Below are 288358 nucleotides of genomic sequence, written 5' to 3'. Positions count from 1 at the left end.
ACACACACACACGCACACACGCACACACGCACACACGCACACACGCACACACACACCACACACACACACACACACACACACACACACACACACACACACACACACCACACACACACACACACACACACACACACACACACACACACATTTTCATGTTAAGTTTGACCAGAGGAGTGTGAAGGATCAGCAGGCCTAATGCACCCCTCATTCTCCCCCCACACGCCTGCACATTCAAATCCTGACAGCTCACAGATTTGACTGACAGGATCGCATGTGCATGTGCAACCATGCAGGATAGGAAGAAAGAGAGGGAGGAGAGGCCTGTTGGTTTTGTATCACCCTCTGTTTGAGATGCATATGCTTTATCAAAGCTGTCCAGTGGTTGACAGAAGTCAAACCCACTTGTATCACTCACAGATGTGACATATTCATGCCCTGTGACTCGGCGATGATTTGAGGCCATTCCTGACCTCGTTCACCCCAGAGGCTGCAAATGAGATGAACGGTTAGCTGAGTTAAAGAGACATAAGCGATTCTGGTGGCGTTTGGCAGTTTGTCACAATAAAAGCCACGATACCATGATGCGTCCTTACTCAGTCTGGTTGTGTGTCATATCAGCAGATGGTGATGCTGTTGAGCTGCTGCTGGTGTGTGTCTGTGTGTACCTCTGCTTGACGGGCAGGGGAGTAAAACCGCAGGGCTGTTTATCAAAGTTGTAGGAAGTGGGTGTTGTTGAGCGAGGACGTGTCACGCTGCCACATCCTGCTGCTGGGAAGCAGCTTCTGATGGGACACCAGAGTGTTCTCACAATATATAGTAAACAACTAATGCAGGCCAGGTGTGTGTGTGTGTGTGTGCATGCACTTCCTCAGGCACTTTTGAAGGTGTAGAAGAGGAGGAGGGCATTTGGGTGATCTGAACACCCGAAAATGGTTTCATCCCACCTTTGTAAGGTGAAGAACTGCACTCTCAAGTGTATTCCTATATATTTTTAAAATTTTACTGGACCATGTCCACTGCCCAAACACATTTTGGTCCTCTTTGTCCATGCATGCTCTGTTTCAGGCATTCATGATTTCTGGTAAGACAGCTGCCAAAATAGATATGATAAATTCAAATGGCCACTTTTGAAACCCACTGAAAAGAATGGATGTTACTAAGTTATGTAATCAGGATGTAATACTTGTTGCTGTTTTCCATTAGTGTAGAGTTACAGAGAGCATATGTAATCTGAAGGTACAGATCTAATAGAAATGGGGATTACACAATTGTCTGCACGTGAAGATAACTCCCTCATCATGCTGTGGAGTAAGCCTGAAGAAACATTAATGCTGCAGGAGATGGCCCACCTGCAGACTGCTGTCCACACACAGTGCATATGTTTGCAGACTGGAGAACAGAAACTCTCCTGTCTTCAAAGCCACTTCACATATTCATGGCTGGATAAGTAACTTTACGCCAACTCAAAAGCAGGTATGCCTATTACACCCATTAGACACTGAAAAAAAACACCAAACCATTATTAGATCTTTGCTAAAATTACATTATTTGGTCAAACAGACCAGTATCAACCTTGTAAGTTGTTCCAAACAAACAAACAAACAAACAGAAATCAATAGCACTGACGCACTGATTAATTCTTTTTCTTATACCGTCATCTGAAAAAAATAAACATGAATACAGAATGACACCAAACATACTGTAAAACCAGAAAAACTGATATGCAACATTCCTTCTTAAACAGGCACTTTTTAATGGGAATATAATAGTAGTGCAACAGAAAGATTTTTCAACTAAAAAACTACAATAATTTATGTGTAGCTAACCTTTCAAGTGATATTACTCCATTTTGAGAATTCTGTGTAAATCCTTTGTTCTCTACCAGTATGAGGAAACCTAACAGGAATGTAGCATAATTTGAACCATACTATGACCCTAAAACTGATTCACACTGAAGCGTGAGGGAGGTGTACGTTACACCTCTAGAATAGAAACACAACTCCCATTCACCTCAGTGGAGCTTACATGGAAGCTACTGAGAGAAAAATGCATTCAGTGAAATGGCAAATCACCATTAGTTTGCATTTAATTTATTATTTCCTCCTTGAAGATCTGGAGATGCATCAGGAAGGCCATCCAGTGGAAAATCTGTGCCAAATCAAATGTGGATCCATGCCAGATCTGCTGTGGCAACTGAGTGACCAGGGGAGCAGTGGAAAGAAGAATTTTTAAAGTATCTTTTAGTCTTTAAAGTCACAGTGTGTGGGATTCAGCGGTGTTTACTAGCAGAAATGTAATATAGCATTCATAACCATCTGTTCATTGACTTATAATGACCTGCAACATCATATCGTTGTGTTTTCACAAGTTTGGAATGAGTCCTTAATATCTACATGGGAGCAGCAGCTCAAAGGGGACATACTTACTTCACCGTTTGCATTTTGAAGTGCAGCTGGAAGACTGCAGAAAATCAAGAGGAACTCATGGTTTCTCCCCTCTACCAAGTCTGCTGATTGCTGGTGCAAGCTAACAAGTTTGAGAGCACTTAGTTTTATCAAAAGAAGGATTATCCATATTGCTTATCACAAGAGAAAGAAGCAAAAATGTGAGAGGACACAGCGTCGTCATTCGCGACAATCAGTAGCTGACAGTGTACTGAGTCAATACTAAAAGTTAGCGGTTAGTGGTAACTTCCACTAATTTTTTAGGCAATTTATCGTGTTAGCGTTATAAAAGTTAACAGATTAATGGTTATCAAAACTAACTTTTTGGATAGCTGTGCTTACCACTGGTGACAGAGTAACACAATTTGCAACCTCACCTTGTGCGTTAAAGCAGAAAAGAGTAATGTTACAATGCAGTTTCTGTATTCATTCAGCAGAGGGTCACCCCTTTGAGTCTGGTCTGCTTGAGGTTTCTTCCTCAGAGGGAGTTTTTCCTTACCACTGCTGCTCTGGGGGTTAGTAAGGTTAGACCTTACTTGTGTGAAGCGCCTTGAGGAACTCTGTTGTGATTTGGTGCTATATAATTGAAAATAAATAAATAAATTCCATCCATCCATCCATCCATTTTCTTCCGCTTTATCTGGAGTCGGGTCGCGGGGGCAGCAGCTCAAGCAAAGCCGCCCAGACCTCCCGATCCACACACACCGCCTTTAGCTCCTCCGGGGGAACCCCAAGGCATTCCCAAGCCAGCCGAGAGATGTAGTCCCTCCAGTGTGTCCTGGGTCTTCCCCGGGGCCTCTTCCCCGGGGCCTCCTCCCAGTGGGACGTGCCCGGAACACCTCTCCAGCGAGGCGTCCAGGGGGCATCCGGAAAAGATGCCCGAGCCACCTCAACTGACTCCTTTGCCCCCCTACTCAGCTCTCTCTTCACCACGAATAATAAATAAAATAAAAATAAATAAATTAAAAATTAATTTTTGTTCCTAAGATATTCTATATTATTCTTACAGAACATATCCAATACAAGATCACCTTATTAACACTGCTTTTCTCTGGTCTTTATCTGCATTTGGTATTATGACCATCCAAAAGTAACAAAAATTTAACAGAACAATACCGCTATTCCACAGAGCGCCATTCCTTCCTGTTTCATCCCGAATAGCAAATCGGAGCGTGTTTTGAAGCATCACAGTAACTTCATGACCTATCTTTTATTCGCAGTTACAGCCATCATCGGCACCAGTTTTGACATTTTCGAGTTGTTGAAAAATTTTATCCCGATTCGCCAAATCAGCATCATAACATGGTCACTTATGAGTGTTTGTAATCTTAACAGCTTCAGTCATATTCAAAGATCTTTAAACGGGGTAGTCTGAGTAAGTACAGCTTGAAAATTGTTCGACTGTGCTCCATCGAGGTAAAAATTTGAAGCAAAAGCAACCGTTGTTACAGTTCTGGCTGAGGACACCCTGCTCAGCGTGCTGCTCTCGTTGGAGTGTCATCTCTGTTATTTTGGCATTATGGGATAGCTCGCCCACAGATTGAGCTCGCTGGACCACTTTCGCCTGACCCAGTTTCCGGTTGTTTGCAAAATGGTACTGAACTTGCCGACATGAGAAGATGCTGCTGGATGAGTGTGAGTATTGACATACGATCATTTAGGCGTAAAAACACACGAGATGCACAAGTTCTTGTCCCAAATATCACAATTATCTGGGAACTACTTTTTGTGCAAGAATTCGGCTGCGAGTGCGTACTAACACAGAATACCCAGAAACTGGCTAGAAGTTCAGCCAAAATGAGAGTTCCACTTTTAGCTTGCCATAAGCTAAGCTAGTGACGCTCGTGAGAGTGTAGGCTGAGGACCCAGCCGGCCGCTGCTTTACTTACGTTTTTCAGCCAGTTGCCGGGTCTGCACATTATAAGCCAGGCTGATAGGAGGCATTTTGGAGTAAGCCATTTCATCCCGATTTTGCACTTTTTCTGGATCGGGGGGGAGCATAACAGAACAGTGCCCTGTGGAATAGGGAAATTCAGGGAAATTCAATAACTCTCAAAACACGACATTACCTTGTGTCAAAATGATGGTTACTCTTGTCGGGCGTAAGGTATCTTTTCTTTATATGCTGGTGTGTGCTTCGACCGCTGCCTTTGACCTTTGACTTGTCAAATGCTCAATACTTTTGAAAGATGAATGTGTAAGCGATGAATGACTCAGAGTTATTATCTGCTGCTGTCTCATACACCTGCTGTACATCTCATCTTCCTCACTGAGTGTCAGGGGAAGTGGTGATGTTATGTCACGTAGGGAGTTTTCTCCTCCTGACCACATTCACACTTTGAACACAACAGGATGCAGTAGGGTGGATGTTTGAGGTGTGAAGGTTTACACAAGTCAACATTATCTGTTTTAATATTTAACATTTCTGCCGAACATGGTAACAAGCTACATGAGTGTGAGCGCATGTACAGACCCTACACCGACTGTAGTCATTTATTCATTTGTGTTTTATGATGTTTCATCATCAGAGGGGGCAAATTATCTGGAATGTTTTGAAATATTTGTTTGGAAGCTGTTGCTGATGATGTTCTCAGGTCCTGTTTAGCATGCAAGTGTTAGAAAGGTTTCGGAACATCCCAAAACAGTGTTTCAAGTTTGCAGTGACAAATTTGCATTGTTGACAGAAAGTATGTATTCTTTATCCCCAGCCGTACATTCTATTCTATCCATTCTTTAATTCCAGTTTTACTCCACAGCTAGCAAAGAACGTAACTACAACATTGCTGGGAGGTTGCAATCTGAATCTGAATCAGAAGTAAAGTTGTGTCCACGTTGTTGCTACCATGTTGTGTCCATGTGGTAGCAACAAATATATTAAATTATATCCAAATTTCAGATGCGACAACATCAACTCCATGCACCTTCTTGCTGAGAGAGAGAGAGAGAGAGAGAGAGAGAGAGAGAGAGAGAGAGAGAGAGAGAGATAGAGAGAGAGAGAAAGAGAGCACTCTTTTCATGAGTGAATCATGACTTTCTTTGCTAATAAAATTTTAACTATTAGAGAAAAAATTACTCATAACCATCCCAAAGACATATCGTTATCTTTGGCTGCTTTCAGTAATGCTGGTATTTGGTTAGACTCTTTCTCTCCGATTGTTCTGAGTTGTTTTCATTAGTTACTTCCTCCAAACCATCAACATGTCTATTAGACCCCATTCCTACCAGGCTGCTCAAGGAAGCCCTACCATTATTTAATGCTTCGATCTTAAATATGATCAATCTATCTTTATTAGTTGGCTATGTACCACAGGCTTTTAAGGTGGCAGTAATTAAACCATTACTTAAAAAGCCATCACTTGACCCAGCTATCTTAGCTAATTATAGGCCAATCTCCACCTTCCTTTTCTCTCAAAAATTCTTGAAAGGGTAGTTGTAAAACAGCTAACTGATCACCTGCAGAGGAATGGTCTATTTGAAGAGTTTCAGTCAGGTTTTAGAATTCATCATAGTACAGAAACAGCATTAGTGAAGGTTACAAATGATCTTCTTATGGCCTCAGACAGTGGACTCATCTCTGTGCTTGTTCTGTTAGACCTCAGTGCTGCTTTGATACTGTTGACCATAAAATTTTATTACAGAGATTAGAGCATGCCATAGGTATTAAAGGCACTGCGCTGCAGTGGTTTGAATCATATTTATCTAATAGATTACAATTTGTTCATGCAAATGGGGAATCTTCTTCACAGACTAAGGTTAATTATGGAGTTCCACAAGGTTCTGTGCTAGGACCAATGTTATTCACTTTATACATGCTTCCCTTAGGCAGCATTATTAGACAGCATTGCTTAAATTTTCATTGTTACGCAGATGATACCCAGCTTTATCTATCCATGAAGCCAGAGGACACACACCAATTAGCTAAACTGCAGGATTGTCTTACAGACATAAAGACATGGATCAATCAATCAATCAACTTTTTTTTTATATAGCGCCAAATCACAACAAACAGTTGCCCCAAGGCGCTCCATATTTGTAAGGCAAGGCCATACAATAATTATGAAAACCCCAACGGTCAAAACGACCCCCTATGAGCAAGCACTTGGCCACAGTGGGAAGGAAAAACTCCCCTTTTAACAGGAAGAAAACCTCCAGCAGAACCAGGCTCAGGGAGGGGCAGTCTTCTGCTGAGACTGGTTGGGGCTGAGGGAAAAAAACAGGAAAAAAGACATGCCCGTGAAGGGGGGCAGAGATCGATCACTAATGATTAAATGCAGAGTGATGCATACGGAGCAAAAAGAGAAAGAAACAGTGCATCATGGGAACCCCCCCACAATCTACGTCTAAAGCAGCATAACCAAGGGATGGTCCAGGGTCACCCGATCCAGCCCTAACTATAAGCCTTAGCGAAAAGGAAAGTTTTAAGCCTAATCTTAAAAGTAGAGAGGGTATCTGTCTCCCTGATCTGAATTGGGAGCTGGTTCCACAGGAGAGGAGCCTGAAAGCTGAAGGCTCTGCCTCCCATTCTACTCTTACAAACCCTAGGAACCACAAGTAAGCCCGCAGTCTGAGAGCGAAGCACTCTAATGGGGTAATATGGTACTACGAGGTCCCTAAGATAAGATGGGGACCTGATTATTCAAAACCTTATAAGTAGAAGAAGAATTTTAAATTCTATTCTAGAATTAACAGGAAGCCAATGAAGAGAGGCCACACGGGTGAGATATGCTCTCTCCTGCTAGTCCCCGTCAGTACTCTAGCTGCAGCATTCTGAACCAACTGAAGGCTTTTTAGGAATTTTAGGACAACCTGATAATAATGAATTACAATATCCAGCCTAGAGGAAATAAATGCATGAATTAGTTTTTCAGCATCACTCTGAGACAAGACCTTCTGATTTTAGAGATATTGCGTAAATGCAAAAAGGCAGTCCTACATATTTGTTTAATATGTGCTTTGAATGACATATCCTGATCAAAATGACTCCAAGATTTCTCACAGTATACTAGAGATCAGGGAAATGCAATCCAGAGTAACGATCTGGTTAGACACCATGCTTCTAAGATTTGTGGGCCAAGTACAATAACTTCAGTTTATCTGAGTTTAAAAGCAGGAAATTAGAGGTCATCCATGTCTTTATGTCTGTAAGACAATCCTGCAGTTTAGCTAATTGGTGTGTATCCTCCGGCTTCATGGATAGATAAAGCTGGGTATCATCTGCGTAACAATGAAAATTAAGCAATACCGTCTAATAATACTGCCTAAGGAAGCATGTATAAAGTGAATAAAATTGGTCCTAGCACAGAACCTTGTGGAACTCCATAATTAACTTTAGTCTGTGAAGAAGATTCCCCATTTACATGAACAAACTGTAATCTATTAGACAAATATGATTCAAACCACCGCAGCGCAGTGCCTTTAATACCTATGACATGCTCTAATCTCTGTAATAAATTTTATGGTCAACAGTATCAAAAGCAGCACTGAGGTCCAACAGAACAAGCACAGAGATAAGTCCACTGTCCGAAGCCATAAGAAGATCATTTGTAACCTTCACTAATGCTGTTTCTGTACTATGATGATCAGGACCCTGAACCATCCCTTAGTTATGCTGCTATAGACTTTGACTGCTGGGGGGTTCCCATGATGCACTGAGTGTTTCTTTCTCTTTTTGCTCTGTATGCACCACTCTGCATTTAATCATTAGTGATTGATCTCTGCTCCCCTCCACAGCATGTCTTTTTCCCTGGTTCTCTCCCTCAGCCCCAACCAGTCCCAGCAGAAGACTGCCCCTCCCTGAGCCTGGTTCTGCTGAGGTTTATTCCTGTTAAAGGGAGTTTTTCCTTCCCACTGTCGCCAAGTTGCTTGCTCACAGGGGGGGTCGTTTGACCGTTGGGGTTTTTACGTATTATTGTATGGCCTTGCCTTACAATATAAAGCGCCTTGGGGCACTGTTTGTGTGATTTGGCGCTATAAATAAAATTGATTTGATTTGATTTTTCATTAGGAGACTGCCCTTCTTCTTTCTCCACTTCAAAGAAATAATGAACTGAAACCATGTAAACCAGGGGTGGCCAAGTTTGGTCCTCGAGAGCCACCTTCCTGACACTCTTAGTTGTCTCCCTGCTCCACCACACCTGAATCCAATGAAAGACTCATAAAAGTCTGCTAAAGAGTCTTCATTGAATCAGGTGTGTTGGAGCAGGGAGACAACTAAGAGTGTCAGGAAGGTGGCTCTCGAGGACCGAACTGGCCACCCCTGATGTAACCCAGTTTTACTAATTATCAGATTACTGAAGTGCATGTAAATGTGAAGGATCAAATTATTACCAGTTATTTGATTATTATCTGGGTATTATGGTCATGTAATCGTGACCACTCATGTAATGAGATCATACTATGCATAGTTGGGTGTATTCAGCAAAGGTCGGTCACACTTGTATGCAAGCAGATATAAAATCATAGGTAATACATATTTTGTCTATGACATACTATTTTTTTAAAAAAATCAGGCCAGATTTCCTCAGTTTTGAAATCAAGACAGAAAATGGGGACAAAAATGAGCAATGGGAGCCCATCCTAACACACTCAGTCAGTCCACTCATCTACATTTTTACTGTCCAAGCTCTTTGTAGTCACTAGTGCGGGGAATATTTTTTCTGATTTAAGAACATATTTTATTAAAAGTTGGTCTCATTTAAGAAAACAAGAAAAGCTATAAGTTTAAATAATCTGAACCCAAATGTAACTTTTCTGCTAGGCAGCAGCCGCATATCAGTTACAACATCATACAGCGCACCTATTCTCTGCACAGTAAATTTTGTTGAGGAAAAATTCACTCTGCCAAGATAACATTGGGTCCAAGTCTCAATAGAGTAAAATACACTCTATTATGGAGTGAAATCAGCTTCACCATCTTGTCAAATTAAGTGTTTGTACTCCAATAAGAGTTGATTTTACACTGTGATAGAGTTGATTTAGCACTGTGATAGAGTATATTTAACTGTCTTTAGACTGGGACCAAATGATATCCTGTCAGAGTAAGTTTACTCTGCAAAATTTACTGTGTGCCTGTAGTGAGAAGACAACAAGAAAGCAGAAGGACAAACAGAAGGACAATCATTATCTTCCTTGCTGCCGTTTGTCTACAACCTACGCAGAGATTCATTAAATTGCTGCTGTCAGTTCTGGGGTGCACTGTTAGATGTCAGAACTGTCAGTTTGAATAAATATTAGAGCAGAATTTTTTTGTGCACTGCTGTCTATCTCCTGCATCTGAGCATCTGCACGCAGCATGGCCTGTGGAGCACTCATACAGGGCTAACATTATGATAATGTCCCTATAAGTAGCAGGGGGATGGGCTCCGTGTCATCTCCTCACAGTGACTGAGTCAGCGGGGAGTCCACAATCAGCTGCGTTCTTAGCTGTCTTTGTTGTTGTCTTCACTCACATCTGCATCGTTGTTTTCCTCCAGCCTGCATCTTGTCTCAGATGCTGCTGTTGCTCTCATTAGAAAAATATCTACTTCACCCCAAACAGAGAACAAAGTCTTACATTTAATGTATTCTTTCCCTTTGTGTTTAGCATAGTGTGCATGTATTTTGGTGGACGTCCTTCAGCGAGACTCCTGACATATACTAATGTAACCAACTGTAGGGTGATATATATATATATATATACGAGGTCGATTAAAAAATATCCGCCTTATTATTTTTTCAAAAACCATATGGATTTGAATCACGTGTGATTACATCAGACATGCTTGAACCCTTGTGGGCATGCGAGAGTTTTTTCACGCCTGTCGGTTACGTCATTCGCCTGTGGGCAGTCTTTGAGTGAGGAGTCGGTCCACCTGCTCGTCGATTTTTTTCATTGATTAGGAATGGCTCAGAGACTGTTGCTTTGTTTGATAAAAATTTTTCAAAACTGTAAGGCACAAACTGAGTGGACACCATTCAATAAATTCAGCTGGTTTTCGGTTAAAATTTTAACGGCTGATGAGAGATTTTGGTCTGGTAGTGTCGCTTTAAGGACGGTCCACGGCGCCTGACGGCGATCTGCGCTTCGAGGCGGCAGCGTCTCGCCGTTTCAAGTTGAAAACTTCCACATTTCAGGCTCTGTTGACGCAGTAAGTCGTCAGAGAACAGAGAACTTTCAGAAGAAGTCGGCATGAGGAGTTTATTCGGACATTCCATTGTTAACGGTCATTTTGTAATGAAAGAACGTGCGGGGCAGAGTCGCATGTCGGGCTGGACCCGACCGCGGGGGGGTCGCGGCAGGAAAAACACCTCCGTTGGAAACCTTAACGGGCAAGGTGGAAACATGCCCAAGCTGTTAAAACAATTTCTCAGTTACTCACTTGTTGAAAGCCATTAAAAGCCGCCTGAATTCTACAAATGGTTTTCAACACGGAGGTGTTTTTCCTGTCGCGGCGCACACAGATTTGCCGAGTCGTCACGGAGAACGACTCGGCGAATTTGCGCGTACATCTTTCATTAAAAAAATGTCTTAAACAGTGGAATGTCCGCATAAATTCCTCATGCCGGCCTCTTCTGAATCTTCTCTGTTCTCTCACGATGTCCTGGGTGAATTAAGCCTTAAATTAGGATGTTTTAAGCTCGAAACAGGCCGACGACAGCGCCTGGAAGCGCTGCAGGACATCCCGCTCCGTGGGAAGTCCTTACACCGACAGAAACACCCCATAATCTCTCATCAGCCGTTAAACTTTTAACAGAAAACCATTTAATTTCTCGAATAGTGTCACTCGGATATTCCTCACAGGTCCAGAAAAAATTTTGATAAAGCAACGCGCACCGTCTTGAGCAGCGTGTGAAACAAAGGAATTCAGCTGAGAGGGCGGGACCACATACTCACTCAAGGCCTGCCCACAGGGAACTGACGTCACCGACACGCGTGAAAAAACTCACGCATATGCGCACGAGGGTTCAAGCATGATTGGTGTAATCGCATGTCAATCAAATCCATATAGTTAAAAAAAAAAAATAAAAGGGTCGGTTTATTATCTAAGAGACCTCGTATATATATATATATATATATATATATATACGAGGTCTGTTAGAAAAGTATCCGACCTTATTTTTTTTGCGAAAACCTGATGTATTGAATCATGTGTGCTTGCATGAGCCAACCTTGAAAGTTCGTGCATATGTGTGAATTTTTTCACGCCTGTCGATTGCGTCATTTGCTGGCAAGCAGCCTTTGTGTGAGGACAGGTGTTGTGCTCTCGGCAGATTTTCATTGCAAGGAAAATGACGGAACGACTGGAGCAGCGTGACTGCATCAAATTTTGCCAGAAACTCGGCGACAGCCAGGTGGAAACCATTCAGAAGATTCAGACGGCTTTTGGTGACGATCCTATGGGCATCACGCAGATTAAGGAGCAGTACAACCGGTTTAAAGACGTCCGCACAACGGTGGAGAGCAAGTCACACTCCGGTCGGCCATCAACATGCTGAAATGACCAGGTCATTGCCACAGTGAACGCTGTGGTGATGTGGGACCATCGTGTGACTATCCGAGAAATTGTGGAAGAGGTGGACATCGGCACTTTTTCGGCACATTCCACTGTGACAGAAGATTTGGCCATGAAAAGAGTGGCGGTGAAATTTGTGCCGAAGCTGCTGACGGCGAAGCAAAAGCACCTTGGTGTTGAAGTCTCACAGGACATACTGGACTCCGAAAAATGATGCCCACCTCTTCCACAATTTCTCAGATAGTCACACGACTGAAAAGCCACCGAAAGCCGTCTGAATCTTCCGAATGGTTTCCACCTGGCCTGTCGCCCAGTTCTGGCAAAAATTTGATGCAGTAGCGCTACTCCAGTCGTTCCGTCACTGTTCCTTGCAATGAATATTATATATATATATATATATATATATATATATATATATATTATATATATATATATATATAGGTGGTAGACTCGGAGCCTGGATGTATGCGGAGGGACTGCTGAAGGCACCAGGCAAACCACCACTGTGTTGATGAGATGGCCCAACACAAATGGTCACAGAACTATGGAGCCAGCTTGTGAGACTCCGCCTACAGCAGAATGTTGGTCGAGGACAACCACACCTCCTCCCCGGTGTAATAGTATTCCCCTGCTGGAAGCTCTTGTTTACTACATGGCTTCCAGCACAGACACAAGCTGAGAGCAGCCACAAAGCCCAGCTCTCTACCCAATCACAACGCTCCGGTCAGGCGGAGGTCTTGGAAAATAAAGCAGTGCTGACTTATGGGTTTTTATTTATAAATAACATTAATACCAATAGAATAACTCCATTAATGTCAATTCTGTCCATTTGTCCAAAGTTAAATATAAACATATATTTTTTAGTGTTGGAAGAATGCACCTAATTCTGATGTTTGTAACAAACACAGACAGATCGCAAAGGATTCCTGGTAAAATGTGCCTCTGCTAAACACTGATTGGTTCAGTCATTCATTATGTAAACCAACACGTTAATGTGACATGTGTCGTGTGTTGGTGTTACAGATAAATGTGCTTTTGTAAATATTCCATTTTTTATTTGTAAAAACAGGCATTTTTACGGAGTCCTGGAAGTGTCATCGCAAATTGTTTTGCATGTGGAGATGATGTTATGATGTTGTGCGCACGTTTATGATGTTGTGCGCACGTTTTATGATGTGCGCACGCTGTAGTATATTGTAAAACGTGCACTCAAAATTGTCTTGACACATAAATGTTGGATTTACACTGTGCGAGTTTTGGCTCTTTTTCAGATGATTTTTCATTCGTGCGAGAATTTTTTGGACCGAGTTTCAGGTTAATCGTGCGTCCTGCATCGTGTAGTGTACATGGATTAACAAGCTGCGTTTAACACTCTCACGACTACCTCCTGATCGCCGATTGTATGGTCGAATGAAAATCAAACCTGTTTGATATTATTCTGGTCGGCCGTCGTGAGGGTATCCTGCTGCTGAAAGCTACAAGCATCCAACTGCTCACACTGTGCATGTGCAAACACCACAGAGCTGTCTTGTAATGTTTTTTTGTTTTGTTTTGTTTTGTGTTTAAACTTTGATGTCTCCCATCGAGAGTTTTGGAAATTACGTTTGGAAAAAAAAAGCTTACATTTTTGCTTCTGGAAACACGAGGTCCGATGTGTGGTTTTGAACATACAATGTGTGTGAGAACATAAATCGGGCACTCTGAATTTTTACACCGTGCGGTTCTGTGGTACAGTTTGAGCTGGAACCGAGTACAGTGATTAAAAAATATCAATACACTGTCTGCCCAGCTTCAGGGCGAATACTGCCTATGAACTCCCATGAACACTACTGGCCAGTAGATGGCAGTAGATAGCCGGTGAAAACTTGCCAAAACAAAATTCCAGATAATCCGTGTCTGCTACATTTAAGATGCGTGGAATTTAACAAACGCAAACACAATAACAATGTCTATAAACCCAGAGAATATATTCACAAGAGGTTTTAGGCACGAGAGTTTAATGCTGTTGTTTGTGGAGCCTGAACAGAGTGTCTGAAATGGATTTGTCCTGTCGTGAACGTACTGAGATTACCATATCCTACCCATAATGCACTGCTGGGCACAGCATGTGCTCACTAAGACCTTAAAAATTAGCGCATTACTTTAAACTAAAACTATATCTGATATTTTCACTTTATAAAACTTCAGAAATTAGTTTGGTTAAAAGTTGAAACCATAAGTTACAAATGTATGCCTCTGGATGACGAGTGATATTGCCAGCATATTAGTATGGTGCTAAAGGAAATGATAAAAAAAAACAAAAAAAAAAAAGTTCTCCTTTGCCTGCAGAAGATAGAGCAGTTTTTTATAGAAGAAGCTCTCTTCTGTTTGCAGAGGATAGAACTATACATCTGTTATGAAACTTTTAACAGGTAGGTGCTCAACTGATTTTAAATTTTAAAAATGTTTGTTGCTGTTCAGCAAACAAACAAACAAACAAAAATTTATCGGAAGATAATTAGTCCGATAATGGTTTTTAAAGTTATCTAAAAAGATAATCCGATAATGAAAACATTATCTTCGATAATTATCTGTTATCGGATTATCAGAACTGTGCCCACCACTGATGGCAAGTGACCCCACAAAAAGTGAAGATGAAATGTATTCAAAAGAACGACATTCCTGGAACAGACCCTTCTCTACCCTGCAAAAATCAGTTTACGTATTATTATACTGACAGGCAGTATGATAATAAGCAACAATACATTTATGTTAGTTTTTCAACACCCAGTATGATAGCAATAGTCTGCAATAATGAACATTTTACTTATAATTAAAGTTTTATCTATTTGTAATCATATAACTATATTCTGCTAGTAGTAATGTAATCAAAAAAATATTATAAATACTTTGAAACATTTTACTGTAATCTGACATTTGACATAATTTAGGTGACATTTGACCTCAAGCAAAACCCTGAAGGTCAAGGTCAATCGCTTATTCCCAGGTAATGGCTTATAAGTAAGGCCTATCACTGTGTGCATGCCAAATGTGGAGGCAAAATTTTAAAAACTGTGACCAGGGAAGTTGTTTGTTGAATTTAAAGTTTGACCTTCTGTGACCTTGACCTTTGACCTTAGCTTGATCCTTTAGTGTACTGAAAGGTACCTTCCTAGGGCTGCTATATGTGAAGTTGCAAGAGTCTGTGATGTAAACTGTGTGCTGCACTGCGAGTAAAGTTGAAAAATGCATGATTACAAACAAACAAAAAACAACAAAAAACCAAACATACATACTGCAAACATATCTTGTCAAAGCAAAGTTTGGCAAGATATTGGGGGGGGATATCCAGGGTGGAGGGAGGGAGATATCCTAGGACAATTCCACCCGGGGGGAAGAAATCCAGGGGGGAAGATAAACTATTACACTGGGAAGATAGAGAAGGGCTGGGGGTCTGATGGCAGTCTGCATGGCGACAAGCCCGGTCCCCTGGAGCCAAACACGGCAAAAAGAGTGGCAGTCCAGACCCTGCAGCAACATTAGAGGTGCTCCTGGATGGATGACACGCCCACAACTCCTCCTCTTGGTCCGGGAGCAATGGAGGTTGGTAGCCTAGGGAGCACTCAAAAGGGGTTAGGTCGGTGGACATGCTCAGTTGTGAGTATACTCGATTCAGAGCTGATGGTTGCTCCAGGCCGCAGAGTCCTTGGTGGTGACACAATGGCGTGCAGACTCCAGCTACTGGTTAACCCATTCCACCTGGACGTTTGACTGGGAATGGAAACCAGAGGAGAGGCTGATCATGGCCCCCCAAGGCAGAACAAAATGCCCTCCATACCTGAGATGTGAATGAGAGACCACGATCTGAGACCATGTCCAGGGGGATGCCATGCAGATCGAAGACATGGTGGGTGAGAAGGTCAGCAGTCTCTTGGGCTGTGGGGAACTTGGAGAGGGGGACAAAATGTGCAACCTCAGAGAATCGGTTGATGATGTGAGGATCACTGTGTGTCCATTGCAGGGTGGAAGACCAGTAACAAAATCCAAACAGATGTGTGACCAGGGACAATGCAGCATTGAAAGTGGATAAAGGAAACCATTGGTGGGTTGGTGAGATGATTTACTTCTTGCACAAACAGAACAGGACAAAACAAAAGCTCTGCAGTCCACAGCCATAGAGGGACACCAAAAATGTCTTCTGACAATGTCCAGCATCTGATTTATACCAGGATGACATGTGAGCTTAGACGAGTAGCAGAACTGCAATACCTAGGAGATGACAGTTGGTGGAAACAAAGAGGCAACCTGGGGATCCCCCACCTAGGTCCTGGTGTGTCTCTGAGCGTCTTGAATAAGTTGCATGATGTCACAGGTGAGGTTCCCCATGATGACTCAGGGAGGCAGGATGTGGTCCGGGGTACTGGAGTCCCTAATCTGAGAGAACTGTAGTGATAATGCATCTGGTTTTGTATTCTTGGATCTGGGTCTGTAAGTGATTAGAAAAGTTTAAAATGTCCAAAAAAAACAGAGCCCACCTGGGTTGATGAGCACTGAGCCTTTAGCGTTCTGGATGTAGGTTCTTTTGGTCACCTCCAGACAATTGAAAGGTAGTGTGGATCCTGCCAACCGGTGCCTCCAGTCTTCTAGGGTTTCTTTCATGGCTAGCAGTTCCCGGGTCACCTACATTGTAGGTTACCTCAGCTGTTGACAGGCAGTGAGAAAAAAAACACACAGAGATGTTATCTATTATCTAACCCACTCTGCAAAAGTACAGCCCCGATCCCGCTATCAGAGGCATCAACCTCCACCGTGACCTGGCAGCTACGGTCTGGCTGAACAAGAATGGGTGCGGAGGTGAACAGGATGATGAAATGTGTAAAGGTCTGGGCAGCTGCGGGTGTCTAGCTGAATGGTGTCTTAGGTGAGGTAAGGGCAGTGAGTGGTAAAGAGACCTGACTAGTTACGGATGAATATGCGATAGAAATTGGTGAACCGAAGGAACCGTTGAAGCTGCTTTAGTGTGGTGAGAGTTGGCCATTTGGCTACTGCATGGATCTTTTCGGGATCTGGTTTTGTTTGACACTGTGTGATGATGAACCCTAGAAAGAAACGGAGGGTAAATGGAATGCACATTTGTCAGCTTTGATAAACAGCCGGTTCCCCTGCAGCCACTGGAGGACCTGATGAGCATGCACATGGTGTTTCTTCTGGTCCTTGGAAAAAATGAGAATGTTGTCTAAATAGACAACCACAAACCGATCCAAGAAATGGTGCAGCATGTCATTGACTAGTGCCTGGTAGGTTGCAGGAGTGGTGGTAAGCCTGAAGGGCATCTCCCGAAATTTAAATGGCCCAGAAGGGTCTTGAATGTGGTCTTCATTGATCGCCCTCTCCCTCATGCAGACAAATGATAGGCATTGTGAAGATCTAATTTGGTGAAATGGTAAGCGCAGTGGAGCGGTTTTTAATGTGGAACGGAGAAGTGGAATGAGATACTGTACTTGTTTTTAATTGTGATGTTATTAATCCAATGTAATCATTACAGGGGAGGAGGGTACCTGTCCTTCTTTCCTACAAAGAAGAAAGCCGGCACTCACTGAGGGAGAAGATGGTTGGATGATGCTGGAAGACAGGGACTCCTGAATGCACTGCTATAGTGATTCAGGTTCCCGATGATTCAGGATGATCAACCTGCTAGAAGGGTAGGGTGGCTCTGGGAAATAATTTGTTGGAACAGTTATAGTGACAGTGAGGTGGTAGGGACAGGGCCCTGTCCCTGTCCTCTATATGTGGTTCACATACAGTGGGAGAGACGCCTCTCACACCATTGGGTGATTGTCCCAGTTGGATGATCAATATCTGAATTGTGTTGAGGAGCCAAGGTTGTCTGAGAACTATGGGAGTGAATGAAGAGAATACATACAACTGTATCTGCTCATGATGATTTCTGGAAGTTATGGGGCTAAGTAGACGGTACGGTGCGTGATGGTGATTACTGTGGTGTCATCTGGAGCTCTACCCGTAAGGGGGTAGGCAATTCTTCTCAGGGAATCCCAAGTTTGTTTATGACATATACATCAATGAAACTACATCATCTACATCAATGAATACGAGGTCTGTTAGAAAAGTATCCGACCTTTTTTGTTTTTTTCAAAAACCATATGGATTTGAATCACGTGTGATTGCATCAGCCAGCTTGAAACTTCGTGCACATGTGTGAGTTTTTTCACGCCTGTCGGTTGCGTCATTGCCTGTGAGCAGGCTTTGTGTGAGCAGTGGTCCACCCCTCTCGTCGGATTTTTATTGTGAATAAATGTCTGAATGATTTGGAGCTTTGCTGCATCAATTTTTTTCCAGAAACTGTGAGAGACCTCCAGGTGGACACCATTCGGAAAATTCAGATGGCTTTCAGGGCCGATTTATGGGGATTACACAGATTAAGGAGTGCTCCAGTCGGTTTAAAGACCGCCCACAGCTGCTGAGAGCGCGCCGTGCTCCGAGCGCCGATTGACAGGCTGAATCAAACAAGATCATTTCAACGTGAAGGCTTTGTTGATCCGGGACGTCATCTGACTTACACAAAAATGGCAGGAGACGTGGACATCAGTACTTTTTCGGCACATTCCACTGTTACAGGAGATTTTTTTTCATGGAAAGAGAAGTGGAGGGATGCGTCACGAAACCGTTCATGGCGCGCACAAAACCACCTCCGTGTTGGTCTCACAGGACGGCTTTGAGATGGCTTTCAGACGGCTTTCGGTAGTTTTTCAGTCGTGTGACTATCCGAGAAATTGTGATGAGCCTGGACATGCCAGAACATGTCCTGTGAGGCTTCATCACGGCGTTGCTTTGCACCATGCGGCACCGCCGCGACACGCGGAATTCCTTTGCACGTCTGTCTCAATGTGCCAAAAAAGTGCTGATGTCCACGTCTTCCGCAATTCCTGTGCTAGTCAGACGACGTCCGGATAAAACACAGTGTCCAGTGTGGAAATGAACGGCACATTCCACTGTTACAGGAGTTGTTGTCATGGAAAGAGGAGTGGAGGAATTCCGCACATTGCGGCGGTGCCGCATGGCACAAAGCAACGCTGTGATGAGGCCTCACAGGACATGTTCTGGCATGTCCAGGCTCATCCACAATTTCTCAGATAGTCACACGACTGAAAAAACACACCGAAGCCGTCTGAAAAGCCATCTCAAAGCCGTCCTGTGGAGACCAACACGGAGGTGGTTTTGTGCTGCGCCATGAACGGGTCCGTGGCGCATCCCTCCGCTTCTCTTTCCATGAAAAAAAACTCCTGTAACAGTGGAAATGTCCCGAAAAATTACTGATGTCCACGTCTCCCTGCCATTTTTGTGTAAGTCAGACGACGTTCCGGATCAACAAAGCCTTCACATTGGAAATTATCTGGTTGATTCAGCCTGTCGATCGGCGCTCGGAGCGCTGCGTGCTCTCAGCAGCTGTGGGCCGTCTTTAAACCGGCTGGAGCACTCCTTAATCTGTGTAATCCCCATAAAATCGTCCCTGAAAGCCATCTGTAATTCTCCGAATGGTGTCCACCTGGAGGTCTCTCACAGTTTCTGGAAAAAATTGATGCAGCAAAGCTCCAAATCGTTCAGACATTTATTCGCAATAAAAATCTGATGAGAGGGGTGGACCACTGCTCACACAAAGCCTGCTCACAGGCGAATGACGCAACCGACAGGCGTGAAAAAACTCACGCATGCGCACAAAGGTTCAAGCTTGGCTGATGCAATCACATGTGATTCAAATCCATATGGTTTTTGAAAAAAATAAAAAGGCCGGATACTTTTCTAACAGACCTCGTATACTCTACCAGGAGGATGGGACCCATTGATGGGTTAAAGTTAGCTAGTATAGCTGATTTAGCTATAAAAACAATAACAATTTGTGAAATACACTTGCCTATCCAGCATAAACTACTGAAAAATGTATTACTAAAACTTAAATAGGGCAGCGCAGTCTTGTTTGAACCCCTGCGTGGATTTGACCACTTCTGGGGACAGCCTCCCATTCTACAATACTATTAATAACAGCATAAATTAACACGGATAAATGGTGTACTGTTTTATTTTTGGCTGCAATCACTGATGCAGTCATGAAAAACTTAGTTTTTTTTTTTTGGTTCCCAGTGGAGAAAGGAAGACGAGGCAAATGGGAGAGGTTTGTGTCGGTAAGTGTTAGCCTACACAGCTAACCAAAGTAACTGCCTCAACATTGTTTGAGCTCCGGGTCATAAACAAACCGCACACATGTCCACTTTCCACCGCATCGTCACTTTTTCTTGCATTTTCACTTAGTTTGCTGTGTCATTGCCAAAAACTCCGAGAAGGCTGTACCCGGATAAAGGATTATTGCGCCATATGCGTCATATTTTAGCCCTTTAGCGCTGACTCTCAAACGAGACTGCGCTGCCCAATTGTAAGATCTTCTTACAGCGATGACAAACCTCTGTGTTTTCAGTAGTAGAGCTGCGTGCTACAATGAATATTCAAGCTAACACATATGCAACATATGCAACTATATGTTGTCACTGGAGCAGACCCTTAAAACCAGTGCTGCAGAAATTCCCAAATAAAGATGGCCACAGGCTACATGGGTAGTCAGCAGTCAGAACCCATAGCATTTCAATGAGTGCTGGATGTGGCAATGCACAGTTTCCAGCAGTTGCTTCCAAACCTATGATATTCTTTTAAGGACCCATTTCATGCAGAAGCATGAATCTTTGTAGGGGCTCAGATTACCTCTTTGAAAACGCTGAAGAAGTTTGTATTGTCTGATCAGGAGGTGGAGTTAGCTCCAGCAGAGTGTTATCCAAGAAGTCCTTTACTTATTAACTCAGTCAGATCACCTCACCCTCAGTAATCAACCTTGTCACACGTCCCATTAGTTTTCTCACTCTATCAGCATGGCGTGAATGCACTTTTATCGCACACATCTGCATGCACACACCCACCCGGCTACTCACTCAGCACATAATTCTATTTCACATGACTGCTTGTTCATGCATGCACGACATTCTCGCATAGGCACAGCGGTGCACAAGCACACGCCATCATCCCCACTCTTTCATCTAACCCCATTACGTCCATCGGTCCCAGGGGTCTCTCAGCTCTGATGAACCCTCAGCTGTCCTGGGAGATTAGTGGACTCCTTGAGAAAACCCCTTCATTGATTGAACGTGAGCCTCTTCTGCTCACAATGTCAGCTCAAGGTTAGCTTGTTGTACCTCTCTGCTCTCATTCCCAGAGCAGTCTGCTGCTGCAGCTTTGTTATGAATACCAGCGTGCTATTATTATTTGAGTGGTGCTGACTCCACCGCTTTTATTATTCATAAAGAGGCCAAAGCGTTTATTGACAGTCACCTTGAGAATCACTCTTCACTTCTTTCTCCAGTGGTGCCGCTTAAAACATTTATTAATTGTTAAGTATTTTCCCCTCTTTTCTGCTCTTTTTTAATCCTCTCTTTGCTTCAGCATTTGATAAAGTGTGTTTAAAAAAGAAAAATACAGCCCCAAATCACAAAAAGTTGAGATGGAATGGAAAATGCAAAACAAACAAACGCTCTAATTTTTACCCGAGGCCATCAAATATGACCATCGGGTATTGCGAAGGCTTTGCATCCATCCATCTGTGCTCAACATAAGTCCAGTTCTATTACTGCCACAGTCTTATAATTCACAGGGAACATTCTTAGGACCAGGCCCAAGTTCAAATTCAAAGATGGCTAACCTTGACATATTTTAAGAAGTTAAAAAGTCACATTCTGTTTCAATCTGATCCATTTTGTTTTGAGTGGCGGGGGGTAACAGCCAATCAGAGTAGAGCTACACCGTGATATCAGTGGCTGGTCTCTCCACAACTGCTTTGTTTTGTGTGTTTATATACATGTTTCTCATGTATTTTGTAAAATCTAGTGAGAAATGAACACTTCTAAAACTGAAAACACTGTTTTTGGAACCCAGTAACACCTCTGAACTTATTTGCAAGACATTTCGCAGATGTTAGCATGATGATATCACAGGCTATGTAAATGCTAGTGAGAAATAAACACTTCTAAAACTGAAAATGCTGTTTTTGTAACCTGATAACACCTCTGGAGTCAATTACAAGACATTTTGTGGACGTTAACGTGCACGCTAACTTCTGTTAACTCAAAGCTAACTTCCTATCCACCCTTTTAAGGTTTTAAATCCCGCAAAACCTCAGAGAGGTCGCTGCACTGCGAGATCTCAGTGACACTGAGAACTGCATTGAGATGCTGTGATCACGCTGCACTTTAATCGCTGCACACGGACAACAGCATTAACATCGCAACATAAAACTGTTTTATATTGTGACTAAAACTCTCATGAATATATTCTCTGGGTTTATAGACGTTGTTATTGCATTTGTTTTATGTAAACATGCGAGAATCACAGGCTGTCTCTCTGTTATTTTCAGTGTTAGCTGCTGTGAGCTCCGCTCACTTCCTGATCATGTTGTTCTGGGGAAAGTGAAGTTTGCTCTTAACGTCTTGATTATTGTTCTTTACAACACTGTTTGTCCTCTTTGTTCCAGACTAATATATATAATATGTCTGAAATTTGGTTTGCGTTTATTAAATTCCACACAGATTAAACGTAGCAGACACGGATTATTTGTTATAATTGTTTTAGCAAGTTTTCAGGGTATCATGCATGCAGTCTCTTATGAAAGTGACAAAAAGCATAAAAAATACATTTTGTAGTATAATATTAATTACAATTGTCATCATGTGGATTCTCTATGTTGTTTTGACTGCAGTGATTCTCTGGCACAAAAGGGATTATGGGATACACAAAAACCCTGGATGGAGTTAAATTTGTTTCATTAATACCTGCAAATGCACAGAGGGTGATCTACAAATATTCCTTGATTTGCACAACTTCCGCTCTTGTCAACACTCATGTACACACTCACGCCAGTCTTCATGCAGACGCCGTTATAATGTAAATATTGTTTTTGATTGATTCATTGATTGATTGATAGAGGGGCTTTATTGAACGTGTACAAACTGTATGAAAGACAATAGGATCTTTATAATTAATTAAACAACTGAGAATGATAAAGAACGCAATGCTCATAGGGCCGAGGGTATTTTAGCACTGGATTATATTTACATTTACTTTGACTTCTACACTCAACAAAAATATAAACGCAACACTTTTGGTTTTGCTCCCATTTTGTATGAGATGAACTCAAAGATGTAAAACCTTTTCCACATACACAATATCACCATTTCCCTCAATATTGTTCACAAACCAGTCTAAATCTGTGATAGTGAGCACTTCTCCTTTGCTGAGATAATCCATCCCACCTCACAGGTGTGCCATACCAAGATGCTGATTAGACACCATGATTAGTGCACAGGTGTGCCTTAGACTGTCCACAATAAAAGGCCACTCTGAAAGGTGCAGTTTTGTTTTATTGGGGGGGGGATACCAGTCAGTATCTGGTGTGACCACCATTTGCCTCATGCAGTGCAACACATCTCCTTCGCACAGAGTTGATCAGGTTGTCAATTGTGGCCTGTGGAATGTTGGTCCACTCCTCTTCAATGGCTGTGCGAAGTTGCTGGATATTGGCAGGAACTGGTACACGCTGTCGTATACGCCGGTCCAGAGCATCCCAAACATGCTCAATGGGTGACATGTCCGGTCATTATGCCGGCCATGCAGAACTGGGACATTTTCAGCTTCCAAGAATTGTGTACAGATCCTTGCAACATGGGGCCGTGCATTATCCTGCTGCAACATGAGGTGATGTTCTTGGATGTATGGCACAACAATGGGCCTCAGGATCTCGTCACGGTATCTCTGTGCATTCAAAATGCCATCAATAAAATGCACCTGTGTTCTTCGTCCATAACAGACGCCTGCCCATACCATAACCCCACCGCCACCATGGGCCACTCGATCCACAACGCTGACATCAAAAACCGCTCACCACACGACGCCACACACGCTGTCTGCCATCTGCCCTGGACAGTGTGAACCGGGATTCATCCGTAAAGAGATCACCTCTCCAACGTGCCAAACGCCAGCGAATGTGAGCATTTGCCCACTCAAGTCAGTTTACGATGACGAACTGGAGTCAGGTTGAGACCCCGATGAGGACGACGAGCATGCAGATGAGCTTCGCTGAGACTGTTTCTGACAGTTTTGTGCAGAAATTCTTTGGTTATGCAAACGATTGTTTCAGCAGCTGTCCGAGTGGCTGGTCTCAGATGATCTTGGAGGTGAACATGGCTGGATGTGGAGGTCCTGGGCTGGTGCGGTTACATCGTCGTCTGGCGGTTGTGAGGCTGGTTGGATGTACTGCCAAATTCTCTGAAACGCCTTTGGAGATGGCTTATGGTAGAGAAATGAACATTCAATACACGAGCAACAGCTCTGGTTGACATTCCTGCTGTCAGCATGCAATTACACGCTCCCTCAACCTTGCAACATCTGTGGCATTGTGCTGTGTGATAAAACTGTACCTTTCAGAGTGCCCTTTTATTGTGGGCAGTCTAAGGCACACCTGTGCACTAATCATGGTGTCTAATCAGCATCTTGATATGGCACACCTGTGAGGTGGGATGGATTATCTCAGCAAAGGAGAAGTGCTCACTTTCACAGATTTAGACTGGTTTGTGAACAATATTTGAGGGAAATGGTGATACTGTGTATGTGGAAAAAGTTTTAGATCTTTGAGTCCATCTCATACAAAATGGGAGCAAAACCAAAAGTGTTGCGTTTATATTTTTGTTGAGTGTATTTCATTGCGGACAGGATGAAACCAGAATATTTCATGTTGAGTCTGGTCAACTTTATTTCATTTTTTAATATACATCCATTCATGGATAGCAGGCCTGGAACACATTCCAAAATGAAAAAAGTAAAAAGTTGTGACAAGGGCAATTTAGGGTTAGAAATGAGGTAAACAAAAATGTATTGTCATTTCAGACAAGCGATATTGTGATTTTGTACAAAAGCAGTATCAATGAAATATTGAATCTTTAAGGAGCAAAGATGGACAGAGGAGCTCCAATTTGTCAACAAATGCATGAGAAAATTACTGAAATGTTTGAAAAACAATGTTTCACAAAGTAATATTGGAAGAGATTTGCAATTTTCTTCTTCGACAGTGTATAATATCATTAAATGATTCAAAGAACCTGGAAGAATTTCAGTGGCAAGGCAAGGCCCAAGGCGTGGCAAGGGCAAAGGCACAAGCCTAAATTGATCACTCATGAAATTCAGTAAGGTATATCTTATATTCCAATTCTAAGGTTGATCTATGCCAGTATACAAAGGTATATTCTAATATCTAAAAAGGAAGAGTAAAATAGGAGAGTAGAGAAAAGATAGAGCCACTAGGTGCCTGGTCTTGAGAAAATGATCATCGATCTTTCAGATAGCATTGCATCAAGAACCTCATCATAAATAACTGATAGAAGCACATGGGCAAGGGATTACTTTGGGAACCTTTGTGAAGTATTATAGTAGAGTTAAATCCACAAATGCCATGTAAAACTTTACTCTGTGTTGGGAAAGTGTAGTGACACGGACCCACAACAGGGGGCGTAAATGAACGGACAATGAAAGAGTCGAATATGAACACTTTACTGTTGTGAATGAGCACAACCACATTACAGAGGAATGTGAAAGTTTGCAAACAGTCAATCACAAAGGTGACGTGTGGGCAGGCTCGAGGATAGAAGACTTCTGTCCTGAGAAGAACCGGAACCACACGATTTCCTCCGCCACCGAACCCGGAGAATACTGGAGCCGCCAAGTCCCGAGTCCCCAGGTGGCCACCGTCTCCGAATGTCGGATCTGGTACTGCTGGCAAGGAGCAGAAACAATAAGATGTGGGTGTGTGCACACCCAGTAACAACAATGGTGGAGATTCCACCTCCACCTCTCATCCACACTCGTGCAGCTCCTGTCACACAGCACTTATCTGGTGGGGTGTAAAGCGAAGCTGTTGCCGGTCACGCCAATCTCCAGATAATGCACTCCACAGGAAAAACAGCTGCAAAAATGAGTTTACTAAACACAGTTAGTTATATGGCTGAGATTATTACCTTCACAGGTCGATGATATCTCAGCAATAAGGTCGAGATGACATCCGGGTTTTATGGAGTGAGATGATGTAGTGTAGATGGGTGACAGCTGTCAAGAGATATAGAGTGACAGCTGTCACCCCCGGCTGGGTCCGTGGCGGCAGCGCCCTCTCGTGCCTGAAGCCCGCACTTCAGGCCGGGTGCCCTCTGTGGTGGGCCAGCAGTACCTCCTCTTCTGGCGGCCACACAACAGGACCCCCCCATCAATGGGCGCCTCCCGGCGCTCCGACCAGGTTTATCGGGGTGTCAGCGGTTAGAAATCGGCAGGAGGGCCGGCTCCAGATGAAGCTCCTCTTCACCAGAGCGTTCTTCGGGTCCATCAGCTTAGGGGAGTTCCACTTGGAGGGGATGTCCTTCGTCGACAACCACACCTCCTGCCCGGCCTGGTATGCAGGGCCGGGGACCGCCGGCGGTCCTGCATGGGCCTTAGCCCTCGTCCGGCCTTCAACAAGGCAGAAACGGGCAGTGCGCCCACCCGACGCACCTCCGAAGGTGGGCCCGGACCGAGGACACACCGACCTCTTCCTCCACCACGGGAAACAATGGGGGCTGTGTACCCCAGACAAACACCTCAAATGGGGAGAGGCCGGTGGCAGAAGACACCTGGCTGTTATGTGCATACTCGATCCAGGCAGGGTGGTTACTCCAGGCCGTCGGGTGCGCGGATGTCACACAGAGGAGGGTCTGTTCCAACTCTTGGTTGGCCCGTTTCTGCCTGTCCGTTCGTCTGTGGGTAGTACCCGGTACGGAGAGGCTCACGGTGGCCCCACAGTTCTCTGCAAAAAGTTCTCCAGACCTGAGAGGAAAACTGGGGACCACGATCTGAGACTACGTCAGTTGGTATCCCATGCAGACGGCACGACGTGGTGGACCAGGAGGTCCGCTGTCTCCTGGGCCGTAGAGGAGCTCGGGAGGGCCACGAAGTGGGCCACCTTGGAGAATCGGTCCACTATCGTGAGGATGGTGGTGTTGCCCTTGGATGGTGGGAGACCCGTGACGAAATCCAGGCCGATGTGGGACCAGGGGCGATGTGGCACAGGAAGCAGTTGGAGCAGTCCTTGGGACCTCCTGTGGTCTGCCTTGCCCCTGGCACAGGGGCTGCAGGCCTGGATGTACTCCCGGACGTTGGCCTCCATAGACGCCCCACCAGAAGCTGCTGCCGGACAACTGCCACGGTCCTTCGCACCCCTGGATGACAGGAGAGCTTGGAAACCATGACAGAAGTCTAGGACCGCAGCCCTGGCCTCTGGTGTGGACGTACAATCTGTCCTTCGGACCTGTCCCCGGGTCCGGGCTCCATGTCAGGGCCTCCCGGACAGGTCTTCTCCACGTCCCAGGTGAGGGTGGCCACGATAGTGGACTCCGGAATGATGGGCTCCAGTGGATCCGACAGCACAGTTTTGACTTGTCTTCGTGTACCCGGGACAAGGCATCCAATCTCTGGTTCTTGGTCCCGGGGCGATAGGTGATACGGGAAGTCAAAACGTCCGAAGAACAGTGACCAGCGGGCTTGCCTGGGGTTCAGGCCGCTTGGCGGTCCTGATATACTCCAGGTTCCGATGGTCAGTGAAAACCGTGAACAGCACAGACGCTCCCTCCAACAGGTGTCCTCCACTCCTCAAGAGCCTCTTTCACTGCAAGGAGTTTCTCGGTTGCCGACGTCATAGTTCCTTTCAGCCGGGGTCAACCTGCAAGAAAAGTAGGCACACGGGTGAAGACCTATCGGTCTCTTCCGCTCTGGGATAGCACGGCTCCTATCCCTGAGTCAGAGGCGTCCACTTCAACCACAAAGTGGCGGCTAGGGTCGGGCTGCACCAGAAACTGGTGCAGTAGAGAACCGTCGTTTCAAACTCCTTGAACGTGGCTTCGCACCGATCCGACCAGGTGAAGGGGACTTTTGGAGAGGTCAGGGCTGTCAGGGGGCTTAACTACCTGACTGTAGCCCTTAATGAACCTCCTGTAGAAATTTGCAAAGCCGAGGAACTGTTGCAGCTTCCTACGGCTTGTGGTTGGGGCCAATCTCTCACCGCCGCAACCTTGGCCGGATCAGGGGCGACCGGAGTTGGAGGAGATGATAAACCCCAGGAAGGACAAAGAAGCGCGGGGAACTCGCACTTCTCGCCCATCACAAACAGCCGGTTCTCCAACAACCGCTGCAGGACCTGACGTACATGCTGGACATGAGTCTCAGGGTCCGGAGAAAAGATGAGTATATCGTCCAGATATACAAAGACGAATCATGCAGGAAGTCCCGCAAGACGTCATTAACCAAAGCTTGGAACGTCGTGGGGGCGTTAGTGAGGCCGAACGGCATGACCAGGTACTCAAAAGGACCTAATGGGTGTTAAATGCCGTCCTTCCACTCGTCTCCCTCCGGACCCGAACCAGGTGATACGCATTCCTAAGATCCAACTTTGGTAAAGATTTGGCTCCATGCAGGGGGGTGAACACGGAATCTAACAACGGCCAGGGGTATTGGTTGTGACCGTAATCTCATTCAGCCCCCTGTAATCAATGCATGGACGGAGTCCGCCATCTTCTTGCCCACAAAAAAGAAACCTGCCACCCATCGGGGACGTGAAATTCCGGATCAGCCCAGCAGCTAATGAGTCCCGGATGTAGGTCTCCATTGATTCGTGCTCAGGTCGTGAGAGGTGTACAGCCTGCTGGACGGAAACTCCACGCCTGGAATCAAATCAATGGCACAATCGTACGGACGGTGCGGGGGAATGGTGAGTGCCAGATCCTTGCTGAAGACGTCAGCAAGATCGTGGTACTCAACCGGCACCGCTGTCAGATTGGGAGGGACTTTGACCTCATCCTTAGCCTGTAAACCGGGAGGAACCGAGGATCCTAAACACACCCGATGGCAGGTTTCGCTCCACTGAACCCACCACCCCAGACGGCCAATTCAATCCGGGGATTGTGCTTCAGCATCACGGGAAGCCCAAAATCACGCGGGAGGTAGAAGGAGTCGCAAAAAAACTCGATCTCCTCACGATGATTTTCAGACACCACCAGAGTTACTGGTTGTGTCTGTGCGTGATTAAAGGGAGAAGGGTGCCATCTAGTGCCCGCCCTGCAATGGCAAAGGGAGCGCCAACCAGAGGGAGCCCTACCTCCCTATCCTATCTGCTGTCTAGAAGATTCTCTTCCGACCCCGTGTCCACCAGTGCTGGGGCTTGAAGGGTTAAATCCCCGCTCAGGATTGTAACGGGAGTCGTGTGGCAATATGTGGTGGTTTCTTCACGTGAATGTTATGACCCCCCCTTAGCCCAGTCTCTAAGGGCGAGTGTTGTCGTTTGCCGTTTGGGCAGTTTTTCTGTATGTGCTCTTTTGAGCTGCAGAGAAAACACTCCCCGCGGACCAGCCTCCTCATTCTGTCATCTGTTCTCATTTTGGCCCAGTGCGTTTCCCTAGCAACGTCAGCAGGGGAGCTGTTAGCCACACGGAGCGCGCGTTTCCACCTGTGCGGTGAGAGCCTCCATCCTGCGATTAAGGATGACGTTTTGCTTCGGTCATCAGATCCAGCCGAGCGGTAAAGGCGGTGAGGATTTGCTGCAACTCACCGATCACGCCTCCTGCAGACGCCCGTGCACCCTGCTCTTTCCATTGGCTGTTCAACAGATGGGTGACGCCCCTCGGGATCCATGACGTTGGCCGAGATATCCTATTGGGAAGTGTAGTGACACGGACCCACAACAGGGGGTGTAAATGAACGGACAATGAAGAGTCGAATATGAACACTTTACTGTTGTGAATGAGCACAACCACAATACAGAGGAATGTGAAAGTTTGCAAACAGTCAATCACAAGGGTGACGTGTGGGCAGGCTCAAGGATAGAAGCTGTCTGTCCTGAAAAGAACGGAACCACACGATTTCCTCCGCCACTGAACCCGGAGAATACTGGAGCCGCCAAATCCCGAGTCCCCAGGTGGCCACCGTCTCCGAATGTCGGATCTGGTACTGCTGGCAAGGAGCAGAAACAATAAGATGTGGGTGTGTGCACACCCAGTAACAACAATGGTGGAGATTCCACCTCCACCTCTCATCCACACTCGTGCAGCTCCTGTCACACAGCACTTATCTGGTGGGGTGTAAAGCGAAGCTGTCGCCGGGCACGCCAATCTCCAGATAATGCACTCCACAGGAAAAACAGCTGCAAAAATGAGTTTACTAAACACAGTTAGTTATACGGCTGAGATTATTACCTTCACAGGTCGATGATATCTCGGCAATGAGGTGGAGATGACGTCCGGGTTTTATGGAGTGAGATGATGTAGTGTAGATGGGTGACAGCTGTCAAGAGATAATGAGTGACAGCTGTCACCCCCGGCTGTGTTCGTGGCGGCAGCGCCATCTCGTGCCTGAAGCCCGCACTTCAGGCAGGGCGCCCTCTGGTGGTGGGCCAGCAGTACCTCCTCTTCTGGCGGCCACACAACACACTGCAGTAAATAATGCTTTTGCTAGTCTGTCCAGAAGCAATGTCAACTTCTCTGGGCTCGGAGGCATCTGGATTGGATCATCATGCAGTGAAAATGTGTATTGTGGTCAGATGAATTAGTATTTCAGATGATTTTTTTTTGGAAGAAATGGATGTCATATGCCCAATTCCTGACCAATTATAAAAAGGACCATTTCAGTTTTTTCCAATTTATTTAGTTTTAAATCGTGCCAAATCACAACAAAGCTATAAGGCACTTCACATAAGTAAGGTCTAACCTTACCACTACTCCCCTGCCTGCTCCCAAGCAAGCACGCAGGTGACAGTGGTAAGGAAAAACTCCTCCAGACAGAAAAAGAGCAGGATCAGTCGGCTGGAAAAACTACACTTAAGGTATAATTCATCAGCATCAAATCAACAGGAAAGCAAAAAAACAAAACAAAACAAAAAATAGTAAGGTGATCGCTAGCCACTAGCCCTAAGCTTCACTAACAGACCCAGAATTTAGATAAAGTTGAGGCAGAGACCTGTTCCATTGCAAATAAAAATTTTTTAGAAGGATCGGAAGCATAGTACCATACTATGCCAGTGTGCTAGCCATAGGAGAGGGAGAATAAATGCGTCTTAAGTTTGGACTTGTAAGTCTCCACAGAAACTGATATTTCATTGCTGTAGGGAGATCATTACACAAAACAGGTGCCTGATAAGAGAAAGCTCTGTGATGCACAGACCTTTTGTTCATCCTAGGGACACAAAGTAGTCCTGTGCCCTGAGAACGCAGAGCCCGGCCTGCTATGTAGGGTTTGATTAGGTCAGCTAAGTAGGGAGGTGCCAGTCCGTCAATAATTTTAGAGGTAATAGCAAAACCTTAAAATCTGACCTCATAGGAAGCCAGTGAACAGATACCAAAATGGGTATAATGTGATCAAACTTTCTGCTCCCTGCCAAAAGTCTGACAGCAGCATTTTGAACCAAATGGAGACCCCTAATGCTGGACTGCGGTAAACCAGAAAGTAGAACATTTCAGTAGTCCAGTCTAGAAGAAACAAACGTATGAATCAGGGTCTCAGCATCAACCATAGACAGGATGGGACAAATCTTCGCTATATTTCACAGGTGGAAGAAAGCAGTCCTCTAATGTGTAGGTAAAGGACAACGTAGGATCAAAAATCACCCAAGGTTCCTCACTTTGTCAGTGTGATGTATAACACACAAGCCTAGGGTGAGCATTAGCTGGTCAAACTGATGCAGATGTCCAAGAACCATCATTTCGGTCTTGTCCGAGTTTAAAAGTTTGAAATTGCTGGCCATCCAGCTTTTCAATGACGCAAGGCAATCTTCTAAGGATTTTATGTGGATGAACATCCACACTGTTATCAGCAACAAGTCCAAAAACCAGGGTCTGTCATGGTATGGGGTTGTGTCAGCACTCTTGGCAATGCTAATTTATACTGCTGTGATGGCAACATTATAGGCGATGTGAAAATTGAGATATTAGAGCAAAATATGCTGCCTTCAAGGCAACATCTTTTCCAGGGACATCCATGCATTTATTAACAAGACAATGCAAAATCACTTTCTGCACACATTTCAAAGCGATTGCTGCAGAAGAAGAGGATAGAGGTGTTGGACTGTACTGCCTGTGTTCCTGACCTGTTCTCAGTACAGAATATGTGAAGAATTTTGGAATGAAAAACACAATGACCGTGTACTGTTACACACTTTAAGATTGTTTGCATTAAGAACAGGACAAATAATGCCTTAAGAGCTTCACTGCTTGGTATCCTCAATGCAAAAATGTCTTTTTTGTGTTGTGAGAAGGAATGGCATCATTACAAAATGGTAAATGCTTTAGCATCCCGTTTTGTTTTTGTTGGGGGGGAAGATGTGTTAAATGCAGGAATGTTCATTAACAAATGAAATTTAGTTGATCAGGAAAAAAACATGAAATTTCTTGGGCCCATACTGTCTGCAATTATACAGAAGTCAAGATAAATGTAACAATCAGTGTGTTTGGTTGAGTTGTATTTTCCATGCAGTTCCAACTTTTTTTCTGATTTGGGCTACTTTTGTGCATTACCCAAATCAGGAATGGAAGCATTCAGTCTGAGTCCCACGTGAGGGAATAAAGATGTTCCAGACAAAAAGTCAGCAAGAAAGAAGGAACTAGGGCCTCAGAGAGTTAAATAAATGACTGGATTGGGAAGACAGATCGATGTTTTTATCTTCAAGTTGATGAGCACGAGTGATGTACCAGATTTCCTGTTGCTGTGAGATTTTTAGAATATTCCAGCAGGAATACTGCTCTGCATTGCTGTCTCTTTCCTCCCCATCATAATTCAATATTTACAGTTTAGGCTGGAAAACTGCTCCCTCTTGGCTGCCTGTATCTGGTATCTATAGCAACGGATTTGAGAACAGCGCGCAGTCTGTACATGTCAGTGTGTGTGCCTGCTTCTGTGTCTGTTTACTGATATGCTGCAATTGATTGGTTGTTGGGGAGCAGCTGTTGACCCCTCACTCTCAGGGGTCTCTTTGTATTGTTGCACACCAGCCAGAACCACTGCGATACAATGCTGGCTCCGTGCCCGTAATGACAGAAATGAACCCAGGAGCGATAAAGAGGTGCAGTGGCACTGTTGTGAAAACCTGATGAAATGCTGTAAACATAACATACATGTAAAAAAAAAATACTCGTGACACATTAGTGAATCAGTAGGCCACAGCAGTGGAAGCTTGAAGCAATGACGCCAGAACCACCGATGGAGATGCAGATTTTTAACAAGTCTGGAAGTCCACTGACACGCTACTGAGCGCACAGTTACAAATACGGTGCACCTGGAAAGTATTCACAGTGCTGCACTTTTTCCACATCGTGTTCTGTTACAGCCTTATTCCAAAATGAACGAAATTAATTCCCCCCCCCCTCAAATTCTATTCACAGAACCTCATAATGACAACACGAAAAAAGTTTTGTTTTTTTACATTTTTTCAAATTTATTAAAGATAAAAACTAAGAAATCAGATACATAAGTATTCACACCCTTTGCTCAATACTTTGTTGATGCACCTTTGGCAGCAATTACAGCCTAAAGTCTTCTTGAATATGATGCCACAACCTTGGTGCACCTATCTTTGGGTAGTTTTGCCCATTCCTCTTTGCAGCACCTCTCAAGCTCCATCAGGTTGGACGGGGAGCGTCGGTGCACAGCCATTTTCACATCTCTCCAGCGATGTTCAGTCTGATTCAGGTCTGGACTGTGGCTGGGCCACTCAAGGACATTCACAGAGTTGACCTGAAGCTACTCCTTTGATATCTTGGGTGTGTGCTTAGGGTCACTGACCTGCTGAAAGATGAACCTTCACCCCAGTCTGAAGTCAAGAGCGCTCTGGAGCAGGTTTTCATCCAGGATGTCTCTGTACATTGCTGCATTCATCTTTCCCTCAATCCTGAATAATCTCCCAGTTCCTGCTGCTGAAAACATCCCCACAGCATGATGCTGTGACCACCATGCTTCACTGTAGTGATGGTGTCTGGTTTCTTCCAAACATGACACCTGGCATTGACACCAAAGAGTTCAATCTTTGTCTCATCAGACCAGACAATTTTGTTTCTCATGGTCTGAGAGTCCTTCAGGTGCCTTTTGGCAAACTCCAGGCGGGCTGCCATGCGACTTTTCACTAAGGAGTGGATTCTGTCTGGCCACTTTGCAATACAGGCCTGATTGGTGGATTGCTGCAGAGATGGTTGTCCTTCTGGAAGGTTCTCCTCTCTCCACAAAGGAATGCTGGAGCTCTGACAGAGTGACTATCAGGTTCTTGGTCACCTCCCTGACTATGGCCCTTCTCCCCCAATCGCTCAGTTTAGAAGGGCGGCCAGAAGTCTCTGTGAATCCGAACCTCTTCCATTTCTGGATCATGGAGGCTGTGCTCTTTGGGGCCTTCAAAGTAGCAGAAATGTTTCTGTATCCTTCTCCAGATTTGTGCCTCAAGACAATCCTGTCTTGGAGGCCGACAGACAATTCCTTTGACTTCATGCTTGGTTTGTGCTCTGACATGCACTGTCAACTGTGGGACCTATATGTAGACAGGTGTGTGCCTTTCCAAATCATGTCCAATCAACTGAATTTACCCCAGGTGGACTTAAGCTGTAGAAACATCTCAAGGCTGATGAGTGGAAACAGGATGCACCTGAGCTCAATTTTGAACTTCATGGCAAAGGCTGTGAATACTTATGTACATGTGATTTCTTAGTGTTTTATTTTTAATAAATTTGCAAAAAACAAAACAAAAAAACAAACAAAAAACCAACAACAAACAAACAAAACAAAAAAAACAAAACATTTTTTCATATTGCCATTATGGGGCATTGTGTGTAGAATTTGGGGGAAACAATGAATTTTATCCATTTTGGACTCAGGCTGTAACATAAAATGTGGAAAACATGAAGCCCTCTGAGTGCTTTCTGAAGGCCCTGTACAACCAGCAACAATTAGAAACTGTGAGGGCCCAAGAGAAAAGGTGTCGCCGACTGAAAGGTCCCCCCTAAAAATCGGTCCCCTCTGCGTTCAGTGCGCACGACTCACTGATTATCGCCTCGTTTCTGCTTAAAACTGACTTTCGAATGATTTAAGATGTTTTACTTTGTCATCTGATGGTTAATAATCACATTATTCCCTTTGATCACTTTGGGTGTAGAGAGTCAGTCTCAGAGGTGCTACTGTGGTCTGAAATGACGCTTGCACAGTGAAGGCAGGGTGGACCAATTTTCTTTTTTGGGGGGGGGGGGGGCGTTTGGTCGGTAACATAGGGTCATTAGTCATGACATCACTTGCATTGCTTTTCGAAATATCAACACTACAGCATCTATTTAGGGCTGTTTATCTTTGCCATAAATTACCTTATGGGCAGAGATGTAAAACTCTGGCTTCAGAAAGTAAAAGTCCAACTACACAGTTGTTCCATCTTCCTAACAAACCAACTGACTGTAATTAGTTCAACCCTTCAGGCAGGTGGATGAGCTAATTATAGAGATCACCTGTTTTATTAGGTGCACAGGTTGAAGCAATACATGGTAGGACTTTTATTTTCTGAAGCTGGAGTTTTCTGCCTCTGCTTATGGGGCTATTCAACAGTGCACCGTTCCTTCCGATTTAATCCCGTACAGCAAATTGGGGCATGTTTTGAAGCATAACTTCTTGATCCAGCTTTGTCACATAGTTGTTATGGCTATCATCTGTACCAGATTTGAAATTGAGATCCAATATTTGAATTGTTCAAAAATTTCAACCCAATTTTCGAAACTGCTGATAGTACGTGGTAACGTCAAGGTATTCGCAGTCTTAACGGCTTCAGTCAAACTTCTTTAATCGGGGTATTCGTAGTGACTACAGTTTGAAACAAGTTTGATCGTGCATCAATGGGGTACAAATTTGAAGCCGAAGCAGCTTTGTTGCGGTTTTTGTTCAAAAACCCCTTTCTTTCATTGTCAGGCAGGTTGCCAGGTCTGCACTTTATAAGGCAGTCACTTGTGAGGTCTACACTTTATAAACCAGCCTGTTAGGAGGCAAACTGGATTAAGCCGTTTCATTCTGTTTTTGTACTGTTTTGGATTATGGGCGATTACAATACAAATGTGCCCTGTGGAATAGCCCTGTTATGTGTGTAGCTTTGTTTGTGTGTGTGTGTGTGTGTGTGTGTGTGTGTGTGTGTGTGTGTGTGTGTGTGTGTCTGATGTCCATAGTAGCTTGCCACTGCAACCTCACTCAGTGGAACAACTGCCGCACACAATTCTCAGATAGTCTGGGTTTCTGTGGTCATAATCCACCACCTCATTTGACGGAAAACCATATTTTTACAGAAATTTGTATTAAAATGCTCACAAAGGAGCCATTCTGTCATGCTAACATTAGCTGCTGGCATCTTGCTGTGTCATGCTAGCCACTTCTAAAAGATAACATTTTTAAAAAAATTATCATGAAGCACTGCTTTCTGGCGCTAATCTTGGGCATCAGCCATATTATGAAAACAAACTTCAAAATGATAAATAAAAACAAAACTTCTTCGTGTTTACTGGTGGGTCACAAACCAGCTTTGCATACTGTCACCTACTCCAACCATCTGCAATGAACCAAAGTGTTTTCATACTGAGGCTTTCATATCTACGTGGGAGCGGGTCCCCTAAGAAAACAGATGCATTGGATGAGCTCAATTCAGTTATGAGCAGGATTTCCATCTAATAAATATACAAGGTCTGTCAATAAAGTATAGGTCCTTTTTATTTTTTCAAAAACTATATGGATTTCATTCATATGTTTTTACGTCAGACATGCTTGAACCCTCGTGCGCATGCGTGAGTTTTTCCACGCCTGTCGGTGACGCCTGTGAGCACTCCTTGTGGGAGGAGTCGTCCAGCCCCTCGTCAGAATTCCTTTGTCTGAGAAGTTGCTGAGAGACTGGCGCTTTGTTTGATCAAAATTTTTTCTAAACCTGTGAGACACATAGAAGTGGACACGGTTCGAAAAATTATGCTGGTTTTCGGTGAAAATTTTAACGGCTGATGAGAGATTTTGAGGTGATACTGTCCCTTTAAGGACTTCCCAGAGTGCAAGACATCGCAAAGCGCTCTCGGTCGCCGTCGTCAGCCTGTTTCAAGCTGAAAACCTCCACATTTTAGGCTCTATTGATCCAGGACGTCGTGAGAGAACAGAGAAGTTTCAGAAGAAGTCGGTTTCAGCATTTTATCCGGATAATCCACTGTTAAAGGAGATTTTTTTAATGAAAGACTGCGAAAGAACAAGACAAGTGAGGGAAGCCACAAAGACACCCAAACAACACTGAAGGAGTTATATGTTTCTGTGGCTTTAGCTGTAGAAATTGTGCAAGTAAGAAAACAGATCAGATCTAGGCTTATGTCTGTCATGTGCCTCATGGAAAGCTGTAAATGAAATTTCATGTCTTCTTTTTAAGAAATTTGTTCTCTGTGTCACTCCACCATGAAGCTGTATAGGTTGGACCTACACGTATGAGAGTGGGTTATAAGTTTAAAATTTGTAAATAATGTATTTAAAAATGAGGTTCAGGCCCGCAATGCACATTTTATATAGTGATGGCAATGTGAGAAGGAAGCATTTCTCAGTGTTTCAGGCGTAAACGTGGCATTCACTCATGCATTTCAATCAATCAATCAGCATGTATTTCTATAGCCCTTTACAGCAGCCAGATTGTGTCCAAAATACTTTACAATAAAATCAAAGATCAAGAATTCACAAAAATAAAACAAACATACAATAGAGTTAAAAAGGCACATAAAAAACAAAACATGACACAGCACCACTCGGTATTAAAAGCCAGTTTAAATCAGTAAGTCTTGAGCTTTGATTTAAAAAGTGCTGGGTCAGAAATAGTGGATAAATCAGGAGGTAACTTGTTCCACAGTCTGGGGCCAGTTACTGAAAAGCATGATCACCCCAGAGTTTGTATTTTGACTTCGGAACATCTAAGTAAAGCTGACCAGATGCCCGTAATGTAAGTGCAGAGAGTTAAAATTTCAGACAATTTCAGATAAGTATTTGCTTTATGTGAAAACAACAGGGAACTGGGATTAATAGTTCATACCATAGGTCAGCATTTCAATGACAATGACAGATAATCTACGTAAACCTGACTTATTTTCTGCAGTGTTCCTTATCAAAACAGGTAGAATATGAAGTACAGTATTATGAATTGCTAATCAGTTGTGATGACAGTGCCGCTCCACCTCCTTGGTGTCATAATGTTGTATTTGCATCCAGTTATTGGTTGACACTCAACAAAAATATAAACGCAACACTTTTGGTTTTGCTCACATTTTGTATGAGATGAACTCAAAGATCTAAAACTTTTTCCACATACACAATATCACCATTTCCCTCAAATATTGTTCACAAACCAGTCTAAATCTGTGATAGTGAGCACTTCTCCTTTGCTGGGATAATCCATCCCACCTCACAGGTGTGCCATATCAAGATGCTGATTAGACACCATGATTAGTGCACAGGTGTGCCTTAGACTGCCCACAATAAAAGGCCACTCTGAAAGGTGCAGTTTTATCACACAGCACAATGCCATAGATGTCGCAAGATTTGAGGGAGCGTGCAATTGGCATGCTGACAGCAGGAATGTCAACCAGAGCTGTTGCTCATGTATTGAATGTTCATTTCTCTACCATAAGCCGTCTCCAAAGGCGTTTCAGAGAATTTGGTAGTACATCCAACCAGCCTCACAACCGCAGATGACGTATAAACACACCAGCCCAGGACCTCCATATCCAGCATGTTCACCTCCAAGATCATCTGAGACCAGCCACTCGGACAGCTGCTGAAACAATCGGTTTGCATAACCAAAGAATTTCTGCACAAACTGTCAGAAACCGTCTCAGGGAAGCTCATCTGCATGCTCGTCGTCCTCATCGGGGTCTCGACCTGACTCCAGTTCGTCGTTGTAACCGACTTGAGTGGGCATATGCTCACATTCGCTGGCGTTTGGCACATTGGAGAGGTGTTCTCTTCACAGATGAATCCCGGTTCACACTGTTCAGGGCAGATGGCAGACAGCGTGTGTGGCGTTGTGTGGGTGAGCGGTTTTCTGATGTCAATGTTGTGGATCGAGTGGCCCATGGTGGCGGTGGGGTTATGGTATGGGCAGGCGTCTGTTATGGATGAAGAACACAGGTGCATTTTATTGATGGCATTTTGAATGCACAGAGATACCGTGACGAGATCCTGAGGCCCATTGTTGTGCCATACATCCAAGAACATCACCTCATGTTGCAGCAGGATAATGCACGGCCCCATGTTGCAAGGATCTCTACACAATTCTTGGAAGCTGAAAATGTCCCAGTTCTTGCATGGCTGGCATACTCACCGGACATGTCACCCATTGAGCATGTTTTGGATGCTCTGGACCGGCGTATACGACAGCGTGTACCAGTTCCTGCCAATATCCAGCAACTTCGCACAGCCATTGAAGAGGAGTGGCCCAACATTCCACAGGCCACAATTGACAACCTGATCAACTCTATGCGAAGGAGATGTGTTGCACTGCATGAGGCAAATGGTGGTCACACCAGATACTGACTGGTATCCCCCCCAATAAAACAAAACTGCACCTTTCAGAGTGGCCTTTTATTGTGGACAGTCTAAGGCACACCTGTGCACTAATCATGGTGTCTAATCAGCATCTTGATATGGCACACCTGTGAGGTGGGATAGATTATCCCAGCAAAGGAGAAGTGCTCACTATCACAGATTTACACTGGTTTGTGAACAATATTTGAGGGAAATGGTGATATTCTGTATGTGGAAAAAGTTTTAGATCTTTGAGTTCATCACATACAAAATGGGAGCAAAACCAGAAGTGTTGCGTTTATATTTTTGTTGAGTGTACATGTATGCTATGAAAGTGCTGAATTTGTGAAGAAATCCAGATATCTCAACATGACAAAGTGAAATCAAGACCTATGAGATTGAGAGAGATTCGGGAAGAGTTTATGGAGCTGTGCGATCCCTGGACAATAAATAGGTGTTTGACAATCCTGAAAGTTTCTGCAAGAGGATGAAGGTCAAAGTCTTTAATCACGTGAGAACAAGAACTGAATTACAATTTAGATAACCAACTGACATTAAATAAATTGAACACAAGGATGAAAAGAAAAATGTCATGTTCACTGAGCACATCATATCAGTCATCCCAATTTCAATAGAGTAGGGACGTTGTGTGAAATGTAAATAAAAACAGAATACAATGATTTGCAAATCCTCTTCAACCTATATTCAATTGAATACACCACAAAGACAAGATATTTAATATTCAAACTGATAAACTTTATTATTTTTGTGCAAATATTTGCTTATTTTGAAATGGATGCCTGCAACACGTTTCAAAAAAATCTGGAACAGTGGTATGTTTACCACTGTTTATCACCTTTCCTTCTAACAACACTCAATAAGCGTTTGAGAACTGAGGACACTAATTGTTGAAGCTTTGTAGGTGGTGTGAGTGTCATGATTGGGTATAAAAGGAGCATCCCCAAAAGGCTCAGCCCTTCACAAGCAAAGATGGGGTGAGGATCACCACTTTGTGAACAACTGCGTGAAAAAATAGTCCAACAGTTTAAAAACAATGTTTCACAATGTTAAACTGCAAGGAATTTAGGGATTCCATCATCTACAGTCCATAAGATTCAGAGAATCTGGAGAACTTTCTACATGTAAGTCGCAAGGCCGAAAACCAACATTGAATGCTTGTGGCCTTCAATCCCTAAGGTGGCACTGCATTAAAAAACCAACATCATTGTGCAAAGGATCTTACCGCGTGGGCTCAGGAACACTTCAGAAAACAATTGTCAGTTAACACAGTTTGTCACTACATCTACAAGTGCAAGTTAAAACTCTACCATGCAAAGTGAACACCATACATCAACAACATTCAGAAACACGGTTGCCTTCTCTGGGCTCGAGCTCATTTGAAATGGACAGATGCAAAGTCCAATAGTGTGCTGTGGTCTGATGAGTCCATATTTCAATTTGTTTTTGGAAATCATGGATGTCGTGTCCTCCAGACAAAAGAGGAAAAAGACCATCCAGATTGTTACCAGCGCAAAGTTCAAAAGCCAGCATCTGTGATGGTATGGGGGTGTGTTAGTGCCCATGGCATGGGCAACTTACACATCTGTGATGGCACCATCAATGCTCGAAAGGTACATCCAGGTTTTGGAGCAACACATGCTGCCATCCAAGCAACGTCTTTTTCAGGGACGTCCCTGCTTATTTCAGCAAGACAACGCCAAGCCACATTCTGCACGTGTTACAACAGCATGGCTTCATAGTAAAAGAGTGCAGGTAGTAGACTGGCCTGCCTGCAGTCCAGACCTGTCACCCACTGCAAATGTGTGGTGCATTATTAAGCGCAAAATACGACAACGGAGACCCGGACTGTTGAACAACTGAAGTCGTACATCAAGCAAGAATGGGAAAGAATTCCACCTACAAAGCTTCAACAATTAGTGTCCTCAGTTCCCAAATGCTTATTGAGTGTTGTTAGAAGGAAAGGTGATGTAACACAGTGGTAAACATACCACTGTCCCAGCTTTTTTGAAACGTGTTGCAGGCATCCATTTCAAAATGAGCACATATTTGCACAAAAACAATAAAGTTTATCAGTGTGAACATTAAATATCTTGTCTTTGTGGTGTATTCAGTTGAATATAGGTTGAAGAGGATTTGCAAATCATTGTATTCTGTTTTTATTTACATTTTACACAACGTCCCAACTTCATTGGAATTGGGGTTGTAACAAAGAAAATCAAATGTAGTGTTTTGTTTTTTTCTTTTGATGCTTTAGTACAAACCCTTGCATTCCAAAGCCTCTGACAATTTGGGCAACATCAGTAACTCACTGGCTTACCTCTATTTCCAAATTATTATTAAAACATTGACAATAATAATAATAATAATAATAATAATAATAATAATAATAATAATAATAATAATAATAATAATAATAACAACAACAACAACAACAACAACAACAATAATAATAATTATTATTATTATAACAATTTTCAAATACTTTTTAAACAGACAGGGAAGCTTCACTGTTTCAGTATCAAAAGGGAGCATGATAGAAGGCATATCTATACCGCACGTCTTTTCATGACAAAAAACTCCTGTAACAGTGGAATGTGCCGTGTATTTCCAAAGTAAACGCTTTGTTGATCCGGGATGTCATCTGACTACCACAGAAATGGCAGACGAGTTTGACATCAGCACTTTTTCGGCATGAAAAGACGTGGGGAGGACTTCACGCGTCGGGACAGAGCCGCATGGCACACAACAAAAAGCAACGCCGTGATGAAGCCTCACAGGACATGTTGTGGCATATCCAGGTCGTCCACAATTTCTCGGATAGTCACACGACTGAAAAGCCACCAAAAGCTGTCTGAATCTTCCGAATGGTGCAAGAGCTGGCCATGTTAGGGCTTGTCCTGTGAGACCAACACGGAGGTGCTTTTGTCCCGCGTCATGAGCGGCTCCATGGCGAATTTCTCCGCTCCTCTTTCCATTACAAAAACTCCTGTAACAGTGGAATGTGCCGAAAAAGTGCTATGTCCAGCTGTCTTGCCATTTCTCTGGTAGCTGTTACTTTTCTAACAGACCTCGTACTCACGTATATTCTATTTTTCCACATAATCTGTTCACATTAGTAGTTATGCACCCACCAGCAAACATTGCAATATACTTTAGTCACCTTTCTTTATTGTAAATATTTTTATTTTTCTTTATTACAGTACGACTCTTGCTGCTGCAACAAGTGATTTTCTCTCAATAAAATTTATCTTATTTTGTCATATTGAAAACTATAGCACATTATTTGTCTGATCAGGCCAACCACCAGGCCTCTACTGGTGGTTGGCTCTCACTGCGGTATTGTATCACTTCCTGTTCCGGAGCACAGCAGTGTTTTTCTGTATCTGTTAGCTGTTTAATCTGCGCAGTTAGATTGATCTAGTTATCTAGATTACGATTTGTTTCCCAGTGTAATCTTTACGTGCCTTAACTAAAGCACTCCTTCTGCTGAATCACCTCTAAATTATTTACACATTATTCACTTTGCGTGTTTTTAGGAATCCGCTAGCTTAGCGTAGCTACTAGCTCTTAGCCGATTTAGCATGGCGGCTTCTCCTGTCTCTCCCGCACTTTTCTGCTCTGGGTGTGAAATGTTTAGTTATTCCTCGGCCTCCTTTAGCAGTAACGGTACTTGTAATAAGTGTAGCTTATTCGTAGCTTTGGAGGCCAGGCTGGGCGAATTGGAGACTCGGCTCCGCACCGTGGAAAATTCTACAGCTAGCCAGGCCCCTGTAGTGGGTGCGGACCAAGGTAGCTTAGCCGCCGTTAGTTACCCCCTGGCAGATCCCGAGCAGCCGGGAAAGCAGGCTAACTGGGTGACTGTGAGGAGGAAGCGTAGCCCTAAACAGAAGCCCCGTGTACACCGCCAACCCGTTCACATCTCTAACCGTTTTTCCCCACTCGACGACACACCTGCCGAGGATCAAACTCTGGTTATTGGCGACTCTGTTTTGCGAAATGTGAAGTTAGCGACACCAGCAACCATAGTCAATTGTCTTCCGGGGGCCAGAGCAGGCGACATTGAAGGAAATTTGAAACTGCTGGCTAAGGCTATTCGTAAATTTGGTAAGATTGTAATTCACGTCGGCAGTAATGACACCCGGTTACGCCAATCGGAGGTCACTAAAATTAACATTAAATCGGTGTGTAACTTTGCAAAAACAATGTCGGACTCTGTAGTTTTCTCTGGGCCCCTCCCCAATCAGACCTTGAGTGACATGTTTAGCCGCATGTTCTCCTTGAATTGCTGGCTGTCTGAGTGGTGTCCAAAAAATGAGGTGGGCTTCATAGATAATTGGCAAAGCTTCTGGGGAAAACCTGGTCTTGTTAGGAGAGATGGCATCCATCCCACTTTGGATGGAGCAGCTCTCATTTCTAGAAATCTGGCCAATTTTCTTAAATCCTCCAAACCGTGACTATCCAGGGTTGGGACCAGGAAGCAGAGTTGTAGTCTTACACACCTCTCTGCAGCTTCTCTCCCCCTGCCATCCCCTCATTACCCAATCCCCGTAGAGACGGTGCCTGCTCCCAGACTACCAATAACCAGCAAAAATCTATTTAAGCATAAAAATTCAAAAAGAAAAAATAATATAGCACCTTCAACTCCACCACAGACTAAAACAGTTAAATGTGGTCTATTAAACATTAGGTCTCTCTCTTCTAAGTCCCTGTTGGTAAATGATATAATAATTGATCAACATATTGATTTATTCTGCCTTACAGAAACCTGGTTACAGCAGGATGAATATGTTAGTTTAAATGAGTCAACACCCCCGAGTCACACTAACTGTCAGAATGCTCGTAGCACGGGCCGGGGCGGAGGATTAGCAGCAATCTTCCATTGCAGCTTATTAATTAATCAAAAACCCAGACAGAGCTTTAATTCATTTGAAAGCTTGACTCTTAGTCTTGTCCATCCAAATTGGAAGTCCCAAAAAACAGTTTTATTTGTTATTATCTATCGTCCACCTGGTCGTTACTGTGAGTTTCTCTGTGAATTTTCAGACCTTTTGTCTGACTTAGTGCTTAGCTCAGATAAGATAATTATAGTGGGCGATTTTAACATCCACACAGATGCTGAGAATGACTGCCTCAACACTGCATTTAATCTATTATTAGACTCTATTGGCTTTGCTCAAAAAGTAAATGAGTCCACCCACCACTTTAATCATATCTTAGATCTTGTTCTGACTTATGGTATGGAAATAGAAGACTTAACAGTATTCCCTGAAAACTCCCTTCTGTCTGATCATTTCTTAATAACATTTACATTTACTCTGATGGACTACCCAGCAGTGGGGAATAAGTTTCATTACACTAGAAGTCTTTCAGAAAGCGCTGTAACTAGGTTTAAGGATATGATTCCTTCTTTATGTTCTCTAATGCCATATACCAACACAGTGCAGAGTAGCTACCTAAACTCTGTAAGTGAGATAGAGTATCTCGTCAATAGTTTTACATCCTCATTGAAGACAACTTTGGATGCTGCAGCTCCTCTAAAAAAGAGAGCTTTAAATCAGAAGTGCCTGACTCCGTGGTATAACTCACAAACTCGTAGCTTAAAGCAGATAACCCGTAAGTTGGAGAGGAAATGGCGTCTCACTAATTTAGAAGATCTTCACTTAGCCTGGAAAAAGAGTCTGTTGCTCTATAAAAAAGCCCTCCGTAAAGCTAGGACATCTTTCTACTCATCACTAATTGAAGAAAATAAGAACAACCCCAGGTTTCTTTTCAGCACTGTAGCCAGGCTGACAAAGAATCAGAGCTCTATTGAGCTGAGTATTCCATTAACTTTAACTAGTAATGACTTCATGACTTTCTTTGCTAACAAAATTTTAACTATTAGAGAAAAAATTACTCATAACCATCCCAAAGACGTATCGTTATCTTTGGCTGCTTTCAGTGATGCCGGTATTTGGTTAGACTCTTTCTCTCCGATTGTTCTGTCTGAGTTATTTTCATTAGTTACTTCATCCAAACCATCAACATGTTTATTAGACCCCATTCCTACCAGGCTGCTCAAGGAAGCCCTACCATTATTTAATGCTTCGATCTTAAATATGATCAATCTATCTTTGTTAGTTGGCTATGTACCACAGGCTTTTAAGGTGGCAGTAATTAAACCATTACTTAAAAAGCCATCACTTGACCCAGCTATCTTAGCTAATTATAGGCCAATCTCCAACCTTCCTTTTCTCTCAAAAATTCTTGAAACGGTAGTTGTAAAACAGCTAACTGATCATCTGCAGAGGAATGGTCTATTTGAACAGTTTCAGTCAGGTTTTAGAATTCATCATAGTACAGAAACAGCATTAGTGAAGGTTACAAATGATCTTTTTATGGCCTCGGACAGTGGACTCATCTCTATGCTTGTTCTGTTAGACCTCAGTGCTGCTTTTGATACTGTTGACCATAAAATTTTATTACAGAGATTAGAGCATGCCATAGGTATTAAAGGCACTGCGCTGCGGTGGTTTGAATCATATTTGTCTAATAGATTACAATTTGTTCATGTAAATGGGGAATCTTCTTCACAGACTAAAGTTAATTATGGAGTTCCACAAGGTTCTGTGCTAGGACCAATTTTATTCACTTTATACATGCTTCCCTTAGGCAGTATTATTAGACGGTATTGCTTAAATTTTCATTGTTACGCAGATGATACCCAGCTTTATCTATCCATGAAGCCAGAGGACACACACCAATTAGCTAAACTGCAGGATTGTCTTACAGACATAAAGACATGGATGACCTCTAATTTCCTGCTTTTAAACTCAGATAAAACTGAAGTTATTGTACTTGGCCCCACAAATCTTAGAAACATGGTGTCTAACCAGATCCTTACTCTGGATGGCATTACCCTGACCTCTAGTAATACTGTGAGAAATCTTGGAGTCATTTTTGATCAGGATATGTCATTCAAAGCGCATATTAAACAAATATGTAGGACTGCTTTTTTGCATTTACACAATATCTCTAAAATCAGAAAGGTCTTGTCTCAGAGTGATGCTGAAAAACTAATTCATGCATTTATTTCCTCTAGGCTGGACTATTGTTATTCATTATTATCAGGTTGTCCTAAAAGTTCCCTAAAAAGCCTTCAGTTAATTCAAAATGCTGCAGCTAGAGTACTGACGGGGACTAGAAGGAGAGAGCATATATCACCCATATTGACCTCTCTTCATTGGCTTCCTGTTAATTCTAGAATAGAATTTAAAATTCTTCTTCTTACTTCTAAGGTTTTGAATAATCAGGTCCCATCTTATCTTAGGGACCTCGTAGTACCATATCACCCCAATAGAGCGCTTCGCTCTCAGACTGCAGGCTTATTTGCAGTTCCTAGGGTTTGTAAGAGTAGAATGGGAGGCAGAGCCTTCAGCTTTCAGGCTCCTCTCCTGTGGAACCAGCTCCCAATTCAGATCAGGGAGACAGACACCCTCTCTACTTTTAAGATTAGGCTTAAAACTTTCCTTTTTGCTAAAGCTTATAGTTAGGGCTGCATCAGGTGACCCTGAACCATCCCTTAGTTATGCTGCTATAGACGTAGACTGCTGGGGGGTTCCCATGATGCACTGTTTCTTTCTCTTTTTGCTCTGTATGCACCACTCTGCATTTAATCATTAGTGATCGATCTCTGCTCCCCTCCACAGCATGTCTTTTTCCTGGTTCTCTCCGTCAGCCCCAACCAGTCCCAGCAGAAGACTGCCCCTCCCTGAGCCTGGTTCTGCTGGAGGTTTCTTCCTGTTTAAAGGGAGTTTTTCCTTCCCACTGTAGCCAAGTGCTTGCTCACAGGGGGTCGTTTTGACCGTTGGGGTTTTACATAATTATTGTATGGCCTTGCCTTACAATATAAAGCGCCTTGGGGCAACTGTTTGTTGTGATTTGGCGCTATATAAAAAAAATTGATTGATTGATTGATTGATTGATCATTAAGATTCCAAAAAGGTATAGTTTGGAATATCTATGACTGAATGTTGTGGAGTTATGGGGTAAAAACAGCAAGAATGGTGGCAAAGGTCAAATTAAGTTAGTACAGGGGTCAAAAGTTAAAATTGCTCTAATATTGGTAAAAAATGATGCAAATTATTGGTTTAGTTAATAAGGGTTTTTACACTCAACAAAAATATAAACGCACAGGTGTGCCTTAGACTGCCCACAATAAAAGGCCACTCTGAAAGGTGCAGTTTTGTTTCATTGGGGGGGGATACCAGTCAGTATCTGGTGTGACCACCATTTGCCTCATGTAGTGCAACACATCTCCTTTGCATCATCCGTGAAGCGAACACCTCTCCAACGTGCCAAACGCCAGCGAATGTGAGCATTTGCCTACTCAAGTCGGATACAACGACGAACTGGAGTCAGGTCGAGACCCCGATGAGGACGATGAGCATGCAGATGAGCTTCCCTGAGACGGTTTCTGACAGTTTGTGCAGAAATTCTTTGGTTATGCAAACGAATTGTTTCAGCAGCTGTCCGAGTGGCTGGTCTCAGATGATCTTGGAGGTGAACATGCTGGATGTGGAGGTCCTGGGCTGGTGTGGTTACACGTGGGCTGCGGTTGTGAGGCTGGTTGGATGTACTGCCAAATTCTCTGAAACACCTTTGGAGACAGCTTATGGTAGAGACATGAACATTCAATACACGAGCAACAGCTCTGGTTGACATTCCTGCTGTCAGCATGCCAATTGCACGCTCCCTCAAATCTTGCGACATCTGTGACATTGTGCTGTGTGATAAAACTGCACCTTTCAGAGTGGCCTTTTATTGTGAGCAGTCTAAGGCACACCTGTGCACTAATCATGGTGTCTAATCAGCATCTTGATATGGCACACCTGTGAGGTGGGATGGATTATCTCAGCAAAGGCGAAGTGCTCACTATCACAGATTTAGACTAGTTTGTGAACAATATTTGAGGGAAATGGTGATATTGTGTATGTGGAAAAAGTTTTAGATCTTTGAGTTCATCTCATACAAAATGGGAGCAAAACCAAAAGTGTTGCGTTTATATTTTTGTTGAGTATAAAAAGGAATAGTTTGCAGTTTGCCAGATTCATCCCATCCTGTCTATGGCTGATGCTGAGACCCTGATTCATGCATTTATCTCTTCTAGGTTGGACTACTGCAATGTTCTATTTTCTGGTTTACCACAGTCCAGCATTAGGGGTCTCCAATTGGTTCAAAATGCTGCAGCCAGACTTTTGACACGAAGCAGAAAGTTCAACCACATTACACCCATTTTGGCATCTCTTCACTGACTTCCTGTCTCAGTGAGATCAGATTTTAAGGTTCTGCTACTAGTCTGTAAAATTGTTCACAGTCTGGCACCTCCCTACCTAGCTGACCTAATTAAACCTTACGTACCGGCCCGAGCTTTACGTTCTCAGGTTGCAGGACTACTTTGTGTCCCTAAGGTGAATAAGAAGTCTGCGGGTCACAGAGCTTTCTCTTATCGTGCTCCTGTTCTGTGGAATGATTTCCCTGCTTCAATAAAACAGTCAGATTCAGTCAGATTGTGGAGACTTTCAAGTCCAGACTAATGACGCACTTCTTTTCCCTTTCATATGGCTAGCATAGTGGTACAGTTTTGTTTTACACTTTTTACTCTTTTAATTCATTTTATTAGTAATTGGAACGGGCTGCGGCCTCAACTAAAATCTGGGCCTTTCAGTGAAGCTTAGGGCTAGTGGCTGGCGATCACCTTAGTATTTCTGTTTTTCTTGTTGTTTAATGCTGGCAAATTATACAGTATTTTTTTTTGTCTTTCTGATGCCTGATTCTGTTTTTTCTCTCTGTTTAAGGTGCAGCTCCATCCAGAGATGGAAGTTGTATTCATGTTGGCGACCCTCCTGTCCTGCGCAGCAACAGCATTTCTTGTATATTCGTCCATGAATTGTTCTGTGAATTGTTCTGTAATTTATGTCTGTAGCATGGCCCAAGCAGAGGTTCACCCCTTTGAGTCTGGTCTGCTTGTGGTTTCTTCCTCAGAGGGAGTTTTTCCTTACCACTGTTGCTCTGGGGGTTGGTAAGGTTAGACCTTACCTGTGTGAAGCACCTTGAGGCAACTCTGTTGTGATTTGGCACTATATAAATGAAAATAAATTGAAATTGCATCATGTGCCATGGTTAGTTAGCACTTTACGAGGTTGTCACGTTATAGAATCCAATGGACGTTGACATTATTTGACCTTTACTTTGCAGACCAAACACTCAACACAGTCAAAACCATTCCATTTAATAAATGAAATGGTTTTCCAAGAAAAAGATGTGCATGCAAGTTTTTGTGTACATGCATTAACATGGCGCAGGGCAGCATCTTTAAAAATGACCTTTAACAGGCTGTGACTGAGAGCAAGAGGAGGAGGAGACGCGCTGAGCGCCTTTTCCACCAGGTGGAGGCGGTGTGGCTCCTCCTCTCCTCTCCTCTCCTCTCCTCTCCTCCTCTCTGCTCCTCTGTCTACCGGGTGAGATCATTACCAGACACCGGACCTGACATTCACCGATCGGTAGAGCGGAGAGGAAACATCCTCGATCCGAAAAACCTCCGTCTCCTGAACGTCTCGTCTCTGTTGTGGATTTTTTATTTTTTATTTTTTTTTGTATTTCTTCGGATGCAGACTTGTTTAGATTGCAGTCCGGCTCTTCTCCTTCCACCTCCTCCTACAGCAGCGACCGTGCAGCGGATTTGCGAGGGATCTCAGCTGCCCGGTTGAGGGGCATCGAACACGGACCGCTGCGGCTCTGCACGACCTGCACGAGTCCGAGCTGCACGTTTACTTTGCCAGTGGATTTTCCGACCCTTCCTCCCGTGTGCCCACATCACTTTGATCGGCTTCAGATCCTGTTTTCACTCCCTCCACCCCCAGTTTTTTTTTTGATATATATATATATATATATATATATATATATATATATATATATATATATATATATATATATATATATATATATATATATATATATATATATATATATATATATATATATATATATATATATATATATATATATATATATATAAAACAAAACAAAAAACAAAAACGCACCGTTGACGCCATTTTTCCTCGGGGGTTTCTGTCACATATCCTTGGCTCCGTGTGACAGCTGACCGGGAGGCTGTCATCACATCCGTCACCTGCGCAAAAAGTCTCTAAATGGATTGTAAATGATCTTGATAAAATATTTACACCTGACATCCGAGTGTGTGTGTCAACATTAGACATGGGTAAGTAGCTGCACAAACATTCCACAGCCTGAAAATGTACCGTTAAAAAAAAAAAACCAAAAAAAAAGAATGCTATGAATCGTTATTATGCGCTTACAATGTTTTTTTCTATTCTGTGTGCGCAAATTTCAAAACGCTTTGCCTGCCACATGCCCAGAAAAATGGGGGGGGGGGGGGGGGGACGCGTGTGCGCACGTGCACGAACTTTCATGTGTTATTACTGTGTAATAGGTCGTTAATTAGATGGTCATAAGATAAAACACCTAATTGAGTCCTGTGTTTTTTTGTTTTGTTTTTTTTTTTCTGCTGGGATGGCCCCTCCTGCATCTCCCAGTATATTGCATCACATGTTGCAAGCTGCTTTTAGTATCTCATTTAGTTCTCACATATATCACATTTTAATGGGCCATGTCATATTTTTACATGTTTATTCTGTGCAGGTTTTTTTTTTTTGCACATGGGTGATCTTGGTCAGGCCATAGACAAGCTGGACGTGCACAGATGTTTGGAAGTTGGTCATGGTTACTGCATAGATAATCATAATGTGAGGTGTAGGTTTCATTTTACACTATGCATTCATGTTGTTTTAAACTGCAGAACACAGTCTACATTAGAACTGCACCTGATTATAATGTTCATTATCAACAGATATGAATTTGCAGTACATCATTTAGTCTGTGTAAGAAAACCAACAAAAGGTTTATTTCCTACTGACCGAACCAGGTAAATGACTTCCAGTTACTTCTTTTGTCCATTTAAGGTGTTTTTCTAAGAAGTACACAGAGAAAAACTGCAACGCCACATTATTTTAGAAGCTGGAACCAATCAGAGCTTGGCATGTTTTTCTTAATAAAGGGATGCTTAGATCATTCCATCCATCTATGTGTTTAGAAACTATTAACAGTTGCTTTGGCCTGCATATTGGACCAGAGAGAAGGTACAACCTGTGCACCACTGGGCTAACACATACACCCAAACACGCTGGGCTAACACATATATCCAAACACGCTGGGCTAACACATACACCCAAACACGATTGGCTAACACATACACCCAAACACGCTGGGCTAACACATACACCCAAACACGATTGGCTAACACATACACCCAAACACGATTGGCTAACACATACACCCAAACACGCTGGGCTAACACATATATCCAAACACGCTGGGCTAACACATACACCCAAACACGCTGGGCTAACACATACACCCAAACACGATTGGCTAACACATACACCCAAATACGATTGGCTAACACATACACCCAAACACGTTGGGCTAACACATATATCCAAACACGCTGGGCTAACACATACACCCAAACACGCTGGGCTAACACATACACCCAAACATGATTGGCTAACACATACACCCAAACACGATTGGCTAACACATACACCCAAACACGATTGGCTAACACGTACACCCAAACACGATTGGCTAACACATACACCCAAACACGCTGGACTAACACATACACCCACCCACGCTGGGCTAACACATACACCCAAACATGCTGGGCTAACACATACACCCACCCATGCTGGGCTAACACATACACCCAAACATGCTGGGCTAACACATACACCCACCCACGCTGGGCTAACACATACACCCAAACATGCTGGGCTAACACATACACCCACCCACGCTGGGCTAACACATACACCCACCCATGCTGGGCTAACACATACACCCACCCATGCTGGGCTAACACATACACCCACCCATGCTGGGCTAACACAAACACCCACCCATGCTGGGCTAACACATACACCCAAACACGCTGGGCTAACACATACACCCAAACACGTTGGGCCAACACATACACCCACACACGCTGGGCTAACACATACACCCACACACGCTGGGCTAACACATACAGTGTATGATACACCAAATACATCAAACCATTTTGTCTTGCATTCACACACACAGTCTATACATTTGTCAAAACATATAATTCAGGTATTGAACTATGTGCCATGAAGAGCCAAGTGTCTGCAGGATCATAGTTATGTCATTGCAAGTAGGTGCCCCTCCCTAGTGTAATCTGCATGTTTTTAGGCTGTGGGTGGTAGCTGGAAGACCCGGAGAGAACCCTGGTGGACGTGTGAAAAAAAAATGCAGACTATGTACTGAATGTCCAGGGGTTAGGTCTGAATCCATTGCCTAATTACTGCTGCTTCACCAGGCCCACCCAGTTACTGAAACAGTTAACTAATTTTCTGTTAACTGACTAATCTGTTAACCAGTTGACCTGTCGATGAAGCTGCTCAGACATCCAGGTAGGAGAAATCTGGGCAACTGGACTTCAGCTTAGTCTTTAAGGTGGTTCCTCACTCATTAACACAAATTCTGAAGAAGACTTTGAGTGAACGTCGACTGTAGATATTAACTGTTCTGTTCCACCTATATCACTGGGGTACAGTGGGTATGGTGGCATGGTGGGTATGATGGTGCTAAGATCCCACATTCTGGATGTTAGATTTGGGGAAATCAGAACTACTTGTCTCTGGCTGTCGTTATCAGTAGTTGTTCAGATTGGTTGTGCAAGTGTCACAATGGATGGCCATGCCTGTGCAGTGCTGAGGGTGCTGAGGAGGATAAATGAGTGGCAGTACACCATTGTTATCAGTGGTCTCCAGAACCCGACACAAGACTATAAATGGGATGAATGTGCCAAGGGAAGAGTGAAGGAATGATCTGGTGTCTGGGATATGTGAGATCGAAGGACTGGAAATGAACACACGCTATAAAAAAGAACAAGGACGCTAGAAGAAAGGCAGTTCTCAGAGAAGTGCGTAACGATGTGGTAAGAGATGGAGTTGAAGACGGATAATGGAGCTGATTCAGTCACAGATGGAACCATCGATCTTGTCTCGTTAACAGGTTTGGGGGAGTTGAACCTCTGGCAGTGTTTTTGTGGAGTAAGAGTATAAGCCTGCTATTAAATCCCCTATTAGGTAATGAGAAGCCCATGCCACTTTTAAATTAAAGCATGAGAAATCGAATAGCTGTATGCCCTTCTGAGTTGGATACCCCAGGTCACAATAGGATCGCAGAGAGGAGGGGAGGAGGGAATGTGAATGCGATCCAAGGACAAATCTAACTGTTGGCAGCCACTCTTAACTGTATATCAGCACCGGAGCACCTTTTGGCAGTGCGTACAGGAGGAGGGAGAGAGCCAAGGAGAGGTGGGCGGTGGAGGGTAAAGGAAAGGTAGCACAGAGAAGAGGGAGAGAACAGAGGTTAGGGGAGTGAGGGAAGACAGTTGGGGAGTAGGGGAGGTGTTTTTGCTGACAGCCATTTTGTGGCTTCTGCTGCAGTTAAATGGTTTAACATTCATCTGCTTCTGCAGAGTAGTAAGGTGAAGATAGTTTTAGTGCTGCCTGGCATGTGGCGCGTGTGCTGCATGGCATTATCAGGACTGTCATTTTAGATTTCGCTGATTGTCTTCCCAGCTGTGCTTTTGCCACATGCTTTTGCCATCCCTGCATCCACACTGCTAAAGTGGGGAAAATTATTATTTTGTTAAATTAAAATTCATTCATAATGTTCCGTCCTCTCTTGTGTTCCTAACTTCACGTGCTGTACAGCGCAATGTCATCTGCAAAAATGCACACTAAAAGTCAACATATCGAAGTGGAATAGAAATTTGTAGTCTTGTTTCTCAACATCTTTATCCCATATTTGCGTGGAGTCAAATATGCCCCAATGCTGAGCGGTTTTAGGTGTTCAGTGACCTGTTCAAGGACACCTACACTCATCTACACTCAGTTGAACCTGACAGTTCTTCATTTCACTGAGAATCTGCACTTTCAAATAAGCTAATGCCACCCCTAATTATATGTTATTTATAATCTTGTCAGAATATTAATGAATGAATGAATGAAAAGAATCTGACAGTGAAAAATTCCACCAAGTTCTGGAGAAACCCCACTCCCTCCTTGTTTTGCACTGGGTCATCATTAAGGTTGCAACGGATCGCAAAACGTCTGTTTGGATAAGATCCCATTTTTTTTTATAATACACATTTTTATTGAACTTTACAAAATTATAACACATAAAATACTATAATAAATTATATACACACCAACCACCACACCGCCCACTCCTCAATGCGTACAAACATTACACTTGTAAGATTATGTGAAAGAAAGCCATCTGGTAAAGGGAGACCAAATACATTCGTACTGATGGAGTTTATGTAGTAGTCCATAAGTCACTTTCTCATAGGATGCCAATTTGACCATTGTCGTCAGCCACTCCACATAAGTAGGGGGTTATTTTTGCTGTTAGTGCCTCAGAAGAATCCGTTTATCTGTGGTAAGAGCCAAAACAATCCATCTCTTTTCATGAGAAGAAAAGTGAGAGTCCGGAAGACCTGTGGTAGAGCCAAGCATAGCCAGTTTAGATGAAATTTGGAATCTTCTGTCCAGAATACTGAAAATAACTTCTGAAATGTTTTTCCACCAGTCCTGAAGTGCTGGACAGCTCCACAGGTTCATGGTTTTTAGTCAAAGTATAGTTAATTTTTTATTGCAAAAGTTTTAGAAATGTTTTCTTTTTTGCCAGAGTTCAGTGGATGGGTAGAGGTGGCCAGGAACCTCTGCCCATGCTTTGCTCAGTTAACTCAATCTCACAGTAGTGACATTATGAAAAGTACATTAATCTATGGGTTCTTGATCGGGGCACGAAATGGGGGCTGTTCGTGATGGGGGCACAATTGAATTTCATGACGGGGGCACGAAATGTGGGGTGACAGGGAGGAGGGGTTATGGTTAGGGTTAGGGGAGGAGACACAGTTATGCTATGGTTATGTTAGAGTTAATAGAAGGGAAAAGATTACAAATAGCAACATGAAGGATGCTCAGGATGGCACAGAGAAAATGCAGCACGGACTCCGGCGTGATTCTTTCTGTGCTTGGAACCCAATGTGTGCTGAGCCTCCTCCAGGTTGCCGAGGCAAAGCCGAGCTGAGCCGAGCGCGAGACAGCAGAGACTGTCTGCTTTTAACATGAACACAAACGCAATGATTTTGCTGCAACTCAGCAGTGAGATTTTAACAATTATCACTTAAAAGCACAATTCACGTGACAGTAAATCTGTATTTCAACCTATTGTGTAAACTTCATAATTAATCCCAAGGATATATTAGGTGGGGTGATTACAGATAATCTACAGTCAGTTATACCACTAGACTAGTTGCAACAGCAGATGTAGTATCGATCTGCATGCTGATTTGGAACAAGTTTTAAGCAGTATACCCTTTCTGATGTGTAAGGGGAATGGGGCATGGGCTGACTTTAACCAGAGACCTTCTTTTTGGGAGACAAGGAGACAAGCACGCTATCCAGTACCCCATTATTATATGCTAATAAAAGTCTACAAAATTACCTCACAATCACATCCAGATCCCAGCCAACACCAGAATTTAATGAGTCCTTCTTTGACTGATTGATTGATTGATTTGGCAAAATACATGATATAACAATGACAATATACAGTACATTCATATACTATATACTATATATACGGAGGATGGCAAGAAAATAACACGTACTTATTTCCATCGTGGTCCCCATGACGACACAGAAAAACAAACAACAAAGATTAAAAAACTCCAGAAATATTTAAAAATGGCTACAAGGCCATTTATATACACAAATTAATCAATTTTATAATAAATATATTATTATGATCTTCTAACAAAACCTGTGACATAGGAAATTTTTTTTTACCTGTTTTTAACAGGGGGAACCTCGTATGGCAATAAACTATTTCTAGTTTGGTGATTATTATGCATCAGTAGGGTTGAGTATCGAGAACCGGTTCTTATCGGGTATCGTTAAGAAATGATTCAATCCACTGACATCAATAGCCTTTTAGCTTAACGATTCCCTTATCGGTCCTTCAGAGCGGCCATGTTTTGGGAGTGTTTGTCAGGAAAATGACCATGTCTCTACATTGATTACAGAACCCCTGCAGGGTCTGTAATCAACCGTTTCTGCAGCGCGGCTCTTCTTTGAACCTTGAAGCAATGAAGCATTGATCCGACCTGCTGCTTCGTAGTTCTTTGTTTTATTTCACTTTATCTTAATTTTTCCTCGCTAAAACCCCAAAGAGCATATGTCTGTGAGTAATATTTACTTTTTTACTTGAAACCGACCTGTTATGGTCTTCTGACACAGTTGATAGATGTATTTTATAGCTTAAAAACGTGACCGATGTTAACGCGTTAGCATGTTTATGACATTTTCAATGTTAAAGTTAGCATTAAGCTGTTCGCATCTCATCTCACGTTTGTGTGCATTTGGTTTCTATATAATAATTAATGGCTCAGCGTTTGTTGTCGTAAAAGAGCCAAATGTATTACAAATTGTAATATTTTTTAATTTATTTTTGTTTATATATTAATAATAATTATAATAGCAACAACAATAATAACAGTAATATAATAACTAATAATGCTACAGTACAATTTTAGAGAAAGAGACAAAAAGAACCTGATTAAAAACACAACAGAAAATATAAAACCAACTAACAATGAACATAAATAAATAAATAAAAAGCGAAATAAATAACTGTTTCCTGTGAACACCTAGTGACTCTTACACCTCCACTTCATCCCTGTTTTATTTAAGTTTAATGACAATTTGTTTTGGTCAAACCATATTTTCAATTTGTTAATTTCTTCAGTGATTTTCGTGCAGGTGGTGTTGGGGGGTAATTTTGGGTTACAGCTTTCTTTGTTTTTCACCACTTTCATCCCTGAATATGTCAATCGTGAGTCACTTTTGTGCGGATTAAAGTCACTAACTGGGACTCCTGTCTTGTTGCGAGAAAGAAAGGAGAATCGTCCTCCGTTCTGTTCACACAGCTCCAAACGCTGCGCGGCTCTCTGACGAGTCAATTTAGAACGATACAGTCCAGTCAGAATTAATAACTTCGAAGCGAAATGCCATTTAAATCAATTGACACCTCTTTCCAGACGTTGTAATACAAACAAACTGCAATCGATCAAAACGTTTTTTCCTCCCAAAACAAGACGTCCTGCGCTGATGTGCAGCAGCCGGCTTGCCAAAATGCCTGAAAGGAAATGCTAGAGATTTTGTTTATTTTTATTTATGTTCAGACATCAAGGATCCAGTGACCAATTTCATATTTATTTACTTTAAGACTCAATAAAATGTTGTTGACATAGAAAACCTGTAAAGCGTACTTTTAATACACAGAAAATTCATAAGAGGTATCGATAAGGGAATCGATAAGGAATTGGATCGATAAGCAGAATCGATAATGGCACTGATATCGATAAAATCTTATCAATACCCATCCCTATGTATCAGTCGAAACTGACTAACCACGTACTCAGGAGCAGTGCTCCTGCTGATGTTATATATATAATATAGCTTTATTTGCTTATTTGTTGTACTTCTTAGCGATCACATTGATCACTCCACTAAGATTTATTGTGATTGCCTAAGAAGATTTTGCGTAATCGTGCTAGAAGATTGCCAACACGCAAACAACATGCTAACACACAATTGCAGCTCAAGCGTGACCTCCGTGGTGGTGATATCTTTGATGGGAATGGTGTAAAATGCTGGCATCCTTGATGTTTTTCAGCTCTTAGGCAGAGGGCTTGAAATGTGAAAACTGTTGCTTGTGCCCGCTAGATTTGGAAGTACTACAGGCCTGGGTCCACTCTTTGTGATTTGTCTCCAAACAAAGATTGGATTCTTCTTAACACATTAGTTTATACGATTACCCTGTCAACAGAGAGATGGAATAAAAGAGAAAATAGATAAATGAAAAATGAAAATGGCAGAGAACATTCATCACCTCAGGTACTGCCAAACCTCTGCTGGAGTCCTACATCAAAAAAAGAAACGGGAAAAGAGACTCCTCACCTTGTGTAATCACATGGGTGTGTGTGCTTCCATGTGTGTTTGAGCTATTTGTGAATCTACCTCGGGCCCCGGGGCTGCTGGGTATGTAGCCTTAAAAGGTTGTGCTTCGACTAACGGCGCGCTCCCTCACGCACCGACTCCTTTTGTCAGTATCACTCACCATCTCCTTTCATTCCATCTGTATTCCATTATCGCTGCTCTATCATAACGCTATTCAAAGGCAAAGTGTTGGAGGAGTGTCCCGTCTGCAGCCTTTCACGTCCAGCACAGGACTGACCTCACGCTCTTTGAGAGAAGAGGTGGTTAGCGCTGGCAGCTTTGAGAACATAATAAAGCTATTTATGCAGCGGCTCCGACCTCGTACAATCACTCTGCTGTCTGAGGCCGGGCGAGGTGTGCACGTACATGTGTGTTTGTGTGTGGACGAGAGCGGGAAACAGGAGACAGTGACGCTGAAGCTTGGTGAGGGAGGCCTGAGGAGGGCTCAGGCTGACAGAAACGTTCAGCCCGTCTGCCCGTAACAGAGTGAACACAGTTTAGGGCAGGAACAGAGGAGGAACAGTCACGACCCAGATAAGTACTTTACACAGCAAGAAGATCACATCACTGTAAAATATGATGCTGTTAAGTTGTCAGATCATGAGAGACTACTGGTCTGAAGTGGATACTGTTCATGAGCAGAGTTTCATTTGGGTGTGTGTGTGTTGTGGTTGGCAGATGCCTTTTTCCTGTCATTGTTTGCAGTCACATAACAGGGTGGCTTTCACACATGCCATGGAGGCGAGTCATGAAGCCGACACAGGGACAGGGAGCTCCTAGAGGACCAAACAGGGTCATGTGGGCCCTGGACATCCTGGCTGGACTGTCTCAGATTTTTCACATAAAAGCACTTGTGATGCTTTTTATGTTTTCCTCTATTGAGTACCGATTGGCTCCACATGACTGATCACGTCTCCACAGTATAGTACCTCAGTTTTTCAGTTTAATTCAAATTTTCAATTTATTTTCATTTATATAGCACCAAATCACAACAGAGTTGCCTCAAAGCGCTTCACACAAGTAAGGTCTAACCTTACCAACCCCCAGAGCAACAGTGGTAAGGAAAAACTCCCTCTGAGGAAGAAACCTCAAGCAGACCAGACTCAAAGGGGTGACCCTCTGCTTGGGCCATGTTACAAACATAAATTACAGAACAATTCACAGAACAATTCATGGACGAATATACAAGAAATGCTATTGGCGCACAGGACAGGAGGATCGCCAACACAAATACAACTCCTATCTCTGGATGGAGCTGCACCTTAAACAGAGAGAAAAAACAGAATCAGGCGTCAGAAAGACAAAAAAAAAAAAATACTGTATAATTTGCCAGCATTAAACAACAAGAAAAACAGAGAAATACTAAGGTGATCACGGCCACTAGCCCTAAACTTCACTAAAAGACCCAGAATTTAGGTAAAGTTGAGGCCACAGCCCGCTCCAATTACTAATAAATGAATTAAAAGCGTAAAAAGCGTAAAACAAAACTGTACCAGTATGCTAGCCATATGAAAGGGAAAATAAGTGCGTTTTAAGTCTGGACTTGAAAATCTCCACAGAATCTGACTGTTTTATTGACGCAGGGAGATCATTCCACAGAACAGGGGCATGATAAAAGAAAGCTCTGTGACCCGCAGACTTCTTATTCACCTTAGGGACACAAAGTAGTCCTGCACCTTGAGAACGTAAAGCACGGGCCGGTACGTAAGGTTTAATTAGGTCAGCTAGGTAGGGAGGTGCCAGTCCATGAATAATTTTATGGGTTAGTAGCAGAACCTTAAAATCTGTTCTCACTGGGTCAGGAAGCCAGTGAAGGGATGCCAAAATGGGTGTAATGTGGTTGTACTTTCTGCTTCATGTCAGAAGTCTGGCTGCAGCATTTTGAACCAATTGGTTCAAAATGCTAACTTAATGTTAGACTGCGGTAAACCAGAAAACAGAATATTGTAGTAGTCCAATCTAGAAGAGATAAATGCATGGATCAGGGTCTCAGCATCAGCCATTGACAGGATGGGACAAATCTTCGCTATATTTCACAGGTGGAAGAAAGCAGTCCTAGTAATATTTCTAATGTGGAGGCCAAAGGACGACGAAGGATCAAAAATGACCCCAGGGTTCCTCACTTTGTCAGTGTGATGTATGACACACGAGCTGAGGCTGAGCGTTAACTGGTCAAATTGATGCTGATGTCTCACTGGACCAAGAACCATCATTTCAGTCTTATCAGAGTTTAAAAGTAGGAAGTTTCTAGACATCAAACTTCTCATTGCTGCAAGGCAATCTTCTAAGGATTTTATGTGAACAAGATTACCAGCAGTTATCAGCATGTATAACTGAGTATCATCTGCATAGCAGTGAAAGGTAATCCCAAAACGCCGCAATATGTGCCCAGAGGGTGCTGTATAAAGGGAGAAAAGCAGGGGGCCTAAGACAGACCCCTGTGGAGCCCCAAATTTCATGTCACTAAGGTTAGAGGTAGTGTTACTGTACAAAACACAGTGAGAACGACTGGTCAAGTATGACGTCAGCCATGCAAGGGCACTCCCAGTAATCCCAAAATGATTTTCCAGCCTATCAAGTAGAATATGATGGTCCACTGTATCAAATGTAGCACTGAGATCTAACAGCAACAGAACCGTAGTGGTACCCAAATCCATTGTAAGCAGAAGATCATTCACCACTTTAGTGAGAGCCACCTCTGTGGAATGATATTTTCTAAAAGCACACTGCAGTGGCTCATAGAGATTATTCTCAGTAAGATAGTCCACGAGCTGCCGTGACACCACTTTTTCCAGAATTTTAGAGAAAATGATAGATTTGATATCGGCCGATAGTTTTTCAATACACTAGGGTCAAGATTAGGTTTCTTAAGTAATGGTTTAATCACTGCAGATTTGAAACATTTAGGAACAGATCCAGAAGTTAAAGAAGATTAATGATTTCCAGCACAGTTGGCCCAAGAGTGGGCCACAGGTCCTTAAACAGTTTTGTTGGTATAGGATCAAATAAACAGGTTGTGCTTTTTGTTGACATTATGAGTTTTGTCAGCATGCCTAGTGAGATACTATCAAATTCTGTAAATCTAGGTAATACCTCAGTAGTGGCGCCCACCTCAATAGCAGGGTGTAGTGGCTGGGTTAAGGCATGCCGGGATATGTTTAACCTGACTCTTCTAGTTTCTTCCCAAAGTAATCCAGGAAATCTTGTGCTGTAAAAGGAGAGCGAATTACAGGTGGTTGTCCATGCATAAGTGTTGCCACCGTGTCGAACAAGAACTTTGAGTTAAGCTTGTTTTTGTTGATCAAATCAGAGTAGTAAGTCCGCTTTGTTGCCAATAATGTATGCTTATAGTCTAAGATAGCATCATGCCACGCAAGGTGAAATACTTCTAATTTTGAACGACGCCATTTCCGTTCTAGCCCTCTTGCTTTATGCTTGAGGTCACGCAGATAATTGAACCAAGGTGACTGTGATTTGGGTGAGCGCGGTTTTAACACAGGTGGTGCAATCATGTCGAGTGTAGTTTTGAGCACTGAGTTTCAACTATCCACAAGTCTGTCTACTGACTGGGTATTTGTCAGTCAGCTAAGACATCAAACAGTCTAGCTTCGAGTTCAGTCTTAGTTGAGGAGTTGATGCATCGCCGTAATGATATATAAGGTTGTTGTTCCACTAAACACGGCAGCGAAACTGTAAACTTAATAAGTGAGTGATCAGACACCACTGATGTAAGAGGCATGATGTTAATATTCGTGACAGCAATACCACGTGGGAGAACCAGATCCAGGGTATTTCCACTAATGTGCGTCGAATCCCGAATGCATTGCCGAAATCCTAATGCATCCACAATTTCCATAAATGATTTGCAGAGGGGATCAGAAGGCTTATTTATATGAATGTTAAAGTCACCAATGATCAGAATGTTATCTGCATTAGTTGACAAGTTAACGATGAACGCACCAAATTCATCTAAGAATTCAGAATATGGGCCAGGAGACCTATATACAGTGACAAAGTAATACGACTGATTTTTATTCTTCTGACCTTAGCAATGTGTAATATCCTGAGCAGAGCGGAGAATCAGATGCTCAAACGAATGATATTTGTAACCCTCAACAGCTAATAAGCTAAACCTAGCTTTATAAATAAGAGCAACACCCTGAAAATCATATTGAACTGACAAAAGTTTCTTCAATGAACGAAGGAATCCCAGTGACACTTGAAACTATGACTAGCAGATTATTTGATTTGATAATGTTATAAAAGACAATTTAAAAAGATGTATGTTATGTTCGCCAAGGACATAATAACATCATCTACGTTTATTTATTTGTCTGTTTGTCTGTCTGTTAGCAAGATTACATCAAAACTACTCCACAGATTTCGATGAAATTTTCACCACAGATAGATATTAGGCTTTGGAAGACTCCATTAAATTTTTGGATGTGATCTGGATCCAGATTCTGGGTCAAGTTTCACTTTATATAGGATTTCAAGGATTACTGTTAACAGGATTACATCAAAACTACTTCATAGATTCTCACCAAATTTGCACCACAGATAGATATTAGGCCATGGAAGACTCTATTAAATTTTGGAGGTGATCCAGATCCAGATTCTGGATCAAGTTTAACTTTATATAGGCATTGAAGGATTATGTCAAAACTAGTTCACAGATTCTCACCAAATTTGCACCACAGACAGATATTAGGCCATGGAAGGCGCCACTGAATTTTGGAGGTGATCTGGATCTGGATTGGCAGAAAACAAAAATTTGTGATTGCTCTTGTTTTAGTTTATTTCTACCTTCCTTTCTGGCTCTGCTGCCTTGCTGAAAGATTTAATCATTGGTGCTTATTCGCAGATACTGGAGCCTACAAGTAACCCTTGAAGGGGTTTCAGTCCATTGCAGGTTACTTCCCCAGCTTGGGGCCAGTACCTAGTTACAGCTGGATGGACTGGAACAATGCAGAGAAAGTGTCTTGGCCAAGGACACAAGCTCTTAGCGTGACCAGGAATCAAATCCAGGTCTGCATATTAGTTGTCCAGCTCCTATTCCACTGGGCTACCTTCTCCTCACTTACAATGACGTGACAGTTAGGCTGATATGTCTTATTACATGTACATCCAGCTGCACAGAAATGTAGCCATGTGCAGCCACTGAAGTGAAGTCAAGTCTGGGAGCACATGCTGGCGCTGCATGTTGCCTTATCACAGAACCACCCTGGGTCCTGGATGACACCCATCAGATCAGACTGATCCATCCCCACCTCTTGAAAGTATCCATCTATCTGCTGTAGCCGGGTGTAACATGGATGTCCCCCTGCCCAAAATGTTATAGCTGACACTCCCTCAGAATGCAAGTGATATTCCTCATCTGAGTTTCCCTGAGTAACTGCTCCTCTGACACAAAGTACTTCCAGAGGTGCCCAGTGATCCTCCATAGAGACATATTACCAAGTCATCACCTTAGGTCACTGGTTAGTGTCCAAGTATTATAACAATACCAGTGGTGGGCACAGCTAACCAAAAAGTTAGCTTCGATAACCATTAATCAGATAACTGAAAAGTTATCTTTTATGACGATAAACCGATAAACTGCAAAAAAAAAATCTTTATTACAGATAACCGATAATCGATAACTATTAGTTTTGGATGCGGCCACATCAGATTACACTGTTGGCTTCTGACAAACCAGTTTCACTTTAAGCGCCGCAGGGGCTGCTGGGGAAATTCAAGGATCACAAAGAATGCACGAAAAATGAATAAACAAACAAAAAAAAAAACCCCAATCACTGTCATCATTGTTCAAAAGCAGTAAAACACAGTATTAGAAGTCACATTTATCTCGGTATTAGATACACCGTCATTTACGAACTAAAAGCTGCTGCTTTTTTCACACGTTTTGAACCCTGAAGCTTAAACAACCAAAATACACCCATTAATGTATTGATTAACAGAGTAAAATACATGTAGTAAATATAAATGGGATTCATCTGAATAAATAATCCACATAAAGCGTCCTTTTTTAAAATCCAAAACAGTGTCGAAATGTGAAGAAATGTCCCGCTGTACACACAGCTGCACCATGAGAGCTCCTCTCCCCCACCGAGTCTTGGCAAGTAAATTACAGCCACAAAGAAATTAAATAAAATAATGTTAAAATTAGTCTGTTTTGTTTTTGGGTTGAGTGGACAAGTCACTGTAACATCTAAAGTGAACTACACTACCCACAATGCTCCCTGCGATGACCGGCCAATCACATTTTGCGCTTAATGATGACGTCATTAGCAAGCGACAGGCAGCCAGTCTGCTCAGTGGTTATAAACTCACCATAAACGGACTAAAATGTTTGATTTTAGGGTTTACAAACGTTTTTGACCATTAAACTTTACCAGCAAAGAAAATGTTATCGGACTGAAAGTTATCGGAACTAAATTTATCGGAAGATAATTGGTCCGATGATGGTTTTAAAACTTATCTGAAAAGCTAATCCGATAGCAAAAACATTAGCTTCAATAATTATCTGCTATTGGATTAGCTGAACTGTGCCCACCACTGAACAGTACATTTAGACATAAAGCACCAGGAGCCTAAAGACTTGGACCTTTGTTCTCCTGTAAAAATGTCGGCTTCGCCAAACACCTCTATTGAGCAACCTCATGTACTGCATGAGGTCTTCTTAAGTGTCTCCTGATCTTAGAGGCTGAGGGTCCAGAGACATGAATGTCACTGTTGAGATAAGTGACTGTCTCTATAAGTTCAACACTTAACATACAGATACACTTCTGATGTCCAAGACCAGGAAATCCTTGAACCTACATACAAACTTTTAATCATGTTTACATGCTCAGAAACGTCAAAAATTCATAGTCACGTGTGACTAGAAGACCCTTAGTTACATCCCTGTCTGGCCGTAAACCATCTTTTACTGAGTATGTAGAATATGGGCACACATTCACGTGTAGGCTCGTGTTATAATCAATTACAGATTACTAAACTGTATGTTAGACCCTGATTAAAATGAAGCCATTAACAATTTTCAAATGGCAGTTTTTCAAATTGCCATTTCTATTAAAATAAGGTCCCTTGTTCCATTCTACAGCAAGCAAATAATCAGTTAACTTAAACAATAGTTAACAGGCTACATATTGTCAATTAAAATAATGGCTGTTTGTGATGGGATGTGTTTTGAAACTCTTCCTTCATAGTGCTTTTAAGGAGGCGCTGATGGGATATTTCAGAGCAGATTGCAGAAAAGTATTTTTGTAGCAGGCAGTGCCATTCAGAAATCATTCACGTAAATAAATAATTGGTTAGCACTGTTGCCTCTCATCAAGAAGGTCATGGAATTGATTCGCACCTGTGGCCTTTCTGTGTGGAGTTTGCATGTCCTCCCCGTGTTTGCGTGGGTTTCCTCTGGGTGCTCCGGCTTCCTCCCACATTCAAAAACATGCAGGTTAAGTGGATTGAAAACCTAAAATTGTCCGTAGGTGTGCATGCGGGTGTGACTGTGTCTGTCTATATGTGGCCCTGTGACAGACTAGTGTCCTGTGCAGGGTGCACCCCACCTCATGCCCTATTGGGCTAGGTTCCAGCCCCTCCCATAACCCTTAATTGGCGTAGTTGTAGATGAGGGAGTGAGTGATAAGAATGGCACCGTCACTTGATGATATTGTTGATGGTTGGACATTCGTTCTTTTCCATTCCTTTCCAACAGTCCTTTGTTGGCTGCTGGGTCACCGTCTTGTATCTTGATCCCACTTTATCATGTGACAGTGGCATCCTGACTGTGGCTTCCTCTCGATTTGGGACTTATAAAGGCGTATCTTATCTTATCTTATCTTATCTTATATTATCTTATCTTATGGGGAGGTGATGGTCTAGTGCTTAAGCATTGGGTTTCAGACCAGAGGATCCTCGGTTCAAATCTCAGCCTCACCGGAAAATCACTAAGAGCCCTTGGGCAAGGTCCTTAATCCCCTAGTTGCCCCCGGTGTGTAGTGAGCGCCTTGTATGGCAACAGCCTGACATTGGGGTGAATGTGAAGCATTGATGTGTAAAGCCTTTTCAGTGATGCAGATGGAAAAGTGCTATATAAATGCACTCCATTTATCTTATCTCATCTTATCTTATCTTATCTTACCTGCTAATTCTAGATACACCAGTGTGGCATATAGAGTACTATAATTAATAATCATGTGATCAGTGGCAAGTTGATGTTGAGAATAAAACATAATTTCAGAACAGTAAATCAGACTGGTCGACTGCTTGACTACAACCTCTGGCAATAATTATGGAATCACCGGCCTCGGAGGATGTTCATTCAGTTGTTTAATTTTGTAGAAAAAAAGCAGATCACAGACATGACACAAAACGAATGTCATTTCAAATGGCAACTTTCTGGCTTTAAGAAACACTATAAGAAATCAGGAAAAATAATTGTGGCAGTCAGTAACGGTTACTTTTTTAGACCAAGCAGAGGGAAAAAAATATGGACTCACTCAATTCTGCGGAATAAATTATGGAATCACCCTGTAAATTTTCATTCCCAAAACTAACACCTGCATCAGATCAGATCTGATCACACCTTGGAGAGCTGTTGCACCAAGTGGACTGACATGAATCATGGCTCCAACATGAGAGATGTCAATTGAAACAAAGGAGGGGATTATAAAACTCTTAAAAGAAGGTAAATCATCACGCAATGTTGCAAAAGATGTTGGTTGTTCACAGTCAGCTGTGTCTAAACTCTGGACCAAATACAAACAACAGGAAAGGTTGTTAAAGGCAAACATACTGGTAGACCAAGGCAGATATCAAAGCGGCAAGACAGAAAACTTAAAGCAATATGTCTCAAAAATCGAAAATGCACAACAAAACAAATGAGGAATGAATGGGAGGAAACTGGAGTCAACGTCTGTGACCGAACTGTAAGAAACTGCCTAAAGGAAAAGGGATTTACATACAGAAAAGCTAAACGAAAGCCATCATTAACACCTAAACAGAAAAAAACAAGGTTACAATGGGCTAAGGAAAAGCAATCGTGGACTGTGGATGACTGGATGAAAGTCATATTCAGTGATGAATCTCAAATCTGCATTGGGCAAGGTGATGATGCTGGAACTTTTGTTTGGTGCCGTTCCAATGAGATTTATAAAGATGACTGCCTGAAGAGAACATGTAAATTTCCACAGTCACTGATGATATGGGGCTGCATGTCAGGTAAAGGCACTGGGGAGATGGCTGTCATTACATCATCAATAAATGCACAAGTTTACGTTGATATTTTGGACACTTTTCTTATCCCATCAAAGGGATAAGGATGTTTGGGGATGATGAAATCATTTTTCAAGATGATAATGCATCTTGCCATACAGCAAAAACTGTGAAAACATTCCTTGCAAAAAGACACATAGGGTCAATGTCATGGCCTGCAAATAGTCCGGATCTTAATCCAATTGAAAATCTTTGGTGGAAGTTGAAGAAAATGGTCCATGACAAGGCTCCAACCTGCAAAGCTGATCTGGCAACAGCAATCAGAGAAAGATGGAGCCAGATTGATGAAGAGTACTGTTTGTCACTCATTAAGTCCATGCCTCAGAGACTGCAAGCTGTTATAAAAGCCAGAGGTGGTGCAACAAAATACTAGTGATGTGTTGGAGCGTTTTTGTTTTTCATGATTCCATAATTTTTTCCTCAGAATTGAGTGATTCCATATTTTTTTCCCTCTGCTTGGTCTAAAAAAGTAACCGTTACTGACTGCCACAATTTTTTTTCCTGATTTCTTATAGTGTTTCTTAAAGCCAGAAAGTTGCCATTTGAAATTACTTTAGTTTTGTGTCATGTCTGTGATCTGCTTTTTTTCTACAAAATTAAACAACTGAATGAACATCCTCCGAGGCCGGTGATTCCATAATTTTTGCCAGGGGTTGTAGTCATTGCAGCCTCCAGCAGACAGAGCTACAGAATCCACTGTGGAAACTACGTAATAATTTTGTACCAAACATTCCAAAAATTCCAAAAAAAAATTATTGTCCTTGAAGACATTTTGGCAGCACGCTGGCTTAGTGGTTAGCACTGTTGCCTCACAGCGAAAAGGTCATGGGTTTAATTCCCACCTGTGTGAAGTTTGCATGTTCTCCCCGTGTTTGCGTGCGTTTCCTCCAGGTGCTCCGGTTTCCACCCACATCCAAAAACATGCGGGTTAGGTGGACTGGAATCTTTAAATTGTCCGTAGGTGTGCGAGTGGGTGTGAATGTGTTTGTTTGTCTATATGTGGCCCTGTGACAAACTGGCGTCCTGTCCTGGGTGTACCCTGCCTCACGCTCTATGACTGCTGGGATAGGCTCCAGCCCGCCGGGACCCTTAATTGGACTAAGTGGTTGAAGATGAGTGTGTGTGTTTTGTGAAGACATTTTTATGCTTGCCTATTACATTAATGCGCCAACTACGGCAAAGTGGTGTTTGAAATTGTTAAGTTTTATTGCTTAATTTTAAGTTACATCATTTTATACTTTCTATTTAGGTTACTCAGAATCACTCGGAAAAATGACCAGGCAGTAACTTTGCCATGTGACATCGTGTGTAAGGTTGTATGCTGAGGGTTTTGTTAAAATACCACTGTGGATTATGATTATTCATCACATTGTAAGAATGTGCTGTAAGGCCTACTGAGTATTATGATCTGGATCAGCTGTTAGTACAGTCAAGCCCCTGACACACCACATTCACTGCATTAGCTAACAGAAAACGTTTGAGCCATATTAGGAAGGAGTCCTCTGGTTGTAAACACATATTCTAGAAAATGCATAATTTTTCATTATGTATTTCAAATTTCTCTCCTGATTTTCATTAAATATGGCATATGTGTACTCTCGCTGATTAAATTACATTGAAATTTGGATCACATGAAGACTTTTTCTTTTGGAAAATTGGGACATTGAAGCATAGTTTTAGCAAGACATGAATTTTTGGTCAGCAACTGCATGGATTCATACAAATTCACAAAAATGAAACATTTTTTGCATCCCATTTGGTGCTTTATTATTTTATTACAGCAACTGCGCTGTTTATTTTTCAGCTAGAAAAATATTCCAACTTCTACAATGCAAAATGTATCATTTATAGTTTAACATGATGCATGGTTGACAATTCATGCTTGCATTGTGTTATTATTTAATGCTGCCTTTAAATAGTTAGACTCTGAGAGGACTGCATCACTCACGGAGCACAGTTTTCCTACCAGTTGTGATGTCAGTTTAAGGTTTTTCAGGAAAAATTTTCAAACTTCTTAACATCTCCTGTCATTCATGTCAGCTCTTTTGTGGCACATTTAGAAATGTACAAAGTAGCGCACACATACAGTGCATCTGGAAAGTATTCACAGTGTTTCAGTTTTTCCACAATTTGTTATGTTACAGCCTTGAAAAATTGAGTAAATTCATTTTCACCTCAAAATTCTGCTCACAACACCCCATAATGACAACATGAAAAAAGATTTTTGAAATTTTTGCAAATTTATGAAAAATAAAAACCAAGAAATCACGTGTACATAAGTATTCACACCCTTTATTCAGTACTTTGTTGATGCACCTTTGGCAGCAATTACAGCCCCATGTCTTCTTGAATATTATGCCACAAGCTTGGTGCACCTATCTTTGGGAAGTTTTGCCCATTCCTCTTTGCAGCACCTCTCAAGCTCCATCAGGTTGGATGGGGAGCGTTGGTGCACAGCCATTTTCAGATCTCTCCAGAGATGTTCAATCTGATTCAGGTCTGGGCTCTGACTGGGCCACTCAAGCACATTCACAGAGTTGTTTAATATCTTGGCTGTGTGCTTAGGGTCATTGTCCTGCAGAAAGATGAATTGTTGGTCCAGTCTGGGGTCAAGAGTGCATTGGAGCATGTTTTCATCCAGGATGTGTCTGTACATTGCTACATTAATCTTTCCCTCAATCCTGACTAGTCTCCCGGCTCCTGCTGCTGAAAAACATCCCCACAGCATGCCACCACCATGCTTCATTGTAAGGATGGTGTCTGGTTTGCTCCAAACATGATGCCCGGCATTCACGCCAGTGTTCAATCTTTGTTTGATCAGACCAGAGATTTGTGTTTCTCATGGTCTGAGAGTCCTTCAAGTTCCTTTTGGAAAACTCCAGGTGGGCTGCCAGGTGTCTTTCACTAAGGAGTGGGTTCCTTCTGACCACTCTACCATACAGGCCTGATTGGTGGATTGCTGCAGAGATGGTTGCCATTCTGGAAGGTTCTCCTGTCTCCACAGAGGAATGCTGGCTCTCTGACAGAGTGACCATCAGGTTCTTGGTCACCTAGCTGACTAAGGTCCTTCTCCCTTGATCTCTCAGTTTATTTGGTGGCCAGCTCTAGGAAGAGCCATGGTGGATCCGAACTTCTTCCATTTATGGATGATGCAGGCCACTGTGCTCATTTGGTCCTTCAAAGCAGAAGAAATGTTTCTGTAACCTTCCCTAGATTTGTGCCTCAAGACAATCCTGTCTCAGAGGTCTACAGACAATTCCGTTAACTTCATACTTGGTTTGTGCTCTGACATGCACTGTCAACTGTGGGAGCTTATATGTAAACAGGTGTGTGATTTTCCCAGTCATGTCCAATCAACTAACTTTACCCCAGGTGGACTCCAGTTAAGTTGTAGAAACAGGAAAAAGGATGCACCTGAGCTCAAATGTGAGCTTCATGGCAAAGGCTGTGAATACTGATATGCGTGTGATTTCTTAGTCTTTTTTAAAGTCTTAATAAATTTGCAAAAATATAAAAAAACAACACCTTTTTCACATTGTCATTATGGGGTATTGTGTGTAGAATTTTGAGTAAAACAATGAATTTCATCATTTTTGCAACAAAGCTGTAACATAACAAAATGTGGAAAAAGTGAAGTCCTGTGAATACTTTCTGGATGCACTGTATGACATTAAATATAATTCAGTAAAATTTGTGAGCATTTTACTATAAAGTAATACCTGCTCACTGAGGGAATGTCATGGCTTAAAGGATCTGATAGATTTTACCACTTTATTCGTGGGTTTGTACAACTCAGGTCAGTTCAGGTCTGCAAGCATAATTTGGTGCATGCAGTCCACCACACTACAGGCCCTGGGTATGCCAGCCTTGGTCTTGGCCTATCCAGATCCAGATAGGCAACTGGTTTATCCCCTCCTGAAAGAAGCTGCATTTGCATCTGCATCTGCTGCAGCCAGGCAGTACATGGGTGTTCACTAGGCTTTTTCCAGTTACTCGAGTCCTCAACACTTCAGCACCTGTGAAGTGCCAGTGTGCATCATGTGTCCAAAATGTCATTGCTGACATTCCCACATGATGCCAGTAGAACATGTGATCTCAGTGTTACTAAGTAGCTTTTCAGTTGACACAAAGTCATTTCAAGGGTATCCAAAGACATCCAGTCATCATCTTAGGTCACTGGTCAGGGTCCAAGTGTTACAACCGTATTGAAAGAAACAGAAAGAGAGGAAGCACCAGGATCCTAAAGACTTGAACCTTCAGTCTCCTGCAAATATCATCACCAAATACCTCTGTCCAGTGATGCCATGACTCCATAAGCTCTTCCTGGGCATCTGTTGATCTCAAATCCCAAGATCCTAGAGACGTGAATGTCGCTGCTGAGATAATTGACTCTTTCAACAAATGTGACACTTTCACCACGCACAGACACACTTTTTAAAGCTGAGTCCATGAAGTCATCGAAAGCCTGAACAGCTCAGTTTACGTATCATTTTGCTTCATGACACCTCTGATTTATATATAACTCTGAGCACTCGTGAGCTGGAGTAAGAGTCCACAGAATAAACATGTACATATACACATATAGGTTCAGTTCTTACAGTAGAGTAATCATTTTAGTTAAAGTGTATTGGTGGGTGATGGAGCGGGTCATACTCAGTAAACGCTGTGAGGCATTTGAGGACTATCGGGGTTTATTTGAGCCTTGCTCAGGGTCGTGGTCTAGACTGGGTTCACATGAGTGTAAATGGTGTTGGTCTGAGCTCAGTGTGTGAGACAGCATTCCCTACTTCCAGCTCAGTCATGCCTCATGTCATATTGACTTATGGGATTCCCTGGAGCTGTAGTGAGAAGTGTAGTCCAGTGTTTGTTTTGGTTGCTTTCTGTTTATATGCATGTGGGTAAGTAAGCACATCTAAGTCCATATGTGTTTATGCAACCCTGGAAGTATGTACTACACATCTATGCACATCCAGCCATCCAAGGCCAAAACCCTGAATCCTCTGGGAGATGTCTACCACAAGCTTTTCTCAAGAGAGCAGAAATAGCAGCTTGGGTGTAGAAGTGTATCCTAGTACACCAACACTGTCATTCTAAGTGTATTTAATGTATGTGTATTGGTTATTTGTGTGTGTATATGTGTGTGTGCACTCACCGCATGCGTGTGCAAAACAGTTCAGACGCTGTTTTTTTTCCAGACCAGCTCGTAAACCACATCTGGGGAAAGAATTTAGATTCCTTTCCTCCGTCTTTCTTTGCAGCATTCCCTTTTCCCCTGTGTGATTCTCTCTCTCACTCCTTCTGAGCTCTCATGAAAAGGGTGAAAAAAATAGAGTCAGCTTCTTTCATTTTTTTTCCGTGTTGTGTCCTTAGGCTAACTTCAGCCTGGTTTTAGAGCAGAGGAGAGGAATGTCTTATTTTGCACCCCTGTTTCTGATCTGGGATTGGAGGGAAGAAGGGATGGATCGAAGATTAGTGAAGAGTGAGTAAAGCTCCGTTCTCGCATTCTTGGATATGCATCACGGAAGCTCACGGTCTATAACCGTAATAACCGTAAGAGAGTGAAGATCCCAGTTGAACACAAATGTGGTCTAGTGTGCAATTTATTGCAGTAACGTGCTGGCATAGCACATGGTGTGATGACGTGTTACTGCGCCATGCAATGTGCATAAATGCAGCATGACCATAGTAAAACTTTACCACAACCTTGGTGCTTCCGCAAAAGCTCCTGGTCTCCATGTAAATACAAAGGATTCCCAAAGTAGGCCAACGTCCATCACAGAAAAAATAATTTTCCAAAATCTTGCCCCGGTTAAAACCGGACCATGTCCCAGTGAGGGAATATCCATCATCACGGACACTCTAAGGTTTTCCAAGGTAAGCACAAGGTTTCAAAGCGTGAACCTCCGGGATACTCCTGAAAGTGAGAACTGGGCTTGAAGCACAGATAAGTAGAGATTGGGAAATGAAGAAGGCAAGTCACAATGGGGTTCAAAGAAGGAGTTTATTTACTGCTCCATGATGCCAAATGCAAGCTTCAAACCTTCAGCCTCCAAAACTACAAACTACCCATAGACACCTGTTGTGACATAATCCACAAGTCACATGAAACTGAAGGTTCCCAGACATTAAAATATTATTTCAAGAGAAATTCTTGGAAATTGAGGCATGCCGCACCTCTCCATGAAATTTCATGAAAATTATTACATAGGTTTTTGAATAATCCTTGTGAAAACCAACCAACAAACCAACTGATACAAGTGAAAGCATACTTTCTTTGGTGGAGGTAATTAGAGCATGGTGGTATATCTGTACAATTATGAGCAGCTTGTAGATGTCTTCATGTGCAGTATAACAGCCAGCTAATGATGTTGATGAAAGCCTGTGCTGAGAGGTAGCTCTGGAATGGAAGCCATGCACAGAGAGGACAAGTCTTCTTTTTCTAATTATATCATTCACCTGTTGTCTGCAGATTCTCCCTGGCTTTGCTGTGTTCCTGTGGGACAACCAACCCAACCCCAGTAGCTAACTGAAAACAACCAGGCAGCCCCACAGACTGCCGTTCTCTTTATCTCTATTGGCTGGCTGCCACAGCTTCACCAATCCTGACTGGCTCTGGCGGAAGCGTGGATGGAGCCAAGGGATCTGGTTGGCTCAGCCCGACCCAAAGAGGCGGAGTTACAGGGTGGCAGGGTGGGGCCAAATGAAGAGTGCCAGGCTGGAGCAAGTGGCATTGGTTTGTCGTGTGGTGATGATGTGATTACTGGTGCCATCAGCGAAGGGGAGGGGTTAGAGGAGCAGGGGGAGGGGCTTCTGGAGGAACAAGAATTCTCCATCAAGGAAGCCAGTTTCCAGGAAGGAAGTCTAAAACTGAAGATCCAGACCACCAAGCGTACTAAGAAACCCCCCAAAAGCCTTGAGAACTACATTTGTCCACCGGAGATCAGGATGACAATCAGACCTCCTAGTGGAGAGGGCAAAACGGGGAGGCAGAGTCGAACAGGAAGTACAGCAGGAGCTGGACGCGGTCTGAAGGATGAAGAACGAGGTCCACCAAGAAAAAGGGTAAGTCACCACTTGCTAAAATGTTGGCACAAATTAGCAGTTTACAAGCCAGTTGCAAGTCAGTCAAACATATGGAACCAGTTAGTAGTGCAAGTAAGAATGAAATCTGTTCTTAGAAATGGATTCAAGGACATTTAGACAGAGACTGATTGTGTTTTTTAAATAAAATATGTTGTCAAGAAGTGGGCAACAAAGACATTGGCATTCTTTAGAGTCCTATATGTGAAACATCCACTTGCAAGGGAGTAATGTGTTGGTGTTGATGGAATATGTCAAAGAGGTATTTATTGCTCATAGGTATTGCTGGGTAAGTTTAATATATCCATTTATTATGGTGTTATATACTAAATTAATTGAACAGTTTTCATCCATTAAGTGTTGCTTAAATCTCTGTTACACTCACATGATTTGGGCTCCAATGATTGCTGATGGCCATCAGTTCCTAAAACCCGAAAATCCCGACACCATCATTGTAATTCAACCACATCAGTTTCCTCCCGATGTTGTAGTGCCATCAATTATGTGTTAGACAACTCTTAAACTTTGTGACAACTCCTTCATCTTGTTGAGTGCAAAGATGATGATCACTTTTCTATTCTTTGCTTACCCATAGCTGTTCTTGTGGGAAATATTCTGCCATGGTGCAGTGAAGCCTGCTATGTCTTCTTGGGAGCTCACTCCGAGTTGATACGCATTGTTTTGATTCATCACAACAGTAACACGATGGTGACAATTGTTTTTGAACATTTCAAACTTGTCACTTGGAGCCACCCAGGATGAGTGATAACAGCATCACACGAATGGCTCCAAATGATCACAAATTAAATATGTGTAAATTGTGACATTACTTGTTGTCCAAAAGTGTGACAGCCCTTTTAATGGTTTTGACACTGCGTGCATGTCTTCCACACAGCTTTATCCACTGCAGGTTTCATTTTATCTCTGGTTTTGAGTAAATACATTTAGAACAGCCCCTGTTTCTGTGTTTGCTCAACAGCAACGATGGTTCCAGATACTGACTACGCTGCCTTGTTAGCAATAGTTAAGCTACCCTTTGTTGGGGTAAGGCATAGAAATTAAAAATGTGTAGAGTGGACATCATTATTTGCTCAGTAGCTTGAGCCAACATCTTTTTTAAGGTATTCAATTAAATTATACAATGTAAACAAAGCCAACTTGACTAAAATGTTTGGGGAGGGGTACAGTTTGTCATCCAGCCTACTGTCTAAGTACTGAATGCTTCATATTCAAAATCAGAGCAATGCCTCAGCCATTGCCTGGGTGATCATGGACGCAACTGAAAGTCTGAAGTGATCATAGTGATAAATACTCAGTTTCTGTGCACAAGAACACAGTTATTGGAACCACTTACCTAATGCAGAGTTATTTCAAGAAAAGGCTTAGTAGAGTCCATTTTACAATAATTAATTTTCACCCAAAAGTATCTTGGCAATTCCTCATACAAGGTGAACAAAATTATTGTGGAGACAAGCTGATAATTGCTATAGACCTTTGTCATGTTTATGGGGCAAGGCTTGTTAGAGGAAGTACTACATACATACACTAATTGGTTGATTGCCAAGCCAGGTAGAGGTGTACTGGTTCACAAAAGTCATAGTTCAGCAGGTACCTTGGTTTTGAGGTCACTTTCAATAGATTTTTAGTATATTGGCAACAGGAACCACAGCATTAAACTGCCTTTTTAAAAATGATTATTAACCGACACAGGGTGGGAAATTTGTAATGATGCTTAATTACTTTCAGCATGTGTTGCAAATAAGAGACTGCGGTCACATACTATGTGCTGGTGTAAAAACACCTAAAACATTTGTTATTGCTTTCACCTGGTCTGAATTGCTAGATGGAGGCTGCTTAAATGTCACGGGGATCTGGTTTTGCACTGTACTCTCCTTTTCTTGTTCACCTTGGGAGATGTTCAATGTACAACCAGCTCCATACTATGCCAGCAAATAGCTATCGTCTGAGCGACGCGTCTTTGTCCATCATCATATGTAATTATTAAATAAGGAACCATGATGTTCCCAATTCATGGGCTGAAATAACAATGTCCAGTCCATTGCTAAAGAAGTTGCTTGAGGGAAACATGGTCTTACAAAGTGAGTTCCACAGACAGAAAAAACTTTTGCCCATGCACTCACTGTATCTATTAGGTAACCATGTGTGCCGAACCAAAACACCTGTAAAAAACGTTTTCTGTTGAATTACACAACTCCCTGCCAGTCATGACCCTTACCATGGTCAGTCATGGTTGACTGGTTTTGTTGTGTGTATTTATTTTTACACAGTATCTCTGCGTTTTTATTGTGCAGCAAAACCAGCCAGAACTTTGGTCACTGGGTGTAAACCTTCTCTCAGTCGCTCCACCTCTCCTGTACCGCTCTCAGTAGCTCCTTTCCCTGCTTGGTTGCACAGGGTCAAAGTTTGCTGCGTAATTGAAACCAGTCGTGGCTAGCTGAGATCACACAGTGACACACAAACACACACACACACACACACACACACACACACACACACAGGATCCGAGAATAGGACTGACATAAGCAAGTGACAGCTGGTGTCTGCTCCCTCCATTTGTGGTCATATACACAGAGACCTTTTTCCTCTCCCCTCCTCTCATGAAATCAGCTGGTGGGTCACACCCCTTAACCCCTCCCATCACACTCTTTACATATACACTGGTGTTTGGTACATGCGACGCCGTGTGCGTACAGGTCCTTGGGGGAATCGAGTGTTTGCGGTGAATGTTGACCTACACAGTGGTGTGTGTGTCCAAACCTGGCAGCCGGCTCTGTGTCAGAGCTGAGCAGGCGCAGCAGGCGCAAAAGCCTCATTTAGTCAGCTTAAAGTGAGACCCTGTCTGGATTTGTTGTGCTACATTTTTTGTTTGTAATTAAGATTCGGTCTGCTCTGTAGGACTGTGAGATCGTTGTTGCTTCTAGTGGCCTAATCTTGTGTGTCTGCTGTAGCTCTTCTTCATATCTGTATCACCAGGGTTTTTGTGAAATCCACAAAGATACTTCAGTATCTTAATTGAACACTGGTGATTTTGCTGTATGGGTATCGTGCAAGCAAACACTGGGGACCTACTCAAAATGTATACTAAACAGCTGCCATTGGGTAAAGACACAACCTGACACCAAATTATGATAAAGAGTATGATAAAAGCCAGGCCAAACTGGGCAGAAACACACGTTTCTCTAGGCTCTGCAAAGAAAATGGTCACATTACTCACAGAGACTTGGAATGTTAAACGGGATAATGGAATGACTGCAGTAGTTCACCAAGGCTTCTTGTTGCTCATCTATTCAGTTTAGAAGAACACTAACAAGTAGAGCTGAAACAACTAATCGAGTTAATCCATTAAAATCGATTATTAAAATAGTTGTCAACTAATTTAGTCATCGATTAGTTGCTAAATAACTTTGTTTTACCGCAAATGTTTTGTTTCTTCCATATAATCAACCGAGCTTTGCTTTGAATCTTGAACCAGAGAGTGCTTCGAGCTGCTGCTTCGTTGATTTCATTTGTTTTATTTCGCTTTATCTTAATTTTTCCCCACTAAAACCCTAAAGAACATGTGTCTGTGAGGAATATTTACCTTTTTTATGTTAAACAGACCTGTTATGGTCTTCTGAAACAGTTGATAGATGTATTTTATGCTAACACCGATGCTAACGCATTAGCATGTCTATGGCGTTTTCAGTGTTAAAGTTAGCATTAAGCTGCTGGCATTTCAGCATGTTTGTGCATTTGTTTTCTGTATAATAATTAATGGCTCAGCGTTTGTTGTCGTAAAAGAGTCAAATGTATTACAAATTATATTTTTTAATTCATTTTTATTTCTATATTAATAATAATAGCAATAATAATAATAGTAATAATAACTAATAATGCTACAATACAATTTTAGAGAAAGAGACATGAGTCACATGTGTCAAGTTTACAAGTTATACAGAGAATGGTGCACATATAATGAGTCAGGCTACAGTTTTTGATTTAGGTTTTATGATTAACTGGTTATGCTAATTTCTTATTTGCAGCAACAAAAATACCTCTTTTTTCACCATATATTTTATAACATTTATATGTTTCAATGTTGTTTTATGGCAACTCAGCACTTTGATAAAGCAATGCCATTTGAAACAATTATTTTTGTTCTTTATTATAAACTGTTTATTCTTTATTATTTTATATTTCAACAGCCAAGGGACATTTGACAATTTGTTGATTTTCAAGTATTTTAAGTTTTCAAATAATGTTCTGTTGTTAAATAAAGTGATGGAAGGAGAGACAAATTGTTTCCCTGGTACATTTTTAAAAAATTCCCCGCTAATCCGATTAATCGATTAATCGTTTCGAAACCCCATCAGATTCATCGATGATCCAAATAATCATTTGTTGCACTAATAGTCAAAACTAGTCAAAACACACTAATAGTCAAAATTTGGACATATTGTCCCAGTGTGTCCAAACATCTGACTGGTAGTGTACTTCTTAGGTACTGTGCTGCTGTTGTTGTTGTAGTTTTTTTTAACTGAATTGAATAATTAAGCCTTTAAAATCTCAGAGTATCACAGGAGATGTCCAATTTGAAGACCAACAATCCTATCATCCATCTGACACAAAGCAGTACACAGCACAGTATATGTGTCATTCCAAGTGTACAACCAACGGATTTGTAATCTTTATGACTAGGGCTGAAACGATTAGTCAAGTAACTCAAATAATTCAATTACAAAAAATGTTCGAGGCAAATTGTGTGCCTCGAAGCTACGTTTAACGTTGTAGTACATATGCCAGGCCTGAGTGTGGCGCTGTAACGTCCCCATTAAAAACAGAAGAAGACTAGAGCATGCGCATGTTAGAACTAATCAATGTAGCACCAAAAGCTACAGCTTTCCAGCGTGACGCACAGAGTAAAATAAAGCCTTTTAAGAGAAAGACGGTCCACGCTGATCATCTGAAACAGACTTACTCCACATTTAAAGCTCAGTGAGTCTGGTGTGAGGGGCTCAGCACTCCCCTCACACTGGGGGAGTCACAGCTCCTTCCCTGGTCACACTGACCAGTCTCTGGAAGAAGTCCACTCTTTCGTCTGTGTTTTGCTCAGACTCGCACTGAGTGTTTCACTTTTTAATTTTCGCTTTTTTGGGCAACACATAACGCTTCACAAACACAGTAACTTAAATAAAATAAAATAAAAACAGTGACCGTGAGGCTTGCATGTTCAACCTCCAGCTGAAAGGCATCTGCTGAACTGCAGAGAAAGAGGGATAAAAAACCCTTAAAAAAACAACAACAAAAAAAAATCAAAAAAGGAAAACCACATCCCATCTCCATTTCAGCAAAATGTCAAGACTTTGGCTCAACCATGGTCGGGCGAATAGACTATTTGTGCCTTATTCAGCCAACGATTGGGCGAATACACATTGGGCGAATATAGATTCGGCCGCCGGGCGAATCTATAGACTCGGCCCTCTACGTGAGCTTTAAGTCAAGTTTTCATTGACAGGATGCAGAGCGGATTTATCGGTGTGGTTTTTGTGGAAAAACTGCACTCCAGAGCCCGTTTTTTCACAGGCTGTGCTCACGTTCACATGCAGCCTGACTGAGGATTACACTGACCGCCTGCGCTTACGGTCCAGTGTCAGGGGAGTGTTGAGCTCCTAACACCGGGAAAGATTCAAAACTTGTAAAGATGTGAAAAAATAAATAATTACCCAGGAAAACAGAAAGGGATACACTAAATTTGACAATCTGCATGATGGTGCAGCAACATTGTGCCATTGCTTAGGCAGAACCCTGGACTGTTGATGTTGTTTAAAAACGCGAAAGTACTTTTTATCCGATTACTCGATTAATCACCAGAATAATTGATAGAATACTCGATTACTAAAATAATTGATAGCTGCAGCCCTGTTTATGTCTAGCGCCCACATCATGTAAATAGCAAATAGAATTGGAACTTATTTGTGTGTCTGTGGACATGTTGGTCTGAAAGTGTAGTGTAGTCAGGTGTAGTGCTGATAGAATGTGTTGTTGTGTGAAAGCAGGAAGCGACTGCACCATAGACCAGCAATGAAGCCAAGGGCAGAGTTGTATGTATGTGTGTTGTGTAGGCACCTTGACACTTGCACAAATTTGATTCCTGCACTGGCATGCAATCTGGCGTGCCAGTGAGTAAACACGCCATAATCTGTTGTAAACTGGGTGGGAACCGTGAGCGGCTGTGTGCCAGTGCGCAAAGAAAATTTCAAAATGTCCAAAACTTCTGGCACGCATTGATTTTGTGAACTAGTCGTGAACATTGCGCAACCTATTCAAAAACACTGCATGTCACTGTGTGTCATTGCAGGGCATCGGAAAGATTATGATGAAATGTTACATCTATAATAAACATAATTTTACAGATACATGATCTTACTCCTGAGAAGGAATGAAAATGCAACGGTTTTAACAACCCGTTACAATCTAAATAAATTTGAGACAAGATTCCAGATGTGTTCTCCACCGCACGACGCACACGAGACAACCTGCAGCTGTAGATAATTTCTCTGTGATTCTGGGAGCGATGAGAGAATGGTTTCGTCAGCCAAGTTCTGAGAGCAAATGCGTTATCGGCTATGAAATGATTATTTTGTATAGCGTGGTGTCAAACAGGAGAAAGCGTGGCGTCAAGCAGGAGAAAGCGTGGTGTCAAGTGAGACAAAGCGGGAACGCACTGGCACAACGAATTGCGGGGCAGTGTGGGAAACAAATTTGTGCAATTTTCAAGGTGCCTTATGATATTTATACTGCATACTCAGATGAAACTGATATAGGCGGACTAACGATGCACGTACACTCTGCTTGTACACACAATGAAACTGCAGTGGGGTGAAGACAACCTGTAAACTCACTGAGAACCACATTGTTCCTGGTGAAGATCATTCCAGGTAAATACAGTAGACGGGAATTTTAGTATTGAGGGGTGTACTAGGAAGCGAGATTAGCAACTTACTGAGCTATGCTAAGTCTGATTTTCTAACCTAGTTAGATCACAGTACTAACATGCTTAGTGCTTAGAACAGATCTGAAGCAGATTATTAGATTAAATTGGCGTTACAAATCCTCCTTGCTTTCACGAAATTCTGAATTGTATGGTGATCCAAAACCAGCCCAGTCTTACGTTTTTTTTTTCATGCTCCCGTCACGAAATGAGTCAAATTTTCTTGACTTTTTTTTTTAACTCACTATTACTAACCCTACTCCTTCTCCCAACCCTAACCATAACCACCCGACCTCCGCTTCTCGTTTAATTTTGTGCAGCCATCACGGAATGAATTAGAATGAATTCGTGCTGCCGTGATGTAAATGAGGCGCTTTTCGTCACAATATCACGAACCAATAGATTAATGTATATTTCTTGCTGCTGAGTCACGACTTGCAGTGAGACCAGGTTGTCCAAATCTAGAAATTCAACAGTGTCATCAACAATGAAAAATGGATCACAGTGACAAGGACAAAGCACTGCTTATGTAATGTGAAGATATTCTTCAGGACGTACTGCTTCATCCCTCCACTGGGTACAGGGGACCTGAAACAGCACACACCTGGAAGATGTTCCAGATTAGTCCAAGAGACAGACATTCTATGATGAATTCACCTTATCACATATAGACAAAATTGAATGCATTAGATCACCAACATCCAGTGTTTTGTTTTTGTTTTTTTTTCCCAGTCCATTGAAGTTTCAATCACTGTCACATAGTGAATAGTTTTACTTTGCAGCTCCTGGCAATTATGTTTTATTTGTACATGTGTCAATGAGGCGTGACTACAGCAATGTAATCTCAATGGGACAGTTAACAGTTAGCACTGCTAAGTGCTATGCTATACTTAGCTGCTTATTGACTGTAGTTGGACAAATGGAAGAATCAAGAAACACAAATGTGATGATGGTTATCGTTGTTGAATGTTGATCATGTCAAACATGTGGACCTTTGAAATATGGAAGCATACGAAGCCCTGTGAAGTATGGGTGGGGGGAAATTTGATTCATAGATGCATTGCAATGCAGACGTTGGTGATTCTGAACCAATTCACGTGTCAATAAATTTAACGTTAATGTCGGGGGTTGGAACACAGCTGCTAGCCACCATTAATGAGCACTTTCCATGTTCCTTGTGTAAACATGTTTGTCTACTGTTACTCAAATCATTTTTTGTACTCTTAATGTACTTTTGTACATTTGTGACGCAACATCATTACAGCCACTGTCTTTTTAAAAACTGGAGGAGTCAGTGCGCGTCTGCATCTGCAGGTACTGAGTGTATGCGTGAAGAAAACAGAGAAACACTACAGGACAACAAACATCTAACGACAAGTTCTGGCTACATCTGAATACAGTTTTTAACTTCAGAATCTAAGAAACACAAAACAGTTACATTGTGGCAAGCTCTGCTTTTATTTCACCCTCCATCAGTTAGTTGACAGCTCTACTGAAAGCAGACTTATTCTTCTGTTTCATAAAGGGCTAAGAAAGAATCTAAATAGATCTTTTTTTACCATGGCTGATTACCTAAAATCATCTCCACTGCTATTTTTATTGTATTTTTACATGCCTTGTGGTACAGTGTTGTTCTATGCGCAAACTTCTCACTGAAACCAAAGTGCAATTAAAAGGAAAATATGTGCACAAGATGAGAACGGATGCCACATGTCATGTTTTCTGTGGTTTTAAGAGTGTCAGCAAATCAGCAGTGCAAGGAAGGTTCACCATTAACACAATGTATGTTCCCGTTTTAGCTGTGAGTGGTAATAATCCAAACATGGGCTCAGTCTGAACCCACATGATTCAATAAATGAGAGTCACACAGGAGTCACACAGGTGCAAATATGGCTGAGGTGGTAAAGAATGTTTTGGAAATAAATTCAATATGGATTATTACAAATACTTTGATTCAAAAAGTACTGAGTAGTACCACATTGAGAAAAAAGAAATCATGTGTTAAAAAAAAAATATGCACCAAGATGCATTGATAATCATTTTATGATAAACTCGCAGCCCTCTGAGTGGTAACTGAATGGAATCGTGAGGTGTCTAAAAGTTCCCACCCCTAGTGTGATGCCCGACACAGTGTTGGACAGAAGGATGATATTCTACATTGCTGTGGGCCACTTCAGGAGAATTAAAATTAGTAGGATATGGTTGTGTTACTTCGAGTTTTCCAGTGTAGTTTACACTGACTGGATATATTTTTAACACTTGTGTTATGAACATTGCATCAACTACAACGCAACTGGAAGTACAGCTGACTGTAAATCTTCACCAAATAAGGCAACGATAACAACGTGGCCGATACGGTGGTTCATATGAGACTATGTGTGATTTCTCTCACTCTGCTTTTTTGAGGACACCATCCTAATCTAGTGATCAAACGCTAATTCAAAAACCATTGTCATATATGATTGACATGTGTTGTCATAGTGACAGGGGCAGCAAGCTAGTCTCTATTGAGGAGTGGGGAGGGCAGGGGAGGAGAGGATGTGTTGATGTTGATTTATATCACTTTCACTCCTTCATCCCCTGCACCGTCCTCCCACTCTACCTCCTCCTCCATCAGCTGCATCCTTTCCCTCCATCCGCCCATCACCTGCCACTCTAAGGGTGTAATGCGGGCAGGCTTGCCAGGGAGGAACGGGTTAAAGAAAGGCTGGGCTGGCGCTCTCGGACTCGCTCTCTTTCCGTAAATGTGTGTGCGTTGAGGTTAAATACTCTCTTTGTGGTGTGTGTGAGACTGTGTGTCGGTGGGGGGGCTGGGGGGGGGGGAGCAGATGGACAGCCTCCATGCGCTGCTGTATTGTGTCCACATCCACTCTATCTCCATCTCTCTGCGTATCTTTCATCTCGCTTTCTCTGTGTTTTCTCTTTGGCCTTTTCTTCTCCCATGTCTTCCTCTTTTTCCACCACTGGTTTTCCCTCTCGCGGCCGCTTTTACGCTCTGTTGTCTCGGAGCAGATGGCAGCGTGGGGCAGCGGCAACAGAGTAGAAGCCAGAGTGTGAGCAGGAGATGGGGAGAGGAGAAGGGGGAGGTGTGGAGGAGAAAGGAGGTGGGGGTCAGGCATATGGAGAGCCTGGTTAAGGGGCCCCCTCAGAGGGAGTGTGTGCGTGTGTGTGGCGGTGTAGTGACGAGTGGGGATTGGGGGGGTGGGGGGAGCACAGGATACAATAGATTTTCATTAAGACACAGATTTGACTCTAATAGACAGAGGAGGGGAGAGACAGACAGAGAGATAAGAATGAATGTCGAATGATGGAAAGAACAACATGGAGTTTTGTTTTTTTAGGCATTCTAGGGCAGAAATAGCTGAAATGATTCAAATAAGAACAGGTATCAGGCAAATTCTCTGCCTCTGTGAACCAGAATGACTCAATCCCCTCCACATTAACGCAAAACAACAATAAATGTTCTTGTAACTCACCAGATTATGAGAATGTATAATGAGGATAAACCAAGTTACAAGCTCTGGCGCTGAAAAACAAAGCCAACACAGAAATGCCAAAACCTGTAGTTCCGTGAATGGCCACTTGAGGCACATCATACACCCCCATGTTAACATTCCCAACTTTACAAAAATGGTATTAGTATATATTACTACTTTACATATTCATGGAAATTGTACAGGAGTGAGTTTTTATATATAACCTTTTGTATTTTTATATAATTCTTAAACAACTGATCAGTTTATCACTCGCTCACTCACTCACTCACTCACTCACTCACTCACTCACTCACTCACTCACTCACTCACTCACTCACTCACTCACTCACTCACTCACTCACTCACCTTCAACCACTTACACCAATTAAGGGTCACGGGACCCTGAAGCCTATTCCAGCAGTCATAGGGCCTGAGGCGGGGTACACCCTGGACAGTACGCCAGTCTGTCGCAAGGCCACATACAGACAAACCAACACACCTATGGACAATTTTGAATGTGTGCGTTTCAGACATGCTTTCACATGGTTGAGGATTTAGCAAATTTCAACAGAAATGGCGAGTTTTCATTTGTAAAATGAAGTTCCAGTACCAAGATAATTTTGTTGATGAGGAGTTCACAAACGGCATGTCGTCATGATCACGTTACTGTTGTTTTCTCGTAGTAAGAGAGTTTGTATTTGTTAGTGGTTTTCTACCACAACTGGGCTTGATACATGCTTCAGCAGACAACCCGAAACACGTGGACATTCGGAACCTTTCCGGAAGAGCAGCCGACTCAAGCGGACAGAGGGTGTCTCATTAGTTGCACCTGCGGCCCAGAGGAGAGACGCACAGTTGCCAACAGACGTTAACAGACGTGATAGTGGCAGAAAATGACAGCATTTGGAGGAAAAGTGCTTAATCAGTGAAGTCTCACAAAAACAACAAATTAAGGATATTCTTATTGTTTTTCCTTTACACGAGGGACCGTAACTTCAGCTTGCCAGTGAGCTGCAGCCTGGAGGAGAGGCGCGCAGTGGTAACAGACGATAACAGCGGCAGCATTTGGATGAAAGATGTTTAATCAGTCAAAGTCCCAGAACAACACAGAGGATATTATGATTTTTTTCCTCACATGAGGAACCGTATCTTCAGTTTACAAACCGGCAAAGTGGGAGATATTAATGGTTCAGTCCATGCCTGAGAGCTGTTGCGCACTGCCCCGCGATAAAGGCACGTTAATGAGGAACAAATAAAAACTGTCCGGTGTGAAACAGTGGATGATTCTCGTTTCTTGCCGCAACAACAGATAAGAGTCCCAGTTAGTGACTTTAATCAGCAGAATGATGAGTCACGATTGATATCTTTAAATGGCTTTGACGAAGGTTGATGAATAGATCGTCAAATTCCCCCCCAAAAAAAGTAAGATTCTGAGATGACTGCACAGTATAACGACACTGTGGCGGCAGTACAGCGACATAGCTCAGTTATTCCATTGTCTGGGGAGAACCATGAGTGTCTTACCTTAAATGAAAGAGAAAGGACAAGTGTCATTTTGTTTGTGCACACAGCAGCAGGTAGCATGAGCACTCTGTGTCAATTTGTCAACTATTTTGGTGTTGTGTGGAATCAGTACAATGACACAAACAGCATGAATGACCGACCACATACCCTCAGACCACGAATAACTACATGTCAACAAAACCACCATTTCCACGTTCAGCATCTATGACACCACTTCAGTCCTTCAACTGCAGCTGCTTTGCAAACCAGAGACCCACACAACATCCGAATCAGTGTATGAGAAGCTGACTGATTTTTGTTTAGATGACTAAATTAGAAAGTGTGTTTTCAATGACCTCCACATTATTATAGGAAATACAGTAAACTTACTATTCCTAGGCTTGGGAAAAGCCAATGCATATGCCCTCCACAATGCAGTGAGTGAATCGATGACTCAGTCCAACCCCTTACATATGTTAATAACATGATAACTCGAAAACAGTAAATGCTGTCAGCTTTTAACCAGTATGTAAAATTTAGATGGAGCTGGGTGCAGACAGTGAAGAACATGGAGCTCCAGTCTTGAATTCGCCCTATTGAGGTATCAAATCCCGCAAAATCTCACAAAACTTCGAAGAGTTTGCCGCTCTGCGAGATGTCATTTATATTCAGAACTGCATTGAGACACTCTGATCAGGCTGCACTTTAATCGCTGCACACGGACATCAGCATCAACATCGCAACATAAAACTCTATATATTGTGCCTAAAACTTTCGTGAATATACTACCTGGGTTTATAGATGTTGTTATTGTGTTTGTTTTATATAAACATGTGAGAAGTTCAGAATGTCTCTCCGTCATTTTCAATGAGAATTGCTGTGAGCCGTGATCTCTTCTTGTTCTTGTCATTCTGGGGGAAAGTGAAGTTTGCTCTTTAACGTCCTGCTTATTGTCCTTTACAGCACTGTTTGTCCAGTTTGTTCCAGAGTAATATATATAAGATGTCTGAAATTCGGTTTGCGTTTATTAAATTCTACGCAAGTTAAACATAGCAGACATGGATTATTTGGAATATTTGTTTTAGCAAGTTTTCAGGGGCTCATGCAGCAGTCTCTTATTAACGTGATGAAAAGCATAAAAATTTACATTTTGGTCATATAATGTTCATTTACAATTGTTGTCATGTTGATTCTCTGTGCTGTTTTGACTGCAGTGACAGGGATTATGGGATATCTCAGTAGGGGGAATGGAAACACATGACCTCCACTCTAGAACAGAAATACAAAGTCTTCACTTTAGAGTGAAAACACATGATGTCCATGCTAGAGCAGAAACACGACATCTATGCCAGAGCAGAACTACGTGGCATCCGTCCTAGAGCTGAAACACATTATGTCCACTCCAGAGTAGAAATGCATGACCTCCACATTAGTGCGGAAACATGTGACATCTACTGTAGAGCAGAACCATGTGGCATCCATTCTAGAGCAGGAATGGATGCCCTCCACTTTTGCGTGTAAATATGCGACATTCACTTGAGAGCACAACCACGTCATACACTCAAGGGTAGAAACCATCAGTCTCAGCCCAGTCTCACCATATTAGATTGTGATACCATCATGAAATGTAGTAGATTTTCATGATGGGGCAGTCTAACCCTAACCATATGCCACTTTACATCAGTGAACTCCATATGCCACTTTACATCAGTGACAAGCAAGTCTCTGAGGTCCTCAGACCAGAACCTGTTGGTTGAACCTAGTGGTCAAGTCTGAAGACCAAAGGAGACTGTGCATTTGAGGCTGTGGCACCTAAACTGTGGAATGCACTGCCACTACGCCTACATTCCGTGGACTCTGTTGGAACTTTTAAGGAGCAGCTCAAGACCTGTTTGTACAGACTTGCTTTTAACTAGTTTTATGTTATTGCTGCTTTTAGTTTCTGTATTTTTATTTCTGTGTTTCTTAAATTCCTGTAAAGCACTTTGTGTTTTTGTCTTGAAAGGTGCTATACAAATAAACTTTACTAACTTACTTTCTTCGTGATATGCTACATTGGAATACCATTCTGAAATTAGACCATGATGCCATCACAAAAATTTATTACATTTTGTGAGGGTATCAGAATCTAATAGATGTGCTCACTTTATGTGATGCCATTGCAAACTGCCGTGAGCCTATGTTTCCAGTCTACAATAGAGCTAGAACCACGACATCCACTCTGGAATATAATGACATGACCTCCAGTCTAGAGTGAAAAAAGACGTGACCAAACACTAAACTTAACTATATGTGATCTGATGTGTGATCTGAATGTTTAACAGGTTACATCCCAAAACTTTCCTTCTAAGATGATAAGCCCACACAACTCTGTGGAAGGGATTTTGTGTGACTGTAGCTGTGTCTGTCTGTATTGCTGAATTTCTCTGTCTCGCGCAATATATGTGCAGTTTAGAAGTTACATGAAGCTTGAAGTGTAGCTTGAAATGTCAGTTTCATTAATTTCTGAAGTTTAGGCTTATACTAGGTGATCAGCAACACACACACACAGCTTATACTTTGTAACTTGACTAACTTCTAACGTTAGCTAGCTAAAACCAACAGCATTTTGTAGAGATGTTTCTGCAGGTATATACACACACTCATTAAACTTTAAAACTTACTATCTAGCATGTAGTTGATCTGAGTTCATGCTAACATCTTGCATTCTGTTGTCACACAATAACCATAATGATAATCAATGAAAACTATTAATTGTTACAGCTCCTTGTAATGCTATGCAGTAAAACTCTTCTCATTAAAAATATATTCAAAAGGAGCAATATGTAACCTTTTCAACAATACAAAACATGCAATTAAGAACAACAGTGAAACGTATTATCGCGTGTATAATAACTGCAGGGCAACAGTGGATGATGAGCGGGGAAAAAAAACAAAAGAAATGTGTGATTGCTTATTGATAAATGGAAAGTCCTGCTTTTATCATCTTGGTAACAGGCATCAATAACCGGGGGGGTCAGCGAGCAGGCATACTGTGTCAGGGGACAGACCCACACTCACAGATAAATGCGATATGATGGGCTCCCTTTCTCTGTCTCCAGCTGACATCACACACATGCTGAACATCCTCTCACACACAGCTCTTTGTCTGGGCATGCTGTGTGTGTTTGGAAGATGAATGTGTGGAAGATGTGTGTGTTCTAACGTATTGGTTCCTGGGTCAACCCCCGTATCACTCCTCCAGACGTGCCCACACACACACACACACACGCACACACACTTTTGCAGGCATTCTGTTATTAGTTTGACGTTGACACAACACGGCACATACATATGCTAGCTAAAACGCATGCACTGAAATGAATAATTTGTTATGCATTTGAAATTGCACTATGAAAAAGCAGTTTTTAAATTGGAACTTTGTGTGGTAGGGTGCATTTTCCTTTAGCTGTGGGCAAAGCTAATATCAGTCAGGAGAAATTGGATGTGTTTGCTTTTAGCAAGTTTAAAGCATCAACACGATGGATCTTTCTTTACCTGAGCAGTCTATGTTATCCAAAAGCTGCAGAATAGTCAACAGTATTCTCATTTACTCTTTCAAACATTTAATTCTAATTTAAAGATGAATCCTTACCAGCATCTCATCCTCCATGCTAAAGCTAATACTGCTCATTATGGCCCATTTTACACTTTGGCTGACTAGGGCAGCGCAGTCTTGTTTGAACCCTTGAGTGATATCGTGGAATTTGACCATATTCAGAGACAGCCGGCACGAACATGGCAGAGAAGCCCTGGTCGGAGTGTGGGAGTTTCAGCACAAACTATTCGGCCTGCCTCAGTAAACTTAAAAGCATATTTGCCATCACCTAGTGAATCTGCCGGGTTTATGGCCCAGTCACACGGCATACGTCGATTCCTGAACGAAGGGAAAAAGTAAAAAAAGTCACAATTCATTGAGAAAAGGTGGACAAAGAGCTTTATTGCTGAATAGCCTGCAAAGCAAGAGCGCAAAAGGGACGAAAGCAGAACTTAACAAAACCGAAGCTAACGATCTCAACGCTTGAAATGAAACATGCCTGGAGCCACAGCTGGAGCAGTGTGTGTCTGCATCTCTGAGTTCCAGGACTCGGTGCTGGGACGGAGCTCATAGCGCCTGAGTCCTGGAGAAACTGCAAACAGAAGCTGTGGAGATCTGTCCGCACGTCGGTGGACCCACCTGCTGTGGTTCCTCGTCCAGAACAAAAGAGGGATCATCTGCTTCATCATTAGAATCCACACTGTCTGACAACATGCTGGGTGCAGCGTCTTCCTCCAGTTGAAAAAACAAAACAACAAAAAAAACAATGCTGGTGCGATGTGGTCACTGCTATATCACTGTATTATGTTACTAAGCCATATATATTGATTTATAACAGAAAACCGTCAAAATGGGGAATAAATGTAAGTGTAAAGATGACTGAATATATCAGAGCAGTAAATTGATCAGTCCGTGTGAATGCGTATTGACTCCCCATGTGCGGTTATTCCGCGAGCTGCAGTTGATCCACAATGTGAAATTCTGCCTTCCAGAACAGTTCTTTATATAATCATTTGAATTATCTACCTGTTGCCACATGTAAAGAAGGGCTGGATTGTCATTCCTACACTCATATTGTTATATTTAATAAAAAATAATACGTGCACGCAGGAGCTACTGCTGCCACTGATGCTGCATTCAAGTACCGTCGGAAATTATACAACTTTTTGTTTCAATTTCAGTAGTTACTTGTGGCAAAACAAATTTTTATTTTTGTTTTGTTCCTGGGTACACAGTGTGTTTTCCTAACCTGTTATGCCTTAAATAAATAGAAAATAGCTGTTATTCCACAGAAACTTTGCTTCTGTGATCAGGACAATGATATTTTGAAATTTGTCTGTTTTCAAGAATATTCTCGATTCGCCTTTACTACTACTGAGTAGTCTTCTAGAATATTCTTTAACTGCTAGAACTGTCCAGAATTTTCTAGAAGTTTCCAGAATTATCTAGAAATTTCAAGAAACTTTTAGAACCTTCTAGAATGTTAAAAAAAATAAAATCAAAGTTTGTGCTGAATGTAGTCATATTTCCATAGACTTTAGACATAAGCAGTTGAAATATAACACTTAGAAGCCAGGAACAAAAATTGTGTTACATAGTGTAATTAATTGCATCCACACAAAAGATTAATTGTGGCCTATACAAGGTGCCTGAGCCCATTGAAGCTGACCCCCCACCCAGATATAAAAAAAAAAATCCAAGCAAACAGGCTGAGTTTGCCCTGTAATTTCCAACGGCACATGAACGCAGCGGCAGCAGCAGCGCTCAGAAGCAGCGCTCAGAAGCAGCTCTCAGAAGCAACGCTCAGAAGCAGCTTCTGTACCATGTGAAAACATTCAGCTGGTTTAACGAAGTCAAACTAAACGCTAACGTTACAAAAACTAAGCAAACGATAAAAAACCATCAAGAACGACAGCAAAACGATATACGAATTGAGGTTTTTATTGCCCTTTATTCAAATTTTTCAACAGTTTAAAAATCCTGACAAATCGGCCACTGCAGGAACGAAGCTGAGTGAAGGTTTAACAATGCCAACGAAAGTCCAGAAAAGATGAGTGACTGATTTCTGGAGTGGGTGAGTGAGTTTATGTTGTGTCAGGAATAACTCAAAAGCAGCATATGCTATTGCCCTGTAACTAGCTAAACTAAAAGAACAGATAGTGAGGATGAAATGATGTGATGGTGGTTAATTTTCATGGCCCAGATCAATAAAAAAAGGTGACCGTGTTTCACCTGTGTAATAGTCCTCTCAGCATCTCTGCCACCTGCTGGATGGTTTGTGGATGCTCAACCCAGTCTCACGGCATGTTGTGATTCAGCAGCACGAAATATACATTCATCTATTGGTATGTGATATTGTCACGAAAGTGCCCCATTTTCGTCACGGCAGCAGCAATTCAATGTAATTCATTCCGTGATGGCTGCACAAAATTAAAAGTGGGGGTGGGGGGTGGTGGTGGTGTGGTTATGGTTAGGGTTGGGGGAAGGAGTAGGGTTAGGTTATGGTTAAGGTTAGGGTTGGGGGTAGGAGTAGGATTAGTAATAATGAGTTTAAAAAAACCCCATCACAAAAATGTGAATCATTTCGTGATGGGAGGATGAAAAAAAAAACGTGAGACTGGGCTGGGATTCTAGATGGATTATGACAAGTTATGAACAGCTTTGTTTGAACTTGTAGTTGGTTTGACACTTGACCACAGAGCACGTCATTTGATTGTTGGTGAGCTCCGCCTACATGTCAGTGTCAGCTAACAAGTTAAGCTAATAAACAAGGAACAACAAGAAAAGCAATTCTAGAATTAAAGAATAGATAGAACGTGTGACTGGGGATGAGACCAAAATTTTCTTCTGTAAACTCTTCTGGAAGTTAATGACAGCAGACTTAGAGCACTGTTCTGGAACTTTTCAACACCTTTCCGACATCCATGTTTCGGATCATTGTTCTAGAGCCCATATCAAAAGGAATGCTTTAAGTGCTGTGCTAAATAGGGCTTCATTAGGTCACAAGTGTTGTCCGCTTTGGTGATGAAACATAAATAAACAAGAGAATGAACTACAATCTCAGTGTTTTGATTTGTGAGCAATACTTTAATAACAATGGTTGCAATGATTTTCATGTTTAAAGGCTGCAGTCAGTGCTGTGTAAGTGTGCTAGCATGTAAGTTGCTTGAAACACAGTTTGGTGTTAGATACTGACACTGTTTTGAATAACTCACTCCTGTACACTGTTTCTCTTGTTTTCAGAGAGCTTCATGCAGTTTTTGACCTGACCTACCTGCACAAACCGTTCTCTTTCTCTCTCTCTTTTCCATCCCTCTCAGTCTTACTCTTCTTGTGCTTTAAGACAACAACACAGCGTGTACTTCCGCTGACTTCTTAATTAATCTGCTTCATAAATGAGCCCTAATGTTTATTTTATTTTATTTTATTTATTGCTGTTTGTGCTCTGTGCACAAAATGTCCTGGCTCTGTGCCATCTCTCTCTCTCTCTCTCTCTCTCTCTCTCTCTCTCTCTCTCTCTCTCTCTCTCTCTCTCTCTCTCTCTCTCTCTCTCTCTTTCTCTCTGTCTGTCTGTCTCTCTCACTTGTTTAATATGCCATTTTATTCATTAATCTGCATTGTGCCACAAAGACATAGTGACAAATTCTACATGACAAAAACTCAGGTGTGAATGTCAAATCTCTGCCATTGTCAGGTGGTTTGTCTTATATAAATGTAGTCAGTTCCATGTGTGACAGAAGGTCAGTCTGTAAAACTGACGTTAGCGTGTCCTGTTAGTATGTAAAGCTCACATTAGGTTGCCGCATCAGGTGTTACTACTAATGTTTGGTCTTCTTGTCTCAGAAGCTGATTTTAATACATCCTGTCAGTTGCTGAAGCTAAAGTTAGCTTGCCCTGTCAGTACGTGAAATAGTGTCATTTAGAGAAGCTAATAAATTTAGCTCAATTTATCTATGCGACAGTAAAGTTAGCTTGCTCTGTCAGTATGTGTAGCTAACATTAGCTTATCCTGTCAGTCACAGATTTGTGCAAATGTTAAACAGTATTTTAAGGATTTCGACACAACACAGTGGAATGACAACAGTTTCATTGTTGATGGAATGTTGAGTGCTGAGTTTTGTCCTCTGGCCATAACTGTCATTCCAGTGGGGCTAAGGTGAGAACTGTAATTATAGTAGTCATAGCGATGGAGGGCAAGTCCAGCTAAATTTGCCATTTTGTAGAATTTATGTTTTTTGTCATTTGACGTATAATAGCAAAAGTGTTTCCCTTACAGTTTTTCAAAATATGGCTTTTTCCAGTCCCCTGAAAAGCCACCTCATGTTAGCGTAATTTATTTTTGTTTGTTTGTGAGTTCCCTCCCCAAAATACGAGGTCTGTCCAAAAAGTATCGGACCTTTTTATTTTTTCAAAAACCATATGGATTTAAATCACGTGTGATTGCATCAGCCAAGCTTGAACCTTCGACATGCCCCAACATGTCCTGTGAGGCTTCATCACGGCGGTGCTTTGCGCCATGCGGCTCCGCCGTGACACGTGGAGTTCCTCTGCACATCTGTCTCAATGTGCTGGAAAAGTGCTGATGTCCACGTCTTCCGCAATTCCTGTGCTAGTCAGATGACATACCGGATCAAGACAGCGTCCAGTTTAGAAATGAACGGCACATTCCACTGTTACAGGAGTTTTTGTCATGGAAAGAGGAGCAGAGGAACGGCACACGTCGCGGCAGAGCCGCATGGCGCAAAGCAACGCCGTGATGAAGCCTCACAGGACATGTTCTGACATCCACAATTTCTCGGATACTCACACGACTGAAAAGCAACCGGAAGCCGTCTGAAAGCCACCTGAAAGCCGTCCTGTGAGACCAACACGGAGGTGGTTTTGTCCCGCGCCATGAGCGGCATGGTGGCGCAATCCTCCGCTTCTCTTTCCATGAAAAAAACTCCTGTAACAGTAGAATGTGCCGAAAAAGTGCTGATGTCCATGCCTTCTGCCTTTTTGTGAAAGTTAGACGACGTCCCGGATCAACAAAGCCTTCACGTTGGAAATGATCTGGTTGTTTGAGCGGGGTTTGAGCCTGTCGACACTGTGGGCGGTCTTTAAACCGGCTGGCGCACTCCTTAATCTGTGTAATCCCCATAAAATCGTCGCTGAAAGCCATCTAAATTTTCCGAATGGTGTCCACCTGGAGGTCTCTCACAGTTTCTGGAAAAATTTGATGCAGCAAAGCTCCAAATCGTTCAGACATTTATTCGCAATAAAAATCCGACGAGAGGGGTGGACCACTGCTCACACAAAGCCTGCTCACAGGCGAAGGACGCAACCGACAGGCGTGAAAAAACTCACGCATGCGCACAAAGGTTCAAGCTTGGCTGATGTAATCACACGTGATTCAAATCCATATGGTTTTTGCAAAAAATAAAAAGGTACGATACTTTTTGGACAGACCTCATACATGTGTTTTCATGAAGCATACTTTCAATTTGCTTTTTCAGTTTGTGCAGTTTGGAGGGTAATGGTAACCTACCTTCTGTTGCCTTACCTCAGCATTACAAATCGACTTTAGACACACAGAGTTAAAACACCAGCTGTTTGTCTTTAAGTCATTTATGCTATAGCTTTATGAATGACCTGCTACCTGACGGCTATGAATTTTCAATGCAATTAGTCTTTTGCTGTGGAGTACCTATGGGCTTTGTCATCAAAAATAATTGATTTAAATCACAATAAATGCTTTGCTTTTGCTGATCTCATTTTTGCTTGGGTTCATCGCTCTTGGTTAGAAAAAATTAAAATTTGCTTCAAATCATTCGGCCGTAACATGTGTCGCTTTCCCGCGTACCATCTCTCCCACACAAATGCAAATCATGCTGTACACTCTTGTGATTTGCCGTTAGAGAGTGTTTTACTGGTTATCTGTCCGGTTGGCTGGATGTGCCAAATGTGGCTCTTAATCCATTTCACTATCTGTGACGAGAGATAAGCCAGAGCTTTTCCAGGAGTCCAGGCCAGGCTGTGTGTTATTGTTGTTGTGAGCGTATGAGCGCATGTGAAACCCTGACATAGACACACACTTATCTTGTCTTGACAGCCTCTCTGCTTGGTGGTCCCCCTGGCTCTGTGGGTGTTGCTGCTTGGTGGTCTCCCAGTGGTGTTTGGAATTATTATGTGTTAGTCAAGTGCATTCACAAGAAAATTAATGCTGCCACAGTTGCCATGCCATGTGTGTGTGCATGCAATGTGTACGTGTGTGTGCAAGGGTTAGCTTTTTAATGGGCGTATTTTTATCTGTAGTTGAGATGGCGGTTGGCGACCTGAGGGACTTGATGAGCTCATAAATTTGCTGCATGTGTTAAAGTGTTGCGCTTACCCCTAGAGAGCAGTTCTTGACTGATTAATGAATGTACACGAACGCTAAATGATCGCCTCTAATACGGCCTGTCCAAGCTGTCATATTTGGCCATTTTTGGTGTCTGTCAATGTGGTAAAAACAGTCTGTGCTGAGTGTGTCTGTATTTTCCAAGTAGAAGCACAACTGTCAGTTATTTTGTAAAACAACAGATTATTATTGATTATTTTTTATGATTGATCAAGTAATCTGATATAGGGCTAAACTTACTCACCAGTTAATGGAAACAGTTTTAATAAAACCATCATGGCCAATTAATTCTGTGCCTCTGGGAATTGTTTTATTCACAGAACTTTTATACAACCCCAGTTCCAATGAAGTTGGGACGTTGTGTGAAATGTAAATAAAAACATAATACAATGATTTGCAAATCCTCTTCAACCTATATTCAATTAAATACACCACAAAGACAAGATATTTAATGTTCAAACTGATAGACTTTTTGTTTTTGTGCAAATATTTGCTCATTTTAAAATGGATGCCTGCAACACATTTCAAAAAAGCTGACACAGGGGCAACAAAAGACTGGGAAAGTTGATGAATGCTCAAAGAACACCTGTTTGGAACATTCCACAGATGAACAGGTTAATTGTAAACAGGTGAGTGCCATGATTGGGTATAAAAGGAGCATCCCCAAAAGGCTCAGTCATTCACAAGTAAAGATGGGGTGAGGATCACCACTTTGTGAACAGCTGTGTGAAAAAAATAGTCCAACAGTTTAAGAACAATGTTTCTCAACATTCAATTGCATGGAATTTAGGGATTCCATCATCTACAGTCCATAATATAATCAGAAGATTCAGAGAATCTGGAGAACTTTTTACACGTAAGCGGCAAGGCCGAAAACTAACATTGAATGCCCGTGACCTGCGATCCCTCAGGCGGCACTGCATTAAAACCTGACATCATTGTGTAAAGGATCTTACTGCATGGGCTTAGGAACACTTCAGAAAACCATTGACAGTTAACACACTTCGTCGCTACATCTACAAGTGCAAGTTAAAACTGTACCATGCAAAGTGAAAGCCATACATCAACAACATCCAGAAATGCTGCCGCCTTCTCTGGGGCCAAGCTCATTTGAAATGGACAGATGCAAAGTGGAAAAGTGTGCTGTGGTCTGATGAGTCCACAATTCAAATTGTTTTTGGAAATCATGGACATTGTGTCCTCTTGACAAAAGAGGAAAAAGACCATCCAGATTGTTACCAGCACAAAACTTCAAAAGCCAGCATCTGTGGTGGTATGGGGGTGTGTTAATGCCCATGGCATGGGCACCTTACACATCTGTGATGGCACCATCAATGCTGAAAGGTACATCCAGGTTTTGGAGCAACACATGCTACCATCCAAGCAATGTCTTTTTCAGGGATGTCCCTGCTTATTTCAGCAAGACAATGCCAAGCCACATTCTGCACGTGTTACAACAGCGTGGCTTTGTAGTAAAAGAGTGCAGGTACTAGACTGGCCTGCCTGCAGTCCAGACCTGTCACCCATTGAAAATGTGTGGTGTATTATGAAGCGCAAAATACGACAACGGAGACCCTGGACTGTTGAACAACTGAAGTCGTACATCAAGCAAGAATGGGAAAGAATTCCACCAACAGAGCTTCAACAATTAGTGTCCTCAGTTCTCAAACGATTATTGAGTGTTGTTAGAAGGAAAGCTGATGTAATACAGTGGTAAACATACCACTATCCCAGCTTTTTTGAAACACGTTGCAGGCATCCATTTCAAAATGAGCAAATACGAAGTCTGTGAGAAAAGTATCTGACCTTTTTATTATATGCAAAAAATATATGGATTTGATTCATATGTTTTTACGTCAGCCAAGCTTGAACCTTCGTGCGCATGCGTGAGTTTTTTCACACCTGTCGGTTGCGTCATTCGCCTGTGGGCAGGCTTTGAGTGAGCACTGGTCCACCCCTCTCGTCATTTTTCATTGCGAGGAAATGGCGGAATGATTTGGGCTTTGTTCCATCAGAATTTTTTCAGATACTGTTAGAGACAGGCAGCTGGAAACCATTCGAAAAATTTATCTGGCTTTCGGTGAAAATTTTACGGGCTTCACAGAGAATAAGGAGTGTTACTACAGCTTTAAGAATGGCCCACAATGGCGCACGGCGCGCCGCGCTCCGAGCCGCCATCGAGAGGCAGAAACCACCCCATCATTTCTAAACGGATCGCTGTGTGGAGCCGGACCGTCGTGTGCAATTTCTCTGGTTATCACAAGAGCTGGACATTTTCCGGCAGATTTCACTTTTAACAAGAGATTTTGTCATGGAAAGCCGCGCGGAGGCTTCACGCGTCACGACGGATTCGCTGATGGAGCGAGACAAAGAACACCTCCGTTTTGGAGTGTTAGAGGACAAGTTGGGACATGCCTATCTCGGCTTTCAGTGGCTTACCAGTTGAGTGAGTATAAGAGAAATTGTGGAGAGCTGGGCACTCAAAAACACAGAACTGGCATTTTCTGAGACTGAACACACTACTTTTTGAAAGATCCCCGAGTGGACAAAGTTCAAAATTGTGGTTTTCTGTTTTTGGGTGTACAACCAATACGCAACTTTTGTGAAATGATGATGTCATAGCCCCCCTCTTGCGAACTTTCTATCGGTGTATTTGGATTGATGCTATTCCCAGTCAACATTCTCTTTGGACAGCGCGAGTTTGCGTCCAGTGGGTCGTATGGTTTTTTTTTTTTTTTCCACATAGCGGTCCCACAGGTACTGGCTGGTTTTTTATATTTCCTCCATATAAGCGGTGCGATGTGCCGCAGCTGGCACTGTGTGTTCCTGCCCGAAAGACACCGGCGCGTGCACGAACTCTCACACCGGGTTCGTGCACAGCTGCCCGTCAACACGATGTTTCGTGGTGCGCTAATTTCGAACTGTTTCGGCATTTTCGTTCAAATGCCGTCCAAACTTTGCACTATGTGTGAAGGGGCCATTAAGGATGCATGATCCACATTTTTTCACTTCCAATCCAATCCCAACACCTGAATTTGGATATCTGCCGATACTGATTCTATTCTATTCTATTCTATTCCGATACCAGAGCTCTGTTTGCTTTAATATTATTATCATTATTGTTGATTTTATGAGGATATTTTGTATTCTCATTCATACAGCTTCATGATGTAGTGTTTAGAGGAGGATTTTCTTAAAAAGAAGACCTGAAAGTTCAGCTACAATTTGCAAGAAGGTATATCTAAGTTGCAAGCCTCGATTTGATGTTTGGAGAAAGAATTACTTACTTTTATTTATAGACTTTAAAAGTCTATAGACTTATTTTTATAGACTTAAAAGAGAAAAGGCAGCTCTCTCTCTCTCTCTCTCTCTCTCTCTCTCTCTCTCTCTCTCTCTCCTTCTCAATTTCAGTGGAGCTTTATTGACATGGAGAAACATAAGTTTACATTGCCAAAGCAAGAGTTACAGTAAATAATGCAAAATTAAGTCCTGTCTCTCACCTCTCTCTCTATCTCTCTCTGTATCTCTCGCCTGCTCTCTGCTTGCTCACTTACTGATTTCCTGCTGAGCAAACTTAGAACTTTTTGGAAACATGAAGCCTTTCAACTGTAAAATAAACTATACATTTCTAAATATATCATCAGTGATGCTCACACAAGGAACTCTGGATTAATACTGAAGGATTTTGATGGTGTTTTTCGTATTCAGCTGAGAGAAACTCTGTACAGCTCTGCTCCTGTGCTCTGAGCTGCTGTTTCATAGCATTTCACAGCCTTGGGATGCTGAAGAGTTTTTCAGGAACAATTCAGTTAATTTTTCAGAAAATCCGGGCTCGGCGGCACAGACAGTTTGAACCCGAGAGCCGAGCAGAAATTTCCCGCTACCCATGGCTTAGAACACTGTGGAAGAAACAGCTCAGCGTCAGTTCAGAATACCTCCCCTCACCTCCTCATGCTCAGCAGTAAACAGAGCAGAGAGGATGCAGCACTTGAGAGGCTTCACAGACATGGCTACTCTCCGGTATCGGAAAACACCACAGATTGTATCAGTATTTTCCGATACTTGAATTATGTTGGTATCAGAAGTCGATAACGATACTGGATCAGATGCTGTCATGATCTGCTGATAACATTACTCATATTTTGCCAAAATATAGTGAAATACACTTGTCCATAATGCTAACTGAACTAACATTAGTATAGAGTGTTTTCACATGATGTCACAAACCCGAAAGTTGCCATGTCAGTGGTACGCTGCTATCCATTCTGTTTATACCTGCATCTATTTTTAGCATTTAAATGCTGTCATGGTGAATTATTATCACATCAATGACTGCCATAGTTGATCAGACAGAGAGCTGACCTGCATTACTATAGATTACTGAGGGTGATCAGGAATCAGGTAAAAGTTGTGGAAAAATATTGTAGAAAACCACCTTTCACATTCTTGCACAATGACCTGTGCACCAACAGCATTTCCTGTATATTCGTTTGTGAATTGTTTCTGTGAATTGTTCTGTAATTTATGTCTGTAGCATGGCCCAAGCAGAGGGTCACCCCTTCGAGTCTGGTCTGCTTGGGGTTTCTTCCTCAGAGGGAGTTTTTCCTTACCACTGTTGCTCTGGGGGTTAGTTTTCTCTTTCTTTTCCTTTATTTAACCAGGTACAAAACTCATTGAGATTAAAACCTCTTTTTCAAGAGTGACCTGGCCAAGATGGCAACACAAAAGAAAAGTAGTTACATCAAACACAAAACACACACATTCAAGAAACAGAATTGCAATACATTGTTACAGAACGCAATTACACAGTCCAATTGTCCTTAACTCTCAGTCCTTTATGATTGTTTTAAATTCTCCCAAAGTTACAAGATGTGTCAATTTGAGGTCCTTCTGCAAAATATTCCATGTGGACGGGGCAGCAACTTTAAAAGCCTTTTGCCCAATTCAGTTCTAACTCTTGGGACCTGCATCAGTATAACGTCCTGAGAGCGCAGGCTATAAGCGCTGAGGTTTCTACACATATATGAACACAAATATGAAGGCAGAAGTCCAAGAATACATCTATAAATAAAAATCAGCCAATGAGTGCGTCTACGAACAGACAAGGATGAACAATGTGCAGCGGCATATAGTGAGCAGTGATGTACACAATAACTGCAGCCAGTAATAAAACGTAAAGCACAATGTTAAGGTTAGACCTTACTTGTGAGAAGCGCCTTGAGGCAACTCTGTTGTGATTTGGCGCTATATAAATGAAAATAAATTGAATTTAAATTGACCTATTTTATAATTATCTTATTGGATCAAAGACCATTTTATTTTTACATCTGTCCATTCAACATTAAAATCTGGAAGATCCCACATTAAGATTTAACAGTACAGTTATTAAAGCAAGTTAACTTTAGTTTGAAAAGTATTAACATGTATGTATCTTAGGGCCCGGTCCCACTGGGGAGAGGATTAATTGCGCATGAATTGAGTATACAAATTACAGGCATTTGTTGTCGTCCGCAACAAAAATGGCCAAAAATGACAAATGTCCCAGTATGAATTACGGATATATTAATAATATATAGCGAATATATGATGAACAATCAATGGTTGTATAATGCATGTAGTGAAGAAACGGATCCGACGCATTGCGATTATCATGGCAGTATTACAGGTGTATTATGAATGCATTGCACACGTGCTGCGTGTGCACGGCATCTGCATTGGGTCATAAAAGAAGCGCACTCGGGCCGTTGGCATCACTATTCACACCAACAATACAGCCTCTGGAGCAATTGCTGGACTTGGACAAGTTGATTGGAGTAAACAAGCAGTGAACAGGGCGAGTGGTGACGTCAGCAGATCGCACCAGAGCGCAGCTCGTCTCAACGATTATAACAAGAAGTTAAATCTGTTATAAACATAGGAATGAATACTGTAACAGCTGCAGGACACGAAGGAAAAAAACATGCAACTGTTTTATCAAGGCCTTAATAATGTAAACAAGTGTGAGTCAGAGGGTGATTAGAGCCATTTTCAACAGCCAATTTGCAGAATAAAATGATTAATCCCCCACAAAATAATTATTTTATATACACAGCGTCCAGCGCAGAGCGCGTGGCAGCCGGTAGAACAAAGAATGGCGTCCAGCTGTGAACACAGCGCATCTGATTTGCATCCGCCGCAAATCGCATGCAATGCAGATGTAAAAAAAACGCTTTATTTGTGGCCAATCTGTATGCAGTTGCTACTTATTTTAGTTCGTGATGTGGACATGATGGGCATGCAAAATATCCGTTTTACACACTGTCCCAGTCCGCTGCCAAGCCGCAAATCCTGTCAGTTGCGGATATCAGCAAATGACGGTGATATACAGCACATAGATTGAGTATGTATTGTGTATGTATTGAGTATGTATGGAGTATGTAAGGCGGATGTCATCCGCAGCCAAAATTTTGTGCAGCTCAAAAATCTGGAAACGGAAAAACGTGCCTCTGCGGATAATTGTAGACATGTGCGGGTGTCAGCCGACTCATCAATCAATCAATCAACTTTTTCTTATATAGCGCCAAATCACAACAAACCAGTTGCCCCAAGGCGCTCCACATACAAGCATGTTTCACGCATATTGCGGATGTTAAGCGAATATGAGCCAATTTTGTGTGCAGTCCATACGCAAATCCTCCTAAACGCCAGTGGGACCGGGCCCTTACCTGCATGTGTGGCAGAGCCGGAGGAAACATTAATGAGGAAGAGACAAGAAGTGTAATCCGTGCACTGTGGATGTGCTGAAATGTTACTTTTCCATTCGTCCTCCACCGTGCCGTGACACTTTTCCTCTGGCCCAGCTACAAACAAACTGCTACACATGCAAGCTTTAGTAGTTTTTCAAGTCCTTTGAGAGGTCCAGGTGAAAATAATAAATAATTCATGACATCCATGTACATAGCACCAGGCAGATGAGGGATTTCACACAATCTTTATTTTCAGTTCAATTTCAATTTATTTTCATTTATATAGCGCCAAATCACAACAGAGTTGCCTCAAAGCACTTCACACAGGTAAGGTCTAACCTTACCAACCCCCAGAGCAACAGTGGTAAGGAAAAACTGCCTCTGAGGAAGAAACCTCAAGCAGACCAGACTCAAAGGGGTGACCCTCTGCTTGGGCCATGCAGTTTATGTGCCACGAAATTTATGTTTGCCATGCTACAAACATAAATTTCAGAACAATTCATAGAACAATTCACGGACGAAATATACAAGAAATGCTATTGGCGCACAGGACAGGAGGATCGCCAACACGAATACAACTCCCATCTCTGTGATGGAGCTGCACCTTAAACAGAGAGAAAAACAGATCAGGCATCAGAAAGACAAAAAAAAAAAAAAATACTGTATAATTTGCCAGCATTAAACAACAAGAAAACAGAGAAATACTAAGGTGATCGCCGGCCACTAGCCCTAAACTTCACTAAAAGACCCAGAATTTAGGTAAAGTTGAGGCCGCAGCCCGCTCCAATTACTAATAAATGAATTAAAAGAGTAAAAAGTGTAAAACAAGACTGTACCAGTATGCTAGCCAAATAAGTGCATCTTAAGTCTGGACTTGAAAGTCTCCACAGATCTGACTGTTTTATTGACGCAGGGAGATCATTCCACAGAACACGGGGCACGATAAGAGAAAGCTCTGTGACCCACAGACTTCTTATTCACCTTAGGGACACAAAATAGTCCTGCACCCTGAGAACGTAAAGCCCGGCCGGTACGTAAGGTTTAATTAGGGTCAGCTAGGTAGGGAGGTGCCAGTCTATGAATAATTTATAGGTTAGTAGCAGAACCTTAAAATCTGATCTCATTGGGACAGGAAGCCAGTGAAGGGATGCCAAAATGGGTGTAATGTGGTCGAACTTCTGCTTCGTGGTCAAAGTCTGGCTGCAGCATTTTAAACCAATTGGGAGACCCCTAATGCTAGACTGCAGTAAACCAGAAAATTAGAACATTGCAGTAGTCCAATCTAGAAGAGATAAATGCATGGATCAGGGTCTCAGCAACAGCCATAGACAGGATGGGATGAATCTTCGCTATATTTTGCAGGTGGAAGAAAGCAGTCCTAGAAATATTTCTAATGTGGAGGCCAAAGGAAAACGAAGGATCACAAATTACCCCAAGGTTCCTCACTTTGTCAGTGTGATGTATGACACACTAGCCGAGGCTGAGCGTTAACTGGTCAAATTGATGCCGATGTCTCACTGGACCAAGAACCATCATTTCAGTCTTATCAGAGTTTAAAAGTAGGAAGTTTCTAGACATCCAACTTCTCACTGCTGCAAGGCAATCTTCTAAGGATTTTATGTGAACCAGATTACCATCTTATCACCAATTAACTTCCATCTCATAGCGTGATCCTACTTCACTGCCGAGTCCATCTCTATATCTCATGGCTGTCTCACAAAGTTTTGCAATGTTTTTTGCAAATGTTCGGTATGGTCAGAACATGTACGCTTCTATTGCAATCTATTGTTTACTCGCCGATGCCGCTGACATGGCCAAAATGGCTGATGCACGAAAAATTATAACATCGGTGAAAAGAGGCTGTGTTTAACCTGAAAACGTCCATCATTTCAGATTTGACCATGAAGTTTGGTCAAATCTGAAAGCCTTATGTATCACAGTATATATTGGCTGTTCATACTGTTTTTATTATTTTTCTATTCTATCTATTTTTAGCTCGTTAGCGTGGCTATACTAAAATACGAAATGGCGAAATGAGCGAAATGGGGACTGATAATCACCAAATGGGGTGAAATGTAACAAATGAAGCAGACTGATCCAGACTGACTCCAAATGTGATTAAATTAAGTACTTTTATTTCTTTTTTTTTTAGCAAAATGGAGAGAAATGGGGGCAAAATCTAACGAAATGGAGCAGACTGACCCAGTTGCTGAAGTTTCATCTCTTGAACACCAGATGCCGCACCATCTGGCGCACTGTTGTACTGAGGGCATCTCACAAAAAAACCAAAACAAAACACCAAACAATTAAATAAAAGTGCTTATTTGGAGTCAGTCTGAGTAGGTCTGCTCCATTTTGTTATTACCCCCACTTCATGTTTATCAGTCTCCATTTCCTCTATTTCGCTTTTTAGTATGGCCTATTAGGCGCGAAGATTTGCTGTGCATCACAGAAGCAGTGTACACACTGCAGGCAAATTCTGATAAAAAGTTGAGTATTGTGAACATACTAAACATGCAGTTTAACAGATCAGAATATTATGATATGAATTTTTTTTTATTGACTTTGCGATCTGTTTTACAAAATCTGTAGTGTGTAATAATCCCATTCTGAAAACACCTTAGCAAGGCACAGAATTTCCCCTGATGATTTTTTTTCTTATTCAAATTATCTGGGATAATTGATGAATGGCTTCAGCCCTAATCACCAGTCTGCAGTCGGCACTAGGAATGCTTTAAGGGGCGTTTCCCTGTGTGGATGGGGGGATGGGACATGCGTGTGTGTATCTATGCATGGGGAGGGGTGAGTGATTTAGCACTGCTGAACCACCAGCTGTCTATCTGTGTCTGACCCCCCCTACACACCGTGTACACACTTGAAACACACACCGACATCCACACACGTCTCCTAGCATGTAACCTCTGATCTGCTTTCCAGTGTCTCTCCTCTCAAACCTGAAGAACATCCAGACAAAACACAATCTGTTCGCCAGCAAATCCCCCGCCAAACACGCACACAAAGACACTAAACGAAGCACGACTGCTCACGAGTCAGCTCTGCAGGGGCGTCTGCAGGCAGCACTGAATGACTCTGCAAGGTCACTCCTGGTGAGCGCACTCACAGACACGCACTCCCACACAAAGGAGCGGTGGAGGTTAGCAGAAGAAGGGATGACCTTTGACCCTGGTGGACATTCTAACATTTGAGGTGATAGCTGGACCTGGCAGTTGTGTAAGCCTCTGGGTGTGTGTGTGTGTGTGTGTGTGTGTTGTATTGTTTGTGAGAGCAGGTCAGGGGTTGAGACAACTGAGTCTGGCCTTTGCTTTCTTTCCCCAAGCGCTGGATTTGTGTGTGTGTGTGTGGTTGTGTGTGTGTGAGATGACCATTTGGTTGGAAGTGTAGCTAATTTCTCATCAGACACACACATACCGTCTTCTCAATCCGAACCCAAAGGTCAACCCTTCTTCATTCACCATTGTAGGCAGTCCCCGTGGGTTGCTGTTCCTCTGCAGGCAGATGCACACAGACTATAGGAGCCAGTCCAAACCATGATACATTTTAATGGATATTCCAAGCAGCTACAGGCGCTTATTATGAGGAATGCCCATTATTCAGGCAGGGCACCAGCTGCTGAAGAAAGATCAGCAATCAGGATCAAAATCAGCAGCAAAATCAGGATCAGCAATTTCAGTTAAATATATAATATAGCAGACAACCAGTGATATTTGAGAGTGAAATGAATTTTATAGGATTTACAGAAAGTGCAATAATTCTTTCAACAAAATTAGGCAGGTGCATAAATTTGGGCACCCAACAGAAAAAAAAACCCATCAATATTTAGTAGATCCTCCTTGTTCAAAGTGATTTACCATATACAGTAGTGTTCAGAATAATAGTAGTGCTATGTGACTAAAAAGATTAATCCAGTTTTGAGTATATTTCTTATTGTTACATGGGAAACAAAGTACCAGTAGATTCAGTAGATTCTCACAAATCCAACAAGACCAAGCATTCATGATATGCACACTCTTAAGGCTATGAAATTGGGCTAGTAGTAAAAAAAGTAGCAAAGGGGGTGTTCACAATAATAGTAGCATCTGCTGTTGACGCTACAAACTCAAAACTATTATGTTCTGTGCTTCCAGTTTTTCTGTATCGCTGTGACACTAACCAGTAACCCAAGGCAATGACTGAATGACTGTGGTACTAGGTCTCTTTGGTCAGTCCTCGGGTACCGCTGGAATGTCTTTGTGTCACATACGAGGTCTGTGAGAAAAGAAACGGACCTTTTTATTTTTTCAAAAACTATATGGATTTGAATTACGTGCGATTACATCAGACAACCTTGAACCCTCGTGCGCATGCATGAGTTTTTTCACGCCTGTTGGTTGCGTCATTCGCCTGTGGACAGGCTTTGAGTGAGCACTGGTCCACCCCTCCTGTCGGAATTCCTTTGTCTGACAACTTGTTGAGAGACTGCCGCTTTGCTTTATCAAAATTTTTTCAGAAACTGTGAGGCAGATCCAAGTGGACACCATTGGAGAAATTCAGACGGTTTTCGGTGAAAATTTTAAGGGCTGATGAGAGATTATGGAGTGTTACTGTCGCTTTAAGGACAGCCCACGGAGCCAGATGGCGCGCCGCGCCCCGAGCCGCCGTCGTCAGCCTGTTTCAAGCTGAAAACTTCCAAATTTAAGCCTCTGTTGATGCAGGACATAGTGAGAGAGCAGAGAAGTTTCAGAAGAGGTCGGGATCAGCAGTTTATCCAGATATTCCACTGTTAAAGGAGATTTTGTAATGACAGACGTGCGGACGATTCGCACGTCGGCACCCAGCCGCTCATTGGCGCGGCGCCACAGCAAAACACCTCTGTTGGAAGCCTTACAGGACAAGTTTGAACATGGCCAGCTGTTAAACAATTTCTCGATACTCACATCGACTGAAAGCTATTGAAAGCCGCCTAAATCTTACGAATGGTTATCAACACGGAGGTGTTTTCATGTGGGTGCCGCGCGATGAGCGGCTGCGTCCCGACGGACGCGAATCCGTCCGCACGTCTTTCATTACAAAATCTCCTTTAACATGGGAATGTCCGGATAAACTGCTGATCCTGACCTCTTCTGAAACTTCTCTGTTCTCTCACGATGTCCTGGGTCAACAGAGGCTTAAAATTTGGAAGTTTTCAGCTCGAAACAGGCTGACGACAGCGGCTCGGGCGCGGCTCGCCATCCGGCTCCGTGGGCAGTCCCTTAAAGCGACAGTACACTCCATAATCTCTCATCAGCCCTTAAAATTTTCACCGAAAAAAACGTCTGAATTTCTCGAATGGTTGCCACTTGGATCTGCCTCACAGTTTCTGAAAAAATTTTGATAAAGCAAAGCGCCAGTCTCTCAACAAGTTGTCAGACAAAGGAATTCCGACGGGAGGGGTGGACCAGTGCTCACTCAAAGCCTGCCCACAGGCGAATGACGCAACTGACAGGCGTGAAAAAACTCAAGCATGCGCACGAGGGTTCAAGCTTGGCTGACGTAATCGCACGTGATTCAAATCCATATAGTTTTTGAAAAAGAATAAAAAGGTCCGTTTCTTTACTCACAGACCTCGTAGATGAGGAGTGTCTTGCATTGTGAGGGACATTAGCTCTCACTTTTGGCCATGTGGCCACTACACTGACATCATGCAGGCACCTCAGCACCGAGAACTGCTTCCTTCAGCTTCTGATAAAGGTCAAGGGGATGTCCACCTATCACCTTGCTGCAGCAGATAGATGGCAATTTTCAGGAAGTAGGGATGGACCGGTTGCCTGGTTGGAAACCACACAGTGAATGGGACTAAATTTGATCCCACTCACAACTGAGTTGTATAAACACTATCATAGAAAGAAATCCAAACTACACTCTCTGATGGGATCAAATTTAGATTCAGACTTTTTCCATACTGGACGTATCATTTCATGGACTCTTGTTTTGCTCCTGTTTAATGCATCTCATTAAAGTCAGCATACAGCTTTACCTTAGTGTTGGCAAGTGCAAATTTCATTTCAATAGTAATCCTACCACAAGCTGGAAAATTACCAGTTTGGAAAAACCCAACTTTCCCAATTGGATTGACCTCCTGCAAGTTTGGCATCTCCATTAATGAAACTAATATCTGCCTTTGGACACCCCCATAGAGAAGGGGAGCCTGTGACTAAGACTTAAAGAATAGTCAGCTGGAACACCAATACATGTACTGTATAAGATGTATAACATATGTACACAGGCAGGGAGAGTATTTTGGTCAGACTTGATTGTGAGCCACATAACTGTGGTATTATCTGGATGTTTGATGTCCCCTGCGGTCATAGATGTTGAGTCGCAGCATCATGTGCTTTTGGTGCTGCTTTGTTAGAGGAGCTCCAACAGGCCTCAGTGGTTAGTGTGTGTGTGTGTGTGTGGGGGGGGTCTGTGGTTTTAGAGGAGGTCTAGTGGGGATAGAGGGTGATGTTTGTTGCAGAGAGTGGACAGAAGGGGATGATGAGAGTCAAAGGAAATGAGAAGGAGGTGCAGAGTATTGACTTTCACTGTGTCTCACTTGAAGGCTAAGTGTGTTTGTCAGTGAAATCTGATGGCCCCATCACTGTTTGGGACGGCGCCTGTCAAAAGCTGTGTGTGTGTGGAGAGACAGAGATCACCAAATCAATACCTAAAGCTTTCTCAACTAGTACCATCTGTTACGGCTGAGTCAATTTGATGAACAGAAATTTAAACACGTCAGTGTGATAAAATGGTATTTGTTGGAAGTTGTTGCCTTTTGGAATACCAAAGTTAAAAAGGACTTTGTCAACCAGCTAATTGTTAAACACACATAACTGTGCCATGGTCAAAAACTTGCCATTTTAAGACATTTAAAAAAAAAATCCTTTAAACTAATAATAAAGTGCTTTAAACTGAATTACTAAATTTTGACACAAATGACAGTAAAACATGTATATAATGATTCAGGTGGACCAGTGAATTTTGTCCGTTATAATCGAAATCTGCTATATGTAAAAAATGGACAAAATCTGCTGCGTTTATATAAAACAGACAAAATCTGCTGTGTGTGTGTGTGTGTGTGTGTGTGTGTGTGTGTGTGTGTGTGTGTGTGTGTGTGTGTGTATGTATATATATACACACACACATATATATATATATATGTGTGTGTATGTATATATATATACACACACACATATATATATATATATAAACATGTCAGGACGGGCGGGAGCCCGTCACCAGGAGCGGTTGGACCCGCAATACAGACTCCCAGACTTGACTTAGGTGTAAGAGAAAATGTGGTCTTTATTTCAGGCAAAGGTTCAGTACACATGTGGTCAGTCAGCATGGCAGAGGTACAAACAGGATCAGGCTGAGACGTAGTCACAAACGAGCAGGGTTCAGAGGCACGAGCAATACCAGACATCCGGGATAAGGCAAAAGGCATGGTCAAGGTAACAGAGCAAGGTTCCAAAACACGGCAAGACAAAAAACAGGACTGTAATGGGCGCTGGAAAGTGTGCTAAGACAACAATCTGGCAGTGAGCTGAGTTTGTGGAGGCTTAAATAGCAGGTGGAGTAAACAAAGTGCATGTATAGACTGATTGGGTAACAAGGTGCATGTGTGGATGGAAGATTCTAGAAAGGGGGTGTGGCTTGTGGACAAAGAGTAAGCACTGTGCAAGATATTGAAGGAAGGGGAACACAGAGTGGAGTGATGTAACAGACAAAGACACATTAGCTGGCGGCAAGAGTGTGAGTGAATGGAAACACAAAGCAGACATAAACAAGATGGAAGACAAAGAAATGGGGCAGGTGTAGTGAAGAGAAGTAACATAAATAACTGGGCATGAGACGAGAAGACTTGATGGGAGGTGCGGAGTGGAAACAAATGGCAAAAGCAGAACCGAGCTACAATGGGTATCATTAGGCAGAATACAATACAATGACAAACCAGGCATGAACATTAAAACTGAAAGAAGACAAAGATAAAACTAAGCTGGACTAACTAAGAAAACAGAGTGGTAATCAAACCAAAAATAAAACAGACTAATGAAAACTGACACCAAAGCACAACAGATAATATAACAAATGAGAAGGACAAAATAAATAAATGGTAAACAATGGAAACACAAACTGGCTGAACAAAACAAGAACAAAACTGGACAATGGCTAAAGTATAAAAGTAGCAAAGAAACAAAGTGACAAAGCAAAATAGAACATAGCAGAAACACATGATGAAAATAAACCACTAATAAATCAAAGCGGGAACAGAAGAAGCTGCAAAGAAAGGGGCAAAAAAGGGATCAAGGCCTGGAACAGGGCTGGTCATGACTATATATATATATATATATATATATCCTTGATTAAACATTTGACCTTGAATAGGACTCTGCCTCATTTAATGGCTGGGTCAAAACTTTGCCTGAAAAAAAATAAACATGTGCCTCATCAAGATTACATTTGGTTGAGTCAGTCGTTTTTCTAAGTCTGCTGTGGAGTGGCACCTTAAAATCCTGAAGCCTAATTTATGCTTCAACAACTCCAGAACCCTGTGGCCATGCAATGACGTCAACATGTGCATCACGTTGGTGGACGTCTTAATGCAATTTACCAAAAAGTGTCTTTTTCTGGATCAATTTGTCCCTCAACAAGCTGTACTTCTTTATACAATCATCAACCTCCAAACCTACGGTACATGCAGTTTCCCTCCATGATTTGTGGATCATTTGACCGTCTTTTTCTGTCTCCTTATTGTAAAAGTGAAATGAATTTAATCCATGATCGAAATGTAATCGGCGGCTGCACTGCAAAAATGATTCAAATATGATGGAGAGGAAGTAGTGAAAATGTAAAAGTGACCAATCACTTTTGTCCGGTGGGTGCGAGTATCCGATTTATACAATGACAAGGAACTTTTTTGATGATCATTATTGGTTTTATGAGACATAAAAGTCATACTGATCGCATGCGTTCCATCATCGACCCATTTATTAAACACCACCTCATCGGAGCTGCGCACTAGCAGTGTTAAATGCAAATTTATGCTCTGCTCACTACAAATACGCACCATGTCTATTTTTGTTGGATGCTGCATCTGGTACACTTCTGAACAGACAATCAGGAAGCACTTTTCAAATGAATACACAAATTTTTGTTTGACTTTAATATGCTTGCAGTGTTCCCTGTGCAAGAAGCAAATACAAGTATTGGCTTGGGACTCATTATTGGCATTGGGTGCCAAAAACTTGATTTGAACATCTTCGTAGCTGTACAGTATATCACAATTTAGCTGAATATCTGTGAGTTTATGAGTGGTCAAAATCATTAATTTAGATGCCTGTGTAGAATGTGTTCAAATGTAGGGCCTTTTTATGTTTTATGTAGTGAAGAAGCAATCGATTTATGTTAAAAATAGTCAAGGAATTATCCGGTAATGACAGTAATCATTTGTTCGGCAGTACAGTGATTTAGTGGTTAGCAGTTTTGCCTCACAGCAAAAATGTCCTGGGATCCCTTTCCGCCTGGTCCTTTCTGTGTGGAGTTTGCATGTTTGTGTGGGTTCAGTCCAGGTGATCCAGCTTCCCCCCATTAACAAAGACAAGCAGGTTAGGTGAATTGGGAACTTTAAATTGACCATAGGTGTGCGAATGATTTTGTTTGTCTATATGTAACCCTGCGATAGACTAGAGTGCCTTAATTTAGAGAGTGGCGTCAACTCAGAACATGGCGCCATTTTGGTTCCAACTGCGCTGAACGACTGAATGAACCTTTTATGTTTTAAACATTTTTAAAAAATCATTTAACCACATACAACAACACATCCAGGTACAGGTGCTATCAAAATAAATATAAAAATAGTTAAGCCATCAAATTCACATAAATTTACAATTTATGATGATTTATTTAATTAATTTAAAGCCTCATTTATGCTTCTGCAGCTCTGTAATTCTGTGTCATGACATCGATGTGCATGACAGGTTTAAAGTTCTCAGTTGCTGCATTATGCTTTATTATGGATTAATTTGACCCTCAACAAGCTTTTCTTTCTATAATCATCACCTCCAAATCAAAGGTAAGCTGTACAATTTCATCTTTTTCAGACTCCATGTTGTAAAAGTGCGGACTTTTCTGATCCATTTGTAATCAGCATGTGCACTGTAAAAACTATTCCAATATGATGGCAGACGAAGTAATGAAAGCAGAAAAGTGTCAAATCGCAGCCTTTTGCTGTGTCTGATTTAACAGGTGCACGTCCAGGCTGTGGATCCGAGTCTGAGCACCGTGTGAAAAAAATAAACGGTCTGGCTTTTAATCACAAAAATGACTCCGGCCCCACATGTGAGGTGTTTCAGTGGAAATACATTGCGATCGGACGGGACATTTTATCCGATGTGAGTGAAAAATCCATTGTACAAAATCTGTTATATACGATGTTTATTACATGGAAAACAATACAAAAACTTTGGGCTTTTTTTGTCCTGTGACTGTGAATATCTGTTTGATACGATGACGGTTTAGGTGAGTTTTACTGCAGATGGGACTGAATAATAAATTTACCTCTCAAAGTTTTGACGATGATGTTGGCTTCCATCTCACACGGCTGACTTTATTTTCCCAAATTTTTCTTCTGTTCAGATCTGAAAGGAATCTGTACATCTTGAAGCCCTTTGTGCATCCAAACGCACAACAATCCGTCATTTTCAGCGAATAAATAAATAAAATAGCTGAATTTCCATGCAGACACAGCAAACACTATTTTGAACCCAAGATGGCAACATGAGTCACGTGACTGTTTTTTTTTTTCTTCTACTTGTCATGTCGCCACTCTCTCAATTAAGGCACACTATGACAGACTGCCCCCCCCCCCCCCAACACACCCCTTGACCCTTGATTGTAGTAACCAGGCGTAGAAAATACCAAAACGTTTGATTGTGTTACTTTTCTTTTTTTTTTTGCTGTCAAATCTGTAAATTAAGATGAGAGTTTTTGATGATTTAATGACAGCATTAAATGTAAACAAATAAATAAATAAATAATTGCTTTGTAAAATAATCTGTTTATTTATGCACGTCTTCTCTTTAATATGGACGCAGACATGAATAAATGATATGACTGTGTCTGTCCTTCCGTCCTGTGTGTCTGTCCCTTGGGACGTCTCAGACTAAACAAACAGCTGTGTTTATGAAGCGGCAGAAGAGCCACAAGGGTTTTCTGTTTAGTGGTCCATTTCACACACACAGACATGCTGCCGAAAGCCCTCTGCTCCTCATCTTTTACCTGCCCTGCTCTGCTGCCTTTTTGCCCCCTTGCGATTTCTGCCCTGCTTCCTCTCTCTCTCTCTCTGTCTTGCTCACTCTCTCGCTCAGACTGGGAGGAATGTCACTCCATGTGACCTCTCACCTACAACAAGGAGGGAAGTCCTTTTAGAATGGAGACCAATTTGTGGGGGGAGCTGCAGTCATGTGCCCAAGCCTGGAAAGAAACGTGCATGCTGGTGCAGGTTGTTCGTTGAAAGACACGCACACACACACTGTAGAAACGTTGTGTGTGCTATGATGCATATGTAGATGTGGTGTTGTGTCTCTCCCGCCTGTCTTTCTGAATGTCCATGAAAGTGTGGGATGTGATGGTTGTGTGTGTGTGAACGTGTGAGTGGAGTGCAGCCTCACACAAAGCCGTTATTGTTGGAGTGAGGAGGCCTGAGGAGAGGTGGGCAGTCCAGTTGGTTAAGACTATTGTGTCTTACTTTGCCCATTCTCTCTGTCACTGAGGATGTCATTACAGTCTCTGTTCCTCGTAAACTTCAGTGTCTGGGGATCGTCTGACAACTTTATACATACACACACACACACACACACATTTATATATATATATATATATATATATATATATATATATATATATATATATATATATATATATATATATATATATAAAAGACGGCTGAGTGGATCCTTGTCATTTGATTGGTGCTTTGTATGTCACATGACATTGCATGCATTGCATTTAGAGTGCAGTTTTGTTCCATTTAGAGTGCAAATTTTGTTCCATATGTTTGGTACCATTGCGCGCATGCACGCACACACACACACACACACACACACACACACACACACACACACACACACACACACACACGTGCACACGCAAACACCTACACACATGCGCGCACTATGTGGGTGTAGAGTTGTAGAAGCATAAATCAGGCTTTCGGATTTTAAGGTACCACTCTGTAGCGGATTTAGAAAAAAGAGTGACTTGACCAAATGTAATCTTTTTAATGCGCATAATGCCCGGTGCTTATTTATTTAAGTTTTGACCCGGTCATTAAATGAGGCAGGTCCTGATTCAAGGTCAAGTGTTTAATCACGGAAATATGGTGCACAAGTCTGTTTCACTTATGTAACATTTCTACCAAATGTGTGTTTAGTGTATGTTGGATAGATGATCGAAATTAGGAGCAGGTGGGGTTGTCAGTGAACGAGAGAGCTCATTTCCACACAAAGATTTACTGCAATAAGTTATGGCCACCAAACAACTGTTAATAATGAATATAGTTAACAGTTAAATAATTTTCAATTATTAATATTAATATAATATAACAATTTTTTACAAAAGAAGGCAAGGGAACATGAATCCTCATCGCAGAAGAAGTGAAAACATAAAAGGAAACAAATTGAGGACAGGGATAATGTAATCTGCAACCTCACCACTGGCTAATGCTAAATCCTACACAGTGTAACTTTAAAAGTCATTTACACCTAAATGTATTGATCATGAAGAAAAGTGATGTAAATGCACCCTAAATCAGAGCTCTCAAGTCTCACTCATTTGACATAAGACTCAACATGTTGTCATGCTCTCATGCTAATGCATGACATTCTGAAACTTTTCACCGCTATGACCTGCAAGGCAAGATTCTGCGAAATATAACTCCTTGAGTGTATCTCAACTTGAGAGCTCTGCTAACTGACAATTGGACAAACAAGAAGAATGAGGAGGAAGGCAGACGATTTACCAAATACACATCACACATTTTCTGTGTATATTTTTTTAATTTTGAGGGTTGGAGAACAAAGTTGTATTTGAGATCGGGCAGTGTTGTGCAAAAAATGGTTTTACTGCTGTTTCACTTGATCCACTAACATTTCACTGCACTTGGACAAGATACTTCCTTCGCATTTATTGGTGAATAGAGGTAAACACTCCAATGAATGTATTTCCATTTAATTTACAGCGGGTAAAATAAGTATCGGACATGTTATCAGTTTTTTCAGTAAACATATTTCTAAAGGTGGTATTGGCATGAAATTTTCACCAAATGCCAGTAACAACCCAAGTAATCCATACATGCAAAGAAACAAAAACAAATAAGTACAGAAAAGAAGTTATGTGTCATAAAAATGGAATTACACAGGGAAAAAGTATTGAACACACTTACTGAAATTTATTTCAAGGCACCTCCTGTATGGAGAAACTAGTCACATGCCTTGCTCAGGTATGAGTTTGGCCCATTCCACACAAACAGCCTTCAAATCTTGAAGCTTCTGTAGACCTCTTCTATGAGCTCTGATCTTTTATTCTTTCTATAGATTTTCTATTGGATTCAAGTCAAGTGATTGGCTGGGCCATTCTTGTTGTGAAAGTGTAGGAACACGGACCCACAACAGGGGGCGTTAAATGAACGGGCAATGGATAAGCCAAACAGTAACAATTTAATGTTGTGAAGTGCACAACGGAATACAGGCAAATACAGTTCTTGGTACTACAAACAATTATATGTTGAGTGACATGTGGGCAGGTTCCAGGATAGGAGACGTCCGTCCAGAACCGAGCCGGATCCCACACGGCCCTCACCGCCAACGGATCTGAAGAACACCGGAGCCGCCAAGTGCTGGATCCCCAGGTGGCCACCGTCTCCAGCTGTCAGACCTGGTACTGCTGGCAGAGAACAGAAACAGAGTTGATGAGTGTGAGTTCGCACACTCAGTGCAGTTCCTGTCTAACCACTTATCTGGTTGGAGTGTGAAGCGAAGCCGTCGCTGGTCGCACCTAACGCCAATCCCTCAGATAAGGCAACACCACAGGAAAACGGCTGCAAAGCAGTTCTGACTATACTTTTACTGCAGAGAAAATTACCTCTTATGGTAGCTGATTTCTCGGTGAGGAGGTGGAGTTGCAGTCCGGCCTTTATGGTGATGGCGATGAGTTGTATGAGTGACAGCTGGTGCTGATGATGAGTGACAGCTGTCACTCCCAGTGGCTCCGACGCCCTCTCGTGCTTGAAGCTCGCACTCCAAGCAGGGCGCCATCTGGTGGTGGTGGGCCAGCAGTACCTCCTCTTCAGCGGCCCACACAACAGGACCCCCCCCAACAAGCGCCTCCTGGCGCCCGACCAGGCTTGTCCGGGTGCCGGGTGTAGAAGTCGGCCAGGAGGGCCGGGTCCAGGATGAAGCTCCTCTTCACCCAGGAGCGTTCTTCGGGTCCGTATCCTTCCCAGTCCACCAAATACTGGAACCCCCGGCCCTTCCGACGGATGTCCAGGAGCCAGTGCACAGTCCAAGCCGGCTCCCCGTCAATGATCCAGGCAGGCGGCGCCGCCGGTCCAGGGGCACAGAGTGGAGAGGTGTGGCAGGGTTTGAGTCGTGACACGTGAAAGACCGGATGTATCCGCAGTGAAGCTGGCAGCTTTAGCTTCACTGCGGCTGGACTGAGGACTTTTAGGATGGTGAAGGGTCCTATGTATCTGTCCTTCAGTTTGTGGGATTCCACTTGTAGGGGGATGTCCTTTGTAGATAGCCAAACTGCCTGACCGGGCTGATACGTAGGGGCCGGGTCACGCCGGTGGTCTGCATGGGCCTTAGCCCTCGTCCGGGCTTTGAGCAGGGCAGAGCGGGTGGTACGCCACACCCGACGGCACCTCCTCAGATGGGCCTGGACCGAGGGCACCCCGACCTCTCCCTCCACGAGTGGAAACAATGGGGGCTGGTACCCCAAACATACCTCAAATGGGGAGAGGCCGGTGGCAGATGACACTTGGCTGTTATGAGCGTACTTGATCCACGCCAGATGGTCACTCCAGGCCGTCGGGTGCGCGGAGGTCACGCAGCGGAGGGCCTGCTCCAATTCCTGGTTCGCCCGCTCTGCCTGTCTGTTCGTCTGGGGGTGGTACCCGGACGAGAGACTTACGGTGGCCCCCAGTTCCCTGCAGAAACTCCTCCAGACCTGGGAGGAGAACTGAGGACCACGATCTGAGACAATGTCTGATGGAATCCCATGCAGACACACGACATGGTGGACCAGGACGTCTGCAGTCTCCTGGGCCATCGGGAGCTTCGGGAGGGCCACGAAGTGGGCCGCCTTGGAGAACCAGTCCACTATCGTGAGGATGGTAGCCATGCCCTGGGAAGGCGGGAGGCCCGTGACGAAGTCCAGGCTGATGTGAGACCAGGGGCGATGAGGCACGGGCAGGGGCTGGAGGAGGCCTTGGATCTTGTGGTGGTCCGCCTTGCCCCTGGCGCAGGTGGTGCAGGCCTGGACGTACTCCCGGTCTTCGGCTTCCAGAGACGCCCACCAGAAGCGCTGCCGGACAACTGCCACGGTTCTTCGCACCCCTGGGTGGCAGGAGAGCTTGGAACCGTGATAGAAGTCCAGGACTGCAGCCCTGGCTTCTGGTGGGACGTACATCTTGTTCTTCGGTCCAGTCCCCGGGTCCGGGTTCCGTGTCAGGGCCTCCCGGACGGGTCTTCTCCACGTCCCACGTAAGGGTGGCCACGACAGTGGACCCGGGGATGATGGTCTCAGTCGGGTCTGACAGCTTGGTCCTGACTTCCTCCTCGTGCACCCGGGACAGGGCACCAGACCGTTGGTTCTTCGTCCCAGGGCGGTATGTGATCTGAAAGTCAAAATGCCCGAAGAACAGTGACCAGAGGGCTTGCCTGAGGTTCAGACGCTTGGCGGTCCGGATGTACTCCAGGTTCCGATGGTCCGTGAAAACCGTGAACGGTACCGAAGCTCCTTCCAACAGGTGTGTCCCCTCCTCTGGAGCCTCCTTCACCGCAAGAAGTTCCCGATTGCCGACGTCATAATTCCTTTCAGCCGGGGTCAACCTGTGGGAGAAATAGGCACAAGGGTGGAGAACCTTGTCGGACTCCCCGCTCTGGGATAGCACGGCTCCTATCCCTGAGTCAGAGGCGTCCACTTCAACTATAAACTGGCGATTTGGATCGGTCTGCACCAGGACTGGCGCAGTCGAGAACCAGTGTTTCAACTCCCTAAACACGGCTTCGCACCGATCCGACCAGGTGAAGGGGACTTTAGTCAAGGTCAGGGCTGTCAGGGGGCTAACTACCTGACTGTAGCCCTTGATGAACCTCCGGTAGAAATTTGCAAAACCGAGGAACTGTTGCAGTTTCCTACGGTTTGTTGGTTGGGGCCAATCTCTCACCGCCGCAACCTTGGCCGGATCAGGGGCGATGGAGTTGGAGGAGATTATGAACCCCAGGAAGGACAAAGAAGTACGGTGGAACTCGTTTTTCTCGCCCCTTCACAAACAGCCGGTTCTCCAACAACCGCTGCAGGACCTGACGTACATGCGTAACATGAGTCTCAGGATCCGGGGAAAAGATGAGTATATCGTCTAGATATACGAAGATAAACCGATGCAGGAAGTCCCGCAAGATGTCATTTACCAAAGCTTGGAATGTCGCGGGGGCGTTAGTGAGGCCGAACGGCATGACCAGGTACTCAAAGTGACCTAACGGGGTGTTAAATGCCATCTTCCATTCGTCTCCCTTCCGGATCCGAACCAGGTGGTACGCATTTCTAAGATCCAGCTTTGTGAAAATTTGGGCTCCATGCAGGGGCGTGAACACTGAATCTAACAGGGGCAGAGGGTATCGGTTGCGAACTGTAATCTCATTCAGCCCCCTGTAATCAATGCATGGACGGAGTCCGCCGTCTTTCTTGCCCACAAAAAAGAAACCTGCACCCATCGGGGAGGTGGAGTTCCAGATCAGCCCGGCAGCTAATGAGTCCCGGATGTAGGTCTCCATTGATTCTCGCTCAGGACGTGAGAGGTTGTACAGCCTGCTGGACGGGTACTCAACGCCCGGGATCAAATCAAGGGCACAATCGTACGGACGGTGCGGCGGAAGAGTGAGCGCCAGATCTTTGCTAAAAACGTCAGCAAGATCGTGGTACTCACTTGGCACCGCCGTCAGATTGGGAGGGACTTTAACCTCCTCACTGTACAAAAAAAAATAAATTAAAAATACACACGAAAGTCAAATACCAGTCAGTAATGCAACTCAGTGAAACAAGCAATGTAATACAACAGACAGACGAACAAGAAATAGCCACATGGGCAAATTACTTAATTATTCAAACTATAACAAGTTAATAAATTGTTTTTATAAAGTCTTTTAAAACAAGCCAATGTACTAGATATCTTAGTACAGTCTAAACAATCATTCCAAACTTTGACACCCTTTACTGAAACACAATGACTTTTGGCAGTGGTTTGATACTTCCTTCTATCAAATACCAAGGTTCCTCGCAAGTTGTTACTGGATTCTCTCATTTTAAACAGCTCTTGGACATGTTGAGGCAAGAGTCCATGTTTAACTTTATACATAATCTGAAATGTAAAATAATCAATCAAGTCTTAAAATTTCAAAAACTGAAGAAGCACAAACAATGAATTTGTTGGTTCACAATATGTTTCTTTTACGTATCACTCTTATAGCTTTTTATTGTAACAGAAATAATGGATTATTTGTTTTATATGTATTTCCCCAAACTTCAATGATATATATATATATATATATATATATATATATATATATATATATATATATATATATATATATATATATATATATATATATTTATATTTTAAAGTATATTCATTCTGAAAAATAATCCAATCCATGACTAAATACTGTGATCTGTTCTGAACAGTGAATTATGTGGTCCATTCCACCCCAAGCATATTCTATGTGTTTAGCAACAAGATGCTACAAAATAAAATTTAACCCAGTTTATAATAGAAAAAATCAAATAAAATTGATATTTTGGTGTTTAGTATAATCGATCATCAGTAACCAGACAGTGATACATTAGAGAGTTTTAGTGAGCGAGGCTTCACTTTTACGGGCCGCTGTGTGCCACAGAGGAAGTGTTTAATCTCAGCACTGCTTCTGTCTTGAATTACCCATCATTCCACAAAGGAAGTCATCCCTTAGGATTTAGAGGAGCTCATTGGCTGTTAATTGTTTCCTGTTGTACACACAAGTAGTATGATTGGGTCATGTGGTGCACAGAGCACGGTGAATAACAAACTCCTGTTGTGCATGTTTGTATATGGGCATCTAAATCCATGTATGTCCTTACATGAACTCAACAGCATTCTGTCCCCAACCTGTAATCATGTTGCTGTTTTTGAATCTGCTTTCTGACATTCTGGAGCTCATTAATCATAAAAATATTCATTAGTTGTTGCCCTAATGTTCTTTGCACTATGCACATGTTCTCTAGTGGACACGCATTGAGTTCTTCTGTTGAAGTTTTACCAGTCCAGCAAATAGTATGAATTGTAATGTGATTGTGGACAGTCATGCACAGTACTGGTGGTCATGGTTGGGATTAGATGAATCTGTTATTACAAAGCACATGAAAAGCTCCAGTTTGGCCATAATAACATGCTTTGCTTCACTCAATCACAGTTTTTAGTTCAGATTGAGTCATCTACATCTGACAAGGACAAGCAGATGTTTGGGGTTAATATCTACAGTAGGATTATAATGATACCAGAAATTTAGTAGTCAATACCAATACCAGTGCAATTCTACAATTCTCTCTCAAATATTCTCTTATTTAATATTTCTCTTAATTAAATATTCACAAATAATATATAAAACTGTATCATACACAGATGTATAATAGACAAAGAAAAATCTACAGCAGTTAGCGAATCCAAGTGCTTGTTGCTTTGGAGTTGTTCCATATGTCTAGTCAATGTTGTTGTCATTTTGGCTGCTCCCGTTTCTTTCTTTTTTTTTTTTTTTTTTTTGCCGCAGCGGATACAGCATTGGTGTTTGGCACAAGTTTTACGCCGGATGCCCTTCCTGATGCAACTCCAGTGTAACCTGGAGAAACACACAGCCGCTGGTGTTCCAAAGAGGTCTCCCATCCAACTACTAACCAGGCCCCACACTGCTTAGTTTCTGAGATCCCACAGGATCAGACTTACACATAGCAGATTGGCTGCTCCATATGTCTAGTCAATAATAATTATAATATTACTTGCTGGAGAAGCCAAAAAAAAATGTATTCATTCATTCATTTTTTTGCTGCTGATCCGGGTTGCAGTGGCAGTAGACCAAACAGCTTAATCCACACTTCCCTATTTTCAGCCATGTCCTCTGGCCTTGTTCAGACTGGGATTTGCAATCTGGCTCGAGCCGGATTAAATTCAGAGTGCTTTCTAGTTGGACAGAGTTCAGACCTGTTTTTCAATTCCGGCTCATCCTACACACACGTCCCAACATGAAGCTGAATTCTTTGCAGTTTCACCAGCAGTGAAGTTTCACCAGCAGTGTTTCATCAGCGGGGCCGAACTCACCGGCTCATATTTGAATGTGCACATGCCCAAATGTGCCCACGCTGATTTGTATTCATGACAATTAAACAAATAAAGCAGCCACCTATCGCGCACCATGCCAGCTTCTAGCCTGTTCCCAACACAACCCAATGCATTTCAAATTTTGAACATTGATGGAATGAAAATGTTTCCTATTAACAAAACCAAATTCATCATGTGATTGTGCCTTCATAGCAATATGTGTGCAGTCAATAGCTCTGATTACATTAGGGAATCCAGTTCTCGCTGCAAATAATGCTTTAATGTTGGAATGTGATGTACCTGGATGACATTTGGATGATTGCTTTCTACACAGCTGGTATGTCTCGGCTCAAGGTTGACTGGCACACTCCTGACTGATTGGTCAGCTCATGCTGGAATGCCGATGTTGCCAGGAAGCCCAGCGTGGTCAGCACCTGTGTGGGCACAGACAAGCCCTGGCTCCTCGCTGTATTGTGCTCTTGACCTGGCCGTAGTTTTGCACACAGCTCCAGTAACACTGGCTTTGGTAATTGAAATCAGTTTATGAGCCAGTTATCATCATTTGCAAGTAAATCCTTGAATTCCCTGAACGCACGCTCACATCAGATTCCACCATGCACTAAGCCACCGTGCTGCCACAGTGGCTTAGTGCATGGTGGTTAACATTGTGGTTAACACTGTTGCCTCACAGCAAGAAGGTCTTGGGATCGACTCCCACCTATGGCCTTTCTGTGTGGAGTTTGCATGTTCTCTCCGTGTTTCTGTGGGTTCCCACTGGTTGCTCCGGCTTCCTCCCACATCTAAAGACATGCAGGTTAGGTGAATTGGAGACTTTATAATTGTCCAGGTCTCCCTGGTAAAAGAGAGCTTCATCTCAATGGGACTAACCTGGTTACATAACAAAATGAAATAAAATTTACAAGGTACACTAACGCAGCCATTGTTAATGCCATTTTCCGCATCACTTTGCGCATGCTTTTATATACACCCATATAACTGCAAACATGTGGGTGTGCTAACTGCTCATCGGTGTGTCTCTGGTGTGCATATCACTCTGATGACTTCATGATTTCACACTACTAATGGTTCCCAGCATCACCTCTACATGTTGGCAGTTGAACAATAGCTGTAGAAACGTGTGTATGCCAGGCAGGACTTTTGCGTGATGCACCGCACTTTTCCATGGTCATTTCACTCTTGATACCTATGAACGTTAACGTAGAGATGGACGTACGCCACATTTTGTACATGAGGCCCCTGGTGAATCAGAGCCTCCTCCATTTACTGATGATGGAGGCCACTGCGCTCATTGGGACCTTCAAAGCAGCAGAAATGTTTCTGTACACTTCCCCAGATTTGTGACTCAAGACAATCCTGTCTTGGAGGTCTACAGACAATTCCTTTGACCTCATGCTTGGTTTGTGCTCTGACATGCACTGTCAACTGTGGGACCTTATATGTATGTGTGTCTTTCCATAGCATGTCTAATCAACTGAATTTACCCCAGGTGGACTCCAATTAAGCTGTAGAAACATCTCAAGGATGATCATTGGAAACAGTGTGTACCTGAGATCAATTGTGAGCTTCATGGCAAAGGCTGTGAATACTTATATACATGTGATTTCCTTTATACATACATATATATGTACAGTGAGGAAAATAAATATTTGAACACCCTGCAATTTTGCAAGTTCTCCCACTTAGAAATCATGGAGGGGTCTGAAATTTTCATTTTAGGTGCATGTCCACTGTGAGAGACATAATCTAAAAAAAAAATCCGGAAATCACAATGTATGATTTTTACAAAATGTATTTGTATGTTACTGCTGCAAATAAGTATTTCAACACCTGTGAAAATCAATGTTAATATCTGGTACAGTAGCCTTTGTTTGCAATTACAGAGGTCAAACGTTTCCTGTAGTTTTTCACCAGGTTTGCACACAGTGCAGCAGGGATTTTGGTTCACTCCTCCATACAGATCTTCTCCAAATCTTTCAGGTTTGGAGTTTCAGCTCCCTCCAAAGATTTTCTATTGAGTTCAGGTCTGGAGACTGGCCAGGCCACTCCAGGACCTTGAAATGCTTCTTGCGGAGCCCCTCCTTAGTTGCCCTGGCTGTGTGTTTGGGGTCATTGTAATGCTGGAAGACCCAGCCATGACCTATCTTCAGTGCTCTTACTGAGGGAAGGAGGTTGTTTGCCAAAATCTCGCAATACATGACCCCATCCATCCTCCCTTCAATACGATGCAGTCGTCCTGTCCCCTTTGCAGAAGAGCACCCCCAGAGTATGATGTTTCCATCCCCATGTTTCACGGTTGGGATGGTTTTCTTGGCGTTGTTCTCATCCTCTAAACATGGTAAGTGGAGTTTATTCCAAAAAGCTCTATTCTGGTCTCATCTGACGACATGACCTTCTCCCATGCCTCCTCTGGATCATCCAGATGGTCACTGGTGAACTTCAAACAGGCCTGGACATGTGCTGGCTTGAGCAGGGGGACCTTGCTGCCCTGCAGGATTTTAAACCATGACAGCATCATGTGTTACTAATTTAACCTTTGTGACTGTGGTCCCAGCTCTCTTCAGGTCATGGACCAGGTCCTCCTGTGTAGTTCTGAGCTTTCTCAGAATTATCGTTACCCCACAAAGTGAGATCTTGCATGGAATCCCATATCGAGGGAGATTGACAGTCATCTTGTGTTTCTTCCACTTTCTAATAAATAATCATAACAGTTGTTGTCTTCTACCAAGCTGCTTGCCTGTTGTCCTGTCGTCCATCCCAGCCTTGTGCAGGTCTACAGTTTTGTCCCTGGTGTCCTTAGACAGCTCTTTGGTCTTGGCTATGGTGGACAGGTTGGAGTCTGATTGATTGAGTGTGTGAACAGGTGTCTTTTATACAGGTAACAAGTTCAAACAGGTGCAGTTAATACAGATAAAGAGCAGAAGAAGTGCAGAATAAGAGGGCTTCTTAAAGAAAAACTAAGAGGTCTGTGAGAGCCAGAATTGTTGCTGGTTGGTAGGGGATCAAATACTTATTTGCAGCAGTAACATACAATTAAATTATTAAAAAAATCATACATTGTGATTTTTTTTTTTTTGATTATTTCTCTCACAGTGGACATGCACCTAAGATGAAAATTTCAGACCCCTCCATGATTTCTAAGTGAGAGAACTTGCAAAATCGCAGGGTGTTCAAATGCTTATTTTCCTCACTGTATATATATATATATATATATATATATATATATATATATATATATATATATATATATATATATATATATATATATATATATATTAGCAAAAATCTCAAAAAACCTTTTTCACATTGTCATTATGAGGTGTTGTGTGTAGAATTTTGATGAAAAAAAAATTAATCCATTTTGTAATAAGCCTTTTCAGGGCTGTTACAGTACACAAAAGTAATGGTTCCGTTCATATTTGTGTTTAGACGTCACGGTACGGGTCCGGTACAGAAGCTTTAATCTGAGCAAGAAAGAACTGCCTGTCAGACATGATAGCACTGTAAAACAAAAAACAAAATGTAAATGTAAACTTTATTTGTTCATAAAATGTTAATGCATTGATTGGGATTGGGAGGTGGTGTTGTAATGGATTGCACATTTGAGTATGATGCCAGCGATCTGGTTTCACTTCATGATTGCAGCCAAGCTTCCAATTGGCACCCGAACATGGCTGCTGAGGTGGTGGAGACACATTTTGTCAGCCTTTCTGGAAATAAGCCGCTAATAACTGCTTTCGTTGGCTACCCACGTTAAATTAGAACCTCTATCTATCTGATTACATCTCTTGTCATTCGCGTTGGGATGAATTTACTGTGCAGCATATAAAGTGTTTTTGTATTGCTGTTTGTTTGTTTATGTCACACAATATGTGAAGCCAGACTCTGCAATATTTTATCCATTTAAAGTGTGTTTTATTTTTGCGCAAATGACAGCTTCTCATAAGGTCAGTGCACATTTGAGTTTACACAGAAAACACCACCAACTTATCCACAAGTTTTTTATGAACTAGTGTAAAATTTCACAGATAAAATGGCTGCCAAATAGCGACACTGTACAATAATTTCAAATCTGTACAAAGCTCATTTTGTACAGATTTGAAATTAGTGTACACAGTGTAATTCTTCAGTGGCCATTTCATCCATGAAATTTTACACTAATGCATAAGAAACATAAAATAAGTGTACATTTTTTCACTTCCGATCCAAACCCAATACCTGAATTAGGATATTTGCCGATACCGATACTGACTATTATCATTGTTGTTGATTTTATAAGAGGATATTTTGTATCCCCAGTTATACAGCTTCATGATGAAGTGGTACAGATGAGGATTTTCTTAAAAAGAAGACCTGACAGTTCAGTGACAATTTGCCAGAAGGTACATCTAAGAGGCAAGCCTTGATTTGATGTTTTGGTGAAATAATTAAGTACTTTTATTTATTTTTTTTGGTCGTTTCTTGTGGCATTTTGGAAATGCGAAAATGTACTCTGTCCTCAAAATGGTACATGTACTCGTACACAATTTTTGGGGCGCCCCCAAAATTTTTTTTCACAGTCAGATCACAGACCATGGGCTATTATTACTGGATGAGCTCCCCCGTCAAGTTGAGTTCCCTGTAGTGGAGCACGTTTACATGACCATAATAATCAGATAACTGTTAGTAATCAGATAACTGTAATAGTGTGATCTATGCACTTCAGTAATCCGATAATGAGAAAAACCTCATTTACATGATTTCAGTTCATAAGTGTATTTCTTTGGAAGTGGAGAAAAGATAAAGAGCAGCTTGTGAAGAAAAAAGTATAGAATAGAAAAATGACAGTGCTCTCCCTCTCTCTCCTTCTCTGTCTCTCTCGCTCTCTCCAAGAAATTAGCTCTTTAGAATGCTGAAACATATGTAAAAGAACAAATAAATTTGATTAATGGTATACATGTTTATGGGGCCACTGTTGTGTCAGTGGCTGTAGTTTCATCTCTTGAATGCCAGATGGCACTCATGTCCCGAGTACATGTACCGTTTTGAGGATGGCGCTTTTTTGCATTTCCAAAATGCCACAACCACAAATAAATAAATAAAAGTTCTTAATTTACTCATATTTGGAGTCAGTCTAGGTAAATCGTCGCACCCGTCCTCCCAACTCCTTTCGACTTTCTGACCCCGGCATGTTTTAGGTCACGACGGAGCTTCTGCCTCTTGTTACAATGGCTTTGCAAACACTGCACGTTGCTGTCTTGCTTTGCGGTGTTTCTAGTCACTGACAGTACTCAATGCTCGCCTGCTAGCTGGCTGCAAACTGCAGAAGGGATTTCCTGAACAGAGTCATGTCTCATTATTCCACATCTCATTGAGATATGCTTCCATTCAGAAGCCCCCCGTCCCCCCGCACTCCGCAGCCAGCCAGCCAGCCAGCACACACACACACACACACACACACACACACACACACACACACACACACACACACACACACACACACACACACACACACACACACACACACACACACACACACACGTGGCTCCTGGATGGGAAAACTCCATAGGTTGCATCAGAAATTATCGGTACCTGAATTACGTTGGTATCGGAATCGGATACTGATATTGGATTGGATCAGTCCCATCGCTACCTCCTGCACAGATCATGAAACTCACAATCTGTGGTCATGAGATGAAATGTCAGTAACTTTCGGAAACAAAAAGCATGTCTATCATCATACTGTGCAGAGTTGGTACTGTGTATTCTGTGTGCAGTTCTGTGCATCGAAGCAGTTCTGTGCAGGATTGTCTTACAGACATAAAGACATGGATGACCTCTAATTTCCTGCTTTTAAACTCAGATAAAACTGAAGTTATTGTACTTGGCCCCACAAATCTTAGAAACATGGTGTCTAACCAGATCCTTACTCTGGATGGCATTACCCTGACCTCTAGTAATACTGTGAGAAATCTTGGAGTCATTTTTGATCAGGATATGTCATTCAAAGTGCATATTAAACAAATATGTAGGACTGCTTTTTTGCATTTACGCAATATCTCTAAAATCAGAAAGGTCTTGTCTCAGAGTGATGCTGAAAAACTAATTCATGCATTTATTTCCTCTAGGCTGGACTATTGTAATTCATTATTATCAGGTTGTCCTAAAAGTTCCCTAAAAAGCCTTCAGTTAATTCAAAATGCTGCAGCTAGAGTACTGCCGGGGACTAGAAGGAGAGAGCATATCTCACCCATATTGGCCTCTCTTCATTGGCTTCCTGTTAATTCTAGAATAGAATTTAAAATTCTTCTTCTTACTTATAAGGTTTTGAATAATCAGGTCCCATCTTATCTTAGGGACCTCGTAGTACCATATCACCCCAATAGAGCGCTTCGCTCTCAGACTGCAGGCTTACTTGTAGTTCCTAGGGTTTGTAAGAGTAGAATGGGAGGCAGAGCCTTCAGCTTTCAGGCTCCTCTCCTGTGGAACCAGCTCCCAATTCAGATCAGGGAGACAGACACCCTCTCTACTTTTAAGATTAGGCTTAAAACTTTCCTTTTTGCTAAAGCTTATAGTTAAGGCTGGATCAGGTGACCCTGAACCATCCCTTAGTTATGCTGCTATAGACGTAGACTGCTGGGGGGTTCCCATGATGCACTGTTTCTTTCTCTTTTTGCTCTGTATGCACCACTCTGCATTTAATCATTAGTGATCGATCTCTGCTCCCCTCCACAGCATGTCTTTTTCCTGGTTCTCTCCCTCAGCCCCAACCAGTCCCAGCAGAAGACTGCCCCTCCCTGAGCCTGGTTCTGCTGGAGGTTTCTTCCTGTTAAAAGGGAGTTTTTCCTTCCCACTGTAGCCAAGTGCTTGCTCACAGGGGGTCGTTTTGACCGTTGGGGTTTTACATAATTATTGTATGGCCTTGCCTTACAATATAAAGCGCCTTGGGGCAACTGTTTGTTGTGATTTGGCGCTATATAAAAAAAATTGATTGATTGATTGATTATTATTATTAGTTGTACTATTGTTATCAGTATTATTATTATTTTATTTCATCATTCATGACTTAATTTTTAAATGAACCACAATGGAAATAAATGTTTTCACTTTCTTGTGTCACCATGTATTTTTATTTATTTATTTTACATTTATATTATGTACTTACATTGAACTTACTAAATGAAAGCACGCACACACGCACAGATGTACACACACACGGACGCTTTTAATATAAAGATGATTTACCACCCTCTTCTGGAGTGGCGTGTGGCATCCAGATTGCAATTAGCAACGCCCATTGTTCAGTTGTATGCTCATATCCGAAGTTTCTCCAGAAATACTGGTCGTATCAACTTTATGATTTCACAGCTTTCATCCTTGACCCAAAATACATAAGCACACCAAATGGTCAATGTCAGCTCTTCCCAGTTTCTCCGTGATCGAAGCCATACACACTCACACAGACGCCACTTGGCTATTATATATATATATATATATATATATATATATATATATATATATATATATATATATATATATATATATATATATATATATATATATATATATATATATATATATATCTTATTTCATTATTCATTAAGTGCCAAAAACAATGAGATGGGTCTGTGTCGACGGAGTAATCACTGCAGATTGAACACATAGCAGGAGTGGAGTTTTTGGTTAATAGCTTCACTGTTTCTTTCCAGCATAAACACACTTTTCCGACTGCAGTGTTGAACACAAATAGATTTTTTGAATGTCGCCCAGTTTCCAAAAGATTCCCACCCAACTTTCCCAGAAGGCGCACTGGCTGGCACAGATGCCACCAGATCTGAGATAAGTAAACGGCGAGTGAAAACACAGACAGGATTTCAGGCAGCGGGCTTGATCCCAGTGATCCACAGACTGTTCCACCTTGACACCGCCTCCTCTTCCTGCCCCTTTCTGCTCCCGCTTTTCCCTCCCCTGCTGTGGGTCTCCTCTGGCGCATGAATGGAAGTCTTTATTCCCAGGAGAACTGGTGGGAAGAACTAGAGAACGAGAAACAGGGAAGGGTGGTGGGAGCTAGTGGGGGGGAGGGGGGGTGTCTGTGAGAATAGCCACAAGATCCACACACTGCTGGAGCTTCTCTTTTCTCTTCCATCACTTTTCCCTCCTTTTCTCCCCCCCAATGCTTCCACCGCCGCCGTTACCCCATTTTAAGTGCTGTGGACACAAAGCCGTGTTAGCATTCATGGTGTTTGTTTGCAGAGGAGCTGTGTGTGTGTGTGTGTGTGTGTGTGTGTGTGTGTGTGTGTGTGTGTGTGTGTGTGTGTGTGTGTGTGTGTGTGTGTGTGTGTGTGTGTGTGTGAGCTGTCAGAAACTCAGATCACAGAGAAGCAGCGCTCTGAATGGAACGGAGAGAAGGGGGAGAAAGCTGAAAGAGTAGGTGGTGGTCGTTCCCACAGGGGGAGAATGGTCAGCTCCAAAAAACAGAGCGAGAGACAGAGAGCGAGAGAGAGAGAGCGCGCAAGAAGAGAAGAAAAAGAGATGAGATGGGGGTGGGTTTGTGCAAGAGGCCACAGGAGCAGAGAAAGACAGCATGGCGTCAAAGCCAAGGATAGAAAGAGAGACAGGAGATCATATCAAGTAAAGTGATTTTGGAGTAAACTAGTTTTATACAGGCACTGTTTCCTGCTGTTGCACTTGCTTCTTTGAACAGGGGTGTAACTAGTATTTTCTAGCGGTGGGGGTGGGGGTGGTGCTGGAATAGGCAAATTGAACTGTAATTTTGTGCATGTGTGAACTATAAAGGGCCTTTCAGATCGCACACGGCATGCTCACGTTGTCGCGTCCGCAAGTGTTGGGCCTTTTAGATCACGCGCGGCACGCTGGAAATGTCACACATGGACGCAGAAAATGGGTGGAGTTCTGTTTGGGTTCTGGACGCTGAACAAGTCTTGTTGTCACCATGTTTGTGAAGACTTGGGTGTTCCTGAAAAAATAATTAAATAAAAAGTGAAACACTCAGTCTGCCAGTCATAACCATAAGATTAGCAGCGAAAAGCAAAAGAACAAGTTATGGACATCAACCTGCCTCGAGGAGCTTTTTTCAGCAACTGTTTAGAGTGAGGCCGAACGGAGTGAATCCGCCAGCCTGGCCAGAGACCCACAGCAGAGCCAGCAGCTGGCATGATCGAGTGGACACACCTAGCCAGAAATTCTTCACTTTTGGGCATATACACACACCCAGTTTGAGCAATGGAGCTTCTGCAAATGTGCGTGAGTAAGCTGAAAATAAAATGTGGTGTTAGTGCACCACTGAACACTGAGGATTTATCAGCTAATGTTAGCTTAGCCTTTAGCTAATGTATGCTAAATCAATCACTCAGTTGAGCTGACTGAACATTTTATATTTGTAAACTGTTCGATCTCTTTTTTATTTTTAACAAATAAATCTACACAATATTTTTTTTATTGTTCCTGCTCTGGCATTCTCAATTTAAATAACTTAGTTTAAAAAAATTAAAATTAATAAAATCTATCTTGTAATCAGACATAAAGGAAAATAGCACAGCACTGTTTCAGGTTTCTCTATATTTTAAGAAATATATTTTTTAATTTGTCCCCACATCAGGAACATTTCAGCATTTGCTGTGCAGAGAACCTTGCAAATTCAGATGCACTTTAAAACTTCCAGTGGTGGAGTTGAACACCAAAACCTGAAGTCTAGACAGAGGAAGAGAACATATGTAAGGTTGAAGCTGTGGAGGAGACCTTCATCTGGTTAAATGTCCTGAGGGTCCAGCTCACCTGTCGTCTGTGAACGCAACACCTGCTGCTACACTTCTTAAATAAAACAAAAGCTGTTTAAAAAGCAACTACTTTATTCTTTGAAAAAGCTATTTCCTTTTGTATTTAAACATTAAATGAATGAATCATTAAACATGTCCATGAAGTCAAAGTTCAGTCAATAAGACATTTTCACAGTTAGAAGACGCCCCACCCCTATTGTGCAGAATTTCAAAGCATTCCTAGTCATTAGTCAAATTCATATTTTAATAATTACTCTGTCCTGATTACAACATTAAAAGCAATCACATAGTCATTGTTGAAGTGACTAAATTAAAAAATGATTTCATCATGAGGTTTATGTAACATGAGTACATGTGCTGACAAAGAACCATCAAGAGTAAATGAAATGTCACTGTAGAAAATATACATTAATCTTTAATGGGCTCACTGCAGTCATTGTTACATCATCTCCTTTTGTGTTTATAATAAATATTTCTATTTATTTACAGTGTCTTTTTTCCTGGTTGAAATGCAGATATGAATGAATGAATGAATCTACCAGACTTCAAAATGTACACCTTACTTTTCATGCTATTTTATTTGTCTAAAAATAAATGCTCAAGGTTCATTGTCACGTAATTCAAGAAATCATCTCATCTGAAACAACAACAACAGCAGATACAGTTTATCCAGAAAGTATTCGCAGCGCATGACTTTTTCCACATTCTGTTATGTTACACCCTTATTCCAAAAGGTATGAAATTTATTTTTTCCCTCAAAATTCTACACACAATGACAATGTGGAAAAAAATGTTTTTTCTTTTCTTTTTTGTTGAGATTTTTGCAAATTTATTCAAAATAAAAAAAAACCTAAGAAATCACGTACATAAGTATTTATAGCCTTTCCAATGAAGCTCAAAACTGAGCTCAGGTACATCCTGTTTCCACTTATCATCCTTGAGAAAAAGAGCCTTTATTGTCATTGTGCATACACCAGACAAAAATATAAATGCTTTTGTTTTTGTTCCCATTTTTTATTAGTTGAACTCAAAGATCTAAAATATTTTCTACATACACAAAAGACTCATTTCTCTCAAATATTGATCACAAATCTGTCTAAATCTGTGTTAGTGAGCACTTCTCCTTTGCTGAGATAATCTATCCCACCTCACAGGTGTGGCATATGCTGATTGGACAGCATGATTATTGCACAGGTGTGCCTTAGGCTGGCCACAATAAAGGCCACTCTGAAATGTTTAGTTTTATTACACAGCACAGTGCCACAGATGTCTCAAGTTTTGAGGGAGCGTGCAAGTGGCATGCTGACTACAGGAATGCCCACCAGAGCTGTTGCCCATGAGTTGAATGTTCATTTCTCTACAATAAGCCATCTCTAAAGGCGTTTCAGAGAATTTGGCAGTACATCCAACCAGCCTCACAACCGCAGACCACGTGCAACCACACCAGCCCAGGACCTCCACATCCAGCATGTTCACCTCCAACATCATCTGAGACCAGCCTTCAGCAAGACGAAGATTGAATTCTTTGGCGTGAATGACAGGTGCCATGTTTGGAGGAAACCAGGCACCATCATACAGTGAAGCATGGTGGTGACAGCATCATGCTGTGGGGATGTTTTTCAGAGTGTAATAAGTGTGAGTAGCGTACATAGTCTTATCTGTGCAGCCAGGGGCGTGTTCGCTTACACTTTAGACCTGCAAATAACTAGTCTATAGTTCAGCACTGTATAGTACTACATTTACATTTACATTACAAGAGCACAGCACTCAAATGTGCCTTACATACAGGGCTTAATTTGAGGGGGAGCAAGCCGGAGCACGCTCTGGAACCTTGGACGTGCACTCCGGAACCTCTGACGTTGGCTCCGCCAGCTATTTATACTGGATCCGTGAGCCACCACCCTCTTGACTAACAAAATATAAAAAAAAAAAAATTCATCGCGATTGCTCTCACTGCCAATCACACCGCCGCCCTCTTGTCTGCTGTGCGGAATTGCGCCAAATCTGGCAACACGTCCAGAGGCTACGCTCACTGTTTTGATCCGGATGTTGACCGCAGCCGCAGAGCTCCGTGGCCACCGAGAGAGGACTTGAATTCTTTGCGGGTCCCGCATCCGTACCCCCGGAGGCAGTGAGTGAAGGGAGAGCAGCGCATTGTGTTCTGTGTGTGTCTGTTTATAAGCTTTCACACAGAAGAAAAAAGAGAGTGTTTACACAAGAGAGAAAATTGAGAAAATGTTAATGCCTGTTTGAGAAAAGTGTGTAGTGAGGGGTTTTACAACCTTAAAACATCTATAATAAGTGTAAAAAATAGCGCTACTTCGCGGATTTTGTTTATTATGCCGCGTTCACACCGGGCGCGATCAGACGCTAAAAATTCGCGGGGGTCGCGTGGCGACGGACGCGCCTCCTTCGCCGGTGTGTCGCTCTGCTTTTGCTGTGAAAATTCGCCCCAGTGCGTCATCAAATAGGAGGAGCTTCCCTTCCGCTCGGCGTCAAGTCATCATGACAGACCTTTCACACGGAGCGAGTTGTTGTGAAAAGCTCCCAATACAGAGAGTATCATTATTTGCTGCAGGAGCTGCATCTGGGTGACGGCCGCTTTCAGCGGTCCTTCCACCTCTGAGGGACCCAGTTTGAGGACCAACTGTCCCGTTCACGCGCGCACATGTAAACAATAAAAAAAAAAGAAACTCCGCTGCTGGCTGCAGCTCGCTCCTCCCCCAAAAAACTGTCATAATTGTGTTTAGAAACCAGTCACCATTTGTTTTATTATACATCTGTGTAGTTAATTAATAAAATATTCTCCACACAGACGATTCACTTGCGTGCGCACATAGAGAAAAAAAAAAGAAAAAGAAGAAAGAACGAAACTTGCTCGCTGGGGCTGCTCCTCGCTCTTTCCCAAAAAAACTCTGTATACATCTGTGTAGTTAATAAGTAAAATAATCTCCATGGATGATTCCCTCGCGCGCGCACGTAAAAAAAAAAAGAAACTCCGCTCCTGCTGCTGTGGGGCTGCTGCTCGCTCCAAAAACTCTGTCATGATTGTGAAATAAAGGACGAAAGAGACATAAGTCCTGCTCACAGGCTGCTACCAGAGACAGGACATGTTCACATCCTCAGTCAAACTCCAGACATCTCTACGTCACTACATATTCAGTCCCTGATTGATCATCATGGCGTGACGAGACGAAAACGTTCAGATTTTTCAACTTGGGGAGGAGGGCAAAACGACGTGACGTGACACAATATCGCGCCACAAACGTGCAAAACGCTCAAAATCGCTTCACTCGTGTCGCTTCACTCGCGTTGCGCTGCGCGGTTTGGCGCCAAAACGCGTCCTTACGTAGGGATTACATGGCAACCTGTGGCTGTAGTCGCTCGCGTCGCGCCCGGTGTGAACGCGGCATTAGGCCTACAATACATGCCCAGTTTATTTTCGGTGTGGCGCACAGCGTTGTTCGCAAGCCCCCCCTTTTCTTTTTTCTGCACCGGAGCCACTCATCCTCTGTGCTCTGGGACCTCCCACTTTACAAATTAAGCACTGCTTTCATATGTGGATTCAGTACACATATGCACTCTGACCATGAAACTGAGTTGAAGATAAAAATGACCAGTTCAACAAAAATGAATAACCAATGGAAACAAACTTTATTAACTGTGGTTTATACCATATTTGAACTTGCTTTTCTTTCTTCCTACGGCTGTGGCTGCGTGGAGATCTGGTAGAGAAATCCTGTGTAAATGCCTTGGTGTGACTTACGTTGTGATTTGGTGCTATATAAATACAATAAATGGAATTAAATTGACAAAAAAGGGGTGGATTCAGTTCTCACAGGAGGTGCAGACATTAAACATGGTTTGAAATGAAAATGCAGAATTTGATAATACATCATTAAGATGCTTGGAATGACCAGGTGATGCTGTGATAGGTTGATATCATGGTTCAAATACAAAAAGCATCTATGATCAATTAACCAGACAAATTTCAATTCAACTTATTTTAATTATATAGTGCCAAATCACAACAAAACTGTCTCAAGGCAATTCAACATGAGTAAGGTCTAACCTTACAAACCCCTAGAGCAAGCACACAGGCGACGGTGGTAAGGCAAAACACCCTCTGGTGATAATGAGGAAGAAAGCTCAAGCAGACCAGACCCAGAAGGGTGACCCACTGCTTAGGCCATTCTAACTATAACAAGGTTTTTACAGTTTGTACAAAAGTTTCTTTACAAACAGAAGAAACAGAAGAGCACCACAAAACAGAGTCCTTAATTGAAAATAGAGTAGAGTGCCTCCTGGGTCTCTAATACATAGACATCCATGTCTAGCACCGGTGGGCTGCAGGGCAGGACCTCCGGTCAGTGGTGCAACAGCATCCTGAGGTCAGTCCAGCGCCCTGGGGCGCACGGCCAGGATCAGTCATTGGTACTGTCACTGCCTCAAAAAGAGATAAAAAATAGCAGAATCAGTCACCCAGAAATAACTGCACCTGCATTATTTCACCATCCTTAAATCAACAGGGAAGCAAAGAGATTGCTAAGGTGACCGCTGGCAGCTAGCCCTGTCCTTCACTAACAGACCCAGAATGGATATAGTGAGGCAGATACCTGTTCTGTTGCTAGCCATACAAGAGGAGGAACAAATGCCTCTTTAGCCTGGACTTCAATGTCTCTGCACTCAAAAAACTGTTGCATTGGATGAACTCAATTCAATTATGTGCAGGATTTAAATAGGAAATAAATATATGTAACCCCAACTCAAATAAAGTGCATCAGTGCAAAACAATTTAATTTAATTTAGTTAACTACATATATTTATAAGATGGAAATCCTGCCCATAATTGAATTGAGTTCACCCAGTGAGTCATTTGTTTGAGTGATATACTCAAAAAACTGACACGTGATTGGATTCCATCTAATAAATATATCTAGTCCCAACTAAATTAAGTTACATTATCTTGCATGGATGTGTTTTATTTGAGTTGGGGCTACATATATATTAGATGGAAATCCTGCACATAATTGATTTGAGTTCATTCAATGAGCCATTTTTTGAGTGTGCTGAATCTGACTATTTGACTCTGCAGGGAGATCATTCCACAAGACAGCCACACGATAAGAGAAGGTTCTGTGGCCTGCTGACTTTTTTTAACCTTAGTGACACAACGTAGTCCTGTGCTCTGAGAACACCGAGCTGGTATGTGGGATGTAATTAGGTCAGCTAGGCAGGGAGGCACTAATCCAGAATAATTTCATAAGTTAATAGCAGAACCTTAAAATGAGACCTCACAGAGACAGGAAGCCAATGAAGGGAGGCCTAAACCGGTGTACTGTGGTCAAACTTTCTGTTTGTAGTCAAAATTCTGGCAGCAGCATTTTGAACCAACTGGAGACCCTAATGGTAAACTGCGGTAACCAAAGAATAGATCATTGCAGTCATCCAGTCTAGAAGAGACAAATGCATGGATCAGTCTCTGCATCAGCCATAGACAGGATGGGACGAATCTTCGCTATATTATGAAGGTGGAAGAAAGTAGTCCTTGTGATTCTCTGATGTGTAGGTCAAAAGACAATGGGCCTCATGTATCAACGTTGCGTACGGCGATATTTGAGCGTATATGGGGTGTACGCCAAAATGGCTGCGCTACTTGGCATTTATCAATGTGGTAGTTGGCGTACGGTGCGCTGAAAATATACACCAGGTCGAGAGGTGGTGTAAATTATACACCAAAATGAACCAGCACTGGAATCCACATAAAAATGAAAACGATCAACATGATAAACAGTGCCATCATACAAATCAATGCATATGTTAAATAAATAACACTTTCTTGATTATACTACATAATAATTAATACAAATCCCGCTTTTGCGGGATTGTTGGTCTCGAGCAGGATCCGTGGCCACAGCGCTGACCGCAAAGAAAGCGCTACTCGCCTTTTTCTCCAGACTTCGAGCCTGGAGCCAGAGCAGCGCTGAGCTTAACTTTATGTGGTGTGATCATTTTAGATAATGGAATTGATAATTACAACTGTAGTGTTGTCATTCCCTTCGCCCGTGCTGCAATCATGTTTTGTCTTCTCCATTCCTTTGTTACAATAAAATAAATAAAGAAATCTGAAAAATTAGGCGTGTCTTATTAATTGAGCTAGCAAATATCCACATGTCAAGAATTATTGACATGTGAAAAGAGAATACGGTGGTCCCTCGCTATAACGCGGTTCGCCTTTTGCAGCCTCGCAGTTTCGCGGATTCTTTTACTCCAATTTTGCATGCTTTTTTTTTACAGTGCATTGTGGTCTGCGTGTCTGTTTATAAGAATCTTCTCGCCCAGAAGAAAAAAGAGCGCCAACAACTACTCATAACTGTGTTCTTCACTCGGAAAAAGACACCTGCAGCGAGGTTTGACTCAGTGGAAAAAGGCGCGGCGTCAGGACGATAAGAGCGCGATCAGAGGAACTGTGAAATACTGGTCAGTCACTATTAATAATTTTTTATGTGTCCAACCTCGTACGTTGATCGTTAAAATTAAATTTGTTAGTTCTAAAAGCCATCATAATTATTTATAGGAAAACACTCTATTTTTATTTCTCAAACAAATGTTTGGGCCTGAAAACAGGTTGGTCTTATTTCTCTACAAAGGTTTGAACTTTGAGAGTGTTTACACATGAGAAAAAAGTGAGAAAATGTTCATGCCTGATTGAGAAAAGTGTATAAAGTGGTTTTACAGGGGGTTTACAGCTTTAAAACGTCTATAATAATTGTAAAAATAAACGCTGACCTACTTCGCGGGACTTGGCTTATTGGCTATTTTTAGAAACGTAACTCCCGCGATAAACGAGGGACCACTGTAACACTTTTTTGATTATACTACAAAACAATTAATACGACGGCCGCTTTTGACGCTCTATTGGCACGCGTCGTGATTGGTGGAGTTATTTTTCTTTTCCGTCTTCCTGGCTTCCATGTCGTAAAATGAGGGTGTGTCTGAAGCGGAGTCTGAATATTTATGGGCGTGTTCATTATAATTACAATTGTTTTCACCCGCCACATTTATCAAGGTCACGTCGGGCGTACGCCGGAAATGGGCAGGTGCGCACTGCTTGATACATGTCACGGCAACTTTGGTGTACTTCAAATTTACACCGTAAATTTACGCCACAAGTGCGCAACGTTGATACATGAGGCCCAATGTGAGATCAAAAATCACCCCAAGATTCCTAACTTTCTTAGAGTGATGTATGACACTAGCTGGTCAATCTGATGTCAATGTCTCACTGGACCAAGGACCATCATTTTAGTCTTCTCCGAATTTAAAGGTAATAAATTGCTAGACATCCAGCTTTTCACTGAAGTAAGGCAATCCTCTAAAGTATTGATGTGTATGAGATTACCAGCAGTTATCAGCATGTACACCTGAGTGTCATCAGCAAAGTAGTGTAAAGTAATCCCTTAACATTGCAGTATATGCCCAAGGGGAGCTATATAAGGCGAGAAAGGCAGGGGCCCTAAGATGGATCCCTGTGGAACCCCGTATTTTATCCGAACAAGGTTTGAGGTGATCTTATTGTACAGGACACAGTGAGAGTGACTGGTTAGGTAGGATGTCAACCATACAAGGACATTCCCCCAAACGCAGCGCTAAGATCTAACAGTAACAGAACCGTGGTGGGAACATTCAAGTATGCTTGTTATGGTTAAGATTATGGTTAGGGTTAGCATTCCTCTGTGCGCCACATACTGATGCAACGACACAGATTGACGTTCAGTCAAAACGTGACGACTTGGGTGTGAGACTGGGGTTGGGCCACAAGATAGCAAAATTGATTTGCATTTGTATTCTGTGGTTTGGACAGTGCCCATCAACTTTTCATGTCCTGCATTTGCAATCCCCAACTTTCAAAATAATGTAATGTCTGCATCTCCTTGTAATTTCAAGCCTCATCTAATAAAAATCACAATTTCATTTCAAATATGTAGTTCCTATTTTGTTCATAATCAACCGATCAGTCAACACTAACTGAAGAAGTTGTTTTAAATATTTGGGTGAACATGTAAACAGTAGTGACAGGCTCAACACAGGTACAAGTCAATAATACTAATCGATAAATCTGAAAAATATTGAACCATTTGGAATTATTTTTGTCAAATGAATGTATTCATCTAGCAGTGCTTCCGTCTTTGCTGGTGTAAGTTTGCCTGTGAAAACTGAGGCACCATCATTACCCCTCTGGCTACACCCCTGAGTAACCCCCTACCACCCCCCCCACCCCCCCAAATTCCCCTCTTTCTGATTTTGCGCGCCCCCTCTCTCTTTTCGTTCCCTCTCTCTTTCTCTTTGTGTGTCTGTCTGGACAGCTGCCCAGTTCCACACACAAGGAAAAAAATGAAACACTCTAACCACTGGGCATGTAGCCAGAAAACTAAAAAAACAAACAAAAAAAAAAAAAAACCTGCAAAAAACAATTTGAAGGGCAGTTTGTGTGTGTGTGTGTGTGTGTGTGTGTGTGTGTGTGTGTGTGTGTGTGTGTGTGTGTGTGTGTGTGTGTGTGTGTATAGAATGGTGTATACATTTGCTGTTGTGTGTGTATATGGGACGTTAGATTTTGTACGTGTGTGAGGTGTTGTGTGGCAGCACAGTGGTGCACACACGGTTTGCTCTGCAGACGTGCCATGAAGTTCCACTCTGGGCTTCAGTTTATTCAACAGCGGAAAAATGAGAAGCTGCAGGAGAGGAAAGAACAGGCGGGGTCATCACACACCTTCCTTCATGTCAGACTACAGCATAGAGGAGTGTGACGGCTTCACATTAGTGTCTTATTTGCTATTTTTAAAGCATCTTTTAGTCAGGCGAATACAGTCACATATTACCCATAATTCCCTCTGCTGCACTCTGATCTTATCTGATGGTTACATCATCAGTGGAAAGGAATGTCACGGCTCCCGCCACTCCGCCACTCCATATCTGCAGACCCTGTATGAGTGGATGAGACCGATCCTTGGTGTTTCAGAGGCAAACAAATCCAAATGGATGTTGATCTACTCACAGAGTAAGACATACGCTTAAACCCTTAGAACTGCTACAGCCTGTGAGCATGGCTAGTGCTACGGAAGCTGCATTTGTGCTTTATAATCACAATTTCTCAATATATTTGACAATCGTGAAAATCACCGGAGACACTAAATTTGAGTTGAATTTGCGATGTGAAGGTGCCAAATCCCTTTGCAGCTCTGCACCACAATCTGTTCAAATTAAATAAATAAATGTACAAGATACTGCAGGTTACGAGGTTTCACTTCTGGGAGGGCTTTAAATTTTGAAGTCCTTCACTGTCATTCAGTAGTTACCTAGAAGAGGATATTATTGATTATTCAATGGCCCAGTCAGCCTGTGTTTCACTTTAATAGCAGGCAGGGCTTTCCTGTGTGCAGAATATATATCACATGGCAGGACCTTACATGGGACAAACAGCTGTGTCGAACAGAAAAAAGGAAAGCTCAATAACGCATATTTTTTAGTGAAAAATATGCGTTATATTATGTGAAAAATGGTGTGAAATGGCATGTTTATTTATTTGTTTTTTTTTTTTGTTTTTTTTGCAAAACAGACACCATGTCTGTTTTGCAAAAACAGTGCAAAAGGTAACTGAAGTAATCTTTCAAATGGTTGTACGAGCATCTAATTTGTTAAGAGAGAGAAAAAAATCCTGAGACATTACTCTTTTAAAAAAGCCAATGGGCCACTTGAATAAAAAAAAAGAGAAATTAAAAGGCACAGAATCCCACCATGTGGACCAATTTGGATGATCTTGATGTCCAAAAATATTTTTAACTACAAAGACAAGTCCAACACAGCAGATAAACATATACAACTTCCTATCAATGTGACAGCATTTATATCTTGTCCAGGTAAACAGAAAAATAGCGTGACCAGTAATAAAATATACCGTGCATCCAGAAAGTTTTCACAGTGCTTCACTTTTTCCACCTTTTATGATGTTACACAGTAAATTTTGCAGAGTAAAATATACCCTGCAAGAATAACATTTGGTCCCAGTCCAAACAGTTAATTACTCTATTATAGATTGAAATCAGCTCTACCATCTTGCCAAATCATGCTTTTCAACTCCAATAAGAGTCATTCACAGCATGATAGAGTTGCTTTTACCTTGTGATAGAATTGATTTAGCACGGTCATAGAGTATATTTAACTCTGTTTGGACTGGGACCAAATGTTATCTTGGCAGAGTATATTTTACTCTGCAAAATTTACTGCATACATCCCAAAATGGATGAAATTCATTTTTTTCCATCAAGATTTTACACACAATACCCCATAATGACAATGTGAAAAATGTGAAAAAGGTTTTTTGAGATTTGAGATAAAAAACTAAGAAATCACATGTACATAAGTATTCACAGCCTTTCCCATGAAGCTCAAAATTGAGCTCACGTGCACCCTGTTTCCACTGATCATCCTTGAGATGTTTCTACAACTTAATTGGAGTCCACCTGGGGTAAATTCAGTTGATTGGACATAGTTTGGAAACACACACACCTGTCTATATATAGTCCCACAGTTGACAGTGCATATCAGAGCACAAACCAAGCATGAAGTCAAAGGAATTGTTTGTTGAGTTCAACGACAGGATTGTCATGGGGCACAAATCTGTGGAAGGGTATAGAAACATTACTGGTGCTCTGAAGGTCCCAGTGAGCACAGTGTCGTCTATCATTTGTAAATGGAAGATGTTTGGATCCACCAGGACTCTTCCTAGAGCTAGCCGCACGTCTAACCTGAGCAATCGGGGGAGAAGGGCCTTAGTCAGGAAGGTGTCCAAGAACCCAATGGTCACTCTGTCAGAGCTCCAGCATTCCTCTGTGGAGAGAGGAGAAGTTTCCAGAAAGACAACCATCTCTGCAGCAGTCCACCAGTCAGGCCTGTATGGTAGAGTGACCAGATGGAACCCACTCCTTAGTAAAAGGCACATGACAGCCCACCTGGAGTTTGCCAAAAGGCACCTGAAGGACTCTCAGACCATGAGAAACAAAATTCTTTGGTCTGATGAGACAAGGATTGAACTGAATGCCAGGCGTCATGTTTGGAGGAAACCAGGCACTATCCCTACAGTGAAGCTTGAGGCTGTCAAAGGTGCATTAAACAAAGTATTGAGCAAAGGGTGTGAATACTTATATATATGTGATTCTTTATTTTTTTTTATTTTTAATAAATTTGCTAAAATTTAAAAAAGTTTTTTTTCGTGTTGTCATTACAGGGTGTTGTGTATAGAATTTTGACGGAAAAAAATGAATTTACTCCATGAATTTACTGTAACATAAAATGTGGACAAAGTGAAGCGCTGTGAATACTTTCTGAATGCACTGTAGGTGGAACTGCCATAAGTCATAAAGGGTTAAGCCTTAAACACAGCCAGAAGAGCCTGGGGGAAAACACTCTGTAATACTATTTAGATCAAATATGTCAGGAGCTAAACATGCACTCACACGCGCGGCCTGTTTTGTGTTGGCTTTTTTTTTTCTCCCTTTTTTTTTTTACCTCCTTATCTGTCATTGATCACAGGGTACTTTCAGCAGAGATGGAAATGAGGGCGGTGTGGAAAAGGTTGAAGGCTCACAGGGTTTATGTTTGTGGGTTGTTCCAGGGTCAGAGTCCATGTTGGTGCAAGTTTCCTGGCTGCTGCCCCCTGCTGCAGACCAGCGGTAGCACAGAACATGGCCACAGCGGAGAAATATTTACGATCAAATCAATACATCACATTCAGGAAAACACCTACTTCACATATCTGCCAGAGTTACAGCTACATCTGAAAGGTTACGTGACACCAGGGCCACTGACACCGATACAAGCCCTGCACAGTCAATTGAAAACTAAACGGAGCAACTATCACAACAAACCTTTTTGTATTAGTCATATTGTATTAGCAAATGAGGAGGTGCAAAGAAAACCAGACCACAATATCGCCAATAATTATAACTGCTTGTGAATGTCAGTCAATAGGTTTGTTTTATGTGAAAAGAACATGTAGAGGTGGAGGAAACAGTGGTGGAAAGCAGAAACTAAGAACAAAAAGCTGAACTCTTGCCAGAAACCAAACGAAAGGAGGGTTGAGTTCGTTTCTGTTGTTTTTCCATCTCGTTCTCTCATAGGAATGAAGTCCACACCTCCTTTCTTTATTATCTGTCTGTGGTCGCTCTGTGGTTCCTGGGCATGATACAGTTTATGCGTGTGTGTGTACATCTGTCTCGCTGTAACTACTCTCCGCCCCCATTGAGCAGCAGGTATTCTGAGACAGGTTAATGAGAATGCACGTGTGTATCAGGTGTCTCTGTCATTCTAGCTGTCTGTCCAGCTCCTCTTCTCCGGTGTCACCACATGCACAGTTAATCATTTACATGACCACACTGTTTGCGTGCACGTTGCCCGCCGATGAGTCTTCCTGTGTTTTTGCATGTATGCAGCTTTTGCAGTGTGGTGCATCAAAATAATGACACTCCTCATCAACCGATAGGAGAGTAGCTGTAAAAACGGCATCAGGGAGCACGTGCACAGTGATGCAGGAGCAACAGATGGATATCCAGGGTGATGTGAAGAAATTATGGGCTATATTTCTACGGAGGTGCAATAATCTGTCACTGTTAACTGCTGCATATCTTGCACTGAGAACAGCTTTGTGTGCCAGTGCAAATAGAACCACTGGACAAGAGCCACATTTGCTCAAAGTGGAGAAGCGAGTGTGCAGAAAAAGTATCTTGTCAACAAATGCACAGCATTCACACACAGTGACACTGCAAAAAGAAGCCTCATTTTCTTGTTTGAAACAATTTGTCTCAGAGTCTCCTCACTTTCATTATAATTGACTCTGATTAGCAGAGCTGGGCTGAAATGATAATAATGATTAATAACAAAGCTGATTTACCAACCTGGTCTCATGGCAAGCTGTGATTCAGCAGCACGAAATGTACATTAATATATTGGTTTGTGATATTGCGACGAAAAGCGTCTCATTTTTGTCACGGCAGCACAAATTCATTCTAATTCATTCCGTGATGGCTGCACAAAATTAAAAGTGAAGCAGGGGGTGGTTATCGTTAGGGTGGGGGGAAAGAGTAAGATTAGGTTATGGTTAAGGTTAGGGTCAGTCCTGGCTCCTGGGTGGTGACTGCGCCCTCTGGTGCCTGAAACCCGACTACAGGCAGGGCGCCCTCTGGCGTTGGCCAGCAGTACCTCCTCTTTGGGCGGCCCACATAACAGGACCCCCCCCTCAACGGGTGCCTCTTGGCTTGTCGGGGTGTCGCTGGTAGAACTCAGCCAGGAGGGCCGGGTCCAGAATGAAGCTCCTCTTCACCCAGGAGCGTTCTTCAGGTCCATAACCCTCCCAGTCCATCAGATATTGGAGACCCCGACCCCTCCGGTGAACATCCAGGAGCCTGCGGACAGTCCATGCAGGCTCGCCGTCGATGATGCGGGCAGGAGGCGGCTCAGGTCCGGGGGTGCAAAGGTCCGAGGTGTGGTATGGTTTGATCTTGGAGACATGAAAAACAGGATGGATCCGCAGTGAAGCTGGGAGTTTCAGCTTCACTGCGGCTGGACTGATGATTTTGGTGATCCAAAATGGTCCGATATATCTGTCCATCAGCTTTTGCGACTCCGTGTTGAGAGGAATGTTCTTTGTTGACAGCCAGACCTCCTGCCCGGGCTGATATTCCGGGGCCGGGTCACGTCGGCGGTCTGCATGGCTCTTCGCCCTCGTCCGGGCTTTCAGCAGGGCAGAGCGGACTGTATGCCACACCCGACGGCACCTCCTGAGGTGGGCCTGGACCGAGGGAACCCCGACCTCTCCCTCCACAGCCCGGAAACAATGGGGGCTGGTACCCCAAACACGCTTCAAATGGGGAGAGGCCGGTTGCTGATGAAACTTGACTGTTATGAGCGTACTCGATCCAGGCCAGATGTTGACTCCAGGCCGTCGGGTGTGCGGAGGTCATATACCACAGGGCCTGTTCCAGCTCTTGATTAGCCCGCTCTGCTTGTCCGTTGGTCTGTGGGTGGTACCCGGACGAAAGGTTCACGGTGGCCCCCAGTTCCCTGCAGAAACTCCTCCAGAACTGGGAGAACTGAGGACCACGATCCGAGACGATGTTCATAGGGATACCATGCAGACGTATGACGTGGTGGACCAGGAGGTCTGCAGTCTCCTGGGCCGACGGGAGCTTCGGGATGGCCACGAAGTGGGCCGCCTTGGAGAACCGGTCCACTATTGTCAGGATGGTTGTCATACCCTGGGATGCAGGGAGACCCGTGACGAAGTCCATGCCAATATGGGACCAGGGGCGATGAAGCACAGGCAGCGGCTGGAGGAGTCCCTTCTCCGGTTGGTGGACTGCCTTGCCCCTGGCACATTGGTACAGGCCCGGACATACTCCCGGACAATCGGCTTCCAAAGACGCCCACCAGAACCGCTGCCGAACAACTGCCACGGTCCTCCGCACCCCTGGATGGCAGGCGAGCCTGGAACCATGGCAGAAGTCCAAAACTGCAGTCCTAGCGTCTGGTGGGACGTACAAACGGTTAGGTGGTCCACCGCCGGGGTCTGGGTGACGCGTCAGGGCCTCCCTGACGATGTTCTCCACGTCCCACGTCAGTGTGGCGATGATAGTGGACTCCGGGATGATGTTTTCTGGTGTATCCGACAGCTCCGCTCTGACTTCCTCTTCATGCACCCGGGACAGTGTGTCCGACCGCTGGTTCTTAGTCCGGGGGCGATAGGTGATCCTAAAGTCAAAACGGCCAAAAAAAAAGAGACCAACGGGCTTGCCTGGGGTTCAGACGCTTAGTGGTCCGGATATACTCCAGGTTCCGATGGTCAGTGAAGACTGTGAATGGAACCACAGCTCCCTCCAACAAGTGTCTTCACTCCTCCAGGGCCTCCTTCACCGCCAGGAGTTCCCGATTGCCGACGTCATAATTCCGCTCTGCTGGGGTCAACCTACGGGAGAAATAGGCACAGGGGTGGAGTACTTTATCGGACTCCCCGCTCTGGGACAGCACAGCTCCTATCCCTGAGTCAGAGGCATCAACTTCCACAACAAACTGGCGGCTAGGATCAGGCTGCACCAGAACTGGCGCAGTAGAGAACCGGCGTTTCAACTCCCTAAACACGGCTTCGCACCGATCCGACCAGGTGAAGGGAACTTTTGGGGAGGTCAGGGCTGTAAGGGGACCAACAACCTGACTATAGCCCCTGATAAACCTCCGACAGAAATTAGCGAAGCCGAGGAACTGTTGCAGCTTCCTACGGCTTGCCGGTTGGGGCCAATCTCTCACCGCCGCTACCTTGGCCGGATCAGGGGCGACGGAGTTGGAGGAGATTATGAACCCCAGGAAGGACAAAGAAGTACGGTGGAACTCGCACTTCTCGCCCTTCACAAACAGCCGGTTCTCCAACAACCGCTGCAGGACCTGACGTACATGCCTAACATGGGTCTCAGGATCCGGGGAGAAGATGAGGATATCGTCTAGGTATACGAAGACGAACCGATGCAGGAAGTCCCGCAAGACGTCATTTACTAATGCTTGGAACGTCGTGGGGGCATTAGTGAGGCCGAATGGCATGACCAGGTACTCAAAGTGACCTAAGGGGGTGTTAAATGCCATCTTCCATTCGTCTCCCTTCCGGATCCGAACCAGGTGATACGCATTCCTAAGATCCAATTTAGTGAATATTTTGGCTCCATGCAGGGGCGTGAACACGGAATCCAACTTGGGGCAACGGGTATCGGTTGCGAACCGTGATCTCGTTCAGCCCTCTGTAATCAATGCATGGACGGAGTCTGCCGTCCTTCTTGCCCAAAAAAAAGAAACCTGTACCCATCGGGGAGGTGGAGTTCCGGATCAACCCGGCAGCTAATGAGTCTCGGATGTAGGTCTCCATTGATTCTCGCTCGGGGCGTGAGAGGTTGTACAGTTTACTGGACGGATACTCAGCACCCGGGATTAAATCAATGGCACAATCGTACGGTCGATGCGGGGGAAGAGTGAGTGCCAGATCTTTGCTGAAAACGTCAGCAAGATCCTGGTACTCAACAGGCACCGTCGTGAGATTGGGGGGGACTCGAACCTCCTCCTTAGCAGTCACACCGGGTGGAACTGAGGATCGTAAACACTCCCGGTGGCAGGTTTTGCTCCATTGAGCCACAACCCCAGACGGCCAATCGATCCGGGGATTGTGCTTACTAATCCATGGATAGCCCAAAATTACTCTGGAGGTAGAAGGTGTCACAAAAAACACAATCTCCTCCCTGCGATTCCCAGACACAATCAGTGTTAAGGGCTGTGTCTGGTGTGTGATTAATGGAAGAAGGGTGCCATCTAGTGCCCGTACCCTCACTGGTGAAGGAAGAGCCACTAGAGGGAGCCCTACTTCTGTAGCCCATCTGCTATCAAGCTGATTCCCTTCCGACCCCGTGTCAATCAGTGCTGGGGCTTGAAGGGTTAAATCCCCACAGAGGATCACAACTGGGATTCGTGCGGATTTTCATGCAATACCCGCGTGTGTGTTATGGCCCACCCTTAGCCCAGTTTCTAAGGGTGAGCATTGGTGTTTGACCGCTTGGGGCATTGTTTCTGCAGATGCTCGTTAGAGCCGCAGAAAAAGCACTCTCCGTGGGCCAGCCTCCTCTGTCTGTTTTCTAATTTTATTTTGGCCCTGCTCGTGTCCATAGCTTCGTCAGCAGGGGGAGCTGTTGTCACACGGAGCACTCGGGCTCTGGAGCGTGGGGAAGGCGGGGCTGCTTCGGAACAAGAGAGGGGCGGCGCGTGCCCGGCCACGTCCTTCGTCTCGCTCCCGTCGACGTTCTTCCAATCGGGTGTCTAACCGTATAACCAGATCTATAAGCCCATCTAAATCCCGCGGTTCATCCTTAGCCACCAGATGCTCCTTCAGGACTGACGACAGTCCGTTTACGAAGGCGGCGCGGAGTGCAGCGGTATTCCAGCCGGACCTCGCAGCCGCTATGCGGAAGTTGACCGCATACTCAGCTGCACTCCGACGCCCCTGTCTCATTGACAGCAGCGTCGTAGAAGCAGTCTCGCCTCTGTTTGGGTGATCAAAGACTGTTCTGAACTCCCTCACAAACCTAGTATAAGAGGTAAGGAGCTGTGAATTCTGCTCCCAGAGCACCGTAGCCCAGGCGCGTGCCTCACCTCGAAGCAAATTAATTACATAAGCCACCCTGCTGGTGTCCGACTCGTACATCACGGGACGCTGTGAAAAGACGAGCGAACACTGCATTAAAAAGTCCGCGCACGTCTCCACACAACCCCCGTACGGCTCTGGGGGACTTATGTATGCTTCAGGGGATGGTGGGTAGGGTCGTTGAATGACCAGTGGAATGTCTATATTCGACACCGGGTCAACAGGAGGAGGAGCTGCAGCAGCGCCCTGAGCACGCGCTTCCACCTGCGCGGTGAGAGCCTCCATTCTACGATTGAGGATGACGTTCATTAGATCCAACCGAGCAGTAAAGGCGGTGAGGATTTGCTGCAACTCACCAATCACGCCTCCTGCAGATGCCTGTGCACCCTGCTCTTCCATTGGCTGTTCAACTGGTGGTTGACGCCCCTCGGGATCCATGACGTTGGCTGAGATATCCTGTTGGGGAAGTGTAATGACACCGACCCACAACAGGGGGCGCAAATGAACGGTCAATGGGTAGTCAAATAAATACAATTTATTATGGCAAATGTGCACAACCGGTCGAATACTATTTTTAGACAGTCAATTACAAATGTCAACAGGTGACGTGTGGGCAGGTCCGAGGGTAGGAGACGCCTATCCAGAGAAGAGCCGGGGCCCACAAGGTTCCGCCGCCAAGGAAGACCTGCAGCAAACCGAAGCCGCCAAGTCCCGAGTCCCCAGGTGTCGTCTACTTCAGCTGTCAGATCCGGTACTGCTGGCAGGAACAGAAGACAGGTTAATGGTGGGTGTGTGCAGTTCAGTTCAGTTCCTTTTGTGGGAGAATCTCCACCTCCGATACAAAAACACAGTAGTGCAGAGCCTGAGAGCTACTTATCCATTTTGGCGTGAGGGGTGAAGAACGTCACTCCTACACGGACCACAGAACTCAGCACCAGCTGAAAGCAGTCACCAGGATCTCCTGCAAACACTCAGAAAAAGATCACGTGCGTACGGCACAGTCAAACGGCTGAGAGATTACCTGAGTGGTAAACTGATATCTCGGCAAAGATGTGGTGTCTCTTCCAGTCTTATATGGGATGGGATGATGATGAGAGATTTCTGACATCTGGTAGTCCTGGCTCCTGGGTGGTGACTGCGCCCTCTGGTGCCTGAAACCCGACTACAGGCAGGGCGCCCTCTGGCGTTGGCCAGCAGTACCTCCTCTTCGGGCGGCCCACATAACACCCTTGCCGCAATCTGCACTGTATTTTCATTTTAAGCCTTTAATTGTAGCCTGGCATCAAAATAACTGAGCAGTCAAATCCAAATTCAAGCAGCAGTTATTTATTTCACGATGCATTAATGAAAAAAAAAATGTCAGCTTTAAAATCAAACTAAAAGATGCATATTAACTCCTATCTGCACAAATTACATCCAGTTATTTAAGATGGTGAAAACCTTCCCAATTGGTCACAGCTTTCCACAACAATACTATTATCACAGATTGCACCCATGTTCATTTCCCAGTTGGGTATCCAGTTGTTTTTGCACCAAAAAAGTACACAATTGGGTGTCAGAAAACCAGCCCAGTCTCACGTTTTTTTTTTTTTTTTTGGTGCTCCCGTGACGAAATGAGTCAAATTTTCGTGACGGGTTTTTTTTATAAACTCACTATTCCTAACCCTACTCCTACCCCCGACCCTAACCTTAACCATAACCTAATCTTACTCTTTCCCCCCACCCTAACCATAACCACCCCAACCCCCCCGCTTCACTTTTAATTTCGTGCAGCCATCACTGAATGAATTAGAATGAATTTGTGCTGCCATAACAAAAATGAGGCGCTTTTCATCACAATATCACGAACCAGTAGATTAATGTGTATTTCGTGCTGCTGAATCACAACTTTCTGTGAGACCTGGTTGCAGAAAACACGATGGGCGCCGGCCGGTCGTGAAAACGCCATTGTCATTGGGTGGGAACTACATCACTGATGTGTAAGATAGCACTCTCCACATATATTTCTCCATTATAAGGGAGTATTTGGTAAGCAGCAGACCCATCTCGACTGAAATTCCAGCCTGGCTATGCTCCCCTGAATTCATAACTGCAAATCTGTTAAAGGTTTTAATTTTATGCTTCACTGTTGGAATGCAGGTTGTGCTCAGACATTTTTCAGTGTATACGTCTGTGCATGTGTGAGTATGCGCTTGTCTGTGTGTACATGCTGAGAGGCATGCCTGTGGTTGGGTTACATCTCCCCGCAGCGCAGCAGTGCAGTGTCTTGTTGCGTCATACTGAGTTTGTTAATAACAGGCTAAACCACAAAGGCCGTGCACTGCTCTATTTCTCATCTTCCAGCCGCATACTGATTATACTGCAGCCATACATTAAGCAGCATAACAGCGTCTGATACAGTAGATCCAGGTTAGGAATATTTAGTTTAACATGGATAAATGCCAAATGGATATAGAATAAATGTTCACTTCAGAGATACAGTACACTTTGGCTTTATCATGGAGTAACGTGGAAAATTTGCACCAATCCAGGAAGTGTTGTATCAGCATGTCAGTTGTTGCCAATATTACAGAATTAATTACAACTGCAATCAGTAAAAGAGTGTTGTATATAAAATAAGGATGAAATGAGTAATGCCGAGTTTATGTTTACTGAGCACAGCTGAGCAACTATTCTGGGTTTAATACTGTGTGCCGTTCTGGACCCCGCCCCCCCAGTCTCTCACAGCATGCACCATCCTTGCCACAGGAATTTAATTGCTCTGTAAACAAGGCTTTTTGTATTGTTGCACACAGTTTTAATTATGCACACAAGCTGTATTAAATGCTTCAGTTTTGCTGTGAAAAGAGAAGAAAGTCATATCCGAACACAACAAATGAGTGATTTGATTTGTGTCAATAATAAACTGCACAACTTGAAGGAGCTCCAGTTCAGACTGATGTTATGATCACAGTAATTCCATTTTTTTCCTGGCAGCGATATGAAGCTATTGTGTGATGTAATAACGTGTGCTGTCTTTGTTTCACTTCTCTGTCATCCACAGACATACGAGCGCCAGTTCAGAATGCCTGAACACAGAGAGGGAGGTCTTCTGCAACTACTGGGAGATCGCACTCCACCCAAACACCAGCTCCGCAGCGCCCTCCTTCAGCCAAACACGCTCTCACATGTGCAACAAACTCAACTCACCCATACGCAGCAATTCCACCAACTCGATCCGGACTGGATCACATCCTCTACAGCACCTTCTGTATCTCCAGCTAACCATGCAGACTCAGATTCAGCCAGGGATCCAGCAGGAGCCACTCGGGGTTCTTTACTTGATCCAGTATCACCATTTTCTCAAAGAAGCCCCTCTCCTCAGAGATCCTTGACACCAGATCTGCAGTTACCAGTTGTTACAGATGCTAGTATTCTCAACCTGACTTCTTTAAGCAGGTATGGCTCCTTATTCCTGTATGAAGTTTGTTATCATGACTCAAGTGGCAGATGGGGTTGTCTGTGTGCTGAGGTGTCATTGAGATAGACATTAAAACCCAAAGGTTTCTCAGTGCCCACAGTGCATGGAAGCTCCTTATGCTGCATTTACACATAGGCAACACACGGTATGAATGTCATATTTGCATCATTCTGGGCACATTCCTGACATTCTTAACGTGACTTAACTCATCTGAATAGGTTTCTTAATAGGTTTGTCATTGGGGTTTGATGGCGAAATGTTAGGAATCATTGCGTGATTCTTGGTGCGTGATATTCGTGATTTTCGTGGAGCATATTTTGGCTGTCAAAAAATCTTCCACGAATGTCACGCATCACCCTCATTTTGCCTCATGTCGTGGAGGTTGCAACTGAGCGTGTTGATCTGTCTTGATTAGTGGTGATCCTTAATAGAGCGTGACAGCGTTCTTCTCTGACGTGCGCACAATTAAACCCTGCTGCACCGCATTCACTTTCATTGCTGCAGTATGCTGAAGGACAGTGACGCCAAGACGGCTAAAAGTCTCGTTCCAATGCTCCTCAGTGCGCTTCTGCAGGTGTTCCGCCTGCTGCTGCTGCTGCTGCTGTGCCTGATGTTTGGGATAACGCGAGATGAGAACCGCATGGAGCCACAAATCTGGCTTTCTCCATCTCCTCGTCTCTGCACCACTCCATGGCACAGAGCCCAACTAAGCATGCAATCACAAAGTTCTTCTGTTGTGGATTTTGAGGAGCAAACTGGGGCGATCTGAGTTGTTCAGCAGCTGATGGATGAATGTGGGGGTGTGTGGAGACAATTAGCCTCATTCGCAGTGTGACAGAACGTAACGATGCTCTGTTGCGCGCAACAGCGTGGAACATTAATTTTTGACCGTGTGTAATGGTTCCTCATAATTCTCCAGCAACTCGTGCCATTAATCGTAACGCATGGTAGCAGGTTGCAGCAGTTCCTGAGGACACCTGACGCCCTGCCTCAAATCATCACATTTTTGATCAGCAGCCAAAAATGTATACTTTGTGGCATTCGTGACTTGTTGTCATTATGTGTAAATGCAGCAATAGATGGAATAAATGTGAGTTGTCATTGTAAGTAGAGCCCCACTAATATGGATTTTTGGGGGTCATATAACCATATATCTGCTGATATATTCATAAAAAATGGCAATGATTCCTAACATTTCGCCATCAAAACCCAATGACAAAGAGGCTTGATGTACAGTTTAAACATGAACTTTAATTATAGAATACCTTACCTATTCAAGACCTGGATGGAGATACGAAGCACCAAGATCAACAGTTTTTATCTCAGTAATGGACTTTTCTGCTTTTCTGTTTCTTCTCTTTGTTTGTTTTTTCTCATCTTTTGTAAAAATCTTGTAACTGTTAGAATGGCACAAGCAGTGGGTCACCCCCTGAGCCTGGTCTGCTTGAGCTTTCTTCCACAAAAACACCAGAGGAAGTTTTTCCTTGCCACTGTTGGCTGTGTGCTTGCTCAGGGGGGTTGGTGAGGTTAGACCTTACCCATGTGAAGCGCCTTGATGCAGCATTGTTGTGATTTGGTGCTATATAAGTAAAATAAATTGAAATTGAACTTTATTATAAATAAAGATAAATATACTTAACCAAATAACATATGTCAATGCCTTCAAACAGACTTTTGGCCCTGCCTAACTGGTGGATACTGACCACTTATGTCTGGTTGCTGTTAACTGCCCACTCTGACTGAACATGCATGGCAGGTGCTTGCTTTGCCTCTATGTTTTGTAGCTAATGGGACCAAAGGGTGATGGGGTCCCAGCCATGCATGACAGCATTGTAAACAATGCTGTCTCCACAAACTATGTAATAACACCAGTGGCAATAGCCAAAGTGTTCTTTGCACTGTTTATTTGGTGAAATAAAAGTTTTTGTATTTGCAAAAATAACTCCAATACCTATATGTTTGTGAAAGGCATATACTGGCCGATATTACTGGACAACTGATATATTGGTTGGGCTCTAACTGTAAGTCAGATAACACTCTACCAAATACTTATAAGAAGCAGTAACTCCTATGAAGCTGTGAGACCCATCGGTGCTGTTGCTTATTTCCAGATTCAATAGCATGAAATGGATAAGAGTGTATGACTCCCCCTGGAGAGGACACCAGTCCAACTTTGTTTACTTTCCAGCAAAGGTTGGCTGGACCGAGACAATGCAGACTAAGTGTCTTGCCCAAGTACACAGACAGGTTGTGTGAGCGGGAATCAAACCCAGGTCTACCAAACAGTTAATTGTCAAAAAACAGGTAATGAATTTAAATGTGTTACAGAATATCTCAGACTAGATTGCCCATTGTACTCCTCACATCCATTGAGTGGACAGATGACAGGATCTCTTGAATGGACTATTTTCATGTGATGTCACAATGCCCCAGTTGCCATGTCTTAAACATTCACAAACAGCTGTCTGTCTTTCTCTCTCTCAGTTATAACAATATTTGTTATGAAAAGAATGGTAACATTGTGCTATGAGGCCAATTCACATCAAACAATTATTCTGGTTTTATAGCATGAGTACAATATGAATCCCTTGTCTTGGTCTTGATTATTTCTTCTTCTGTGTACATCTTCCTAGGGGGCGGGGCTTGCAAGAGGTCAGTGAGCAACTCTTTGGGAACATCAAGAGGAAGTATGGTCGGAAGGACTCCCAAAGGATGCTGTGCAATTCCCACAGTGTTGATACCCCTTGGCGGAGACAGCAAGAGAAAGGAGTGGAGAGCCCAACCAATTCAGAGGAGAGACAGAAGTACAGGCCAGAGGAGATGGCTGAGAGGATTCATGAAGAAAGAGAGGAGAGGAGAAAAGAGGAAAGAGAAAGTGGAATTGCAGGAAGGAGAGGAGAGGATGAGGACAGAGGCATGTCCATGCTGGCAGAAGAAGGAAAGGGAAGGAAAAGGCGAAGGAGGCCTTCTTTTGATGAGTCATTTATTGTAGACGAGCAATCACAGCAAAGGCACGACTCTGACACTATCGAAAAGAATCACCCAGTTCCTCCAGAACCCAAAGTAGCACACAAGACAGAGACTCACAAAAATGAGTCTCGAGTCACATGTCAGACAGAGAGCACTGGAGAGAGGTCAGAGAAAGCAGAGAGGGTGGATAAAGATGAAAAACGAGACCAGGGAGAGAGGGGAAACATGGCCGAAAGAGTAGATACAATTGGAAGTGTGCCTGGTTCCGAATCAGCTTTAACTACAAATAGAATGAAAAAGAATCCTGCCGGTCGTCCTAAGATCAGCACAGACACCATTAAATACAGAGAGTCAATTCAAAACCACATCAACAAACCTAATCTTACCATAAACACAAGACTGGCAAGCCCAAGCCCCAGTCCCAGGGCTAATATCAGTCCCAGCCCCAGCCCTAAACCCAGATTTAATAGTAGCCCCAGTCACAGTCCTAGGTCCAGGGCAACCTTGAGTCCTAGCCCAACTCACAGCACCAGTTCCACAGCTACTGTCAGAATAACCAAGACCAAGGACAGATGGTCCTATCTGAAAGCCAAAAGTCCTGCCAGCCTTACGTCACCCCATAGGGAAAATCTCAGCAGCCCATCAACCTTAGCCGACCCACCTTCAGCTTTCCCTATCACTCCCTCTAGCCCCCTTTATACCAATATTGACAGCCTGACTGTCCACACACCCATCAAGAGGAAACGAGGGCGACCCAAAAAACAGCCCCTTCTCACAGTGGAGACGATCCATGAGGGCACCTCCACCTCACCCCCAAGCCCGCTAACACAGGAAACGGCAGCAGGGTTGAGCCATAGGAGGAAAACACTCATGCTAAATACATTAGTTCAAATGTCCATGTCATCCAACAGTGCAAATTCTAGCAGTCTCCAACTAAAGCGTGGCAGAGGTCATTCTAAGCCAGTGAATGTAGTGAAGCTTGGGAAGGTACAGAACATCTTGAATGAAATCCTTTCAAGTTCCGCACAGAATGGCACTCTGGCATTGAAGTCATCCTCCGCCCCAGTTACTACAGCTGTGAGTGCTATGGCATCCACCATTGAGGCTCGGCTTGGAAAACAGATAAATGTCAGCAAGAGGGGAACAATATACATCGGAAAGAAGAGGGGGCGAAAACCCAGAGCAGAAACACAAGGCTCCAACCCTCCAAAAGCTGTTCGGGAGAAGCTTACACTGTCTGCCTCCATGTCCAGTCTCTATGAGAGCCCTGTAGTGCCTTCAACCACCTCTTCCCCCAGCTCCATCATTTCATCTGTAAGAACTAGCCACCCTGATGCTGCTATGCCCAGTCTGCAGCCCATCTCAGCATTGCCCACCAAGCTAACTGGAAGAGGCTTCCTCTCTGGTGGATGGAAACTTTCCCCTCCACGTCTTTTAGCTAATTCACCCTCCCATCTGTCTGAGGGGGCATCAGTGAAGGAGGTGACCCTATCCCCCATCAGTGAATCTCACAGTGAAGAGACAATACCCAGTGATAGTGGAATTGGCACAGATAACAACAGCACCTCAGATCAAACTGAAAAAGGCCCTGCCTCACGACGCAGGTGCAGTACATAATTCAATACTTTGCTTTTCTTGATTCCCATTTGTTGTGTTCAGTGGTGGGCACAGCTAACCAAAAAGTTAGCTTCGATAACTGCTAATCCGCTAACTGAAAAGTTAACTTTTATAACGCTAAACTGATAAACAACAAAAAAATTTAGCGGAAGTTACAGCAACTTTTAGTACTGTCAGCTACTGATAAGCCAGTTTCGAGTTTAAGCACCGCCAAGGCTTCTGAGTACAATCAAAAACAGAACGATGAGCCAGAGCTTCTGTCTTAAGTAGTCAGACTGCTGTGAACTCAGTCCTCCTTCAGCAAAAGCAAAGTCACTTACTTTCAACTTGCAAAATGACAGACAGTGTGGAGGAGACATGCAGCGCAACACACTTTTTACTTATCGTTTTACTCATAAACAACTAATTCCAGACAGTTTGTCGGTATTAACGGTAACTGTGTAATTTTTACAGAGAGAAAATATCACACATATGACATATCTTTTGCCGAAAGGCATTATGGGAAAAATAATCTCCTTCACTGCTTGTCTTATTTATTTGTAAAAACCAACACACAAGTTACTGTAATGTGTGTGTTGCTTTTTACAAATAAATGTGGTTTTGTAAATATGTCATTTTTTCATTTGTAAAAAAAGGCATTTGCAAAACTGACAATTCTGTTTGTGAAGTGCATTTCACGACCAACATGAGGCCGCTATTCACACTCCCATCCAGTAGATGGCAGTATTTGATGCATTTTGATGGGGGGAGTGATCGAAAGAGACATTTGAATTTCCCATAATGCCTTTCACCAAGTGTGTCTGTTAAAGCTCAAACCTTCAGAATTTACTACATTCCTTTAAAAGATATGTCATATGTGTGATATTTTCTCTCTGTAAAAATGACACAGTTACCGTTAATATGGACAAGCTGTCCTTAATTAGTTGTTTATGAGTAAAACCATAAGTGAAAATTGTGTTGTGCTTCATGTCTCCTCCACACTGTCTTTTTGCATGTTGAAAGTAAATGACTTGTTATTTTTTTCCTTCTTCCTTTGGGGCAATAGCAGCCGGCTCGCTCTGCTCTTTTCTGCTGAGGGAGGACTGAGCTCACAGCCGTCTGACTATTGCAAAACACGCAACAGGTAAGTACTAAAATGTATCATTTTGACTAAGTTTTATTCACTATGCCAGCAAAAAAAACGTTAGCGGACTAAAAGTTAGCAGAGCTAAATTTAGCAGAAGCTAAGTGGTCTGCTGATGGTTTTCAAAATTAGCTGAAAAGCTAATCTGCTAACAAAATGTTAGCTTTGCTAATTAGTGGATTAGCAGAACTGTGCCCACCACTGGTTGCGTTAATATTCTGGCAAATATTTATCCATAAATATTAAAATAATTTCACAGTACTTTATTTGTTGTTTATGCAGGTACTCGTTTGATCTGTGCGGCTTTGAAATGGTAGAGACAACAGCTCCGGAAGCAGCCAGCAGGGGCAGCAGAGCACGCTGTGAACGGCAGGTGGCTGCTGTCAACAACTTTTTGTCACAGCAGGAGAAAAAGCAAAAACATCATCGCCGGAAAAAGAAGTGCCTACAGAGCCGGGATCATCTACACTTTCTTTCTGAACTGGAGGAGGTTAGAAACACTATATTATAGTGAAGATGCAATATTTAAGTAAATGCTGTAACATGCAACTTCACAGAGTACTGTATTTGTCTAAATTGTGCTTTCTTTTCACCACCATTATAGGTTGTGGTCAAGCTCCAGCAACTACGAGTGTCTCACAGACGATACACCTGCTATTCACAGCACCCATATCCTTCCATTTTCCGCCTCAACTTTCATCATTACTACCCTGTTACCTACGACTCCTATCCCTGTGATTCTGGCCCATATCTCCGCAGGAGTGCTGAACTAAAAGCTAAGAGAAGACGTGGCCGTCCAGCCAAAGCCAGTGAGCCAATCACCTCAAAACTGCCTTTTGTTCAAGGATATGGTTATCCGCTGGCAGGGGGAAATTACTATGCAGCACCCTATGCCATGCCTTACGCACCTCCGCTGAGTCTGGGCTACTTTCCCCCTGCTCCTCCATTCTACCTGCCTCACCACTCTCTAGGACCTGCACCCCCATCTCCCTTCATGAGGCCCACTGTCCCACCTCCAAAGACTTTCCACTCTGGTGGTACACTACAGCCAGGGGCCAAGCTTCGCAGCTCAAATGGTCCACTCCAAGGATCTTCTGTACGTGGAGAAGGTCTGGGATCCCTGGTCACTGGTGGTGCAGGTGGTCTTGCAGGAGTTCGTCTCCATAAGAGGAAGCACAAGCACAAACATAAGCACAAGGACGAACCCCTCTTATCACCACGGGACCGGCAGGAGTTGGGTGGACTTTTAGTGGAGCTAAGACCACTGCTCGGCTTAGCATGTTGAGTGATAGGAGAGACTTAGCAAGTCAAGGCTCCACAAAGCATCTAGAGAAGCAGCGGGGTAACAGTAGAGGCTCAAGCCTGGTATCAAGTTTAGGGATGTTTGAATCTGACCAGCTGACCACACACTCTCTTGCTAACAGCCAATTCCACTCCAGTCTGACCAGACAGCCAATAAACAGCTTCTTGAGCAGCTACTGTAGCCAATCACAGCAACCGCAGTCAGCTTCTGACCTCTTCCTAAGTTCAAAGGAGGACACGTGCGATGGGATGAGCAGGAAGAGGGGTGTAACTGTGTTTGGAGATCAGGGCTTAATGTCATTCCAAACTGCCAGTCAAGAGTCAGGGCAGATGACCCAGTGCTCCAGTACTTCACTCAATGGTAAGAACCACATTTATAAGGATTACATGCTCAATTTTATATTTTATTGTTAGAAATGAGTACATTGCCCTTTTGCTTTGATCAGAGGAATGGCTTTCCATTTGATAAGGAAGTGTTGGTAAAATTCATTGTTAGTTTTTTTACTAACACTACTTAAAGGACATGTCGCACCGAAATCATAATTTAGATTTAGGCTGTTAGTGACCATCCGATGATACACCGGGATTAATTTGTGAACTTCCATGAACGGTCTCAAAGTATACAGCATTTGCAACAAACAGCTACGGAGGCTGCCGAAAACAAAGTACTCATCAGTACTCGATTTTCCAAGTGTTTCCAACAGCATTTCCATAGCTTTGAGTAAAACGTCCCACTGCACGCTTGAATGGAATGTAGCTGCTAATGTTAAGAACGGAGCCACAGATTAATTCCTAAGTTTACATAAGTGTGATGTCCTGTTATGATGACTCGTTTTTAAGTGATAACTTAATTTTGATGCAGTAATAGTTAAAGGAGCAGCCGCTTTCCACTGTGAGAAGACTTAGTGTGCGTTCATGGCCCTTAGTCATAAACACAGCCTGTTAAAAACAGTTTCTGCTAGACGCTCGGCTTTGTGCATGCGTATAAGTGTTGTCATCAATATAGCTGTGAAAAATCTAAAACATACATCTGTGTGACCAGACAGCCTGAAAAACAGCATTTGGATCTGCATGTTGATTTGGCACAAGTTTAACACCAGCTACCCTTCCTGACGCAACTCCATATTACATGGAAAAATATGTCAGGGGTAAGGCTTGAATGGGGAACATTCTGCACTGAAAACAAGTGCACTAACCATTTGGCCACCACCCCTGCCTAAATAGAGACAAGATCATTAGAAAAGGCAAGATGATTTGTTTCAGTTTCCCATTAATACCTGAAAACCTGAGCAGCTTGTGTGTGGGTTCATCAACCTGTAATGTGTAGATATTTCTGAAAGGCCTGCTTTATTGAGAACAAACATTTTCTGACATCATCATCATGGGTAAAATCCAGTGAAAGCACATTATCCCCTTATTTTTGCATCACTTTTAGGATGACTTTAAACTTTAAAGTCCTTCACTGTAATTCAGCAGTAGAAGAGTAGAAGATTTCATTTCTGGGTTCATATCAACAGGCATGTTTTCTAGTTTGTGAAATATGCATCACATGACGGGTCTCTTTGAGAATGGTATCGAAGGGCAAAATGCAAACTTGATGACAGACGGCGTTTTATTTTACTTTACATTTTAAATGAAATTTTTAATTTTGCTAGTTGTACCAAATTCCAGATTTTTTTCCAGTTTGTTCAACAATTCTAAATATTTCTACAGTTTGATTTTATATTGCAGAATTGCAAAAGTTAACCTACTGAGTTAGCTTATTGTCTTCCTGCCATAACCTTTTTGAAAACTGTATAACATGAAATAAAATTGTTTCTGTCAAATGGTACAAAGAAACTTACTTTTTAATCATCTGTTCAATAGTAATAAGCTGACACAGTAGCTCAAAAAGGCTTAATGAAACCTAAATTCAAGGAACAAGATCCTGTGATTAGCAATAAGCTTTACAAGCAATGTAAGTGAGGAAATGCACTGACTGACTGACTGACTCCTTTAATCCTATGATTGCCGTGCTAAATGCAGGGAATATTATGTCTTTTGAAATGGTGCTAAGAGATTATAGGGTTATGAGATCACGAGACAGATGTGTGTGGTGATGTAGCTACCTTTGCAGGTGGATGGCGGTCTATTTATTTAAAATCCTGGTGCTGGAGGTGGTGAGACCCGACCCCTAAAGAGTGACTTAAGATATTGACTGGATGTCTCTGCCACTAAATTTCTAAGGGAAATCCTTGGGTGCTGTTGGAATGAGCAGTTACTTAGTGAGACCCACACAAGGCATGCTGCTTGCATTGTGAAGGAACCGCAGTTATAATACTATGACCATGTGGCTCACTTTCCTGACTGTCAGTGTTCAGGTGAATCAGTGCTGAAGACCCGAGCAAATGCATGCCCACCTGGATGCGGCAGATAGATCACTGTGTTTGAGATGGCATGGACTGTTAGTCTGTCAGGACAGTCTGTCAGGGTGATACTCTATTGTCGTGGAGATGGCAAGGTACAGCACCAACCCATTCACCTACACCTGCCCAAAAATGGTCCTTGACTAGTACATGACAGTACAGCACAAAATGCCTCAATGATGTCACATGTCACTGCATTTATAATATCATGGAACCACCTTGGGTCCTGTATGGGACTAAATCGTGACAGAAATTTGTTCAGCTTTTCATCCTAACTTCATCTTCTTCATCTTAACAGCTCTTCATGCCTCCAGACGGCTTACGGCGTGGTGGAATTTTTGTGTGGGTTAGAACAGTTAGCTCCTTCAAATCGTTGTCTGCCAGCAAAACAAACTTCGCCATGTTTAGCTAAATGCTGTCCCTGGTGGTGTGAGCATGCGCGGTGGTTGGGGCCTGCAATAGCACATTTCATATAGTACCAAAATTGCATGCTAAAAAGCACTATTGTACAGTAAATGAAACACAATAACAAATGGTACAAATAATCCATGTCATGTGACATACAAGCCATCAATCAAATGACAAAGATCTACACAGTTGTTTTATATATATATATATATATATATATATATATATATATATATATATATATATATATATATATATATATATATATATATATATATATAGTGTATCCAGAAAGTATTCACAGGGCCTCACTTTTTCCACATTTTATGTGACACCCTTATTCCAAAATGGAATAAATTAATTTGTTCCCCCTCAAAACTCTACTCACAACAGCCCATAATGACATGAAAAGTTTTTTTTTTTTTTTTTGTAAATTTCTGAAACCACATGTACATAAGTATTCACACTCTTTGCTCAATATTTTGTTGATGCACCTTTGGCAGCAATTACAGCCTCAAGTCTTCTTGAACTGCTGCACATTTCTTTGGGCTGTTTTGTTCATTCCTCTTTGCAGCACCTCTCAAGCTCCATCAGGTTGAATGGGGAGTGTCGGCACACAGCCATTTTCAGATCTCTCCAGAAATGTCCAATCGGATTCAGGTCTGGGCTCTGGCTGGGCCACTCAAGGACATTCACAGAATTGTCCTGAAATCACTCGTTAGATATCTTGGCTGTGTGCTTAGGATTATTGTCCTGCTGAAAGATGAACCGCCACCACAGTCTGACGTAAAGAGCGCTCTGGAGCAGGTTTTCCGAGTTCAATCTTTATCTCATCAGACCAGAGAATTTTGTTTCTCATGGTCTGAGAGTCCTTCAGATGCCTTTTGGCAAACTCCAGGTGGGCTGCCATGTGCCTTTTACTAAGAAGTGGCTTCATCTGGCCACTCTACCATCCAGGCCTGATTGGTGGATGCTGCAGAGATGGTTGTCCTTCTGGAAGGTTCTCCTCTCTCCACAGAGGAATGCTGAAGCCCTGACAGAGTGACCATCAGGCTCTTGGTCACCTCCCTGACTAAGGCCCTTCTTCCACAATTGCTCAGTTTAGTTCAGCCAGCTCTAGGAAGAGTCCTGGTGGACTCAAACCTCTTCCATTTATGGATAATGGCAGCCACTGTGCTTAATAGACCCTTCAAATCAGCAGAAATGTTTCTATACCCTTCCCCAGATTTGTGCCTTGAGACAGTCCTGTCTCAGAGGTTTCCAGACAATTCCTTTGTCTTCATGCTTGGTTTGTGCTCTGACATGCACTGTCAGCTGTGGGACCTTATATGTAGACAGGTGTGTGCCTTTCCAAAGCATGTCCAATCAACTGAATTTACCCCAGGTGGACTCCAGTTAAGTTTTAGAAACATCTCAAGGATGACCAGTGGAAACAGGATGCACCTGAGCTGAATTTTGAGCTTCATGGCAGAGGCTGTGAATACTTAAGTATGTGTGATTTCTTAGTTCTTTTAGTATTGTGTGTTGAATTTTTAAGAACATTTTTTTCGGAATAAGGCTGTAACAGTCAGTGGGGATATTTATTTTCAGGAGTTTCAGCTAGAGATTGCATGAATGAAGGATTGCCGGGATGGTGGTCATGGTTAGTGGCTTGTTTCCAGAGTGGAAGGTTCCTGCTTCAAGGCCACCATTGCCCACTCTCCATGTCATGTGGAGTTGCATCAGGAAGGTGTAAAACGTGCTAAATTAACATGCAGATCCATCTCAGATCTGCCGTGGTGACCCCGAGTGGGGAAAAAAGGGAGAAGTTGAAGGGATTTACTTAGTGCATGAATGAAGGTTGACGGTGTCTGTGAAGCGATTGAAATGCGTTGTGACTGTGCCGATCAGCCTGTGCGGGCTGTAACGAGCACCAGTCTGTGAGATGTGTCCATGCTGAATGTCCCACGGGGAGATACTGTACTGCTCAAAGCACAACCAAACATCCAATTTTCACGTGGCACACAGAAAAGTTTATCCGAGGTATCAACAGCAGTTGACCTGCCTGGGTGTACATGCGGCCTCTCACAGCTGAAACAATGCTCACACTCTAGCTGAATTTGTTGCTTTTGCTCTCTTTTGGAAGTTCGGTCTGCGATAGACTGCCATCCTGTCCAGGATGTGCCATAGAGTCCAGTTCCCCCTGTGACCCTTAAGTGGAATAGGTGGGTATAGAAAATGATTGAATGAATGGAAAGAATTAAAGCACACAATTCATATTCATTCATGGAACATTCTGAGATGACACAAAAAGTACAAAGTGTATATCCACTTTGGTCCACGTCATGTGCCATCCATACCCATTACCCCACCCCTGATTTCATCGTTCATTGTGATGTTGTAGTGTCGACATTGTAATTAACACATTAAGTTGACATTGCCCAACCCTGTAGTGCATATATATTTGTAAAATATGCTATATACAAGGTTAATCGGCGATGCAGCAGGAGAAATTCTCATGACCAAACTTTTGTGTATTTTGGTGTGCGCTCCGGCGTCTTTGAGCACATCTGGCTGGGGATAGAGAGAGCGTAATGCATGGATGGAGACGACTATAATTCACCAATCTCTCCTTCCTCGCTTCCCTCCCTCTCTTCCTCCCCTCCTGCCAATGCCTTTGCCAGAGATATATTATTCGCACAGTGTGATTTATTTTCTACAGACACGCCGTAAAAGGCCCTTGCCTGTGTTAAAAGAGCTGGCTGTCAGCCAGGGGTTTAATGACTGGGGCCTAGTCCAGTGGCGGGGAGGGGAAGCAAAGGGCTCAGTTTGAACCTCCTCCCCACCACGACCTCCACCCCAGGGGGTCCAGGACGGATGACTCATACACACCCCCCTACCTTCCCGGCCATGTATCCCTCTGGACTTGTTCTACCTCGTTTACCTTCCACGTCCTTTCCCGTTTCCCTGGTGCTGCTTCTACAACAGAATCCCTCACGCAGACTTCCCCTTGTTCTTACTCTCCCTTATCCCTCTTTTTACCTCTCGACTTCTTTTTTTGCTTTTCCCCTCCCCCTCCTTCCACCATTACCTTCCCTTTTCCCCATTTCACTCTGTCCCTCCTCTAGCTTGACTTACTGCTTCGCTTCACAGCTTTAGCCCAATTAAAGCAGGGGCGCATGTGCATACAACCACGTATGTACATGGACACACACACAGACACACACACACACACTGAAGCACACTGTTGTGTGCGCGCAGTCACAAAGACAAGCAATTGGAAAATTCATATTCTCTGAGCATGCAGTTGTGTGTTTACAAATCATTCTCTTCTAGAAGGTGTGCAGTGTTGTCATCATCTTTTCTCGTTACGGCCAACATTATCCTCTCATTTGCTCATCTGCATAAAACAGGCTTTTTTAAAAACTGTTTTAAAAAGAGTAAAGCTGCCTTGACACTTGCAGACTTTGATCCACGCATTTGCACGCATTCTGCTGTGCAGGAGAGTAAACTCGTCGCAGACCGTTACAAGCCATTATAAACTGTACGGCTTTGTGAAAGGGTGCAAAGAAAATTTTGAAATGTTCAAAATCTCTGTCACGCATTAATTACGTGAACTTCACGTGAACATTGTGCAATTAAAAATACTGCGTGTGAGTGCAAGTGATTGCATCAGCTCACTGCATCACAGCGCAGCTCATCTGATCGATTATAACGATATGGTAAATCTATCATAAGCATACTTTTACAGCTGCTCATAAGAAGTCATGAACATGCAACTGTTTTGCCAAGCCATTACAACATAATTACAAATAATTACCTTTTAGATGGTTCCAAATGCATTTTCCACCTCATGTAGCACACGATAGGGAGAGAGAAAAAAGCTACAGCTGGAATGATCCTCTGTGATTCCGGAAGCGATTAGAGGTGTTTTCAGAAGTCAAACTCGGAGAGAAAATGATTAGTCCGCAATTAAATAATTGTTTTATATATGCAGCGTTCAGTGGAACAAAGTGCAGTATCCAGCTGGGAACCCAATGGGTGGCATCACCACAACAAAGTGCGCGAGAGTGCGAAACCAAAATGCGTCTAAGTGTCAAGGCATCTTAATGATGTCTGTATCAAACAAGCAAACACATGCATTAGGGATGTGAACCTCTGACCTCAAAGACTGGCATTTGTTCTGATCAAGGCATTTTTTTGGCTTATCGGTGTCAACTTTATTAACCCCCCGACATGAATATTAATTAGCAGCTTGAATTGCAGGAATATTTTCTTCATGCATTGCAGAATTGTTAAGTTATCAAGCTTGTGCATTGGACTGACCTTAATGTACTTGCAGTTTGCCCTATGCAACTGTATTATCTTGGAAAATAAGTATCGGATCAGAACTCTGTATCTGCAGACACTCAGTTGCCTTAAATCAGGATTTGGGACAAAAAAAAAAAAACTTGATTGGGGCATCCCTTGCATGCATGCATCTACATTCATGCACAGAAACTTTCACTGTCACGTTGTCCCATGTGGATGTTCTCACTCACTGTACGGCGGTGGATAAGTGAGTGTGTATTGCTGTGTCGTAGTGATGTGTTATTTCACCGCGAAACACATCCTCAGTGCCATACAGACCCTCATACTCCTGAAGGTCACCAGTTTTATGTTCCTTGTATACAGCTCATAAATTTCTGCTGCTTTGTAGTGTGTGTGTGTGTGTGTGTGTGTGTGTGTGTGTGTGTGTGTGTGTGTGTGTGTGTGTGTGTGTGTGTGTGTGTGTGAAAGACAGAGAGAGACAGAGAAAGATCTGTGCACACTGCCATGAACCTCATAAACAACTGCTACTTAGTGCTTTCTGCAGATGAATTTCACTGTCTGCATTACAGACTCTTAAATTTAAAATTAGTATGGTGTGGGATTATCTTGTACATTATCTGCTTGTTCATTTGTACACTTCAGTGAAGCTATATCAAGGGTTCACCCACTTACATACAAATAATGAATTTTTTTTACATAGTTTCAATGGATCGAATATTTAATTTGGTGAAAGCTGGAATGTTCCATTCAATGAGGCTTAACATTCCAGCTTTCACTGAATTAAATTCCATTGAAAGAATGTAAAAACATTCATTATTTGTTTTATATATCACCTAAAATAGATGCTTGTCATTTCATATTATAATAATTTATAAACAACAGAAAAAGTTACTTTGGAATTTTGGTGGGGTGCTTTGACATTAACAGTCCAAAACAAACTTTAAATAGGAGTCCAAAATTGTTCCCAGTCCACTTGGAAAAACAGTTAGTCTGCGATACTCGCCCCAAAAAAGACTTTGTGTACTTCCTCAGTCCTGTGAAAAATCCTGTCAGAATTTTGTCCAGCTTTTTCACCCTAACAGCTCTTCATGCCTCCAGGCGGTTTATGGCGTAGTGGATTTTTGTGTGTGTGTTAGAAGAATTAGCACCAATTAGCTCATTCAAATCGTCGTCCGTCAGCAACACAAACCATTGTGTTGCCACCATGTTTAGTTAAACACTGCCCCCACTAATGTGTGCATGGGTGCGGTTCGCAGTGTGCAATAGTACAAAACGTATGGAACAAAATTTGCACGGTAATTGGAACCATATTTGCACATCAAATGCAATGCAACACAGATGGGACAAATAATCCATGTCACGTGACATACAAAGCACTAATCAAATGACAAGGATCCACTCAGCCATTATATAAAGTGGAATATTCAAGTGAAAACGTCACTCTCGTGTGTGCACGCTTTCTGCAATTCAGCCCAACATGTTTGCTGTATGAAATTCATCTTGTGTTAGAAGACTGCAGAAACCTGCTACACTGTATCTGTGGGATTCTGGCAGAAGAGAAGCAGACGAGGAGGAAAAGTTCAAGAGAAAGAGAGCAAGAATGTTGTATGCGGGCTGCTTAGGGACTGGTGGCTGATTGTGCTTTTACTCCATTTTGGCTATGGCTCAGATTGAGCCCTGGGAACCGTGCCCAGACAGAGAGGAGGTGGTGGTGGTGGTGGGAGCTAAGAAATGAGACAGGGATCAGAAACAAAAAGAACAGACCACGACCAGGAAGCGGTTTCTAGTCTCGAGGAAGAAATGAAGATGCAGTGTTACCAGCTTAATTGAAAATTATAGAGCAGCTCATCGATGCCCATGAAGTCAGAAAAAGAATGAGTGTTAATGATGGATAGTATCAAACAGCATATTTAGGGAATTGAGCCCGGTACGCCAGTGTGACGGAAATGAGATGCCTGAGTATGCTGTGTAAATGTTCATGTGTGTGTGGCTTTGTGGCATTTTGGTCTCCAGATGTGCAGGGTCATTATTGTGTAGCGACATATTAAATGATTGAAGCAGACATTGTGATGGGCTTCCTGCTAAAAGAATAGGATCTCCTCCTCTCCTCTCTCCCCCATGCTCTCCAGTTGACGATTACAGGATAAGATCTTCTTTCCTGGCTCAGCTGGGCTTTGAAAGGCTTAACATGAATGCATCAAAATTAGCAGGAAGCTCTTGAAGCCAAAAAAAGATATTGGCTAAATTGGCAACATCTCTTTCCTGGCCTATCTAAGGATGTTCAAACTGACTGAAGTACTCGTACAAGTGTCAAACTCCCATCCTCTTTATAAACCTTGCCATGTTGTATATTTTGTGACATCTTACTCACACTTACATTGTCCTTCCCAGGTGTTCCCGGCAAGCGGAGGTATAAGCGACGTGAGGTGGAGCAGATCCAAAAGGAGGTGAAGAGGATGCGTTCGTTCTCAAATGTCCTATCATCTCAGACGAACTTTGAGCATGTGCAAAAGATTCTCCGAGTGAAGCGCCTGCAGAGACAAGCCAAAACAGGAAACAATGTCATCAAAAGACGGCCTGGGCGGCCCCGAAAGCAGCCTCTCGAAGAATCGCACCTCGCCAATACAATGGAGGTTCATACTGATGGCAGAAGTTTGGACATGTTGACCAGTAGGAGATCTAATGGGAGGACTCTTGGGATGCCTGTGCTGGAGAGGTGTGACGACGTACTGGGTAGACAAAGCGTAAGACCAGGCTCGAGCACCGACCCTCTGGAGTTCTCCAATCATGATTCCATCTCTGCAACCATTGAAACAGTGGTGCATCAAGCACGTTCTGTGGCTGCACTGGCCAAAGCAGGAAAGCGCAGAGGCAGGGGGTCCAACAGAGATACGCTATGGGCGCCTTCAAACCAATAGAACTGCAGGGGAACTGTGGATCCCAATGGAGAGGATTTAAAGCAGTCATTGTTTCAAACCTATCAGATGCAGTGCCCTTAATGCTGGGACTTCTCAGTGCACTTTGATTGCTTCTCCTCTCTGATTTGTTGTGAAGACCACAATGGGGGGGAAGATGGAACAATAGGAGGGAACACTATCAGTGCCATACCTCTTGTTTCCTAAACCCAACCAGAAATGAACCCCACAAGGACTCATTAGACCTTCATTTAATATGGCACTATATGGTACTATTTGATACCGAATCTAAAGCTATAAAAGTGTGCGGTACTCATGATAGTGTAGGATACTATGTGATACTATCTGATACAGTGTTGTGTATGGTACTTTATGACACTGTATCTGAATGTGGCTTTAGCCATACAGTATATTTACCAGCAATGGGAAGGGGGATGATTAATATAAAACTGTGCAGCTCTGCTTATTTATGCCTTTCTGAGGAAGCTTTTCAAAGATGTGGGATATTACAGTGGCAATTAAGCCACCTAATAAGCCACCTTGCATTATGACTTATCCCTGTTTTCACACCCATCAGTACCGCCCTTGTTTTCTTGCTCTCTCTGGGGAGCAAAAGATAATACACTTCCTGGCAGCTCCTCACACCCCCAGCCCCGCCTTCCACTCGACTTTCACCCAGTTTACCAGCTCGCCCCTGTATGTGTCACTCAGTTCCATCTTTCCTTGTCACCTCATTTACAAGCAGTATTTTGTATTTCTTGTCTTGTCCCCTGTTTCCACTTATTCCTGCCCTCCCTGCTCAGGCCTGACCTGTGCAGAGACAATATAGGCAATATGGTGGATGACACTGTCCCAGACTGTACATAGAAACGAAGTCCACTGTTGCCTGCCTTGTATAATGGTAAACCAGCTCATAGACTTGTACTGGCATAGAGTATATAAACTAGAATTGTTGTACCTAGACAATGAAAGGTGTGTATGTTTTATAACCAAAACAGACATGGTGCGACTCAAGACAAGTTTGTTTTCAGACACAAAGAACCACATGTATCCATTCATATTCTCATTATTGTGTTTGTGTCCAGGAAGGCTTTGCATACTGGAGGAATATCAAGTGTGATTTCGATAAACCTTAAAATTGGTTTAATGCACTATTTAAAAACAAAAAACAAACAAACATACACTTGCATCAATCAAATGAAGCACTTACATGCTTGTTCCAGCCTTACATTTTGGCCTTCTATGGTATGGATGTCCATTCCAGAGAGCATGCATTATTTTTAATCAATTTGAATATGCAGGCTACGCAGCCAAAAGCGTCAAACCGAAGCCCACGTCTGAATCAAGATTGGATGGTTGAGCTGGAGAAGTCACATTTTCAGTTTGTACCCGGGAAATATTTTTGAAATCAAAAATCCTGTATTTAGATTTAGAAACCAAAGTCTTACTATTCCCAGCAAGGATTTGTTATTTAAAAAGTGTCTAAATCAGAGTTTGACAAACTCACCACCATCTTTTTCACCAATGTAACACATACCTATGTGCACTCTAGAATGTAGCCATCTTCTTCTTTTTTGTTTGTGTGTTGTTTTTTTTTTTTTGGGGGGGGGGGGGGGGGTCATTGTGTTAAGCCTTTGTTCAATTCTTTGTACAGTATCCGTGGCTTTGGATAGTAGGCAGCAATTTATCACATAAATATTTGAGTTTTTAAATTTAATTTCAACAGTGGTGGGGGTGAAGTGGGTTTCTCAGTTGCAGCGGTTCAATTGTGCCTTATGTTTCTTTCTCTCAAAAATTACATCTGACATGAGAAATAAAAATAGCAAATACAGTGCGTCTGGAAAGTTTTCACAGTACTTCACTTTTTCCAGCCTTATTCCACACTGAAGTAAATTCATTCTTTCCCTCAAAATTATATACACAATACCCCATAACGACAAGATGATTTTTTTTTTTTTTTTGCAAATTTATTAAAAATTAAAAACTAAGAAATCTCATGTACATAAGTATTCATACCCTTACCTCAATACTTTGTTGACGTACCTTTGGCAGCAATTGCAGGTTCAGGTCTTCTTGAATGTGAGGCAACAAGCTTGGTGCGCCCATCTTCGGGCAGTTTTGTCCATTCCTCTTTGCAGCACCTCTCAAGCTCCATCAGGTTGGATGGGGAGCATTGATGCACAGCCATTTTCAGATCTCTCCAGAGATGTTCAATCGGATTCAGGTATCGGCTCTGGCTGGGCCACTCAAGGACATTCACAGAGTTGTCCTGAAGCCACTCCTTTGATATCTTGGCTGTGTGCTTAGGGTCATTCTCAGCCTGAAAGATGAACCTTCACCCCAGTCTGAGGTCAAGAGCGCTCTGGAGCAGGTTTTCATCCAGGACGTCTCTGTACGTTGCTGCATTAACCTTTTTCCCTCAATCATGACTCTTCTCCCAGTTCCTGCAGCTGAAACACATCCCCACAGCATGATGCTGCCACCACGCTTTCCTGTAGAGATGGTGCCTGGCTTTCTCCAAACATGATGCCTGGCATTCACACCAGAACCTTCAATCTTTGTCTCATCAGACCAGAGAATTTTGTTTCTCATGGTCTGAGAGTTCTTCAGGTGCCTTTTGGCAAACTCCAGGTGGGCTGCCATGTGCCTTTTACTAAGGAATGGCTTCCATCTGGCCACCCAAGCGTACAGCCCTGACTGGTGGATTTCTGCAGAGATGGTTGTCCTTCTCAAGAATGATCAGTGGAAACAGGATGCACCTGAGCTCAATTTTGAACTTCATGTCAAAGGGAATACTTATGTACATACGATTTGTTTGTTTGTTTGCTTTTTAATAAATTTGCAAAAATCTCAAGAATACAACTTTATTCATATTGTCATTTTCGGGTATTGTGTGTAGAATTTTGAGGACACAAATGAATTTCATCCATAAGCTGTAACAAAAAAATGTGAAAAAAGTGCAGCGATGTGAATACTTTCTGGAAGCGCTGTAGCCTCTAGAAATTAAGCAGAAATGCTCTTGGCATTGCATTTGACGCATGTGTCATCAGAAGCCTGACACTTCCCACTTCATAGCCTCTGTAGTCAGCATTTCCTGTCATCGGACACTCAAACTGTCTCCACGCTTTCTCCCATATACTGTAAAACAAAAAATAGTTCAGAGAACACTTGAGAATTAAGGGAACCAGATGCACAGACTTTTTTTGTTAAACTTTACTCAATTTAAGAACATTAGATGGATCCACTTGGATTGACAGGGTTAGTCAATATAATATGATAGTTTTTTAAGTGAATTGACCTCTTCGGAGCATCTTTGGGTACCACTGGAATGACTTTGTGTCAACTGAAGGAAGCATTGAGGGAGTGTCAGCTGTGATATTTTGGCCATGTGGCACATTTCTCTGTGCATGATCCAGTGTGCAGGTGCTTGAGTGTTAAGGACACCAGTAGCTGGAGAAGGCCAAAGAGATGTCCACGTTTCACTTGGCTGCATCAGAGAGATGGATATTTTCTAGATGTGGGGATGGTCCATTTGGCTGCCTGAGTGGTTGCAAACCAGGACGTAAAGTGGTTCTGTAGTGATGTGGATGTGGTGATGTACAGTGCCAGCACATGCTCCCAGACTTGACTTGACCTTGAATTTGTACGTGGGTTTAAACTGATCAAACTTAACATTCAATTTCAATTCAATGTTTATTTATATAGTGCCAAATCACAACAGTGCTGCCTCAAGACATTCCACATGAGTAAGGTCTAACCTTACCAACCTCCCCTGAGCAAGCACACAGGCAACAGTGGTAAAGAAAAATTCCCTCTGGTGATAATGAGGAAGAAACCTCAAACAGCCCAGACTCAGAGGGGTGACCCACTGCTTAGGCCAAGGTTTTTATAAATTTTATAAGCATTTCTTAACAAACAGAAGAAACAACAACAACAAAAACAGATGAGTAACAAAAAGTGAGTCCTTAATTTAAACAAGTAAATAAATAAATCTTGTGTCCAATATGTCCCTTTACTGACCTTGACTTTGCGGACAATGCAGTTATCTTGGTGGAATCAATGGATACTCTGACTGCAGCACTTCAGACGCTGAGTGAGGAATTGGAGTGTCTGGACTTGGAATTGTCCTGGATCAAGACTAAGAGCTAGGCTTTCAGTGACTTTGTGGCTTGACCATCAGCGGTACATCTGTATGCGGTGTAAGTGTTGAACTTTTAGAGACATTCACCAATCTGAGGAGTGACGTTCATATCTGTGGGTTCTCTGCCTTACAGAGACATCTGAAAAGACCTTATGGTATCTTGATGTCTTTAGCACGTCTGCAACCTAGTCCTTGGGTACCTCTGAAATGTATAACATTTTGGCCATGTGACATGTTTCCCTGGGCATAATCCACCACACAGGACCCAAATGGCAGGAAAAGGCCAAGGAAACACCCATATTTCACCTGGCTGTGGAAGGTAGATGGTTACTTTCAAGATGTGGAGATGGACAGGCTGTCTGCATGAATACAGTGGTCCCTCGTTTATCTCGGGAGTTACGTTCTAAAAATAACCCACGATAAGCGAAATCCGCGAAGTAGTCAGCGCTATTTTTTGCAATTATAGATGTTTTAAGACTGTAAAACCCCTCACTACACACTTTATACACTTTTCTCAAACATTTTCTGACTTTTCTCTCCTGTGTAAACACTTTTTTCTTCTGGGCGAGAAGATTATAAACAGACACACGCAGAACACAATGCACAGTGCACAGAACCCGTGCACTCCCTTCGCTCACTGCCTCCGGAGGTACGGCTGCGGGACCCGCAAAGAATCCAAGTCCTCTCTCGGTGGCCACGGAGCTCTGCGGCTGCGGTCAACATCCGCATCAAAACAGCAAGCGTAGTCTCTGGACCTGTTGCCAGATTTGGCACAGCTCCGCACAGCAGACAGGAGGGCGGTGTGAGTGGCCCGCTGAGGCAGTGAGAGCAATCACGGTGATGCCGACCGGTGCCGCGACCTGCCCGCCTGATAAGGACGCAGAACACAATGCGCTGTTAAAAAAAAAGCATGCAAAATTGCACTAAAAAAAATCCAAGAGACTGCGAGGCTGCGAAAGGTGAACCGCGTTATAGCGAGGGACCACTGTAGTTGCTTTCCAGGACCCAGGGACCCAATGTGGTGTGTGTGGTGACCGGTAACACAAGCACATGCTCACACACACCTGACGTGACATGAGCATATCAGTTGTTAATCTAATGAACAATCTTTTGTCTTTAAATTGAGTAAAGTGAGAATGTCTGTCAAGCTGGTTGCCTTAAATTTTGAAATTTTGGAAAAGAAGTCGTCTAAAAAGCTGGAGATGCAGCCTTGTGACCAGAGGGTCATAGTCTCTGAACTAGACAGGAAAGTGTCAGTGGGTAAGATGAATGAACAACATTTGTCTCACTCTTATTATCATCACTAAGATGCCCTTGAGCAAAATACTCAATATTCAAATTGTTCCTGGTGTGCCATTGATCAGTATGTAGGTGATTCTTTAACTACGGGCACTTATTATGTCCTTTTATCATATTGTATGAAAAACAGAAAAAAGGGGAAATTTCACACTTTTATAGTTATCTTTACAATGAAAGTGTTTTAAGAAATTTGTTCTAGTAGTCTATGATGACTTTTTCACCTTTTTTCAGCATCATTATATGCAAATATTGCTGTTTTGTGCTTGTTCCACACACAGACTTTTGATCTTCAATGATAAAATGAATTGGTAAAAAAACGTTTTTTCTAATGTTTTAAAATATCTCTGAATAAAATATCAGTAAAATAATCAAAACATAATTGGGGTATTCAATGTCATAGGACATGGGACAACTACATTTTAATGTCATGTCATGGGACAACTACATTTTAAACAAAATGTAGTTGTCCCACACTATTGCCGTAATTTCCACCACAACACTGTAATGTCCCTTTAAACAGTTTGTATGAAATATTGTTTGGGTAGTTTCTATGGAGATAAACAGTGACATCAGAGCACATGTATATAGCGCCAAATCACAACAAACAGTTGCCCCAAGGCGCTTCATACTGTAAGGCAATGGTGTGGTGGAAATTACATTTACAAGGCCAATAGTGCCCGTAGTTAAAGAATCACCCATGTATGTGAATGTGAGGCATTTTTGGAAAGTATTTTGAATGTCTGCCTGAGATGGAAAAGTGCTATAGAAATGCATTCCACTAAGGTTTTCTCAAATTTTCAATGCAGTGTTTTATCAAAACAGTAGAAGGACTGACTGTATTAAATTCACTTGGTGTCTCCATACAGGATAGTTGGACTTTGCACCAGTTCACAAGACTGGAAATGAGAAGGTCCACTGTATGACAGGTGATCCTATCTATAGTGATTGTACACAAAGCCCTAGATATATGTTTATGCCCAATACATAACCAAATATATACAATGACAAACTGGTTATATACTAAGAAGTGGCAAAACAGAGGAGGATGTCATGGAAACTACACTTTCATACATTGTTGTTTGCTATGCATCAGGCCATGCCTGTCAATGACCTTAAAATAATTTCCGTTCTGGGTCCACCCTTCAACAAAGAGAAATAAGTGGTCTTATTTACTGAATAAAATGAATACATGTAACAAGAATTTAGAATAATACCAGTAATAATTTGTAATAACTTGTGCAGAAAGTGACTATCATTTCATGAAAATTATAGTTACTGCAACTCTATGCAGTACAGCCTTAACCTTAAAACTACAGTATTGAAGTGTTGTAAATAGTATTAGTATGTCCATCCTGCATGGATAGCAGTTGGGCTCAGCTATGCTGGGACTGTCTCCAAAAAACCGCAGTCAACATTTCACCCTATCGAGACTGCTCTTGACTTACGAAGTTCTACAGCTTGATAATTTGGCAATTCTACTTTACAACTATAATTATCATTCCAGCCAGTTATTTTAATCTGAATGCCAAAATTATTTGCCTTATTACATTTGTACAAGTTCTTGGAGGATGCAAGCCTCACTGTAGTGTACTCAGCCAAAAATAGGAGTCCCCACTGACTTGTAGGTATTTTGCCCTCAGCCAGTACAAGCAGAAGAGTAAGCAAGAGCGGATTCCTCTGAGAAAACAGCCAGAAATACATGTCCTAACATCAGTGTAGACCTTGCCTCACTGGATGAATTTCTGTGGGTCTGCAGTCTGTTGTGGTGAAGATGAGGTCTAGAAGTGTGCTTCATAAGGTGTTGTGACCACGCACTTGGCAGCTTACCCCTACATACTGTGGCCCATGAGCAGTCACTGATGCTGAAGACCCCAGGTGTTGTCTGGCCTGTCTGTCTCTCCTACCAGCCAGTGCTCCGGTGCCTTCTAACACTGACAAGTATTGTCCTAAACCAGAGCTTTCACTCTACACAGAGACTGCAGAGGGATATGGCTGTAAGTGGGGTTCCAAGATCACTGTTGTTGTATTTAGCAATCAAACTGGACCAATTTTGACATGATGCTCTCTGATCTATAGCAGTACACCAGTATTTTATTATCGCTTTGGGTGCATTTACATACTTACAGTTTAAGTGTAACAACTAGGACTAGGAATGGATAAAATGGTACCTTGGTTTTGATCCACCCCATTCCCTATGTAGCATGCTGTAGTGAATATCCTCTGCTGGGAGCGAGGGCTCATGTGAGACAGAGCCTCATAAATGTACATGTAATTTTCCTCACAACATACGTTGCAGTTCTAAGCTATAAAGTTGTTCAAAGCTGTTGTTCAGAGTTGAAAAATGCAGATAAAGCATTGAGAAAACCAATAAATGTATTTCTTTAAGAGCACAAAGTGAGCTCTTCTAACAGTGTGGACATATTTTAGTTTATATACACAGTGTATTTGAACCTTTTCTAGAGTGGGTTTCCTTTAATTGCATGCTCAACATGATTGTACGCATAAATATTTTAGACAGGGCGAAAGTTGAATTTCAATTGAATTTGGAGCAAGACTTGTACATTGTTTAATATGTTTCTTTTTGTAATGAATTTTTTTAATTCATGGAGCATTTTTGTACATTGTATGAATATTAAAAACTGCAAATATTTGACCTATAGAATAAATACTAGATAACACATGCATATGCATATATCCTTCACAGTATGTATGTGTAAATGTACACATATATTTTGTATTTGCTGGCATACAGATATATGTCTTAAGCACATATATACATGCAATATATATGTATATTCATGTCTGCTGGCATGTTTGTTTGGTCATGTAATCTTTCATGATCTTGTAGGTTCTTTTTTTTTTCTCTCTCTTTCACAGAAAGAAAAGCTCATTCATTTGCTACCCTTCTGCTGGCTGGCAGCATTGAGCACTTATTAAGAACTACAGTTGAAGTTGTTCATGTTATCCATTGTGTGAAAAAAATAAATGACTTTATTGATACTGATAGTGACATTTGTTTTCTTCCTCCTGGGTAGAATGCAATGCAGCCACAGACGAGGACCGTACAGGCCTAGATGTGTGTGATTGAGTTGGCTGGAACTATAGTAGAGTACTATAGTAGAGTATGTTTATAGCTCAAGTGAGTTGATTTTGGATATTGCCATCTTGACAGTGCCTCATTCTAATTAACTCCCAGATAATCCTTAAATGGGTAAAGCAGACTATTAGCAAACCAAACATGACCTGGGGAGGACAAATGATGCACAAACACCCATCTATTTTGAAGTTACGAATCTAGCTAAGGCAGAGAACCTGGGTTTGGGTTATTGATTAATGTATGTTTTTTAGGACTGGATGGAGGCTCTAATAATAGGTGGTTTGGGTGCGGGTATGTGAAACTGACTCACAAAATCACGGCACTATCAATGTAGTTAATGGTACCTAACAATCATTATTATCACTTTACCGAGGCGGTGCTAGGCCGGTATCGTAGATTTACATCGACGCTACCTGGCTATGGAGAACAGCGCGCGCCAGCCGACACGATAAAAGTTAAAGTGAGCCAAATTTTTATGTACGCGTTATGTGTTGTGTATCTCAGTAAGTGATAATAATGCAAATAACATGCTGTTGTTGTGCGGTATGCATTTTCTGAGTCCCTCCGTCCATGCCGTTGCTCGCAATTACAGATATTCGCCCGAGTTAGATGAGGGCGAATATTTGTCATTGCGGGCGACTGGATATGAATGTTGGTCCTCTGAAAATGCATACCACCCTCCAAAAGCATGTTACTGTATTATTATTATCACCTTACTGGGGCGTTGCTAGGCCAGTATCTTAGATTTACGTCGACGGTATCTGGCTATACCCGCCCGCTGTGCGTAAACAAATGACGTCATAGCGCGCAGCTCGAGAACTGTCCGCAGAGGGGGAAAAAAAAACTGTCCACAGAGGAAAAGATGAAAAGGCGAGAAGTGTGTTTGGTCCCAATATGGATATTCCGTATGATTTTCTCATGGATAGTACGACAATGAACAGCAGCTAAAGCAGCCAGCTTGATGAGGACGCACTGCTGAATTTGAACAGCAGCGCGCGCACCAGGCAACAAGACAGAACTTAAGTGAGCCCACTTTTTATGTACGCGTTACGTGTTGTGTATCTCAGTAAAAAGTGATAATAATGCAAATAACATGCTGTTGTCGTGCGGTATGCATTTTTCTGAGTCCCTCCATCCATCCCGTCGCCCGCAATGACAGCTATTCGCCCTCGTCTAACTCGGGCGAATAGCTGTCATTTTGGGCGACTGGGCATGGACGTTGGGCCTCTGAAAATGCATACCGCCCTCCAAAAGCATGTTATTGTATTAATACCTCTAGTTACTGCTAATGGTGCTAACATGCAAATTAAATAACGCTAAAATTTCACTCACCAAAACTACCGAAGCAGATATTACTGTTAGTAGAAAGTCAGTCACATGATCTTAGATGTTTGTATTAAAATGCTTAGAAAGGAGCTAGTGGTCTGCTAGCGGCTGGACAGTACAGCAAACACCGTGTCACTCCAACTGACCATGCCCCTAATTATCCACAAATTTATTGCATGTTAAATTACAAGCTGATGAGTTACTATATATAACTTATACATAACTTACACCCATACAGAACAGGGAAAATAGTTGTAGTCACCAACATCGCCTTTTGTACCAGGCTGTAAATATGTTTATTTCTGCTGTGAAGTCAGACATTTTAATATGGGGGTCTGAGGGGATTGACTCACTTTTGGAAACAGCCTGAAGTGACCATTCGATGAACAACAGGTTTGACATTTTACATTGGATGAATTTTTTAGTCGGTTGAAATTCTGCACGTTTCTGGAACATGGATGTTAGTGACATGACTAAATGAGGATGCCAGGTGGCTAAGTGAATCATAATCACACTTCTGTCTTTAAACTAAGAGGGAATCTCATCAGATTATGCTTCTTTCACTCCACACACTTTCTCTTACTTGTTCATTAGCCAAGTCTGTCTCCAGATCCTCTGCACAAACCCATCACTTTCAGTTTAAGGTGGGCTGGGCTGCAGGCTGCTCTGTTATTGGACAGAGCGCAGTGGGTAGTGCCTCACCATTGGCTGCTGCCAAGTAGTAAAATTCTTCTGTTACCATGGTTGCAGGGTGAGCTGCCCAAATGTGTGTATCTGGTGCTGCTGATGGAACTGCCACCACCTATGTTATGTTGGGGGGGAGAAAAAAAAAATCTACTTTCTGATGGAAGTCAGGGCTGCAGTGCTGCTGCATCCAAATCACTCTGCACTTATGCCACAGCTCCAATCCACCTCTGCACATGAAAAATGATGAGATGCTGCAGATTACCAGGACTGTGAGGATGATGGTACAGCAAAGGGCATTCTTCATGAAGGACGTGCTGCTGCAACACTTAGGTTCTAATTGTGGGGTAACTTAATCTGATATACAATGCAGTTGACTTTCACACTATTATTACAGGCCACATGGGATGTGCAGCCAGCACATTCTGACTACCAGGCTCAAGCCCAAATAAATGAGGGTAGAAGGTAGTGTAAATTTTGTCAAATCTCGGCCACATGGGGTGTACAGCCAGTTTCTGTGTTCCGATCTCAAGCCTGGATAAATGAATAGGAACAGCATCCAGCGAAAAAAGCGACAAAAATCATGCAGTTTACAAACTGAATTTCCATAGGTCCGGGTTAACAACGACTGCCACTGGTGCTGTTGCCCAATGGGGTTCTGAAAGAAACTGGGCTACTGCTGAGCAAAGAAGAAGAACATGTCTAGAGGCAGTGGGAAAGTTAGATGGTGGAAGTGAGAGACAGAAACTTGAATGTTGGCAGTAGGACTGGTAAAACAAGAGAACTGGATGAGATGATAGCGAGGAGAAAGGAAGACATATTGTGTGTTCAAGAGAACAAGTGGAAGGGAAGTAAGGTCAGGCGGATAGAAGGTGGTTTCAAACTATTTTATCATGGTGTGGATAGGGTCGATTTAAAGCAAGTACAGTATATTAAGAGTGTGCTTGAGGTTAAGCGATTATCTGACAGGGTGAGATGTGTGAAGTTGGAAATTGAAGGGGTGATGATGAATGTCATCAGTACATATGCCTAATAGGTAGGTTGTGAGAAGAAGTAGAAAGAAGATTTCTGAAGTGAGTTAGATGAGTTGGAGAGTGAATCCAAGGATGAAAAGGTAGTAATTCGAGCAGACGTCAATGGACCTGCTGGTGAAGGGAACAGAGGTGATGAGGAAGTAATGGGTATGATATGATATTAAGGAGAGGGATGTGGAAGGACAGATGGTGGTAGATTTTGTAAAAAGGATGTAAATGGCTGTTTTGAATACTTATTTTAGGAAAAGGGAGGAGCACAGGGTGACATAAGAGTGGCAGAAGGTGCACAGCGGTCGTTACATTCTTTGCAGGAGATGCAAGGTAAAAGAAATTGGAGACAAGGTGGTGGCAGAGGAGACTGTAGGTAGTGGGTCAGATGGGGATTTGTAGGATGACTTTAGATGTGAATTAGTGGAAGAGAGTCAGAGCTCATCAAAAGATCAAATGTGAAACACACCACAAAGATTTCCATCAGGTTTACATGCCTACAGCAACTACCTCAACCACTGACAACATATTACAGCAAGAGTCCATGAAAGTATTTTAAAGGCCTGACGAAAGTGAAATATGTTATATTTAATAAGATATTTTCATGAAATAGCTGCATTAAGCTGCAACAGCTTAATGCTATTCTTCAACATTGAAAACACCATAGACATGCTAACGTGTTAGCATCGGTCCCGTTTTTAAGTTATAAAATACATCGATCAACTGTTTCAGAAGACCATAACAGGTCAGATTAACATAAAAAGGTAAATGTTACTCACAGACATATGCTCTTTGGGGTTTTAGTGGGGAAAAATTAAGATTAAGCGAAATAAAACACAGATCGAAGCACTGCTGTGTTTTAGTTAAGTAGTGTCACTTCAGACTCTCGTTTTATGTCTGTCTGTATGTTCTTTTGCTGCACACAGTGAGTTCACAGCACTGTTTACATGTAATCATATGTTGTGTCTCAATGATCAGTAATGTGACTTCAATGCTTCGATCTGCGAATCACTGCTTCGATTGGTTTAAGGTTCAAAGCAAAGCCGCGCTGCAGAAACGGTTGATTTATATGGAAGAAACGAAACATTTGCGGTAAAACAAAGTTATTTAACAACTAATTGATGACTAAATTAGTTGACAACTATTGTAATAATCGATTAAATTGATTAGTTGTTTCAGCACTACTAAACTCCTCCTCTTTCTGTCAGATCCCGTTTGGGATGTGTATATGTGTGTATGTGTGTGTGTGTGTGTGTGTGTGTGGGGGGGGGGGGGGGGGGGGTCGCCTGTGCGCCTGGACTAAACCATTGTACAACTGTGCAGGGGTGGAAGGGCCCTCAGAGATCTTTCAATATTATTGTTAGAGCAGAATTATGTTTTGCAACATTTATACATTCATTCTAATTATATTATTTTACAACATGAATTGTCTGGACATTAATAACATGCAACACAAAAATGTATTTAATGCCAGTTTTTTGTGGGCTCCCCCCCTATGCTCTCGGCCCTGGGTACATAGTACCCTTTACCACCCCAGTCCGGCCCCTGTGCATCAGGTTTTGGTGATTAAGGATGCTTGTTATGGTTAAACTACAAATGAGTCTAGATGGGACCTCACGATGCAGGCAGCAGGACACAAAGGGTAAGGTGCATGACCGGGGTGTTTAATGTTCCAGTAAACAGTGTAAGATTTCAAGGTTGTCAAAGCCGGGGGTGGTAGTGGGGATAAGCTCCCACTCCCTATAAAATGCTCCCAATGACATGCGTCTCACTCTGACAACCAAATCCAGCTCCTGGCCTTCACGTGTGGTTTCATCACTAAACCCGGCGGAACTGTTTCCACTAACAGGAGAAGGGGTGAAAGGCGGACCACTGGCGCCTTAAATCCAGTTGCTTCAGGCAGATAAGGCTTGTCAACTCTGGATGGCAGCTCATCTAAGAGAAACTCTGATTTCAAAACCTCCAGTGCCTTGCGACTATACCCACCTATGGAGAAAGCTATGGGAGTAAACCCTGAGGAAAAATCAGGAGTCGGAGTCCCTAAGGCGGACTGCTGCTGCTCCCAGCAATGTTGCGGCAACTCCTGCGACACTGCTGGCACCAATCTGTATCGCCCCTGCCATTCTGTTGGATCCATCTTCATTGTGGAGAAGGGGAACTTACTGCATGGGCAACAGTTAGTTCTCCATATCAACCTGCCCTGGCTTGTGCCCTGGAGAGGACACTTCAGCTTCACCTCACGGCGTTGACTCAACACGGAAAGAAGCAGTCTTCTGGTTATAAGCCACAGTGCTAGATTGGTGTATTGCGTGATGCCAGGGATTGCTTTCGACGGTGGGAGGGATTCTCAGATCTCACTGGACAGCTACCGCCCGCCTCAAGCTGGGCAGCCCCCAGCCAATTGGGTGTTGTCCCGCTACAGCCTGTCTTCTTCATTGTGTGCATGGGGATTAGGATAACACTGACAAGCAGGCTGTAATCATCAAACGTACAAGTTATTATTAAAATTGGAACCTGGAACATTCACACAATGACACCACGCCTTACTGCAAATCTACAAGACATCAATGATGCCAGAAAGACAGCCGTCATCAATGACGGCCTGCTGCAATTGCAGGTGGACATTGTTGCTTTGCAAGAAACACGTCAAGCTGGATCAGGCAAGCTTAAGGAGAAAGACTACACCTTCTTCTGGCAAGGAAAAAGTGCAGAGGAGCGCAGAGAATACGAAGTTGGATTTACAGTAAGGAACTCCTTGCTGAAAATGGTTGAACCAGGTGACAAGAGGTGCGAACGCCTGCTGACTCCACACCTCGGATGGCCCGGTCACTCTGCTCAGTGCCTATGCTCCAACCCTAACATCCTCACCTGAAGCTAAGGATGAGTTCTACACCAAACTCAATGATGCCATCAAGAAAATATGCAATAAACACCTCATTCTCCTTGGTGACTTTAATGCCAGAGTAGGCACTGACCACAACGCCTGGCCTTCCTGTCTCGGACATTTCAGAGTAGGCAAGATCAATGAAAATGGACAGCGCTTGCTAGAACTTTGTTCCTATCACGGCCTCTGCTTGACCAACTCGTATTTCCACACGAGACCGCAACACAAGGTGTCATGGACATATCCCCACTTAAAGCACTGGCACCAGCTAGATATGGTCATCGTGAAGCGTGCAAGCCTCAGGTTTGTACTAGGGATGAGTGAGTACACCACTATTTGTAACTGTATCTGTTCAACATCTAAATGATCTGTATCTGTATTTGGGGTGGGCGGAGCCTGAACCAGAAGTGGGCGTGGTTTAACCAAAAATGAGTGTGGCTTAAATCTGTACATTATTTTAAGCCTGAAATTGATATGGATTGATCAGAAGTTGCTATAATTATTGTTTATTTGAAAACTATTTACAGAACAGCCTCAAAATGGAGATTCAAATCAATGATCACAAAACTAAGAGACCTATTTACAGAACAAGTTTTTTATGAACTCAGAACATGAATTTTCTTTATTGTATGACTGAATATTTACAGAACACCCTCAGAATTGAGATTCAATGTTTTTGATCACAATAGTACAGGAACTATTTTACAGAACAGGCTCAAAATTAAGATTCAAATCAATTTTGATGACAAAAGTAAGAGAACTGTTTACAGAATAAGAATATTCTTAAATGTCTCAATGAATATTTACAGAGCAGCCACAGAACTGAGATTCAATGTTTTGATCACAGTAGTATAGGAACTATTTTACAGATTTTTTTTTTATAAACTCAGAACATGAATATTCTTAAGTGTATGAATGAATAACAGAACAACCTCAGAATTGACATTCAGTGTAGTAGGAAATTATGAACTACTAAGTATGCATGAACAAGAGTTGTCATACTCAACATAACTTTCTTTTTTCTTTTATGATCAAACTGTGATTTTTTTCCCCCAATTATTTATTTATTTTTACTACCTAACGTTCTTGGCATTTTGATTAAGGTGTCTGTGTGTGTGTCTGTGTGCATGTGTGTGTGACTGAGTGAGAAGGAGAGAGAGAGGTTGTTCTAAGACTGTTTATTTTTTAATGATTTGTGTGAACTTGGTGATTCATGCAAACATCCAATGATGGCAAACAGGGAACTAATATGTCAGCCTTGTTCACTGTATTCTTCTCAAAAGCACTGCATTCAGTACAAGCAAAGTTTTCCAACTGACTTTATATCACCAGCCAAACTAAGACCAAACAGACAGCTAAAAAAACAAACAAACAAACAAACAAACGAAAAAAAAAAAAAAAAAAAGGACTGGAGTGGAAGCAGTGACTGACACAACATGAGCTGATTTCAGCTCTGTCTTGTCAAATGCACTGCATACGTTGTGAAACAAGTTCGCCACATAACTTTAAATACCATTCAAACTAAAATAGAGGTGAACTGAAGAAAACTTGAGTGCTAAGAGAGCAATGTGAGCTAGAGTCAAGCCAAGCACAGAGAGAGATCCTATGTGTGTGTGTGTGTGTGTGTGTGTGTGTGTGTGTGTGTGTGTGTGTGTGTGTGTGTGTGTGTGTGTGTGTGTGTGTGTGTGTGTGTGAGAGAGAGAGAGGCTGCAGAGACGTGTCTGTGTAGGGAGGGGCGGGCGCTGTGTGTGACTGGCCAATCACAGAATGTGAAGACAGTCAGTTAGCCAATCGGGATTTTCCTTCAGCACGAGCACAGATATTGACACGTTTTACTCGTATCATGCTCGTACTCGTCAGAAATGCTTTATCCATACCGGATACTCGTCTGAAACCAGAATCCGGCTCAACCCTAGTTTGTACTCTGCACCCATACATACCACAGTGCGGACTGCGACACTGACCACTCACTAGTATGCAGCAAGATTAGGCTACTCCCCAAGAGGATCCATCACAGCAAGAAAGCCGGGAAGCCACGCAGCAACACCATCATGATGCAGTGCCCTTGAGACGTCAAGGAGTTTGCCAAGTCCCTCGCAGATGCCACATCCTCAGATGACCTGCACACCACCGCTGCTGAGAAATGGGACCATCTCCGGGAAACCATTCAGAAAACAGCCATTGCAACCTTCGGGCGGAAGACCTCAAAGAACTGCGACTGGTTCAAACCAAGTTGAGTGAGATGACTCCCGTCATTGAAGCAAAGCATGCTGCACTTGCAGAATACAAGCACTCACCAAATGAAAAGTCCCTCCAAGCAATTAGAGCTGCTAGGAGCAAGGTGAAGAAACCGCAAGAAGATCTGTCAACGAATATTGGCAGGAGCTCAGTGACAGCATCCAAATTGCTGCTGCAATAGGCAACATCAGATGGATTTATGAGTTGATTAAACAAGCTCTTGGCCCCACCCAAACCAAGATGTCTCCACTCAAATTGTCCAGCAGGGAGGTGATCACAGACAAGGGCCAACAGATGGTGAGATGGGTAGAGCACTACTCAAAGAGAACGTTGTTATCGCTTCCGCACTCAACGCAAGCAAACCCCTACCTACCATGATGGAGCTTGATGTTGAGCCATCAGTGGAGGAGCTCAGTAAGGCCATCGACAGCTTGGCCTATAGCAAGGCACCGGGTATTGATGGCATTCCGCCACACCTGATCAAGCACTGCAAGTCCATCCTCCTGCATCCCCTTTATGATGTCCTCTGCCAATGGTGGAGAGAAGGATCCATACCGCAAGATATGCGAGATGCCAAGATAGTTACCAGAAGCGATTGTAACAACTACAATCTCCCTTCTGAGCATTGTTGGTAAACTTTATGCCCGCATCATGTTGGTGTGCCTCCAACAGCTGGTCGAACGCATCTATCCAGAGTCCCAGTGTGGTTTCCGAGCAGAATGTTCCACAGTGGATATGATCTTCACCCTATGCCAACTACAGTAGAAGTGCAGAGAGCAGCAGAGAATGAAAATGTTGTTTTCCACTGTTTCAGCTATGTATAAATGTGGGTAGGATGAAATGGGTGATAAGGCTACAGCAGACTTGCTTTGCAGGGGTGGGGTAAGATATGAAAGTCAAGATATCTTACCCTTACCCAATCATAAGTGGGGAGGTCAAATAATACGTGGTATGAACTGAGAGAATTTTCACAAAAAAGGGGTCAGACACTTCAGAATGGAGGATGAAATGTGTAATAATACTGCAGCAGACTTGCTATGCAGGGGGTGGGGGGAAGATATCCTAGGACAACTTCCCAATATCCTAGGATATCTTCTCCCTGGGGGTAAGATATCCAGGGTAGAGGGTAAGATATCCTAGGACAACTTCCCGATATCCTGGGGGAAGATATACTGTTACACCGGAAAGGTGGGCATGCCCCCAAACCAGGGTGCACCACCTGGAGACCATGACATACAGACAAATTTTTACACAAATCATGGTGAGTCCACTGAACCGAATGAAAAGGCTGAGCCGCACCAAAAGCGGAAGCCGGCGGCTGTCTGAAGCCAAATCCAGGAGCCCAGCTGTGCGGCTAGCCGGCAGTCACTGGTGCCATGGCGGTCTGGTGCATTGGCCAGCAGGAGTCCAGAGAAGCACAGGAAGGCCAGCCTGTTGTTCAGCAGAAGTCCAGAGAAGCATGAGGAGGCTGGCCCACTGGCCGGCAAGGGTCTATGGTGGCAACAGATGCACACCTGGGAGGTATACGTTTATCTGCTGTGGGCGGCTGGCTGGATTGCTCCAGTAGCTCTGCCGCTGCCATGAGCGGATGGCCAGCCGGTGGGCTCCAGAAACTTTGCCTCAGACATGGGCGGAATGCCGGACAGCTCTAGGAACTCCGCCTCTGCCCTGGGTGGATACCAGGTGGTGCTTCAACTATTGGACTGTTGGGCTTGTCCACAGCCCTGCAACACAGACTACAGCCATTATTGTTTTCCCTGCACACCCCAGAGCCATGAGCTTGCTTGGTTGAGTGTCCACTGGTAGCTTCCTGGCTAGGCCCTGAGGCAGGCACCAGCATAGGGGCTGTAGTTGTTGCAGCAGCCGGCTGGAGCTCCCCTTCATCACAATAAAGAACTAAAATTGGGGCTGAGAAAACATGGGGAACACAAGACAATCTGTGAATTAACATGGACAAAATGGCACAATGGTGAACAACGGGTAAGGAACAGAAATATAATAATTACAGGACAGACATAAATGACACAAAGCACCAAGGAGAACAAAACAAGATCATGAGGGGCAGGACCCAAAGGAGCTGACGTGTGCCGCACACAGCTAACAGGCATGACCATGGTGTTGTTTTCAACAGTATGTATGTGAGTCCTCCAGGAAAAGACTGTGTCTTTAGAAACAGATTGGCAACTTTATTACACTTATATACAGAGCGAATCCACATGCTCTTACACCTGCTCCTCTTATCCCAATCATCATCACATCTCCTTTCCAGAGATGAATCCAGCCATTCAAAGGCCTGAGGCCCCCTACTGGTTCCTCTTAGGACACCACAGTCCTCTCTGGTAAACTATTACTGCACTAAAAAAACGAACAAAAAAAAAACAACAACTTTTTTTCCTCTTGTTCACAATTTCTGCAGTAATCCTTTTTTTTTTTTTTTTTTACAAGGTGCAGCCATTCCCTACAGATTCAGTCTGTCCAATGGTTTAATTATCCTTTTAGGTCTTCCCTCAGTCTGTGCGGCAGGGATGGGTTCCCTGACCACTGAAAGAACTGGTAAAGTCTCAAAGTTCTCAGGTTCTGGTTCCTGAGGTTGCTTTGTCTCAGATAGTCTAGCATCAAATTAAAAAACATCATCAGAAACATCAGTATCATCACTTACATCATTTTCTGACTGTTTGCTCTTGTACTCCAAAAACTGGTTAACATGTTTCTTCACACATGACCCATTCACAGAAACAAAATAAGTGAGTGGACCCAGAACTCAGGTAATCCCACCACTTACCCATTTCTCTCCTCCCCTGTAGTTTCAAACTAAGACCGCTTGTCCAACAGAGAAGTACAGATATAGAGGTTCTGAAAAGGGAAAAGCTGCCCTCCATCCACAGTGAGTTGCAGAAATGCCAAGTCAAATGGGCTAGTCATATAAAATGAATGTCAGATGAGCACCTAACTAACCAATCGAATGAGATCTGTAGGTGGACAAAAGAAGAGGTTTAAAGGACATGTCGCACTGAAATCATAACAATTTGGATTTAGGCTGTTAGTGACCATTTGATGATCCACCAGGATTACTTTCTGCACTTCCGTGAGCGGTTTCAAAGTATAAGGCATTCGCAACAAACAGCTACGGAGACTTCCGAAAACAAAGTACTCGTGTGTACTCGGGTGTTTCCGACAAGTGATGTAGTTACTAGAAGTGTCCCAGGATGCGCGTCAATGGAATATATCTGCTAACATTAAGAAGTGAGGCACAAATTAATTCCAAAGTTTACACAAGTGTGATGTTGTGTTATGATGACTTGTTTTTATGTGTTAGTTGTTCATTTTGATGCAGTCACGGTAAAAGCAGCAGCAGTGAGAAGGTTTAATGCACCTGCGGCAATTAATCATAAACGCAGCCTGTTAAAAATGCTAATAAGTGTTGTATATAACTGTGAAAAATCTAATAAATATATATCTGTGTCATCATGTTGCCTGTATAAATGCACAGAGACATTTCACGTTCATTAAGCCACAATAAACAGCTGACCTGCGGGTTAAAACAGCGTAACAGACGTTTTATAATTAATACTGATTATATACTGTTCAAATTGCAGCCAGGGGTCTGTCTAAATTGGGGGGTAAAACAGCTGCTACACACACATGCACACTCCCAAAGACCACTCTCCCACTCTCAAAGTAAAAAAAAAGAAAGAAAAACTTTTATTGAAAGCTCCATTGAAAAGAACACAAAGCAAAAGATGAAAAAAATTAACATTAACAAATTAACATTCCACTCACCCAGTGTAAAGATTTCCAAATTATTCCACAACAAAAAGAATCCCTCACACACACACACACGTCACACATGCACGATCACAACTGCAATCGCCAGCTGTGGTACGTTCCACTTGTCCTCACTCGAATCCACAGCCAGAGATCATTTTCAAGTTCCACTCGGCTAGAGAATAATGTCCAGGTCCACTTGCTCTCAAGTACTGATCACGTGCACGCATAATGTCCGATCGCAACTCTGCCTTCAACCCAAATTCTGTCAGGATTGTGGCACATTAGATAGTCCATTATCTCCTGAAAATAGCATCTTCTGAGTTTTTCCAGTATGAGACATCTGTGTGTCCAGGCACGTTTACGATCACAGCAGCAGTAAACCAGCAGCTGTGACACAAACAGCAGCGTCACAACACTTTAAGTTGCAAAATCTGACAGACTCTGAAAAGGTTAAGAGTTTTGGGGTGAAGTGTGTTGTCTCCTCTGTAAATCTGAGCCACTGCTTTCAAAGAAAAGCTCAGAAGTTTTGTTCAGACAGAACTGCATTTGTTTCCCTCTGTCTGTCTGTCAGTCTGGGATGTTTCTGTTTTGCTATTAATTACGTCACATGCAGACAAATGCAGAGAATTGCAGAGTGAGACGTTTTCTGCAAGTGCACCTGTTACCTCTCTTTGGGAGAGAAAACAAACATCAGAAACCACTAATTATGAGCGCATGTGCACAGGGAGATTCACAATCATGAGTACTTTAATGTTGTGTTGTGAACTGGAACATTTAAAACATGCAACATGTCCTTAATCTCAGTGTATCGTTGAAGTGCCTAGGTATCAAAACCCTGCAGTCGCTACAGAACACCAGTGCTCAACATGCGGTCATTCTAGCTTGCTTGAATTGGCCTGCACATTCATCTTCAGACACATGCAACATCACCTGCCAGGAAGTCATCGTCCTCATCGTGATTGATGGATGAACAACACAGTGCCACATACAGACATGGCATATATACTACAGCGTTTTCAGTAGTTTTCAGTAGTTTTGTGTGTACACAGGTATTTTTTGAAACAGTACATGTTTATGGAACACTTTCTGAAAACAATAAACATAAAGATTGTAAGGCAAAGTTCCGTTTCTGTGTGGACAAGGCTTAAGACCTACAGAAACTTGCACCAATAAGCCTACCCTGAACCATGCAAAGTCCAAAAATGCACAATGTACATTGCCACACCCACATGGAGTCTAATTAAACAACAACAACAAAAAACTTGCCAACATTGTTGTCTTCAGATCAAAAAATAAAAATTTTCACTTATCAAAATCAATTTACTCGTACATATGCTGGTCTGAAGGAAAATGCTGTTGCATTACGTTCTGGCTATGTTGTTTTAATGTAGGAATTACCAAGCCAATTTTGATGGACTGTTTCCAATGGCAACTCACGTTTTGCCCCCTCATGAATAATTATGCTGATAGTGCTGCTGGAATCAGAATGTAACTGATTCACTCGACAGCCAGGCAGCTCTGTGTGTACATGTCAGTTTTTCTGTATGTGGATTAGCAAATATCTTCTAGTGTTGCCACTGATACCTGAAATCTTATAGTGATGGTCAGTCACCTATGGACAGTCTGCATTAATGATAGTAGAGCAAAGAGAGTGGAAGAGCACCTGACAGCACCTAATTACATGAGACCTTACCCTCAGCGGCAACTGCAGCCATGACTGTGAGTTTTCTTTGGTAGAAGTTTTGAAGTATTGGAGAGCAAGAGTTAATTTTTAAAATTATTTCCTCTCAGCAAGATTTTGCCTTCATCCTTAAAGTTGCATAGAACAGTGTACGATATTACAGCATAAGAGCTAGCAGCACATTTTCATCAACATGTACAGGCTTGAGGGTTTTGACAGAGAGAAGAGAAGATGGACTTAACTAGATGTCTCAATGCAAATAAAATCAGGAATCAGGGTGGTCTGTTGACTAATCTTGCCTTTAACTCTCTAAAATTTAAGATCTGCAACCTCAAATCAGATAAAGTTGGAAGGTTAAACACCCTCAAAAACAATGGCAGCTCCAGTGTCCCAAACAGAAGGACCAATAAGGAAATCGTTAAGCAAAAAGGCTTTTGATGTTATCAAGTTTGTTGTGGTAGAAATGTGCTTTCTGGCTTCTGTCCGTGGTGCATTCAATGTGCATCAGAAAAAAAATCGATGGAAGCAGGCAGCGAGCGATCCATCGTGATTCAACCCATCAAATGAATCGATGCACACTGAATGAATCGACGCACTCACGTTGTGCACGTTTGAATCTAGATACCTATTCGTATCGATTAATCTCCACATGCCTAATCAATACAGTATTGAGCAAAGGGTGTGAATACTCATGTACATGTGATTTCTTTTTTATATAAATTTGCAAATATTAAAAATAAAACTTTTTTCATGTTGTCATTATGGGGTGTTGTGAATTTTGATGGAAAACATTAATTCACTCCATTTTGGAATAAGGCTGTAACATAAAAAATGTGGAAAAAGTGAAACGCTGTGAATACTTTCCAGATGCATTGTATACCCAACCTGGTCTCACGGCAAGTTGTAATTCAGCAGCACGAAATATACATTAATCTATTGGTTTGTGATATTGTGACGAAAAGCTCCTTATTTTCGTCACGGCAGAACGAATTTATTCTAATTCATTCCGTGATGGCTGCATGAAATTAAAAGTGAGCGGGGGGGTCGGGGTGGTTATGGTTAGGGTTGGGGGAAGGAGTAGGGTTAGTAATAGTGAGTTTAAAAAAAAACTGTCATGAAAATTTGAATCATTTCGTGTTGGGAGCACAAAAAAGAAATGTGAGACTGGGCTTTGTATACCACACCTCTCACCCACTGACCGCTGGGAAAGATACACCTACGGTTAATATGAAACACAAGTTTGAATGTCTGACACATTGGTCACATTTTGACCTTGTAAGGTCCAACTTAAAATCATAACTGTTAAGCTCAAACAGTTTGGAGCCAGTAAGAATTAAAGATGGTGGAAGGGTGGTGTGTTAGTCAAAGATAAAGAGGGTCAGATTCGTCTAGAATTGATCAAATGTCAAGGCTGCATGGAACCATATATTATGGTACCATCGAATCACAAAGAATTAATGTGCATGAATCTATGCAACCAATCTGTCTCTGTGCAACTGAGACGAGAAATCCAAAACAAACAAAGAACACAGAATGTCATTTTGATGTCACTCAGTCAATTCAGTTTAATTTATATAGCATATATATATATATATATATATATATATATATATATATATATATATATATATATATATATATATATATATATATATATATATATATATATATATATATATATATATATATATACATAAGTTGACAATCCTGGAATCCTTCAAGTAGGAAAAGCACTCCATAGGCAGAAGCACTTGTACTTACAGAGATGCACAAAAACACTCATTAACAAGAAACTATTCATTTTGTATCAGTCCTTTGCTGCTTTTATATTCTTAAGGCCACGTCTGCTAAAAGAAAACTAGATATATAAATGCATGCAGCGTTTCCCTTTTCATCTGTCTGTCCTGCAACAATTCCTTAAATGGTTGACTGCTCCGGATTCCTTCCAAGTCTTACTCCACTTATATTCCTGAGTCGAGATGATTGAGGAATGTCCAAAACCACACAGACCACACACTACAGACACAGCAATAAATTAACAACAGATAGCCCTACAAAAACCTGGGCTCCTCAACAGCATGCCTGTGGCGTAACATACCCCCCCACCCTCTAATTTGTCTCTGGTACCGTTTTTAGAGGAAGACTTTTGCTTGTGTTTATGAAGATGGATACAGCGGACTACTTCCAAATGCCCATCTAAGACACCATCTGGTGGTGAAAAGCATCGGTGCGGCTCACATCCAGAGGACACAGAGCATCACTGAAAATCTCACCTCTGTTCCTGTGGGGCACGTACTCAAACGCAGACACGCAAATGTAGTTTCCTGCCTGAAATTTCAGTCTCGATGACGTGATGATCGATAAGGACTCGAGCTTTGACTTCAAGCCTGAAAGCTTTGCAGCCTGTGCTGTTAGAGTGTGTAGGTTTCGGGAGATCACCCCAGGAATGAGTGGGTTATGTCTCTGTGATGCAAAGTAAAACTGCAGAGATATGACACAATGAGTCTTGCATGGAGCCGACCACTGTTGCCACGGTGACAGTGTAACTTGTGGCAGTTTGATGTGGATTTAGAGCAGAGCTGTTTTGTGTGCAAGCATCTGATCCATGTGTGCATATGTGCATGTATATAACATTTGCTTTGGTGCAAAAATGAAATTTCCTCAGTGCCTGGTTGCACAGTGAGACAGCAGTTGTCCATGTTTTTCTTATGTTTCCTCACTCACAGTTAAAGCCTTTGTTAGCAGATTGGCTCTGCCTGAGTCTTATTAACGCTGCCAACATTTAGGTAATGTGGCTTTTTGATGAGTGTAGGACACTTAATCTCTCTATTCAGGCTGCATCTTACACACACACACACACACACACACACACACACACACACACACACACACACACACACACACACACACACACACACACACACACACACACACACACACACACACACCTCCCTAATAAGCTGTCATTCTGTCTCCTGTAATTTGGCAGATGAGTCTATTATATGATACAGTCATATTTTATTAATGGACCCCTGCAGTGAACACACACACACACACACACACCCCTGAGTGGATGCGATTATGTGACGCACACAGAGCGTGTCTGTTAAAAAATGATTTTGGCTCGTTTTCATCTCTGCTGTTGTCTCCTGTGTTGTTAGTGTTCGGCTGCAAGGCACAACCTCGGGTGTTTTTGCAGACGTTGGCACGGTACCGCTGCAGTTTATTGCACTTCCAACGCCTCAGATGTGCAATGGAACAGTGCAACTTTGAAAAGGCCCAATACAGAAACATTAACGACAATGTTGAGTTATTGAGTTGAACATTTAGTGGGAATATTCCTCTTTCTCACGCTCGGAGTGTGTCTCTGTCATCCTCAGTGTTGTGCCGTTAATTCATTCCATATGCCTGAGCAGTGCCAGCCAGGCATTTGCAAGCTCTGTGGTGAGTAACTCTCCTCCAAAACTAATTTTTGTCAGTGATATATTAACCAGCAGTTGCAGTGCTGTTTATGCAGTGCAGCTATAGTTGGATGAAAAAGTGGAATTTATTCTCTATGTAAATGATCTATACATTATCTACTTCTTATAGCATTAAGATGCAGGAAATAAATACAGCAGCTTGATTGTTCTGTTCTTCATGTAATTAAGTGAACATCCACAGTTCCAACTATTTTAACTTATCAGGTATGGAAAAGAAAAAACAGTGGAGAGGGCTAGGCTCTTTTGTTCCGGAGGGTGATGACTGGTGCAATACTTCAGTCATCTCTTGCACAGAGACACTGATTCATGTATTTGTGTTCTCTAGAAATGATGACTTCAGTGACTTCAGTTTCCGTCTTACCACACAGAAGTGTTAGTCTTCAAATTACTCAAAATACAGCTGCTAGAGTTTTGAGTGGATTAAGGAATTTGATCACATATTACTTCATTGTTGGCTGCTCTTGACTGACTACTTGTTCATTACAGGGCAGATTTCAAGGTTTTGGTGCCAACATACACAGGGTTGGGTAGTAATGGATTACATCTAAGTAGGATTATGTAATCAGATTGCAACACACAACTATAATCAGATGATATTACATTGGGAAAAAGTGTAATTAGATTATAGTTGCAATGTTAAAGATTACTTGATTATTGTTTGACTTTTTGACAATTCTAGTGTTACCTCTAGAAACACACACAACTCTTCATCTCCCTAAGGGGTCTCCCATCCGAGTACGTGGGGATATCAAAAGGTTTTGAGCCTCAAACAGAAAGAACACGATATTTGGATTTATAATATTTTATTTTTCAACATAGTCCCCTTCCAACTCCATACACTTGTCCCTTCTAGTTTGCCAGTCATTGATACCCGATTGGTAGAACTCAACATCTTGGTCGCCTAACAGCCCTCTGCTGCAGCAGTCAGCTCATCGTCATTCTCAAATCTCTGGCCCCAAAGGTATGTTTTCAGTCTGGGAAAGAGGTGGAAGTTGCTAGGGCAGGGGTGGCCAAGTTCGGTCCTCGAGAGCCACCTTCCTGACACTCTTAGTTGTCTCCCTGCTCCAACACACCTGAATCCAATGAAAGATTAATGAGTCTTTCATTGGATTCAGGTGTGTTGGAGCAGGGAGACAACTAAGAGTGCCAGGAAGGTGGCTCTTGAGGAGCAAACTTGGCCACCCCTGCGCTAGGGGCTAGGTCTGGAGAATAGGGTGGGTGAGGAAGAAGTTCAAAGTCACACTCACGCACATCGTCCATGGCAACCCAGCAGGTGTGGACTGATGTGCTGTCCTGGTGAAGCAGAACACCATGACTGACACTGGAGGGTACGTCTCTTCAACACAGTATTATGAATCAACAACTGAAGTGAGCAATATGATCCTACATGAAATAAGTAGCTAAGGCATTAATGTAGATCAGGTGTGATGCATTGTAATATGTGACTTGGAAAAATGTGCAAGGCTCAAAACTTTTTGACATCCCCTCATACTAACCAGGACCTACTCCATAGTTTCTAAGATCTGACAGGATCAGGCTGCATGTCTGCTCTGTGTACATGATTACATTTTGATCATTAAAATACAGCAAATTTAAATTTATGAAACATTTTTCAGTAATTCAGTGTTATTGACTCATAAAATAGACGTGAACCACAGCAGAAACAGCTCTACCTGTGGAGCCAGGAGAGGTGAAGCTTCAACCAGTTCAATTTCAATTTATTTATATAGTGCTAAATCACAGCATAAGCCACCCATTGCGCTTAAAAAGAGTGAACCAATAATCTAACTTCTTCTTTGCAATGCTTGCAAGTAGAAGAAAAGCTCTTGTAACCCAATAATGAATTGGGTTCCTAAATATTGATTTATTTCTGTGGTATTAATTTTATATTCCTCAGTTGTAGGTGAGTTATGGAAGTCTGATCCCATTGGTTATGTAAGGTGTCAATCATAATCACCCAACTAACTTAGTTGTTTTACTTTACCTCATTGGTTAAAGAAGATGTCAATCACAGTCAGCCCACTCGCAGTACTCCACCCAGATTGGCTGACAGTCGTCAGATAGACAGATGTGTGCTTTCCATTGGCCGGAGGTCAGGGGAAGTCCTTCCTCTTTATTATAAAAGTGAAGTGGAAAGAACTATCATGGCCCCAAAGCAGAGAATAGTTGTGAAATAAAAGTTCTCCAGAGACAGACTGCAAAGCGAATACTAAACGAAGAGCTCAGAGATATGCGCAACAGTCGTGAAGGACCAGGTGGCTAGAGTTTGGTGTGATAATAGATGTCTCGGCGAGTCATCAGACTTATGCTAATGCTAACTGTAAAGCTAACGTCGGCACTGCGCAAGAGTCTGTTTTCATGGTAATACATTATCGTTATTATAGAGATACTCGCAGGAGAGTGGTATGGTCATGGATGACAGAGTGGCTAAGAGGTCAGTGTGATAACCGAAGTCTTGGTGAGTTATCGAGCTTAAGCTATGCTAATGCTAATCACATTAGGTAATGGGGCAGTGCAGTCTCATTTGGAACCCTGCTTGATATCATGGGATTTGACCACTTCCAGGTGTGCAACACAAACACAGCATCACTTCACACTGAAAGATGGTGTACGGTTTTGTTTTGGCTGCAATCACCAAAGCAGTCACGAAAAATACAGTTTTTTTTTTTGTTCCCAGCAGACAAGGGAAGACAAGGCAAATGGGAGAGGTTGTGTAGGTACGTTTTAGCAACATTTAATGTGAATAATGATAATAGGGCTGTCCCTGGAAGCCTCATATGCTCTTTCACTTAACTCCTATATCGCCCACCCTCAAATGAGACTACGGTGCCCAATATTGACACTACACAGGAGTGTGTTTCCACTGTAACACATTATCATCATTACTGCTGTAAGTTATTAGGATGTTTGGTATTTCTTTTATTTGTGTTCTGTTGTATGTACTACAGTACTATTGTATGAATGTTATGGTAAATTGTTATGATTGAGAGGACTACATGGTATAATGGATGTGCAGGATGTATTAGTGACATGTTGTTTTATGTGATATTTTATTTTTCAATTTCATTGAAAATACCGAATGCTAAAATAATCACAGAAAAACTGGGATGAAATATTCCACTAAGGGGAGACTGAAAATGAAACAACAACAACAACAAAACTATATTATCACTTAATAATATTATCACTTTTGTGATTCAGTGAGCTATTAATTGAAATTCATTATGGTCATAAGACAGATGAGTTGAGAATGTGAAATGCTAGTAATAAACCTGCTTATTATGGGGAAAACCCAGCCTATTACAGAGTAGGGCTTTTTTTTAGATCCTGGAAAAAGTTGAGATCGAAATTCTCCCTGACAGAGAGGGCGAGCCACGCATGAACCCGATTCACCGTTGACCCAAAGATTTGGATCAAGATTCCCTTTCCTGGAGGAGGCTGTTCATCTTACCATCCCATTATAAGGTACTCTAGTGTGGTAGGAGTATCATACCACTGTTCCACTTACTTTTTTGACTTTATAAGTACACTTATTTTATTTGACTAACTGAATAAAAGGACTAAAGACTGAGACTTTATTGATCATCACAAAGAGATTATTTAAATTGAACTGTTTATAAGAAAAGAAAGTGGAAACAAATGGATAACTGTCATTTTGACAAGGACACTTTATGTTATTTATTTTATTTGTTGTAAATAATTTGTAAATATACTATTTTGTTAAACATCCAGTGTGGCTCCAGTAGCTTATGGTGTCATATGTTTCCTTCCAAATCACATAGACACTGGTCTATACCTATTAAAAGCTGTAACCACTCACTGATTACAGGTTGCAAAATTGGTGAGCCAGCCAGGAGCCAGCCAGCAGCTACTCTGGTTAGCTGTGTAGGCAAACACTTATGACACAAAATCTTCCATTTGCCTCGTCTTCCCTTCACCACTGGGAACTGAAAAAACAAACACTTTTCACGAATGCTTCGGTGATTACTGTCATGATGTGAGGTGGCTTGACACCAAAAGTGGTAGGATGCAAATGCAGACTCTCGGACATGAGGGTTTGAGTAAAAAGGCTTTATCTGGATAATTTGCAGAAGGTTCGGTACACAGGGAGGCAGTCAGCGTAGCAGAGGTAACAGGCAGGTAGCAGGCTTAGGCGAGCTCAAAAAACGAACAAAGTTCAAACACTGTGGCGACAAGAAGCACAATAGGCAGAGACAGACGCAAAGTCAAAAAATGAGCAAGGTTCAGAGATTAGGCGAGGTGGCAGTTGGTTAACAACAGCAAGGTCAAAAATACAAGGCAGAACAGGGCTGAGACGTGAGGCTGGAAAGTGTAAAAATACAACAATCTGGCGAGGGACTGTGAGGGCATAAATACTAGTGGAATAATCAGGGTGAGAAATGAGGAACGTGTGCAGAAGGTGCTGGAAGGAGGCGTGACTGGGGAAGACAGGCAAGTGCAAGAGGGTGCAGTGAGGCAAAAGCAAAGTGAACTGGGGCAGGATAACTAAGTGGCAGGAAAACCAATGGTGCAAAACGTGACGTGCTTGACAATTCATAATAAACATGAACAAAACAAAAAGGGCAAAACTAAGAACTAAGGTGGCAAGTCAAAAAGTGGAAACCCAGAAAACTAATAAAACTAGAGCAGATCTGATACAGAAAAGTGAATGCAATAAAAGTGGCAAAACAAACTATTGGTTAAACAGAGAATAAATGCTGAGCAGAAAATAAAACCGATGACTACATAATGAAGCAATGAATAACTGACACACAATAAACAATAGAAAATAAAATGCAAGACTAACAGAACACAACCTGACAATAAGACACTGATGATAAATAAAGAAAAAACAGATACATAACTACTACAGAAGATCATGAATAGATGAATGACTGTAAAACTAAATGATAAACAAGGCATGAACCGGTTACTACAGTATACACAAAGAAAGGCAATAAACAAAACCGAACAGAGACTTAAAAGACAAAGTATGATGATATGGGAAATAAATCCATAAACTAATACCTAAACCCTGAGCCTGGGCTGACCATGACAATTGCAACCGAAAACAAAACAGTACACCATTTTTCCGTGTGAAGTTATGATGTCTATATAATTACACAACGGAAGGGGCTGTCCCTATAAGTGGTCAAATCCTGCGATATCACACAGGGTTCAAATGAGACTGCGCTGCCCTATTGTAATACACTTGTTTCTATACAGGTTAGGTTTTTTTTTTTTTTAGATCCTGGAAAACATTGAGATAAACGTTCTCCCTGAGAATGGGAAATGGTGAGCCACCCATGAACCTGATTCAGTGTTGACCCAAGGATTTGGATCAAGACTCCTTTTCCTGGAGGAGGCCATTTGTTTTCCCATCCCGTTATTGAGTACTCCAGTGTGACAGCAGTATCACACCAACGTTCCACTTACTTTTTTGACTTTATGGTGACCCTTGAGTTTCACCAACCCATCCATCCATCCATCCATCCATCCATCCATTTTCTTCCACTTTATCCGGAGTCAGGTCGTAGGGGCAGCAGCTCAAGCAAAGCCGCCCAGACCTCCCGATCCACACACACCTCCCCCAGCTCCTCCGGGGGAACCCCAAAGCGTTCCCAAGCCAGCCGGGAGATGTAGTCCCTCCAGCGTGTCCTGGGCCTCCTCCCAATGGGACGTGCCCGGAACACCTCTCCAGCGAGGCGCCCAGGGGGCATCCGGAAAAGATGCCCGAGCCACCTCAACTGACTCCTTTCGACGTGGAGGAGCAGCGGCTCCAACCCCGTTTTGTCATTTCTAGTTTGTTTTTTTCTGACTTCAAGTGTTTTTCTTTCTTTCTTTAATATTTATTTCATTCATTTAAAAGAAAAACAGAAAAGCAGAAACAAAGCACCACAACACAAGAATGAAAAGAAGAACAAGTCTTATGATTTCTGCCCCTTTTAACAATACAATCTTTCAATATCCAGCATCATAGTCAACATTATTTAACAGATTGCATTTCTTTAACTTGTCACATACCACTGACCCATTTCATAATTATGACCATTAATTAATAGATTACATCTCTGACAGGTTACATTTTAAACTTAAGACACGCCAAACATTATTAACAGATTACCTTTTTTTTTTTTACTTTCTTGCAGCCCACTGACTCATTTCATAGTTTCATACTTACTTAATACATCTAATTTAATACGTTTTTTAAATAATTTAAGCAACCTTAATTCTTTAATTTCTTTATTAAGATTGTTCCATAATTTGACACCATTTACTGCAATACTCCTTTCCTTTACTTTGGTTCTAAATCTTGTTTTTTTTAAAGACTTCTATTCCTTTCAATTTATAACTACTACTTTTTATAACTACTCTTTTTTCAAACATATTTTGAATGTTTGTTGGTAAAGTATTTTTATTAACGTGGTACATTGTTTGTAATATTTTCAAATTGACTACGAGGTCTGTGATAAAACTAACGTACCTTTTTATTTTTTTCTAAAACTATATGGATTTGAATCACGTGCGATTACATCAGACAACCTTGAACCCTCGAGCGCATGCGTGAGTTTTTTCAGGCCTGTCGGTTACGTAATTTGCCTGTGGGCTGGCTTTGAGTGAGGAGTGGTCCACCCCTCCCGTCGGAATCTCTTTGTCTGAGAACTTCCTGAGAGACTGGCGCTTTGCTTGATCAAAATTTTTTCAAAGACTGTGAGGCACATCGAAGTGGACACCATTCGAGAAATTCAGCTGGTTTTCAGTGAAAATTTTAATGGCTGATGAGAGATTATGGAATGTTGCTGTTGCTTTAAGGACTGCCCACGGAGCGGGACGTCGCGACGCGCCCTGAGCCGCCGCTTTCTGCCTGTTTCGAGCTGAAAGCTTCCAAATTTAAGCCTCTGTTGACCCAGGACATTGTGACTGAACAGAGAACTTTCAGAAGAGGTCGGGATCAGCAGTTTATCCGGACATTCCAGTGTTAAAGGAGATTTTGTAATGAAAGAAAGTGCGGGCGGGTCCGCGCGTCGGGACGCAGCCAGCGCCGCGCGCCGCCACAGGAAAACACCTCCGTTGGAAGCCTTAAGGACAAGTTGGAACATGTCCAGCTGTTAAACAATTTCTCAGATACTCACTCAACTGAAAGCCATCAAAAGCCGCCTGGTTTTTACAAATGGTTATCAACACGGAGATGTTTTTCCTGTGCCGCCGCACCGCGCCGGCTGCGTCCCGACGCGCGGACCCGTCCGCACGTCTTTCATTAATAAAATCTCCTTTAACAGTGGAATGTCCGGATAAACTGCTGATCCCGACCTCTTCTGAAAGTTCTCTGTTCTCTCACGACGTCCTGGGTCAACAGAGGCTTAAATTTGGAAGCTTTCAGCTCGAAACAGGCAGACAGCGGCGGCTCAGGGCGCGTTGCGACGTCCCGCTCCGTGGGCAGTCCTTAAAGCGACAGCAACAGTCCATAATCTCTCATCAGCCATTAAAATTTTCACAGAAAACCAGCTGAATTTCTCGAATGATGTCCACTTCGATGTGCTTCACAGTCTTTGAAAAAAATTTTGATCAAGCAAAGCGTCAGTCTCTCAGGAAGTTCTCAGACAAAGAGATTCCGACGGGAGGGGAGGACCACTCCTCACTCAAAGCCAGCCCAGAGGCGAATGACGTAACCGACGGGCTTGAAAAAATTCACGCATGCGCACGAGGGTTCAAGGTTGTCTGATGTAATCGCACGTGATTCAAATCCATATAGTTTTAGAAAAAAATAAAAAGGTACGTTAGTTTTATCACAGACCTCGTAGCCAATTTGAAAATATTACAAACAATGTACCACGTTGATAAAAATACTTTACCAACAAACATTCAAAATATGTTTGAAAAAAGAGTAGTTATAAAAAGTAGTAGTTATAAATTGAAAGGAATAGAAGTCTTTAAAAAAAACAAGATTTAGAACCAAAGTAAAGGAAAGGAGTATTGCAGTAAATGGTACGTTAGTTTAATCACAGACCTCATAAATCCTGAAATTTAAGTACCCTATATTTAATAAACAATGGATTAGATGGATCTCTAAAACCACTGTTACTAATCACTTTTAAAGCTCTTTTCTGCAAAATAAATAAAGGTTGTATATAGGTTGTATATGTTGATCCCCAGATTTCTACACAATAAGTTGAGTATGGGACAATCAATGAATTGTACAATGTTAATAAACCATAACTATTTAATGAATATTTTACTTTATGCAAAACAGCAATGGCTTTCGCTGTTTTTCCTTTTATGTAATTTATGTGTGACTTCCATGTAAGATCTTCATCAATCATGACTCCTAAAAATTTAGTTTCTTTTACCCTTTGTATATCCATTCCATCTATTTGTAATGACACATTATTTTTTTTCGATCTATCATTAAACAATATACAATTTGTCTTATTAATATTTAGTGACAATCTGTTTATATCAAATCAATGTTTAACTTCTTCCAACTCTATATTTATCACTTGTGCTACTTCCTGTATATCTGATCCAGAGTAAAACAGCGTTGTATCATCAGCAAATAAAATGCTGCCAAGCACATTGGATACATTCACAAAATCATTGATATACAAAATAAACATTTTGGGTCCAAGTACTGATCCTTGTGGTACTCCATAAATAATGTTACACAATTCTGATTTGGTATTATTTATCTGAACAAACTGTTTTCTATTTTCTAAGTAGCTTTTTACCCACTGATGTGCAACACCTCTTATTCCATATTGTTGTAACTTGTGAAGCAATCTTGAGTGGTCTATAACATCAAAAGTCTTTTTCAGGCTGATAAAAATAATTACAAAATAATCCTTATTATCTATTGTTGTTGATATTTTCTCTGTTAGTTCCATAATTGCCATAGCTGTCAAATGTTTTGTTCTAAATCCATACTGAGCATTATTTAAAATATGATGTTTTTCAATAAATTTATCCAATCTTGTCACAAAAACTTTTTCCATAATTTTAGAAAACTGTGGAAGCAATGATACTGGCCTGTAATTAGAAAAAATATGTTTGTCTCCTTTTTTATATAATGGGACTACCTTAGCAATTTTCATTTCATCTGGAAAAATCCCAGTTGACAGAGACAGATTACAAATATAAGTAAATGGTTCAATAACAATTTCTATTATACTTTTTACAGTCATCATGTCTAAATCTTCATGGTCAGTTGATCTTTTGCTTACACAGTTTTTTACAATATTTCTTATTTCATCTTTTTCCACATTGTCCAGGAAAATACTATTGACCGTATTTACCAGTGTATGTAATTTATCTTCAATTATTGGTTTATTTCTCACCAGACTTGATCCTACATTTGAAAAATAATCATTAAACCCATTTGCAACTTCTTTTAGGTCATATATATCTTTATTTTCCTTAACAAAGTAATTTGGAAAAGTTGCTTTCGCTCCATCACTCTCAATCACACTTTTTATAATTCCCCATGTTACCCTCATATTATCTTTACTCTTACTTAATTGTTCACTGTAATAATCTTTTTTTTAGTTTCCTAATTATTGTTAATAGTTTATTTTTATATTTTTTGTATTTATGTTCTGATTCCTTTGTTTGCAATTTTAAAAAGCACCTGTATAAATAGTTTTTCTTTGCACAAGCATTTTTTATTCCTTTTGTCAGCCATGGTTTATTTACTCTTTTCTTACTAATTTCTATTAATTTACAATTTTTATTGTATGATTTCATCAATATTTTCATAAATGAGTTATATGCTACATTAACATCACTGACATAAACTTCTTCCCAATTTTGATTTTTAAGGTCATACTTTAATGCCTCTAAGGCTTTTACTGACTTATCTCTTTTAAGTTTATAACAGTTTTTGTTGTACCTATTTTTATATTTAAATATTGAAAAAATTGGTAAATGATCACTAATATCTGTCATGAAGATCCCATTTTTGATAATTTCATCTGTTCTGTTTGTAAATATATTGTCGATTACCGTTGCACTTTGCGATGTAATTCTGGTTGGTTTTGTTATCAAGGGGAATAACCCCAAACTATACATTGAGTTCACAAAATCACTAAATCTTTGGCAACTGGTGCTTTCTATGTTAATGTTAAAGTCCCCACACTTAAAAAGCATTTTGTTTTTAATTTGATGGAATAATTCTATTATTTTATCTGTAAATTTCACAACACAAGAATCTGGTGCTCTGTATACACAACTGATTAGAATATTCTTAGATGTTTCATGTACAAGTTCCACTGTTACAATTTCTATGACATCATTCATAATTGTCATTTCTTCAACAATTGTACACATCAGATCTGTTTTTATATACAGAGCAATACCACCGCCTTTTTTATATCTTCTGTTTACAAAATACAGCTCATATCCCTCCATTTGAACTTCATCCATGAGATCATCTTTAAGCCAAGATTCAGTGATTGCAACAATACTAAATCTATTTTTAAACTGATTTAAATAATCTTTTATTTGTAACATTTTACAATACAAGCTTCGGCTGTTTATATGTACGAGTGACAGGGTATCTTCTGCAATTTTTTCACTATTCAGCTGTTCTACCGTATAATACTCACAACCAATCGTTTTTAAGTCAAATATACTTTCATCAATATTAGTGTCTATGTCATATATTTTATCATCTGTTTCCATGTTTGATCTGATTTTTTGTTGGTCCAATTACCAATAGACGTCATATTTGATTGTCTATTCAGGTCTGTATTTCATAAGGTCCTCCATGTTTTTTATTTGTATACCGTTTGTTCCTTCTTTTACTCTAATCCACAACCTACAATTCTAGACCCATGTAGCAACAATGTGTTTCTGTTTTCTTAGTAGTCTTGCTTCCCTAGCAATATCTGCATTTTTTTCGTTAGATGCTCATTTATATAGACACTCGTTCCTTTCAAATTCTTTGCCTGTCTTAATAACTAATTTTTATATTTTCTGCTTGTAAATCGTATAACAATGTTAGATAGTTTATTTTTTCTATCTTTAGTTGGAATAGTATAACAGTCTGATATCGTGTCTTGATGGATGACAACACCTTTTTGATATAAAAAGTTTGTAACGTGTTGTTCCAGTAATTGTCGTTCTTCAGGTGGTGCATCCTCCCCACTAGCTCCAAAAGAATCCACCACCCTTGCATATGTCCAATGTTTTGTTTCTAGTCCAGATATTATAACATCATCTTTTCTAGTGAATTGTTCAAGTTCATCTACACGTTGCTCAAGTTTCTTAATGATCTTGTCCTTCTCAATAGTTTTATATCCTCATTGAGAACAACTTTGGATGCTGTTAACTATTAGAGAAAAAATTACTCATAACCATCCCAAAGACATATCGTTCTCTTTGGCTGCTTTCAGTGATGCTGGTATTTGGTTAGACTCTTTCTCTCCGATTGTTCTGTTTGAGTTATTTTCATTAGTTACTTCCTCCAAACCATCAACATGTCTATTAGACCCCATTCCTACCAGGCTGCTCAAGGAAGCCCTACCATTAATTAATGCTTCGATCTTAAATATGATCAATCTGTCTTTATTAGTTGGCTATGTACCACAGGCTTTTAAGGTGGCAGTAATTAAACCATTACTTAAAAAGCCATCACTTGACCCAGCTATCTAAGCTAATTATAGGCCAATCTCCAACCTTCCTTTTCTCTCAAAAATTCTTGAAAGGGTAGTTGTAAAACAGCTAACTGATCATCTGCAGAGGAATGGTCTATTTGAAGAGTTTCAGTCAGGGTTTAGAATTCATCATAGTACAGAAACAGCATTAGTGAAGGTTACAAATGATCTTCTTATGGCCTCAGACAGTGGACTCATCTCTGTGCTTGTTCTGTTAGACCTCAGTGCTGCTTTTGATACTGTTGACAATAAAATTTTATTACAGAGATTAGAGCATGCCATAGGTATTAAAGGCACTGCGCTGCAGTGGTTTGAATCATATTTATCTAATAGATTACAATTTGTTCATGTAAATGGGGAATCTTCTTCACGGACTAAGGTTAATTATGGAGTTCCACAAGGTTCTGTGCTAGGACCAATTTTATTCACTTTATACATGCTTCCCTTAGGCAGTATTATTAGACAGCATTGCTTAAATTTTCATTGTTACGCAGATGATACTCAGCTTTATCTATCCATGAAGCCAGAGGACACACTCCAATTAGCTAAACTGCAGGAATGTCTTACAGACATAAAGACATGGATGAACTCTAATTTCCTGCTTTAAACTCAGATAAAACTGAAGTTATTGTACTTGGCCCCACAAATCTTAGAAACATGGTGTCTAACCAGATCTTTACTCTGGATGGCATTACCCTGACCTCTAGTAATACTGTGAGAAATCTTGGAGTCATTTTTGATCAGGATATGTCATTCAATGTGCATATTAAACAAATATGTAGGACTGCTTTTTTGCATTTGCGCAATATCTCTAAAATTAGAAAGGTCTTGTCTCAGAGTGATGTTGAAAAACTAATTCATGCATTTATTTCCTCTAGGCTGGACTATTGTAATTCATTATTATCAGGTTGTCCTAAAAGTTCCCTGAAAAGCCTTCAGTTAATTCAAAATGCTGCAGCTAGAGTACTGACAGGGACTAGAAGGAGAGAGCATATTTCACGCATATTGGCCTCTCTTCATTGGCTTCCTGTTAATTCCAGAATAGAATTTAAAATTCTTCTTCTTACTTATAAGGTTTTGAATAATCAGGTCCCATCTTATCTTAGGGACCTCATAGTACCATATCACCCCAATAGAGCGCTTCGCTCTCAGACTGCAGGCTTACTTGTAGTTCCTAGGGTTTGTAAGAGTAGAATGGGAGGCAGAGCCTTCAGCTTTCAGGCTCCTCTCCTCTGGAACCAGCTCCCAATTCGGATCAGGGAGACAGACACCTTTCTTTCCTTTTTGCTAAAGCTTATAGTTAGGGCTGGATCAGGTGACCCTGAACCATCCCTTAGTTATGCTGCTATAGACTTAGACTGCTGGGGGGTTCCCATGATGCACTGAGTGTTTCTTTCTCTTTTTGCTCTGTATGCACCACTCTGCATTTAATCATTAGTGATTGATCTCTGCTCTCTTCCACAGCATGTCTTTTTCCTGGTTCTCTCCCTCAGCCCCAACCAGTCCCAGCAGAAGACTGCCCCTCTCTGAGCCTGGTTCTGTTGGAGGTTTCTTCCTGTTAAAAGGGAGTTTTTCCTTCCCACTGTTGCCAAGTGCTTGTTCACAGGGGGTCGTAATTATTGTACGGCTTTGCCTTACAATATAAAGCGCCTTGGGGCAACTGTTTGTTGTGATTTGGCGCTATATAAATAAAATTGATTTGATTTGATTTGATTCTCTTTAACCAGATTTTGGAGTTCTTTAATCTCCACCATCAGCTTGTCTAAATTAGACATGTCTTTTGATATACGGTTTAATGAGGTCTTTATCTCCTCTATATCTTCCTCGGGTTTATCTGTTTTCCTGGGTGGTGCTGTTTTCAGGACCTGTTGATAGCCACATGGAATGAACTAACAATGAGGCAAGAATTCATAGTGCAAGGGGTCAAGAGTGTTGGTGCCAATTATGAGTGGGATGTCACTGTGGGATTCACATTCTCACTTTTGTGATTCAGTGAGATATTAATTGAAATTCATTATGGTCATAAGACAGATTGGAGTTTAGAACATGAAATAATACATAATAATAGAAAATCACAGCCACATAAGCTTATAACTTCTTCTGGGTTGTCTAGGTGTCTTGGTCGCTTTCCTCACTCATTTCCTTCTTGCACAGTCACTCAGTTTTTGAGAACTGTCTACTATATGCAGATTTACCATAGAGTAAAATACTGTGTATTTCTTCGTAATTGATGTAAAGTCCAAGACATATTCAGTGGCAGCTTTACCATCACAGAGCCTCGTCCACAACTACCACAAAAGACTCCAAGCTGTTAAAGGGGGCAATACACAGTATTAAGAATGGGGGTATGTAAACTTTTAATCAGGGTTATTTGGGTAGTTTCTGTTGTCACTATGATTTAAAAAGAGGAAACACAGTTGTCTGACAATAAATGGCTTCACCCAACCACTAGCCATGAGTGAAAAAAGTTTTTGTGTTATCATTCATATTCTCTGAAAAATGGCCAAATAAAAAAATACAAATTTCTCCCTGGGTACGTAAACCTTTGAGCACAGCTGTATATGTTTCTATCAACCCTGTGTCAGGGTAAAATAGTTACTTACTTTCTTCAACCTTGGTTATTGTACAGGGTAAACAGTACCTATAAAAATACAATATTGCCAGTAATATCGTAAAATTCAAGACTGCTATAATAACTGTAGTGCACAATTATCAAAGGTAAGTACTGCAGAGGCTTGATCACAAGCAATGTTTTAATATGACTAAAGCTGAAAAGACCCCCTGCTCTTTAAGCAATTCTTATCTGCTACAAATTTCACTTATTGACTTCTGTCATGGCCGATGTATGAGCTTTTATCACTGGATCACTGTATTAGTTTTTGAGATGTCAAAAAATAGGATCCTGATCATTGCAAAATTATAATTCTTTCTTCCTTTTGACAAGAATGATCATTGCACCATGTTAACAGAGAACCAGAAAACTAGCAGAGAGATGCTTGATCATAAACCCTTCTTGGTGGAGATAAGAAGTCAAAACACAGACGGTAAGATAAAAAAATAAATAAATAAATAAATAAATTTAAGCATGTTAACAGAAGAGCTAAACAGGTTCCTAACCCCCAAAGAGGCCTTGAGAGAATTTTCAAATAGGTTTTCCCATATGATTTATAATGCAGAAAAATACTTGCAATGCATAAATTTATGATTGTCTTGATAGCATTTGTAATAAATGTCTAATGTCTGAGATATTTTACAGCCTCTGGCTTCTACAAATAATTAATCAAGTGTAATAGAGGAAAAGGTTGTCCCATACAAACTGGCAAGCTTTAAATTTAAGGAAACTGTTGTGTGGGCTGCTGAAGAGGAGGTACTGCTGGCCCACCACCACCAGATGGCGCCCTGCTTGAAGTGCGGGCTTCAAGCACGAGAGGGCGTCGGAACCACTGGGAGTGACAGCTGTCACTCATCATCAACCCCAGCTGTCACTCATCAACCACATCATCCATAAAAGCCGGACTGCAACTCCACCTCCCCGCCGAGAAATCAGCTACCACTCAGGTAACTTTCTCTGCGGTAATTACTGAGACTAAATATTGTTCTATGTGCAGCCGTTTTCCTGTGGATACAGTCTGAAGCTGGATTGGCGGATAGTGTGAGCGCGACGTCTTCGCCTCTCACTCCTTTCAGGGAAGTGACTGACAGGAGCTGCACGAGTGATTCTGTATCTGGAGATGGAGGTTTTCCCTCCTGGAGGAATTAAGCACGGAAAGGTTGCTGGGTGTGTATTCACACACCCACCATTAACTGTTTCTGTTTCTGCCAGCAGTACCGGGTCTGACTGCTGAAGACGGTGGCCACCTGGGACGCAGGGCTTGACGGCTCCAGTGTTCTTCAGATCCGTTGGCGGTGGAAACTGTGTGGGATCCGGCTCTTCTCTGGCCAGACGTCTTCTATCTTCGAGCCTGCCCACACATCACCTTGTGTATGATTGACCATCCTCATCCTCTGTTATTGTCTGTATTTCATTGTGCGATTCACAACATTAAATTGTTACTTTTTGGCTTATCCATTGTCCGTTCATTAACGCCCCCTGTTGTGGGTCCGTGTCACTACACTTTCACAACAGAAACATGACCATTTCAGTCTACTCAAGTTATGTACATTAAAATGGGTCAACTTAAATATACAGTTTTTCTGTTTTTTTCTTGTTTTTGTTCTGTCACATGTTCATTGTTTAATTTGTGTTTAGTCTTTAATTCTTTAGGTATTTTTGCATTTCTTGTTGAAAGGACATTGTATAAGCATTCTGGGGCATTTATCCCCCAACTGTACATTTGTTGGGCTTGATGAACTCAAAATTTGATATTTAATTCTACTCACAATTTCAAATTCAATGTACTTAAAATAATGCGATTGTTAAACTTGAAATACATATTACAGAGGTCACCCTGTACACCTGGGTGAGTCTGAGACGATGTTATGAATCAGCTGAAGCTTTGCTGTTGTTAGAAGCCTGGTTTTACTTATGTTCTACTGCATGTCTGCACTATCTTGACTGATGTGACACACTACTTGCCTTTGTAGTCACCATGCCACCACCAGGGGCACTGATGCAAACCGTACTGGAAAGCCTAATGTAGGAGAAACACAGAAGTAGAAACCTGATATTTTAAGAATGATTGGGGCAGCACGGTGGCTTATGGCCCAGTCACACGGCACACGACGATTCCTGAATGAAGGGAAAAAGCAAAAAAGTTACAATTCGTTGAGAATAGGTGGACGAAAGAGCTTTATCACCGAATAGCCTGCGAAGCAAGAGCGCAAAAGGGACAAAAGAGGAACTTAGCAAAACCGAAGCTAACGATCTCGACGCTTTTGAAACATGCCTGGAGCCACAGCTGGAGCAGTGTGTGCCTGCATCTCTGAGTTCCAGGACTTGGCACCGGGACGGAGCTCATAGCGCCTGAGTCCTGGAGAAACTGCATACAGAAGCTGTGGAGATCTGTGTGCATGTCAGTGGACCCACCTGCTCTGGTTCCTTGTTCAGAAAAAAAGAGGGATCATCTCCATCATCAGAATCCTCACTGTCTGTCAATACGCTGCACGCTCCGTCTTGCTCCAATAAAAAAAAGACTCTGGTATGGCGTGGTCACTGCTGTATCACGTTACTAAGCTATATATATATATATATAGAGAGAGAGAGAGAGAGAGAGAGAGAGAGAGAGAGAGAGAGAGAGAGAGAGAGAGAGAGAGAGAGAGAGAGAGAGAGAGATATTTATAAGAGATAACTGTCGAAACAGGGAATAAATATAAGTGTAAAGATGATTGAATATATCAGAGCAGTAAATTGATCAGTCCGTGTGATCGCGCGCATTGACTCCCCATGTGCTTTTATTTACACCAGCTGCAGCTGATCCACATAGTGAATTCTGCCTTCCAGAACAGCTCTTTATATATAACCCCTGGCAAAAATTATGGAATCACCGGCCTCGGAGGATGTTCATTCAGTTGTTTAATTTTGTAGAAAAAAGCAGATCACAGACATGACACAAAACTAAAGTCATTTCAAATGGCAACTTTCTGGCTTTAAGAAACACTATAAGAAATCAAGAAAAATAATTGTGGCAGTCAGTAACAGTTACTTTTTTAGATGAAGCAGAGGGAAAAAAATATGGACTCACTCAATTCTGAGGAATAAATTATGGAATCACCCTGTAAATTTTCATCCCCAAAACTAACACCTGCATCAAATCAGATCTGCTCATTAGTCTGCATCTAAAAAGGAGTGATCACACCTTGGAGAGCTGTTGCACCAAGTGGACTGATATGAATCATGGCTCCAACACGAGAGATGTCATTTGAAACAAAGGAGAGGATTATCAAACTCTTAAAAGAGGGTAAATCATCACGCAATGTTGCAAAAGATGTTGGTTGTTCACAGTCAGCTGTGTCTAAACTCTGGACCAAATACAAACAACATGGGAAGGTTGTTAAAGGCAAACATACTGGTAGACCAAGGAAGACATCAAAGTGTCAAGACAGAAAACTTAAAGCAATATGTCTCAAAAATTGAAAATGCACAACAAAACAAATGAGGAACGAATGGGAGGAAACTGGAGTCAACGTCTGTGACCGAACTGTAAGAAACCGCCTAAAGGAAATGGGATTTACATGTATAGAAAAGCTAAACGAAAACCATCATTAACACCTAAACAGAAAAAAACAAGGTTGCAATGGGCTAAGGAAAAGCAATCGTGGACTGTGGATGACTGGATGAAAGTCATATTCAGTGATGAATCTCAAATCTGCATTGGGCAAGGTGATGATGCTGGAACTTTTGTTTGGTGCCGTTCCAATGAGACTTATAAAGATGACTGCCTGAAGAGAACGTGTAAATTTCAACAGTCACTGATGATATGGGGCTGCATGTCAGGTAAAGGCACTGGAGAGATGGCTGTCATTACATCATCAATAAATGCACAAGTTTACGTTGATATTTTGGACACTTTTCTTATCCCATCAATTGAAAGGATGTTTGGGGATGATGGAGTCATTTTTCAAGATGATAATGCATCTTGCCATAGAACAAAAATTGTGAAAACATTCCTTGCAAAAAGACACATAGGGTCAATGTCATGGCCTGCAAATAGTCCGGATCTTAATCCAATTGAAAATCTTTGGCGGAAGTTTAAGAAAATGGTCCATGACAAGGTTCCAACCTGCAAAGCTGATCTGGCAACAGCAATCAGAGAAAGTTGGAGCCAGATTGATGAAGAGTACTGTTACTGTTACTCATTAAGTCCATGCCTCAGAGACTGCAAGCTGTTATAAAAGCCAGAGGTGGTGCAACAAAATACTAGTGATGTGTTGGAGCGTTCTTTTGTTTTTCATGATTCCATAATTTTTTCCTCTGAATTGAGTGATTCCATAATTTTTTCCCTCTGCTTCGTCTAAAAAAGTAACCGTTACTGACTGCCACAATTATTTTTCCTGATTTTTTTATAGTGTTTCTTAAAGCCAGAAAGTTACCATTTGAAATGACTTTAGTTTTGTGTCATGTCTGTGATCTGCTTTTTTTCTACAAAATTAAACAACTGAATGAACATCCTCCGAGGCCGGTGATTCCATAATTTTTGCCAGGGGTTGTAATCATCTGAATTATCTACCTGTTGCCACATGTACATAAGGGCTGGATTGTCATTCCTACACTCATATTGTTATATTTAAACAAATTAGACTTTTTTGTTGTTTCAAATTCAACAGGTGCTTGTGGCAAAATAATTAATTGTATCCACACAAATGATTAATTGTGGCCTATATAAGGTGCCTGAGCCCAGTGAAGCTGACCCCCCACCCAGATTAAAAAAATCCAAGCAAACAGGCTGAGTTTGCCCTGTAATTTCAGACGGTACATGAACGCAGGGGCAGCGGCTCAGAAGCAGCTTCTGTAACTGTGTGAAAACATGCAGCTGGTCGAACGAAGTCAAACTAAACAATAACGTTACAAAAACTAAACAAACACTTAAAAAAAAAACGCCAAGAACGACACCAAAAAGAAACACGGACGAATTGTTTTCGTTGCCCTTCGTTCAAATTTTTCAACAGTTTAAAAATCCTGACGAAGCGCCAGCTGCAGGAATGAAGCTGCGCGAAGGTTAAACGATGCCAATGAAAGTCCAGATTTCTTGTTTCGTTAGGGCTTCGTTGCCCTTCGTTAAGTGCTGTGTGACTGGGCCATTAGGGGTTCACAGCAAGAAGGTCATGGGATCCACTCCCACCTGTGGCCTTCCTGTGTGGAGTTTGCATATTCTCTCCATGTTTGTGAGGTGCTATACAAATAAACTTTAATTTACTTTACTTACTGGTGTCCTGTCCAGGGTGTATCCTGCCTCACGCCCTATGACTGCTGGGATAGGCTCCAGCCCCCCGTGACCCTTAACTGGAGTGAGTGATTGAAGATGAGTGAGTGAGTGGATACACCAACAAAGATACTTTGATAGAGCTTGTGCAGTAGCATTTTGCATCTCCCAGGGAGTTCATATATTCAAAGAATTTTTCTGTATTTTCTGTCTGCTGAAATCCATGTGTTTTTTGCTGTTTGATCTAAAGAAGGAACGCTCATGTTTTCTCTGTTATTACATCCGCCAGCTAAGTTGGAGGAGGTCATGTTTTCACCCCCGTTTGTTTGTTTGTGAACAGCCTGGAACCCACAATTTTCCATATATTGTCATGAAATTGTTACAGAGGATTCATATCCTGATAGGCAAGGACTGGTTCAGTTTTCAAGGTCAAAGTCAAAGCCAGGAAAAATCCCTATCCTTTAACATTGAATGATGTCATCGTTTATTTATTTTTTCATTTATATCGTGCCAAATCACAACAAAGTTGCCTCAAGGCACTTCACACAAGTAAGGTCTAAGTAAGGTCTAACCTTAACAACCCCCAGAGCAAGCACACAGGTGACACTGGTAAGGAAAAACTCCCTCTGATGATTTGAGGAAGTAACCTCAAGCAGACCAGTGCCGGTGCACAGGACAGGAGGGTACAGGAACAGAAAACAGACACCACACCCATTTCTGGATGGAGCCACACCTTAAACAGAGCGAGAGAGAGAGAGAGAAAAAAAACAATCAGGCATCAGAAAGACAAGAAATACATTAGAATTTGTCAGCATTAAGCAACAAGAAAAACAAAGGAAATACTAAGGTGAAATACTATGGTTTCAGACAAAAACTGGCTGGACACAAAGGCAGAACTCAGACACAAAAAGGTTCGTTCAACAGGCTTTACTCATTTACCAGGCAGGGTTCGGCCCACAGGATAGCAAACAGTGATAAGTGTCCAAAAGATAAGGTGATAGGTGAGGTTAAAAAGCGAGAAGAAAAACGGTACATGACAGGACATAGACAAGAAAACTTGGACATTGTGAATAAAGGCTGGAAATGCTGGCATGGAGCATAAACGATCTAGTGGAGACATGAGGGAAACGTGAAGCTTAAATAACAGGTGTGATGAGAGATAATCAGACACAGGTGCAGGAGAGCAAGCAGGAAGAGGGCATGGCAAACAAAAGGGACCAGACACACCCAGACCAAAACCCCAACAGAAAGACAAGAATGTGCAGACAGAAAAACACCAACCAAACTCAGAAAAACCCACACATGAAATAAACACCAAACCAAATCAAACATCCCCACAAACCCCAACCATGGCAAGTGAATTTTCAAAAATTCATAACTCTTTCGCAAAAGATCAAATGTCTTTCATATTTGACAGCGTTATGTACGATGGTATCTTTTATCGACTGACAAAGTTTGATCCAGATTTCAGATTTAGCCATTTAAATTTTACATTGAAAGTCCAATTTAATGTATATTTTACATTATAGCTTAATCAAATGTGCCCCAATCAATCTCGTATTTTAAAGTGAGGTGCAGACTGGCACTCACTATCACCTGACAAAGTTTGATCTGGATCTGATCCAGATTGTGGACATTTGAATGTAATATTGAAAAGCCCTTTCGGTGTACATTTTTGCATTATATCTCAATTAAAAGTGTTTCAGTCACTTTCATTTTTCTGTTATGATTTACCTACACCACCAAAATTGGATGGAGGTTCTAATTTTATGCCTGTTTGTTTATTTTCCAGTTATCAGTCGGAAACCAAGTGCCAAAAAGCAATGACAAATTGTGCAGAGCAAATACAACCAATGTTCTGTGAAAATGATCTGATAAAGAATTCAGAAACTGAAAATGTTGGGGGGAAAACAAAAAAACTTTGATTCAAGGGCATGAACTAAATGCATACTCAAGTAAAAATGTGGTCACAAAACAACAACAACAAAAACAAATACATACTCCTGACATTTGAGCATATCTAATTTAGCTTATGAAAAGCCACTTCTAACAGGACTTTGACCTTGAAAGTTTTTTCCAAGGTAAAAATTTGTGGAATTTGAAATTAGTGTTGGCGGAGGTTTGCAATCTATGAGCATGGTGCTCTAGTTTTGTCATGTTTCAAGACTCTTACAAGTTGGTGGAGGGGCATGCCAGTGCATAAAAAAGTTTCTGTGTTTGCTTAATTACCAGCCATACTCTTCACTGCATTGTCCCGAAATGACGAAGATGTACAGCAGCGTTATAGCAAAGCCATCTGTCAGTCAGTGACTGAGAAACATGAATGAAGCATCCAATGAAGCAGCAACTTCAACATCACACCTGAAGGTTCCATTGACAACCTTTTTATTTTCTTAATCATAGTAGTAGCTGGTAGAGTTTGACCTCCGGTGCACCTCTGAGTGGAACCTGTGGCTTTTTCTTCCTGTGTTTGTGTTCCAGGCCTCCAAGCCACATTACATAGCAGCACTATTATTTTTCCATCTACTGGCTCAATCTCTGACACAGGAAAACAGGAGAAATACAGATACAAACAAGGCAATGATAATGAGTCGCGCCTCTCTTTTGATCAGTCTACCAGTCATACTCACTCTATTTTCTGCCTGTACACCTACTTTCTGCTCTGCCGAACTCTTGTTGCCTGTGTCCCAACACACGTTGGTTCACTTTTATACCTAATGTGGCATGCCAGCTTTCCATTAGTTCATTTCCCTCGCTTTAAGAGTCTACTTGAATGTTGGCCGGGTGTGCATGACACGTGTGTGTGTGTGTGTGTGTGTGTGTGTGTGTGTGTGTGTGTGTGTGTGTGTGTGTGTGTGTGTGTGTGTGTGTGTGTGTGTGTGTCTGTGTGTCTCCTAAGTCTCAGAACAGTATTATTGTAAACATATCATTTGATGGGGAGAGTGGTTCAGGTTGTTGGCTGACTGCCCTGCTTTCATTTGGAACAGAACTGCCAACATCTGGACTATGTCAACACTCACTGTGTGTGCGTGTGTGTGTGCATGAATGCGTGTGTGCTGGGGTCCCTGTCTCGGCCCCAGAGCTGTCAGCCGTTGGATGGGGAACAGATTTGCTGAGATTAATCAAAGGTGTACAACATTAATAAAAGGAGGCCTACTTCTCTGTCTCCAAGCAGCACATTTTAAGAAAGCGTGGGACATTCTACAGGCTGTGGCCACAGGCGTAGCTGAGGGGTGGGGGTGGGGGTCTGCCATGGATTTAAAAGCTTCCCTTGAAAAATCATGCATACAGACGACAGAAACTGATACTTGAAAATGAGTCACTTTTGAAAAGCTCATAACGATAACCAAAACATTTACTTTTGATCAATCCTCATTGTTTTGGAATGCAGCACATGGAAAAATCAACGACATGCTTCAGAAGATGACACACTGTTCTGATGCTTTCAAATCAATTAATTAATTGCTTTAGAAAAGACTTCAGTGTTTTGAAATGATCAAAGTACAAAACTAAATAGGTTGCAAGTAATAAAACCCTGAAATAGTCACATTTGTTGTTGTTGTCCTTCCGGCTGCTCCCGTTTTGTTCAGGGTCGCCACAGTGGATACAGACAGATCCACATTGGTATTTGGCACAAGTTTTATGCCGGATGCCTTTCCTGGAGAAACACACGCAGCCGTTGGCGTTCCAAAGAAGTCTCCCTTACAAGTACTAACCAGGTCCCGCAACTGCTTAGCTTCTGAGATTTGACGGGATCAGGCTGACACAGAGCAAACCGGCTGCCTGAAATAGCTGCATGCTTTTCTTAAACAAATATCATCTTGATAGGATTATTTCAAAGTGGTTCTATTAATTTTGAATGAATGAATGAATGAATGAAAACTGTTTATTTCGAACATTTGATACAACAACAAATACAAGATTTCGAACATTTGATACAACAACAAATACAAGATAGATCAGTGAAGACAACAACAAAAAAAGTTCCTACTGTGTACCCATCATGTCCGAAAAGGGGTAGGGTGAAGCATCAGCTTATTTATCCCTGCCCCTTCTTCCCCACAACCAGTAATACCCTTTGCCACATATACACATAGATTCCTACACACCTAAACCGATATCAATATATATATACAAACATAAATTATACACCTACACATACCTACTTACATACAAAATACTATATATTTACAAGCCGAAGCAAAAAACAAAAACACCCTCATTACCCTTCCTCCTCCCTATACCTAGAAAAAAACATATTTTTGTACCGCTGTTTGAACTGGGTCATGCTTGGACATTGCTTGAGCCCCACTCCCAATCTGTTCCACATCCTCACCCCACAGACAGAAATACAGAAACCTTTTAATGTTGTTCGTGCCCACTGATGCTTTAAATTAAATTTCCCCCTCAGATTGCAATCCCCTGATCTGTTAAAAAACATATTTTTAATATTTGCTGGAAGTAAATTGTTTATTGCTTTATACACGATTTGTACTGTTTGAAAATGAACCAAGTCTGTGAATTTTAAAATTTTGGATTGTAAAAATAGTGGATTTGTATGATCTCTATAGCCAGTATTATGAATAATTCTTATAGCTCTTTTCTGTATTACTGATAGTGATTGTGTTGTATCTTTATAAGTATTACCCCATACCTCTGCACAGTACTGTAAATATGGTAAAACCAGTGAACAGTAAAGAATGCGGAGTGAGTTGTGGTCCAGAATATGTTTCGCTTTGTTTAGAACTGAAATGCTTCTTGACAGTTTACTTTGTATATGTTTTATATGAGTCTTCCAGTTTATCTTATCATCTATTATCACCCCCAGAAACTTATTTTCATGTACCCTTTCAATATCTACCCCCTCGACTTGTAACTGAACCTGTATGTCTGTATTACAATAGCCAAATAACATGTATTTTGTTTTACTTAAGTTTAATGATAATTTGTTTCTGTCAAACCATATTTTCAATTTTCCCATTTCTATACTGATCCTCCTCAGTAACTCCTGCAAATCCCCCCCTGAACAAAAAATGCTTGTGTCATCTGCAAATAATACTAATTTTAATATTTTGGAAACACTGACAATATCATTTATATAAATTAGAAACTGTTTTGGACCCAATACTGACCCCTGTGTATACTCCCCCAACTTCACAAACTGTTTTCTGTTACTTAAATAGCTTCTCACCCAGTGCAACACCAACCCCCTAATCCCATACTGTTCACCTTTATTGATTAATATGTCATGATTGATTGTATCAAAAGCCTTTTTAAGGTCTATAAATATTCCAACTGAATGTAATTTGTGGTCTATGCGTTTGTAATCTCCTCAACTGATTCTATTAATGCAAGTGATGTTGAACTATGTGCTCTGAATCCATATTGACTATCAGTAAGTAATTTATGTTTATTTATGAATTTGTCTAATCTATTATTGAATAACTTATCTAATAATTTGGAAAATTGTGGAAGCAAAGAAGCAGGTCTATAATTTGTGAAGTGGTGTCTATCCCCAGTCTTATACAGCGGCACAACCTTAGCTATTTTCATTTGATTGGGAAATTTACCGGTTTGAAATGATAAGTTACAGATGTATGTTAATGGTTCTACAATCCATTCAATGACCTGTTTTACCACCACCATATCAATTTCATTTAAATCGGTAGATGTTTTATTTTTACAATTATTCACAATGTCTATAATTTCTTTTCCATCCACTGCTGTGAGGAACATTGAACAGGGATTTCTTTCTATGAGATTATTATCCCAATCCTCAGGTTGGGAATCGGGAATTTTTTCTGCCAAGCTTGGTCCAATATTTACCAAAAAATTATTAAAACCGTTGACTACCTCATCCTTATTTTCCTTCTTAACATTATTATCAATGAAATACTGAGGGTAACTCTGTTTTTTATTACCATTTTTGATAATGCTATTTATATATCCCATATTCCTTTAATATTGTTTTTGTTATTATATAATATGTTACTATAATATTCCTTCCTACATACCCGTATAATATTAGTTAATCTATTTTTGTATTTCTTATATCTATTTTCTGCCTCTTTAGTCTTTAGTTTTATGAATTCTCTATACAGTGTATTTTTCTTATTACATGCATTTCATAACCCTTTCGTCATCCATGGTCGATCTTGGATTTTTTTGTTTTCTGTAGTCTTGTTTAATTGGACAATTTTTATCATATAATGATGTAAATATTTGTAAAAAAGTTTCATATGCACTATCAACATCACTTTCACTGTATACCTTTTCCCAGTTTTGCTCCTGTAAATCCTTCTTTAGTGTGTTCATGTTTTCCTCTGTCCGCACTCGCCTGTATTTTATTTTCTCCTCTGGCTGATTCCGCCGATGGTTTCTATTATAAACAATGAAAACTGGTAGATGATCACTAATGTCATTGATTAATAATCCACTCACAGTGTTATTCTCAATATCATTGCTGAATATATTATCAATTAAGGTAGCACTATGGGATGTAATTCTGCTTGGCCTGGTGATTTTTGGATATAAACTCATACTGTACATTATATTGATAAATTCATCTGTTATTTTATGCTTATTTGGATTGAGCAGATCAATATTTAAGTCACCACAAATGAACACAGTTTTTTGATTAGTTTTTGAGAACGTTTTTTCCATACAGTCAGTGAATGTTTCAATACTAGATCCTGGTGCTCTATATATACAGCTGACTAATACATTTTTGCTTTTTTCTTCACATATTTCAATAGTTATACATTCTAATAAGTTATCAATCACAGTTGTCATATTGTCTACTATTTTATAATCCATGTTCTTATCCACATACACAGCCACTCCTCCTCCACTCTTATTCTTTCTGTTTACACAGTTAAATTCATATCCATCCAGTTCAAAATCCATTCCTTTATCTTCAGTGATCCATGTTTCTGATATAGCAATTATGTTAAATATTTTTTTAAATTGACTTAAATATTCTTTAATGTTGTTAAAGTTTGCATATAGACTTCTGCTGTTGAAATGGATTATTGATAATTTGTTATCCGTTTTAATGATCCGATTAAATTGTTCATCTGTATAATAGCAACAACTGTCATTGATATTTGAGAAGAAATTATTGTCCGGGTCTATATCGTGCTCCAAGTCCAGTACATTGTGGTCTGTGTATTTAAATGTTCTCAGTTCTACTTTTCCATGATCAGCAATCCTGTGAGTTATATCCTTCTTGTCTCCAGATGTAGATGATGTAGTAGATGAATAGGTTCCTCTGGTCTGTGTCATGGTGTTGTGATGTGTTTGTGTCCTCATACCTTATTGATCGTATTTGTCCAGTTCCTCGATGTTCCTGATTACCATAACCTTCGCTTGTTCTGGTGTTCCGTTCAGTTTGATGAATGTTTTGCAGTTGGATGTCCATGTCTGTTGAATTTTTCCCTGCTTTTTTAAGAGACGAGCTTTCCTGGTGATGTCTGCGTTTCTTTTGGTCAGATGTTCATTTATGAATACGTTTGTTCCTTTGAATTTCCGTTCCTGTTTTAACAATGCCATTTTATGTTTTCTGTTGACAAACCTCATTATAACTGCTCGCTTGTCTCCATCCTCTCTCCTGGGCAGGGGGTGGCACGCTTCAATGTTATTACAGTCCATCTGAATACCTTTAGATTGCAGGAAGTCAGCCACTTGTTCCACTGAGCTGGCCTCCTGCTCACTGGCCTCCCCTCCGCTGCCTTCTGACACCACCCGTGCGTAGGATCGAGGTTTAATATGAATTCCTGTAATAATAACGTCATTCATCCTTGTGTACTGTTCCAACTCCGCAACACGGTTCTCCAGGTGCACCAGACGCCGGTCTTTCTCGGCATTCTGGATCCGAAGAGCCTTCACTTCTTCCACCAGCTCCATAATGGATTTCTGCTGCATTTTAACAACAGAGATTTCCTCAGACAAAAAGTCCAGGGACTTCTTGATATCGTCTCCCTCCTCCGCCGTCAGTGCCTTCTTCGGACCCATGGTCAGATAACTCCACGCTGGCGCCTCGGGCCTCGGTAAAGCCGCGTGGTGGAACTGCGCTGGTGCCTCGGGCTTCAGGTGGAGCCGCGCTGGTGGAACTGCGCTGACGCAGCTGTGGATCAGCGAACTTCAGGCTTGAAAACTAGTTTCTTCTCTTCTTTAAATCCACTTGTTTCTTCTTGCTGTTCTGCATTAGCAGCAGTTAGCCGCTGTTTCAACAACCTTCTCAGCTCTTCCACCTTTTCGCGCTAACTTTGCCTTTTCTTCTTCTTTGTAATTTTCAATTACTAATTAATATGAAGGTATGATTTCAAACTGGAAAAAAGTTGAGACAGAATGGATAATGAAAAAGAGTGATTCTTTGACTTCTGTTTCATCGAAGAATGTATAAATCCAAGATATTTAATGTTTTTTTGTGGATAACCACATTTCTTTTTTTAATACAGTATACATTCATTCCTGCATTTAAGGCCTACAGCACATTCCAAAAAAAGTTGGAAGAGGGGCCTTATAGGGCTAGTATTAAATATCAAAAAATGAACAGTGATGTTATTTCAAACAGTTGATGGCATCACATGACTGTGATCATGATTTGGTGCCAAAGCAGTATACACAAAAAGGCAGAGTTTTTGAAGAGCAATGATGCACAGAGGACCTACAGTTTGTCAACAAATGCATAAGAAAATCATTGACATGTTAATATCAATGTTCCTCAAAGAAAGTTTGGAAGGGATTTGCATGTTTGTCTGTTGAAAGTGCATAATATCATTAAACAATTCATGGACTCTGGAGGTATTTCAGTGCATAAACAGCAACAGCACAGGCCTAAGATGAACACCTGTGATCTCTGTTCCCTCAGACAACACTGCATCAAGAACTATAATTCATCAATAGCTGATATAACCACAAGTGCAAAAAATTCCTCTTTTTTAACCCTCTGGGGTCGACCAAGTTTTACTAAATTATAAATAACTTTTTAATGATATGAGATAGAAACTTACTTTTTGTTGCTGAAAATTTAACTCCGCGGACTTTCGAGCCAGCCATCGGCCATCTTTGTACTCTCATAGAAAGCTGTGTGATGACGTGCGCAATGTGAGTGTCCAATCGGAATTGGTTCACCATCACATGGTTTTCCAAAATCCAATCGTAGGGCAGATTTCCCTCACGTGAACAGCCAAAGATCATTTTCAGGAGGAGTGATATGTTACTAGTTGGCCCATTTGAATAGCCCCCTGGGTGCTCCAATGAGTACATACTATTAGTACATACTCAGTGTGCTCTGTGCCATTACGCACAGCGATCAGTGAAAGTAGGAGCAGACAGAGAACCTCTGATGACAATCTCACGTGCTCAAACAAAGAGTGTGTAACTATCAGGATTGCTCCACTAGTTTGCATGTGAATGTTACTGGATAACTCTGTTGCTTTCTCTGCATATAGCACTGGTTACCATATTAATGGACAACAAAACGCATAGACCATTTTGCATATATTGTTCAATATGTGCATTTGTATTTATTGTTTTAACCTTTTTGTTGTACAGTCTTTCACACAATACCTCAAATCACCTTTATGAAGTGTCAAAACAGTTGTTTATTATAGTTTGCTGTGTGTTTTGAATAAATGTGTGTGGAAAATTATTTTTCACTTTATTTTTTACTAGCCTATTTTTTATTGTAAACCTTTATTTCACTTATAAAACACATCAAAAACATGTATACGAGGTCTGTTAGAAAAGTATCGGATCTTTGAATTTTTTTCAAAAACCTGATGGATTTGGCATGAGCCAACCTTGAACCTTTGTGCACATGCGTGAATTTTTTCACGCCTGTTGATTGCGTCATTTGCTTTTAAGCAGCCTTTGTGTGAGGATGGGTGTAGTCTCTCGTCGTTTTTTCTTTGCAAGGAAATGGCGGAACAACTGGAGCAGCGCAACTGCATCAAATTTTGCCAGAAACTGGGCGACAGCCAGGTGGAAACCATTCGGATTATTCAGACGGCTTTCGGTGATGATGCTATGGGCATCACACAGATTAAGGAGCAGTACAACCGGTTTAAAGATGGCCACACAATGGTGGAGAGCGCGCCGCGCTCCGGGTGGCCATCAACATGCTGAAATGACCAGATCATTTCCAAAGTGAACGCTGTGGTGATGTGGGACCGTCGTGTGACTATCCGAGAAATTGTGGAAGAGGTGGACATCAGCACTTTTTCGGCACATTCCACTGTGACAGAAGATTTTGCCATGAAAAGAGTGGCGGCAAAATTCATGCCGATGGCTTCGGCACGAAGCTGATGGCGGAACAAAAGCGCCACCGCGTTGAAGTCTCACAGGACGTGTTGCGACATGCCCAGCTCTTTCACAATTTCTCGGATAGTCACACAACTGAAAAGCCACCGAAAGCCGTAGGGCAACAACAGAAGTTAGTTCTTGACTTCATGTACAGTGAGAGAGCAGAGAGAAGTGCATTAGATCATCATAACTTTGGCTGCATCACTAAGGAGGTAATATTTTCACATGTCGGCGTGGGCTTTGTGGGATTTTTAGCAGGATTTGTCAAAAACTGCTGAACCAGTCATCATACAACTTGATCAAAATGGGCCTTGTCTAGAAATCATGTTATAAATGAGCTATATTAATTTTTCCAAACTCAACACTTAGTGATTTTCATTAACAACTAAATTATTTCATAATAGAGAGACAGATGGATCTTTTTTTTTTTTTACAAAACGCCAAATGTCAGCAATGTTATATGAAATTTGCTAACCACTGACCTTAAAGGCTTTTCCAAAAACACACTTTAGCATAGTTTTATGGGATGTTACTGAACATTTGGTTAGCACATGGAGCGAGGTTCAATAAATCTGCAGGACTGGATTTCCTGATTCTCATATGTAGAAGAAAAACATGAATCCACAAATGTGGTTGCATGATGATGTAAAGAAACTTTTAGAATGGTCTTTGGCCTACAACTTTTCCTTTGTGTTGTACTTGTGGATACTGGACACAGATGTGTTTGCTGTGATAAGTCTACTGCTCACTTCTGTATTAGTACTGCAGACAGTCTGAGATCTATAACCACAGGTGACCTGACCTCTTGCTCCATCCTCACAGATGACAATTACTTCCTGGAAATGTGCACCACAATTTGGAAAGGATACAACAACAAACCACAGCAACCACATGGAATACTATAAAGAGATTCTTGACAGCTGTTACATTTTTGAAGTGTTTGAAGAGTATTTGTAAACAGTGACTGAAGTATTTTATCCTTCACAATATCTTGTGACTACTTGTGACTAAACTGTGATGCTAAGTTGCACAATTTTGCTAACTTCTGTCTGAATCTGTCTGTTTCCAGTCAGCAAGCTAACTTCAAAAATATTTGTTGGCTAGCAGCAGTTTTATTCCCTAATCTTACTTAGTGGTGTAAAGGATATAGTGATCTGGATGGAAAATCCTCACACTGCTTAGAAGGCATGTGAACCACAGATTACTTGCACAGTTTACATACGGTTTTGCGACACAGTGACCTGTTTTTAAACCAATAACTCTTAATTTCAATATATTCATGGTAAATTCACAGTGTGAGTTCAGGTTAAAGCAGATGTGCATGCATGTCATATCACTGTGAACGTAATCTGTTAAAAAAAAACAGCCTCACGCTCCCCTTGCAGCAGGCTCAGTGCACTTCTGGATCCAAAAAACGTGCCACAAACTCTCAAAGGTGAAAGGGGTTAAGGACGAAGTGTCCATCGTCTCTTCCTTGTACAGCCATGAGCTCAATGAAGTGAGCATCACACTCAAAGCATGAGCACAGCCAAGTCCACAGCTTCGGAAAATAGCAAGTATTCCTGACTATTTCTGAGCGTGTGCTCCTCAAGGCCACTGACCTGAATGATTTTGGGTCAAATGGATGGACTAAGTTCATATTCCAGTTTAATACAACAATTAACTGCTTTATTTTAAAATATTATATAAAGCATTGGACACCTTGTTTTTATTTTCATTCAGGATAACATGCAAAAATTCCTAAATTCATTTTATTTCAATTTACTTAGTTTATATAGCACCAAATCACAATAAAGCTGCCTCAAGGCACTTCACACAAGTAAGGTCTAACCTTACCAACCCCTAGAACAAGCACACAAGTAACAATGGTAAAGAAAAACTCTCCTCTGATGATACTGAGGAAGAAACCTCAAGCATACCAGACTCAGAGGCGTGACCCACTGCTTAGGCCATTCTACCAAAAAGGTTTCCAATACAGAACACAACAACAACAACTGATGAGAGTCTACACAGGCATCCAGTCCACTGTTGGGGGTGTGCGGGGGTCATCAAGCCACTCGTTAGAACTGTTCCTACAACAGAGTCCGTCCCACTTCCGCCACAGAAATCATCCAATCCAGCACATGGATCCAGCTGCATCTCGGACAGAGAAAAAAGGAAAACCGAATCACAGCCAGAAAAACTACACTTAAGGTATACTTCGTCAGCACTGAGCAACAGGAAAGCAGAAGAAATACTAAGGTGATCGCTGACTACTTGCCCTAAGCTTCACTAACAGACCCAGACTTCCTTGTTTTCATTGTTTGTTGAGTTCATTTTAAAAGTGGAACGCAATGTAGTATTTGTATTTTTTTGTTTGTTTGGCTGATCCAAAAGCTCAAGACACTGGATGCTTTGAGCCTGGACTAAAGCAGGAGTCGAGTTTGGGCACATCCTGGATAACTGAGTAACTCTATTTTCAGTGGTCTGGAAAAGGTGGACTAAAATTGTCTGCTTCATCTCTACCTGGTCACCTAGTCAGTATGCTGCAGCTGATGTGAAGTAGCAAAGCGTGACATATTTATACTACTTGGTGACATCAATGCACATGCTAAACAAGACTATCACTCCTGGGAAAGTTGGGTAAGAAATGAGTAATAAGTGCCAAAAACAATGGCACATTTCTCCTGAGCATTTGTGTAACTAACAGTCTTGTTATAACAAATGCTGTATTTAGACTGATTGCCTGCCAAAAAGACCTGAAGGAGGTGAAAATCACCAGGGTCATGAGAGGCAGAGAAAGCTGAACTCACCACAGGTTAGTGCATTCTAAGATGAAACATGACTACTAAAACATGATTTTTTTTTTTTAAAGCTTAATACATTGCGAAAGGATATAGCCAAAAATCAACTTACTGCATTGCTTGAAAACGTTTTGGGTGCCTTAAGTACAGCACACACAGACACAGAAAAGACATACCCTGTGTCCATATACTTAGTATGTACTTAACACCAGTTAACTGTAGCATAAGAGGGGCATCCTCCCCTAATGTCATCACCATGTCCTCATGGATCTCCTTCAGAAACATTTCCTTTTTCATGAGATACTGAATCACAGCATATCCACCAGTTTTGTCCATTTTGCCAGTCTGACTCGCCCCTACTCACTTCACTGAACTATTGTGTCTGTAACATTACACACACACACACACACACACACACACACACACACACACACACACACACACACACACACACACTCACATCTTCAACCGCTTAGTCCAATTAAGGGTCGCGAGGGGCTGGAGCCTATCAAAAGGTGGAGAACCACACCTTACTTTTTCTGGCTTATGCTCCAAACTTTTCAATCACCTCTTGTTTGGTACATTCTGCCAGTGGAACACAAAGAACTGTGCACAGAGCTGCCTCTCTGTAATCCACTGGCAGAACATACGATAATTATTCACCAGTTTCTTAAAAGACCATGGATAAAACAAGAATTTTTTTTTTCTTATTGCAATGCATGAACACACTCAGGTACGTGACAGAGTTTGTGCAAAATCAAGCGCAAGGTGCATACCTGCAAGTGAATGCGCTCCATTATCAACAGACAACAGAAGGGCTAATAGCTAGAAATGATTTAACAGAAGGTCATATCTGGATTTGAGGACATTCTTGTTTGTAATGACAGGATTGGACAGGTGGATTTGCATGCTGAATTGGCACAAGTTTTACACTGAATGTCCTTCCTGACTCACCTCCATGGAAAATGGGCAGGGGTGGGGTTTGAACTGGGAACCTTCTGCACACTAACCACTTGGCCACCACCCCTGCACGCTTTGTGAAGCAAGCCCTTAAATGTGCGCAAATCATTTTCATATATAGATAGATAGATAGATGCAATGACCCCCTTTGTGACACAATTACATAGTTAAATAATCAAGAAATCAATTCATTTAATCACTTCACAAAATATTACCAGGGCACTGCATACTGCATAGCCTGATCAATATTAGATGCAAGATACATACATTGATACATACAGAGGAGAGGATGATAGTAAAATGACCCATAATGTTGTGTTTAATACTCAGGAACCATAATAGACATAGCCTTTTGTAATCCTGCATCTGAAAAATAATAGAGTGGTTGAGAAATGTTCCCAAGCCCCTTATGACATCATTATGATGTAATCAAGCATGGGCCCTGAACCCCTTCCTGAGACAATTACATAGATAAAGAATAAAAAAGTACATCCCTTCAGCTGCTCCCTCATTTTCACTCAGCAGTCACCACAGCAAACTTGCATGTTGATTTGGCACAGGTTTTACACTGAATGCCCTTCCTGAAGCAACTCCACATTACATGGAGCAATGTGGCAGGGGTGGGGTTTGAATCAGGAACCTTCTGCACTGAAATCAAGTGCATTAACCAGTTGGCCACCACCCCTGACCAAGTGGCACTATATATAGCCCGATCAGTGTTAGATACAATGTTAGTTTATTCTTTAGAAAAGAAGTATCAATAAGTCCGCTGAGCTTAGCGGACTTTAGCTTGACTTTAGCCTTTTTAGAGTTCCTGTTGAATTTTATGATCCTTAATTAATGATTTTTATTTGCACAAAGCAAAAAAAAAGTACAGTACATTTGGAAAGTATTCACAGTGCTTCACTTTTTCCGCATTTTGTTATGTTACAGCCTTATTCCAAAATGGAGTAAATTTTTTTTTCTCTCAAAATTCTACACACAACACCCCAGAATGAGAATATGAAAAGTTTTTTTTTAATGTTTGCAAATTTATTAAAAAGTAAAAGACTAAGAAACCACATATTCCTAAGTATTCACACCCTTTGCTCAATACTTTATTGATGCACCTTTAGCAGCAATTACAGCCTCAAGTCTTCTTGAATATGATACCGCAAGCTTGGTGCACATCTATCTTTGGGCAGTTTTGCCCACTCCTCTTTGTAGCACCTCTCAAGCTCCATCAGGTTTATGTACGACCAGTTTCAGATCTCTCCAGAGATGTTCAATAAGATTCAGGTCTGGGTTCTGGCTGGACCACTCAAGGACATTCACAGAGTTGTCCTGAAACCACTCCTTTGATATCTTAGCTGTGTGCTTAGGGTCATTGTCCTGCTAAAAGATGAACCATCACCCCAGTCTGAGGTCAAAAGTGCTCTGGAGCAGGTTTTCATCCAGGATGTCTCTGGACATTGCTGCATTCATCTTTGCCTCAATCCTGACTAGTCTACCAGTTCCTGCGGCATGATGCTGCTACCATGCTTCACTGTAGGGATGGTGCCTGATTTCCTCCAAACATGATGCCTGCCATTCACGCTAAAGAGATCAATCTTTGTCTCATCAGACTGAAGAATTTTGTTTCTCATGGTCTCAGAGTCCTTCAGGTGCCTTTTGGCAAACTCCAGGTGGGCTGCCATGTGCCTTTTGCTGGAGCTCTGACAGAGTGACCATAGGGTTCTTGGTCACCTCCCTGACTAAGGCCCTTCTCCCCCAATCACTCAGTTGAGACGGGTGGCCAACTCTTGGAAGAGTCCTGGTAGATCTGAACTACTTCCATTTACATATGATGGAGGCCTCTGTGCTTATTAGAACCTTCAAAGCAGCAGAAATGTTTCTGTACCCTTCCCCAGATTTGTGCCTTGAGACAATCCTGTCTCAGAGGTCTACAGACAATTCCTTTGACTTCATGCTTGGTTTGTGCTCTCATATGCACTGTCAGCTGTAGGACCTTATATGTACACAGGTGTGTGTCTTTCCAAATCATGTCCAATCAACTGAATTTACCCCAGGTGGACTCCAATAAATATGGAGAAACATCTCAAGGATGATCAGTGGAAACAGGATGCACCTGAACTCAATTTTGAGTTTCATAGCAAAGGCTGTGAATACTTATGTACATGTGATTTCGTAGGGTTTTTTTTATTCTTAATAAATTTGTAAAAATCTAAAACAAAGAACAAAAAAAAAACTTGTCATTATGGGGTATTGTGTGTAGAATTTTGAGGGAAAAAAAAAAGAATTTCATCCATTTTGGAATAAGTGTTGTGGCTGGCATGCCTGGCTGGCTTTTGTTTGTCTTTTGTTTCTGTCTTTTGGTTTTCCTTCCAGGTGGTGCGCATTTGGGACTGAGTGGCTGTGTGGCTGAGTTACCAGGACCTCACCCTGATCACCTGAGGCTGATCAGGTGCGGCTCGTCAGGACTCACAGCTGTGGTGCATCTACACGGATTGGAACATGGTGGCATTTAAGTCTGGAGTACACAGTGTGTATTTGCCAGAGACTCGACCTTGTGACCAGACGGGTGAGATCGTCGTCTCGAGAGCCATCTCATCATCAGTGGATGCAGAGAACGTCCAGGTTTGATGCATGGTCTGTGAAAGAGGAGGGGGTGAGGTCTCACGCTCGTCAGCACACTTCCTGAGGTACGTTAGGTTTTGTGACTAACATTTGTACAGTCAGTAAATGTGGTGTCCCTCACACCTTATTATATTGAGCTGTATGTTGGTCGTTTAATCAGCTTCCACTGCAGTGGAGTTTGTGAACAGGGTGTTCCATGCCTGCAGGGTGGGAAGCTGATTAGTGATTAAGCCAGGAAGTGTTTGCTGTTTATGTACACCTTTGAGCGGTCTCTCTGTGTGTGGAGTGTGGACTCACATGATGGTTTCTTCTTTCACAGACTCGGTTTGTCGCGGCCACCTGGGGGGTGTCGGCGGGGTCCTTGGGTCCGAACTGTTTCTGGCTCTGGACCGTTTGTGCAGCTGGGAGCGCACCGTAATTACCACCACGCCAGACCGCGCACTTATTTGTTTGTATATTTCCACCTCACTGTTATGTCATTAAATTTAGTTATCCTTTGTACCGTGCTCTGCTTATTTCATACTGGGTCCTTCAAACGCTGGTCGGTTCTCCGTCCTGCGTCCAACACATAACAGTAGTCTCTGGCCAAACATCACGGACCCAGCGGTAGCAGAGACGGTAACGCGCCGGGAAGGCGGCAGCAGACGTTCAGAAATTATCCAGATCAGTTGCGGGTGCTCTCCGCCCGGATGGTGCGTGTTTGAGAACCCATTACTGAATACTGATTTGAGCGCTCTTGCAGCTGTGTTCCTGTGTTTGTTGCCTTATCCGAGGGTCGTGGTGGAGCGTGACTGGCGACGGCTTTGCGTCACACTTCGACCGGATAAGAGGTTTAAACGGGAGCTGCAAGAGTGTGTCTGTAATGGGTGAACGCGCACGGCGGAGCTCTGTGGCACGGGTCGCTGAGCTTCCTGTGTTACAGTTGTAGCCCCGTTTCCCCGGGTAAAGATAGCTACTGCGTCTGTTGTTCAGCTCCGGTGTTATTTAGTTGAATCACATTTTTGGTTGTGTGTTTACACGTTGCTGCGCACAGAAAAGCAGCATGAGTTGGGTTCTCTGTTACCAAAGGGGTTTTTTCATTTTTAGCACTTTGGCTCCCTCTGTTGGTAATTGAGTCACATTACCGTTAAGCTCTTAAATTGGAACAGGTGTGTTCCATTTGTTTGAGCTTAACGGTATACGTCACTGATTAGTTTAGTGTTGGTTCATTTTTTGTGGGTGTTTTTTGAGTTGGTTTTTGTGTGGCATTTTTTAACACTATTTAGTGTTCTGGGGTCGTGACCCTGCAGTCTGTTTGGAGCAAAAAAAAGGACCCAAGCTACTTTATGTTGGTCTGTTAGTCTTTCTTTTTATTTCTTTTAGTTTCACCTCCCAGGGTTTGATGGGACGGTCCCCTGGGGGGTGATGGGGGGGTAATTGGGTTGTTTTTTCTTTTTTCTTTTTTTTTTGTTTTTTGTTATGCCCTCTCTTCTCCTCTGACTCCTGCCGGGTGAGCCGTACGTGTCGGCGTTGCTGGAGTGGTGCAGTTTGGTTATGCTGGGCGTTTCCCAGGTAACCTCTGCACCTGGGGGGCGGGGGGGGGGGTTCGGGGTGTTGTTGTTTTTTTTGTTTGTTGATTCCCTGTTCCACCTCCGGCTTCAGCGCGCCTTTGAGCCGTCTGCCATCGGCGTGGCTGAGGTTTGGGGCAGTGGGATATACCCGCAGCTGGTGGCTGGTTTGGAAGTCGGAGGAGTGGCGCCGTTTTGTGCCGTCTGCCATAACCGCTGTTCCACTCCTCCCGGTTGTCTTCTGGGGTATAGTCACGGTTGGTGACGCTGGACGTGCTTCCAGTTTTCACTGCGCCAAGGGGGTGGGGTTGGGGTTGTTTTGTTTGTATGTTTTTTTTCTTTCTTTTTGTTTTTCCCCCCAGTTTCCGCCCTCAGGGTGTGACTGTGGTGTCCTCTGGGGGGGAAACGGCTGTGGGTCCATCTAGCCATAGACAGCCGGGGCTGGGTCCGTTGGTCATGAGGGGAGGCGTCTCCTGGGGTTGATGGAACGGTCCTCTGGGAGGCGCTGGGAGTCCCCGTGGGTGACTTTGGATCCCAGAGGGACCTCGGCTGTGGTTATTACTCCTGGAGCTGGCGGGATGTCCTCTGGGGGTGTTGGTCCCTACATGTCGTCGGGGGGGGGGGGTGTTAGCGTTTTTATTTGCAAGCTTAAGTTTGGGTTGTTTTTCTTTTCTCCCCTTCCCGGGGTTTGATGGAACGGTCCTCTGGGGAGGGGGGGGGGGGGTGTTAGCATTTTTATTTGCAAGCTTAAGTTTGGGTTGTTTTTCTTTTCTCCTCTTCCCGGGGTTTGATGGGACGGTCCTCTGGGGAGGGGGGGTGGTTTGGTTGTTTGTGTTTGTCTTTTTTGTTTTATGACTAATCAGACTGTAAACATGGTTGGACAAAGGCTGACCGCACAGGTTCAAGAACTCCTGGCCACACCTGTGCTAACTGACTGACAGAAACAAAGGCAAAGATGCAGCCAGAGGAGAAGACATCAACCGTTCTGTTAAATGAAGATTCTGTTGGAAGATGAATGCAGATACGGTTTCCAGCCATGGTCCCTGGAGGGGGGTGTTTCTCCTGGGCCAGGTTTGTGTGGTCGCCGGGAGGCTTCCCGTGAGGGTGGGGTGCTGTTGTGGCTGGCGTGCCTGGCTGGCTTTTGTTTGTCTTTTGTTTCTGTCTTTTGGTTTTCCTTCCAGGTGGTGCGCATTTGGGACTGAGTGGCTGTGTGGCTGAGTTACCAGGACCTCACCCTGATCACCTGAGGCTGATCAGGTGCGGCTCGTCAGGACTCACAGCTGTGGTGCATCTACACGGATTGGAACATGGTGGCATTTAAGTCTGGAGTACACAGTGTGTATTTGCCAGAGACTCGACCTTGTGACCAGACGGGTGAGATCGTCGTCTCGAGAGCCATCTCATCATCAGTGGATGCAGAGAACGTCCAGGTTTGATGCATGGTCTGTGAAAGAGGAGGGGGTGAGGTCTCACGCTCGTCAGCACACTTCCTGAGGTACGTTAGGTTTTGTGACTAACATTTGTACAGTCAGTAAATGTGGTGTCCCTCACACCTTATTATATTGAGCTGTATGTTGGTCGTTTAATCAGCTTCCACTGCAGTGGAGTTTTGTGAACAGGGTGTTCCATGCCTGCAGGGTGGGAAGCTGATTAGTGATTAAGCCAGGAAGTGTTTGCCGTTTATGTACACCTTTGAGCGGTCTCTCTGTGTGTGGAGTGTGGAGTCAATCAATCAATCAATCAATCAACTTTTTTCTTATATAGCGCCAAATCACAACAAACAGTTGCCCCAAGGTGCTCCACATTGCAAGGCAAGGCCATACAATAATTATGAAAAACCCCAACGGTCAAAACGACCCCCTATGAGCAAGCACTTGGCCACAGTGGGAAGGAAAAACTCCCTTTTAACAGGAAGAAACCTCCAGCAGAACCAGGCTCAGGGAGGGGCAGTCTTCTGCTGAGACTGGTTGGGGCTGAGGGAAAGAACCAGGAAAAAGAGATCGATCACTAATGATTAAATGCAGAGTGATGCATACGGAGCAAAAAGAGAAAGAAACAGTGCATCATGGGAACCCCCCCACAGTCTACGTCTAAAGCAACATAACCAAGGGATGGTCCAGGGTCACCCGATCCAGCCCTAACTATAAGCCTTAGCGAAAAGGAAAGTTTTAAGCCTAATCTTAAAAGTAGAGAGGATATCTGTCTCCCTGATCTGAATTGGGAGCTGGTTCCACAGGAGAGGAGCCTGAAAGCTGAAGGCTCTGCCTCCCATTCTACTCTTACAAACCCTAGGAACTACAAGTAAGCCCGCAGTCTGAGAGCGAAGCGCTCTAATGGGGTAATAGTCACATGATGGTTTCTTCTTTCACAGACTCGGTTTGTCGCTGCCACCTGGGGGGTGTCGGCGGGGTCCTTGGGTCCGAACTGTTTCTGGCTCTGGACCGTTTGTGCAGCTGGGAGCGCACCGTAATTACCACCACGCCAGACCGCGCACTTATTTGTTTGTACGAGGTCTGTCAATAAAGCAACGGTCCTTTTTATTTTTTTCAAAAACTATATGGATTTCATTCATATGTTTTTACGTCAGACATGCTTGAACCCTCGTGCGCATGCGTGAGTTTTTCCACGCCTGTCGGTGACGTCATTCGCCTGTGAGCACTCCTTGTGGGAGGAGTCGTCCAGCCCCTCGTCGGAATTCCTTTGTCTGAGAAGTTGCTGAGAGACTGACGCGTTGTTTGATCAAAATTTTTTCTAAACCTGTGAGACACATCGAAGTGGACACGGTTCGAAAAATTAAGCTGGTTTTCAGTGAAAATTTTAACGGCTGATGAGAGATTTTGAGGTGATTCTGTCACTTTAAGGACTTCCCACGGTGCGAGACGTCGCACTGCGCTCTCAGGCGGCGTCATCAGCCTGTTTCAAGCTGAAAACCTCCACATTTCAGGCTCTATTGATCCAGGACGTCGTGGGAGAACAGAGAAGTTTCAGAAGAAGTCGGTTTCAGCATTTTATCCGGATATTCCACTGTTAAAGGAGATTTTTTTAATGAAAGACGTGCGGACGGGTCCGCGCGTCGGCTCGCAGCCGCCGCGACGCTCCGCCACAGGAAAAACACCTCTGTTGAAAGCCTTAAGGACAAGTTGGAACATGTCCTGCTGTTAAACAATTTCTCATATACTCACTCCACTGAAAGCCATCAAAAGCCGCCTGGATTTTACAAATGGCTATCAACACGGAGGTGTTTTTCCTGTGCCGCCGCACCGCGTCGGCTGCGTCCCGACGCGCGGACCCGTCCGCACGTCTTTCATTAAAAAAATCTCCTTTAACAGTGGAATATCCGGATAAAATGCTGAAACCGACTTCTTCTGAAACTTCTCTGTTCTCTCACGACGTCCTGGATCAATAGAGCCTGAAATGTGGAGGTTTTCAGCTTGAAACAGGCTGATGACGCCGCCTGAGAGCGCTGCGCGACGTCTCGCACCGTGGGAAGTCCTTAAAGCGACAGAATCACCTCAAAATCTCTCATCAGCCGTTAAAATTTTCACTGAAAACCAGCTTAATTTTTCGAACCGTGTCCACTTCGATGTGTCTCACAGGTTTAGAAAAAATTTTGATCAAACAAAGCGCCAGTCTCTCAGCAACTTCTCAGACAAAGGAATTCCGACGAGGGGCTGGACGACTCCTCCCACAAGGAGTGCTCACAGGCGAATGACGTCACCGACAGGCGTGGAAAAAGTCACGCATGCGCACGAGGGTTCAAGCATGTCTGACGTAAAAACATATGAATGAAATCCATATAGTTTTTGAAAAAAATAAAAAGGACCATTACTTTATTGACAGCCCTCGTATATTTCCACCTCACTGTTATGTCATTAAATTTAGTTATCCTTTGTACCGTGCTCTGCTTATTTCATACTGGGTCCTTCAAACGCTGGTCGGTTCTCCGTCCTGTGTCCAACACATAACAATAAGGCTGTAACATAAAATGTGGAAGAAGCAGGATGTCCTGTAAGTACTTTCAATTTAAGCTCAATTTTTCTGAATAGATTAAGAAGTCAGATGGTGAACAACAAATAAAATGTATTTAAGATTTAACATTTTGTGACCAAAACACTGTGTAAAACCAAAAGGGGGTTAGCTTTAGAATGCTTACAGTGGGATTGACTGACAAACTGACAGACAGACAAAGATTTTTTTATTTTTATTTTTTAATATTAATTTTTTTAACCTTCCACTTGTGAGTCTGTCGGTGTCTCAGCAGGATTACTTAAAAAGTAATTTACCAAATCTCATGAAACTTGCCAAATAGTTTGGGTCTGACCTGGAATACATTACTGTCTGGGCCAGATCAGAATAAAGAACTGGATACAGGAATGTGTTTTTATAATAATAAATTTAGAATTGTCTGCCAATGAAGCTGAAATCAGCCCTCTCTGGGCTGTTTTCTGCGGCGTGCCATCTGATCCGGCCTCACAGAGCCAAAGATATTTGGATGTGAGCTGATGTTATTGCTGAGCTCTGTGTCGTGCCGGGCTCACATGTATTTGGGTTGGCTGGCTGAGGGATGAAGCCTGTTTGCCTACTGGGGATGAAGACTCTGCAAGGGGCCTGCCTAATCTGCCGCACCATCCGACAACTTAATTAGTGTTTCACTGCTGTGCCCACATATAGTCTGCTCAGGCACACATTCTCCTTCTTCCACACACATGCACACTGGGGCATAGCTCGTTAGTCTAATAAAGAGCCATTAGCAGGTTAAATGTGGGTCTCATTAAAGATTAGTCATTTACTACCACGCATAACGGGACTCTCTTGTGTGATTGTGATAATAACTGCTCATATTGCTGCAAAAGTGAACACCGCAGTCGACTCGTGCAATGTTAATTTGCCATGCCACCAATTGGGATTTGGCCCATCTCCCGCTGAGAGCATAAACACCATGAGAAATGGATACAGCCACTTCCACTCAGTGTTTAAGGGCTTAAATGTCATTACACAATGCTGTCTTTATGCTGCGGGTGTGCACTACACACTGTAAACGGTTTGAAATGACTTTGACGAACAGGGATCCAAGTAGCTTAGAGGAAGTGCCTTGAGAAGGATAAGCTGTGAGAAGAGAGGGCCTAGATTAGTCTGAATGGATTTGGAAGTTCTCTTGGAAGCTTGGACGAAAGGCCGTATTGAAATGTCAGAGATAATAATTTTACTTCTCTCATTTCGTAAGATCTCACTTTTAATGCCTCTACCATCTGTTGGAGAGGAGAGCAGCAGGCGACCATCCTCGGTGCGCACGCGTGTGCGCACTCACACACGCATGTGTGCACACAGTCTTGGCATGCCACAAAGATAAGTATAGGCGCTCTTTCCAGCCCTCATCAGGCTCCATCTGATCCACACAGTGCTCTTGTCTTTGTGCAGACTCTAATAACATTATTTTCCTGGTCACGGCCACATGAAAAACAGATGAGCTTGAGCCATAACGGGGAAAATCAGTTTTCAGAAAGGAATTAAAATACTTGGCTTGCCAATGTTTTGACTTAGTGAATAAAACCTCCAAGCAACTGAGGTTGGACAGAAAGCAACAGAGAGGCTGTGAGAATGTCAACCAGCAGACGGCTTTACTCAATCAAGACATGGATTAACTGTCTCAGAACTTGTTGACCAGTTACACTATTCAGACACTTTACAACTAATAATTTAAATCATCTCAGAGTAGTTGGTTGTTTCACTGCTCATCCGTTTTTTTTTTCACTGATGATATGAAGAATATTTTAATTGTCTGACATATCAGCAGTTGCTTTTGCTGCAAAAAAATAAAATTAAATATTTTAAAAATGGGATACCCAAACAGGGCCTGACAATCAGTGGTGGGTTCAGCTAACTGAAAAGTTAGGTTCGATAACCATTAAACCACTAACTGAAAAGTTAACTTTTATAATGCTAAACCGATAAGCCACTAAAAAATTTCACGGAGGTTACCACTAAGAGCTAACTTCTATTGACTCGGTCACAGCCACATCAGCTTACACTATCAGCCAATTTCGAGTTTAAGTGCTACAGGATCATAAACAGAAAACAAAGGCATGAAAAATAAATAAATAAGAAAATAAATCCCCAAACTGTCATCATCTTTATCAAAAGCAGTAAATTGCAGTATTAGGAGTCACAGTTTATCTCTATATTATATATTTATAAACCGTTAATGGAGCTGCGTCTCACCAATATTGTGTTCACAAACACAAAACAAATGCACGGAAAATAAATTAATAAAAATACTGACTTTGAGCTGCTTACATATCATTTTTGTCCACAGTGTAACTTCTTTAGGCTCCATGTTGCAACAACAGCAGCACTTGTGTGCTTTGACCTGTGAACCGGAAGTGTTAGCTAGCTGTCTGCGCTCATAAACAGCAACTAACATGTATGATTTTAGGGTTCACAAATGTTTCTGACTGTTAAATTTATTCACTTTACAAGCATAAAAAATGTTAGCAGACTGAAAGTAGTTGAACAAAATTAAGTGGAAGCTAACTGGTCCGCTGATGCTTTTCAAAGTTAGTTGAAAAGCTAATCCGCTAATGAAAATGTTAGCTTTGCTAATTAGTGGTTAGTGGATTAGCGGAACTGTGCCCACCACTACTGACAATGTATGTAGTCTGTGGTAAAAGTACCTTTGTAAAATACTGTGAGCAATCGGGAACATTTCAAACAATTCAAAAATTACTGACATTGAGATGTTTATTTATTTTTATATTTTATATTTATTTTTTCATAGCACCAAATCACAACAAATTTGCCTCAAGGCACTTCACTTGCTGTGGGGGTTAGTAAGGTTAACCCCCACAGCAAGCACACAAGCGACAGTGGTAAGGAAAAACTCCCTCTGATGATTTGAGGAAGAAACCTCAGGCAGACCAGACTCAAAGGGGTGACCCTCTGCTTGGGCCATGCTACTGACACAATTTATAAAACAATTCACAAAATGAATATACAAGAAATGTTGCTGGTGCACAGGACAAGAGGATTACAAAAATAGACAACACACCCATCTCTGGATGGAGTCGCACCTCAAACAGAGTGAAAAAACAGAATCAGGCATCAGAAGGACAACAAATACAGTATAATTTGTCAACATTAAGCAACAAGAAAAACAGAAGAAATACAAAGGTGATCACCGGCCACTAGCCCCAAGCTTCATGAAGAGACCCAGAATTTAGATAAAGTTGCGGCCGCGGCACACTCCGTTTCCTAATAAAATAAATTTAAAAGAGTAAAAAGCATAGTAACATACTATGCCAGTATGCTAGCCATACGAAAGGGAAAATAAGTGTGTTTTAAGTCTAGACTTGAATGTCTCTACAGAATCTGACTGTTTTATTGATGCAGGGAGATCATTCTACAGAACAGGGGCATGATAACAGAAACCTGTGTGACCCGAAGACTTTTTATTCACCCTAGGGACACAAAGTAGTCCTGCACCCTGAGAACGCAAAGCCCGGACTGGTACGTAGGGTTTAATGAGGTCAGATAGGTAGGGAGGTGCCATGAACAGTTTTATAGGCTGGTAGCAGAACCTTAAAATCTGATCTCACTGGAACAGGAAGCCAGTGAAGAGACGCCAAAATGAGTGTAATGTGGTCAAACTTTCTGCTTCATGTCAAAAGTCTGGCAGCAGCATTTTGAACCAATTGGAGACCCCTAATGCTGGACTGTGGTAAACCAGAAAATACAACATTGCAGTAGTCCAATCTAGAAGAGACAAACGCATCAGCCATAGACAGAATGGGATGAATCTTTGCTATATTTCACAGGTGGAAGAAAGCAGTCCTATCTCAAATGTGGAGGTCAAAGGACACTGCAGGATCAAAAATTACCCCAAGGTTCCTCACTGTGTCAGTGTGATGTATGACACATGAGCCTAGGCTAAGCGTTAGCCAGTCAAATTAATGCTGATGTCTCACTGGACCAAGAACCATCATTTCAGTTTGTTAGAGTTTAAAAGTAGGAAGCTGCTAGACATCCAGCTTTTCACTGATGCAAGGCAATCTAAGGATTTTATGTGGATGAGATTACCAGCAGTTATCGGCATGTATAACTGAGTATCATCAGCATAGCAGTGTAAGGTAATCCCAAAGCACAGCAATATGTGCCCAAGGGGTGCTATATAAAAGGAGAAAAGCAGGGGGCCTAAGACAGATCCCTGTGGAACCCAAAATTTCATGTCACAAAGGTTATAAGTAGTGTTACTGTACAAAACACAGTGAGAATGATTGGTCAGGTATGACGTCAATCATGTAAGGGCACTCTCAGTAATCCCAAAATGATTCTCCAGCCTATCGAGTAGAATAACATGATCCACGGTATCAAACGCAGCACTGAGATCCAACAGCACCAGAACCGTAGTGGTGTCCAAATCTACTGCAAGCAGAAGGTCATTCACCACTTTAGTGAGAGCCGTGTCTGTGGAATGATATTTTCTAAAAGCAGACTGCAGTGGCTCAAAAAGATTATTCTTAGTAAAACAGTCCACAAGCTGCTGTGAAACCACCTTTTCAAGACTTTTAGAGCAAAATGATAGATTTGGTATCGCCTATATACACTAGGGTCAAGATTAGATTTCTTAAGTAATGGTTTAATCACCACAGATTTGAAACATTTAGGAACAGATCCAGGATTTCATGAGATTCCATTTCAGCACAGTCGGACCAAGTGGGCCGTATGTCCTGAAACAGTTTTGTTGGTATAGGATCAAATAAGCAGGTTGTGCTTTTTGTAGACGTTATGAGTTTCATCAGCACGCCTAGTGAGATACTGTCAAATTCTGTAAATGTAGGTAATACCTCAGTAATGGCACCTGCCTCAATAGCAGGGTGTAGTGGCTGGGTTAAGGCATGCTGGCATATATTTAACCTAATATCTTCTATTTTCTTCTTGAAGTAATCCAAGAATTCTTGTGCTGTAAAAGGAGAGCATCCATGGAAGGTGGAATACTTTTAATTTTGAACTACACCATTTCCATTCTAGACCTCTAGCCTTATGCTTGAGGTCACGGAAGTAATTATTCAACCAAGGTGACTGTGTTTTGGGGGGAGTGGTTTTAATAAAGGTGGTGCAATCATGTCGAGTGTGGTTTTGAGTGCTGAGTTTAAACTATCCAAAAGACTGTCTACTAATTGGAAATTTTCCAAGCGTGAAGCTAAGATATCAGGCAGTTCAGTCAGAGTTGAGGAGTTGATGCATCGCTGCAGTGATAAATAGGGTCGTAGTTCCACTAAACACGGCAGGGAAACTGTAAACTGAATAAGTGAGTGATCAGAGACCACCGATGCAAGAGGCATGATGTTAATATGACAACAATTCCACGTGCAAGAGCCAAATCCAGGGTATTTCCACTAATGTGTGTCAAATCCTGAATGCATTGCTGAAATCCTAATGCATCCACAATTTCCATAAATTATTTGCAGAGGGGATCAGAAGGCTTATTTATATGAATGTTAAAGTCACCAATAATCAGAATGTTATCTGCACTAGTTGACAAGTTAGAGATGAACGCACCAAATTCATCAAATTCAAGAATTCAGAGGATGGGCCAGGAGGCCTATATACAGTGACAAAGTAATACAGCTGATTTTTATTCTTCTGACCTTGGCAATCCGTAATATCCTGAGCAGAGCGGAGAATCAGATGCTCAAACGAGTTATATTTGTGACCCAAACAGCTAAGAAGCTAAACCTAGATTTAGATAGATAGATAGATAGATAGATAGATAGATAGATAGATAGATAGATAGATAGATAGATAGATAGTATACAAATAATGACTGTTTATGATTTCAATGGTACGAATATTTCATGAGGTGAAAGCTGGAACATACCATTCAACGAGGCGAACCTGAGTTGGTTTGTTCCAGCTTTTACCAAATTAAATATTTGTTCCATTGATAGAATGTAAAAACATTCATTATTTGTTTTATATAACAGCTAAAATAGATCCTTGTTATTTGATATTTTATTAATTTATAAACAACAGAAAAGAGGCTTACATTTTGGTGTTTCACTGTAACGTGTAGTCTAGTGATGCTGTGCACTGATTTCGGACTTCCATAAAAATAAATAAATAAATAAAAACTTTGTGTAGTTCCTCAGTCCAGCCAAAAATCACATCAGCGTTTCATGTGAACAGGTCTTCATGCAGTAAAGCAAATAATTACTGAAATTGCAAAACCATTAGCATATATTTTTAATAAATCATTTCAAACAGGAATTGTTCCAAACAGTATGAAAGTGGCAAAAGTGATACCTTTATTTATATCTGGTAGTAAACATCTTTTTACAAATTACAGGCCTGTGTCTCTATTGTCACAATTTTCGAAGATATTGGAAAAGCTTTACAATAGCAGATTGGATAAATTTATAACTTGCTGGACGAAGGTCAATATGGTTTTAGAGCAGGTAGGTCCACTGCACTAGTTCTGCTTAATTCAGTAGAAGAGATCAGTAGTCATATGGACCAAAGGGAAATAGTAATAGGTTTATTTATTGACCTGAGAAAGGCTTTTGATACAATATTATTTCAAAATATGGAACTGTATGGGATAAGAGGGGTGGCTTTGAACTGGATTAAAAATTACTTACAAAACCGGAAACAGTTTGTTAAACTCGGGGATTGCTGCTCTTCTTATCTGGACATCGTTTGTGGGCTTCCTCAGGGTTCTGTGGTGGGACCAAAATAATTTATTCTGTACATTAATGATTTATGTAACATTTTGGATCTGTTTAAGGCAGTTCTGTTTGCAGATGATACAAACCTGTTTTGTTCAGGAGAAAATCTGCAGCAATTATTGTCCGATTTACATATTGGAATGATAAAGTTAAAGAGATGGTTTGATATTAATTAATTATCACTAAATACTAAATACTAAAACTAAAATAATGTTATTTGGTATTTACAGTAATGACATACAAATTCAGTTAAATATACAAGGGGTAATCATAGAGCATGTCAAAGAAAATAAGTTCTTAGGTGTTATTATTGATGAAAGAATTAATTGTAAAGCTCATATTCAACATATTCAAAAGAAAGTGTCAAAAAGTATTGCAGTACTAAATAAGGTAAGGCATGTTCTTGATTGCAAAGAACTTCATACTCTGTATTGTTCATTGGTTGCTCCCTACTTGGCTTAACTGTGCTGAAGTTTGAGGCAATAATTATAAAACAACATTGCGATCATTATTCATTCTTCAAAAAAGAGCATTAAGAACAATTCACAATGTGGGTTATCAAGATCACACCAATTCATTGTTTATTAAATCTAAAATATTAAAACTTCACGATATAATTACATTTGAGACTGTGCAATTAATAGTGAAAAATAAGCAACTGCCCCTCAGAATTCAAGAATTGTTTAAGGAGAGAGAGGGTAAATATAATTTAAAGGGCTTGTATCATTTTAAAGTTGCTGGTGCTCGGACGACCAGGAAAGGTTTCTGTGTTTCTACTTCTGGCCCTAAAATATGGAATAATCTGGCGAAGGAACTCAAGCGATGTCCAAAATGTCAATCAGTTTAAATGCCAGTATAAATATGAATATGTGAAAATTGTCTAAATTCTCTGAAAATTCAATTCATGGTTGGAGGACTATATAGCTGTTGATTAAAGTATGGACAATTAAGTTATTAATTTTGGATTATATTTTTTGGATTATGCGGTGTGTGCTGTTATTGGTGTGGATATGATGAGGAATTTGAGTTTATTGATTATTTTAAGATGTCTGTGTTTGCTGTTCTGCTCACTTTGTTTTGTTTTGGTTTTATTGTGATAAGTAAAAGTTGCTGTGGTAAAAGGGGTAAGGGTATATAAGCTTTGCTTCTACCTACACCCTTTCGGTAGCATGGGTTGACTCGCTGAGAAATCAGTTTTGTTTTGTTTTGTTTTATTTTATTTTATTGCAAACTTCCGAATAAACTTGAACTTGAACTTTGAGCACAATTGTACCTTGCTGATTAAAAATATAAAAGTAAGTAAGTCCCTTCAGCTGCTCCCTTATTTGCACTTGGGGTCACCACAGCAAATCCAAAGTGGATCTGCATGTTGAACTGACACAAGTTTTATGCCGGATGCCCTTCCTGACGCAACTCCACATTACATGGAGAAATATTGCAGGGGTGGGATTTGAACCGGGAACCTACCGCACCGAAACCAAGTGCACTAACCACTTGGCCACCACCCCTGCTCGCTGCTGATGCGAAATATGTGAAATGTTATTTCAATATAAGGGCCCCTTCACACAACACAATTGAAGCCGATTAGGGTATGAAGGAGGAATTGCATGCCATTTGTTAAAAATCTGAGCCGCCTGTAATGCCTTGTATGCTTGTTGCTACAATTATTCACGCACACCAGTGTCGGCCAAATTCCAGGTGACACACACAAACATCCAACACCACTTGCTGAACACTTAGAAAATGTGGTGCCATTTGCACTGTCAGCACGAAAATAGTGAGCGGATGACCACTTTCGAGCTGACTATGAAATTTGTGTAAGTGCCCCCCACGAGTGTGGCGTTGCAAAGCAACACACATGTGGAGTGCCAGTGTGTCAGCTCCCTCCAACACATGTGGCATATGTGTGGATTACGCGGGTGTCTCGCCCCCCTCCCCTCAACATGTGTATTATTTTTTTTCTCCACAACAGCGGCGCAATAAGGTGCAACATGTTCCAGCTGCTTGCACTGTGTTCGTGCACACGCATGAGCGTGCACAAAACTATTGCCAGTGTATCATGCATGCCTGTCCGACCATGCGTTCCTCCCGACAGCAGGTGGAATGTTTCATGGTTCCCCATTTAGTTTTTGGATTGCGGATTTTCTTCCAGTTTCTGCATCTTTCGTGTTATGTGTGAAGGGGCTTTAAGCCACGTAAAGAGCAGAATAACAGAAAAAAATTGTAAACACAAGTCAGTCACCCATGTTTGCAGACTGATCCAGGCAGACCACTCCCTGAAGTTACATCACGCACTTGTTGACCAACTTTTCCCTGACGGCCGGTAAGCGGAGAGCGCACTGTAATTTTAAATGCTTGAAGTTGCTTGCATATCCTGCTGCCAAACAAATTGACAGACTAAAACAAGGAAAACATATATCTCCTAATGGAGGTAATAAAAAATAAAGAGAGAAGAGCTGAAATGAAAAGCCACAGCCAGATCATCACTAAAATTTAATTCCTTCTGTGATTCCAGCACCATCTTCCCAAATCATCATGTTGAAATCCACCTACCTTTTGAGGTATCTTTCACACGAATACACAAATGGACAGTGTGATCACATAACCGCTGCCCTTACTCTGGAACCATCTCTGCTCATGATTAAAACAAACAAACAAAAGTGCAACTGTGGTGTTTGTTGGTAATATTGATTTATGTCAGTGTATCTTAATGTTTCATTGTTGACATTCATACCTTTCTATATTTCCGCAGGGCAATATTACATTATTTTCTGCTCAACGGATTTCAGTGAAATTTTTACCAGGGGTGTATCTTGGCCTAACTTAGAAGTCATTAAATTTTGGTAATGATCCAGAACACGATCCGGATCCAGTAATTTTTTTTAAGGCTTCTTTATCATTGCAGGATAGGGCCAATTTCAACATTTTTGCATCTAACTTCATGAAGAAGTCACAAAGGCTGAACAAAAATTACGTTACGACACAACAATAGTTCTAGTTGTTAATTTCATGAGTGTTTGTAATACATTTGCCACCAAGAGCGTTAACCTCTATCACTCTGTGGTGACACGGCTCCGATTTTAGCCCTGAATTACGTTTCCACCATTAATGTTTATGATAACTGATGTGATGATTGGGCTGTGCTGTGCACTCTGTATAGCAAGTGTGTGTATGTGTGTGTGTGTGCTCACACATGATCAGTTTGTTATGAGTGACAATCTGTCACTTCGCTTGTGGGAAAACTACCTAATTTATTATCTCTCAAACAGATGTCACATCATGGCTCCACTGCTTACATACATACCAACACAGCGCACCACTAAACCTAGTCACATCTGTCCATACGGCTTTGAAACAGTTGCCAGTGACTCTCTGTCAACATAAAGCATCATCCCCAGATGAGTTTGAACGTCATCGTTTACTGCAGGCTTGCAGCTGTTCATCTTTCTTTTTGTTTATGTAACTGAACAAAGGGCCAGCAGAGGCTCTTACTGCACAAAGCTGCAATATTTAATTTACTCTGGTCTTTGGTCTTTTGCACTTTGACTGATTCTCTTTCTGCTTTCGGCTGCTCCTGTTAGAGGTCGCAACAGCAGATCATTGGTGTCCATCTCACCCTATCCTCTGGATCGTCTTCTGTCACACCAGCCACCTGCATTTCCTCCCTCACCACATCCATAAACTTCATCCTTCGGCCCATCTCTTCTCCATGTCTCTGGTGGCTCCATCCTCATCATCCTTGTCCCCATATACCCTGAGTCCCTCCTTTGCATATGTCCAAACCATCCAACCATTTACTTTGTCTCTGTTAGATATAGTTGTGTCTTTATATATTATTTTATTATTTTGTTTTCTTTCCTATTTGTTTTAGTTTTACGTAATTACTTTACTCAAATGCTTATATTCTTAGTTTGGTATATTTTTAGTCTGTTAATTGCCTAAACATGCATGTTGAACTGGGCAGAACTGGTTTTACCACTTAGAACAAAGAGGTTCAAATTACAGTATAAATTATAATATGTCCCATTATCGCGCAGGTTATGAGCAGGGACTGGACCTCCCTCTATTGCCCACGGGGACCAATAAGGGAAGGATTTTGCGAAATAAGGTCCGCCTTTGTCACATCCATGTTGTGTTTTATAAAAACTGATTTAGTCCTTTGTTCGAGGTTCTGAATGGATGGATCTCCTGCAAGAGAGATGTTCTTCAGAATCCAGGCCTGTTTTTCACTGTGACTTTGAATAAATTTAAATTGAGAAATAGTTTGTCTCTGTACTTAGTAAAGGACAGTACTACAATAAGAATCAGGTGAAATTAACATCTCCAAACCATCCTACCTGCACTGTCCCTTTGAATTCCATTGTTGCCCACCCTTTGTCACTCCCACAGGCAATCACAGCATCTTCAGCTCTGCTACCTCCGGTGTCACAGACCAAACGGTCTGTCCACTGCGCACACGTCATTTTGGAGCTCAGCCACTCGTCTAAGACAGTCTCGTCACCCAAAGTGATCAAATGCATTAATGTGATTATTAACCATCAGATGACAAAGTAAAACCCCTTAAATCCTTCTAAAGTCAGTTTTAAGCAGAAACAAGGTGATACTCTGTGACGCTTTGAAATGACCAATGCGCATTGAACGCATCAGCTAGCAGCTCATGTAGCCATGGCGCTCTGATTGCTTCCTCCGTCTTTTATGATGAAATAATGCTGAATTTATGTGAAAATGATTGTTGTACAAAAGCTTCAGATATCTGTCCCTGAGATAGATGACGACTGGAGTTTTAAGCGGAAACAAGGTGAACCATGGCTAATGATGCATGCGCAGTGAAGGCAGGGTGGACCGATTTTTAGGGGGGACCGTTTGGTCTACGACACCAGCTCAGCCTCCTGTGTTTTTGTTAGCACCACAAAATACACAGGGTCTCACGATTGTATTGAGTCTTACAGATACTCTTCTATCACAAATCACTCCTGCCACTCTTCTCCACCACTACACCCTGCCTGCACTCTCTTTTTCACCGCTCACTCTTCATTACTTCTTAACCACTAACACAAGTGTTTAAACTCATCTACCTTCATTGGATCTACTCCTTGGAGCATTACCATTCCACTGCACTGCCTGCCATTCACACATAGGTACTCCCTCTTTCTCCAAATGACTTTCATTCCCCTTCTCTCCAGAGCATACCTTCACCACTCCAAGCTCCTCCACTCCTGCTCCCTACTGTCACTGCAGACCGAAATATCATCTGCAAGGGTCATAGCCCATGGAGACTCCTGTCTGATCTCATCCTTCCACCTGTCCATTACTGTTGCAAGCACGAAACAGCTCACAGCTGATCCTTGATGTAATTTCACATCCACTTTGAATACATCATTACTCCTACTGCACATCACAGCACTGTCACATTCAACTCTTACCTGGTATATGCTGCACTACAGTGACATATGCCTCCGCCACAAACACATAACACAACCCCTTCTGACCTTTTCTGTACTTCTCCATCAGTGCTTGTGCTGTAGAATCCTACAGAAAACATGGTAGTGCACGCAATTTCAAGTGATACTGCAACCAAATTAAAAAAAAAGAGAGAAAAAGAAAAAGAAAAAGGAAGACATGTTGTTGTTATTGGAAGTAATAGGTCATTATTTCAGTCACAAAATGGATTTTCCCCCCACTGAGAAACAGGGAATGTCACAGTTTGTAAGATATTATTTGAATTTAGCAAGATCTTGAGTTTTATGATGTACTACTGACTTGCAGTATGCATGCACATGTATGTGTGTGTGTGTGTGTGTGTGTGTGTGTGTGTGTGTGTGTGTGTGTGTGTGTGTGTGTGTGTGTGTGTGTGTGTGTGTGTGTGTGTGTGTGTGTGTGTGTGTGTGCGTGTGTGTGATGAAGACTTGCTTTGGCTGAAAGCCATACAGCTGGAAGTAATCATAGAACCAATTACTTTGTCTTTTACTCTCTGTTGCTCTCCTTCTTTCTTCCTTTCTTACTTGTTCTCCTCATCTCTCCATTTTGCATTTATTTTCTGTCTCTGATTTTAATTTTGTGTCTCACTGTGAACTAAATGTGAACTTTACTTTTACGCATTCTTTTCTTTACTCATGTTCTCTACACCAACTGATACAGCTAACAGCAGCATCAAACAGCTAACTATCCTTTATCTTTCCCAAATCTCGCTTTCATCTGAATTCTACACTCCTTCTCATCCTTTGATTGTCTTTTGCTTTATGGCCACATTTTGTATGTTTGATACAGACGTGAATGTTTACAAGCACTGCCTGCAAACACAGGAGAGTCTTGAAGTACATTTTGAGTTTTCCCATGATGCTTCACCCCTACCAAAGGCCACAGCACACACAATGCCCTGTATGTTTCTGTAAACCGAGCCAAGCTAGTAGAAACGGTAACAAAGCTTGATTATTGCACTGCACGTTAGCTAAGCATCAACTACAGTACAATTAGTCTGAGAAAGTGACTAATTCACAACTAGCATTAAATCATTAAATGTAAGCTTAGCTAGTGCTAGCCCAGTAATGGTTGCCAGATTTGGCTAGGTTTCAAGTGTGTGGACTTTAGTCAATTTTGGTGGAAAATTGGCACATTAGTAAAACTGGAAATCTACAAAATTTCTTAGGGCCCCTTCACACATAGTGCGAATACGTACTCAGGACGACTCACGGCAGTAGAGCTCGTATGAGTGCACCATGAAACATCGTGCCGATGGGCACCGCTGATGTGGAGGAAAATAAAATAAAAACTAGCTGTATAATTAGTGAATATCACTGGGTTGATATAAATAATACATAAAAGGGGACGCAATACAGAAGCCTGTGGTTAAATAACAATGGTGAATTAAAAAGAATGCCACTCACGGGATTTCAGCCCACACACTCTGATTATGGAAACTTTACCACTGCACTACAATCACTGTCTTGTAATAGGAGCATGAAATGCCTAAAATCAACAAGCAGATAAACAGATTTTCTGAAAAAAGAAAAACAGCACTGTAATACCTGACCAAATGACGTTTGGTACTGCGTATTTCTGCTGATGCATGACTGAAAGTGGCGTATTTGGTGCACTGTTGGGTTGTCCTGGTCCTGCGGCACACCGGTCACAGCCCTCACGGCCTGACGTGCGTGTCCTGTCAGACGTGACATTCAGATTGTCTGCTGTGTGTCCACATGAACTGACAGCCCGTTTTTATGTATATCCACACAAGCACACACATGCGTGTCCGTCAAAACACGGGATGTGTGCTGCAACTGTGATGTCCAGAACCAGACCAGATGTTTCAACAGCTATGTGCAGCCAGCCACTCCCCTGTCCTGTCAGCGCACAAACCAAGATGTCACTCTGTGATCAGATGAGAGATGCCTGGCCCACCGGGGGCGTTCAAACCACACGTACACGTGTTGGGGTGGGGGGAGCGTGAAAAACACAGGCACACATGTATTGTGGTGGGGGGCGAACACTCTGGCACGCCACATGTGCACTCGGCCACACATTTTCTAAGTGCCAAACGAGTGGTGTTAGATGGGCGTATGTGTCACCTGGAATTTGGCCAACACCTGCCGTGAGAGGGTTTGAAGGTACTCACATAGCGCACACTCTGTCTTTCAGCCACTGGTGTGCGCAAATAGTTGTAGCAACAGGTGTACGAGGCAGCTACGATTTTACAAGTTTTGCACACGTTTCTTGCTTCATGCGCACTTTATGCGCAAATCAACCAAATTCACACTATGTGTGAAGGGGCCCTTAGTAAAGCTAGTACTTGTTGAATGCAAACTTGGATAGTTTCTGATAGATACTGGTAGTGCGAAAGGGTCGCCTGAAAACTTCTGTCTGCAATGCATTTATTTCAATATCAAGCAAGCTATCAAGTCAGAAGGTGTACGTAAACATTTTGGTGCATTTTGGTGAAAAGTATGTTTTGTATATGTGCATTAGGACATTTGAGTATATTATAGATGAACTATTTAAGGGTGCTTAATTTGGCAGCATGGTGCCTTAGTGGTTAACACTGTTACTCCACAGCAAGAAGGTCATGGGATTGATTCCCACCTGTGGCCTTTCTGTGTGGCATTTACATGTTCTCCCTGTGTTTGCATGGGTTCCCTCGATGTGTGGCGACTTACTCCCACATCCAAAAACATGCAGGTTAGGTGGATTGGAAACTGAAAAATTGTCTGTAGGTGCGTGTGGGTGTGGATGTGTTTGTCTATATGTGGCCCTGCGACAGACTGCCATCCCATCCAGGGGATACCCTGCCTCACACTCTATGACTGCAGGGATAGGCTCCTGCTCCCCCTCCCCTCTTCCACATGACCCTTCATTGGAGTAAGCAGTTGAAGATGAAGGTGAGTGAGTGAAGATGTCTAATTTGTGCACTTGATATGAACGAAAGATCGAACAAGATTGATATTATGTCTGTATAGAGTCAAGGTATAGGGAGGTTCTATGTAAAATAAAAAAGTAGGACTTTGCACTACCTGTCATATGGGTTTTCAGTTGGGACAAAAGACTGGGAAAGTTGATGAATGCTCAAAGAATACCTGTGTGGAACATTCCACAGGTGAACAGGTTAATTGGAAACAGGTGAGTGTCATGATTGGGTATAAAAGGCTCAGTCATTCACAAGCAAAGATGGGGTGAGGATCACCACTTTGTGAACAACTGCGTGAAAAAAATAGTCCAACAATTTAAGAACAATGTTTCTCAATGTTCAATTGCAAGGAATTTAGGGATTCCATCATCTACAGTCCATAATATAATCAGAAAATTCAGAGAATCTGGAGAACTTTCTACATGTAAGTGGCAAGGCCGAAAACTAACATTGAATGCCCGTGACCTTTGATCCCTCAAGCGGCACTGCATTAAAACCAACATCATTGTGTAAAGGATCTTACCACATGGGCTCAGGAACACTTCAGAAAACCATTGTCAGTTAACACAGTTCGTCACTACATCTACAAGTGCAAGTTAAAACTCTACCATGCAAAGCGAAAGCCATACATCAACATCATCCAGAAACACCGTCTTCTCTGGGTCCGAGCTCATTTGAAATGGACAGACGTAAAGTGGAAAAGTGTGCTGTGGTCTGATGAGTCCACAATTCAAATTGTTTTTGGAAATCATGGATGTCGTGTCCTCCAGACAAAAGAGGAAAAAGACCATCCAGATTGTTGCCAGTGCAAAGTTCAAAAGCCAGCATCTGTGATAGTATGGGGGTGTGTTAGTGCCCATGGCATGGGCAACTTACAGATCTGTGATGGCACCATCAATGCTGAAAGGTACATCCAGGTTTGGAGCAACACATGCTGCCATCCAAGCAACGTCTTTTTCAGGGACATCTCTGCTTATTTCAGCAAGACAATGCCAAGCCACATTCTGCACGTGTTACAACAGCGTGGCTTTGTAGTAAAAGAGTGCAAGTACTAGACTGGCCTGCCTGCAGTCCAGACCTGTTGCCCATTGACAATGTGTGGCGCATTATGAAGCGCAAAATACGACAAAGGAGACCCCGGACTGTTGATCAACTGAAGTCGTACATCAAGCAAGAATGGGAAAGAATTCCACCTACAAAGCTTCAACAATTAGTGTCCTCAGTTCCCAAATGCTTATTGAGTGTTGTTAGAAGGAAAGGTGATGTAACACAGTGGTAAACATGCCACTGTCCCAGCTTTCTGAAACATGTTGCAGGCATCCATTTCAAAATGAGCAAATATTGGCACAAAAACAATAAAGTTTATCAGTTTGAACATTAAATATCTTGTCTTTGTGGTGTATTCAATTGAATATAGGTTGAAGAGGATTTGCAAATCATTATATTTTGTTTTTATTTACATTTCACACAACGTCCCAACTTCATTGGAATTGGGGTTGTAGATAATGTGTGTGTATATATATATATATATATATATATATATATATATATATATATATATATATATATATATATATATATATATATATATATATATATATATATATATATCCTATATTTATCCAGGTAAAATCCTCATTATGATTAAAATTATCTTTCCAAGAGTGACCTAGCCAATAAGGTTGCACAACGACATGGTCACAAAGAGACATAACAACTTTCATACACAACAAATATACCATATATAGGTACAGTTTCTAAAACGCCATCATAAAAACATTTTAAAGCAGTCAGCTTGACCAAGGGAGTTTTCCTCTCAATCCCTTATAATCGAATTAAACTCTCCCAGAGATATCAGTTCTGACAATTTCAGTTCAGTCTGTAAGTTATTCCATGTGGAAGGAACAGCACATTTAAAAGCTTTTTTTTTTTTCTCCAAGTGCTGTTCTCACTCTTGGGACCACCATCTGTACAACAGAATGAGAGCAAAGGCCATATTGATATTACTTTCTACACATGTAAGTAGAGAGATCAGGAAGAACTATGCCAAGAACTGTTTTATATAGGGATGCACCGGTACCACCTTTTTTCATGACTGAGTACAAGTACCAATACATACTTTTTTGTACTCGTCGATACTGAGTACCGAGACGAATACTTAATGATACCATTACAATTTTACAATGACTTTGAAAACGTTTTATTCATCAGTTGTTCCTTACTTTTTGACTGTAACTGTTACCAATATCATTAGCTTTGTTTTTGTTTACAAACATTTCACTTAAATCATGTAACTTCACTTTTTGACTACAACAAATTGTCCTTTAACATTAACTGTGTGTTTCTTAACAAACATGACACTGACAGACATCTCAATTAAATGTAACCTGTGGACTTCAGCACTACAAAATACTATACAACACCAATAACTGAACTGAAACTGTCCATCAACAACTTTGTCTGTGAGGACTAAAAGCCTTTTTTGAAAATGTGAGTGCAGATTCTTTGTGATGAAAAGAAGCTTCTCTATATTATTTCTGTTTCTCCCGGCATGTGCACACCGTCCTTCAAACCCTGCTGCAAAATTACCTCTTTGTTAAAGCTGAGAAATGCAAGTTCCACAGATCTACGGTGTCTTTCCTGGGCTTTGTTTTTGCGGAGGGTGAGATAAACACAGACCCTGAAAAGGTAGCGGCGGTGCGAGACTGGGCCATTCCTAATTCTCATAAAGAAATTCAAAGATTCCTGGGTTTTGCAAATTTCTCTCGCAAGTTTATATGAAATTTCAGCACGGTTGCAGCTCCACTGCATGAAGTCACATCGTCCCTCCAGCCGTTCATCTGGACGCTTGAGTGCAACGAACTGTTTAAGGTCCTAAAGAATCGCTTTTCTGTGACCTCCGTGCTGCTCCTCCCTGACCCCGCTCGTCAGTTCGTGGTCGAGGTCAATGCTTCCGACGTGGGCGTAGGGGTGGTCCTATCGCAGAGAAATCCCTCAGACAACAGGCTGCACACGTGTGCGTTCTTGTTCAAAAACTGAGTGTTGCCGAGCGGAACTATAGCATTGGCGACCAGGAGCCATTGGCAGTTAAAGTGGCCTTGGAAGACTGGTGGCACTGGAGGGGGCAAAAATTCCATTCCTAGTTTACACTGATCACAAGAACTTAGCCTATTTATGAACCACTAAATGCCTTAATGCCTGTCAGGCTAAGTGGGATATATTCTTTAGCCATTTTGACTTCTACTGTCCTCCCGTCCGAACTCCAAAAATGGTAAACCTGATGCACTGTCTCTGCACGGATACCCGGTGGACACGCCTGCTGATCCAGGAACTATATTACCCACATTTTTTCATTCCCGCGGTGCTCAGGGGGGATGTTATTTGGTGGAGCCATGACAGCCAGTTCTCGTGTCATCCTGGGATTAATACAGCTGTTTTTCTTGTACTGCAAAGATTCTGGTGGCCAGGGTTACTTAAAGATGTGACTGACTATGTTAATGCCTGCCAAATGTGTGCCATGCATAAATCATCCAACCGTCCGCCTGCGGGCACTTTAATGCCGCTACCTGTTCCAACTCGCCCATGGTCACACATCACCTGAGACCGGTCTTCCTCCCTTTAAGGGTCATATGGTGGTTTTGACAGTTGTGGATAGATTATCAAAAATGGTCCCCTTTATTCCTATGTCTAGACTTCCCTTGGCTAAAGAAACAGCCAAGGTGATGCTTACACAGGTGTTTAAGTTACATGGGTTTCCCCAAGATATTGTATCCAATCATGGGCCACAATTTGTCTCTAACTTTTGGAGGGAGTTCTGCCACCTCCTCTGGGTCACTTCCAGCTTAACATCAGGCTACCATCCACAGGCCAATGGACAAACAGAACGGCTCAGTCAGGAGCTAGAAAAGGGTCTCCAGATTCTTACCTCTCAGCATCCTGCTTCATGGTCTTCACAACTTTCCTGGATAGAACTACCTCACAACAGTTTACCCTCAGCATCCTCCAGCTTCTCTCCCTTTCATGTCGTTTATGGTCACCATTCTTTGTTTCCGTCCACTAATCTCAACTCCTCTGTTCCCTCAGCTCTAGGTCTCATTCTCTGTTGCCAGCAAACCTGGGAGCGGGTGAGAAGGGCTTTGCAATGTTCCACGGTGGCTTACAAAACCACTGCTGACCAAAGGAGGGCCACCGCACCACCGTATGTTCCTGGACAAAAAGTTTGACTCTCAACGCGCCACCCGCCCTTAAGAGGACTGCCCAGGAAATTAGCTCCCAGGTTCATTGGTCCGGTTTCTAAACTCATTAATCCTGTTTCTGTTCATCTCCGTCTCCCAAGGCCTATGCGCATCCACCCCATGTTTCATGTCAGCCATGTTAAACCAGTTTGTTCCAGTCCTTTATGCCCTCCGGCCATTCTCCCGCCTCCTGCCTGGTATGTCGATGGTGGCCCGATTATTGTGGTGTGGCGGCTCCTGGACGCATGCCATCATGTTATCCAATACCTGGTGGACTGGGAGAGTTATGGCCTCGAGGAGCGGTCATGGAAATTCCTTCCCACTTAGTGTTGGATACCGGTCTGATCTGTGACTTCCATGCCACTCAACCTGATTCCCCTGGGCCGCCTGGATTTGGCCATGGGGGTGGGTGGGTGGGGTACTGTCAGGGTTTGAGGTTTTGTCATGTTGTCTGTTTTATTTTCTGGTCTGTTTTGTTATTTTTTGTTCATTGGTTTTCTTTGTGTGTTTATTCGCTTGCTGAGTTTTATCCTGCTTGGGTCTGTCTGACCCTATCTCTCTTGTCTGTCTCTTGGTTCTTGGTGGTGGGCGTTACACTCTCTCTGGCCACACCCTTGTTCTGGTCCTTTCAATGCACACCTGTTCCTAATTTGCAGCTCATCACCTGGGGTTATATAAGGCTCAATGGGTGCTGTAATTCCTTGCCAGATTGATGCGCCTTGTATCTTCTCTCCAGCTTTGTTCTTTGCATTCCATAGTCCTGCCTGCTTCATTGTATTCCTGACCTCCTGCCTGTTTGATCAACTACACCTTAGCCTGATGTTTTTTGTACTGCTGTGTTTTTTGGACTGCCTACTCGTGTACCTGGCCACTGCTAACCTCCTCAGTAAATTCTTTTAAAAACCAGAGCTGCTTGTTTGAGCCTTGCCTTTGTGTCCAACTGACGAACCAGCCTGACACAGCAGAGGTAAATAAATAAATGCTGATATCAAGTACTGTCTCATCTTGAGGGAGACTTTGGATCTGTTCCTAAACAAGAAACCCAATGTGACCTTCAGCTTGGAGACAAGCTGAGTGATTGAGATCCTTGGAAGATTAGATGATTGATCGTTGCCCTTTGAAAACAAAATGCATTTAGTTTTTCCTACATTTAGCACTACTTAGAGTTGGGTTATGTGGGTCTGAACAACATGAAAGGCAGACTGGAGGTATTTCAGAGTTTTGGTTACTCAGGAGGAGGAACAGTAGATGGCTATATTGTCTGCATAGAAATGATAAGCAGCATTTGATAAATTGTCACAAAGATTGTTTACATATATCGAAAACAACAACAGTGACCCCAGAATGGAACCTTGGGAATGCTGTTTGACACTGGGAGGAAGGCAGATGAAAGCAAAATTGGACACGTTGAGATCTAGCTGACAAGTACTTGGAAAACCAGCTTACAACATGCTCAGACAAGCCAATATTATAAAGCATTTTGTCAAGGTGATGTGGTGTACTGTGTCAAAGGCTTTAAGCAAATCAAAAGAAAAGTAGCTGCACAAAAAGATCTGCTGACTCCTCACACACCTGAAAACTGAAAATGATTGTAAATTAGTGTTCAGCACAACCACCCCCTCAATGAATGTATGTGTTCTGACCCAACAATCAAACACAGAAATGCGGCGACAAGTGAATAGAGTACAGAATGCAAAAATGTGTCGATCTGAGCTAAACGCCAAAACATAACCCTTGACACCATACTCTACTTCACAAAATCTAATGGGATCATTTATACACAGAGCAGACTGGCTGCAATAATAAATTAGGTACATAATGAAGAAATCTTTTTGTCATACAGAAATTCCAAGGAGCACTCTGTGTTTGATGGCCTGCAGATATAATGAATTCATGGGAATATTTTGAAGCATCATGAAATGTCCTTTGAGACGCCCCTGCCACCAGACCAATGTTAAGTAACAAGCTTGACCTGCAGCTTATGTCACGAGTGGTGGAATGGGTGTAAATAGTAATTACATATCATGTACTGAATGAATGTGTCAGCAGAGAGAGATGGTGGAAGAGGGAGAGTTAACCGAGTCAACAAATGAGGAGTGTAATGAGGATAAAGCACCAATGTGAACAAGTCAGCCTTTGTGTTCACTCGTACCTGCTCTCACTCTCTCAGTGTTGTACACACACACACACGCACACTAAACGTCTGTGTCGTGTTTGGGTTTCTGGGAAGTGCAGTTTAGCGAATGTTAACGAAGGGAAACAGAAACCAGCGCTTCATTCAGAGCGAGAAAAGGAGAAATACTTAATGATGTTTTTCAAGTGGCAGTGCCAAAGGAAAGTTTTTTCTCTGTGTTCTGGACCAATTCATCAGCCCAGTTTGGAAAGAAATGTAGCAGATGAAAAAATGCATAAAAATACATCTATTTTGTCAACTGTGGTCATAGCTCGTTAAGAAAAAGCTTATGATTTGTAGGAACAGGATTGAATGTCGAAGGCTCACTAATCATCACGTCTGCAGTTCCCTGCTTTTTCACAGTTGTACATATTTAGAACTCAGAATTGTTCAATTAGTGCTGCACTTATTTTGGCCCATCAGAGCCACATCATTCAGTCTTAACAATAGCACAGGCTGACATGAAAATGAAAACTGAGGGCCCTATCTTTAGCCCGCCACAAAGTAGCACAAGCACAGTGCAAACTAAAAACATTCCATGTTATTTTTCAGTAAGCTACTGGCAGCTGGAGTTGTCAGCATTATAAAGTGACAAGCTGAGTTACCCGTTCTACGCACGCGTAGTGAAGAAGAATTTTAGCCATGTCATTGTATATTTCATGTCACTTTAGTTAAGGTGTAGTAAGTTGCATTGCATTGTGTGAATGTTGTCATCATTAATTTTCATAGAGCAATTTGTAACATTCATCAGACTCAGGTGAATGATGATTAACCCTCTGAGGGCCGGGGACATTTTTTGGACAGTTCACATGCCTGGCATAAATGTTTTATTATTGCTGTTAAAAGCTCACTCTGCATCCCACAATCAAGTGGTATGTCTTTTTTCAGGATAACCTGTACTTTCACAATGTACAAGGTCTGTTAGAAAACTATCCGACCTTTTTATTTTTTTAAAAAACCATATGGATTTGAATCACGTGTGATTGCATCAGCCAAGCTTGAACCTTCGTGCGCATGCGTGAGTTTTTTCACGCCTGTCGGTTGCGTCAATCGCCTGTGGGCAGGCTTTGAGTGAGCAGTGGTCCACCCCCCTCGTTGGATTTTCATTGTCAGGGAAATGGCTGAGTGATTGGAGCAGCGCTGAATCAAATTTTTCCAGAAACTGTGAGAGACAGCCAGGTGGAAACCATTCGGAAGATTTAGACGGCTTTCGGTGGGGATACTCTGGGTGTCACACAGATTAAGGACTATTACAACCGGATTAAAGACAGCCCACAGGGACGGAGGGCGCGCCTCGCTCCGAGCGGCCATCGACAAGCTGAAACGACCAGATCATTTCCAAAGTGAAGGCTGTGTTGATCCGGGACATCGTCTAACTACCAGAGAAATTGCAGAAGAGGTGGACATCAGCACTTTTGCAGCACATTCCACTGTTACAGGAGATTTTGTAATGAAAGACTTGCGGAGGAATTCGCGCGTCGGGACTTAGCCGCGTAATGGCGCACAACAAAAACCACGTCCGTGTTGGAAGTCTCACAGGACAAGTTGTGACATGCCCAGCTGTTACACAATTTCTCGGATACTCACTCGACTGAAAAGCCACCGAAAGCCGTCTGAATCTTCCGAATGGTTTCCAACACGGACGTGCTTTTTGTTGTGCTCCATTACACGGCTCCGTCCCGACGCGCGAATTCTTCCACACGTCTTTCATTACAAAATCTCCTGTAACAGTGGAATGTGCCACAAAAGTGCTGATGTACACCTCTTCTGCAATTTCTCTGGTAGTCAGACAACGTCCCGGATCAACACAGCCTTCACTTTGGAAATGATCTGGTCGTTTCAGCCTGTCGATGGCCGCTCAGAGCGCGGCGCACCCTCCGTCGCTGTTGGCCATCTTTAAGACGGTTGTAATGGTCCTTAATCTGTGTGACGCCCAGAGTATCCTCACCAAAAGCCGTCTGAATCTTCCGAATGGTTTCCACCTGGCTGTCTTTCACAGTTTCTGGAAAAATTTGATTCAGCGCTGCTCCAATTGCTCTGCCATTTCCCTGACAATGAAAATCCGTCGAGGGGGGTGGACCAGTGCTCACTCAAAGCCTGCCCACAGGCGAATGACGCAACCGACAGGTGTGAAAAAACTCACACATGCGCACGAAGGTTCTAGATTGGCTGATGCAAGTGCACGATTCAATTCCATATAGTTTTTTAAAAAAATAAAAAGGTCGGATAGTTTTCTAACAGACTTCATATATGCTATAGTGGTGTTTTATAAGTGTAATCAAGGTTTACAATCAGAAATAAGAAAGGAAAACATAAAGCGGAAAATAATTTTCACATACAATTATTCAAAATACACAGCAAACTATAATAAACAATTATTTTGACACTTTATTGTTAGAACCTTTATTTTGTACATTCTTTTGTACAAGATCCCAAGCTACCTTTATAAACACAAATGCGCATTTTGAACAATATATACAAAATGGTCTGTGTGTTTTATTGGGCTTCATCTCAAAGCAATTTCTGTCTGTTATTACACAAAGGTCACATCACAAACTGCTTTCATGAAGTTGACTGTTGTTTTTGGAGTGTTTTCCTTTCACACTTACAGAGGGCCTTTCACATTTTGAAGGGCGGGCCCCTCACCCTCGCACATTGATATGCGTAAACGGTGCTTTATGCTGGAGCGACAGAGCTTGCTATAGGCTTATTCAATAACATTCACAGGCCAAGTAGTGAACTATTCCTGCTAAAAACACTCTTTGTTTCAGCACATGAGATTGTATGAGGCCCTCTTACTCTGATCACTTCCATTCAAATGCGTAATGGCGCAGGGCGCATTGGACCCAGCACCCAGAGGGCTATTCACACGGCATTCTCCGGCAAACTAGTAACACAACGCTGCAAATAACAATCTTTGGCCTACCATGTGATACTGCTCTGCCCTATGATTGGATATTGGAAAACCATGTGACGGTGAACCAATTCTGATTGGACACTCACATTGCGCATGCCATCACACAGCTTCTATGAGGAGTACAAACATGGTGGATGGCTGGCTCGACAGTCCATGGAGTTCACTTTTGAGCAAAAAAAGTAAGTTTCTATCTCATATCATTAAAAAGTTATTTATAATTTAGTAAAGCTTGTACTCAGCTGTCGTATACGATGGTGTTGGCCCCAAGGGGTTAAAGGTGATACTATTTCATATCACTGCAATACTCTGGCATGCTGTACACAGCAGGTACATTTTAATTGAAAAAACTTGCGACTGTGTGTGTGTGTGTGTGTGTGTGTGTGTGTGTGTGTGTGTGTGTGTGTGTGTGTGTGTGTGTGTGTGTGTGTGTGTGTGTGTGTGTGTGCACGTACGCTTTCAACCTAAGGGCCACAGTGACCTCCCCCTTGGTCACCATAGCCAGGTTTGGTGTTGATTGCTTAATTACTGAGGCTGTGCATAGCAAATACACACACACACACACACACACACACACACACACACACACACACACACACACACACACACACACACACACACACACACACACACACACACACAGATCTTCATATATTATATTTTACAGCATGCCTTCTGTAACATCCAACAGTTTGTGACTGTAAAGCAATTAGAGTAATGTCCCACTGTTAAATTACAGTAGTCAGCTGTGGTTGCCAGACTAATTCCATGCAAGGTAAACTACCTTTGCAATGATCTGTGTGCCTGCGTGAATAGGCAGCACGTCTGTTGCTCCTTGTTCTGTCTTCTTTTTCATCCTGCTACTACTTCTATTGATATGCACTGCACTAAAATTAGGTATGCAAGGAAGGACTTGCTGAAACTCTGGACAAATGCCGTTGCTGGGGAAAGGCATGCGATTCCTCCAGAGCTAAGGCGGGTATACCGGGGAAGATGTGCTGGATACCAACGCAGGGCCAAAGCTGTGGCTAGAGTCGCCAAACGGAGGATTTTTAAACCACCAGTCCCCTCCGTGGTGATGTGTAATGTCAATGCGCTGTCAAATAAGATGGATGATCTTACCACGCTAATCCCGTGCCAATCGAGCTACATGGAGAGTAGTCTACTTCTGTTTACGGAGACGTGGCTAACCAGCTACGTACCAGATGCTAACGTGGACCCTCTCGGCTTTTCCACCGTGCGCGCTGACCGGGATCCCAGGACCAGCGGGAAGAGCAAAGGTGGGAGCCTTATTCTGTACGCTAACAAGCGATGGTGTCATCCTAACCATCTGACTGTCAAAACGGTGATATGTAGCCGGGACTTGGAGCTGCTAGCTGTTAGCATCAGACCGTACTACGTACCACGTGAGTTTTCCCACGTCATCGCGCTCTGTGTTTACATTCCTCCGAGTGCCAATGCGGAGACAGCGCTAGAGTCCATCTACAACGTCACTACAGCGCTTCAGTCACAACATTCGAATGCTTTCTTCATTATTTCTGGTGATTTTAATCATGTCCCACTGGACACTACTCTGCCCTCCTTCCACCAATATGTCACCTGTCCCACAAGAAAAACTAAGACCATTGACCTATTGTATGCAAACACCATCAATGCATATTCAGCTTCCCCTCTACCTCCACTAGGCAAATCTGACCACAACCTGGTCCACGTACAACCCACTTACACTCCTTTGGTTAAAAGGCAAACAGTGATAACCAGGCCTGTTCGAAAACGGTCACCTGAAGCAGAGGATGCTCTCAGGGACGGTTTTACCAGCACAGACTGTAGTGTTTTGGTTGACACTCATGGAGAGGACCTCGAGGGGGCGGTGGGCTGTCTGTCGGATTATCTGAACTTTTGTATGGACCAAGTGGTACCAGTCAGAACTGTCAAATGTTTTGACAATAACAAGCCGTGGATCACAGCTGAAGTGAAGGGGCTCCTGAACAGGAAGAAGCGGGTGTTTAGGAGCAGGGATTGGGAGGGGGTGAGGGCAGTGCAGGGGGAGCTCAAACTTTGTTTAAAGCAGGCTAAAGAGGAGCACGGTAAAAAGCTGGAGAGGACGCTGTCTAATAAAACCATGCGGGAGGTTTGGAGAGGAATGAAAACTATCACTAGCTGTGGCAGTAAGGGCAATCTGGGTTGCATGGACATCCAGAGAGCTGAGGAACTGAACACCTTTTTTAATCGGTTCAGCTCACCCCCGACCAACCCCCCACAGCCTACTGTCAGCTCCCCAGACCACCCCCGTCCTGCCTCTCCCCTATGTGTCTCTTTCTCTCCCTCACTAGTCCCCACCTCAACTCACCCCTCCATTACCACAAACCAGGGGACTACAGCACTGCGACGTCTCCACCCTAGGAAGGCTGCAGGACCTGACTTGGTTTGTCCGAGGCTCTTGAAGGCCTGTGTTGTGGAGCTGGGAGAACCGCTGCAACGGGTCTTCAACCTGAGTCTGCGGCTGGAGAAGGTTCCCTTACTATGGAAAACATCCTGTATTGTGCCAGGTCCCAAGATCAGTCGCCCTCGGGAGCTCAATGACTACAGGCCAGTCGCTCTCACGTCACACATGATGAAAACATTGGAGCGACTGGTTCTGCAGTTCATGCAGCCCCAGGTGCACGCAGTGAGGGATCCTCTCCAATTTGCCTACTGGGAGAGGGTGGGTGTTGAGGATGCGGTCCTCTATCTCCTACACCGTGCTCTTAAGTACCTTGATGGGGGGGATGCACTGTGAGAATGCGATTTTTTGACTTCTCCAGTGCTTTTAATACCATCTACCCCAGCCTTCTCCAGGATAAACTCAACATCATGGCTGTGGACCCCCATTTGGTGAGCTGGATCTCAGACTACCTTACTAATAGGCCGCAGTTTGTCCACGTGGGGGACTGCAGGTCTTCAACTCTGACATGCAGTACTGGAGCACCTCAGGGCACAGTGCTCTCTCCTCTCCTCTTCACCCTCTACACCACGGACCTTCGTTACAACTCAAATACATGTCACATGCAGAAGTTCTCAGATGACACTGCAATTGTGGCATGTATTCGGGAGGGGGATGAGAGGGAGTACAGAGGCCTGGTGAAGGACTTTGTGCAGTGGTGCCGGCTGAATAAGCTCCAGCTGAACACCACTAAAACAAAGGAGATGGTGTTGGACTTTCGCCGGGCGCCACCCTCTCTGCAGCCCATTAACATCGGTGGAGCGGAGGTGGAGGTGGTCTCCACGTATAAGTACCTGGGACTACATCTGGACAATAAGCTGAACTGGGCAGCCAACATGGACGCTGTTTATAAGAAGGGCCAGAGTAGAATGTATTTTCTCAGAAGGCTGGCCTCGTTCAGAGTCTGCCCTAAGTTAGTGCACCTGTTTTATCTGGCTATTGTGTCCAGTGTTCTTTTTTATGCCGTGGTGTGTTGGAGGGGCAGTGCTTTTAAGAAGGACATTCATCGACTGAACTGGCTCATTAAGAGGGCCGGTTCTGTAGTGGGTCTGGTCTTGGACTCTGTGGAGACAGTGGTGGAGCAGAGAACACTCACAAAGACCCATGCCATCCTGTCTAATGAGAGTCACCCTCTGAACTCTGTCTTCTCTATCCAGAGAAGCTCAGTAAGCTTGAGATTTCTCTCATTGAGATGTTCTACAGAGAGACTGAGGAACTCATTTGTTCCGCGTGCCATCAGGCTGTTTAACGAGGCCTCTGCTGGGAGGAGCAGGAGGGAGAATGTGCTTTAGCAGCTAGTTTTTAGTTATTATTTATTTATTTTTGTGGTGGGCTTTGTTCTTTCCATTTTATTATCTATCTGTTTATCTATCTATCTATTATCTTTTATCTATTTATCTTTTAATTCTATCTATCCTTGGAGCACGGACAATGCACAATTTCCCTTGGGATCAATAAAGTATTTATCTATCTATCTATCTTTCAAATGTTTAAGATTTAAGTAATAAAAATCATTTTCTTTGGCACCGCTATAATGATATTTATTAGCCTTTAAATACAAGATTTGTAATATGACTTGCCAATATTTTCAAAATTCACTCTGTCTGGAAAAAAGTATATTTTTTCCCCTGAAGGGGAAAATATCAGAAGAACAGATGACCTTGAACTACTTACGGCAGTGACCCATACAGTCTATGATAGTGACGACAGCAATGTCATAGGTCACGTGGGGTCTTTCCCCGACTTATGTGAGGGGTGCTGGGAAGCACATGGTGAGAGCCAATAAGAGTACTTTCTGTACTCTGACTGGCTCTAATCTGGTTGTCATCTGGTTGTTTATTATACCAAAAAATCCAGATGGTAGAAATCACTCTGAAACAGCTTGTTTTTGTATAAATCTAATATGTTTCTCATATATTATATCAAAGCTTGTGAGAAATAAACAGTTCTCAATCTAAAAACACTGCTTCTGTGACCAAATAACAACCTGTGAAGTGATTTACAAGACATCTCATGGACATCAGTGTGATGTGCACTATGTGTGCACATCACCTGAAGTCAAATGTAACGTTTGGTCTTTTCAAAAGGTCATGGACTCCTGCAGACAGCATAAGAAGGAAAATAAAATGTTCCTATGGAATTCCCCCCAGGTAAATATATTCTGATCATTAAAATGAGCTGTAATTTTGAAACACGTTTCAAAAATAAATCGATATTATAATGCTTGGATTCTAGTAGAAACTAAATTTAGTCAGTTTAGTGAAATGTGAATGGTTAGTTGTATAGCTTTTTTTTTTTTTAAATAGTAATTTCATCAGGCTTTTCCCATTTGGCTCAGGGTCATAACATTTCAGGAGCCACATTTTGATTAGGCGTTTTTAACGCAACTCCACCTGTACAAGGGGAATAGCCAGACTTGAACAAAGGATATTTTATTTCAGAGGCAAGCACACTAACTTTGTGCACCACGGTGCACTCTCTGCAGTGCACTAATCTATAGATCGGTTTAACTCGTTTGTTTTAGTCTTTTGCTATAATCAGCTCAAATCTTAAACAGATATATATTTTCAAAAGTATTTATGTTAATATGAAGAATTTACAGCTAAATTTATATAGGGCCAATTCACAACAAAGCTGCCCCAAGGCCCCACATAGGTCTCAAACCCATCCATCCATTTTCTTCCGCTTTATCCGGAGTCAGGTCGCGGGGGCAGCAGCTCAAGCAAAGCCGCCCAGACCTCCCGATCCACACACACCTCCCCCAGCTCCTCTGGGGGAACCCCGAGGCGTTCCCAAGCTAGCTGCGAGACGTAGTCCCTCCAGCCTGTCCTGGGTCTTCCCCGGGGCCTCCTCCCAATGGGACGTGCCCTGAACACCTCTCCAGCGAGGCATCCAGGGGGCATCCGGAAAAGATGTGCGAGCCACCTCAGCTGGCTCCTTTCGACATGGAGGAGCAGCGGCTCGACTCCGAGTTCCTCCCGAGTGACCAAGCTACTCACCCTGTCTCTAAGGGAGCGCCCAGCCACCCTGCGGAGGAAACTCATCTCAGCCACTTGTACTCGAGATCTCGTTCTTTCAGTCATGAGCCAAATTTCATGACCATAGGTGAGGGTCGGAATGTAGATCGATCAGTAAATCAAGAGCTTTGCCCCTTCTGCTCAGCTCTCTCTTCACCACGATGGTCCGATACAGCGACCACATCACTACAGACGCTGCACTGATACGTCTGTCAATCTCACGCTCCATCTGTCCCTCGCTTGTGAAGACCCCATGAACCCTCGAGCACCCGATGGAGGGTGTAGAGCTGGTCCAGTGTGCCGCGACCAGGACGAAAACCACACTGCTCCTCCTGAATCCGAGGTTTGACTATCGGTCGAATTCTCCTCTCCAGTACTCTGGAATAGACGTTACTGGGGAGGCTGAGGAGTGTGATCCCCCTATAGTTGGAACACACCCTCTGGTCCCCCTTCTTAAACAGAGGGACCACCACCCCGTCTGCCAATCCAGAGGCACTGTCCCCTACCACCACGCGATGCTGCAGAGGTGTGTCAACCAAGACAGTCCCACAACATCCAGAGACTTAAGGTACTCAGGACAGATTTCATCCACCCCAGGAGCCTTGCCACCGAGGAGCTTTCTGACCACCTCTGTGACTTCGGCCCGGGTGATGGTTGAGTCCACCTCTGAGTCCCCAGTCTCTGTATACAATATGACTATGATTTGACGCAAAGTGCAGCAACAGTGAAAATTAAAGATTCTTAAACAAAACAGTAATAATACCACACTCGTTTTGCACTCATCATAAGGTTAGGATACTGTGCCCTCCAAAAGTATTGGAACACTTGGAATTTCAGACATTTTAATTTGTTTATGCCATTTTAAATACAAGAAATACAACAACAACAACAACAACAACAAAAAATTCTAAAATGATCTTCCTCAAACTCAAACTGAAACAAACCTCTAAAACTTGATAAAACCTGTAAATAATAATCAGCTTTATTGCCAGTTTTCTTTAGACAAGCCAGGGGATGCAAACATAAACATTTCCAAGTCACTGAATATGTCTTGGAATTTATTTGCATAAATTATGAAGAAATGCAAAAGTTTCTTTCACCAGAACATCAAATCTAGGCTTTCATCTCAAATGTACTTTCTGTCAAATTGTAGCTGAACTTTCAAGTCTTCTTTTTAAGAAAAAGCTCCTCTACACCACTTCATCAGGAAGCTGGATTTTATATTTTTAATTAACTTATATCAAGTTGTAGATATTTGCTTTCAGATTGAGTGAAGGGGGATAATTTTAGAAAAAATGTATGTGAAATGGAATAAACAAATTAAAATGTGTGAAATACCAAGTGTTCCAATACTTTTGAGGGCAATTGAGAAACACTGAGGAGCAGCATCTTACATCTCAGTGCAGCAGATAAGAGAATATTTAGAGTGGAATCCTGCAAATGGTGATACAAGCATCAAATTTGGCACATTCAATTTCATAGACATAAACTCTTTTGAAAAAACTGATTGGCCACGTTAATTTTCAATAGGCAGCCAGGTAGGGATCAATTGAATATTTACACAGGGGTCAAAATTAAAAGATGCTCCAATCATATAGAAAACTACACCACATTATTTGCCTGATCATAAAGATTCCAACAAAAAAGCTATAGTTTGGACAATCTGTGACTGAATGTTATGGAGTTATGAGGTAAAAGCAGCAAGAACGGTGACAAAGGTCAGTTTTAGTTTGTACATGGGTCAAAAGTTAAAGTTGCTCCATTAATTTTGCTCCAGCTGTATCTGTGATGAATTTGACGCTTGTATCACCATTTGAAGGATTGTTTCAGTTATCTGCTGCACTAATAAGCCAACAGAGCATGAACCAGCTGCTGTCTGTTAGCTTAAACATGTGTATATAAGGCAACCCAAATAAAAGGAGAAATGCTACTTTTAACAACCTGGACCTCATTTCTGGCATAAAATACGGTCATTTACTCACCAATATTAGTTTGGGGTCATTAGAAGTCCATAGTTCAAATGACGTGTTCAGTTCAAATCTGAAGCAAACATTTTCCTTCTTCTACTAACGTGGATTACAACTGGACAGAAGGAACCTAGCAGTCAATGTGACTCACTAATTTGAAAATGCAGTTCTTTCAACCAGATGTGTGGTGCTGTGACATGTCAGTCATCTGTGTCCAATCAGATTCCAGGGGAGTCCAGTGAAACTCTGGGCTCTGCTCTAGATCCACCCATGCCAGGAAGTGTTCAACATTTGACGTGTCCTGTTTCACTGTGACTAAAGACTTGGCACTTCCTGTTTGAGTGGGAGCTTGCCACTGAGTTCCCGTGAGATTCCATGGGATCTCATCTGTCAATCCAGGAAGTGTTTGACATTTAAACATTTCCTGTTTTACTATGGATTTGAAATTTGGCACTTCCTGTTTAGGACGCCCTGTATCATGAATGAGCTTTGCGCCGCTGTGCGACGCTCACTCATAACAACACTCAATAAGTGTTTGGGAACTGAGGACACAAATTGTGAGTGTTATGATTGGGTATAAAAGGAACATCCCCAAAAGGCTCAGCCTGTTGTGTGGGCCGCTGAAGAGGAGGTACTGCTGGCCCACCACCAGAGGGCGCCCTGCCTGAAGTGCGGGCTTCAGGCACGAGATGGCGCCGGAGCAACCGGGAGTGACAGCTGCCACTCATCAACAAGCACCAGCTGTCACTCATCATCACCATCACCTTAAAAGCTGGGCAGCAACTCCACCTCGCTGCCGAGATATCGACTACCTTATAGGTAAATTCTCAGCCGTACAATTGTATTACTACGGATACGTGTTGTTCTTGAAATTGTTTGCAGGCGTGTGTGAGATTATCTGCAGCTGGAGGCTGAGTCGGTGGAACCGAGGAGGAGATGACGGTTTTCGCTCCTCACCGGATAAGTAACACACTGCATGTGATTGTGATCGGGAGGTGGAGGTGTGTTGCCCACCTACCGACAGAAGAGGACATTTGCTGACTGTTTTCACACACTCACCATTGACTGTTTTCTGCCCTGCCAGCAGTACCAGATCTGACAGCTGGAGACGGTGGCCACCTGGGGATTCGGGACTTGGCGGCTCTGGCGTGTTCCAGATCCGGTGGCAGTGGAAATCGTGTGGGGCCCGGCTCTTCTCTGGACGGTTGTCTCCTATCCTCGAGCCTGCCCACACGTCACCCTTGTATATTTGACTGTAATCCAAATTCTGCATCTGTCTGTATTCCGTTGTGCACGTTTCACAACAGTAAAGTGTTGTATTTTTTGACTCATCCATTGTCCGTTCATTTACGCCCCCTGTTGTGGGTCCGTGTCACTACACTTTCCCAACACAGCCATTCACAAGGAAAGATGGGGCGAGAATCACCACTTTGTGAACAACTGCGTGGAAAAAATAGTCCAACAGTTTAAGAACATGGTTTCTCAACGTTTAATTGCAAGGAATTTAGGGATTCCATCATTTACAGTCCATAATATAATCAGAAGATTCAGAGAATCTGGAGAACTTTCTACACATAAGCGGCAAAGCCAAAAACCAACATTGAATGCCCGTGACCTTCAATCCCTCAGGCGGCACTGCATTAAAAACCATCATTATTGTGTAAAGGATCTTACCGCGTGGGCTCAGGAACACTTCAGAAAACCATTGTCAGTTAACACAGTTCGTCACTACATCTACAAGTGCAAGTTAAAACTCTACCATGCAAAGCGAAAGCCATACATCAACATCATCCAGAAACACTGTCTTCTCTGGGTCCGAGCTCATTTGAAATGGACAGACGTAAAGTGGAAAAGTGTGCTGTGGTCTAATGAGTCCACATTTCATATTGTTTTTGGAAATCATGGATGTTGTGTCCTCCAGACAAAAGAGGAAAAAGACCATCCAGATTGTTATCAGCGCAAAGTTCAAAAGCCAGCATCTGTGATGGTATGGGGGTGTGTTAGTGCCCATGGCATGGGCAACTTACACATCTGTGATAGCACCATCGATGCTGAAAGGTACATCCAGGTTTTGGAGCAACACATGCTGCCATCCAAGCAACGTCTTTTTCCAGGGACGTCCCTGCTTATTTCAGCAAGACAATGCCAAGCCACATTCTGCACGTGTTAGAACAGCGTGGCTTCATAGTACAAGAGTGCAGGTACTAGACTGGCCTGCCTGCAGTCCAGACCTGTCGCCCATTGAAAATGTGTGGTGCATTATGAAGCGCAAAATATGACAACGGAGACCCTGCGCTATTGAACAGCTGAAGTTGTACATCAAGCAAGAATGGGAAAGAATTCCACCTACAAAGCTTCAACAATTAGGGTCCTCAGTTCCCAAACCCATATTGAGTGTTGTTAGAAGGAAAGGTGATGTAACACAGTGGTAAACATACCACTGTCCCAGCTTTTTTGAAACGTGTTGCAGGCATCCATTTCAAAATGAGCAAATATTTGCACAAAAATAATAAAGTTTATCAGTTTGAACATTAAATATCTTGTCTTTGTGGTGTATTCAATTGAATATAGGTTGAAGAGGATTTGCAAATCATTGTATTCTGTTTTTATTTACATTTTACACAACGTCCCAACTTCATTGGAATTGGGATTGTATTTTGTTTATTTATTTATTTATTTTGGTTGTGCTTCTCTCTCTCTCTCTCTCTCTCTCTCTGTGTGTGTATGTGTGTGTGTGTGTGTGTGTGTGTGTGTGTGTGTGTGTGTGTGTGTGTGTGTGTGTGTGTGTGTGTGTGTGTGTGTGTTTCACCCCATTTTTTTACTTTTGTTCATACATATACTTTTAGTATGAATCCTATGCAGTGTTTCGTAAACAAAGCTCCCAGACACTTCAGAAACAAAGCAGTCAGTTTCAGTCCCAGACTAAAAATAATTTATGGTGAATTCTTTCCACTGTCCACTAGATGTCGCCATCATCGTATTTTGAAGTGCCAAATCTTTTTTTGTTTCCTTTTTTTTTCTGTTTCCTGTAATTTCTCAAATGTTTTGAAACTGCATCATTTTCTGAAGCAGTTGGTTGAAGCCTATAAATTAAGCACTTAGAGTTTCTCACGTTCTTTTTCAGTAACTGATTCAGTGTTTCAAAATGCCAAGCCATTGAAGCAATAGTTTTTTTATTTGTTTGTTTTTGTTTATTTCTTTTGTCCATACACTTTGAAACACATTTCTAAAGCAACAAGTTCATTTACCTTTCTGCACATTTGGAGAGACAAACTCATTTTCTGAGGCAATTGGTTAAATATTTTTTCGTAATCATTTAGAAACTGTGACTCATTTTCCGAAGCAGTTGGTTCTTCTTCTTTTGATGTTTTGAAACACAATCATTTGCAGCTGGTTAGAGTTTAGGACATTATAGAACACAGAATCATTTTTCTGAAGCCATTGGTTCATTTATTCTTTACAGCAAACACACAAAATAATTTGCTAACACAATACGTTTACTGGTTCAAAGATGTAAAAAGCCTTGTTTCTAAAGTCACTCTATGTGGGATGTTTGGGGAGCGTGTTCACTCTGAAACCCACCCCGTGGTTATGCCTATGTTGAAAAACAATAAGGTGGATGTTTTGACACCGGCAGATGCAGGTTTTAAAGCTGCAGGTTTTTTATGAATTGTAACTATAAAAAAAGCTTCACTTTACTGGAGTAATCAGATAATATAGAAGAGCCAACTGATTTTGATTGGTCGTATAAAAATGATTGATTTTTGTGTACCTTTTTTAATCAATGTGAATTTGTGGCTTCAGTGTTTTGCGACGGTGTGTGTGTGTGCATCTCTTCAGATGCTTTCATATGGGTTTGTCAAGTTAAGCCTCCAACCATGTTGCTTTGATTCTCATAAAATGTTGACATAATTAAAAAGCAGCTTGTGTTTCTGACTCTTCCTGAAGTCCTCAGACCTCCTACAAGTCAAGTCTATGAAGCGGCCGTTATTTCAGATCCATCGATACAAATGAGCATGAGCGCCGGTTCCCAAAAGACAAGGGTCACATGAAGAAAGCACGGCCATGCTGAAAGAGGCTGATGGGTCTGAAAACGGTGGTAAATAGTACAGAACTCTCACACAAACCCACACAGATGGAGATGTGGCCGGGCGTCCTGCCAGATGCTCCAAGAGAAGGAAACTCACATTCTTGTGTTGGAGAGTCATCAAGTATCAGGTTCCATAGACTTTGGCAGAAGCTGGAGCCCCCTTCAACACGCACCCAGAGGCAAACGCATGCAGAAGGGCACACTTTGTGGCCCTGCTTTGGGCTTCTGCGTGCTGAAATGCTTCCTTCTTGGTTCAAACGGTGACTTCTGGAGAGGTGATGACACAAATGTTCTTGGTCCCAAATGCAGATTCTGTTGGATTGTGCACGGAAACATGAGTGATCGTAAAACTTGCTGAAATGGGTGAAACACTCCGTGAATAGAAACAGTTCATTGTGGCAGCAGCTCTGGATAAATGATCTTTAATTTTATTTTACACCAGACTGTCAAACATGACATTTATGTGTAGTAGTGTGTAGGGCAGATCTTGAGGTCAGCAGGTATGTCTTTATTTACCACAAGATGGCAGTATCATTCCATCATATAGAGGAACTATGAGCAGCCTACTCTGAACCATGAGTTATCAGAACCATTTCTAATACTTCTGAGGCCTTTTTGACCCCCCCCCCCCCACACACACACACACAAAGAAAATAACAGTAGGTTTAAGTTAATTCATACTTTTTATTGTTGCTTCTGATGCAACTCCAAATCCACAAGGAGCAGGAACCTAAGGAGCCTGTGTTGATGGTGGGAAGACATCCAGAGTTACCAGGAGAGAACATGTAAACTCCACAGCCGGGTGCTGATGGGCTTGAACCCAGGACGTTGTTAAAAAGAATGACAGAGATTATTGAACAACAAAACAAGATGCTTTCATATTCTGAAATAAAAATTACAGACATAAAACATATGCTAGAGAAAGTTTTTTTGCACACTTTGATGAGTTTACACTGAATTATCACTTTCACACACACCTGAGGACAAAGTGAACTGAGGGTTCCTGAGGGTCCTCTGGTCCTAAGCCCTCTACTCTGACCCCTAGGCAATTACCTTTTATATTGGACTTTATGTCAATCATGAGCAAATACAAACAGTAGAATCAGGTCAGGGAACATGAGCCGGTGCAGCATCCATCATACCACTGAACCGCCGTTGATCCTGGATAACAACCACTCAGGCAGACAACTGGTCCATCCCAATCTGCCAAAAGTAACCATCTATCTGCTAAAGCCAGGTGAAACATGGGCGTGCCATTGGCCTTTCCCAGTTGCTGTTGTCCTCTACACCAAGGCACTTGCAGGTGGATCATGCACAAAAAAACAAAAAGCCCCCAAAAAACAAAATGTGCCACATGGCCAAGATGTCATAGATGACATTCACTCACTAATGGTACTCCTCCTTTGAATGTGCTGAAGTAAAAGTGCATTTGACACAAATTCGTCCCAGTAGTACAGACGGATTCTCCAAACAGACCGGTAATAAAGACATCCAATCTTGACATTAGGTAGATAACTGTAATCAACCCACCAATATGAATGTCACTGCTGAGTGAAATGAAACTTGCTACAAGGTCACCTTCACCACATACAGGTAAATGGTAAATGGACTGCATTTATATAGCATTTTTCCATCTGCATCAGATGCTCAAAGCGCTTTACAATAATGCCTCACACTCACCCCAATGTCAGGGTGCTGCCATACAAGGTACTCACTACATACTGGGAGCAACTAGGGGATTAAGGGCCTTGCCCAAGTGCACTTAGTGATTTTCCAGTCAGGCTGGGATTTGAACCAAGGATACTCTGGTCTCAAGCCCAACACTTAACCACTAGACCATCACCTCACCAGGTACACTTCCAATGGCTGATCCTGACTGGGTGTTGATTCAGGACAATCACAGCTTTATGGCCGAGCGAAACAGAGAAAAAAATGAATACAAAAAACAAAAAACAAAAAAAACAACAACCAAAAAAACAACTAACCTAGGCTCATGTCTCCCATGTGCTTTATGTTGAACTACGTATAGCTAAACCATCCATTTGTTTCAAGAAAATCCTTCCCTGTGTCATTCCACCATGAAGCTGACAACAGAAATTGTGCTATGCCCAGTTTCTTCATCATCAGCCACAGCAGCCTATAAGTTCTTCAAAGTTGTCTTCATGTCTTGGTGATTTACCTCACTAGTCTCCTTCTTGCAAGGTCACTCACTTTTTGAGAAATGTAGCATAAATGGTAGTTCTATAAGGAAAACTCAGAATTCAAGCGTTCATTTTATAATCAATACAAGTCATACAGTAGTGTTCAGAATAATAGTAGTGCTATGTGACTAAAAAAATTAATCCAGGTTTTGAGTATATTTCTCATTGTTACATGGGAAACAAGGTACCAGTAGATTCAGTAGATTCTCACAAATCCAACAAGACCAAGCATTCATGATATGCACACTCTTAAGGCTATGAAATTGGGCTATTAGTAAAAATGTAGAAAAGGGGGTGTTCACAATAATAGTAGTGTGGCATTCAGTCAGTGAGTTCGTCAATTCTGTGGAACAAACAGGTGTGAATCAGGTGTCCCCTATTTAAGGATGAAGCCAGCACCTGTTGAACATGATTTTCTCTTTGAAAGCCTGAGGAAAATGGGACGTTTAAGACATTGTTCAGAAGAACAGCGTAGTTTGATTAAAAAGTTGATTGAAGAGGGGAAAACTTATACGCAGGTGCAAAAAATTATAGGCTGTTCATCTCCAATGATCTTCAATGCTTTAAAATGGACAAAAAAAACAGAGACGTGTGGAAGAAAACAGAAAAAAAACCCATCAAAATGGATAGAAGAATAACCAGAATGGCAAAGGCTCACCCATTGATCAGCTCCAGGATGATCAAAGACAGTCTGGAGTTACCTGTAAGTGCTGTGACAGTTAGAAGATGCCTGTGTGAAGCTAATTTATTTGCAAGAATCCCCCGCAAAGTCCCTCTGTTAAATAAAAGACATGTGAAGAAGAGGTTACAATTTTCCAAAGAACACATTAACTGGCCTAAAGAGAAATGGAGGAATATTTTGTGGACTGATGAGAGTAAAATTGTTGTTTTTGGGTCCAAGGGCCGCAGACAGTTTGTGAGACGACCCCCAAACTCTGAATTCAAGCCACAGTTCACAGTGAAGACAGTGACTACGTTTACATGCAGCCAATAACCCTTTCATAACCGGAATATTAGCAATAACCCAGTTGCGCACGGCCATGTAAACACCCGCAAAAACCCGAATATGCTCATATTCTGGTTTTTAAAAACCCGAATAGGACCCCTGGGTTACTCCGCAAGGCTCAGACCGCCTACAAGAGGAAGTTGGAGGAGCAGCTCCAACACCACAACATCCGGGGGTGTGGAGCAGGTTGAAGACCATCTCTGGGTTCAAACCCCCTCCCAAACAGGCGGAAGGTGACCATCAATGGGAAAACTAACTCAACAAGCACTTCCTGAGGTTCGACACAACCCCTCCTCCTCCTCCCCCTGCTCTGTCTTCTGTGCCTCTGCCCAGTATCCCCCCTCCCCCTCCTTACACTTCCACTCACACCGCCACCATAGACTGCTTCATCCCCAATACACATCCTGGCACCAGCTAGACCTCCTCCCCCTCCTCCACCCCTACCTTCCCCCCCCCCACCTGCTCTCTACTCTTCACGGCAGATCAGGTCAGGAGTCAGCTGAAGAGAACAAAGAGCAAAAAGGCAGCAGGCCCAGCCTGAGGCTCCTCAAATCCTGCGCAGATGAGCTGTGTGGGGTTATGGAGCGGGTCTTCAACTTGAGCCTGAAGCTGAGCCTCAAGAGAGTGGACTCTTATAAGTACCTGGGTGTTCATCTGAACAACAAACTGGATTGGACTCACAACACGGACGCACTTTGCAGGAAGGGTCACCGCCACCTCTACCTCCTGAGGAGGCTGAGGTCTTTTGGAGTGAGGGGGCCACTCCTGAAGACCTTCTATGACTCTGTGGTGACTTCAGCCATCCTGTACAGTGTGATCTGCTGGAGCAGCAGCATCACAGAGAGGGACAGGAAAAGACTGTATAAGATCATCAGGGAATCCTGCTCTGTCCTGGGCTGTCCTCTGGACTCTGTGCAGGAGGTGGGGGACAGGAGGGCCCTGGCTAAACTTAAATCTATGCTGGACCACGAGTGTCACCCCCTGCAGGACATTCTGTCTGCTCTGGAGAGCAGTTTCAGTGACAGACTCATCCACCCTTACTGTGTGAGGGAGAGATTCCGCAGATCGTTTCTCCCGGCTGCTGTCAAACTGTACAATGAACAATGCTAGTACTGTGGTAACCATAGCAACCAGGACAATAAACATGTCATTACCTGCTGTATTTATTACGTGCAATAATTTAACTTATGGTGCAAACTTAAGTCACTTTACCTACTATATTTTAACCTGTCCATATTGTAAATATCAGAGTAACTTATTGCACATTTCACGCTGAAGTCACTTTATCTGATCACTTTTACATCCCGACAGTGTATATCATCCCGGCAGTGCAGCATTGAACTGAACAATGGTAGCCTTAGCGTTACCCAGCACTCAGCCCTTTTTTTTTTTTTTTTTAGTTCTTGTTTTTTAAGAGATAAAGAGAGATGTAAACGCGCATCGTTTCTGTGTAGGCTCTCAGTTGTCCAGGTGGTTTCCATAGTAGAGAAGCTTGAATCTTCGACTGGACTGGGTTGCTTGACGCGAGGACGTTTCGCTTCAAATCGCAGAAGCTTCCTCAGCTAAAATTCTTGCTCTGGAAGTCTGACTTCTGTCTGACTCTTGTAGAGAAGAATAAAACAGAAGCCAACAAAAGCTGGAGTTTTAAACCTAACCAGACCCCACCTACCGAGAGGCTGACTGCTATAGGCTAGTGACTAAACAATAGCTCTAATTAGCAACTATTGTGCTGTAGTTAGCACACCTAATGGCAGGACAGCTGTCCCTCTAATGATGGGATGGATGCCTTTCTGATGGCTCTCTTGATGACGTGAATGACTCATTACCATAGATACCAGACCAGATAGACAGGAGACAGAGACAAGAAGAAGAGGAGTGTCTCTCCCTTATTTAGCAGGAGTAGGGGAAAAACTACAGAGGATCTTCAGACAGCACAAAATCCCAGTTTACTTTAAACCGGTTAACACCTTGAGACAGAAATTAGTTCACCCTAAGGACATGATCCCTAGTTACAAACAGAGCAATGTAGTATATTCTATCAGATGTCAGGAAAACTGTAACGAACACTACATAGGTGAAACGAAGCAACCTTTACACAAAAGGCTATACCAGCACCGCAGAGAGGGTGCCAGTGGACCTCAGTCTGTGGTTCACCTCCACCTTAAAGACACTAACCACACATTTGAGGACAAGGAAGTTAAAATATTAGCCAGAGAGAAGAAATGGTTTGAGAGAGGGGTCAAGGAGGCATTCTTTGTGAAACGTTTGAAACCCAGCCTTAACCGGGGAGGGGGTCTGAGACACACTTTATCCCCTGTTTACAATGGGGTACTCAGGTCAAAGGAGTTTCAGTCTTTTGTTCATGGTAATGAGTCATTCACATCATCAAGGGAGCCATCAGAAAGGCATCCATCCCATCTGTGCTGTCTGAAGATCCTCTGTAGTTTTTCCCCTACTCCTGCTAAATAAGGGAGAGACACTCCTCTTCTTCTTGTCTCTGTCTCCTGTCTATCTGGTCTGGTATCTATGGTAATGAGTCATTCACGTCATCAAGAGAGCCATCAGAAAGGCATCCATCCCATCATTAGAGTGGCAGCTGTCCTGCCATTAGGTGTGCTAACTACAGCACAATAGTTGCTAATTAGAGCTATTGTTTAGTCACTAGCCTATAGCAGTCTGCCTCTCAGTAGGAGGGGTCTGGTTAGGTTTAAAACTCCAGCTTTTGTTGGCTTCTGTTTTATTCTTCTCTACAAGAGTCAGACAGAAGTCAGACTTCCAGAGCAAGAATTTTAGCTGAGGAAGCTTCTGCGATTTGAAGCGAAACGTCCTCGCGTCAAGCAACCCAGTCCAGTCGAAGATTCAAGCTTCTCTACTATGTAAACGCGCATCGGGATATCCCCATAGAAAGGAACATTATTTTGTGTTCTGCACATGTCCTATCCGCAAGGAATCTTGGTCTTTTGAGTACGGCAACTACTTGTATGCGGCGTGTGCAACCCACCAGACACCACAGAAGCAGATGTAAACAGTGCATTGTGTTCTGCGTCCTTATCAGGCGGGCCGGTCGCGGCACCGGTCGGCATCACCGCGATTGTTCTGCCTCCGATGCGCTTACTGAGTCTGCGGGCTCGGTAAGTGCCGCAGCAGGCCACTCACACTGCCCCCCTCTCTGCTGTGCGAAGATGCGCCAAATCTGGCAACAGGTCCAGAGACTACGCTCGCTGTTTTGATGCAGAAGCAGCCCGCAAGGATAGATTTCTTGCGGAAAAAATCCACAGCACCGCAGGGTCTCGGTAACCGCAGCCGCAGAGCTCCGTGGCCATGACTTGGATTCTTTGCGGGTCCCGCATCCATACCCCCGGAGGCAGTGAGCGAAGGGAGAGCACACGCAGTGTGTTCTGCGTGTGTCTGTTTATAATCTTCTCACCCAGAAGAAAAAAGAGAGTGTTTACACAGGAGAGAAAAGTGAGAAAATGTTAATGCCTGTTTGAGAAAAGTGTGTAGTGAGGAGTTTTACACGAAGCAGGATTACACAAAGCAGGATTTGCACAAACGCCAGACCAAATCAAGCACCAGTGGAAGACGTGCGTCGCTGTTTAGATGGGGATATTCCAAATGATACCAATGACCATGTATACAGGAGTAACTCTGTCTGCTTAAGCATGTAAACGGGTTATTCCTAATGATTCAGAAACCGGAATATTGACCTTAACCCGAATATTAACGGCATGTAAACGTAGTCCGTGACGCATGGTGGTGCAAGCATCATGATATGGGCATGTTTCTCCTACTATGGTGTTGGGCCTATACCTCGTATCTACCTATACCAGGTATCATGGATCAGTTTGGATATGTCAAAATACTTGAAGAGGTCATGTTGCCTTATGCTGAAGAGGACATGCCCTTGAAATGGGTGTTTCAACAAGACAATGACCCCAAGCACACTAGTAAAAGAGCAAAATCTTGGTTCCAAACCAACAAAATTAATGCCTCGCAGATGTGAAGAAATCATGAAAAAAGCTAAAAAAGCAGTTTGAACATAATAGTTTTGAGTTTGTAGCGTCAACAGCAGATGCTACTATTATTGTGAACACCCCCTTTTCTACTTTTTTTTTTTTTTACTAAAAGCCCAATTTCATAGCCTTAAGAGTGTGCATATCATGAATGCTTGGTCTTGTTGGATTTGTGAGAATCTACTGAATCTACTGGTACCTTGTTTCCCATGTAACAATAAAAAATATACTCAAAACCTGGATTAATCATTTTAGTCACATAGCACTACTATTATTCTGAACACTACTGTAAGTCTAATAGGAAGCAGCTTTTCACCCAAATAGTCATTACCTCGTGACTAATAGGAAATGTGCACCTTCCTTTAAATATGTCAGTTCTAACTCACCTCTCTGCTGCTCACAGTATGCTGACACTGACACTGCCTCTTCCACCCGATTCCACCAACTGGTCCCTGTCTGACTTCTGAGGGGTAAGCTCCTTGCCCCTGGATTCATCCAATGACCGGGTCGGAGCTCTATGTTCCCCTATGATATGCTTGTGATGGGAACTTCCAAAGACTGTTCTATCATGCTCTGTTCATTATGACAATGGATTAAATCATTAACTTTTTTCCTTGCCTCCTGAGTCTCACTGGTAGAGCTGCCTAGTCCAGGTAGGTTTACCAAAGAGTACAATATTGTTTGTAAATAAAATCCAAGACATATTCAGTGAAATATTTACGTATACTTCAACTCCACTCTGGTGGTGTACAGAGGAACTTAAAAAACTGTATTGCTCTCCAAATTCCTGTGGACCTGACTGTAGGTCCAATGCCCCTGACATGTTTGGCTATAATGAGATTAGTTGTTTTTGAGATCTATTGTAAAAATTCATACAGACATAGCTACATGGAGATCAAGGTGATAGCAATATGTCTCCATCGGTGTCATCAAATATAAAATTCTCATTTTATGCATAAATCAGCAAGCACAGTTGTACTCTTAGGCAGGAAGAAGTTTATATTGAGTATTCAAGATGATGTCGATGTAGTTATGTGACATTTCATCAAAGGGAAACAGATCATTTGATCATATCCCCACCAAGGTCCAACAATGTTCTGTTTATTTGCTGTATCACCAAAAGTACACAAACAACATTGAAATTAACGGGAGACATTACAAATAATAAAAATATTAAAACAGGCCCTGGATCCTCAGCTGGATCAAAGTCTGCTGAACTCTTCATTGACCAAAAGTCTACCTATCCTCCAGTGAGAGGTAGACTTTGAGAGGCAGAGGTAGAAAACAGCTTGGGACTCCGGCAAGACCAGTCGCATCTCCTCCTCTCTCCTCTATCTCTGCTCCAACCTTCAAGTCCCCTACTTCACCAGACTGTGAATTCTTCAAACTATATTGGATTAACCATGGAATTGATCAGCTGGTCTCTGAACGCTGTTGACACCATTTTTTCAACAACGAAATCAGGGCCGGGGGACCCTGCGTGCCCAGATGGAACCTACCCTGCGGGCTATGTTCTTGACTCCTGGGAGACTTGGCGTGTTACATGCTTTGTGCCATCTCTGTGGAGGATGTCGAGGATTTATTTATATTTCGTTTTATTGTAGGAGGTCTGGTACCTATTGGTTTATGTGCTGCCCTGACCTACCGGAGAACTGGCAAGATGGCTGCCACCAGAACCACGACCCCTCACCTGTCGTCATGATTAATGAGTTGGGCAAGGCGATACATTCTCAGACTGCGTTAACCCTTGAACTCAGATGCAAATTGGACAACATCTTGGAGCAAATGCACACCTTGCAAAGGAAGATGTCGGAGACCAGGGAATATTCATAATTGGATCTGGCTGTTCATGCAAAGCTATAAAGGTGTTTTTCACTGCTCAATCATAAACATGGCAGGCTTATCAGCCTCTGAAGAACAAAATACCCCATTGTTTTTCTCCAGAAGAATTTCTACGGCCTTGGTGAACTATTCGGCTGCCTTCCTTCTTATCTTCTGCAACTCCAGCACACACAGACAGAAACTGACTCATTTGCCACTCACACATGGACAGAGACTGAAAGCATGCTCCCACCCCCTCCTGTCCCAATCCACCACCCCATCCCAGCCCCCGCTCACGCTACTCACTTCCCCCTCTGAGGTGCCACGCAGTTTTAGCTGCTGTAGCTCCCGGTTCAACCCAAGCTGGCGGCGGAGCGACTACATGTTGCTGCACCCCCCCCCCAACACTCACATCGCCTCAATTCGGAAAACGGACCGTTTCAAAGTTTAGCACACATAAACAATGTCAAATGTATATGTGTTGTCTTTAATTCTGATGTGCCATTGTTACAGTAAACAATTAATAATTGTGGATTAATTGCTGTATCTTGTCCGTGGTAATTTGAGTGTGGACGTAATCTCATTGTTGTTGCACTTGTGTAATGACAATGACAATAAATCTCATCCATCCATCCATCCATCCATCCATCCATCCATCCATCCATCCATCCATCCATCCATCCATCCATCCATCCATCCATCCATCCATCCATCCATCCATCCATCCATCCATCCAGTGTCATCATACAGTGTTTGTCTGCCCGCCTCTTTGTTCCTCTACTCCTCCCAGCTGGTTTGGGGCTGTGCACCAAACCTGATATGCGGATGACGTTAAGGTAGGAAGGTAATGGGGTCAAAAGTCCAAATTTTGACAAAGACATCCAGACTTCCAGACAAAAAAATCTATCTTGACCTTGCCCCAGGGTGAAGGTCATGTCTGCCTGTCTGTTGGCGTACTCCTCCCCGGTCCTTTTGCTGATTTCTGCCAAACTTGAAATGTCAGTGAATGATGACTGTAAAATTACCATTAAAGAATTCTGGAAAAGGTGTGTTGTGGGTGTGTCCTATTAGTTATATCTGTGCATTATGTGTATGTCCTCCTCGTCCATCATTCATGTAGGTCCCGTGTGTGTGTGTGTGTGTGTGTGTGTGTGTGTGTGTGTGTGTGTGTGTGTGTGTGTGTGTGTGTGTGTGTGTGTGTGTGTGTGTGTGTGTGTGTGTGTGTGTCTGCACCCATGGTTCGTGTCTGAGTCTGGTGTGTGTGTGGGTGTCTTCCGCTGTCTGTCATCCAAGTCAATCCCTGTCTGTCTGTCTTGTCATCCATCCGCAGTCCTGGTCTTCGTGCTCCTCTGTGGTCATTAGGTCGTCTGTGATTGTCACGTCTCTTTGAGTTACATGTTTATCTTGTGCTTATGTTCCCTGATTCATTTCTTGGTTGTTGTTCTGTTCTCTTGCTGTTATTGATCGCCTCCACTTGTGTTATCATTATGTTGGTTTTTCCCTGTGGCACTTATTATCCGTTTGAGTTCCAATTGCCTCACTGCTTGTGTTTTTTTGTTTATTCAGTTGTTGACTATGGTGTAGTTCTTATTTAGGTTTTGATTACCTTCTGGTTCATTTTGAGTCCTTCTTTTCAGGTTGGCCTTTGTTACATTCACACATTAGCATCATGTTTGTTTTTGCATTTTGTGTACTTTATGTTTTTTTTATATTTCTTGATCAGGTTTTAGTTCCACATCCCCCTTGACATCTGTTTAATCTTTTATCTCCTTTAACACTGGCAGGCCCAGAGATTTTTGCTTCTGCTGCCTGCCCCCTTCTCTTTGCAAAACATGTTAATTCCTAGACAGGAATTAACATGCAGCTCAAGTAAACCTGTCTGGGCACATTCCAAAGAAACAATAGGCCACATTCCGCTGTCATGTCTGATTGAGCCTGAGTGGAAAAGTATTATTTCAGCTGGAGTCTGCCACCACCATTATTCATTTTGCAGTTAATTTCATTGAGGTCATATCTTATTTCTTGTACTAAGAGTAACCATTTTTCATTTTATATTTTATTTAGCCAACAATCAGTTTTGCCCTATTTTTATCATTTGATCCAAGATACGTTTTCTATTTGTCAATTTTTCTGATGAAAATCTTTCATGAATGGTAATTTGGTTGTAGGCTAAACACCAATTACAATGACAGTGTACTGTACTAAGATCACAATGTCATAGAACTGGGATTAGCACCCCCACCCCCCCCCACCCCAAAAAAAAAACATTTCCTCTTGGAATAACAACAAACAGAAAGTATAATGTCAGGAAGAAAACAACATTTTATTTCTCCCAAAGAAAAGGCTTGATACTATACAAAGCACACAAATGCAGCATGCAGTTGTCATGACTAGCAGTTCCCACATTCCCAAGGTGCATCTTTCCTACATTTGCCACAGCTGTATTTTCGGCAGTGCACACAACGTTCAGTGCTTCTGTTATTATTACAGAGTATGGCACCTGGCACTGTGTCTTTTACTTCTGAGAAACTCTCATCTTGCAATGCTGCTGTTTACACTCTTCCCCTAGTGCCTTTTCCTGCAAATGTCTGTTTTGAAGTTCCTCGGTGAGCTCCAGCATGAACAATTACTGACTTTCTTTTGATCCTGTACATGCTGTGTATAAAACGTGCATTTGTGGCAGCCATGTCCAACAGGTTGTAAAACACAGCCATGGGCCATCTCTGTGTTCCTGCATGCACGGAGTAGTTCTGTAATTTCTGGTCCATGATATCAACACCATATTTGAAATGGTTGTAATCAACAACAGTGTTCAGTTTTTGTTTTCAGGTGTCCACAATTTCCACTTTCTGATGCATGGTGCTCAGAAGACAGACAGATTTCTTTTTTTGTTGCGTACACCGTCAGCAAGGACCTTCCAGATGTTAACACCTGTGCTGAGTACAACTTGCGGCCCATGGTTTCCTTGGCAGTTGCTGGTAGCTCCCAATGATTTTTTGTTGATGGTGCCAAGCAGAAGTGTTTTTCGTTGAAGAAGCCTCTCCTGCCGGACGAGTGGGATCTTTTCCCAAGTAAGGGATGGCATTACACATGTATTTCATGTCCAGATCTGCTGCAATCCAAAACTTGATTCCAAACATGTCAGGCTTGGATGCAATGTACTGCAGAAAGGGACAACGAACCTTTGACGGAAATAATTGCCCATTCACAGTAACATGCTGCCCTGGACTGTAGGATGACATACACTTCTGAGCAAACCACTGCCAGATGTCAGAAATTGCTGCAAATTTGTCCGTTTGTAAACGTTCCTTGTGGGTGTCCTTGTTGTTGAAGTGAAGGTACTGCTTTATTTCAAGAAAGCGGTTACGGGGCATTATGGCTTTGATATCTGGGTTGCCAAATCTATTGGCCCACATGAACTGCATAGCACCAATGTAGCCCTTGTCAGCCCTTCAGAGAAGGATTGCAAGGAACGCCATCAGCATAGATGCTCATCTGCCAGCTTTGGTTTGTTCTACGGCCCTCCTGGACTGTGCAGTTTCCGATGGTCAACAACATGCTGATATCCACCAAACACAGGAAGCTTTGAAGGCGAGTCATGATTTTGTGTTTCGCAAACTCTGTTGCATTAGTTGTGACGTAAAATCTGGGGTCTGTGTGAAAGGCATCCCCTATCTATGGTTGAACTCTCAGCACAGTGAGAGTTCAAAGGGAGGAGGTTGGTGCCGAAGTGAAACTTCTCTGCTGAAACCTGTGTCAGCCTCCATATGTTATTACATACGAGGGCTGTCCGTAAAGTATAGGTCCTTTTTATTTTTTTCAAAAACTATATGGATTTCATTCATATGTTTTTACGTCAGACATGCTTGAACCCTCGTGCGCATGCGTGAGTTTTTCCACGCCTGTCGGTGACGTCATTTGCCTGTGAGCACTCCTTGTGGGAGGAGTCGTCCAGCCCCTCGTCGGAATTCCTTTGTCTGAGAAGTTGCTGAGAGACTGGCGCTTTGTTTGATCAAAATTTTTTCTAAACCTGTGAGACACATCGAAGTGGACATGGTTCGAAAAATTAAGCTGGTCTTCAGTGAAAATTTTAACAGCTGATGAGAGATTTTGAGGTGATTCTGTCGCTTTAAGGACTTTTCACGGTGCGAGACGTCGCGCAGCGCTCTCAGGCAGCGTCATCAGCCTGTTTCAAGCTTAAAACCTCCACATTTCAGGCTCTATTGATCCAGGACGTCGTGAGAGAACAGAGAAGTTTCAGAAGAAGTCGGTTTCAGCATTTTATCCGGATATTCCACTGTTAAAGGAGATTTTTTTAATGAAAGACGTGCGGGCGGATTGCAGTGTCGGCTCGCAGCCGCCGCGACGCTCCGCCACAGGAAAAACACCTCTGTTGGAAGCCTTGAGGACAAGTTGGAACATCTCCAGCTGATAATTTCTCATATACTCACTCCACTGAAAGCCATCAAAAGCCGCCTGGATTTTACAAATGGTTATCAACACGGAGGTGTTTTTCCTGTGCCGCAGCGCCGCCTCGGCTGTGTCCCGATGCGCGGACCCATCCGCACGTCTTTCATTAAAAAAATCTCCTTTAACAGTGGAATATCCGGATAAAATGCTGAAACCGACTTCTTCTGAAACTTCTCTGTTCTCTCACGACGTCCTGGATCAATAGAGCCTGAAATGTGGAGGTTTTAAGCTTGAAACAGGCTAATGACGCTGCCTGAGAGCGCTGTGCGACGTCTCACACCGTGAAAAGTCCTTAAAGCGACAGAATCACCTCAAAATCTCTCATCAGCTGTTAAAATTTTCAATGAAAACCAGCTTAATTTTTCGAACCATGTCCACTTCGATGTGTCTCACAGGTTTAGAAAAAATTTTGATCAGACAAAGCGCCAGTCTCTCAGCAACTTCTCAGACAAAGGAATTCCGACGAGGGGCTGGACGACTC

The 288358-nt window shown here is 42.4% G+C and overlaps 1 protein-coding gene across 1 annotated transcript; it reads left to right on the top strand.

Moving 5' to 3' along the window:
• Nucleotides 1–50736: 50736 nt before the first annotated feature.
• Nucleotides 50737–172496, top strand: setbp1 (SET binding protein 1). The gene is given in 8 exon segments (XM_034170178.1): nt 50737–50903; nt 74612–75204; nt 153580–153974; nt 156630–158570; nt 159989–160196; nt 160311–160947; nt 160950–161369; nt 170503–172496. Coding segments are annotated over 7 exon segments (4563 nt in total). The 5' UTR covers nt 50737–50903; nt 74612–74769; the 3' UTR covers nt 171030–172496.
• The last annotated feature ends 115862 nt before the right edge of the window (nt 172497–288358 follow it).

Source organism: Thalassophryne amazonica, chromosome 5 (assembly GCF_902500255.1).
Source record: "Thalassophryne amazonica chromosome 5, fThaAma1.1, whole genome shotgun sequence".
Taxonomy (NCBI): domain Eukaryota; kingdom Metazoa; phylum Chordata; class Actinopteri; order Batrachoidiformes; family Batrachoididae; genus Thalassophryne; species Thalassophryne amazonica.
The sequence above is the reverse complement of the archived record's forward strand: the minus strand, read 5'-3'. Positions and strand labels throughout refer to the sequence as shown.